Source organism: Rhinolophus ferrumequinum, chromosome X (genome assembly GCF_004115265.2).
Source record: "Rhinolophus ferrumequinum isolate MPI-CBG mRhiFer1 chromosome X, mRhiFer1_v1.p, whole genome shotgun sequence".
NCBI lineage: Eukaryota > Metazoa > Chordata > Mammalia > Chiroptera > Rhinolophidae > Rhinolophus > Rhinolophus ferrumequinum.
Genome location: NC_046284.1, coordinates 22,256,209 through 22,544,566, shown reverse-complemented (window position 1 = coordinate 22,544,566; position 288,358 = coordinate 22,256,209). Strand labels below are relative to the sequence as shown.

General features: G+C 41.0%; 2 protein-coding genes and 1 pseudogene across 2 annotated transcripts; 1 reads left to right on the top strand and 2 right to left on the bottom strand.

Moving 5' to 3' along the window:
* Positions 1-21,307: 21,307 nt before the first annotated feature.
* LOC117028099 (translationally-controlled tumor protein-like) lies at positions 21,308-21,835 on the bottom strand. Its single transcript, XM_033116263.1, has one exon. It carries the CDS (start codon positions 21,824-21,826, stop codon positions 21,308-21,310), a length of 519 nt encoding a protein of 172 aa, XP_032972154.1. The 5' UTR covers positions 21,827-21,835.
* Positions 21,836-142,770: 120,935 nt separating this feature from the next.
* On the bottom strand, positions 142,771-263,847 carry GPC4 (glypican 4). Its single transcript, XM_033114643.1, has 9 exons — positions 263,041-263,847; positions 185,118-185,276; positions 164,666-165,057; positions 152,324-152,489; positions 147,462-147,592; positions 147,222-147,368; positions 146,224-146,360; positions 145,396-145,571; positions 142,771-145,285 (listed from the first exon to the last, which is right to left on the bottom strand). Exons 1-9 carry the CDS (start codon positions 263,198-263,200, stop codon positions 145,083-145,085), a joined length of 1,671 nt encoding a protein of 556 aa, XP_032970534.1. The 5' UTR covers positions 263,201-263,847; the 3' UTR covers positions 142,771-145,082.
* On the top strand, positions 235,926-236,455 carry LOC117027192 (60S ribosomal protein L11-like; annotated as a pseudogene).
* Positions 263,848-288,358: the final 24,511 nt, after the last annotated feature.

Sequence of the window (288,358 nt, the reverse complement as noted above, 5' to 3'; positions counted from 1 at the left end):
TTGAAATGTTTTAAAGACGTTTTATTAAAACAAGACACACACACACACACACACACACACACGTGGATGTAAATCATAAAAATTGAAAACAACCTAACTGCCCCCAAATAGGGGAAAAGTTAAATAAATTATGGATTTTCACTTGATGGAAATTCATGCAGTTATTAAAAATGATGGCCATAAAGACTAAGTAGCATCATGGAAATAGGTTCAGTGAAGAAAGACAATATAAAAAATAGCATATATTATTACAATTATTTAGAATTTGCTTAGGGAAATAGACTGGAAAGAAATAAACTAATCATTCGACAAATACTTATTGAGTATGCAAGATGCAGAGATAAGCATTTTATACCTTCTCATTGGATCCTCACACTGACCTTATGTAATCCCCATTTTACAGATGTAGAAAATGAATGTGTGAGATTGTGATTTACAATAAGAAATATGTAGTTGGTCTTTGTCCCTGTTTCTGGCATTGAGCTCCTAAAACCATTGGCATTTCCTAAATGATGAGAGTGATAAAAGAGTCTTTGTCACGTTAATGAGGTGACTTTTGGACCCCCACTAATGGATGGGGGCTGGTTGCCAGGAGAATCAACCATGTGATTAGAGGGCTGGAACTTTCAGTTCAACCCCCTTACCTCCAGAGAGGGGAGAGGGGCTGGAATTTGAATCAATTGCCAATGGCCAGTGATTTAATCAATCATGCTTATGTAATCAAGCCTCCATAAAAACCCAAAAGGACAGGGTTCGGAGAGTTTCTGGATTGGTGAACATGTGCAGATTTGGGGAGAGTCACACCCTCCAAGAAGTCATAGAAGGTCGGCAACCCTTCCCCATAAATTGCCCTATGCACCTCTTCCATCTGTGGCTGTTCCTTTTATAATAAACTGGTAATCTAGCAACTTTTTTTCCTGTTTTTAAATTAAAGTTTATTGGGCTGACAACTGTTAGTAAAGTTACATAGGTTTCAGGTGTACAATGCTGTATTACATCATCTATATATCCCATTGTGTGTTCACCACCCGGAGTCAGTTCTCCTTCCATCACCATATATTTGATCCCCTTTACCCTCATCTACCACCCTTCACCCCCCCTTACCCTCTGGTAACCACTAAACTATTGTCTGTGACTATGAGTTTTGTTTCCTCATTAGTTTGTCTTGTTCCTTAAAATGTTTCTCTGAGTTCTGTGGACTCCTCTAACAAATTAATCAAACTCAAAGAGGGGGTCATGGGAACCTCCTATTTATAGCTGATCAGTCGGAGAAGCACAGGTGACAACTTGGGCTTGTGATTGGCATTTAAAGTGAGGGGGTAGCCTTGTAGCTGAACCCTTAACCTGTGGGATCTAATGCTACCCTGTTTCCCCGAAAATAAGACCTAGCTAGACAATCAGCTCTAATGCATCTTTTGGAGCAAAAATTAATATAAGACCAGTCTTATTTTACTGTAATATAAGACCAGGTCTTATATAATATAACGTAATGTAATGTAATGTAACGTAATATAATATAATATAATACCTGGTCTTATATTAATTTTTGCTCCAAAAGACTAATTCGAGCTGATTGTCCAGCTAGGTCTTATTTTCGGGGAAACACGGTATCTCTGGGTAGGTAGTGTCAGAATTGAGTTTGATTGTAGGGCATCCAGCTAGTGTTGAAAAATTGAGTGGTGGAAGGGGAAGCCCCCACACACACACACATACACATTGGAAATTGGGATCAGAACCCATTTAGAAGGTGAGAAAAGTTAATTAGCAAAGCTAATAAGTGCAAAATTGGGGATCCAAACACATTCAGTCTGACTTCAGAACCTGAGCCCTCCTCTATGCTCTTCTGCCAAATGATAACAGCAGTGTGCCAGGGTGATGGGATTCCCCATCTTTTTCTTTGCTTTGTTTTCCAAATTTTCCTCATCGTAGTTGTATTACTTTAATAATTTCACAAATGCCTTCATTAATTAAAACCAAGCTATTAAGAAAATGCAAATAAAAACCACAATGAGATACCACCTCACACCTGTTAGAATAGCTATTATCAACAAGACAAATTGTAACAAGTGCTGGAGAGGTTGTGGAGAAAGAGGAACCCTCATACACTGTTGGTGGGAATGTAAATTGGTACAGCCACTATGGAAAACAGTATGGAGGTTCCTCAAAATATTAAGAATAGAAATACCATACGAATCAGCAACTCATCTTCTGGGTATCTACCCAAAAAAATCTGAAAACATTTATCCGTAAAGATATAGGTACCCCTATGTACACTGCAGCATTATTCACGGTGACCAAGACATGGAAATAACCAAAGTGTCCTTCAATAGATGAAAGAAGATGTGGTACATATGGAACACATTGGAATACTACTCAGCCATAAGAAAAGATGAAACACTGTCATTTGTGACAACGTGGATGGATATTGAGATCATTATGCTAAGCAAAATAAGTCAGACAGAAAAAGCCGAGAACCATATGATTTTCACTCATATGTGTGACCTGAAAACAGAAAACTGAAAACAACAAAGGAATAAGTCAAACAAATAAAGAAACAAAAACACATAGACACAGACCAATAGTTCAGTGGTTACCAGAGGGTAAAGGGGAAAAGGGTGGTAGATGAGGGTAAAAGGGATCAGATATATGATGACAGAAGGAGAACTGACTCTGGGTGGTGAACACACAATGGGATTTATAGATGATGTAATACAGAATTGTACACCTGAAATCTATGTAACTTTACTAACCATTGTCACCCCAATAAACTTGAACTTTAAAAAAAGCAATTTTATTTAGTTTGAGAATTAGAAAATATTTCACCCAACTGTTTTTAAAATTTAGAGGTGAAGCCATAAATACTATTTATAAGTGATTAAAAGACTTTCTTCCATTTTCTATTATGAGCATATTATGGGTAGGAGGCAGGGAGAGAGGGAGATGAGACACAGGGAATAGGGGAGAGGACACACTGGGAAGTAAGGAATAGAGAGAAGAAAGGGGAAAAGGAACAGGGCCAGAAGCAGAGAGGATCAAACCAGTCCAAAGGGTGAACCAGAGCGAAAAGGCAAGACAAGCAGCTGGGAGGGGAGGGAGACAGGCCAGGAGCTGCAGGATGGGCAGGTGCTGGGTGTATAACTTACCATCACCTGCTGTTTCCCTGGACTAGGGCCTTCAGAGGAAGTTGTCACCACCTTTTGAAATGCATTGCTTTTTTTGGCTTTTGGAAGCAGTTTTTATGCATTTTTTCTAAACCTCAAAGTTTCTTTCTGAAGTAAAATTAATTTTTTTCATGAAAAGATAAGAGTTTTATACCTGCACACAGGTGAACGGATGACTCAGGGTTTAGACATGTGCTTTGGAAGGAGAAAAATTGGTCAGTAAATTAAGCGTCTCCATCTGGAAGTCCTTTGGCCATGGGAGCTGTAAGAATGACTCAGACCTGTTCTTGGAGGCTGCCTCATACAAATGAGTTCAGAAAGTTACACTGAGACAAAGAAGTAGGGCCCTTGTGAAGGAGGAATATTTTCCTGTGAGTCCCCAAATGATATAAATAATGTTGGATCTGCCGGCAGTTTCTGGGTGTGGGCCGGGATCGTGTCTCGTGAAGCCGGAGAATGGAAACACGGACCCAGGAGAGGCAAAGAGTTGAAAGGAGGATAGTTTATTAGAGGCAGGAGAAGAGGTTGCAACTCCTGAACTGGAGGGGGTCCTGAATGGGGGTGCCCAGTGACTGAGGCAAAAGCTCTTTTATACCTTCCCTTGCCTGCTTGGGGAAGGGGGCTGGCGCCTTCTAATTGAATTCATCTATCAGGTTTGTCCTGTTTGTGGATCCTAAAGGGATTAACGAACCGACCCCTTCCTGTCTATCAGATCTGCTCCTTTGTCTGGCCAGAAAGGATTTGAGATTATCTATTAACCTCAAGATGTATTCTCATGTCTCTGTCCTGGAGTGAAGGAGACATTCCAGGACCTGGAGTTTCAGGATATGGCTGCTTTTTGTTTATTCCAGCAGGGACCCCTGTCTACCTAGCAACATGCTAACTATCCTGTCTCACCTAGCTCTTCTGCCCCTGTAAACAAAGTCACGGTGGGCTCCATGGGTCAGAGGTGCCACCCCTTTACTTCTGAGTCTCAAGCCAGAACATTTCAAAACAACTGGTCACCCAGGGATATGAAGGAGTTGGATGTTTAGTAATTTATGTCTTCTACCTGTTTGAAGTTTGACTCTCTGGTAGGGTAGGGGTAGGGGTTTAATGGGCTGGGGATTAGGGGGTGCTAATCTACCTCTAGATTTGTTCTGCTAGTCCAGAAGTAGCCAGGACTTTGGGTCTTCATGAACCTCTTCCCAAATCTGGAAAGAGGGCTGATGGTCTAGGTCAGGGGCCAACAAAATTTTCATAAAGAAAGGGCCAGCTAGTAGGTCTACAGGCCATAGAGACTCTTTCACAATTAATCACCTCCACTGTTGTAGTGCAAAACAGCCATAGAGAGTACATAAATGAATGAGCATGGCTGTGTTCCAATAAAACTTTATTTGTGGTCAGAAATTTTAATTTTACATAACTGTCACAAAATAGTATTCTTTTGATTTTTCCCAACCATTTAGAAATGTAAAAACCATTCTTAGCTCACAAATAGGTGTACAAACACAGATGGTGAGCCAGATATAACCCATCGGCCACAGTTTGCTGATACCTGATCTTCCTACAGGATTAAAAACCTGGGCTTAGAAAGGAGCTGAGGCACAGTAGAGAGTGATATTCCTGAGATCCCAGACCCCACTCCTATGTGAGGAAACATTTCCTCTAGAGCCATTTCACTGTAAAAAGAGGAATCCCCAACCCCTCACCAGATAAACTGAATTCTTCATTGCCTGACTATGTCAGATAACTAAAGGGTTAACAAATTGCTATCAAAGAAATATCACCCTTACCTTCTAATTCCAATTCCTGACTCTATTTTTGAAGGTTAATAAAATTGAGAATGAATGAGGTTAAGTTGCATCAATAGATAAATTAGGAACTCTTACAGTGAGAAACAACTCACTGAACAGAATTGATGAAATTTGAACCAATTTAAAGAACTAACCAATGGGAAAATTCCCCAAAGCTCCAGCAACTAATAAGTTTAAAGATGCACATAACTTTCCAATGTGACATGTGCACTATCTCAGTACAGACATCAGATGTTTGAGTTATCCTGTGCAGATAGATGTAAACAGATCCCTCCCACACACATACACACAGCCCCCAGGGACCCCAGGTCACAAAGCATGAACTAAATTCAAATCTCTTATCAAATATAGGGAGAACTAAAGGCCACTAAAGGGAAATGACTTACATAAGGTCATACAGTTCGCCATGGGGGTGGGGGAACAAACGCTGGATTAAGTTCCCAAAGACAAACTTTGGGAAGAGACCCCTTAGTTACCTCACCAAAACCTGCCTCACCGGCAACAGGAATGGCAAGGCCCATTCAAGGTGTGACAGCAAAGGTGGCCTCGGTAGTGGAAGCCTCAGCTTCCTGGTGCCTGTGAATGACTTCCTAGGGCTTGCTCAGGGATGCAACTAGGGGAAGGTTTGGACTGTAGGGCTATTTTCATTCTCATTGGACCATTACCCACACTCCATTGTACTCCACCACTCTACCTTGCCCCCTTCCTTCCTGCTGTTATGACCTAGAAAAGCAAAGGTTCACCCAGTGTATGACAGCCTTTGAAACCATAGACATTCAAACTCTATTCAGTTATCAATAAGTACATTGTTCATTGTTTGGATTATCTGCGAAGACACAAGTGTCTTGTGTCTCTTTGCTTCAAAAGGCAGTGTCCTGTAATGACTAAGAGCACAGATCCTGGAACTCAGGACCTGGAGCCAAACTGTCTGAGCTTGAATTCCATTTCCACTGCTCACTAGTTGTATGACCTTAAGCAGGTCACTTAATCTCTATGTATTTCACACTTTCATCTGTAAAACGGGGATACTAATAGTAGCTACCTCTTGGGACTGTGAGGATTAAATGAATCGTTATGTGTAAAGCACATAGTGTGGGCTGTGTGAGTTAACTGCTATTGCTATTAACGTTAAGGTCACATCCTGAGATAGTTAGACTGAACCAGGAAAGCAGCCAAGACGGGTACAACCGGTGCTTGTGTGAGAGTGAGTGTATGAGGAGTAGGGAGGAAGAGAGAAAACGAGGGGGGCAGGAGGAAAACATAAAGGTCAGGGAGGAGGGTTGGAGAGGAAAATAAGGTGGGAAGGCAGGATGGATAGGACCAGGGGAAAGAGCAGGAGAGAGGCAGATAATCCAATAGCAAACACTCCCCATTGTGAAAGAAGTGAGTGCTTCTGACAACATACCACAGCAAACATAGAGGGAGATGTTTCATATTGGCGCTATGAAATAACAATGGCTACATTGCTTGAATTCAGACCATGTCCCAGGCACTCTATTAGTGCTTTATATCTGTTAGTTTGTTTAAATCTCACTACAACATTATGAGAATTTGATCACAGCCCTTTTCACAAATGAGGAAAATTATGCTTAGGGAGATTGGGTAACATGTTAAATGAAGGTCACCCATCTAGTAAGAGGTACAGAGAGCCCTGGATTCAAACTCAGGTCTAACTCCAAAGTCCATGCTCCAAACACACACTATACGTGCCTCCTAATCAAGAGTTCTGTGTGTTTGAAATCTGTTGGCACCAGACTACACCGAGAAATGCACTTATAACTCATTTAGAACAGCAATCCAATAAAAATTGTAAGTGTTCATAAAATGACTAAGTATACCTCTACTATTTAGGGGCTTCTTTGAGAAGACAATCAAGCTAGACTAATCCAAGACACTAGCTAGTCTGGAATAGAAATAGGTTCAAATTCTTGATGCCTTCATGAAGAGCTCACTGCCAAGAAGAATCTGCTAGGTGATGGGAATGAAAGGGAGAATAGAGTATGGGCCCTACATGCATGAGCTTTGCAAAAGGGGAAATGAACCCGAGCAGAACACATAGGGCCTGAAAAAAACACACAGCTCTTCTCCTCAGAGCTGACAGATCCCTAGAAGGAGAAAGCAGTTTTAAAGATGATTAATCTCCTCATTTTAAATATGTGAAAACTAAGGCCCCACAGGGCTAGTGGCTGACCCAAGATCATATACGAGGACTGACAATTAAGTTTGCAAACTCATCCTAGAAAAAGTGCTACATACCTCACTGCTGAATATCACTACAGTCACCTTCAAAGTACTCCCCTTGGGAAGCTATGCACCGACGCCAGTGCCTAATTCACCCTTCAAAGCAATTTTGGAACTCTTTTTTTGGAATGGCCAACAGAGCTGTTATCATATTACCCTTGATGTCCTGAATGTCATCAAAATGTCTTCCTTTCAATATATCCTTTATCTTTGGGTAAAGAAGGAAGTCATTGGGGGCCATGTCAGGTGAGTAGAGAGGGTGTTCCAATACAGTTATTTGTTTACTGGCTAAAAATTCCCTCACAAACAGTGCAGTATGAGCTGGTGCATTGTCGTGATGCAAGAGCCATGAACTGTTGGGGAAAATGTCTGGTCGTTTTCATCTAACTTTTTCATGCAGCGTTTTCAGCACTTCCAAATAGTAAACTTGGTTAACTGTCCAGATGGTACAAATTCATAATGAATAATCCCTCTGATATAAAAAAAAATTAGCAACATTGTTGCAACAAGTTCGCGAACTTAATTGTCAGACCTTGCAACCTGAAGGAGGGGAAGGCTGAGCTAAGAAACTAAGTTTTCTGACAGCCAGACAAGCACTCTTTCTCTTTCCACCCCAGTGTTCTTTCTTCCACAGAATCAATTGGGTTGAGAATGATTCCCTTCCTGGCTTGCCCAAATAAAAGACAAATGTGAAGATGGAAGGAAATGTGCTTTCCCACACCTTGATGCAGGTATGCTTTCTAGCTGGCCAGCCTGAGCTTTCAGTCCATATATGGCAAGTGGATCTGCCCTTTGAGTTTTTAATTTAGAAATCATGGAAAGAAAAAAAAAAGCACATACACTTAAATTTCAAGTAGCAGATTTGTGGAAAAGCAGTTCTCTGGAGGCTTCCCTCACACCTTCTGGAATGTTTATCCTCTTGTTTTTCCCATGCCCTTCCCCCTCTTCATTTCTCTTTTATTTCTCTTTCTCATGAAGGTTTTCTCTTGGCTGCAAAGGCCTGGGTGGAGGCTCCCTTCCTGGACTTCTGTGTGTTTGGAGAGTCCAGAGGGGCCCACTCTAAAACGAGGCTCCTCCCAGATACAAGCTGGGCCAATAATTCACAGGGCTCAGACTTCCACTGGCTCCAGCCAGCTCTGGGGTCACCGGTCTGAAGTGATTCCCCAAATCCAAGAAAGACATTTGCCCCAACAAGCTTTAACAATGTATTTTAAAGATGTCCTGCAAGTTTCCTCCTTTGTTTAGCTGGAAAGTCCAATTTAAACACCACTTGGAACAAAGTACTGCCTCACTTTGCTGTTCTGTTCTTGCTGCAAGGCATTGCTTACACCCAATTTAGTCACTTTGCTGGGAACTACAATTATTTTGCATCTCCCAGAGGCTCCCGAGAGACAACTATAAATAATGGCTTACTCTCTTCAAACAAGAAGGCAATTGATTCACAATTGCCTGAAGACTGGGCCTGAGAACTCCTGTTTGGTTCCATAGGGATGCACTTAAGGGGCTGGCATAGAGAATGGAAAACTCCCTGATGGAGGTTGGAATGGTCAGTTTCAAGCCATATGTTTCTTCATGCTGACTCCTAATTTTAATTTGTCTTTGAATACATCCAGCCTTTGCTCTAAAATTTTCTTCTCACAATTCCCCTTTTTTTCTTATCAATAGGAGGATGTTTCTGGTTGCCCGGGGTCTCGGAGGCACAGTTTTCATCTATAAACCCAACAACTTAAAAATGATCCTGGGAGGCCTGCTAGCTGGCAGTTTACAAAATAGATTTAAAAAGAATGATCTTGGGTGATTTTTCTAAACACATTAATGTTAAACTTGACATTTGTTTAGGAGCCTCACGGACTCCATTAAAAGCCATCTTCTCTGTTCTGCTCTCTTTGGTTCTGGGCCTGGGAAAGGGGCGTTAGGACATTCTCCCCTCCATTTGGATACTCGAGTAACTGCATTTAGTGTAGAGCTCTGATTGGTGGAGATTAACCACAAACAGGTGAGGCTTTGAGAGTTTTCCTGCTTGTCTGAATTTCTGATCTGAGGCAGGGCAGACTGTTTGGATTTCATTCAAACACAGCCTCAGCCTAAAGTATCATTGTGTACACTGAAGGGAGTAGACAGAAAGAAAGGGTGGCTGCTGCTGCCAAAAGCCTAGAAGAGGTGCATTGGGGGGTGGGGAGAGCCCTGGTCACACTCAATCATATCACTCTGCCTTATTTTCATCAGACCACTTGTCACCATATGAAACTGTTCTAGTGAGTTATTGCCTTAATTATCTCTGTCCCTGATGAGAACAGAACCTGCAAAATGGTTCAAAATTCCCTCTTCCAGGGATGGCAATTCTTGTGATGCTCTTCAAGCCTCCCAAGACAAGGCTCTACCATTTCATGGACACTGAGACCCATACCCCCTCATCCTAATATTTCTCCATTAGAGATTCAGACCTATTGCTGAGGCCTATCTCTGCCTCAGCCATCCTCTTTAAAAAGGTAATTTTCCTGGTGAAAGTAGAAGGGACAAATAAGGTGGAAGGGGATCCAAGGTGGGAAGTGAAGGCAGAGGTGAGGAGAGGAATAGCAAAGCTCAACTCTATATACCTGCTTCATGATTTGGCCTCAGGCCCTGCCTGACAGTTCAGTGGCCCAAGAAAGCCCAAGCCTTAGGAACCAGGAGGGAACCCACACAGACCAGTTGTCTTTGTTCCTCAGGAACTAGCTCAGAGAAACTCCCCTCCCCCAGCAGTATCCCCATCTCCTTTCTCCCCTCTGCCAACTGTGAGTCAGGTAATATTTTTTTTCTTATATACATGAAATAATATACATAAGTCAGTGATTTCCTTCTGAACTCCACCCTTCCCCTTTGGAATTTGAACATTTGTCTTCCATTTCCTGGCACATTCGCCTCTGTAGCAGCCAGCTCCTTCAAGGAAGGCCAAAGAGCCTCTTCTTCCTAAGAGAGAGGGACTTCCTCTGTGGATGAACAGCAGAGGGGCTGGAAAGGCAGCCCCAGCCTGAGGAGGAGCAGTTCCAGCTCCAGGACCCCAGCCAGAAGGCCACCTCCCACCTACCTCTGCCAGCATTATGGCAGGCATTTCTAGACACAGGGTCCACTAAGGGTCTTGAATCAACCCTGCCACAAAGAACAACTCCTGCAAAGGCTTCGGCGTGCCTGCTGAGACCCAAGCCTCCAGATCCTGAAGCCTTTGTGGAGCAGATGACATGTGGAGGATCTTAACAATTCCAGAGAAACTGGGAACAAAATGGTTGGGGAAAACGTGAACTGAGCAGGTGATAGCCCCCTTTGCATTCCCAACCCATCCTTCCTCCCAAAACAACCAAAGCCTTGCTTCTGTGGTCAGAAAGGAAAGGGAAGGGATCTGAAAACTCATTCATATGAAGAAGCTAGCAGCTTAATGGGTACTGGTACCAGGGTGATTTGCATTTTTAAAGATGGCAATGCTTAACGCAAGAATGCTCAATGAATGCTCAGTGGTGGTGGGGGGGTAGTATGTAGTGAGGGGAAGCTTTTCTGATGCCCCTCAAAGTACAACCATGCAAGTGACTGTCTTCCTGGAAGACCAGGCCTGGCTCTAGCCTTCTCATACATCTACTTTTCAGCACCCATGGTCATACTTGGGCCACAGAGGAGGGCTGAAATTTCCCTCTGAGATGCCCTTTTTGAACCTCTTCCCTTGGGAACACACAATTATGGATATCACTGCAAAACCACAACACTGGATACTCATTCTGTCCCCAGAAAATGTTCTTCCTAAACCCACAATTGCTCATTGAAAGCTGTATTTTTTTTCAAGGAAGTGAAAGATGTTATGCCAGAGTTGCTCTCTCAAAGTTTCTGAGAACAACAAAGCATTGTTTGGTACCACCAGCGTTTAGGCTTAGGACAATTATATAACGAATCAGCAGCATTATAATGTTGTCTCCCAGATGACTTATCTTGCATCATTGTTTCCAAATCTCTTAATCATCCAGAAAGCTATTATAGCTAGAGATTACCAAGTTAACTGAAGGGGGAAAATCCTGGAATTCAATAAAACCTCAGTGGCCCTAAATCACCTACCACACCTTTCATGATTTTTTGAGTTATGTTACGAGTCATTGGTTTTGTGGCTTTGTTTTAATGGTGATGGTAATGAGAGATGAGGAGGGAAATTATTACCTCATCTTCCACTAGCAATCCTAAAATGCTGGGGAAAACTCTGGATTTGAGTAAGAAAATCTCGATTCGAATCCTGCTACCTTCAAATCAAATATTTCCACTTTAAAATGAAGAACGTGATTGAGCTGCCCAAAGAAAATAAAGAAAATATTTAAAGGATGCTTCCAAATCTTGCCCCTCATCCTCTGAAGAAGAAAAATCATGAGGCAAAATTATGCAAAACTACGTGAAGTAGAGCTATCATCACAAGGATCCAACCAAATTGAGGGTTTTTTTGTTTTGTTTTGTTTTGGTTTTGGCTTTTTTTTTTTGGAAAGCAATATATTTTAGGTTCTAGAAAAACTGAAGCAAATTGTCAACAGAGTTCAACAGGGATGTTTCACATTTTTTGTTTTATTTAATTATCACTGTAGTCTTGTAATATTTGGTTTATATTTAATAGATAAGAAAATTGAGGTCCAGGGAGAGTAGAGGACAGACTTGTCCAAGGTCACACACCTCGTGAATTGTGGAACTAGGATTTAGATGGGTCTGGACTCTAAATGTAGTACTCCTTTCACTGAATCATACTGGCATAATGTCCATTATAGGAACAGTACTTATGGGTTGAATTTTCTTCTAAAAAGTAGAGAGACAGAGTGACTTTTGAAAAATACATCTTATCGCCCGCAAGAAACTTACATTAAATAAAAAGGCATAAACTTATCCAAGGTTAAGAGCTGGTTTAAGGCCTATTATAGCTGATGCAAATGCCAGTAAAACAGTGATTTCTAATAAAATAAGACAAAATAGATATTACTGTAAAATTATAGGAGATTAAATAAGGAAACCAAGATAAAAAGTGAACAAAACCTAGTATTCTGATTTTTTATGTCCCAAACCACAAAGCAACTACATACATTTAAAAATACAACTGACAGAAATATCAGAAGAAAGAATCATGTTAAATGTAATTAGAGATATTAATATTTGAGATAGGACAGTTCAAAGAGCATATTAGGGTGATAAACTCCAGGGTATATTACTGTTTTGGTAATAAAAATAAACCCCAACATTTCAGTGGCTTAACACATTAGAAGTTTGTCACTGATTGAATAGTAGAATGTGATGTTCCTGGTTCATGGGCAGCTTTCTTTTCTGTACTAGTTAAGAGACCAAGTTGCTTCCATTCTGTGTTTCTACCATTCTCATAGGACTCCAGAGTCCTTTGCTCCTGGTCATCAAAAAAGGAAAGAAAGAGGGGAAAACTCCATCATTTCTCAGAGGCCCCAGCCTGAGTGACACATACCACATCAGCTTACATTCCATTGGAGAGAACATGATCAGCCTGAATGCAAAGGTGGCTGGGAAATTTAGTCCCTGGTTTGGCAGCCATCTTCAGGAACAATCCCACGCTATGCAAGAGGGAACAGGGTTGCTTTTGATAAACCAACTAGCCTTCTTTGCTACAGTAGACAAAAATCAAACAATTAAACAAAATCAAACATTGAAAACAAGGCAATATCTGTCCATGAGTCCATTGTCAGGCTGGAGGGCAGATGCAAAGCAACTAGGAGACTCATTACCTGAAGTGGTCTAAAGTTGAAGAAGAGTCCAAAGAGAAGATGAAGTTGTCAGAGGAAGAAAAAAGTTGTCAGAAGAAAGAAAGATGCATTCATTCACTAATTCCAAAGGGCCAGTCAAAGGCATAATAGGGAAAAAGAATAGCAAAATCAGTAAGTGGCTAGGAGAGTACAAACATACAATCACCCTCCTCCCCACACACACCAAAAAACAAATCAAAACAGGACAAGGTTTGAGTTTTGAGTAAGATTAGTTGTTCAGATGTTGGTTTTTAAAAAGGAGGATATGCTTCAAGGAAGTCCCTTTAAGTGGTGGCACCTGGTGAGGGAAGCGGGGCTGAAATGCCTTTTTAAAGGGGCCTCACTGGGATAGACCACATTATCACATGGAGACAGCTTCATGATCAGGTCATAGAAAACATTTTATTTTCAGTTAATACAGAAATGTCACAAAAATCAGTCACATACAGAAAATGCAAAAATTTATTTTGTAGATATAGAAAAATTCTACATAGCATGTTCTCAGACTACAATGAAATAACATTAAAATATGTAGCAAGAATGAAACTAAATAATAAACAACAATGTAGAATTTTAAAACTTCTCTTAGTTTATGACCAGGTCAAGGAGGAAATGCAATACAAAAATAACAGAATATGTTTAAATTAAAATATAAAGAATTTGATAATATATGGAATGCTGTCACTGTATGGAATGAAGGTGAACTTATCATGGCAAATACCTGTATTAATAAGTAAGAAAGAGTGAGAGAAATATGAGAAACTACATCTCTAAATCCCTTTAAAAGGGAATAAAGCACCCCCCCAAAAAAAAAAAAAAACAGAAATAGAAAAGCCAAATAAAAGTCAAGAAAATGGGAAAGATAAAAAAGAAACATTTGGTAAAAGAACTAGTAGTTGTTTCTTGGAAAAATTAACAGAATTTTTGGCTGAATGATTTACACAAAAGAAAAATAACACAAAACACAGTAAATCAGAGATGGAAAAAGATTTAACAACGAATAGAAGAGAAATTCAAAACACTTGGGGTTATGTGCCCCTCTTCTCTGTTTCTATAGCACCGTGTGTATATTTCTATGAAAACATTTGTTGTGCTTCACTTTATCTATTTATTTGTCTGTCTTATTGTATTAGCCAAGCTCCTGGCAGGAAACAGATGGCATACTCCAAAAGGTCTTATTGAAGAGACTAATAAAAGGACTATTTGCAATAATACCCACAGGGTTAAGCGAAACAACAGGGGAGGCTGAAGAACCCTGGGGCTACCAACAGCAGCAAGTTAATCCCTCCCCAGCAGGAATGGTATTAGGGGAACATGGCAAGAACTGGAGTTGTGAGAGAGGGGCTGCCTGACAGGAGTTGTGATGATAGGTAGAAGAATGAAGCTACCACCAAACACAGCCTGGAAGGCAGAGGCCACAAACAGAGATTAATGGGCACCCTTTACAATCGGACTGTGGAGTCCATGAGAACAGAGATTGTGTCTTATTCATTTTTGTGCCACCAGCACCTAGGAGCAACTATTCAAAAAGTATTTTGTTAAATGAGTGAATGATTGAATTGAGTGAGCTTTAATCTCAGCTATATACTAATGAAAGTGATAACTGAGTAGCTATGACTGAGGACCTACACAAATATATACAGTGCCAACTATGACAGAGGAAAATTAGCCTGAACAGACTATTCACAGAGAAAACAATAGGAAGAAAGCATATTAAATTAATCTAGTCAAGAGGTCTCTTTTGACATCATCAAAATGGCGGTGTGAGGTGAGCCTCTGTAGGGCTCCCCTGGAATTTACAACTAATCGAACAACAATAATTCCACAGAGGACTCCCTGAACAGCAGACAGGCAAGACGAATAAGCCCACTACTGAATTGACTGAAAGGTGGGTGAGTTGCACGAGCGGGGGAGGAGGAAAGGGAGAAGTGCGCAGACGGAGCCGCGTGGGTGGGCGCAGGACGCAGACCTAGCTCAGTGCTCCGAGCTCGCTGCATCTCGAAATACCGCAGCTGTGGGAGAGGGAAGGACTCGGACTGCTAGGGCTCTGCTTATGGCCCACAGGGCTGAGGGGGCAGCATATAACACGGCTGAACCCAACACTCATGGCAGACACCTTGGAGCAAGGACTGAGGGAAGAAGGCTGAAAACAGTGGTTTAAGCCCTCAAGAAAAATTCAGAACTGAAACATATACTGTAGTAAAAGAAGGAACAGAGGGAAACATCATAGAATACCACCATACAGAAATAATAGACAACAACAAAAAGGCAAAGAAACAATGGAGACACACCCTTACCAGAAAACTAAAGATAGAATGACAGGAAATCCTCACATATCAATAATCACCTTAAACGTAAACGGACTGAACTCACCAATAAAAAGGCACAGAGTAGCAGATTGGACCAAAAAACTAAACCAAACCATATGCTGTCTCCAAGAGACACATCTCAGCTACAAGGACAAGCATAGACTCAAAGTGAAAGGGTGGAAATTGACACTCCAAGCAACTGGTACCCAGAGAAAATCAGGTGTAGCCATAATGATATCAGATGAAACAGACTTCAGGATGAAAAAGGTAACAAGAGACAAACATGGGCATTTCATAATGGTAAAGGGGACTATACAACAAGAAGACATAACAGTCATCAATATTTATGCCCCCAATTAGGGAACACCGAAATATACCATGCAACTACTAACAGAACTAAAGGGAGAAACTGACCAAGACACAATTATACTAGAGGACCTAAATACATCACTGACAGCTATGGATAGATCATCCAAACAGAAAATAAATAACGAAATAGCAGCCCTAAGTGACACATTAGATGAAATGGACATAATTGACATATATAGAGCACTTCATCCTAACACATCAGACTATACATTCTTTTCTAGTGTACATGGAACATTCTCAAGGATAGACCATATATTGGGACATAAAATCAGCCTCAGCAAATTTAAGAAGATTGAAATCATACCAAGCATATTCTCTGATCACAAGACTTTGAAATTGGATATCAACTGCAAAAAGAAAGCAGGAAAAAACACAAATACATGGAGATTAAACAACATACTTTTTTTTAAAATTTATTTTTAATTTATTGGGGTGACAATTGTTAGTAAAATTACATAGATTTCAGGTGTGCAATTCTGTATCACATCATCCATAAATCACACTGTGTGTTCACCACCCAGAGTCAGCTCCCCTTTCATCACCATACATTTGATCCCCCTCACCCTCATCCCCCACCCCCCAACCCCTTTACCTTCTGGTAACCACCAAATTACGTTCCCCAGATTAATTTTCAAGCCCGTGGCCATCCTATGGTCACCGATTGCCCTCCAATCCCCTCACCCTCCCCCCCACCCCCCACCCCTCCCGCCCATCTAGCAACCCTCAGTTTTTCCTCATTGTCTCCCAAACTGTTTCTGATTAGTTCATTCACTTATAATTTAGAATCCGCAAATAAGTGAGATCATATGGTACTTATCTTTCTCTGTCTGACTTATTTCACTTAACATAATGTTCTCTAGATCCATCCATGTTGTTGCAAATGGTAAGATTTCTTTCTTCTTTATGGCTGCATAATACTCCATTGTATAAATGTACCACAGTTTCTTAATCCAGTCATCTACCGATGGGCATTTTGGTTGTTTCCATGTGTTAGCTATTGTGTATAGTGCTGCAATAAACATAGGAGTGCATAAAGATTTTTGAATTGAAGTTTTGGATTTCTCCGGATAGATACCTAGGAGTGGAATTACTGGATCATAAGGTAGTTCCATTTTCAGATTTTTGAGATACCTCCATACTGTTTTCCATAGCGGCTGCACCAATCTGCAATCCCACCAACAGTGCACAAGCGTTCCCTATTCTCCACATCTGCGCCAGCACTTGTTGATTGTTGATTTATTGATGATAGCCATTTTGACTGGGGTGAGGTGGTATCTCATTGTGGTTTTTATTTGCATTTCTCTGATGGTTAGTGAGGTTGAGCATTTCTTCATATGTCTGTTTGCCATCTGTTTGTCCTTTTTAGAAAAATGTCTCTTCAAGTCCTCTGCCCATTTTTTAATTGGATCGTTTGTTTTTTTGGAGTTGAGTTGAGTGAGTTTTCCATAGATTTGTGATATTAATCCCTTATCAGATATATCATTGGCAAATATCTTTTCCCATTCAGTAGGATCCCTTCTTGGTTTATTGATGGTTTCCTTTGCTGTGAAAAAACTTTTTAGTTTGATATAATCCCATATGTTTATTTTTTCTCTTAGTTCCCTCGAGCGAGGGTATATATCAGTAAAAATCTTACTCCGGGTAATGTCTGAGAAGTTTCTTCCTATATTTTCTTCTAGGTATTTTATGGTTTCAGATCTTACATTTAAGTCTTTAAGCCATTTTGAATTTATTTTTGTATATGGTGTAAGGAGGTGGTCCAACTTCATTTTTTTGCATGTGTCTTAAACAACATACTTTTAAAGAACGACCAGGTCAAAGAAGAAATTAGAGGAGAGATCAAAAGATACATATAAACAAATGACAATGAAAATACATCCTACCAAAATTTTGGGGATGCAGCAAAAGCAGTTTTAAGAGGGAAATTTATATCATTACAGGCCTATCTCAACAAACAAGAAAAATCCCAAATAAATAACCTCATGTTACACCTTAAAGAACTAGAAAAAGAAGAATAAGTGAAACCCAAGGTCAGCAGAAGAAAGGAAATAACAAAAATCAGAGCAGAACTAAATGAAATAGAGAACAAAAAGACAATAGAAAAAATTAATGTGACAAAGAGCTGGTGCTTTGAAAAATGAACAAAATTGACAAACCGTTGGTTAGACTCACTAAGATAAAAACAGAGAAGACACTAATTAACAAAATCAGAAATGAAAAAGGGGAAGTTATCACGGACACCACAGAAATACAAAGGATTATCCAAGAATACTATGAAGGACTATATGCCACCAAATTCAATAACCTAGAAGAAATGGACAGGTTCTTAGAAACATATAGCCTTCCAAGGCTGAACCATGAAGAACTGGAAAATCTAAAAAGACCGATCACCAGTAATGAAATTGAATCAGTCATCCAAAACCTTCCCAGAAGCAAAAGTCCGGGACCAGATGGATTCACTAGTGAATTCTACCAAACCTTCAAAGAGGATCTAATACCAATCCTGCTCAAACTCTTCCAAAAAATTGAAGAAGAGACAGTACTCCCTAACTCATTTTATGAGGCCAACATTACCCTGATATCAAAACCTGGTAAGGACAACACAAAAAAAGAAAACTACAGACCAATATCTCTGATGAATACAGATGCAAAAATCCTAAACAAAATTCTAGCAAATCGAATACAACAATGCATTAAAAAGATCATTCATCACGACCAGTGGGGTTCATCCCCGGAGCACAAGGATGGTTCAACATCCACAAATCCATCAATGTGATACATCACATAAACAAAATAAAGGACAAAAATCATATGATTTTATCAATTGATGCAGAAAAAGCATTTGACAAGATACAACATCCATTTGTGATTAAAACATTTCATAAAATAGGTATAGAAGGAAAATACCTTAACAAAATAAAGGCCACATATGACAAGCCCTCAGCTAATCTCATAATTAATGGTGAAAAACTGAAGCCCTTTTCTCTACGTTCAGGAAAATGACAAGGCTGTCCCCTATCACCTCTGCTTTTCAACATACTGTTGGAGGTCCTCGCCAGAGTAATCAGGCAAGAGAAATAAATAAAAGCAATCCAAATTGGGAATGAAGAAGTTAAATTATCACTCTTTGCAGATGACATGATGCTATATATAGAAAACCCTAAAGACTCCACCAAAAAGCTATTAGAAACAATCAACGAATACAGTAAAGTTGCCAGCTACAAAATCAACGTACAAAAGTCCATTGCATTCCTATATACTAACAATGAAATCTCAGAAAAAGAAATACAAAGAACAATTCCTTTTGCAATTGCAGCAAGACGAATAAAACACCTAGGAATAAACTTAACCAAAGATGTGAAGGACCCATATGCTGAAAACTATAAGACATTTTTGAAAGAAATTGAAGAAGACACAAAGAAATGGAAAGACATTCCATGCTCATGGATTGGAAGAATCAACATAGTTAAAATGGCCATATTACCCAAAGCAATATACAGATTTAATGCAATCTCCATCAAAATCCCAATGGCATTTTTTAAAGAAATAGAACAAAAAATCATCAGATTTGTTTGGAACCACAAAAGACCCCGAATAGCCAAAGCAATTTTAAGAAAAAAGAACAATACTGGAGGTATCACACTCCCTGACTTTAGCTTGCACTACAGGGCTACAATAATCAAAACAACATGGTATTGGCGGAAAAACAGACACAGACCAATGGAATAGATTTGAGAACCCAGAAATAAAGCCACATAAATATGGACAGATAATTTTTGACAAAGAAGCTCAAAACATAAGTGGAGGAAAGACAGCCACTTCAATAAATGCAAGAAATGGTGCTAGAAGAATTGGAAAGCCACGTGCAAAAGAATGAAACTGGACTGCTATCTGTCACCATGTACCAAAATTAATTCAAAATGGATCAAAGACTTAAGCATAAGACCTGACACAATAAACGGCATAGAAGAAAACATAGGTACTAAACTTATGGACCTTGGGTAAAAGAGCATTTTATGAATTTAACTCCAAAGGCAATGGAAGTAAAAGTTAAATAAATGAATGGGACTATATGAAACTTAAAACCTTCTAGACACAGCAAAAGAAACCATCTACAAAATAAAGGGGCAAACAACTGAATGGGAGAAGATTTTTGCAAACAGTGCCTCCGATAAGGGGCTAATATCCAAAATATACAAGGAACTCATGAAACTCAACAACCAAAAAACAGACAACCCAATTGAAAAATAGGCAGAGGAACTGGAGAGACATTTCTCCAAAGAGGACTTACAAATGGCAAATAGACATATGAAAAAATCCTCAACATCACTAATCATCAGAGAAATGCAAATAAAAACCACAATGAGATATCACCTCACCCCAGTCAGAATGACTATCATCAACAAGACAAATAGTCACAAGTGTTGGAGAGGCTGTGGAGAAAAAGGAACCCTCATACACTGTTGGTGGGAATGCAGACTGGTGCAGACGTTATGGAAGGTAGTATGGAGGTTCCTCAAAAAATTACGAATAGAATTACCATATGACCCAGCAATCCCTCTCCTGGGTATCTACCCAAAAAATCTGAAAACATCTACACATAAAGACACGTGTGCTCCAATGTTCATTGCAGCTTTGTTTACGGTGGCCAAGACATGGAAACAACCAAAATGTCCTTTGATAGATGAATGGATAAAGAAGTTGTGGTATATATACACAATGGGATACTATTCGGCGGTAAGAAAAGATGATATAGGAACATTTGTGACAACATGGATGGATCTTGAGAGTATAATGCTAAGCGAAACAAGTCAGACAGAAAAAGCAGAGAACCATATGATTTCACTGATATGTGCTATATAAACCAAAAACAACAAAAGAACAAGACAAACAAATAAGAAACAAGAACTCATAGACACAGACAATAGTTTAGTGGTTACCAGAGGGTAAGGGGTGTGGGGGGTGGGAGATGAGGGTAAGGGGGATCAAACATATGGTGATGGAAGCAGAACTGACTCTGGGTGGTGAACACACAATGGGATATATAGATGATGTAATACAGAATTGTACACCTGAAATCTATGAAATCTATGTAATTGTACTAACAATTGTCACCCCAATAAATTAAAAAAAAAAAAGCTTATAGGTTATGAGGCAAAATTTTTCAATAATTATTTAATTTTCTTATTTTTTATAATTTTTATTTTTCAATTACAGTTGAAATACAATATTATATTTGTTTCAGGTGTGCAACATAGTAATTAGACATTTATGTAACTTATGAAGTGGTCACCCCAATAAATCTAGTACCCATCTGACACCATACATAGCTACCGTGTTTCCCGGAAAATAAGACCTAGCCAGATAATCAGCTCTAATACATCTTTTGGAGCAAAAATTAATGTAAGACCGGTCTTATTTTATTATAATATAAGACTGGGTCTAATATAATATAATATAATGTAATATAATGTAATGTAATATAATATAATAATATAAAACCAGGTCTTATATCAATTTTTGTTCCAAAAGACACATTAAAGGTGATTGTCCAGCTAGGTCTTATTTTCAGGGAAACACAGTAATATCATTTCCATTTGTCCTTGTCCTGGTATGTGGTTGAAAAGCAGGTTATGATGATGATAGGTAATGGATCCAAATGGTCAACTTTGTTAACATTTTTCCAATTCTAAACCATCTTTAAAGAAAATCATATATGGGGTCACACCATCCTTATAGTAGTCCAACAGAGCAACCATGCCATTTGGATTCATGTTTTCACCAATAAAGAACGAGTAGCTTTTGAAATTAGCAAACATGTGCTTGAGTTGTTCTGCAGCCCCTCTCATGCAATGTTTTACTCTTTCTAATCTCTGTGCTTCAAGTTTTCCTTTGATTGATTTCATGTAATCTTTGATGTACTTCTTGTAGGATCCTTTTGCAAAGCTCACTTCCTGCAAATGATGGTTCATGACAATATCAACAGCAGTGACAACCGTGTTTTCAGTATCTTCCCCCTTGGGGCCTTCAGTGGAGGCATTTCCACAAAGGTGTGAGTCATCAGTGTTGTCCTCTGTCCTACATACCATCTTCTCCTCCACCTCCAGCCACAGCCTGTCTGTGATCTCCCGGATCTTGTAGATGTTGAAGAATGTCTCATCATGGCTGATGAGGTCCCAGTAGATAATCATGATGGTGGCTGGAAGGAAATGATGGCCGCACTGGCTTAGCAGGGGCTCAGAGCGAGTGCGATCAGCTGGAGTAGAGCTTGGGGAGAGCGGGGAGCAGGTGGAAAAGATGGATTCTTTTTTGTTGTTCTGTTTAGGTGATTTCTGCTACCTTATCTTACAGATTGATGATTTGAACTTTTGCTTCATCTAATCAATTGTCGATTCCATTTAATGTAGTCTTTATTTCACTTATCATATTTTTCATTTCTGACTCGTTCTTTTCTATGCTTTTTATCTCCATTTTTATGTTTCCTTTCTCTTTGTTGAAGTTCTCACTGAAATCATTGGGCATCCTTATGACCACTGTTTTGAACTCTGTGTCCGGTAGATTGCTCATCTCCATTTTGTTTAGTTCTTTTTCTGGAGCTCTGTTCTGGCCTTTAATTTGGGACATGTTTCTTTATCTGCCCATTTTGGCTGCCTCCCTGTCTTTGTTTCTATGCATTACGTAGAGCCAGCATGTCTTCTGGCCTTAGTAGAGTAGCCTTACGTAGTAGGTGTCCTGCGTGGCCCAGAGGCACAGTCTCCCTTGTCACCTGAGCTGGGTGCTGGAGGTGTGTTCCTTGTGTAGGTTGTGTGTGCCCTCCTTTTGTAGTTGAGCTTTGATTGCTGTTTGTATGCTAATAGGAGGAATTGACCCTTGGGCTGATTGGTTATTAGAACTGGCAGTGACTACAGTGGAGGCGCTGTTGTGCAGGGCCTGACCCTAATGACCCTATGGGGCAAGATTCAGTTTAGCAGGGCTCTGGTGCCTGCCCAGTTTGCCATTTGAGCATATTGTCTGTGGAGTTGGCCTAGTGATGCTCAGGTGCAGTTCAAAGTTGGCCACCAGGCGTGCCAGACCTGGGGCCTCCTGGGAGGGGTCCTACCACAGGCCAAGTTCAGCCTCTGCTTGTGCTTTGCCTGGGGCCAGTGGGCATGAGCTGCAAAACAATTTGCAGATGTCTTCCACCCGCGCTGGGCTTGGAGGTGCCTGGAAGAGTCTAAGCTGCGAACCGAGGCTAGATGTCACTAGCGCTGGGCTTGGGGCTACTTAACAAGGGGTACAGGGCAGGCGGAGACCAGGTGCTGCTTGTCTGTGGTTTGCGAACCTTTCAAAAATTTTAGGAAAGTCTTCAGCATGACCTAAGACAGGCCTTTTGTATGGAAAAACCACTGAAAGAGGCTTGGATCAGCCCTTGCAAGTTGGGTGGGGCAAAGTCTCAGGGAATCACCAGGGTGGGGGTGAATGTTATGAGCTCAATTGATGGTGGTTGCCTGTGTCTCCATGCTGGAAGAGGGCTGGGCTCAACAAAGAAATAATGACTCTGTGGGAGAAAGCTGCCTCTCCAGCCCTTGACCTGAAGCCAGACAATTCAGTTCCTCCCTGTCACCTTTCAAGCTCTGCAACAGTGAGCCTGTCAGTAAGTCAATCCATGTGTGCTCCCTTTAAGAGGAGTGCCTGGGACTCCATCAGCCCTCCAGCTCACTCAGCCAAAGTCTGTGCTGTTTTTCACAACCAGAAGTTGTGGAGCTGTCTCCACCTGGCACTGGAACACTGGGCTGGGGAGCCTGGTATGGAGCTGGGACCAACGGAACGGTTCCTCCTCTGGGGAAACCTCTGAAGCTGAGATATCCCTCCTGATTATTAACTGCCACACGTGAATGTGAGGCCAAACCATTCCATGTCTTTGCCCCTCCTACCATTCTCAACATGTTTCTTTTACATTTCCTTAGTTATAGGGCTTCTGTTCAGCTAAACGTCAGGTGATTCTCGGGGATGGTTGTCTGTAGTTTAGTTATACTTTTGATGTGGTTGTGAAAGGATGCAAGCACAGCATTTACCTACACTGCCATCTTGACCGCGAATTCCACAAGTTTTTTTAATTTTGATGGAGTCCAATTTATCTATGTTCATTTCTTTGCGTGCATTGTTTAAGTTCCATTTAAATAAAAATGGGTTATGCAAAACACTTAGAGAAGAATGATTACTGGTGGGAACAGGGAACAGCAGGGAACTGCGTCCTGTGTATTGCATTAGAGGTTGTCTAGTCCTGACCTATGCCTGAGCTACAAATGAGACTTTCTTCTCTCAAGATGGATACTTTAGCCTACTGCATCCGTTCAATCAACAAATATGCTCTAGTTACTACTACACACTATGTGTTTTGCTAGGAGATGGGGCTACAAAAAGGAAAGACAGTTCCTACCCTCCAGAAGTTAACAAAGTAGGAGATGTGTAACCTCATATTTGCAAAACTAGGTATCATGATGAGAACCATGTAAGGAGCTGTTGAAGAGTTCAGATTATGGAGAGAACACATCTGATTGGGGGTTTTCATAAATGCTACTTTGGCTGAAGACATTTTATACTATGGGGAAAAAATAACCACCACTAAATCGAGAAAAATATCATAGCCACTGAATAAACAACAGTTAAAGGAATGATGAAATGAAGGAAGGTGGGGTTTCCTAGATGATCTGTCTAAATTCAAAAAATGCAGGGTTCTTTGATTCTTTTTTTCCTGAAACACACACTTTTCATTTTGATCTGTGTGGGGACAGAGTCCCAAAGGGCAGTTTCCAGGCTCTCGGCCTCATGTGGGGATGTGCTGGCTCGGGTAGTGAATGACCATCAACTGTGATTGGTTGGCCATCAGCTGTAATGGGTTAGCCAATTGGCTACTGATATAACTGCGGGGCTGCATTAATGGTTTGTTGGTTGGCAGGCAGAGAAGTGAATGGCGGACTGTGGATTGTGTGGTTCCTGTTTCCCGTGTCTCCAACCCAGCCGCCAGAGAGAATATAGTGGTATGACTCCCCTATCTATGGCTCCGTGGGTGTTCCTTTTTGGCCTAGCCATATCCTGCGTTCTTATGTGGGGAGCGGGACCAGAGGACCCGCAGGCTGCCCCGCACGACAAATGGCATAGTGAGCAGGGTATGGTACGGGCCAAAACCTATCGAAGCATGGTGGAGCAGTTTGTGCATGTAGAAGTTCAGTTTCAGAAGGCCCCAGAGGAGTTGCGCCGGGAATGGGAGGTGCGGTCTGCCTGGGAGACTCGAGCCTCCAGATGGTACACCTCCCTCCTGGCCACAGAAGACGTCACCTTCCTTTTAGTAATGTGCTGCGGCCTTAGGCTCCGAGGGTTGTGGACATCGTGCACTGAGGCCTCCACACAATCGAACGCCCGGCATGGCGAGCAACATTGCGGCCAGGTAGGAATGGAGTCTGACTCTGGGCAGAAGGACGTGTGGCCCCCACACAGTGTGTGGTGCCCGGTGGCCACTGTTCTCAGGAGTTGGACCTCCAAGGAGGGGTGGGAGGACATGGATGGCTCTCCAGCCAGCGTGGAGAGGGCCCTGCAGGCTCTGGCTGAGCGGTTACCGGAGGAGGCGAAGGCTACATCCGGCCACGTGGGCTGGATGTTCCTCACGGCCTTGAGTCTCAACACGGAAAATGCGCCCAATGAAATAGCCCAGGTGCCGGACAAGGTGTCCCGGTTGGAGGCGCTGGAAGCTCAGGTCCACCTGTTAGAAGAGGGACCCCAAGGTGGAGACTCTGAGGCAGAGGTGGAGGAAGTGAGTGGAGACAATGTAGCTCCTAACCTCCAAGCCCAGCCAATCTTGAAGCAAAGGGTAAAACATGAGCAACCTTTGGCCCCCGGGGGCGTTGCTGCCGGCAACCCAGCTGTGATTGAGTTCACAACCTACACCCCTTACACTCCCACTGAATTGCAGGAGCTGAGGAGGCGGTACCGACAGCGCCCTGGAAAGCCAGTCTCGGCTTGGCTACTACGTTTATGGGATGAGGGAGCAGACAACATTCTCTGCTCCCCAGGTGAGATGGAAAAGCTAGTCTTCGTGACAGTGCATCCATCCCTGCGACAAAGGTTACAGAACTGCCATAGGTTGGCCCAAGACTAGGGCAACCACTCTCTAATGGAGTGGCTCGCTGCTGTGGTACGCACGCTATGGGGACAGGCTGGAGAGCTGCCAGACACTGTGAGTCAATGGAAGTCATATACGGAACTTACTCAAATCAACCGTGAAATGGGTATGAGACATGCTATTTTCAACCCTAATATGCAGGGGCCGGATGACAAGCTTTTTACAGCCAGCATGAGAGATCTGGTTTTGGATACTGCACCTGCGAGTGCTTTCGGATCCTTGATTGCCATTCTTATGCCCTATGTGGGGCGACGGATCCATGAAGTTACAACTGCCATGGCCACCGTAGGGGAGTTGAAAGCCAGAGGCGAAGGAAGTTAAGACAGGAGGTCCGTGCAGTTGAGACTTGGAAGCCCAAATTAAAAGTAAAGGGGCAAGGTCACAGTCCTCAGAGAGTAACACGCGCACAGATGTGGCGTGATCTCATGGCAGCAGGGGTCGACCGGGAGAAAATAGACCGACAACCCAATGCACTCTTGTTGGAACTTTGGAAACAGTTGCGTCTGGAACAGCAATTCTGGAGAAGCCTAAAGGAGAAGTCTGGGAAAGAACGACCCGTGTACCTCCAGGACTTCATGCGGCTGCTTGAAGCCGACTCCTTTCAGCTTGATTAGGGGTGGGGCCAAGGTACCCGGTCAGAGGGGACAAGCAGGGACTGGAGGCCCCACGTGGAACTGTCCATACATTGGTCCCCTTCTAATGTGCAGAGGGTTTTAGCCCTAGTTGACACTGGCGCAGACTGCACTCTTGTTTATGAGAACCCAGAACTGGTCCTCAGACCAGCAATCTGCATTGATGGCTACGGGGGAAAGACCGTGACTGTGAAAGCTGTTTCCTTACCAATGGGTAGGGAAACATAGGAAGGCTTACCCCTCATACCTACAAGGTTTATGTCTCCCGCATTCCGGAGTATATTCTAAGGGTGGACATGCTACATGGCTTCAGCTTACAGATGTTGGTAGGAGAGTTCTGTCTCCGGATCCGGGTGGTGAAAGTGGTGACACGCAGGCATGCTCACCACCCTCCTCAAGTGTTGCCACAGCCCTGGTGCGTGGTTACAGTGTGACAGTACCGCCTGCCAGGCGGGTAGGAGGAGACTGGTCATACAATATTGGAATTGGAGAAGGCACATATTGTGAGGCCAACGCACAGTCCCTTTAACTCCCCAGTATGGCCTGTCAAGAAGCCAGATGTGACCTGGCGAATGACTGTGGACTATAGGGAGTTAAATAAGGTGACACCACCTTTGCACACTGCAGTGCCTTCAATTCACAATTTGATGGATCGCTGACTGTCCGCCTGGGAACATATCACTATGTAGTGGACTTGGCCAATACTTTTTTCTACGCTTGTCATATAGATTGTGACACGAGACCCTGAAGGGGTAGAGTGTGGGGACAGAGTCCCAGAGGGCAGTTTCCAGGTTCTCGGCCTCGTGTGGGGAGGTGCTGGCTTGGGTAGTGAATGACCATCAACTGTGATTGGTTGGCCATCAGCTGTAACCAGTTAGCCAATTGGCTACTGATGTAACTGTGGGGTTGCGTTGATTTGTTGGTTTGTTGGCAGGCAGAGAAGTGAATGATGGACTGCCGATCATGTGGCTACTACTGCGTGTGTCTCGCCCGGCCGCCAGAGAGAATATAGTGGTATGACTCCCCTATCTATGGCTCTGTGGGTGTTCCTTTTTGGCCTAGCCATATCCTGCATTCTTATGTGGGGATCGGGATCAGAGGCCCCGCAGTCCGCCCCGCATGACATCTGTATATCTGAATTGGTGTAGCTAGGTGTACATCATTATACTCACTGCTGAGAGTTCACAGTCTGGTGGAGGAGACAGAGACATAAATGGACAATTGCTATTTCTAGGAGAAGCATCTAGCCTGAACTTAGGGTTGATTTAGGATACTGGAAAATGTGACATACAAACTAGGACCTGAAAAATAAATAAGAGTTATCCACTTATAGGCAGGAATTGACAGGAAGAAATTCTAAGCAGAAAGAAAGTATGAGAAAAGAGAGAGAATATAAGGTCCATAAGGAAAGGAAAGATTAGGCAATGAGGAATAGGAAAGTGGTGGGTAGCGGGGAGTGAGAGATGAAACTGGAGCAGAAACCGAACATGAAGTCATGGCAATGGGGTGTGACATGATCAGTTTTCTATTTTAGATTACATGGTAGCTGTGAGGAGACTATGTAGGAAGGAAGGAAGACAGGAGGCTGAGAAACTTTTTTGAAATTGAATTTCTATTGAATTCTAAGCAACATGACAATACTTTAGGGAGGCAGTCAGGGAAATAGAAATGGGTAATAGATTAGAGAGGTTATTTAAGAGGTAGAATCAACAAGACAGAGTGATTAATTAGACATGGTGGGTGAGAAAGTGTATTAGGCTTCTCCAGAGAAACAGAACCAATAGTATACAAATAGATATACAAGAGGAGATTTATTATAGAAATTGGCTCACGTGATTATGGAGGCTTAGATATGCTGTCTGCAAGCTAGAGAACCAGGAAAGCTGGTGGCGTAATTCAGTCAGAGTCTGAATGCCTAAGAACCAAGAGCTCTAATGTCTGAGGGCAGGAGAAGATGGACATCCAAGCTCAAGAAAAGAGAGAATTTGCCTTCCATTTGCCTTTTTGTTCTGTTGGATTGGATGGATTGGATTGGATGGAATGGATTGGATGATCCCTGCTCACATTGGTGAGGATGGTTTTTCTTTACTCAGTCTACTGATTCTGTTGACTCTAAACAAACAGACAGTCAGATGTTTCTCCAACAAAATGAATTTATTCTGGAAAACAAAGAATTGCAATTCTGGATATGTGGTTTAATGAGAACTATGTGCAAGTCCAGAGAACAAAGAAGAGGGATGCTCTTTCATAGAGGAAAGGGGGAGTTCAGAGTGGTTGTTGTAAACAGTCCATTGTACGAAATTGGGAGTTTGAAATGTAGTGCTTTTTCATTGGCTGAATTATAACAGTCTTTCATTGGCTGAGTGGTTGCTCGATGAGGAGATCTCCTTCCTGCTGGAGCAGTAGAGTAGAAAAACATCTTCTTGCTAGTAGTGGAAAATATAGGTCTTTTCTTGTTTAGGGTAATTGATGATGAGTGGGTAGGGTGTGTGAATTCCTCCTACAGACCCTCCCAACTCCAATGTAAATGATGATTATGTTTATTAATCTTCACAATTCAAATGGTAATCTCTTCCAGAAACATCCTCACTTGCCCCTCCCATTCTTCAGGTAAATCAGTTTGGTATTTCCACCCCAGCTTAGGGGCTGAAACAATTTGAAGAGTCATTTGGAAGGATGAGGACAGGGAGAGGGACTTGAAAGTGGAGATAATAAAAAATGCCTAACTTTAATTTCACTATCATTCTTCCAAGTTGGTTTTGATATCATTCATTATTGCAGCAGATGGAAAATTTAGCAATATTAAGAGTTCCCAATCAATGACCTCAATCTTAGAAACAATTTTAGCCAAGATTAGACATGATAAAATGCAGATCGTTTCCTAGGCCTTATCCTCTATCTCTAAAGGGTGATAAAGAATAATAAATACCATTTTTAACTGACAAGCCAATATAATAATAGTAACCTAATGAACACTTAGTCTGGGTTCTTTTTCTTTCGGAGCTCCTATAGCTCTTACAGAGAAAAAGCTTCACTCATCCGAAACTTACCATTTCTAGCATAGCATTAATATTATTTAGAATAATAACACCTCTTTAGTTCTATATACAGCTTTTCAGTTCACAAAGCACATTGATGTACATTTATCACATTAAATTCAAAACACTTAATTTTTTTAAATTAAAGTTTATTGGGGTGACAATTGTTAGTAAAGTTTCATAGATTTCAGGTGTACAATTCTGTATTACATCATCTATATGTCACATTGTGTGTTCACCACCCAGAGTTAGTTCTCCTTCCATCACTATATATTTGATCCCCTTTACCCTCATCTCCCACCCCCCACCCCACTTACCCTCTGGTAACCACTAAACTATTGTCTGTGTCTATGAGTTTTTGTTTCTCATTTGTTTGTCTTGTTCTTTTGTTGTTTTGGCAAAATACTTAATGTTTCAGGTAATTTTGAAGTTTTTAATTATTATTATTAAGTTTAATTTTGAACTTTTTAATTATTATTATTATTCCCATTTTAGGGTCGAGAAAACTGAGTCTCAGAAAGGTTAACTGACATTCCAAAGGCCACATAGCTAGTAAGCAGAACTAGTACTCAAGACCTGGTTTTCTGGTTTTAAGTTGAATACCTGTTCCCTCAAACCTCCAGATGCCTGTTCACATCTCCCTGCTCCCCTCTCCAACGCACGCACAATGTCTGTAAACTCCTGAAGAACAGGGGGCTACATCTCATGCTTCCTGGTATTTCCAAAAATCACTAGTCAGTCATTACATTCATTATACTGTATTATAAACATTTTAAATTTTGTGTATATTATGATGTTCTGACATTTTAAAAAACCTTTCCTGCTGGTGAGAGTCTGCCCCTCCTGGGGCTAGCCAATTCTTAGAAATAGCAAAAGACCTTGCCAGGAGCATGCCTTTGAAATATAAATGAAACAATCTAAAGCCATATCTCCTCTGTCTGGCCCCAATACCCCAGAAGTCAATATTCTTCTTCCGTAATCATCCCAGGGCCAGGTGCCAGACAACTAGGGACCACCACTATAGCCCAAAGCCCATTCAAACTAGCCAATCTGAAATTCTTTACCCTGTCCTGCCTTGCCTTTCCAGCCAAAAACCACAATAAAGGCCACAGCCTAAATCTTTCCCTTGCTCCTGTTGTTTGCCTCCTGACCACCCTGGTCTCTTTCTCATGTGGCCCTGTGGGTGTGCAGTGCCTCCTGAACCCGTGAGCATAATAAACTTTGTTTTCCTCAGCCTCTCCTCTGCCTCTTCTTGTGACCACATATCACTAACCATCTCATAAAAGAATATAAAACATCTACAAATATTTCTTGAGCAACTACTATATCCCAAACCATGTACTAGGGCCTGTGATTACGATAGTGAACAAATCATACATAGCCCCTGCCCTCAAGTAATTTATAATATAATCAAGGAAAAAGACAAGTGAACAACCTATTACTTAGCACGGTATCTTACACATGCTAATAATAGTGGTTACCATTTATTACGCTATTAGTGTGTGTCCGATACTATGCTGAGCACTAGGTATTACCTCAGATAATACTCAAAACAACTCTATGAGGTAGGCTCTATTACTTTTCCCTTTTTACAGATGAGAAGACTGAGGCATAGAAAGGTGAAGTAACTTGCCAAGGTCACATGGCTAGTAAACGTGGTACCAGGATTAGAGGTTTGGTCTGTGTGACGCTCAGCCAATACGTCATGTTAGGTCTAATGGTCAACCATATTTGTTGGATGAGAAATGAACCCTGAACAAAAATGGTACCTCTGTACTGCTTATCTCAGACTTGAGGCAGTCCCATTAGTAAACAGGGATTGTGCCTCAAGAGCTTACCACACATCACACCAAGGTGACAGCATAATTGAAGTTTTGTTTGTACAACTATGTCATCCCAACAACTTAAGAAAAACAAATATCTTTTTCTCCTTCTCTTCCACATTTGTCTATCCGCAGCAGCCCATTATCAAAATCAAGACTTCGATTTATATTAGTGTCATCACATAAATTAAAAAGAAATACACTCAGTATCTTACTTTGGTCCCAGGAGAAAGGCACTTTGAAAATAGAATGACTGTCACTTGTTAGTTCTCTTATTCCAAATCCATGGCCTCATAAACATCAGCAAATATTTGACAGCAATGTGATTTTATTGTACCTCACGATGAAATCAAGACCGCTCAAACATGTGCAAAGAAAACAATTCTCAACTTACTTTCGTTACCCAGAGATTGATCCTGAGTTGGCTAAGAGAGAACGGACCACACAATATTTTCCATATCCGATCCATTTTAAAAGGAATCTCAAATTTTCCAGTGAAAATGACTATTTGAAAAAAGTAAAAGTTACATTAAAACCAGGGGAAAAGGCTTGATGTTTCTTTCTAAATTTCCCTTTTTCACAGTAAAAAATAAAATAATATTAAATAACATTCTGAAAAAAAAATAAACTCTTGCCCATGATCTCACAGCCTGAGCATACTCTGCATAATTGCATTCAGAGTTAATATATAATGAGGCATTTTTTTTTAATTTATTGGGGTGACAATTGTTAGTAAAATTTCATAGATTTCAGGTGTACAATTCTGTATTACATCATCTATGAATCCCATTGTGTGTTCACCACCCAGAGTCAGTTCTCCTTCCATCACCATATATTTGATCCCCCTTACCCTCATCTCCCACCCCCCACACCCCTTACCCTCTGGTAACCAACCACTAAACTATTGTCTGTGTCTATGAGTTCTTGTTTCTCATTTGTTTGTCTTGTTCTTTTGTTGTTTTTGGTTTATATACCACATATCAGTGAAATCATATGGTTCTCTGCTTTTTCTGTCTGACTTGTTTCGCTTAGCATTATACTCTCAAGATCCATCCATGTTGTCACAAATGTTCCTATATCATCTTTTCTTACCGCCGAATAGTATCCCATTGTGTATATATACCACAACTTCTTTATCCATTCATCTATCAAAGGACATTTTGGTTGTTTCCATGTCTTGGCCACCGTAAACAAAGCTGCAATGAACATTGGAGCACACGTGTCTTTATGTGTAGATGTTTTCAGATTTTTTGGGTAGATACCCAGGAGAGGGATTGCTGGGTCATATGGTAATTCTATTCGTAATTTTTTGAGGAACCTCCACACTGCCTTCCATAACGGCTGCACCAGTCTGCATTCCCACCAACAGTGTATGAGGGTTCCTTTTTCTCCACAGCCTCTCCAACACTTGTGACTATTTGTCTTGTTAATGATAGCCATTCTGACTGGGGTGAGGTGATATCTCTTTATTGTTTTTATTTGCATTTCTCTGATGATTAGTGATGTTGAGCATTTTTTCATATGTCTATTTGCCATTTGTATGTCCTCTTTGGAGAAATGTCTCCTCAGGTCCTCTGCCCATTTTTCAATTGGGTTGTTTGTTTTTTTGTTGTTGAGTTTCATGAGTTCCTTGTATATTTTGGATATTAGCCCCTTATCGGAGGCACTGTTTGCAAAAATCTTCTCTCATTCATTTGGTTGCCTCTTTATTTTGTCGATGGTTTCTTTTGTTGTGCAGAAGCTTTTAAGTTTCATATAGTCCCATTCGTTTATTTTAGCTTTTACTTCCATTGCCTTTGGAGTCAAATTCATAAAATGCTCTTTGAACCCAAGGTCCATAAGTTTAGTACCTATGTTTTCTTCTATGCCGTTTATTGTGTCAGGTCTTATGCTTAAGTCTTTGATCCATTTTGAATTAATTTTGGTACATGGTGACAGATAGCAGTCTAGTTTCATTCTTTTGCACGTGGCTTCCAATTCTCCCAGCACCATTTATTGAAGAGGCTGTCTTTCCTCCATTGTGTGTTTTTTGCTTCTTTGTCAAAAATTATCTGTCCATATTTATGTGGTTTTATTTCTGAGTGCTCAATTCTATTCCATTGGTCTATGTGTCTGTTTTTCTGCCAATACCATGCTGTTTGGATTATTGTAGCCCTGTAGTACAAGCTAAAGTCAGGGAGTGTGATACCTCCAGTATTGTTCTTTTTTCTTAAAATTGCTTTGGCTATTCGGGGTCTTTTGTGGTTCCAAACATATCTGATGATTTTTTGTTCTATTTTTTTAAACAACGCATTGGGATTTTGATGGGGATTGCATTAAATCTGTATATTGCTTTGGGTAACATGGCCATTTTAACTATGTTGATTCTTCCAATCCATGAGCATGGAATGTCTTTCCATTTCTTTGTGTCTTCTTCAATTTCTTTCAAAAATGTCTTATAGTTTTCAGCGTATAGGAGCTTCACATCCTTGGTTAAGTTTATTCCTAGGAATTTTATTGTTTTTGCTGCAATTGCAAAAGGAATTGTGGGATCTGCCCAGATAGGTGGGGCCAGGGGTGTGGTGAGTTGTGAGAGGTGGCCCAGAGCAATGGCAGCGACCACCACCACAGCCGGTCCTGCTTCCACAGCTCCCTCCCCTCTGCCGGAACTAGTTGGACTGTGAATCTGTGTCTGCGGTCCACAGTTCTCAGAACAGGAAATAGTCTGTTCTTTTGATGTGACACTGCTACTGTTCTGCTTCTAGCACCGGGCAGGTGGCGGTGGGGCGAGCTCTGGTAGGGTAGGGAGGGGGCGGCTAGTCTCAGTGCCTAAGGCTTCTGTTTTCTGCTCGGCAGTGAGGGCTTAAACCACCGTTTTCAGCCTTCTTCCCTCAGTCTTTGCTCCGAGGTCTCTGCCCTGAGCGTTGGGTTCAGCCGTGTTATATGCTGCCCTCTCAGCCCTGTGGGCCATAAGCGGAGCCCTAGGAGTCCAAGTTCTTCTCTCTCCCGCAGCTGCGATAGTTCCGGGATGCAGCGAGCTCGGAGCACCGAGCTAGGTCTGCGTCCTGCACCCACCCGCGCGGCTCCGTCTCCGCACTTCTCCCTTCCCACCTCCCCCACTCGCGCAACTCACCCCCCTTTCAGTCAATTCAGTAGTGGGCTTATTCATCTTGCCTGTCTGCTGTGCAGGGAGTCCTCTGTGGAGTTATTGTTGTTCGATTAGTTGTAAATTCCAGGGGAGCCCTACAGAGGCTCACCTCACGCCGCCATTTTGATGACCGTATTTTGTTTTTATCACTTGGCATCATACCATATGTATTTTTGATGTTGCTGCATAGTCTTCTTAGTTATCATTTAAATTTTTTCAGTGGTTTCATTAATGTACTATAGAGTAAGCGACCATAATTTACCTGTTTAAGGACTTTATGTACATTGTTTCATTTAATTAAGTTGTTAAACGTATAGGTTGTTTCCAATTGTTCAGTATTATAAATAATAGAGAAATGAACACTCCCATTCATGCAGGGTTTTTTATTTCCTTGTTTTGGATATTTCCTTGAGATAAATTCCCTCAAGTGGAGTTACTGGGTCAAATCATGGGGAAAAAATTTAAAGGTATAGAACCAAATGGATTGTTGTGGGGCATATCTCTTGCTCATCCTTCAAAATCCAGCTGTTTCCCTCCTCCTACCTGCACTCTAACCCTAGTGAATTACTCCCTTATTTGTACAAGAACTGTAACTTGTAGATACTTCAATTATGGCATTCGTGGTGCAACTTATTTAATTTATCAACATTTAATTTCTCTAAACTACAGCTTCCTTTTCTGTAAAATGGGGATAACTATGCCTAATTCACAGGGCTATGGCAAGGATTAAATGAAATAATGTATATAAAATTCTTAGCACTGACAAGTCAGTGCTTAAAAAATGAAGACCATTAGTTTCATCACATCCTATTACAACTTTGTGTTTACCCGGCTACTGGACTGTGAGCTTTTGAGGGAAGGGGATCATGTCTTCATCATCTCTGTGTTCCCAGCACATAGCACATTGCCTGGCACAGAGTAAGCATTCAACTAAAACATTTATTGAATAATATGGATAAATTAATACTTGAATGAATGAATTTACGTTGCCACCACACTATTTGAAAATACTATTTTTTCACTAATCTTACCAGCCTTGAGTATTTATGCTTGATATTTACAAAGAAAAGTAAATTCATTTTTTAGCATATCCAAGGCTATTTCCCTTCACCAAAGTGAAAAATAAATACTATTATAACTGTGGTAGTCACCAGCCACATGTGGATATTCAAATTTAAATTTGATTTTTAATAAAAATTAATTAAAATTAAATTTAAAACTTATTTCCTCAGCCTCACTGGTCACATTTTAAGTGCTCAATAGTCACATGTGCCTAATGGCTACCATACTGGACAGTGCCAAAAGTTCTGGTAGGTAATGTTGGCCTGTAATCTAAAAATAATTTCCTGTTTGATTTTGAAAGCATTTCATGATCAATTTGCAGTAAAACTTGCTTGAAAAGTTGCATTCGATTAATTTTAGGCTAAATAGACTAATTTTAAAACCAATTAATATCCCCTGAATATCTACTAGCTGTGGAGTGCAAGAATATTGCCATGGAGATTGAGAAGTGGTCAAGAGAAGTCAGAATATTAAAAATTTCACACACAGCTCAAAATTTCACACACAATACCTCAAAAATTTGAACAGAATTACCATATGACCCAGCAATTCCACTCCTAGATATATACTCCAAAGAAGTGAAAACAGGTACTTAAACACATGTGTGTACACATCTTCATAAGCAGTACTATTTACAATAGTCAAAAGATGGAAATAGCCCAAAGGTCCATCAGTGGATGACTGACTAAACAAATTGTGGTACACCTAGACAAGGAAATATTATTCAGCCATAAAAAAGAATGAAGTACTGATACATGCAACAACTTGGGTGAACCTTGAAGACTTTATGCTAAGTGAAAGACATCAGACAACCAGAGGTCCCATATTATATGATTCCATTTATATGAACTATCTAGAACAGGTAAATCAATAAAGAAGGAATGAAAATTGGTGGTTGCCAGGAGCTGGGAGGAAGAGGGGATGAGGAATTACTTAATGTGTATGAGGTTCCCTTTAGGGATGGTGAAAATGTTTTGTAACTATATAGAGGTAGTGGTTACACGACATCATGAATGTACTAAATGCCACTTCAGCTGTGGTTTTGCAGAGCAAGAAAGTTGAAGACTAGAGGAGGTGGTCCTTGGAGGGTCTCTCTGCATAGTCTGTGGAAGACAGCACTCCCCAGGAGATATAGCCCAAGGTATTGCATATGGTTGGGCTGAGCTTGGCCCCTGGGTTTAAGGAAACCCATTCTTTTCCTCTCCCACTTCTCCTTTTCTTCCTCTACCCAGTTCACTCCAGGCATAACTTCTGTGAATTTCATGGAACCAACACAGTGTCTGGTATAAGTTTAGAGGCGTGAAAGCAATAATGGGGAGAGAGAGTAACAAGAATTTTCCACAAGGGACTATCATCTAGCTATAACCAAAGAGACCAGGTGGTAGGACTAAACCTGATAGGAACGAAGAGATCTTTTCTTGCTCATGGTTCTTGTACCAGATGGGGCCCTTTAGAAGCTCAGATTAGAAAGCAATAATTATATATCCTTGGTCCTGGGTTTGATCTCTGTGTGAATCAGTTAGCTTTATTCCATTGCCTTAATTTGGTTCTCCAAAGCTCTTTACCCAGCACCCAGGCAGTCTGGAGGCTAGTCCTGGCCCTGTTAGTGATTTGCTAAATGACTTGGATAAGTTCCTTCCCTTATATTGGCCTCAGTTTCCTCATCTGCAAGAATATTGGTCTAAAAGGCCGAATTTTCAGGATTAGCTGAAAGTGCACCATATTCTTCATGAATTTGCGGAAGCTAAAGCATTTCATCTTTTGCTACTAAAATTTTTTTGAAAAGGCTGAATGGCATATATGGCCATTCAATACTCCTTCACAGAAGAAAGCCTTTCATATGATTGAGATACTTCCCTAATGCTCTTAGAGTGTCCTCCTTAAAGGACATGAATAAAGTCCTGGAAATTAATTCTGTCTGTCCATTGAGACCTAAATATGCCACTTCATCAATAGGCGCGGGGCTCCTTGTTCTCCCAGAAGTAGCTCCATTTGCACTGAGCAGTCCAGACTTTCCCGCCTAGCCTTATTTGTAACCAACATTGCACTCACAGATAGAAGGCACAGCTTATCCTGCCAATCAATGGAAAGCAAGGAGTATCCTTCAGATTGAAAACCAGAACAGCGATTTGAGGGAGAAAAAAAAGATTGGACCATGAAAACGAGCTCTTCCCCTTTTGGGCTGGAAAGGAAGATGAATGGGTGCTCATATTCTCTGGTAACCGCGGTGTGGAGACTAACAGGGAGCTAGCAGGGCCAAAAAGCAGCTAAGATTCTGGTGAAACTAGACCAGTTATGTGGGACTACAAATAAATTATGGCAGCATCAGGAAAATATGTACTCAGGAAGAATATTTTGAGTGCTGCCTGTATTGTTTGTAAAGCATTTCCTTTTGGTTCTCTAATTCATGTAGAGAAAAATAATTTTGAAAAATATCTGCCTGTTTCATTTAGATCTAGAGGAACTCCCCAAAGAAGTGCTCTGTTCACACTAGGCCCAGACCATTAAAGGAGGAACATGTAGGGCTTGTGATGCTCACAGCAGTAAGAGTTGAAGTGAGAGGCCCTCTGGGGAAAGGACGCAAGGGGACTGACTCCATTCACTGGGGCAGCCTCCTTTGTTCCTTCTTAAAAGATCTGTCTGTACCTTGTTTTGCTTGCCTACAACCCTAGAGGAGTCTGCGCTTTGTTTTAATAAAAGTTCCCCACTCCCAGTGCCTTTCTGCCTCTTCTAACTACAAAGTCCTTTTCAGAAGCCATTCTGTCTGTCCAAGGGAGGCGTTACGTTTCTAGATGGAGTCAGACTTCCATAGGTTAATTCCCTAAATAATGTCTCTCTTTATCTCTGGGTGCAATCTGCATTTACGAAGATGGCTCTATCTCTTTTAAAGACATACCATTCTTTGCTTTCAAATAATTCTTCCCTACAAATTCAAGCATTTCAGCCTTGCCCCCAATTGAAGTTATGTCTCTCTGCCCACCAACACCCCACTCCCCATCACCCGGAAACATATTCCTAGGCCTCGCCACCATGTAAATCTGTAATCTTTTTATGCCACTATCCATACTGGTTTATAAAACAGAGGTATGCAACACATTGGAAAGAAAAATGGCACCTGTCAAATACCAAACTCTATGAAATGCCTGTGCAATTTCACTTTTCAACTAATAAATTTCCAATTATTTTCCAGCATAGCTCTTTCCAGAATTCAAATCTGTTTCCATTAATATTAAAAGTTTAGAGGTCTGGGAGAACAGGAAGGGGCTGATTAAAAGCAGACGAGATTCATTATCTGGTTAATCACAATCCAGCATTTCCCACCCCCACTTACCACTCTCCTTCCTCTGCCCCACAACATAATGTTCTGTCTCAGAAAAGGTCACACTAAAATTCTACAAATAAAATCTTATCCTACAACATATCCAAGGGTGGAGCTCTGTTTTGGAGGGTTTGATACTGGTATCATTCCCTAAATAAAAGAAAATTTTTATATACCGTTTCACCCAGGAAAGAAAATACCTTGCAAAGTAATGCCTACCATTCTACTGCACACAGTGGATGTACAGTATGTTAGAGCCAGCCTCTGTCTGAATGTTAATCATAGAATATTTGGAGTTGGAAGGGCTACTTGGAGATTCCCTGCTCGTTTAGTACATAGGGAAAACTAAGCAGAGAGAGGGGAAGGGATTTGCTAAAATTGCCCCTCCACTTAGTAGTAGAGTTGGAACTAGGACACATATCAGTGCAGGCCATGCTTGTGTGTGGGAAAAATTGCCAAAAGGCCCTGAATTGAATGAACTGTAATCATTTCGCAATTCACTACATCTCCATGGGACACATGTTAATGGCTCATCTTTTTTTGCTCCCCTGAGAACTGACTCAGGCAAAGCCAAAATGAGCATGCTCACATAAAGCATATTAGGAGTCCATACGGTAGGAGGAGGTGTCTTCTAGGGATACCTGACTGCTCTTGGCTGGGAAAGCTTTGCTTCGGGCCTTGGGAGACTGCTCATTCAGATGCTGTCACTGCCACTGCCAAGGGAAGTGAGGCAAAAGGCTGAACACACAGCAGTGCATGCCCTTTCTTTGAGTCCAAGTGTAACAACTAGGGTCAGTGGAGTTATGTGACATGGCCCCAGGAGGTGTGGAGCAGCTTCCTTCACACCATGAGATTCCTCAGAAATCTTTTAGGGATTGAATGGCTTCCAAGGAGGGGCCATCTTGGTAAGATTTGATAAAAACAAAAAAAGGAATTGTTGGGAGATCCAAGATGGTGGAGTAGATAAACACTGTGTGTGCTTCCTTCCATTGACACATTAAAATTATGATTAAATTATAGAACAATCAATCTGGAGAACCACCTGAAGTCTAGCTGATCAGAAGTTTTATAACTAAGGATATAAAAAGAAGCCACATTGAGACTAGTAGGAGGGGGGGAGACATGAAACGGGCTGGCCCCAAACCTCTGTGTGGTGGTTGAGAATTAGGAGGGATATCTCAGTTGCAGAGGTTTGCCCCAGAGAAGCAAGAGACCACAGCCCTACACCAGGTTCCCCAGTCTGAGTACGGGTGCCAGGAAGAGGAACCCCACAACGTCTGGCTGTGAAAAACGGTGGCTATTCTGACCATCCAGGTGGGATGGAAAGCTGCAGGAAACCCAAACGTCCTCTTAAAGTACACAGACTCACTCACTTGCATGCACTCACCCTGGGCTCCAGTGGAGGGACAGTGACTCAGGGGGTGTCCGAGGCATACAAGGGGCAGACTGAGGTGTGTGGGTTGGGGCAAGGGCTGGAGGACAGTCATCATTTTCCCTGTGCAAGGTCCTCTTCTTGTGCAGCCGGAAAATGAGCACCATCTATCCTGTGTTAAGCCCTCCCCCACATGGCCAAATCTGAATCTGAACTAGTCTGGTGAGTTCCGCAGGGACCTCATTTCACCCAACCCTCCCCCCAATGCCAGAGGCACTTTCTTGGCAAAGAGCCAGCCAGCCCCCACTGCACTCTTTCTTGGAAAATTATCGAAGTCCACAGGCCCCAGGCAGTTGTTGACTGGCCTTGGGGTGCTCTGAGACTTTTGCTGAGTAGTTCCAGGCTCAGCACTGGCACCAAACCAGAATCTACATTAACATGGTGAGCATAACTCTTCCCACTCTAGTGACTTCCTGAGATTCTGCCTCACCCAACTTGGGTACCGCACAAGGCTTTATCAGTGGTTGAACCTTAAGGGAGCTAGCAGGTGGCAGCAGGCCTTATGGTGTCCTGGCTTTTTGTGGTGCTACCCGAGGCCCAGTAATGGCAGTCATCCTCAGTTCACAGTGTGGCCTCTCCCATGCACCACCAATTTTAGCACAGGCACAGATTGCTTTGTAGCTCCTACCAGGTAGTCTCCAGCCAGTCACAGTCAGTGGGTAACCTGGGTCTACACCTGAGACCCTTTCAAGAGGCCCCAATTGGCATACTTGGAGGTTGGCTTCAGACCACAGCAAAGCACAGCCCAAGTAGCGTGACTAGCAGCACACAAAAAGGGTGGTCTAAACAGGCACCAAAACCCACTGGGGCAAATCAGTGGGTAAGCCCCCCACAGAGCAACCCATAAGCTGTGGATAGCACAAACCTCACAACCAATCAGCCTGAGGGACAATCCCACCCACTGACAGGCCAATAGCAATCAAGGCTCACCTATAACAGGAGGGCACACGCAACCCACAGAAAGGACACTCCTGGAGCACCCAGAGCAGGTAACCAGGGAGATTATGCCAGAACCCCATGGGGCACCTACTACATAAGGACACCCAGCTAAGACTGGGGGATATAGCAGATGTACCTAGTGCATAGACACAGACAGATAGCCAAAATGAGGAAACAAACAAATACATTCCAACTGAAAGAATAGAAGAAAACTCCAGAAAAGGAACTAAATGAAATGGAGGCAAGAAACTTACCAGATACAGAGTTTAAAACAGTGGTTATAAGGATGTTCAAGGAACTTAGTGAGAACTTCAACAAAGAGATAGCAAGCATGAGAAAGAACATACAAACCATAAAATAGAACTGAAGAATACAATAACTGAAATGAAGACTGCACTAGAAAGAATCACCAGCTGACTAGATGAAGCAGAGGATTGAATCAGTGATTTGGAAGACAGTGTAGCAGAAAGCACCCAATTGGAACAGCCAAAAGAAAAAAAGAAAAGAAAAAAACAATGAGGATAGTTTAAGAGACCTCTGGGACAACATCAAGCATAACAACATTCACATGATAAAGGTACCAGAAGGAGAAGAAAGAAATCAAGGGATTGAGGGATTGATGAGTCGTTATTTGAAGGAATAACGACTGAAAACTTTCTGAACCTGGTGAAAGAAATAGACATACAAGTCCAGAAAGCACAGAAAATCCCAAACAAGATGAATCTAAACAGGCTTACACCAAGATACATTATAATTAACATGGCAAAAGTTCAAGTCAGAAAGAGAATCCTGAAAGCAGCAAGAGAAAGGGTACTGGTAACTTATAAGGGAGCTCCCATAAGACTGTCAGTTAATTCCTCAACAGAAACTTTGCAGGACAGAAGGGATTGGCAAGAAATATTCAAAGTGATGTAAAGCAAGGACCTATAACAAAGATTACTCTACCCAGCAAGGCTATCATTTAAAATCTAAGAACAGATAAAGAGCTTCCCAGACAAGAAATAGCTAAAGGAGTTTATCATCACCAAACCAGTATTACAAATAATTTTAGACGGACTTCTTTAAGATGAAAAAAAGTCAAAATTATGAATAATAAAATGGCAATATCCACATACATATCTATCAACAATTATTTTCAATGTAAATAGATTAAATACTCCAATCAAAAGACATAGGAATGCTGAATAGATAAGTAAACAATACTCTTACTCTTGCATATGCTGCCTACAAGAAACTCACTTCAGACTGAAAGACACACACATACAAAACGTAATGGGATGGAAAAAGACATTTCATGAAAATGGAAATGAAACAAAGGAAAAAAAGCTGTGGTAGCAATACTTATACCAGACAAAATAGACTTTAAAACAAAGGTTATAACAGGAGACAAAGAAGGATCCAGCAATCCTACTTCTGGGTATTTATCCAAGAAACCCAACACACTACTTCAAGGGGACATGTGCATCCATATGTTTATTGCAGTATTGTTTACAATGGGCAAGATGTGGAGGCAGCCTGGGTATCCATTGATGGATACATGGATAAAGAGGAGGTGGTACATATATACAATAGAATATTGCTCGGCCATGGAAGGGAATGGATTCCTGCCATCTGTGGCAGCATGGATGGACCTATAGGGTACTTTGCTGAGTGGAGTGTCAGACAGAGCAAGATAGATGCAATGTGATTTTGCTTATATGGAATCTAAATAAAAAATAAACAAACAAAACAGAAACAAACTCATAGATACAGATAACATTTTGATGTTTGTCAGATGGAAGGGGGTTGGGGGTGTGGGCGAAAAAGGGGAAAGGATTAAGAAATACAAATTGGTTGTTACAAAGTAGTCATGGTGATGTAGAGTACAAAATACAGAATATAGTCAATAACATTGTAATAACTATGTATGGTGTCAGATGGGTACTAGATTTGTTGGGGTGATAGATGGGAGGGGGTTGGGGGCAGGATAAAAATGGTGAAAGGATTAAGAGGTACAAATTGGTAGTTACACATAGTCATGGGGATGTAAAGCATAGGGAATATAGTCAATAATATGGTAATAACTATGTATAGTGCCAGGTGGTTACTAGACTGGTCAGGGGGATTACTTCTTACATTATATAAATGTCTAACCATGATGCTGTACACCTGAAATTAATATAAAATAATACTGAAAATGTAAAAAAAAAAAAAAAGGGTTTGTTTTTCAGCACAATTCATAAAAACAGAACACAAGGGGAACTGGCTCAAAAATAAGTACCAGCCAGCACCTTCATTATACACAGGTGACCTTGGTAGTGTCTCTTTTCCTCCCTGGAATAATCAAAGTTATCTTCTAAGCCCCTCGTACATTACTGGTGAGACTGTTAAATGGTGCAACCTATGTGGAAAACAGCATGGTGGTTCCTCAAAAGGTTTAATGTAAAGTTACTATGTGAGTCAATAATTCCACTCAGATATATACCTAAAAGAATTAAAAGGAGACACGAACAGATACTTGTATGCCCATGTTCATTGCAGCATTATTCACAATAGCCAAAATGTAGAAGCAATCCAAGCAAACCATCGATGGATAAATGGATAAAAATGTGATACATTCATACAATGGAATATCATTCAGTCATAAAAAGGAATGAAGAACTGATACATGCTACAATGCAGATGAACCTTGGAAATGTTTTGTTGAGTGAAATAAGCCAGACACAAAAGCAAAGATGTTATATGTTTCCACATGTATGAAATATCTAGCATAGGCAAATTCAATAGAGACAGAAAGTAAAATGGTGGTTGCCAGGGACTGGGGGAAGGGATGAGTGGGGAGTTACTTATGTTAGGTAACTCTAGTGGGGTCTCCTTTTGGGGTGATGGAAAAGCTCTAGAACTAGATAGTTGGTGATAGTTCCACACACTGTAAATGTGCTTTGTGCCATTGAATTGTACACTTTAAAATTGTTTAAATGGTAAGCTTTATGTACAGGTAATTTGCCACAAAACATTTTCCTATAAATTTTAGTTGCATGGGTCTGTAAAGAGTGTCTAAGGCAGTGGCTCTCCATCCCGGCTGCACATGAGAATCACCTAAGAGGCTTTTAAAAGCATCAATATTCAGGGGCCCAATTCCAGAGATTCTGATTTAATAATCACTATTATTTTTTAAAGTTACACAGGTGACTGTAATCAGGGTCCAACTCAGAGATTTCAGCAGTTTCGAACATTAGGAGAAGCCAGCTAAAGAATGTCACATGGCATATGAAAAAGGCACTTTCCTCGGCCTGCCCACTTTTCCTTTATTTTTTTAAAAAAATTGTAGTAAAATATACGCAGCATAAATTTTTCTTAATTAAAATTTATAGAAACATCATCAAAATGGCAGCGTGAGGTGACCCTCTGTAAATCTCCCCTGGAATTTACAACAAATCGAACAAGTATAACTCCACAAAGGACTCCCTGCACAGCAGACAGGCAAGACAAAGAGTCACACTACTGAATTCACCTAAAGGTGGGCAAATTGCGCAAGCAGGGGAGGAGGGAAGGGAGAAGTGCGGAGACAGAGCTGCGCAGACTCAGTGCTCTGAGTTCCCTGCATCCTGGAACTACCGCAGCTGCGGAAGAGGGATGAACTCGGACGGTTAGGGCTCTGTTTATGGCCCACAGGGCTGAGGGGACAGCATATAACATGGCTGAACCCGAGACCTTGGAGCAACGACTGAGGGAAGAAGGCTGAAAACGGTGGTTTAAGCCCTCACTGGCGCAGAGAACAGAAGCCGTAGGGACTGAGACTAGCCGCTCCTTCCCTACCCTCCCAGAGCTCACCCCGCCCCCACCTGCCCAGTGCTAGAAGCAGAACACTAGCAGTGTCAGATCAAAAGAACAGAATATTTGCAGTTCTGAGAACTGTGGTCTGCGGACACAGATTCACAGCCCAACTAGTTCTGGCAAAGGGGCAGGAGCTGTGGAAGCAGGTCTGGCTGTGGTGGTGGTCACTGCTATTGCTCTGGGACACTTCTCACAACTCACCCCGCCCCTGTCCCCACCTATCTGGGCGGATACCTGCAGGAGTAAACAGAACTGCTGAAACACAGGGGCTCTGAATCTGGCACAGGAAGAGCTTTGGAACTTCAAAAGCTCTCCGCATACCCTCAGGGATGTGGTGTCCTATGACCCAGGTGAACTGTTAACAGAGGAGAAGCCCGCCTTCCAGGGAATCCCCCCATTGTGTGAGAAGCTGGAATAGTGCAGAGAAAACATAACACTACAGTGTGAGAGAGAAAGAAAGGCTGCAGTCGGAGACAAAATAAAACATTCTATAAACACGTACTGGAAAACAAAAAAAAGGCCTCTTCCTATCAACCTGTTGCAAAAGCCACTCCTGAAGATGTCTAGGAAGAGAAATAATAAATCAGTAATTGTCATGAATAACCAACGCAACAAGATAGCTCAGAAAGAAAATGAAAAGTCTCCAGAAAAGGAACTTAAAGATATGGAAATATGTGACTTAAATGACAGAGAATTCAAGATTGAAGTTCTGAAAAAACTCAATGAGATTCAAGAAAACACAGAAAGGCAGTTTAATGAACTCTGAAAAACAATCAAAGAACAACATGAACATTTTACCAAAGAGATTGGAATTTTAAAAAAGAACTGAATATGGGAATGAAGACTGGTGCAGCCGTTATGGAAGGCAGTGTGGAGGTTCCTCAAAAAATTACGAATAGAATTACCATATGACCCAGCAATCCCTCTCCTGGGTATCTACCCAAAAAATCTGAAAACATCTACACATAAAGACACGTGTGCTCCAATATTCATTGCAGCTTTGTTTACGGTGGCCAAGACATGGAAACAACCAAAAAGTCCTTCGATAGATGAATGGATAAAGAAGTCGTGGTATATATATACAATGGAATACTATTCGTCGGTAAGAAAAGGTGATATAGGAACATTTGTGACAACATGGATGGATCTTGAGAGTATAATGCTAAGCGAAACAAGTCAGACAGAAAAAGCAGAGAACCATATGATTTCACTGATATGTGGTATATAAACCAAAAACAACAAAAGAACAAGACAAACAAATGAGAAACAAAAATTCAGAGACACAGGCAATAGTTTAGTGGTTACCAGAGGGTAAGGGGGTGGGGCGTGGGAGATGAGGGTAAAGGGGATCAAATATATGGTGATGGAAGGAGAACTGACTCTGGGTGGTGAACACACAATTGGATTTATAGATGATGTAATGCAAAATTGTACATCTGAAATCTATGTAATTTTACTAACAATTGTCACCCCAATAAATTAAAAAAAGAGAGTATAAAAACAATCACTATACACATATTCATTGATTTTGTTCTTATACAGGTATAGTCGTCAAAGTAGGAGATAGAACATATTTTAATAGTTTGTTGCCTTTGCTTGTAATTTTTTAAATTAAAGTTTATTGGGGTGACAATGGTTAGTAAAGTTACATAGATTTCAGGTGTGGGATACTGTAGTACATCATCTATATATCACATTGTGTGTTCACCACCCAGAGTCAGTTCTCTTTCCTTCACCATATATTAGACCCCATTTACCCTCTGCTAGGGCCCCCCGCCCCCTTATACTTTTTAATTATTATTCATGTGGTATACAAACCTTTATTTGTATTCTTACTCTGGGCACCATAAATGTTAGTGGAGGCATGGAGAGGCTTGGTAAGTATGTCAACAATTAGGTGTCTGGAGCCATTTTTTAGTCTACTGGGGCCTTGTTCTCTGAGCAAAGTCTCTGAGAGGTTCTGCCAATGCCTAACAACTGCAGTGAAGTCCACTTGTCTGCAGCCACCACAGGACACCGAGAGAGAACCCAGTGGAGCACCTGCTATGAGCTGAATTGTGTGCCTTCAAAATTCATAGATTGAAGCCCTAACCCCCAATGTGACTGTATTTGGAGATAGGGCTTTTAGGAGGTAATGAGATTTAATAAGGTCGTAAGGGTGGGGCACAAATCTTACAGGACTATGGCCTTATAGGAGAGAGAGATCTCTCTCTCTTCCTCTTACTATCTCTCTCCATCTCTCCCTCTCTTTCTCCCTCCCTCCCTTGTGAGGACAGTGTGAGAATGCAGCTTGGTCTTGAACTTCCCAGCCTCCAGAACTGTGAAAAAATAGCTTTTCGTTGTTTAAGCCACCCAGTCTATTGTTTTTTGTTATGGGAGCATAAGCTGACTAAGACAACACTTCTGTTTGTGTGAGGCTGAGGTGTATGCACATGTGCACACATGCGTACATTGCCAGAGCTCAGACATTAAAGGAAGATGGTGCAGAGTGGAGGAGCAGGCCTGAAGAGTAAGAACCTGTACAACATGATTATTAGATTATTCGCACTCTGGGTGAGTGTGCGGAGTTGAGACTAGAGGTGGGAGGGAGAGAAGCTGACACTGAGCCTCTGCTAACCACTTGGCTTTGTCTTGTTCTCTCTCTAGTTCTCTTTCTCATTGGCAATGTGTGTAGCCTCCAAAGTGAGGTGTCAGTTGTGGCCTTAGTATATTGATTGTCTTACAGCCCAACAAACAAATGATACTGTATGTTGTTAACTCCTTTTTCCCATCTCCACTCCATCCCTCCAGGAAGCCTTAGTACAGGTGTTTGGGGGCAGAGAGGAAAACTGGACTCCTCCAAAGAAAGCTTCATGACAAGAAGATGAAGAAAGAATCCTTGCAAGGAGTCCACATCCAGCTTTTACTTGTGGGACAATGGCTGTGAAGAAATGATAGATGGGCCTACGGAGCAAACACATCTGCTTCTCATCAGTTCCCTACAGATGGCTGGAGGCTCCTAGCTCCCAGTCAGGGCTTGTCTACAGAAACCATTTACTGCCCGGAAGAAAGAAGAATAAGTTTGATTCTTTTCAAAGTAGTAGGAGAGAGCAGTAATGGAGCCTATGCAGATGTAATGGTGTGGTGAGAAGAAAGTGGGTCAGAATCTATGTGGGGAGATCTTGGTTCATCAATAGGAGAAGGTTGCACCAAAAGTATGGCGGGGGCAGCACAGGGAGCTGTTGCTTTCTTCAAGCACAATCTCTCAAAAGGGCATCTCTCCAACCAGGTGTTGACTTGTCAGCAGTTAAAACTATGAGAAAAAGACAATAGAGTAATCAGTGTGAAAACAAGACCATGATACCCATAAGAAAGGGCAGGCAGGTAATCACAATGAACAATGAGATACCACTTAACATCCAGTAAGACGGCTATTATTTAAATTAAAAAAAAACAGAAAATAATAGATGTTGACAATGATGTGAGGAAATTTTACAGTTGGCATGAATGTAAACTGGTGTAGCTGCTCTGGAAAAGAGTATGGTGGTTCCTCAAAAACTTAAAATTAGAATTACCATATGATCCAAATGTTCAACTTCTGGGTATGTATCCAAAAGAACTGAAAGCCAAGATTCAAATAGATATTTATACAGCCATGTTCATAGTAGCATTACTCACAACAGCCAAAAGGTGGAAGCAACTCAAGTATCCATCCACAAATGAATGGGTAAGCAAAAAGTGATATATTCATACACATACAATGGAATGTTATTCAGCCTTAAAAAGGAAGGAAATTCTGACATGCTACATAAGGATGAACCTTGGAGATATTATGTTAAGTAAAATAAGCCAGACACAAAAGACAAACACTATGATTTTACTTATGTGAGATACCTAGAGTAGTGAAACGCATAGACACAGAAACTAGGATGGCGGTTGCCAGGGTCTGAGGGGAAAGGCAATGGGGAATTATTGTTAATGGGTACAGAGTTTCAGTTTTACAAGATGGAAAATATTTTGTGAATGGATGGTGGTGATGGCTGCACAACGATGTAAATGTACTCAATGTCACTGAACTGTATGCATTTTAAAATGATTAAAACCGTAAATTTTATGTTACATCCTCATAAACTGTTGGTGGGAATGCAGATTGGTGCAGCCACTATGGAGGGCAGTATGGAGATTCCTCAAAAAATTAAAATTAGAATTACCATATGACACAGCAATCCCTCTTCTGGGTATATACCCCAAAAATCTGAAAACATTTATCTGTAAAGATTTATGTGCTCTGATGTTCATTGCAGCTTTATTTATAGTGGCCAAAACACAGAACAAACCAGTGTCCTTTGATGGGTGATTGGGTAAAGATGTGGTATACATACACAATGGAATACTATTCTGCCATAAGAAAAGATGAAATACTGCCATTTGCAACAAAATAGGTGGATCATGAGATTATTATGCTAAGCGAAATAAGTCACATAGAAAAAGTCGAGGACCACATGGTTTCACTGATAGTAGTATATAAAACTGAAAGCAACAAAGGAACAAGAAAAAGAAACAAACAATAGTTTGTCAAAAATAAATTTTTTCTTTGGTTTTATTTTATTTTTTTAATTAAAGTCTATTGGGGTGACAATTGTTAGTAAAGTTACACAGATTTTGGGTGTACAATTCTGTATTACATTATCTATAAATCCCATTGTGTGTTCACCACCCAGAGTCAGTTTTTCTTCCATCACTATATATCTGATCCCCTTTACCCTCATCTACCACACCCCTCCCCCCTTACCCTCTGGTAACCACTAAACTATTGTCTGTATCTATGAGTTTTTTTTTCTTGTTATTTTTTTCTTTTTTATTTATTAGGGTGACAATTGTTAGTAAAATTTCATAGATTTCAGGTGTACAATTCTGTATTACATCATCTATAAATCCCATTGTGTGTTCACCACCCGGAGTCAGTTCTCCTTCCATCACCATATATTTGATCCCCCTTACCCTCATCTCCCACCCCCCACACCCCTTACCCTCTGGTAACCACTAAACTATTGTCTGTGTCTATGAGTTCTTGTTTCTCATTTGTTTGCCTTGTTCTTTTGTTGTTTTTGGTTTATATACCACATATCAGTGAAATCATATGGTTCTCTGCTTTTTCTGTCTGACTTGTTTCGCTTAGCATTATACTCTCAAGATCCATCCATGTTGTCACAAATGTTCCTATATCATCTTTTCTTACTGCCATATAATATTCCATTGTGTATATAAACCACAACTTCTTTATCCATTCATCTATCAAAGGACATTTTGGTTGTTTCCACATCTTGGCCACCGTATACAAAGCTGCAATGAACATTGGAGCACACATGTCTTTATGTGTACATGTTTTCAGATTTTTTGGGTAGATACCCAGGAGAGGGATTGCTGGGTCATATGGTAATTCTATTCGTAATTTTTTTGAGGAACCTCCACACTGCCTTCCATAACGGCTGCACCAGTCTGCATTCCCACCAACAGTGTATGAGGGTTCCTTTTTCTCCACAGCCTCTCCAACACTTGTTACTATTTGGCTTGATGATAGCCATTCTGACTGGGGTGAGGTGATATCTCATTGTGGATTTTATTTGCATTTCTCTGATGATTAGTGATGTTGAGCATTTTTTCATATGTCTATTTGCCATTTGTATGTCCTCTTTGGAGAAATATCTCTTCAGGTCCTCTGCCCATTTTCCAATTGGGTTGTTTGTTTTTTTGTTGTTGAGTTTCATGAGTTCCTTGTATATTTTGGATATTAGCCCCTTATCAGAGGCACCGTTTGCAAAAATCTCCCACTCAGTTGGTTACCTCTTTATTTTGTCGATGGTTTCTTTTGCTGTGTAGAAGCTTTTAAGTTTCATATAGTCCCATTCGTTTATTTTAGCTTTTACTTCCATTGCCTTTGGAGTCAAATTCATAAAATGCTCTTTGAACCCAAGGTCCATAAGTTTAGTACCTATGTTTTCTTCTATGCAGTTTATTGTGTCAGGTCTTATGCTGAAGTCTTTGATCCATTTTGAATTAATTTTGGTACATGCTGACAGATAGCAGTCCAGTTTCATTCTTTTGTACGTGGCTTTCCAATTCTCCCAGCACCATTTATTGAAGAGGCTTTCTTTTCTCCATTGTATGTTTTTTGCTTCTTTGTAAAAAATTATCTGTCCATATTTATGAGGTTTTATTTCTGAGTGCTCAATTCTATTCCATTGGTCTATGTGTCTGTTTTTCTGCCAATACCATGCTGTTTTGATTATTGTAGCCCTGTAGTACAAGCTAAAGTCAGGGAGTGTGATATCTCCAGTATTGTTCTTTTTTCTTAAAATTGTTTTGCCTACTCGGGGTCTTTTGTGGTTCCAAACAAATCTGATGATTTTTTTGTTCTATTTCTTTAAAAAATGCCATTGGGATTTTGATGGGGATTGCATTAAATCTGTATATTTCTTTGGGTAATATAGACATTTTAACTATGTTGATTCTTCCAATCCATGAACACGGAATGTCTTTCCATTTCTTTGTGTCTTCTTCAATTTCTTTCAAAAATGTCTTATAGTTTTCAGCGTATAGGAGCTTCACATCCTTGGTTAAGTTTATTCCTAGGTATTTTATTCTTTTTGCTGCAAGTGAAAAAAGGAATTGTTTTTTGTATTTCTTTTTCTGAGATTTCATCATTAGTATATAGGAATGCAATGGACTTTTGTACGTTGATTTTGTAGCCAGCAACTTTACTGTATTCGTTGATTGTTTCTAATAGTTTTTTGGTGGAGTCTTTAGGGTTTTCCATATATAGTGTCATGTCATCTGCAGAGAGTAACAATTTCACTTCTTCATTCCCAATTTGGATGCATTTTATTTCTTTCTCTTGCGTGATTGCTCCGGCAAGGACTTCCAACACTATGTTGAAAAGCAGAGGTGATAGGGGACAGCCCTGTCGTGTTCCTGAACGTAGAGCAAAGGGCTTCAGTTTTTCACCATGAATTATGAGATTAGCTGAGGGCTTGTCATATATGGCCTTTATTATGTTAAGGTATTTTCCTTCTATATCTATTTTATGAAGTCTTTTAATCATGAATGGATGTTGTATCTTGTCAAATGCTTTTTCTGCATCAATTGATATAATCATATGATTTTTGTCCTTTATTTTGTTTATGTGATGTATCACATTGATGGATTTGCGGATGTTGAACCATCCTTGTGCTCCAGGGATGAACCCCACTTGGTCGTGATGAATAATCTTTTTAATGCATTGTTGTATTCGATTTGCTAGAATTTTGTTTAGGATTTTTGCATCTGTATTCATCAGAGATATTGGTCTGTAGTTTTCTTTTTTTGTGTTGTCCTTACCACGTTTTGGTATCAGGGTAATGTTGGCCTCATAAAATGAGTTAGGGAGTACTGGCTCTTCTTCAATTTTTTGGAAGAGTTTGAGCGGGATTGGTATTAGATCCTCTTTGAAGGTTTGGTAGAATTCACTAGTGAATCCATCTGGTCCCGGGCTTTTCCTTTTGGGAAGGTTTTGAATGACTGATTCAATTTCATTACTGGTGATCGGTCTGTTTAGATTTTCCAGTTCTTCATGGTTCAGCCTTGGAAGGCTATATGTTTCTAAGAACTTGTCCATTTCTTCTAGGTTATTGAATTTGGTGGCATATAGTCCTTCATAGTATTCTTGGATGATCCTTTGTATTTCTGTGGTGTCCGTGATAACTTCCCCTTTTTCATTTCTGATTTTGTTAATTAGTGTCTTCTCTCTTTTTATCTTAGTGAGTCTAGCCAAGGCTTTGTCAATTTTGTTCATCTTTTCAAAGAACCAGCTCTTTGTCACATTAATTTTTTGTATTGTCTTTTTGTTCTCTATTTCATTTAGTTCTGTTCTGATTTTTGTTATTTCCTTTCTTCTGCTGAACTTGGGTTTCATTTGTTGTTGTTTTTATAATTCTTTAAGATGTAACGCGAGGTTATTTATTTGGGATTTTTCTTGTTTCTTGAGATAGGCCTGTAATGATATAGATTGCCCTCTTAAAACTGCTTTTGCTGCATCCCAAAAATTTTGGTAGGATGTATTTTCATTGTCATTTGTTTCTATGTATCTTTTGATCTCTCGTCTAATTTCTTCTGTGACCCAGTCCTTCTTTACATGTATGTTGTTCAATATCCATGTATTTGTGTTTTTCCCTGCTTTCTTTTTGCAGTTGATATCCAATTTCAAAGTCTTGTGATCAGAGAATATGCTTGGTATGATTTCAATCTTCTTAAATTTGCTGAGGCTGATTTTATGTCTCAAAGTATGGTCTACCCTTGAGAATGTTCCATGTACACTAGAAAAGAATGTATAGTCTGATGTTTCAGGATGAAGTGCTCTATATATGTCAATTATGTCCATTTCATCTAATGTGTCATTTAGGGCTGCTATTTCATTATTTATTTTCTGTTTGGATGATCTATCCATAGCTGTCAGTGATGTATTTAAGTCCCCCAGTAAAATTGTGTTTTGGTCAATTTCTCCCTTTAGTTCTGTTAGTAGTTGCTTGGTATATTTCAGTGCTCCCTGATTGGGGGCATAAATATTGATGACTGTTATGTCTTCTTGTTGTATAGTCCCCTTTACCATTATGAAATGTCCATCTTTGTCTCTTGTTATCTTTTTCACCCTGAAGTCTGTTTCATCTGATATCATTGTGGCTACACCTGATTTTCTCTGGGTACCATTTGCTTGGAGTGTCAATTTCCACCCTTTCACTTTGAGTCTATGCTTGTCCTTGTATCTGAGATGTGTCTCTTGGAGACAGCATATGGTTCGGTTTAGTTTTTTGACCCAATCTGCTACTCTGTGCCTTTTTATTGGTGAGTTCAGTTCGTTTACATTTAGGGTGATTATTGATATGTGAGGATTTCCTGTCATTCTATCTTTAGTTTTCTGGTAAGGCTGTGTCTCCATTGTTTCTTTGCCTTTTTGTTGTTGTCTATTATTTCTGTGTGGTGGTGTTCTATGATGTTTCCCTCTTTTCTTACAGTATGTATTTCTTCTTTTCTTCTTTTCTTACAGTATGTATTTCAGTTCTGGATTTTTTTTGAGTGGTTACCCTTAAGTTTATGTAAAAGAAAGTTTGATATTTAGAGTATTCCATTTTCTTCAGCACGCTTACTTTCTCCATTCCCATATTCCTGTTCATGTCTTTACTCTCCCCATTTTTATGGTTTGGTTGCCACAAATTGTCCCTGTTGATGGTGGTCGAACAGCCTCCTTTAGTATTTCTTGTAGTGCAGATCGTGTATTAGAAAATTCCCTCAGCTTCTGTATATCTGGAAAGGTCTTTATTCCTCCTTCATATCTAAAGGATATCTTTGCTGGATACATTATTCTTGGCTCATAATTTCTCTCTTTCAATAATTTGAATATTTCGTTCCATTCCCTCCTGGCTTATATAGTTTCTGCTGAAAAATCTGATGATAATCTAATGGGCTTTCCTTTTTAGGTTACCATCTTCTTTTTTCTGGATGCCTTCAGGATTCTTTCTTTGTCGTTGATTTTAGACAGATTCAATACAATGTGCCTTGGAGAAGGCCCGTTGGTATTGAGGTAATTAGGTGTTCTATTTGCTTCTTGGATTCGAGGATCCAGTTCTGTCCAAAAGTTTAGGAAGTTCTCATCAACAATTTGTTTGAATATATTCTCTGTTCCCTTGTCTCTTTCTTCTCCTTCTGGTATGCCCATTATTCTTATATTGCTCTTTCCTATGGAGTCAGAAAGTTCTTGTAGAGTTCTTTCATTTCTTTTAAGTCTCAAGTCTCTTTCTTCTTCCATCTGTGTAATTTCCAGGTATTTATCTTCGATGTCACTGATTCTTTCCTCCATCTGGTTAACTCTACTACCTAAGCTGGTTGTTTCATTCTCGATTTCTTCTATTGAGTTCTTAATCTCCAGAAATTCTATTTGGTTCTTTTTAAATTTGCAATCTCTTTGGTAAAATGCTCATGTTGTTCTTTGATTGTGTTTTTGAGTTCTTTAAACTTCCTTTCTGTGTTGTCTTGCATCTCGTTGAATTTTTTCAGCACTGCAATCTTGAATTCTCTGTCATTTGAGTCACATATTTCCATTTCTTTAAGTTCCTTTTCTGGAGAGTTTTCACTATCTTTCTGAGCTGTCTTGTTGCCTTGGCTGTTCATGGCAATTACTGATTCATTATTTCTCTTCCTAGACATCTACAGGAGTGGCTTCTGCAACAGGCTGATAGGAAGAGGTCTTTCTTTTGTTTTCCAGTACTTGTTGGTAGAATGTTTTATTTTCTTTCTGACTGCAGCCTTTTTTTTCTCTCTCACACATTAGTGCTATGTTTTCTCTGCACTATTCCAGCTTCTCACACAATGAGGGGATTCCCTGGGAGATGGGCTTCTCCTCTGTTAATAGTTCGCCTGGGTCACAGGGTGCAGTGTCCCCGTGTGTATGCGGAGAGCTTTTGAAGTTCCAAAGCTCTTCCTGCACCAGATTCAGAGCCCATATGTTTCAGCAGTTCTGTTTAGTCCTACAGGGATCCGCCCAGGTAGGTGGGTCCAGCGACGGGGTGAGTTGTGAGAGATGGCCCAGAGCAATGGTGGCGACCACCACCACAGCTGGTCCCGCTTCCACAGCTCCCTCCCCTTTGCCAGAACTAGTTGGGCTGCGCATCTGTGTCTGCAGTCCACAGTTCTCACAACAGCAAATATTCTGTTCCTTTGACCTGACACTGGTACTGTTCCACTTCTAGCACCAGGCAGGTGGGTGTGGGGCACGCTCTGGGAGGGTAGCTAGGGGGTGGCTAGTCTTCGTGCCTAAGGCTTCCATTATCTGCTCGGCAGTGAGGGCTTAAACCACCATTTTCAGCCTTCTTCCCTCTGTGTTTTCTCTGAGGTCTCTGCCATGAGCGTTGGGTTCAGCTGTGTTACATGCTGCCCCCTCAGCCCTGTGGGCCATAAACGGAGTCCTAGCAGTCCGAGTTCTTCCCTTTCCCGCAGCTGCGGTAGCTCCGGGATGCAGTGAGCTCGGAGCACTGGGATAGGTCTGCGTCCTGGGACCACGGGGCTCCGTCTCCGCACTTCTACCTTCCCTCCTACCCCGCTCACACGATTCGCCCACGTTTAAGTAAAGTCAGTAGTGGGTCTTTTCGTCTTGCCTGTCTGCTGTGCAGGGAGTCCTTTCTGGAGTTATAGTTGTTCGATTTATTTGAAATTCCAGGGGAGATTTACAGAGGCTCACCTCACGCCGCCATTTTGATGACGTCTCTTTTTTATACTCTTGAAAGTCAGCAGAATATCAAAAATGACTAAATTTAATTATGATTTTGGTTGTCTGGATGTTCTTTTGATGGGTCAACAATATTTGGATGAGTAATAACTTAAGGGCATACATAATTCAGTAACTATCTTGTACTTATTCCACACAATTTATTTTTCTTGCCTTTATTACAGCAAAATCACCATTTGTATTATGTGTTATAATCAAGAATTTTTATGACTTGTGGAATTGTCAGTTATGATCTAAAGCATGTGTCAGCAAAGATTTTCTGTTAAGTCTAGATAGTAAACATTTCAGGCTTTGCAGACTATAATGTCTGTGTCTTAACTACTTACAAAAACAAGCAGCTTGGCCATGGGCAATAGTTTGCTAATCCCTGACAAAAGATTAAAAAATAAAATGTCATTGCATTAAATATATAAAATTTGAACGTGTTTTTTTAAATCAAAAACATAAAGGAAATATAAAAATACTTTAAAACGTTTTCATATTTTCAAAAAAGCTATTGCTCTTAAATATTTTTTAAAAAATGTAATTTAAAACAAAATATAAATGATAAATATCAAATTTTAAATTAAAATTATTTTACTAGAGATGAGTTGTCATTTGATTCAATCTTATTAACTATGTTTATAAAAATAAAACTATTTGCAATCCTAGCATTCAATATCCATTGGAATTATGTTACACATTGCTCCTAGACCTACATATGCACAAATCTAAGAGGGATATGAATTGTTTAATATTGCAAAATGTTCCTCAGCCACTAAGTACAACTGTTGTGAGTTCAGTACTAATTTGTGAATACCTTCAGAGGCACAAACTGAAAGCAAGGAAATGGACTACTGGGAAATAAATTTGTTATGTAAGAATCTGTTGCATTTATGCTATCAGAAAATAAATATTTGATATATTAATTTGTCTTTTTTTTTATCTTAGCACTCAAATTCTTTATGGATTCTAGAGTAGTGTTCATCTCTGACATCAGCAGCTTCACAACCCAGAAACTTTCATGATATTTAGACATTTTGTTATTGTTGGAGCAGGAAATGAGCCAAAAGATATGAAGAAGTAGTTCCCTGAAATATGAACAGAGTTATTTATAAGAATAGATGTTTAGAGTTATAGGTCCCGAGTTACAGAAGCACCCATGTGTTCTTATATTTGCTCATTCATTCACTTACTCATACATTCATTTGGTATTTGAGCTATGTCACGATGATGTACTAGAACTAGCTCATAAGGCTGTGAGAACAAATTGGGGGCATCTCTTCTTAACTGTGGGTTTGGAGACATCACATTGGTAGGTTGATATTAGCTGTGGTGGGATTATTTACAACATGGAAATCAACAAACACTACAAATCAAGGTTTTCCCTTGCCCACCATGACTTCCACTCCCTCACACACGAGACAGCCATTTGTCAAACATTTACCATCCCACCTCTAGTTAGGTGGAGGCTTTTACAATATAAGGCCCAGGGCAGAGCCCCTTCTTGCCCAAGTATATCACAGTACCCTTATCAGGACTGACTACATAATTTGTGGGGTTTCTGCAAAAGAAAAATGTGGAGTCTTTTATTCAAATTTTCAAGAATTTTAAAGTGGTGATAGTGGAGTATTAAAACTAGTGCTGGGGGTCGAGGCGCGCCTGGATGGCTCAGTTGGTTAGAGCGTGAGCTCTCAACACCAAGGTTGCCTGTTCAATTCCTTCCATGGGATGGTGGTCTACGCCACCTGCAACTAAAGATTGAAAATGGCGACTGAACTTGGAGCTGAGCTGCACCCTCCACAACTATATTGAAGGACAACAACTTGGAGCTGATGGGCCCTGGAAAAACACACTGTTCTCCAATATCCCTCCCCCCCAAAAAAAAAAAAATCTAGTGCTGGGTCCTTCTGAGTGCAAGGACTTCTGAGTCATGGACCTCATCAATGGTTTTTAAAGTTCTGGTTGATACCCAAGCCCTCTCAAGAGATCCTGGCCCCTGTGCGTTTGTTTGCTTTGGTCAGGATGTAAGTGAAGCTTTCCAGTCCTTGCTGACATCTTCTATCTCAGCATAAGTGGGCGGGGAGGAAGGTGCAGATTGCTGAAGGGATCCAGGAGTTTGCCCCAGGGCTCAGGAAAGTAAAGGTGCATCCAGGGCTTCTACAGAGCAAAGCAACATGGGATCACCTAGAGGAAGAGGGGAGGACAGTTAGGAAGAGGCTTTTCCTAACCTCTCACAGAAGAGAAGTCACACACATTTTAGCCACTTAAAAGTGAAGGCTGCTTGGCCAAGTAGAGCAAATGGGGGTCTGGCAAATAGACAGGTTCCCAGTCCTTGCTACATGACTTGAGGAAAGTCACTTAACTTGTCTGTGCCTCAGTGTCTTCACTTAGAAAATGTTGAGCCTTGCAGGTGCTCAACAAATATCTACCCCTCATTTGCATGAAAAGATTGGCCATCATTTGGTTATCAATTTAGCTTTTGTTTTGTTTAATATCTGCTAATAACAGTTTCTCCTCAGAAGAACTTCAAGACCTCCCAGTAATCCACAGGGTTCAAACAGAATGTAAGCTGTCAACACAAAACCCTCCTGGCCCTTCAGGGTACATGAGGGAGAACTGAAGGAAGGTCTACAGGGTGGCTTATCTTCTGGTTCCCTTGGCTCAGGACTGTATATATGGGATTATTTGGATGAAATTCCTGAGCTCCCCTTGGGTGATATCAGGGAACATGCCCAACGTCCCCCGAGTCTTACCATTATCCTCTCAGCAAGAGTTTCTGGGATGGGGGTAGAATTTGATGCTATGTAAAATAACTTTTATCTGGGGAAGAAGAGACATGATGAGAGCTGTCTTCAAATATCTGAAGAGCCAGCCCGTGGAAGACGGCATAAACTTGATCTTTGTGACTCCACAAGAAAGAATTAGGAGCAGCAGGCAGAAGTTACACAGACATGGATTCCAACTTAATTTAAGAAAGAACACACAGTGTAATTTATGGATGATGTGATACAGAATTGCACACCTGAAATCTATGTAATTTTACTAACAATTGTCACCCCAATAAATTTAAAAAATAAAATTAAAAAAAAAAAAAGAAAGACATTGCTAATGATAAAGTGGTTCAACAAAGAAAAGCACCATTCAGGCAGTAAACAGCCTGGGCAGGTACTATTCAAGCAGAGACCTTGTGTCTATCTGTTAGGAGACTACTAAAAAAATTATTGTCCAGATGGACAGTTGGGATAGGTGGTCTCTCTAAAGATCCTTCTAATACCATAGGAGTCTATATGAATGCATGGGACACAATCAAATTTAAGTAGGCTAAGTCTCATAGGGCCTAACTCACTTTATGGAATTAAAAAAAAAAATCTTAATTACTGTCATGGTGTGCCACTTTCAGGTTATGTGATTATCTTTCTTTCCCTCAGTAAGCTCAAAACATTTTGCACATTTCTATCATCTGATGTTGTCAGCAAGGCATGGTTCTCTACTGACGGTGAAACAAAGGCTCCCCAAAAGTTGTGACTTCCCAGAGGTCATGCTGAGTGTGCAGGGGAATTAGAAGAAGAACATGAATTTCCTGACTCACAGCCCAGCTCCAGTGACAGCTAACACAATGCAAACCATGCTCCATTGCTCTGGGAGAGAAGGGGCTCACTTGACCAATTTGAAAATCCTCTCACTGTGTTGAGATGAGTAGAAAACAGAATGTGAACTTTCCAAGTTCAAAGTCTATTTCCTACTGGGAAAATGAGACATCTGGTTCAGAGTTAAGTAAGATGGATCCTAAGGGATCTTTGACAATGAATTTCTTTTCTAAATCTGCCTTTTAGTAAATGCACATACATCAGAAACATATGGATCAAATGTACAAAAGGCTAGGGATGCTGGGTTGGCAAACAATGAGAGAATCTTGGTATAATGGAGTAGAAGGGATTTCCAAAGGATTGACAGTCTATTGTGTTTTCCTCTTTGCTTAGATATTTTTGTCTCCACCAAGCAAGAAGTGTGTCGTGAGGGCCTACTGTGTTTTCAGCATCTATTGTTGGGTGGCCGTTAACAACAACAACAACAACCAAAAAACAAACAAACAAACAAAAAACAGGCCAGAAATGAGTAGGTTTTCGTGAGATAGTCGTATGATTCTGAAGTAGAAATTATCCTATGGGCTAACTCATAATTGCAAGTTCTGGTGACTTGCAATTATGAGGAGTATCAATGGACCAAAGCCTTAACTGTGAAGCCAACTGTCTTCTGGGAAACGGAGGAAACTTCCATTGTGCACACTGAGCATTACAATATAGGGTTAGTATGGGGAGGATAAGTGTGAGAGGTACACAAAACACATAGATAAGAAACCCTCAGTTAAATGACTTGCCATTAATTGAATTTTCTGATTAAGCTTCTGTGGATAATCAATTTTTGCATTAAAGCTACCTGAAGCAAAGATGCTTCTGCACTGGTGGCCTCATAAGTTCAGGTTCAGTCTCTCTAAGTATTTGTACGTATATGTACTGTGTGTGTGCATATGCATGTGGCGGTTGATCACTCATCAATGGATGTTTATAAACACAACCTTTTACCAACCACAAGTTGTAGGTGTCGTAGCCACATTGTCAGTCCTTTCTGATGGCCCTGGCTGAGCAGAAGCAGGCTTGGTAGAAATCAGATACTTTTTCTTACATTTCAACGGGGCAGAAAGTAGACTGGCTTTCAAAACCCAGGAAGAATGAAAGGAATTTCAATAAGAAAATTTGATTGGAAATGTAAGGAGCTATGTAACTTTCTTAAAAACAATGAAGCAGTTGGGAATTATGAACCAAGATTTTAAAAGGCACTGATAAAATGTAAATCTGAAGTACAACTAGATCTTTTAATTCAAAGAAATAAATATAGATCACAGGTTAAGTATATATTTTGCTTAAATTTCTATAATAGAAAATAAATCAAACAGCTTTAAGTGTTTGGGGGAAATTAGAGGTAAATATTTTTTTAAATATTTATAATGGAATATTATATAGCTATTTTTTTTAAAAAAAGAATGAAATCTGAGTGAAGAATATGCAGGAATGTTTTGAAATATTTTTGCATTTAAATTTGAAATTATTTCAAAATTTAAAAAAAAAGTAAAGAATGATATAAATTCTCACCAAAATACATGAAAAAGAAAGTTCATAGCAACACTACCTCATACTAGGCCCAAACTGAAATCAACCCAAATTTCCACTAACACTAAAATGGATAAATAAAATGTTATATTTTAATAACATGAAATGCTACACAGCAGTGAAAAAGAACAAACTACAGCTTCACAAAACAACATGGGTGGATTTCACAGACATACTGTTGAGTGAAAGAACCCAGACAAAGATACATGTTGTATAATTGCATTTGTATGAGGTACAAAAAGAGGCAGAACTAATTTACAGCCATAGAGATCAGAACGGTGGTTACCTTTGAGCAGGGGTTGTTGACTGGCAAGGGGCAGGGCATAAGCCTGTGTGCTAGAATTGTAACAATCCATGGAGCTATAAGGTGGAATTTGAGCACTCCTCTGATGTAAATTGCACCTCAATGAACAAAAGTTAAAGATTTTTAAAAAGAAACAAAAGACATGACATTTGATATCTCCCTCTGGCTCATCTTCCTCTATTTGCCACTCCTTAGATCCATTATCTACTGTATCTTTTTCTGTGTTCCCGGTTTCAGTAAACAGCATGTATTTATCCTACTACATTAGAGTGGTTTATGTACCTGTCTGTCTGTTTCACCAGGTTGTAAGTTCCTAGAGGCCAAGGAGTATATTTTAATCATCTTACCCCCAGTACATGGCAGGTCCCTGATCCCACACTTTAGGATTCTTACTCTGGCCCTCCTCTGGCTGTACCCCTCCCAATAGCAAGAATCCACTGGACCAAAGAAACGTGCCCAACCAGAGTCCATGTCCTTCCCTTCTAATCCATACTATGGATACCCAGGGCCCAGAAATTTCCTGCCTAAATGACCTTGTGCCTGCTTCTAGGACCTGTGCAGGCCTGTTCCCAGTCCATCCTCCTAAGGGTAGAACACACTACCAGTGTGCAAAACACTTAGACGTTAGGGCCAGGAAGTCCACCCACATGTTTGAGGCCCCTCATGGTATAGGACGGAGATGGGGGTGGAAGAGAAGGGAGTCAGGAGGTCAGACTATGGTTTGGGGGGACCACAACTGACCTATCTGTGATATCATGTTTGGTGTAAAACACTAAAGAACTGAATAACTTGAAACTTGAAACTGAGCATCCAGATCACTATGAAGATATGCTTTAATTTTCAAGGTAAGTCAACAGAACACATTTTATTAAACAATGTTAGCTTAGTCTATAACTTGTAGCTCTTTAGACATCTGGAATGTGGGACATTTGTATACAAATTTGTACATTTGCTCTGGGCCCCACATGTTATGGGCTGGCTTGTATGACATATAGTAGCTAGTCAATACATAATTAGCTGAATAAATATCATGTGCTGTTGTTTTCTTTTTTTCCCAAATGTTTCCTTTTTTATTAGTTTCAGGTGTACAAAACAATGTAATAGTTAGACATTTACACCCCTCACAAAGTGATAATCCCCTCTCCCAATCTACTTACCCCTCTGACATCATATATAGCTGTTACAATTTCATTGACTCTATTCCCTTTGCTGTACTCCATATCCCATGACTATACTGTATATATTAAATTATAGTTGACATTCAGTATTATTCAGCTTCAGCTTCAGGTGTACAGTGCAGTGGTCAGATGTAGATGCCTGACATGTGCCCATCTGACACCATACAGAATCTTTACAACATTATTGATTATATTCCCATAACTGTCTTTCATATCCCTATGGCAATATTGTGGCTACCAATTTTTGCTTATCTAATCCCCTCACCTTCTTCCTCATCCCCACCCCCTCCCATTTAGCAATCCTCAGTTTTTTTCTCTATTTCTCTGAGACTGTTTCTGATTAGTTTATTCATTTATTCTGTTCTTTAGATTCCACATATAAGTGAGATCATATGGTATTTGTCTTTCTCCATCTGATATTTCACTTAGCTTAATGTTCTCTAGGTCCATCCCTATTGTTGCAAATGGTAAGATTTCATTCTTCTCTATGCCCGAGTAATACTCCATTGTATAAATGTACCACAGTTTCTTAATTTAGTCATCTACTGATGGGCGTTTTGGTTGTTTCCATGTCTTGGCTATTGTAAATATCATGTGCTGTTGTTTTCATTTCAGGTTTATATTTCTAAAACAGCCTAAATGTGATTACATTAATAAGTCCTATCCACTTATTCCAAAGCAATTCATGTCACTAATATGGCATACCAAAGATGGCTAAAGTTTTGGTGAACCAATCTAACCCAAATATCCCTATTACCACCCCCAAAATATACACAAAACCCATTATAAAAAAAATTTCGCAGTGCTTTCTGTCACCTTCAGGTATTGTTTTAGCTGAAACTGGGTTTCTCATCCCCACTTTATGACCCTTTACTAAATCAATTAGCGCCGTAAAGTCTTTGAAAGTTTTTTTTTTCTTTTACTTGCACACTAAAGTTTTAGACATATGGTTCGTGACTACAGATCTTCTAGCCTTCTGTGAAAGGCAGACCCTCCTGGCCTCCTGCTTTCTACTTCTAGGTGTGGGGCATGTGTGAGAAGCTAATAGAGGCATTCTAATAGAGGTTTTAGAGGTGGTGAGAAGCAGACATTGGCAGAGAGGAGAAGGGAAGACATTTCTATAGAGGACCAGCAGTATGGACAACTGCAGTGGCAGAATGAGCAGGTACCGAGTGAAGGTCAAGAAGCAAAGAGCTTGATTATTAAAGCAACAGGTCTGTGAGGACATCTGACTGGTTCACAAGCATGTCCCCAGCACCTATCTCAGTGCCAGGCACATAGTAGGTGCACAATAAATATGAACTGGATGAAAAAATTTAATGAATTAGTTGGTGAGGTGGGGCGTACAGTTGTGAAAAAGAGACAGCCTAAGGTATTTGGACTTGATGCTAGAGGCAACAGGGAGCCACTGAAAGTTCTTGAACAGAAGAGTGACTTGGTGAATCAAGAGTTTTAGGAAGATGTACCTGACATAAAGGAGAGACTAGTCAGAAGGAGGAAACAAGGAGTGAGAGGAGGTCATAAGTAAAATGTTTCAATGATTCACTCTGCTTTGTCCAGTGTCATGTATCACTACAACGTTTTCCATCATGTGAGATCTCAATGCTGAATGGAAAGGTGTGACTGTGAGTCTTCATTCCATTTTCCAAGTAGTTATACATGGATTTTTTACTGCACAGGAGGTTGGCACCCCAATCCCCTCATTGTTCAAACATCAACTGTACTAGATTTTGCATTAGCTCCTCGTTGTATGTATGGATCTAGAGACAAGCATTATAGGTCACATTACAGGTTTTTCATGATGGAGTGAGACATAGGCCTAGTACTGTGGGGACCAGGAGCTGGCCATCAAAGCAACCAAACCTGTTATATAAAAAGGCGTTTATGTTTGATTGCAAGGGTCATTTTCTTGCCTGCAATCTGAATTACCAAATGCACTTTAGAGCCCAGTGTCTTTTGTAGCAACCACTGGATTCCTGAAGAAACGATATTCCCATAGGACCAATTTGCAAACACGCAACAAATTCCAATAGGAATATTACATGAATGCCTTGAATTGTCAAGAGCTCCCCACCCAATTTACCCAAACTAATAGAATTGGCACACATACCAGTGTTTGCACTGGAGCATGCACACTGATGATCAAATGAAGGAGATACAAACAGATGTGCATTCCGGCAGCTCAGCGAAACCTGCACGTGATCAGCATAGAAACAACTGCGACACTAGGTCTCTAAACCTGGGGGTCAGGTTCCTAATAAGAGCAGCTACCATTTACTAAGTACTTACTATATGCCAGGCTCCATGAGACACTTGGCAAATGTTCTCTAATTCCATCTTCATAGCCACTTTGTGAGGTAGGGGCTCTATTATGCAATTTTGCAGAAAAGGGGATGAAGCTGTTATGTAAATTGGAAATACCAAGCTAGGACTTAGACCCAAAATGTGACCAACCACCAGAAGGACTGCTACTTACTAGCTATAAAAACTTCAGCAAGTCACCTCCCTGACTCTGACTCTCAGTTTCCCTACCTATGAAAAGAGGATAATGATGGTATCTAGTTCACAGAGTTGTTGGAAAGGTCAGATTAGCTGACAGTCTGTCGCCATGTAAGCATTCAATAAGTAGTAGCTATCATAAGTTTATTAACATGACAGAACTCTCCACACTAGGCCTCATGGCTTCCACCTTCAGAAGTCATCAATAGATCCTGGCTTCCTTGTCCAGGTTGGATAGTTAAAAATCAATGGGCACAATCAGTAGATGAATGGATGCAGAAGATGTGGTACATACATGCAATCGAATATTACTCAGCCATAAAAAAGAATGAAATCTCACCATTTACAACAATGTGGATGGACCTGGAAGGTATTATGCTAAGTGAGATAAGTCATACTGAGAAAGACAAATACCATATCATCTCACTTATACGTGGAATTTGAAGAACAAAATAAATGAACAAACAAAACAGAAACAGACTCACAGATACAGAGAACAAACTAATGGTTGCTGGGTGGGAGGGGGTTGAGGGGCTAGGTGAAAAAGGTAAAGGGATTAAGAAGTACAAATTGGTAGTTACTAAATATCAAGGGGATGTAAAGTACACCATAGGGAATATAGTCAATAATAGTGTAATAACATTTATCATGCCAATAACTACTATTGTAACTATGTATAGTGCCAAGTGGGTACTAGACTAATCGGAGGGTAACACTTCGTAAATTATGTAAATGTGTAACCACTATGTTGTACAACTGAAACTAATATAAAATGATATTGAATGTCAACTGTAATTGAAAATACATACATATATACATACATACAGACATACAGACATACATAAAATTTTTTTAAAAAGGGCACAAATACTAACAGTACTTATACTGATGAGCTACCTCTACTCTCTTGACTTTGTTATCCTAGATACCATCCAGAGAACCTGGATTTCCAAAAGTATCTTCTAGGAAAAGAACTAGGAAAGAAACTAAAGGAATGGTATGAGTTAACATAAGAATAGAAGTAGGAATCCTGTCCATTCTCAGTGTGCTATTGTAATTAAAAGCAAAGATCCAGCCTAATCTGAGAGACTAGATTGCTGTTTGTTGTGGAAAAGCAGCCAGAGCTGAGATCACCAGACACAGCCACTGCACCCACCCAACTTGGAATATCACAGAGAAACAACTTTATCAAGCCAACTGAAGCCATTTGGTCTAGGTGTCTGGACCCTAGTAGATACTTTTCTGCTCAATCTTGAAAAAGGTGCTCTAATCACCTCTGCCTTTCATAGCCTATCCAAGCTGGAAAAGGCCATCCATCTTTCAATGGCAACTTGGAATCATTTACATAAATTAGAAGCAAATTAGGATTGAGGCCAATTGTTACTTTAAACCTAGGTTTCTCAGGAAATTGGATACTATTATTTTGCAGATTAGAGTTCACTTATTAGATAGAATGCATAAACACTTAAGATTTTTTTTTTAATTTATTGGGGTGACAATTGTTAGTAAAATTACATAACTTTCAGGTGTACAACACTGTATCACATCATCTATAAACCCCATTGTGTGTTCACCACCCAGAGTCAGTTCTCCTTCCGTCACCATATATTTGATCCCCCTTACACTCGTCTACCACCCCCCACACCCCTTACCCTCTGGTAACCACTAAACTATTGTCTGTGTCTATGAGTTTCTTTTTCTCATTTGTTTGTCTTGTTCTTTTGTAGTTTTTGGTTTATCTACCACATATCAGTGAAATCATATGGTTCTCTGCTTTTTCTGTCTGACTTATTTCGCTTAGCATTATACTCTCAAGATCCATCCATGTTGTCACAAATGTTCCTATATCATCTTTTCTTACTGCCGATAATATTCCATTGTGTATATATACCCCAACTTCTTTATCCATTCATCTATCGAAGGACATTTTGGTTCTTTCCATGTCTTGGCCACCTTAAACAAAGCTGCAATGAACATTGGAGCACACGTGTCTTTATGTGTACATGTTTTCAGATTTTTTGGGTAGATACCCAGGAGAGGGATTGCTGGTTCATATGTAATTCTATTCGTAATTTTTTGAAGAACCTCCACACTGCCTTCCATAACGGCTGCACCAGTCTGCACTCCCACCAACAGTGTATGAGGGTTCCTTTTTCTCCACAGCCTCTCCAACATTTGTTACTATTTGTCTTGTTGACGATAGCCATTCTGACTGGGGTGAGGTGATATCTCATTGTGGTTTTTATTTGCATTTCTCTGATGATTAGTGATGTTGAGCATTTTTCATATGTCTATTTGCCATTTGTATGTCCTCTTTGGAGAAATGTCTCTTCAGGTACTCTGCCCATTTTCCAATTGGGTTGTTTGCTTTTTGCTGTTGAGTTTCATGAGTTCCTTGTGTATTTTGGATATTAGCCCCTTATCGGAGGCACTGTTTGCAAAAATCTTCTCCCATTTAGTTGGTTGCCTCTTTATTGTGTCAATGGTTTCTTTTGCTGTGCAGAAGCTTTTCAGCTTCATATAGTCCCATTCGTTTATTTTAGCTTTTACTTCCCTTGCCCTTGGAGTCAAATTCATAAAATACTCTTTGAACCCAAGGCCCATAAGTTTAGTACGTATGTTATCTTCTATGCAGTTTATTGTGTCAGGTCTTATGCTTAAGTCTTTGATCCATTTTGAGTTAATTTTGGTACATGGTGACAAACAGCAGTCCAGTTTCATTGTTTTTCACGTGGCTATCCAATTCTCCCAGGACCATTTATTGAAGAGGCTGTCTTTTCTCCATTGTATGTTTTTTGCTTCTTTGTAAAAAATTACCCGTCCATATATGTGTGGTTTTATTTCTGAGTTCTCAATTCTATTCCATTGGTCTACGTGTCTGTTCTTCTGCAAATACTATGCTGTTTTGATTATTGTTGCCATGTGGTATAAGCTAAAGTCAGGGAGTGTGATACCTCCAGTATTGTTCTTTTTCTTAAGATTGCTTTGGCTTTTGGGGGTCTTTTGTGGTTCCAAATAAATCTGATGATTTTTTGTTCTATTTCTTTCAAAAATGCCATTGGGATTTTGATGGGGATTGCATCAAATCTATATATTGCTTTGGGTAATACAGCCAATTTAACTATGTCGATTCTTCCAATCCATGAGCACGGAATGTCTTTCCATTTCTTTGTATCTTCTTCAATTTCTTTCAAAAATATCTTATAGTTTTCAGCATACAGGTCTTTCACATCCTTGGTAAAGTTTATTCCTAGGTATTTTATTCGTCTTGCTGCAATTGCAAAAGGAATTGTTTTTTGTATTTCTTTTTCTGAGATTTCATTGTTAGCATATAGGAATGCAATGGACTTTTGTACGTTGATTTTGTAGCCAGCAACTTTACTGTATTTGTTGATTGTTTCTCATAGCTTTTTGGTGGAGTCTTTAGGGTTTTCTATATATAGCATCATGTCATCTGCAAACAGTGACAATTTCACTTCTTCATTCCCAATTTGGATGCCTTTTATTTCTTTGTCTTGCCTGACTGCTCTGGCCAGGACTTCCAACACTGTGTTGAAAAGCAGAGGTGATAGGGGACATCCCTATCGTGTTCCTGAACGTAGAGCAAAGGGCTTCAATTTTTCACCATGAATTATGAGATTAGCTGAGGGCTTGTCATATATGGCCTTTATTTTGTTAAGGTATTTTCCTTCTATACCCATTTTATGAAGTGTTTTAATCATGAATGGATGTTGTATCTTTTCAAATGCTTTTTCTGCATCAATTGATATAATCATATGATTTTTGTCCTTTCTTTTGTTTATGTGATGTATCACATTGATGGATTTGCGGATGTTGAACCATCCTTGTGTCATGGGAATGAACCCCACTTGGTTTTGATGAATAATCTTTATAATGCATTGTTGTATTCGATTTGCTAGAATTTTGTTTAGGAGTTTTACATCTGTATTCATCAGAGATATTGGTCTGTAGTTTTCTTTTTTTGTGTTGTCCTTACCAGGTTTTGGTATCAGGGTAATGTTGGCCTCATAAAATGAGTTAGGGAGTACTTCTCTTCCTCAATTTTTTGCAAGGGTTTGAGCAGGATTGGTATTAGATCCTCTTTGGAGGTTTGGTAGAATTCACTAGTGAAGCCATCTGGTCCCGGGCTTTTGCTTTTGGGAAGGTTTTAGATGACTGATTCAATTTCATTACTGGTGATCCGTCTGTTTAGATTTTCCAGTTCTTCATGGTTCAGCCTTGGAAGGCTATATGTTTCTAAGAACTTGTCCATTTCTTCTAGGTTATGGAATTTGGTGGCATATAGTCCTTCAAGGTATTCTTGGAGGATCCTTTGTATTTCTGTGGTGTCCGTGATAACTTCCCCTTTTTCATTTCTGATTTTATTAATTAGTGTCTTCTCTTTTTTTATCTTTGTGAGTCTAGCCAAGGGTTTCTCAATTTTGTTAATCTTTTCAAAGAACCAGCTCTTTGTCACATTAATTTTTTCTATTGTCTTTTTGTTCTATATTTCATTTAGTTCTGCTCTGATATTTGTTATTTCCTTTCTTCTGCTGACCTTGGGTTTCATTTGTTGTTGTTTTTATAGTTCTTTAAGGTGTAACGTGAGGTTATTTATTTGGGATTTTTCTTGTTTCTTGAGATAGGCCTGTAATGATATAAATTTCCCTCTTAAAACTGCTTTCGCTGCATCCCAAAAATATTGGTAGGATGTATTTTCATTGTCATTTGTTTCTATGCATCTTTTTTTTATTTTTTTTATTTTCCTTATCATATCTTGTTTTTTTTTAATTTATTGGGGTGACAATTGTTAGTAAAATTACATAGATTTCAGGTGTACAATTCTGTATCACATCATCTATAAATTACATTGTGTGTTCACCAAGAGTCAGTTCTCCTTCCATCACCATATATTTGATCCCCCTTACTCTCATCTCCCACCCCCCACCCCCCTTACCCTCTGTTAACCACTAAACTATTGTCTGTCTTGTCTATGAGGTGTTTTTTTTTTTTTAGACATTTATCATTTATATCCCTCACACTGTGCACCCGCCTCCCTCCATCCATTATCTCTCTGACATAGCACCGAGCCATCCCATTTCCACTGTCTCCACTCCCAATGCTGTACTCTGCCTCTTGTAAGTGTATATATATATATATATATATATATATATATATATATATATATATAATATTGTAGTTGGCATTCATTATTGGTCAGCTTCAGGTGTACAGTGCAGTGATGAGGCACCTACATCTTCCCTGAGGTGGTCTCCCAAATGGGACACGTGTCCATTGGATACCCTACAAAATCTTTACAACATTATTGATTACATTCCCCACATTAATTTTCAAAACCCCATGGCCATCTTGTGGTTACTGATTGTTTTCTAATCCCCTCACTTTCCCTCTTACCCCCACCCCCACCCGCCTATCTAGCAACTCTCAGTTTTTCCTCTTTGTCTCCAAAACTGTTTCTGATTAGTTCATTCACTTATTCTATTCTTTAGATTCCACATATAAGTGAGAACATATGGTATTTGTCTTTCTCTGTCTGACTTATTTCACTTAACATAATGTTCTCTAGGTCCATCCATGTTGTTGCAAATGGTAAGATTTCTTTCTTCTTTATGGCTGCGTAGTACTCCATTGTATAAATGTACCACAGTTTCTTAATCCAGTCATCTGCCAATGGGCATTTTGGTTGTTTCCATGTCTTAGCTATTGTGTATAGTGCTGCAATAAACATAGGAGTGCATAAAGATTTTTGAATTGAAGTTTTGGATTTCTCCGGATAGATACCTAGGAGTGGAATTACTGGATCATAGGGTAGTTCCATTTTCAGATTTTTGAGATACCTCCATACTGTTTTCCATAGTAGCTGCACCAATCTGCAATCCCACCAACAGTGCACAAGCGTTCCCTTTTCTCCACATCCCCGCCAGCACTTGTTGTTTGTTGATTTATTGATGATAGCCATTTTGACTGGGATGAGGTGGTATCTCATTGTGGTTTTTATTTGCATTTCTCCGATGGTTAGTGAGGTTGAGCATTTCTTCATATGTCTGTTTGCCATCTGTATGTCCTTTTTAGAAAAATGTCTCTTCAAGTCCTCTGCCCATTTTTTAATTGGGTCGTTTGTTTTTTGGAGTTGAGTGAGTTTTTTATAGATTTGTGATATTAATCCCTTATCAGATATATCATTGGCAAATATCTTTTCCCATTCAGTAGGATCCCCTTTTGTTTTATTGATGGTTTCCTTTGCTGTGAAAAAACTTTTTAGTTTGATATAATCCCACATGTTTATTTTTTCTCTTACTTCCCTCGCGTGAGGGGATAGATCAGTAAAAATCTTACTCCGGGTAATGTCTGTGATGTTTCTTCCTATGTTTTCTTCTAGGTATTTTATGGTTTCATATCTTACATTTAAGTCTTTAAGCCATTTTGAATTTATTTTTGTATATAGTGTAAAGAGGTGGTCCAGCTTCATTTTTTTGCATGTGTCTGTCCAGGTTTCCCAGCACCATTTATTGAATAGACTGTCTTTACCCCATCGTAAATTCTTGCTTCCATTGTCGTAGATTAAATGGCCATATAGGCATGGATTTATTTCTGGACTCTCTATTCTGTTCCATTGATCTATGTGTCTGTTTTTATGCCAGTACCATGCTGTTTTGATTACTGTAGCCTTGTAGTATAATTTGAAGTCAGGTATTGTTATACCTCCCACTTTGTTCTTATTTCTCAAGATTGCTGAGGCTATCCGGGGTCTTTTATGGTCCCATATAAATTTTAGGATCATATGTTCTATTTCTGTGAAAACGTCGTTGGTAGTTTGAAAGGGATTGCATTGAATATGTATATTGCCTTAGGCAGTATGGACATTTTAACTATATTAATTCTTCCTATCCATGAACATGATATGTGTTTCCATCTATTTATATCTTCTTTCATTCCTTTCTTCAGTGTCTTATAATTTTCTGAGTACAGATCTTTTACTTCTTTGGTTAAATTTATTCCCAGGTATTTTATAGTCTTTGGAGGGATTGTAAATGGGATTGTTTTTTTAATTTCTCCTTCTGATGTTTTATTATTGGTATATACAAATGCAACTGATTTCTGAATATTAATTTTGTATCCTGCTACTTTACTAAATTCATCTATCAGCTCTAATAGCTTCTTGGTTGTCCCAACCCACGGGACACTACACAAGGGACCCCGAAGTACCTAGGAGGGAGGAAAATGGGAGAGACAAAGACCGGAGGCAAGACAGGAGTTCTGATCAAGTCTCTCTTTATTGCAGCTCAATCATGGGTTATATACATTTTTTTGCTGGGTGGAGGGGCATTAACATAAGCAGGGTTGCCGCAGGCTGATGGTCTTAAGCCCTCTGGACATACCCTACAGAATGTGGGTGTTACCTAAAGACTCAAGTAACTTCCTCTATCTCATGCTTCTCAGTCATGTGATGGTGCCTTACAGGCACCCGCCCTCTACAGGTCCCCCTTTTCTGTTTTATAAAAAAGAGCTCTGAGCCCCTAGGGAACTGTGCCTGTCTTAGGTTGGGACAGTCCATCTCTGTGAAACCTGGTACAGCGACAGGTTTTTGATTTTTTATGTTACTTAGAGAGCTGTCCTCTTACCCGTCATTGGCTATCCAGTTCATCTCACAGGGGAAGAGTCCTGTTTTATGACTCCTGTTATTGGAGATAGGGATCTCCTCGCTCTTGCATCTCCAGTCGGGTGTAATGGACCTGTATGGGCTTGGCCTGCAAGGCCCCTATTTGTTGTCTGAGAAAGCGCATGAGTTTATTGAGGAGGATGGGTCCCAGTGATAGTAGGATAAAGCACCCGAGTATGGGGCCAAGCAGGGGTAGTAAGTAGGGTAAAAGTCCATTGAATCCGGTCCAGAGAGGAGGTCTTTTCTTCTTTTTTCAAGGTCTTCTTGTAATTTTTTGACTCTGTCACGAACAATTCCAGATTTGTTAGCATAAAAACAGCATTTTTCTCCGAGGGCCAGACAGATGCCCCCTTTTTCTGTAGTAAGTAAATCTAATCCCCTCCTGTTTTGGAGGACAACTTCTGCTAGGGAATCAACCTGATCTTGAAGATCTTGGATAGTTTCTGAGAGTACCTGGACATCTGATATGAGTTGTCCAGATAATTTATGGTATTGTACTAGGGAATGTCCTATCCCCGCGGACCCGGTGGCAAGTGTGGTGGTGATGCCTAGACCCGCTAATAAGGGAATAAAATGGACTGCACGTTTAGTGCGTCCTGCAATATGTTCGAAAGTCGGGATAGGGACTGGCTCATCTCCTGGAATGATGGATACATCTGGGAGGAGGGAGCCTAGGGTACAAACTCCTGTCCAGTTTTGTGGTAAATAGGTGTAGGCATAATTATTTCCACAAATATATACCGATCCATTGGGTGCACACATAGGAGAGGATACATTAATGAAGGAGGAGCAATTTGTAAAGGAGAGGCTTCCTAAATTAACCTCTGTAGTATCGTTTTGAGTGGGAGAGAGGATGCACAGGGTATTGTTAAAGCCAAGGGGTTGGACTAAAAAAGGGAGAGCTATGTTGCATGAATTATTGGTAGTAGAGGTGACAAAGGGGTAGGGTATAGCTAATGGTAAAGGGGTGCCTTGTAGTAAACACAGCCAGCAGTCTGTGGCGTAGGATGAATTAACAGAAAGCAATAACTTGTGGGTAGAACTAAGAATGTCAAAAGTCTGAGGATAAATGTCCCCGTGACCCGGTTTTTTAGGGTGGCCCAAAGGGTGATAGGTAAGTTTAGGGTTAAGGGTCTTTTGTATTTCAGCAAATTTTTTAATGCGTTTTTCATTGGATTGGAGATCGGCTGGACCCCCGCCTTCAGAAACATATTGTATAGGGGATTTGATCTGCCAGCAAATATTTTTTCCTAACATATTAGATGCCGCGCAGGGTGCGGGTTTATAGGAGCCAATGCCAACCGCAGCAGGGGTGTTAGACCAGTCAGAATGAGGGACAGCGGGAGCGGTGCTTGTCATGACAGCCGTATAATAAGAGGAGTTATCTTTTGTACATGTTTTATAGGTATTGTAACAAGAACTATGAATAATAGGGTAAATAGTAGAGCATTCAGTGGGACAAGGCTGAGGTTTTTCTTGTTTATATTGGGGAGAGGAAGTACAGACCCATTTGGTCGTGGATACAGTCTCAGATGTGATGAGGTATGCTATTTTGTCTTGACAACTTACGGTTTTGAGGACCGAGGTAGATGGTGCCCCCCGAAGGTTACCTCCGTCGCAGTCACATGGGGGTCGTTGTCCCGTTAGCTGTCTGAGCTTGTTGATGTTAACTTTTCCAGGGTCAAGACCAGAACGGACAAGAGGCAAGACCAGTAGCAGGAGCCAGGGTGTAGCAGTCATTTTTGTGCCTGTTGCGAAAGATGGAATGGGGGTTAACATCTATTTGTTTTGTAAGTCTCTCGGGAAGCCACCGGGCAGCTTGGGTTTTATTATCGAAAATGCAGACTGATCCTCGTCCCCAAATGAGGACGGGATCTGGGCCTGACCATCGATTTGTTATGGGGTCTCGCCACAAAACGGAGGCGAAATTATCAGCTGTGGTTGGATGCCAGAGGCGGTCAGCGGCAGTTTTTGAGTTTTGGTCGAGTTGCAGGAAGTTTAGAATAAAAAGCGCATGAGCAACAACATTTTTTGGGGAATTTTTTATAGTGTACAATTCTCCACTTTTTAACTTATTTATAGTGATTTTGAGTGTTTGGTGAGCGCGTTCAACAATGCCTTGGCCCTGAGGATTATAAGGGATGCCTGTAATGTGATGGATCTGTAAAGTGGAGCAAAAGGACTGGAAATTTTTTTCTGTGTAGCCTGGACCATTGTCTGTTTTGATAGTCTTAGGCTTGCCCATTACTGATAGGCAAGTGAGGACATGAGAAATAACATGTTTGCTGGCTTCACCTGTTGGTGTGGATGCAAAAATAAATCCGCTGAAGGTATCAACTGTAACATGAAGATATTTAAGTTTGCCAAATTCAGGGATATGGGTAATGTCCATTTGCCAGATTTCATTGGGAACAAGGCCTCTAGGGTTTACTCCTAAGTGAGGGGTAGGTAGATGTGTGACACAAGCAGGGCATTGTTTTACTATTTGTTGGGCTTGTTCACGTGTGATCTTAAACATTAATCGTAATGTCTATGTGTTGAGGTGGTGTATAGAGTGAGCTTGTTGAGCCTGATCAACAGTGGAGACAAAGGAAACAGTTGTTTTGTGGGTGGCTATATCTGATAATAGATTTCCTGTAGAAAGGGGGCCTGGAAGCCCGGTGTGGGCTCTAAGATGACCTATAAAAAATGGATAAGATCGGGCATGGATGGTGTGGGGACAGAGCCCCAAAAAGCAGTTTCCAGGCTCTCGGCCTCACATAGAAAGGTGCTGGCTCAGGTAGTAAATGGCCATCGACTGTGATCAAATGGCCAGCAGCTGTGGCTAGTTGGCCGTCAGCTGTAACCAGTGAGCCATTAGCCATGAATATAACTGCCGTGGCTAGGCTAGGAGAAGAGGCTAGCAAAGAAGAGAAAAGAAAAGAGAAGAAGGGGGAGCTAGCAAGAAGATGGTGGCTGAGTCTGCAAGCGGCACATAGAGGGTTGAGAATTGTGTGGTTCCTGGTTCCTGTGTCTCCAAACCAGTCGCCAGTGAGAATATAGTGGTGTGACTCCCCTACCTATGGCTCCGTGGGTGTTCCTTTTTGGCCTCACCATATCCTGCGTTCTTGTGTGGGGGGCGGGACCGGAGACCCCGCCGGACGCCCCGCACGACACTTGGCGAAGTCGGCAGGATCCCCTGCACGACACATGGCGCAGCGAGCAGGGTATGGTGTCGGCCAAAGCTCTCCGAAGGGCAGTGGAGCAGTTTGTGCATATGAACACTCAGTTGGAGGAGGACCAGGAGGAGCAGCTGCCTGAGAGCTGGACCCCGTGGAGGGGTGGGAAGACATCCACGGTTCCCCAACCAGCAGAGGCCGGAGAAAGCGAAGGTTGTTGCGGCCCCGTGGGCTGGGAAGTGCTTGCTGAGGCAGCCCGGATGCAGGACTTGTAGTCCCAGGAGGAATGGCTTGCTGAGTCCTCCGTGGGAGTTGAGGGTGAGGTCAAGGTCGTCCCTCACCCCCAGGACAGCCCTGATGAATGACTATGGACTATGGGGAATTGCCTTCCATCCCTAATTTAATGGACCGCTTGACTGTTTGGGAACATACCACCATGTAGTGGAACTGGCAGATATTTGCTTTTGTGTCTTGACCGGCCACCATTGAGAATATTAAGCACCTTGACTGTGAGTCGCTATTGTTCCAGCACGGTACCCTGAGAGGCCCAGAGAGAGTGGCGGTGCCCTGAGAGGCCCTGGCTGTGTCCAGGAAGCCGGGCTGTGCCCAGAGAGAGTGGCGGTGCCCTGAGAGGCCCTGGCTGTGTCCAGGAAGCTGGGCTGTGCCCAGAGAGAGTGGCGGTGCCCTGAGAGGCCCTGGCTGTGTCCAGGAAGCCGGGCTGTGCCCAGGAGTACTGGTGGTGCCCTGAGAAACCCTGGCTGTGCCCGGGGAGACTAGTGGTACCCTAAGAAGTCCAGGAAGTCTGGCTGTGCCCAGGAGTACTGGTGGTGCCCTGAGAAACCCTGGCTGTGCCCGGGTAGACTAGTGGTACCCTAAGAAGTCCAGGAAGTCTGGCTGTGCCCAGGAGTACTGGTGGTGCCCTGAGAAATCCTGGCTGTGCCCGGGGAGACTAGTGGTACCCTAAGAAGTCCAGGAAGTCTGGCTGTGCCCAGAAGTACTGGTGGTGCCCTGAGAAACCCTGGCTGTGACCAGAGAGCTTGGCTGTGTCCAGGAAATAGCATTCACCTCCAGGCTCCTCGCACAGGGCCCCTCGCGGAAGACGCTTGTCGCGTAGATTGTGAGGCGAGAGCCTGTAGGGGTGGAGTGTGGGGACAGAGCCCCAAAAAGCAGTTTCCAGGCTCTCGGCCTCACATAGAAAGGTGCTGGCTCAGGTAGTAAATGGCCATCGACTGTGATCAAATGGCCAGCAGCTGTGGCTAGTTGGCCGTCAGCTGTAACCAGTGAGCCATTAGCCATGAATATAACTGCCGTGGCTAGGCTAGGAGAAGAGGCTAGCAAAGAAGAGAAAAGAAAAGAGAAGAAGGGGGAGCTAGCAAGAAGATGGTGGCTGAGTCTGCAAGCGGCACATAGAGGGTTGAGAATTGTGTGGTTCCTGGTTCCTGTGTCTCCAAACCAGTCGCCAGTGAGAATATAGTGGTGTGACTCCCCTACCTATGGCTCCGTGGGTGTTCCTTTTTGGCCTCACCATATCCTGCGTTCTTGTGTGGGGGGCGGGACCGGAGACCCCGCCGGACGCCCCGCACGACACTTGGCGAAGTCGGCAGGATCCCCTGCACTACAGATGGCCTTTTGAACCCGTAAGAAAAGGTGTATGGCGGTGGAGGTGGGTTTAATGAATGCAGTAGTTTCTAGTAAAGGAAGTGACTGTGCAATGTAAGCGCTGTCTGTGTAAATATTAATTGGATCGTTAGAGAATTTTTGCATAACTGAGAGGACAGCGAAAAGCTCCACAATCTGGGCTGATTTATAAGGGGTTTGAATGGCCTGAGTTTGATTGTTAACAGTGAAGGCAGCTATGCCTGTAGAAGATCCATCAGTAAAAACTGTAAGAGCATTTGGTAATGGTTTTTGAGAAGTATTTTTTGGAAATATAAAGGGATGAAGCCTAAGAAAATGTAAGAGCTTATTAGAGGGATAATGGTTGTCAATGTGCCCTAAGAAGGAGGCGCAGGCTAATAACCACTGGTCTGTTGTTTGTAAGAGCCAATTAATTTCTGTTTTTGTATAAAGTTGAATGATTATGTCGGGCTCCTTACCGAAGTATCGGCGTCCGTTTTCTCTGCCAATTGTGATAAGTTTTGCAACTAACAAATAATATGGTATTATAGTTTTTTCGGGGGAGGCAGGGAGATGCGACCACATCAAAGGTGCTGTTTGCCAAAAGACACCGGTGGGTGTGTGTGGCGTGGCACAGATGATAAACCTAAGGGGCTGAGTGTAGTCAATAAAGGTGATAAATTGTTGACTGATGGCCTCTTCTACTCTTTTTATCGCAAGCAGACCTTCCTTAGTTAGCTTGCGTGGGGAGGTTGGGTTTGAGTCTCCTTGTAATATATCAAAGAGAGGGTTTAGTTCTCCTGTAGTAAGTTTTAAGTATGGACGGATCCAATTTATATCACCTAATAATTTTTGGAAATCGTTTAAAGAGTTTAAATGGGTGGTTTTGAGTTGAATTTTTTGAGTTTTAATATATTTACCCTGGAGTTCAAAACCAAGATAGGTGTAGGGATCTTTTAACTGAATTTTATTGGGAGCTATTTGTAAGCCTTTGTTTTGTAGGCTATTGACAAGAGCGTCACAGCACAAAAGGAGGTCAGACCCATTCTTGCCAGCTATTAAGATATCATCCATATAATGAATAATATAAAGAGAGGGCCACTGAGTTTGAATGGGATCGATGGCCAGAGCAACAAATTTTTGACAGAGTGTCGGGCTGTTGGCCATGCCCTGAGGTAAGACCTTCCACTGAAATCTCTGCATGGGCCCTTGGAAATTAGTTATAGGTATGCTGAAAGCAAAACGTTGTCTATCTTGAGGGTGTAGAGGGATAGTGAAGAAGCAGTTTTTGAGATCAATAATGATTTTTAAGGATCCCAAATAGCTACAGGGGTAGGTAGGCCTGGTTGAAGGGCGTCCATAATTATCATTGTTTTATTGACTTCCCTAAGGTCTTGAAGAAGTCTCCAATTTCCAGATTTCTTTTTTATGACAAAGATAGGTGTGTTCCAGGGGGAGTTACTGGGCTCTAGATGCCCTGCCGCCAATTGTTCCTGCACTAACTGATTGGCAGCATTTAGTTTTTCTGAACTTAGTGGCCACTGATCCACCCATATGGGCGAGTTGTCTTTCCAGGATATAGGGTCAGCATGGGGTGCAGGTTGGTCAGAGGCCACTAGTGAAAATGTCCTAAGCCTAATCGAGGCGGGCGCTGGGCAGTAGACAGGGGTTTTTTAATTCCCTGTCCTTGTTTTCCTAATCCCTGACCTGGGAGAAACCCTTGTTTTAACATCTGGGTGGTTATCTTGGAATTGGGGCTGAACATGATTACTCCCATTTGGGATAATATGTCACGGCCCCACAGATTTACTGGGAGGTTGGGTACAACGTAAGGTTGTACTGTGCCAGAGTTATTTTCTTTATCTAGCCATGTTAGGAACTTGGCACTTTGTTTGGGGTTAGTTGTTTGTCCTATGCCTTGTAGGTGAGTAAGTGTGTCAGAAAGGGGCCAAGAAAGAGGCCAGTCTTCTTGTCTAATAATGGTTGCATCAGCACCAGTGTCAATAAGGCCTTTAGAGGTTTTTCCATCAAGTTTTAAATCTAGCATGGGCTTATTGGGGGAGAGATTTTGAATCCAATAAGCATCTGAGGATCCAAAATTTTTGTTGTTTCTAGGCTCATTGTTGGCAGATTTATGGGTGGTCTGGAGTGGGAGAAGGAGTAGTTGAGCTATTCTCTGTCCCGGTTGTATAGAAATGAGAGAGGAAGTGGAGGAGGCTACAATCTGTATTTCTCCCGTAAAATCATTATCTATAACACCAGGGTAAATATATAGGCCTTGTAGGCTCGAACTACCTCTTCCGATTATTAGACCAAAAGTGTTTGGTGGTAGGGGTCCGGTGACACCCGTAGGTAGTATCTGAGGTCCCATGTCAGGAGTTAATATTGATTTGGAGGAGGGACTGAGGGTCCAGTCCTGCACTGCCGGGGGTTGCTCGGAGGAGACTTGAGACGGGGCAAAGTTTTGTTGTGGATGAGCAAACCGAGTCGCCCCAAGGTTTGGATTCTCTGTAGGGGCTTGGGGCTGGCCCCTCAGGAAGTTTCCCTGCTGGGGCAGGAGAGGATTGCCGTGGGCATCTATTTTTGATCTACATTGATTGGCCCAATGTTTGCCTCTCTTGCATCTGGGACATACTCGCGGGGGCAATATGGGTGTGGGAGTGGGTTGGCCTAATGGTGTCTTGCGAGGGGTTGGGCATTGTTTGGCAAAATGTCCGGGCTGGCCACATGAAAAACAATTGTTTTTGCCTTTAGACGGATTAAATAATGAATCTTTTAAAGCTGCCCCGATAGTGAGGCCCATTTGGTGACCAGGACCAATATCAGTGCATAGGCGAATGTAATCAGAGAGTGAACCCTTTTTTCTAGGGCGGATGGCTGCCTGACAGGCAGAATTGGCATTTTCAAAAGCTAATTGTTTGAAAAAATCACTATCAGTTTCTGTGCTACCAAGGAGTCTTTCAGTGGCGTTGGTTAGGCGACTGATGAAGTCAGCATAAGGTTTATCTGGCCTCTGTCTAATACTAGTGAGTTGAGTTGTGGCCGGCCCCTTAGGGAGAAGTTTTTTCCATGCCTTAGTAGCGGCAAGGTGAATTTGAGAAAAAAGGCCAGATGGATATTGTAGTTGAGCTTCATTTGTATCGTAGGGCTTAAAGCCCCTGAGCTTATCATAGGTCCAATCAGTGCACTCGCCTCCCGCTTCTGCGTTGCGGCGTGCAGTTTCTTTACAGGCCTCAGAAAACTCAGATTTCCAGAGAACATAATCGCCCCCCGATAGGGTGGCATGGGCCAAATAGTGCCAATCGTGGGTGGTTAACCAGAGGTCATCTAGGGATTGTAAAATTGAGAGTGTAAAGGGGGCCGTGGGGCCATATTCGTCCACCGCTTTTTTGAGTTCTTTTGTGGTTTTTAAGTCAAGGCGTTTATAGTGTCTGGCGGGTTCTTTATTGTCTCTGTCGGGGTCTTCATCACTATCTGCACTGCCTCCTTCAGTTTTTATTGGGGGGAATTCAATAACAGGGAAAAGATTAAGAGGGGGTTTTTTATTTGAGATGGGAAATTTTTTTTGTAGGATTTATGGAAAGGGGGGGAATTTTTTGAGTAGCAGCAGAGGAGAGTTGTAAATCTAACTGTTGAATTGTTTAAGGAGAGTTAGATGTTGTTTTTTGAGTTGAACGGTTCTTTGTAATTGTTGGACTTGGTGGGAGAGGAGAGTTTGATCAGGATCGTGGATAGGAGCTAAAGGCATTTGGGGATTATAGGGAGGGGGCAATTGATTAGAGGCCAGAAACTGCCAGTCAGGATTATGATATTTAGCGGCAGCTTCCTCTAAATCAGCCTCGTCCTCAGGGCTTAACTGATCATCCTCAGGTGGGCTAGAATTTACATTAAGATCAGGACAATTAGGTGGTAGGGGAGGATATAAGGGCTGACTAGGATCTTTTTTGGTGGTCTCAGGATCTTCAGGAGGCATTGAAACAGAAATAGAATCTGAATCGTGGGAGGACTTAGAAGAGGGGTCCTGTAAGGAGGAGGAGGGGCGGGAAGCGTTTTGTAAAAATGTGTTTCCTTCTTGTAACACTCGGTCGATGTCAGGGGTGTAGCGATCTACCATAAGTAGCTCATTAATGCAATTCCAATAAGTGAAAGCAGTGATGGGGATTTTTTTAGGGCCAAAAGTTTTATAAAAGTCATTAAGGGCATCTCCAACCCTTTTCCATCTTTTGTGGTCTATGGTTCCTTCCTGAGGGAGCCAAGGACAAACATCTTTTAAGAAATTAAAAAAGATAACTAAATCTTTTTTCTTGACTTTAACTCTCCTTATTTGTAAGGACTCTTTTAGTCCTGAGATAAACTTGTCATGAACACTAACCTCTTGTCCCATTATGATAAGGAATAAAGACTCTCCTCACGTAGGCAGTCGGTTGGTACAATCCGCCAACACGTACCCAAACGAGACTGCACGGATGGTAAGGACCCGCAGACGAATGTCTTTTGGGACTCACCCGTCTGGAGCGACGGGGGTGTTGGGGTGAGAGGAGAAAAAGCCCTTACATGAGCAATCGGTTGGTATAATCCGCCAACACGGATCCCGAGAGGCGACGCGGCTGGTAACGACCCTCAGGCGAAAGCCAGTCGGGACTCAACCGGTCGGGAAATCCTCTGGGTGGACGATTGGAGCTAAAAGTAAGCAGGCAAGAGCTCGCTCAAATGGTCCCAAACACCTAGAAAACTGTCTCGTTGGTGAACGACTAAAACCCAAAGTGAGCTGACAGAAGATAAAAAGGGAGACTGGGACAACAGCTTAGGGGAACCCTAGTCTAAGTGTCTGAGGGGAAGCCTGTAGACTATACATAAGTCTACAACACAAATATATGTCCCATTTTTTGAAGGAGTCGTCCGCTTACCTGTACAGATCTCCCACAAGTTGGGTAGTCTTATGGTGATCAAAGAAGAAATATGCTGCAGCTCCTTAGACCGGACGAACTCAGGCGTCTCGTCTTCTAGGAGACTTCAGGCCCCACGTTGGGTGCCAGTTGTCCCGACCCGCGGGACACTACACGAGGGACCCAGAAGTACCTAGAAGGGAGGAAAATGGGAGACACAAAGACCGGAGACAAGACAGGAGTTCTGATCAAGTCTCTCTTTATTGCAGCTCAATCATGGGTTATATACATTTTTTTGCTGGGTGGAGGGGCATTAACGTAAGCAGGGTTGCCGCAGGCTGATGGTCTTAAGCCATCTGGACATACCCTACAGAATGTGGGTGTTATCTAAAGACCCAAGTAACTTCCTCTATCTCATGCTTCTCAGTCATGTGATGGTGACTTACAGGCACCCGCCCTCTACACTTGGTGGACTCTTTAGGGTTCTCTGTATATAGTACCATATCATCTGCATATAATGATAATTTGACTTCCTCCTTACCAATTTGGATGCCTTTTATTTCTTTTTCTTGTCTGATTGCTGTGGCTAGACCTTCCAGCACTATGTTGAAGAGAAGCGGAGATAGTGGGCAACCTTGCCTTGTTCCTGATCTTAGGGGGAATGGTTTTAGCTTTTCCCCATTGAGTATGATGTTAGCTGTGGATTTGTCGTATATGGTCTTTATTATGTTGAGATATGATCCCTCTATTCTCACTTTCTTAAGGGTTTTTATCATAAATGGCTGCTGGATTTTATCAAATGCTTTTTCTGCATCTATTGATATGATCATGTGATTTTTATTTTTCATTTTGTTAATGTGGTGTATCACATTAATTGATTTGTGGATGTTGAACCATTCTTGCATACCAGGGATGAATCCCACTTGATCATGGTGTATGACCTTTTTAATGTATTGCTGAATTCTGTTCGCTAATATTTTGTTGAGGATTTTTGCATCTATGTTCATTAGAGAACATAGGGATCTGTAGTTTTCTTTTTTTGTGGTGTCTTTGTCTAATTTTGGGATCAGGGTGATAGTGGCTTCGTAAAAAGTGTTTGGGAGTCTTCCCTCCTTCTGGATTTTTTGAAAGAGCTTGAGGAGAATAGGTGATAATTCTTTTTTGAACGTTTTGTAAAATTCACCTGTAAAGCCATCTGGTCCAGGGCTTTTGTTTGTTGGGAGACTGTTGATTACTGATTCAATTTTCGTGGTGGTAATCAGTCTATTCAGGTTTTCTGTTTCTTCTTGAGTTAGCCTTGGAAGGTTGTACGCCTCTAGAAATTTGTCCATTTCTTCCAGATTGTCAAATTTGTTGGCATATTGTTGCTCATAGTAATTTCTTAAAACTTTTTGTATTTCTGCGGTGTCCGTTGTCACTTCTCCTCTTTCATTTCTGATTTTATTAATTTGGGTCCTCTCTCTCTTTTTTTTAATGAGTCTGGCTAAAGGTTTGTCAATTTTGTTTATCTTCTCTAAGAACCAACTCTTGGATTCATTGATCTTTTGTATTGTTTTTCTGGTTTCTATTTCATTTATTTCTGCTCTGACCTTTATTATCTCCTTCCTTGTGTTCCTTTTGGGCTTATTTTGCTGTTCTTTCTCCAGATCCCTTAAGTGTGAAGATAAACTGTTGATTAGTGATGTTTCTTGTTTCTTTAGGTAGGCCTGTAAAGCTATGAATTTCCCTCTTAGGACTGCTTTTGCGGCATCCCATAGATTTTGGGTTGTCATGTTTTCATTTTCATTTGTCTCAAGATATCTTTTGATTTCTTCCTTAATCTCCTGCTTGACCCATTCATTATTTAGTAATAAGTTATTCAGCGTCCATGAATTGGTGTGTCTTCCAGTTTTTTTCCTGTAGTTCATTTCTAATTTCATAGCATTGTGATCAGAGAAAACAATTGGTATGATTTCAATTTTCTTAAATTTATCAACACTTGTTTTGTGGCCTAACATATGGTCTATCTTGGAAAATGTTCCATGTGCGCTTGAGAAGAACCTGTATTTTGCAGCATTGGGGTGAAATGTTCTGAAAATATCGATTAGATCCAAGTGGTCCAATGTATCATTTAAGGCTGTTGTTTCCATATTGATTTTCTGTCTGGAAGACCTGTCCCTTGTTGTCAGAGGTGTATTGAAGTCCCCTACTATGATAGTGTTACTGTTGATATCTGTCTTTATGTCAGTCAGTACCTGTTTTATATATTTAGGTGTTCCTATGTTGGGTGCATAGATGTTTACTAGGGTTATGTCCTCTTGTCGGATCGATCCCTTTATTATTATATAGTGCCCATCTTTATCTTTTAGTATGTTCTTCATTTTAAAGTCTATTTTGTCAGATATAAGTATTGCAACTCCAGCTTTTTTCTCATTTCCATTTGCATGAAATATCTTACTCCAACCCTTCACTTTCAGCCTGTGTGTGTCTTTTGTTCTGAGGTGAGTCTCTTGTATACAGCATATACAAGCATCTTGCTTTCTTATCCAGTCAGCCACCCTATGTCTCTTGATTGGAGCATTTCATCTGTTTACATTTAAACTGATTATTGATAGGTACATAGTTATTGCCATTTTTAAATTTGTAGTTAGGTTGTTTTGATCTTTCTTCTATTTACAGATGTCCTTTTAGTATTTCTTGCAATGCTGGCTTCATGGTAATAAATTCCTTTAGCTTATTTTTTTCTGGAAAGCTCTTTATCTCTCCATCAACTTTAAATGATAGCCTTGCTGGATAAAGCAATCTAGGTTGTAGGCCTTTGTTTTCCATTACTTTGCGTATCTCCTGCCACTCCCTCCTGTCCTTCAATGTTTCTGTAGAAAAGTCATTTCATAGTCTTATGGGAGTTCCCTTGTATGTAACTCTCTGTCTTTCTCTTGTTGCTTTTAGGATTCTCTCCTTGTCTTTAAGCTTTGCCATTTTAACTATAATGTGTCTTGGTGTGGACCTGTTTGGGTTTATCCTGGTTGGAACTCTCTGCACATCTTGGGCTTGTATGGTGGTTTCCGTCATCACGTTGGGGAAGTTTTCGGACATTATTACTTCAAATATGTTCTCAATCCCTTGCTTCCTCTCCTCACCTTCTGGTATTCCTATAATGCGCATATTGTTGCGCTTGATGTTATCCCAGAGGTCTCTTAAGCCATCCTCATTGTTTTTTATTCTTTTTTCTTTCTATTGCTCCGTTTGGGTGATCTCTGCTACCGTGTCTTCTAAGTCGCTGATTCGATTCTCTGCTTCATCTAACCTGCTGGTAATTCCTTCAAGTGAGTTCTTAATTTCGGTAATTGTGTTCTTTAGTTCTAACTGGTTGTTCGTTATGATTTCTACATCCTTCTTTGTGTCTTCTCTAAGCTCCTTAAGCATTCTTATCACCAGTGTTCTGAACTCTATCTCTGAAATGTTGGTTACCTCTGCTTCATTTGGTTCCAGTTGTGGAGGTTTCTTCTGTTCTTTTATTTGGGACATGTATCTTTGTTTCCCCATTCTGGCTGACTCTCTGTGTTTGCTTTGATGTATCAGGTAGATCCCCCAGAGTTCTTAGTTCTTGCTCGGTTATCTTATGTAGTATGTGTCCTTTATATTTGACTTGCACTACTTCGTCCTTCTCCTCTGCGTGTGCTCCAAAGGTGACTCTTGTATTGTGTATATTGTCCTGTTCGAGAAGATTTTTAATTGCTTTTTACTTGTGAGTAGGTGGGGTTAACTCCTAGGCTGACTCATTGTGAGACTTGGCTCTGCCCACCGCAAGGCGTTCGGCTGCCTGAGGGTTGACCACTTAAATGTGGTTGGCCTCTATGGGTTCTAGTGCCTGCAGAGAATTCCCTCTGGGTGTGTGACTTGTAGGTCAAACCCAGTAGTACTCTGGTTTGGTCTGGAGTTGGCCTCTGGATATGTTGAATCTTGTGACTCTTAAGCTGGGCCCTGGTAGGGCAGTTTCAGAACAAAGCAAATCACCAAGCACAACAACAACAACAACAACAACAACAAAGAAAAAAATCAAATACATTCACATGTAAAAACACCCGATAACGCCCACTCGACACAGGAAAAGATACCAAAGATATAAAGACAAAGCAAAACAAAACAAAACAAAGCAAAACAAAAGGCAGTGCCAGTCTTGGCTTAAGCCCACCAAATAATGTCCAGGTTGTCCTCTGCTGTACCAAAGAGCCCCCTGCTTATTGCACAAGCAGCTGGTCACCTGGTGCCCAGAGTGACTTTGGGACTGTAGATTTAAATGCGTGGGCCTGAGGGGTCTGGATGACAGTTTTTACAAAGTCAGTGCAGTTTCTGCCCTTGCCTGCACATATGCACACTGAGAGTAGCACCACCAGCCCCGTGTCCAGTACTCCTGAGTCTTAGGGCACTTCTTCTGTGTCTGTGTGTATGGGGGAGGAGGTGCGGACGGGAGATTTCTGAGCTGCTGAAAGCCCAGAGCTGAGCCTGCCTTACTGCTGATTCCTGGGAGTGTCTTTGCAGTTGCACTTGCCCTGCCCTAGGCAGGCCAGAAAGGGTGGGGGCTGGGGATGGAGGGGTCTTCTCTCTCCCAGCCCAGTCGTGCATCACCCTCTTCCCGCAAGCCAGAAAAGGTGGTGGCTGGGGGTGGAAGAGTCTCTTCTCTCCTAGCCCAGCCAAAATCACACTCTTCCCATCCTCTTCCCTGGGTCAGGCCTGCCTGTCAGTCTTCGCAGAGCCTGAGCACTACTACGGCTCCTCTGTAATCTGACACTACTCCTCAGTTCAGGGGCCAGTTTAAGTCTCTCGAAGGGCGGGTTAGGATTGGAAGAGCGGAGGGGAGGGGCCCAGGTATAAAGTCTGTGTTCTTTGTCCACCCTAGGGCCCACTAGCCGCCCTCCCGGCGGGAGAAATCAGCCGTGGGACGCAGGAAAAGAGCCCACCTGGTCTCTGTGCTCTCCGTTCTGCCCTGGGATCCCCTGCGTGCCTGGAAGTGCGGGTGCCACCGCGGTTTTCGCTGCTGCCACTGCCTCCGCCGTGGCCGCCGCCGCCGGCCGGGACCCCGCCGGGGGCCCGCGCATTTTCACTCCGCTCCCTTCCTTCCCCTGCTCGCCCAATTAGCGCACCTTCAAGTAATCCTTCCACGAGTCTCTTAGCTGTTCTGTGTGATGAGCAAAGAGTTCTTTGATGGGTTATAGGTCCCGTTTGTAATAAGATCCGGAGGAGAACTCAGAAAGTACACCCCGCTGCCGCCCTGTTTCTATGTATCTTTTGATCTCTCCTCTAATTTCTTTTTGACCCTGTCTTTCTTTAAAAGTATGTTGTTTAATCTCCATGTATTTGTGTTTTTTCCTGCTTTCTTTTTGCAGTTGATATCCAATTTCAAAGCCTTGTGATCAGAGAATATGCTTGGTATGATTTCAATCTTCTTAAATTTGCTGAGGCTGATTTTATGTCCCAATATATGGTCTATTCTTGAGAATGTTCCACGTACACTAGAAAAGAATGTATAGTTTGATGTTTTAGGATGAAGTGCTCTATGTATGTCAATTATGTCCATTTCATCTAATGTGTCATTTAGGTCTGCTGTTTCCTTATTTATTTTCTGTTTGGATGATCTATCCATAGCTGTCAGTGATGTATTTAAGGCCCCTAGTATAATTGTGTTTTGGTCAATTTCTCCCTTTAGTTCTGTTAGTAGTTGCTTGGTATATTTCAGTGCTCCCTGATTGGGGGCATAAATATTGATGACTGTTCTGTCTTCTTGTTGTATAGTCCCATTTACCATTATGAAATGTCCATCTTTGTCTCCTGTTATCGTTTTTACCCTGATGTCTGTTTCATCTGATATCATTATGGCTACACCTGATTTTCTCGTTTGCTTGAAGTGTCAATTTCCACCCTTTCACTTTGAGTCTATGCTTGTCCTTGTAGCTGAGATGTGTCTCTTGGAGACAGCATATCGTTCGGTTTAGTTTTTTGATCCAATCTGCTACTCTGTGCCTTTTTATTGGTGAGTTCAGTCCATTTACATTTAGGGTGATTATTGATATGTGAGGATTTCCTGTCATTCTACCTTTAGTTTTCTGGTAAGGCTGTGTCTCCATTGTTTCTTTGCCTTTTTGTTGTTGTCTATTATTTCTGTGTGGTGGTATTCTATGATTTTTCCCTCTGCTTCTTCTTTTATTACAGTATATATTTCAGTTCTGGAATTTTTTTGAGTGGCTATCCTTAAGTTTATGTAAAAGAAAGTTTGATATTTAGAGTATTCCATTTTCTTCAGCACACCTACTGTCTCCATTGCCATATTCCGGTTCAGGCCTTTACTCTCCCCCTTTTTATGTTTTGGTTGCCACAAATTGTCCCTGTTGATGGTGATCAAATAGCCTCCTTTAGTATTTCTTGTAGTGCAGGTCATGTATTAGAAAATTCCCTCAGCTTCTGTATGTCTGGAAAGGTCTTTATTCCTCCTTCATATCTAAAGGATATCTTTGCTGGATATATTATTCTTGGCTCATAATTTCTCTCTTTCAATAGTTTGAATATTTAGTTCCACTCCCTCCTGGCTTGTGGATTTTCTGCTGAAAAATCTGATGATAATCTAATGGTCTTTCCTTTGTAGGTTACCGTCTTCTTTTCCCTGGCTGCCTTGAGGATTCTTTGTCGTTGATTTTAGACAGCTTCAATACAATGTGCCTTGGAGAAGGCCCATTGGGATTGAGGTAATTAGGTGTTCTATTTGCTTCTTGGATTTGAGGATCCAGTTCTGTCCACAAGTTTGGAAAGTCCTCATCGACAATTTGTTTGAATATATTCTCTGTTCTCTTCCCTCTTTCTTCTCCTTCTCATATGCCCATTATTCTTATATTGCTCTTTCTGATGGAGTCAGAAAGTTCTTGCAGAATTCTTTCATTTCTTCTAAGTCTCAAGTCTCTTTCTTCTTCCATCCATGTCATTTCCAGGTTTCTATATTCAATGTCACTGATTCTTTCCTCCATCTGGTCAACTCTACTACCTAAGCTGGCTATTTCATTCTTGATTTCTTCTATTGAGTTCTTAATCTCCAGAAATTCTATTTGGTTCTTTTTTAAAATTTCAATCTGTTTCGTAAAATGCTCATGTTGTTCTTTGATTGTGTTTCTGAGTTCATTAAACTTCCTTTCTGTGTTTTCTTGCATCTCGTTCAGTGTTTTCAGAACTGCAATGTTGAATTCTCTGTCATTTAAGTCACCGATTTCCATATCTTTAAGTTCCTTTTCTGGAGTCTTTTCACTTTCTTTCTGAGCTGTCTTGCTTCCTTGGTTATTCATGGCAATTACTGATTTATTATTTCTCTTCCTAGACATGTACAGGAGTGGCTTCTGCAACAGAAGGTTATTCATGGCAATTACTGATTTATTATTTCTCTTCCTAGACATCTACAGGAGTGGCTTCTGCAACAGGTTGATAGGAAGAGGTCTTTCTTTTGTTTTCCAGTACTTGTTGGTAGCATGTTTTATTTTCTCTCTGACTGCAGCCTTATTTTTCTCTTTCACACAGTAGTGCTATGTTTTCTCTGCACTATTCCAGCTTCTCACACAATGGGGAATTCCCTGGGAGATGGACTTCTCCTCTGTTAATAGTTCGCCTGGGTCACAGTGCACAGCATCCGTGTGGGTATGCGGAGAGCTTTTGAAGTTCCAAAACTCTTCCTGAACCAGTTTGTTTCAGCAGTTCTGTTTACTCCTGTAGGGATCTGCCCAGATAGGTGGAGACAGGGGTGGGGTGAGTTGTGAGAGATGGCCCAGAGCAATGGCAGAGACCACCACCACAGCCAGTCCTGCTTCCACAGCTCCCTCCCCTTTGCCAGAACTAGTTGGGCTGCGAATCTGTGTCTGCGGTCCACAGTTCTCAGAACAGCAAATATTCTGTTCTTTTGATCTGATTCTGTTACTGTTCTGCTTCTAGCACCGGGCAGGTGGGGCGGGGTGAGCTCTGGGAGGGTAAGGAGGGGGTGGCTAGTCTCAGTGCCTACGGCTTCTCAGTGCCAGAGGCTTGGCAGTGAGGGCTTAAACCACCGTTTTCAGCCTTCTTCCTTCAGTCTTTGCTCTGAGTTGTCTGCCGTGAGCATTGGGTTCAGCCGTGTTATATGCTGTCCCTTCAGCCCTGTGGGCCATTAACGGAGCCTTAGCAGTCCAAGTTCTTCCCTTTCCCACAGCTGCAATAGTTCTGGGATGCAGAGAGCTCGGAGCACTGAGCTACGTCTGCATCCTGGGCCCGCGCGGCTCCATCTCCGCACTTCTCCCTTCCCTCCTCCCCAGCTCGTGCAATTCACCCACCTTTAGGTGAATTCAGTAGTGGGTCTCTTTGTCTTGCCTGTCTGCTGTGCAGGGAGTCCTTTGTGGAGTTATAGTTGTTCGTTTAGTTGTAAATTCCAGGGCAGATTTACAGAGGCTCGCCTCACGCTGCCATTTTGATGACGTCTAACACTTAAGATTTTAGAGAATGGAAGTGTTACAAATGTTAGGGTAACTTTGGACCATGGATCATAATGGCAGACAGGGGGCAGGACTGGCTAGCATGAATGATTTAGCATACATTTTTCTTAGGAGCGATCATCTCAGAAGGATTGGCATTTTGCTCTCTTATTCCTGCTTTCTTCCTCTCTGCCTTTTCATATATTTCAAGGCCCAACCTGATTCTCTCTATTTCTGGGAAGCTTCCCCTTACCAACTGCTATAGTCTGAATTATTTGAACAACTTACCAAGCATGTCATCATTCACTGTACTGTGCTGTTTCTACTACAATTGTTTAGGACTGATAGTAACACTGATCATTATTTCATTAGCTGTTCGTATATGTATGTATGTTTTCTCACCCCATTTAACCCCTAAACACCGGGATTGTACAGTTCTAAAAAATCATAGTTTATTCCACATGTTTCCAAAAAGTCTTCAGGATGGATGGGCCTATTATCTTAGAATTATTTGTATCTTTCACAGAATTTAGCATAGTTATACCTAAAGAAAGTAAGTTATAAATGCTTGTTGGGTGGAGGAATGAATAAAGGAATGAGTCATGGACCCATAAAAATGCAATACATGAATTTGAGTCTTTAGCCTCCTAGTAAAAGCCAAAGGAAAACTTCCCATTTTCCATGGGTACTCTAGGCTAAATGCATACAGCAAAACCTGCCATGACTCAAAGGTCGATGGCACAGGAAAGGAGCATTATGCCAGAGACTGAAGATTCATCAGACTTCACAATTAGCTTTCTTCTTCATGATTTTCAGTATTCAGGACTTTCAAATAAACATACAGATATTGACAGCCTTGTGTGTCCCTTTAAGCAAATACTTGGGTTTACAAAACTAATAAGGCCTCCTTACTGTTCCTCAAACACACTAAGCACTTTCCAGCTTCAGGGTCTTTGCACTTGCTCTTCCTTCTGCCTGGAAAGCTCTGTCACCAAATACCCGCATGACTCATTCTTACTCTTGAGTGCTTTTAGGTCTCTGCTCAATCGATGATGCTTCCTGTGTGAGGCTTTCCCTGACCACTTGACACCCCACTCCCAATACTTCCCATCAACCCAATCCTGCTTGAGTTTTTCCTTCAAACTTGTTGCCACTTGACTTAGTGTATATTTACTGGTTTGTTTATTGACTCTCTCTCTGTCTTTTCAAATGTAAACTTCATGTGGGAGGAGGGTGGTACTTTGTCATGTTCACCATGTTCCCAGCAATTACCATGATCCTTGGAATCTTATAGGTGCTCAATAAATATTTGTAGAATAAATAAATGAAGTGACAACTTAGTTATAAAAAGAGTTGACCCTTGGAGTCCTCAAAACTGCTCCCTAACTGCATTTAAAGGATTTTAAATTATTTTTCTAATTATTTTTCAGAATAATGTCAGCTTTTATATATGCATTCATCTCATATTGTAAAAACTTAATAGTAAAAGCTATAATAGAGTGAGATAATGTGGTAAGACTTTACCGTGTTCTAGGGCTGATGCTAAGAATTTCATACATGGCATTTTATTTAATCCCTCCAACAACCTTATAAGGGAGTATTTTTAATCTCTCTATTTTACAAATAAGGAAACTGAGGCTCATAGAAGTTAAGCAGCTTACCCAAGGCTTCACAGCTAGTAAGTCATGGTCTCGCTGTTTTACCATATTCCATAAGTGAGATATGGGGAGGGGGTTGTGCAGCTATTGAAGACTAGGTACACAGAATGGGAAACTATCTAACTGAGTATAGGCAGTTAGGAGACTGCAACAGGGAGGGTAAGTGTGGGGTAAGAGAGGACTGAGGGATGTGGTCATGAAAAGAACTAGGAAATGGCCAGAATAGTTTGAGCCCATGTCCTTCTAACACCAAAGTCCATGATTTAGGCCAGTATACTAAAGTATTCATGCCTTTTATGTGGTTACCTCTTGCTGGAATGGCCTTTCCCTCCAATGCCTACCCTCTGGGCCCAGCTCAAATACAGCCTCCTGCATGAAGCCTCCCTGATCCCCTTTTCCCACTCCAACAGGTAATGGGCTCTCTCCTGCTGCTATGGGGTGGGGAATATAGGAAAACATCAGAGCTGTGGTGCAGGACAATGTTTGGGTGCAAGGATCAATTAGCTACTGGGCTGGACATGACAGGAAGGACTGAAGGCTTGTACTGGAAGGTTTTTCATTTGTGTCAAGGTTATCGACATTCTGGAAAGTCCAGGCTAAACAGACAAAGTAACCTATACCTGTCTCCTGATTGGTCAGAGGACACAAAATGCAAACAAGTTGAAAACAAACTTGGTGAACAACAAAGCAATTCACAGCAGGCATGAGGATTGGTCCCAGCATCAAATTGAAACAATACAGCAACCATCCTCTCCAGCTTTTTGCATATCGTTGCCTCCTTCTAGAAAGTTCTTTCCTTCCATCTGCCTATGGAAATCCTGCCTCGCCTTTCAAGGCCCAAGCATATGTAACCTCCTCTCTGAAATTTTCCCTGATTTCATGCTCCCCCACCCCAATAGTGGTGACCAACAGAGGTATTACTATAGGATGTGGGATAAGAGGAGGCCACACTCTTCTTAAGTGGTAGAGGTGGGATTGGAGCTCTAGTCTAACTGCAAAATCCATGTTCTTTCCTTGTAACAATTTGCTTCTTACCTGACATCAACAGCTGTATATTCCAATTCCATATCAGCCCAATCTATGGAATGAGCAGTAAAGTACACAGAATGGACAACTATCTAACTGAGCATAGGCAACTAGGAGATTCACTTGGGATCTCTTTCTTGTGGCTATGCTTCCTTCCACTCTATTTCTTTCCTTTTGTAGCAACTCAGCAGCAGCAATACTCTGTTAGACTTTTCCCCTGGAGGTCAGCAAAACATAAGGCTGGGCAAGAAAACACTCCTATCCTGTTAGTGGCTATACAAGGAGGTGTTTAGGACAGAGCTGGATACAGCTTGGACCGACTCAGGAGTCAGACTCAGGAACCATTGGTCTGGACGTCTTTGTCTAGGCCCAGGTTAAGTATATCCTACCTTTTAGGGGATGTGTTGCAAGGCTGATCTTTCCAATGCTGGCTATCTAAGAGATTAACTTCTGAACTCCAAATCTGGGTTCCCTATCCAGCACTTACCAGACTAGAGCCAACTCCTTTTCTCTCTTTGTGCTATGTCCACCTCCACCCTGTGCCTCAGCACCCCTTTGCTTTATTAACTTGGTCCTTCTAAAAGTGACAACATGGAGTGTCTGAATTGACCAGCCTGATTTGCCAGCACTACTGGCAAATTGACCAGCACTACTAGGTATGTGCTGGCAGAAGAGGGAGCTATATGAGAGGAAAGGACCATTATGAAATTAAATAATAAAAGAGGCATGAGAAACATGCAAACTCCAAGGTAGAATTCTCTAGCTAGGGTTCTCAACATGTGGTCCATGGACCACTTGCCTTAGAACCACCTAGGAGCTTTGAAAAATACAGAGTCTCAGGCCCTAAATCCAGACCTACTGAATCTACAAAATAACAAGCTTCCTCGGTGGTCCCAGTATGCACCAAAGTTAGTGAGCTTTGTCAGCCTTAACTGCTTAAAGCAGTGTTTCGCAACTTTGGCAACCATCACAATGACCTGGGGAGCTCAGAAAAAATGCTCACTCCTGGGTCCCATCCCTAGCAATTGTGATTCAATTGGTGTGGGGTGGGCCTGGGTGTTTGGGAATTTTAAAAGTTTCCCAGGTGATTTTAATGTGCAGCCATAATTGTAAACCACTGGCTTAGGACACATCCACGTAGGAAAGAGCTCCTCCATCCAAGGGTGTGTGGGTGTGTGTGTGTGCATTTAAATATATATAAAATTTTAAGTTTCATATTGGGCCTTAGGTATAAAGCAACAATTTCTGAGCAGATTTGGGATTCCGTTGGGGGGTGACCACAGGCTCTTTCAGGAAACATAAGGGGCCAATGAGGGAAATGATCATATCTCATCACTCAATTGTCTAATAACCCTCAAAGATCAGGACCACAGCTACATCCCTGGCACAGATGACTTGGCAGTGTCCAACCTTAGCACCATAGCATATGCCATTTGTACCATTCAAGTTTTATCCTCTCTGTTGGGCTCATTTGAAGCTCTCTTAAGATCTGGTGATCAATGTAAAGGTGAAAATCCAAAGAGCTGATTTTTGTTTTTCTAGTCCCTGCCCCACTCCAAAGAAACATGATTTGCCTGAAGTAGCCCCAAGTTCAAGCCTCACAAAAGGCTCCAGGTCCATTTATGTGTCTCTGCTGTGACTGATGAATCCTGTGACTGGAGTTGCTGCCTATTGTCATAGTAGGTAAGCAGTTGTATAAATTACCTCTCATCCAAGTTACAAAACATGTTTGCCAAAATGATTTCTTTTATTATTGAATTGTAGAAGTGGAAATAGAGTACACAGAAAGAAATTGAGTTTGCGCCAAGGGGCTATGAATATACCACTAAGGAAGCCTCGAAAAGAGATTAGCAGTCCATCTGGTGTGTTTGCACATCATTTAGTGCCATTTTTGGGGGCATTTCTGAAGCAATGGCAGTTATGGTGGGGAGGAAGAGGAGGAGGCTCCACTGGCCATGAAGACCATATAGTAAGAGGCTGTGGTTATTAGGGCATACAGCCAGGCAGCACTCCGCCAGTTCTGACCTCAGCTCAGCGAGAACTGCCAGCGCTCCAAAGTTTAATAAAAATCAATGCTTAGATTCCAATGCCAGGAGATTCGTTAAGGCATTGTTATATGCTTCAGGCTTTTCTCTAAACAAAATGATTCTCCATGTCCTCTCTCTCTCTCTCTCTCTCTCTCTCTCTCTCTCTCTCTCTCTCTCTCCCCCTCTCTCTCTCTCTCCCTCTCTCTCTCTCTACCACACATACACACACACACACACACACACGTGCATGAAAGCACTCACATGCATGCACACCCTCACCAAAGAAAATTCATCAATGGATGGACCTATACCTTCTTTTATCCTTTTTAAAGATTTTTATTAAAATATAGCTAACAAAATATTATATTAATTTCAGGTGTACATCATAGTTATTCAGTACCCATTTGGCACTATACATAGTTATTACCATATTATTGATTATATTCCCTATGCTAAAGTGATCACCATGATGAATCCACCAGCCATCTGACACTGTACCACAATATCACAATATTATTGACTATATTCCCTATGCTGCACATTACATCCTCATTACCTATTTGTTTTACACCTAAAACTTTGAACCTTTTATTCTTATTTATCTTTCCCCCCTTTTAAAAATATTCAGAGTTGATATTCAATATTATTTTATATTAGTTTTAGGTTTACAGCATAGTGGTTAGACATTTATATAATTTAGGAAGTGATCCCTCTGACTAGTACCCACCTGGCACTATACACAGTTATTACCATATCATTGATTATATGCCCTATACTTTACATCCTCATGACTATTTTGTAACAACCAATTTGTATTTCTTAATCCCTTCACCTTTTTCACCCTTCCCCCAATCCCCCTCCCATCTATCACCCTGATAGATCTAGGACCCATCTGACATCTACATAAATATTATAATACTATTGACTATATTTCTTACATTATACCCTACATTTCCATGACTACTGTGTAACAACCAATTTATACTTCTGAATCCCTTTCCCTTTTTCAACAACTCCTATCAAAATGTTCTCTGTATCTATGAATTTGTTTCTGTTTTGTTTGTTTGTTTATTTTGTTCTTCAGATTCCACTTATAAATGAAATCATAGATATTTGTCTTTCGCTGTCTGACTTACTCCACTCAGTAAAATACCCTCTAGGTCCATACATGTTGTCACAGATGGCAAGATTTCATTCTTTTTTATGGCTGAGTAATATTGCATTGTGTATATGTACCATCTCTCCTTTATCCATTCATCCATTCAGGAACACCCAAGCCTTCATACCTTAGCTATTGTAAATAATACTGCAATAAACATATGGAAGAGCATGTCCTCTCAAAATAGCATTTTGGCTTTCTTCAGATAAATACCCATAGTGGAATTACTAGGTCCTTCCTTGTCTCTTGTTATAGTCTTTGTTTTAAAGTATATTTTGTCTGGTATAAGTATTGCTACTCCAGATTTTCATTTGTTTCCATTTTCATGAAATATCTTTCTCCATCCCCTTACTTTCAGTCTGTGTGTATGTTTCGACCTGAAGTCAGCCTCTTTTTTAAAAAAATTAAAGTTTATTGGAGTGACAATGGTTAGTAAAGTTACATAGGTTTCAGGTGTACAATTCCATAATACATCATCTATGTATCACATCGTGTGTTCACCACCCAGAGTCAGTTCTCTTTCCATTGAAATGAGTCTCTTGTAGGCAGCATATATAACAGTCTTGTTTTCTTATTCATTCAGCCACCCAATTGTTTGATTGGAGCATTTAGTCCATTTACATTGGAAGTAATTGTTGATAGGTATGTAGCTATTGCCATTTCATTATTCATATTTTTTTTTCACCTTAAAAAACTCCCTCTAAGATTCCTTGTAATACTGGTTTGGTGGTGATGAACTCCTTTAGCTTTTTCTTATCTGAGAAGCTCTTTATCTGTCCTTCAATTCCAAATGATAACTTTACTGAGTAGAGTAATCTTGGTTGTAGGTCCTTGCTTTTCCTCACTTTGAATATTTCCTGCCAATCCCTTCTGGCCGGCAAAGTTTCTGTTGAGAAATCAGCTGACAATCTTATGGGAGCTCCCTTATGGATAACTAACTGCTTTTCTCTTGCTGCTTTTAAGATTCTTTCCTTGTCTTTAACCTTTGGCATTTTCATTATGATGTGTCTTAGTGTGGGCCTCTTTGGTTTCATCTTGTTTGGGACTCTCTGTGCTTCCTGGGCTTGTATATCTATTTCCTTTGCCAGGTTAGGGAAGTTTTCCGTCATTATTTCTTCAAATAGGTTTTCAATTCCTTGCTCTCTCTCTTCTCCTTCTGGTACCCCTATAATGTGAACGTTGGTATGCTTGATGTTGTCCCAGAGACCCCTTAAACTCTCCTCATTTTTTTTGGATTATTTTCTTCATTTTGCTGTTCTGATTGGGTGTTTTCTGCTACCTTATCTTCTAAATTGCTGATTCAATCCTCTGCTTCATCTAATCTACTGTTGATTCCCTCTAACGTATTCTTCATTTCTGTTATTGTTTTCTTTTCTATCTCCATTTTTATGTTTCCTACCTCTTTGCTGAAGTTCTCCTGATTCCCTCTAACGTATTCTTCATTTCTGTTATTGTTTTCTTTTCTATCTCCATTTTTATGTTTCCTACCTCTTTGTTGAAGTTCTCCCTGAGATCACGGAGCATCAGTTTAACCAGTGTTTACTGCATCTGGCAAGATTATTTGTCTTTGTTTTGTTTAGTTCTTTTTCTGGATCTTTGCTCGGGTCTTTTATTTGGGACACGTTTCTTTGTCTCCTCATTTTGGATGTCTCCCTGTGTTTGTTCCTATGCATTAGGTAGAGCTGCTATGTCTCCTGGTCTTAGTAGAGTGGCCATATGTAGTAGGTGGGCTGTGGAGCTCAGTGGCACAGTCTTCCGGGTCACTTGAGCTGCACACTCCAGGTGTGCCCCCTGTGTGGGTTGTGTGTGCCCTCCTCTTGTAGTTGAGCCTTGGTTGCTATTTTCATCTCAATAGGATAGATTGGCCCTCAGACTCATTGGTTGTGAGGACCGGCTGTGATTACAGGGGAGAAGTTGGGATGGAGGGGCTGACTCTTCAGAGCAGGATCTGCCTCAGCAAGGCTCTTGTGCCTGCCCAATCTACCCCTTCTGTGTGTCATCTTTGGAGTCAGCTGCATGATGCTCCAGGTCATGTCAAAGCTGGCCACTGGGCATACCAACCCCAGAGCCACCTGGGAGGGGACCTGCTGCAGGTCAAATTGAGCCACAGCCTGTGACCCACCCAGGGCCACCCAGCAGGAGCTCCAAAGCAATTCACAGATGGCCATCACTCATGCTGTGCTTGGAAGTACCTGTAGAGGCCAAGGCATGAACCAAGGCCAGGTGCTGCTAGTACCAGGCTCAGGGCTTCTCAGCCAGAGGTACAAGACATGCTCATCCAGATGCTGTTTGTCTGGATTCCACAAACCTTTGAGAGACCCTAGGAAAGTCTGTAGCATGAGCGAAGGCAGGTGGTTTGTACAAAAAAGTCACTGGAAGCAGCTTAGGTGTGCCCGAATGTTGGGTGGGGCTGGGATTCAAATCACCAGGGTGTGGCAAACAAAGAGCATTAGCCAGCTTGATGGAGACTCAGATATGTCAGCCCCCTGTGTCTGCACGCTGGGAAGGTAAAGAGCTTGACAAAGAAACAATGGCCTCTGCCAGCTCCTCCATGCAGGAGAAAGCTCCCCCACTAGCCCCGTCCAGAAACCAGACAACTCAGTTCCCCACCATATATCCCTGCAGCCTCTTCAGCTGCTGCCCCAGCACTGGAACTCAGAGCCAGTGATTCCGTTGGTGAATAAGTCCATGTGTGGTCCATTTAAGAGGAGTGTCTGGGACTCCAGCTGCCCACCATCTGTTTTGTGTTTTTTTTTTTTTAATTAAAGTTTACTGGGGTGACAATTGTTAGTAAAGTTACATAGATTTCAGGTGTACAGTTCTGTAATACATCATCTATATACCACACTGTGTGTTTACCACCCAGAGTCAGTTCTCCTTCCATCACCATATATTTGATCCCCTTTACCTTCATCTACCCATCCTCTTCTCCCCCCTTACCCTCTGGTAACCACTAAACTATTGTCTGTGTCTATGAAGTTTTGTTTCTTTGTTTATTTGTCTTGTTCCTTTGTTGTTTTCAGTTTTATATACCACATATCAGTGCAATCACATGGTTCTCAACTTTTTCTGTCTGACTTATTTCACTCGCATAATAATCTCAAGATCCATCCAAGTTGTCACAAAAGGCACTATTTGATCTTTCTTATGGCAGAATAGTATTCCATTGTGTATATATACCACAACTTCTTTACCCAATCATCTATCGAAGGACACTTTGGTTGTTTCCATATCTTGGCCACCATAAATAAAGCTGCAATGAACATTGGAGCATATATATCTTTACCAATAAATGTTTTCAGATTTTTGGGGTAGATACCCAGGAGAGGGATTGCTGGGTCATATGGTAATTCTATTCGTAATTTTTTGAGGAACCTCCACACTGCCTTCCATAGCGGATGCACCAATCTGCTTTCCCACCAATAGTGTAGGAGGGTTGCTTTTTCTCCACAGCCTCTCCAACACTTGTTACTATTTGTCTGGTTGATGATAGCCATTCTAACTGGTGTGAGATGATATCTCATTCAGCTGCCCACCATCTCACTCAGTCACAATCTCTGCTGGTTTTCACAACCAGAAATTATGAATACTTCTCTCCCCAGTCCTAGAACCCTGGACTGGGGAGGGTTTGGGACTCTTCACTACTCCAGGGGGAACTCTGCAACTGAGATATCCTTCCCGATTTTAAATGGTCACATGCAGGTGTGGGACTAGCCCATTCTGTGTCTCTGCCCCTCCTGCCAGTCTCAAGGTGGCTTCTTCTGCATGTCTTTAGATGTAGGGCTCCAGTTCAGCAAGATTTTAGGCAATTCTCAATGATGGTGGTTTTGTAGTTGAGTTGTAATTTCGATGTGGTCATGACAGAAGGTAAGCACAGCACTTACCTACTGTGCCATCTTGACCAGAACCTAGACCTATGCCTTTTGACCCACCATTTTTCAAGCCAAACTGTGAATGATCTTGGTTAAATACAGGTAATCTTAGCAAATTTTCACTGAAAACTCCCACTCTTTAGGAGTCGTAAAATCAAGATATAAATATAGTCAGACCATTATGTAAGAATCATGTTTATCATCATCACATTTTATATAAAATACTTCTTCTTTAGTAGGCAGTATATCTTCTTCTATGGCATTCTCTTTTACTGTTATTAGAAAACTACTCCCTGCAGTATACCTATATATATAGTACGATGGACTACACTTTAATTTACCTCATCATGAAAGTTAGAAATTCTGTTTACCCCCAGTGTTCACCCTTGTTCCAAAAGCTGAATTCTTGGCCTCTGGATGTATTTTCTGAAATGATCATGCAGAGTAGATTAAAGCAAGTTTTAATAATGAAAATGCTTATTTCCTGGCAGAAACACAATCCGAATGAAACAAGGAGATAAAGCCCCAGAGATATGCTACTCCACTGAGAAATGTGGAATGTAGTTCGTTGGTTCTTAATCCAGAGTTCATCTGTCTTATTTTCTCTTTTGATTGGAATTGGAAAGGCATCATCAGGTTTGAGAGAGTCTCCCCAATGAGTTTATAAAGTCGATGAGGGAAGGAAGTTTTTATCTGTTTTGCTCATAGGTTAACTCCATGGCATAGATAAGCATCAGACACACAGTAAGCACTCAATAAATATTTTCTGTTCTTTTTGTTGTTAACTGGAAAGCCATATGAGTTTAAAATCCAAGTGATGCCTGTAAGCATATGCTCAGCTGTTTTGGAAACCAACAGAGAAAACAACAAGACTCCTCTAATCCTGTGTCCCCTGGCCTTGGCTCTACTTACTTCTTTACCTCTGCTATAAATCCAGGTCATGTGATCACATGGGATGTGATTCCGAGCTCCATATCCCAGTCCTGTGCTGGTCACCATGATGAGGTGGCATGGAGAGAGAGGCATGCCTAGGACAGAAAATTTGCTGAGAGAAGAGATGATGGGTACTGACAGCCCTGGAAGGATCTGTGCTTGTAGTCTTACAGGAGAACCCAAATGGACTGATGCACACGAGTGGAGCACCCATCCTGGCCATCAGGACAAGAGCTTGTTAATTTGCAGAGCCATAGAACAATTCAGAAAATCTTGGCAGGATCCACATGACACTGAATACCAGAGTCAAAATAATTGAGGTCCACCAGACAGAAACTAGTTAGCAATTGGTCAAGGTAAAGATAGTCTATTGTATATTTTTAGGTAATTCTAGAAGCTGAAGATTTCCTTCTCAGAATACTACCTATCAAGAATAGCCTAATCATTTATTGACCAGAAGTGAATTTGACCAGCAGAAAAGCATAGAAATGATTTAGAAAATTATTTCTATAAACAAAAACTTTATTTTAAAGATAGTGAGGGAAAAAAAGAGAAAATTTGGGGGGAAGAAAGCACCTATAACCCACAACCCCATTTTTGTTTTCATTTTTGTATTTTCCCTACCTCCCAGCCCTGATGTATATTCATGTATGTGGTATGATCCAACAATATGGTGAATGTTTAAATAAAAAATATATATATTACAGTAAAAGACACATTGCCATTAATCCCCTTCAAAATACTCCCCCTCCCTTTGAACACACTTATCCCATTGTTCTTGCCACTTTCTGAAGCAGTTCTGGAAGTCCTGTTTCATGAGTGTCTGTAGTTGCGCTGTCATGGCTGCCTCGATGTCCTGAATTGATTCAAAACGTTTACCTTTCATGGTCATTTTGACTTCGGGGAAGAGCCAGAAGTTGCACAGTGCCAGATCTGGTGAATAAGGTGGAGGAGGACACATCGTAATGTTTTTATTTGACAGAGATTGCCATACCAGAAGTGATGTGTGACATGGAGCCTTTTCGTTGTGATCCAAACATGCGGTGAATGCTGCTGCCAAGTGCCATCCAACAGAAAGGTAGGGATCTTCAATACGGTAAATGGTGCCTTGAACCTTAGTAACAGGTGTAACAAGTTTCAACTTGTTCAGTGCAGTCAGCTGTGTGTGAGCTATGGTTGAGAGAAGGTGTGTTTTAAAGTGTGCAGTAAATCATCCTCCATCATGACAATTCTCTTTGTCACATGTCATTTCTGGTATACAGCAATTTCTGTCAAGTAAAAACATTATGGTGTGTCCTCATCCACCTTATTCACCGGATCTGGCACCGTGCGACTTCTGACTCTTTCCCAAAGTCAAAATGATTCAGGACATGGAGGCAGCCACAACAGTGCAACTAAAGACACTCACGAAAGAGGACTTCCAGAACTGCTTCAGAATGTGGCAAGAACAATGGGATAAGAGTGTGTGAAGTGAGGGGGAATATTTTGAGGGGGATTAATGGCAATGTGTCTTTTACTGTAATAATTTTTAAAAATTTAACCATTCACCATATTTTTTATCACACCTCGTATATATATGATATTTTAAAAATCATTTATGTCTTATTTACATAATCAAAATAGAAAAATTAATATAGATAAGCAAAAATAAAATGAAAACTGTCTATAATCTTACCGATCAGAGATAACCACTGTTAACATTTTAGTTAGCATTTTGGTGTGTACTTCTCAATTTAATAAACTACTACTTCTACTACTACTACTACTACACACACACACACACACACACACACACACAGTGGCATACAGGCCCCAAACATTCAATTTAAGAAACTGCCTTTTTGTTTAATGATAGTGAACATATTTCCATATCAATAAATACCTTATAATAAGATGATTTCTTATAACCTTTCCCAGCTTTATAACTCCAGAATTATTATTTTATTATTCAATTCCCAGGGATACTGCATTAAAAATATATTAATTAATTGAGTCATGGTCCATTACCTGTTCTGTGCTCTGCACTGAGTAGATATTGCGGAGAAGTACATACATAGCTACAATTCACTATTGGTGCATTGCAAACGTTCTCTACACGCCTTTGAAATAGATACCATCTTTCCTGTTAGACCAAGAAACTGACAAAAGCTTGGAGAGGTATTTAAACTGTTCTCACAGCTAGAAAGTGGAGAGGTCCCAAGTTGAAGATACATGCATTTGACTTTCAAGCCCACTCTTACTCTCTGAAAGACTAACTTGGGAGTTGAGCTGTGGCAGTGAAATGATTAGAGAGTGGACTGGTGCAGATTGGGTGGGGACAGCAAGAGTGACAAAGAGTCTCAACTTGTGTGATATAGATAATAAATCCCATAAGCTAGGAGAAATTGGAGAGATCCCAATTGGCTGGAGTAGTCAAAGAGAGCTTCATCAGAAAGTGGAATCAGAGATTGATCTTAAAAGATAAACTAGGAAGGCGCTCTGTATGGGTCAGGGGGGAGCAGCAAGGGCAAAGGCTTGGTGGTAGAAATTTAACATTCAACGGGCTTGGACTATTAAGACACTAGTCTTATGAGAGGAAAGGGTTCACCCGAGAAAAGGGTGTGGCTGAAGAGGGGTGACTGCCTGCATGTATGGTCCTGCACAGTGTCAACGAGAGTCACTCATACTGTGACAATATTCAGGAAGCCAAGATATGTAGAACATTCTGTTTCCATATGGTTATTTAGTTATGAATTCCAGAACTTGGAAACCTTGCAAACTTTGCAAAGAACCAGACTACATATTAAGGGATTAAAGTTTGAAATGCCATTTTCTGTTTCTGTCCAAATGAGGTTGAGGCATTTTTTGATGAAAAAAGTATTAAGTATTCCATGACAGTTTCTTGCATGGTATCTGAATGATTTGGATCACCAGTTGACTGGATGGTAGCCACTAAACACTGAGACACAAATCAACTCTGATCATGTAGATTTTCAACATCAAAGAGATCTTGATGTTGATTGGCAGGAGTTGGGTTTCAGACTTGAGCATGATGCTTAAATCTCTTCTTTTGATTAGCTTTGATAACTCCATCTCTAAAAACAAGTCTTCTTCTTAAGTTTGATCGATCATCTGTGTCTGACCCATCCCTAAAGGAGTAAATTTCGTTTAAACATGTTATTTGATGGACTATACACATTCTAAAATTAGGCTGCATCTTACGATATCAACCAGTTCTCTGATTCTGTATGCCGGTACAGACTGTTTCCATGCATTTTTGGACAGATGACACCAAGAAAAAAAAAACTGCTTTAGCTGCATGTTTTTTGCATTTGAACCAATTAATTTGATGACAAGTAGATCCAGCCTGAAGATAAGCAATACTTGTATTTATTCCACTTCAACTACCCAACAGTGGAGAATGGTTCAAAGGTCATCAGTAAGAGATTGGGGTTGGTTTTAAAGTTCCCTTTGAAACCACAGTAAACACAGTGTTACACTAGGTCAGGCTGTAATGTTTGGCTTGGATGCAAGTGAGATGCTCTTGGGAAGGTAAGATGCAAGTCTTCAGTGAAGACTTTGGAAATTGGCACTTCCCCAATTTGCTTTCAGCATCCAACTTCTGTCACTGATCAGAGTTGGCACTTACTCCGAGAGAAGATAGAAAGAATGCAAACCCTCAGGCTTGCTAAGAAGGGTGGAGGGATTGGTCTGAAAGATTCACAAGGTGACCCAAGTTGAGTTACTTCAGCCAAGTGTCTTGGACTGCTATTAATCCTTGCTGTCTTCAGATGTGCAGTAGTGAGTCATCTGCTGGAATATGATTAATCCTGTTTTGTAGGAGTAAACAGCACAAAGATTCCACCCAGATCTCATATAACATACTGGCCCTGGAGCTCAACAGACTCTTTCTGTAATAATTCTACTGAGTTTCAATAATTATTAAGCCCAGTTCTTGAGGAAGAACAAAAGTATCACCATCCGAAGCTCAATCTTAGAGACCATATACCAACTGCCTCCAACTCAAATCTTTCCATTTCATACAAACAATACTCTCAGAAGTTGGCTTTCTTTATCAACACAATCAGTATGATCCTATGACCTAGGAGTTAGAAGATCTAAAATCAAGTTCTGACCCTCATTATCTGTGTGACTTACAGCAACTCATCTGTTCTCTAGGCCTCTATTTTCTCATCTATAAAGTGCTTATTCATCAGTGCAGCTGATTATACATAAAAGTGCTTTGAAAACCATATATTATAACAAGTAAAGGAGATTATTATAATTATTTGGTTTTGTAAGGTATCTTATGGTTATGTTGTCAATAAAACTTCCTAATACAGAAATAATATTTTTAAAAAAAGACAAGCATTTGGTGCACTGTGAAGTTTTGGAAATCTGGGCAGAAAGTTTGAGCACTATATGGGGATCTATACTCCAAAAAGTTCATTTGAGATAAACCAATAAAAGAGAGCCTTTTATACTTTAGGAGTTTCCAAAGGCCCACCCTGGCAGATGGGCCCCAGCTGTCAGTGACAATGGGACCCTTGAAGCATTGCCAAGAGCCTGCCACTTAGATGTTCTGTGCATCTGTTCCATGTTTAGAAAACTCCCAAACTTTCCAGGAACTACCTAAGACACTTTAAGATGTTATTTAGTCAAGGCAGTGTGGTACAGGAAACAAGCTCAAATCAAAAGGAGAAGTGTGCCTTTTGCACTGAAGGTCTAGAGCCAGGGTTGGCAACTTCTCTGAAGAGAGAGTCAGGCGTAACAAATTCTTGTTTTGTGTACATGGGTGAAGGAAACCAAAGGAGCACAAGTCTGTAAGTAGACAAGGGTCACTAGGACTGGCCTCATGATGATATCCCACATCACTACTATTTCAAGATCCATTTGAACTAATAAGCAACCTCTTTCTTTCAAAATGCAAGTAATCAATGGGAGGATAACAGTCTGTCAGGCACTCACACCTTAGTACTAATATCTTCAATTAATCCTTAGTCATGTTCTCCTAGCTGAGTTCTATTACAATGTGACTATCAAAAGTTTTATTGAGAAGTACTTTTAGAATACTTTTAGAATATTTGGGGGAAGAGTAGCTGTGAGTAGATAGAGGAGGCATAATCATTTTCTGTGGGTGAGACAAAGAAAGAAAGGCCACTAGAAAGCAAGATCAAAGCATAAAAACGGAGGATGACAGGCACTCAGAGATCCGGGATAGACTGTCAGCTATCCTTTTAGACCAGAGAAAATCATAAAACCCTGACACTTTGGGCATGCAAGCTGTGGATGGCCCATGCCTAATGTAGAGATGTGATGATGGGCCTGAAGATTAATTCGACTTCAAGGAGAATAGAGTGGAAGGAGAGGAGGAACACCATGCAACCTCTGGTCACTCACGGTAATCTAAGTCACTAGAGCCCCAGAAAACCGTTCATTTAGTCTGAGCCACAGGCACAGCACAGAATTGGGGCAGTTTGACCTTGAGCTCACTGAGCCATGACTAACAGTCCATCAGCAGAGTCATGCTTCATCCTTTGACCTAGGCAACACAAGGGCACTGGATTTGTATCTATGAGTAGGCAGAGCAAGCTCACCAGGGAAAATAAAGTCTTCAGGTGAACATCAAGTTTTCTTTTTAAGTAAGTAGAAAAAGCTTTGCAAGTGTCCCAACAAATGGATATTATTTTGAGCAAATTCAATAGGTCAAAACCCACATTTGTACTTCAAGAAAATAAGATGGATTAGTGCATGGTAGAGAAAGGGAAAGATCCATAGATAAGTGATAAAACAAATATAGTTCAGTGTTGGTGATACGTATATGGGTGTTCACAGTAAAAATATTTTAAGAGTGTTGTATGCTTAAAATTTTTCATAATTGAATGTTGGCGAGGAGAGGAGAAAGAGAACCTCTCAGGAAAAAAATCCACATTTACAAAACTGATCCTGTGGGGCATGGTAATTATTGTAGAAAAGGATTTGCCTGATTAATTTTTAAGCAACTTCATCACTTCTGAGGAGTGCAGTACAATAACAAAATGAACATGACTTTTGTTGAAATTGTGTTAGCAGACTTCATTCCCAAGGAAAAAAGGAACATGAAAAACAGAGATATGTCCAAAATTCCAGGTTATAATGGTTTTAAATACGTCCCAAAAACCCTCAAGAAAGAACATATCCCTTCAGTTTAAAATGCCTGATAAATTCTCTCTCTCTCTCTGAAATCCTCTTCTGTGGAAATTAGCATGATTTATGACAAAAAGTGGATTGATACAAATCTGCACATTAAAGTGGGTTGAAAAGAGGTCTTGTGTGCAGTATTTCCTTTATGAAGGAACAAGAATGAGAGACTTAAAAATGTAGAAATTTAGGCGAGGAAACGCCTTCGAAATGCAGGGTGGAAGGGCAGTCATTTAGATTCACGCTGCTGGGATCAGTCTGCATAACTGAACTGACTTGTTCTTGCTGCCTCTGCTCAAATTTAGTGCAATCTGGGTTCTCCCTACTCTGCTTAGATAACAATACTGGGGTATGGCAAGGCCTCCAAAGTGCCTTCCCATTTGATCTGCACCTCCGTACAACCCTCTTCTAATTCCCATTTCATAGATAAGAAGGCAGAGGCTCAGCCAGAATCAGAGAGGTCACATAGCCACAGAGTCACATTGCCTGGCACCTGACCACTATTTCTATGAAGACTGGATCTGAGAGTCTTCGTTATTTACTGTAGGTCCTCTGACTAGGCATGAGGTTTCAAGCTATTTCAGCATAGCTTTCATCTATGACAAGACAGCTCTCCTTAACATCGCTGAAGCCTTTCGTGCCTGACTCTTGTTCTTCGAAATTATACCTGGAAGGCACTGCTCTCTACTGCTCTAAGTAACAACAACATGTATAAGTATCTCTGCATTTACCAGTCTGTTGCCTGTCTAGCAGGGGCAAGGCCATTGTTACCTGGCTGGGAACTCTGTGTGTTTTAGGACTTCCAACTACCAGAAGGCCAGAAGAGGCCCTTAAAGAGGCCACACTCTTATAAGCAGTACCTGCTGGTCTGAGAATGTCTTTCTGTGATGGCGCTTGGCTTTTCCCTAGAGGATTTGCTAAGCAAAGGAGAGGGTACGATATTGTTAGAGGTGATCGAGTAGGTGTCCTGAAGCTAGACCACCTGCTCCGTATGTTTTCATCCTTGGCATTATGGCAAAGATACACTCACCCCTCTTTCTAGCCCTGAATACAGGGAAGCAAACATGTTGCGAATATCAAAATGGCAGGGGAAATCTTGCCTTTTTAACCAAAGGGATGTTTGGAGAAGAGTGAACAGAGTCTGCTTTGTTTCCCCCCACCCCCTGCCCCCTTGGCTGATCTCATAAAGGAAAAGAGGGAGGAGAAAAGTCTGTCAGGATTTCTCAAATGAAAAACACGTCCACACTGACAGAAATAGACTGTTTTCTATTAAGAAATCTGGTCATGGTAACAATTATATTTTTGAATTTATCATCATGTTTATAGAGTGATATTCAAGAAAAGATTATAACAGGAGATTTTGTGAACAAATCCTTCCAGCCCAGTTCTCTTTGGGAATGCCTCAATAAGCAGCATTAGCCATATTGCTGATGTCTTTTCTGTTGAACTTTGATGGGAAGATTTTACAGTTGCTGCAAATTGAAGGAGAGGGTCATCCTCTATTTTCCAATTTGTGATATTAGTGTTTTCTATTTATTAAGTTCTCCATGCCACCTAGTGTTTATCTGAAGAAATAACCAGCTTCTTAGGAAGTATCCCCAATCCTCCGTAGGACTTCAAGTTCATGTTACTTGTGCTATGCGTGACATCACGATTGGATGAAAAGTTTGCAATAGTCTTCCTAATTTCACAATTAAACATTAAGACAAATGACTATATTCTTCTCTCTGAAGAAAATATTAGCGTTTTTCTTCTGCAGGATACACTAACATCAAAAAATCCTGAAATGGTCCTGGTGGAAGAGACTTTCTAGACCTTTAGTCTAGACCAGGAGACCCTGGTCTACAACTCCATGTCTCACAAGAGCTTCTCTGGAACTTCAACTTTGCTCTTTAATTTTTTTTTTCTTTTAAAGTAAACTACATGGCAAGAAAGCCAGGAAGGGCCTGAAAACCATTCAGAATCTTTATGTTTGTCTCTGTGTGATTGCAGCGGGCACCAGGAAGCAGTGGGCAGAGAAAGCCCAAGAAAGAAAGGGCCTGCTTTAGCTCTGGCAGATGCTGGCCCAGCCCCAGAATCCAGGTCTTGCGGCTGGAAGGGTTTGATCAAATTCCTCCTCCTCCTTCCTATCCCTGTCCAAAAACAACAAACTCTAACAAACAATGCCCATGATGTTGGCAACAACAAAGCTGTCCGTTTCAAAATCTGTGTTCTATCATTTGTTGTCAGTGATTACCAAGGCCTTCTAAATGCTACCAAAAGCTGCATTAGGACTGGAGGGGTATAAGGCTGGGAACAGAGCTATAGGAACTAAAACCAGGTTTCTAAAGGGACCTTGGCAATACTGCTGAGGCCCTTCTCTGGGTTTACAGAAAGTAGTGGTTGTCATAATTCTGGCAAACACATGTCCTGTATTTTATACAACAGTCCCGATTTCAAACATTTCCCCTTGTCGTTCATGTAAGCACATTTGGCCTGGTCACAACATGGGTCCTGATTGCTTTTGAGGGGATTACTCAGAAATATACTCATCATCTCTTTAGGCTGGAGGTCTCATAAAACACACTCGTGTTTCTGCCACCGTTAGCAAACTTACTCACTTACAGTTGTCACCTCCCGCAGGGGCCTGAAGGGTCATGGGGTGCTGAGGATCGGGGCTTGGGAAGTCAGCTAGAGGCATGAAGAGATGGCAACCTCGATCTACATATTTGAAGTCTATAAAGTACATTCACTTTGGGCTAGCAAACATAAAGTGGATCTTAATTTGTTTTTGTTTTGTTTTGTTTTGTTTTGTTCTCCTATGTTTGCTGATCTGGGCAGTCCACAAATCTTACTGCAACAGATAAAATACCATTAGCATGACCATATTAGAACCCATCTGCAGTGAGACAGGGAGCCAATTGTCAGAAGTGTCTCCGTGCAAGGCCCCAGAGGATAGCAAGGCAAGAGCTACGTTTGACAAACTCCTCAGGCTCTGGAGTTCTAGTCAGTTCTGCTGGTAAAGGCCAACATACCTGCTGACCACACAACATATTTGATGTCCTTAATTGTAAATTTGTCACCATAACAGGAAGCCCCTTGGGTCCTGCCTAATCCTCAGCTTTGTTAGACGCACAAAAATGGGGGACCTCAAGCCCACTTGAGGGGGAGGTGACTGGCAAAGTGGACGAAAAAGCCAAAGAAGGTGAGAGAAGAGGAGGAAGAGGGAATGAGCCAGAAGTGGAGGAGGGCCAGAGGAAGGACATGCGGGGCACTGGAGCAGGAGGGCAGAACTGAGAGAACCCTCCAATCAAAGCCTCAGGGTCGGGGCAGCTCTAGGAAAGATGGAGAAGGAGGCCAGTGACAGCCAGGCCTCCCAGGCCTTCAAGCTACACTCCCGATCAAGTCTTTCCATCCCAATCTAAGGAAAAAGATAAATGAGTCTGCTCTTATTTTCAATATTTTAATTTCTCTGAGCTGCATCACCACCCCCTTCTGTCTCACTTTCTCTTTCTCTCCTTGTGAATCTTTCTTGCTCTTGCTCCTACAGTCTCATCTCATCAGCATACTTCCCACCCCATATATCTCTTCATTTGTTTCTTCTTTCCTTGTCTGGCAGCTTCTCAAATACTACCTGATCCATGGAGTTTCTAATCACCACTCCCTTATTGCTCTGGGATCAGGTAGGTATGCCAGGGCCCCTTGATCATCATCACTGCTTCTTGAGACTACTCGCTTTCCTCCCCTTGGCCTCCCCTTTCCTGTGGCCATCGTGCCCCGGACAGCAGAGCCTCCTCTAAAGAGAGCTTCCTCTGATGAGTACAGGTGCCTTCGGCAGGTCTCAATCGTTTGAGTCATGGTATCATTGGGAAGTGGGGCTGGGGGGGAGTCCCGGCCTCCCACTTTGGCAGGAGCAAGGTTTGGAGCTCCACAATCCAGGGCTTTTGGCATGCCTTCCTCAATTTCACGGTGTAGACTCCATGGCCTATGTGGAATGTGGGTCATACTGACGACCCTCACCATTGCCTGCCTACTCTGGACTAAGTGACATTAAAATAAAAAGCAGAACATTCCAAACTTATTATTATTTTTTTAACTCCACCTGGCTCTGGACCCTTCCTCACGAGCCAGGAGCTCCGCCAGCCCTCTGGACCCCACCCAGGGGCCCAAACTTATTTTTTTAAAAAAAACATGATGCAAACATTGAAAACCTCTAAAATCTGTTTCCCAAACTTGTATTCCCTGCACTCATCTTCTGTGGCAGGGGTGGGTGTTCTAGATTCCTTTAGTTTCTTTGCTCCATTATGCTGACAAAATAGGATCATTTAATGTTACCTAAGATTTATCTGGAGTGGAGAGAACTAGATCCGACTCTGTAGCCATCTTTTATTACTGTGGAACATTCAAAGGAAAAATTCATCGAAAGTAGGGATTTTTACACCACTGGGAGCAAATGAGCCCAAAATGGAAAAACTTGAAATATCCCGAACTTTGACCACCAGATTTGCTGACCTATTCTGTAGGATTCTGCCTGGAATGAAGCCTGGTCCTCCAAAGTCAGGAACAAAGTAAAGAAGGCAATTAGATGAGAGGCTCTCTTGGGTCCAAGGATCCAGCTGACTGTCATCATACAGTCCCTAAAGGGTGGGGAAGAGCCATTGAATAGGGCCTCGTTCCGCGGCCCTCATTCAGCAGTACCATATAAGCCCTGTCTCCAGCTGGTGGGAACAGGGGAAGTCCCAGACAGCTGCACTGTGCAACTGGGGAATAAAGCTCTGATGCTTTGATCTTTTCTTCTTGTCCCTTCATGTTTAATCTCGTGTTTCTAATTTCCTTCTTCATTGCATATTTGACAAACCTAACTACTTTAGAATCTAGGGAATCTTATAAATAATGTACTATATTTCCTCTTCCAAACCCAAGAGGTTTGGGTCCATTTGACCTTTGTGGTTTGCATAAAATCACCATGGGTTCCAGAGGAATATCTACATTTGCAAAAGTCATATGATCATTGAATTTCATGCTGAAAGGGGCAGTGGGAATCACCTAGTCCAGCCTCGTTGTTTTATAGATGAGGAAGCTGCTGTCCAGAGAGGTTGGGAAGCATGTGAAATGTCACAGGCTGAGACCCAGGATCCCAACTGCCAATCCAGATTATTTAATGGCACCGTACTTCAAGTGGTTTGAATCCATACCTGATTATGGGGAAATACGATTAATGGGCCACAGTCATGCAATGAACTTTCAGAGAATATATCTATCTATATCCATGGATATGTAACTTCCATTTAGGATCCAAAGAGAAACATCAGAACTCCTTGTCAGGTTAGTGATTCATGAAAACCCAGCCAAATGCCCATGGGTGCTGTCATGCAAGACCTCAACAAGTGATAACTCCCTAGCTAAAAGTTACTCTTCTAGGGGTAAAGCCACAGGCTAATCTCTGGGCTAGCTACCCAAAGTCCATAGCCACTCCTATCTACACAACATCAAAAAGGCAACCCTGTCACTGAAGATGGTGTCTTTGACCCTGACATCAGCTCTGCCCCCACTGACTCAGCTGGCTCTCCCACCTTCCTGATAGAGCTGTTCCTATCTGTGTCCCTCCCAGTGATGGAGGAAATAGAGGCTTAATAGGGGTTTTCTCACTCTTTGTCAGCCTTAGAAAAAGCTGATACTATCATTTCCAGTGGGGCCCTGTACTGGGAAGGTCCAATGCCACCCAAGCTTCTCCTCACTTTTTCCTACACGCTTCAACTCACCCCTCTTTCTCAGTTCAACCTGCCATGTAGCTACACATCCTGTAATTACTTATGACAATATATATGACAAGATATAGGCAGTGGTATGCATATGGTTTTATCCACACTAAGCACTTGCCACCTCATCTCTCAAACCCTCCCCTTAGGAGAAGGGCATTTGCCTCTGAGCTTCAAAGCTTCAAGTTATCCAATAGCAAAAATCCTGGTCTTTAAAGTTGATTCACATAGGCCCCTTCTTGTATTAGAGCAGCATCTAACCTTGGGACATCTGGTCTTACCCACCCCATGACCTATCTTTGGCAGACAGTTAACTCTCTATAGACAGCTATAGCCATATAGAGCTACATACACTATGGAATGATAAACAGATGTTCATATCAGAAAACAACTTACTTCCATGTATTCACTTTGTCAACATTTTATTTACTTATTCATTCATTCAACAAATATTTGTATGTCACATGGATGGCTTCTTGAAGACTTCCTTAACCAACTCAAGAACCCCCCAACCTCCAGGCCGTGTCAACATATGACCTTTTTATTTCCCTCATAGCATTTACCATAATCAGAAATTATCTTACAGATTGCATTACTGTCTCTTTCAACTAGAATGTAAGCTCCCTAAGGGAGCTATGACATTATGACAGCTACTATATCAGTAGGTGATAGGAATTTTTCAGCTCCACTATAATCTTATGGGACCACTATTGTATATATGGTTTATCATTAACCAAAACGTCCTTATGTGGCACATGACTGTATTCGCAATAGCCAAGAAATGGAAGCAACCCAAATGTTCATCAATGGATGAATGAATAAACAAAATGTGGTACAGCCATATAACGGAATATCATTCAGCTTTAAATAGGAATGAAATTTGAACACATGGTAAACATGGATGAACCTTGAAGTTGTTATGCTAAGTGATATAACCCAGTCACAAAAGGAAAAATACTGTATAATTGTATTTATATGAGGTACCTAGAGTAGTGAAATTCACAGAGGCAGATGGTAGGAAGGTGGTTGCCAAGGGCGGGGTTGGGGGTATTCAGTTTTGCAAGAATAAAATGTTCTAGAGATCTGTTGCACAACAATGTGAATATACCTAACTACTGAACTGTACACTTAAAAATGATTAAGATGGTAAATTTAATGTCCTTTGGTTGTAACCACAATTAAAAATAAAATTAAAATTAGAAACAAAAAAGATGCATTTGGATAGATATGAAGGGAACAGGAATCGGAGAACGAAGAAGAAATGTTGTTCTCTCTCTCTCTCTCTCTCTCTCTCTCTCTCTCTCTCTCTCTGTCTCTCTCTCTCTCTCACAATGAAATTGTATTCAAGTATTACTCATGTAATTGAAATATTAGGTTGGTGCAAAAGTAATTGTGGTTTAAAAGGTTAAAAATAATTGCGAGAATTACTTTTGCACCAACCTAATAGTTGTTAAAAGCTTAAGAAAAAAATTAGAAAGGACCCCTGCCCTGGAGGCATTAGGAATCTAGTGAAGGAGACAGACATGTATACAAAGCAGGTGCTGGGCGATGTGGTGGGTGCTGTGAGAGAAATCGGCATCAGGTGCAGCAGGCATGTGGCAGGGCAGCCCATTCCTCCTGGCCAGTCGAAGGAGGAGTGGCCATTGGGTGGCTGGCTCCAAAAACAGGTAGATATTTGTCTGGGGGAAGGCCATTCTAAGCCCCAGAGACCACACCATTCAAAACCTTCCACTTTATTTTCAGACACTCAGCTGCAATAGATTCAAAACACGCTTAACTCAAATAATGCCATGAAATATGGGGTGGTGGGGGGAGAAGTCTTTTAAAGACCCCTTTGAAAACAGTTGATAAAATAACTAAACTAAACGTCAAGGAATGTTGAAGCCCTAAAGCTTATTATATGCACACACAAAGTGATCTAAAGCAGAGATGGGGTGTGCCAGACCCCACAAGCTGGCTCCAAGGTTTTCATAGTCATTAGGTTTAGCCTAACAAAACGATTACACAGAACTCCTTGGAGGATCTGCTGAATGAGTAAGAATGATTTTTAATGAGCATATTATTTTTTTATGTCAGTGTATATGTCTGCAGTGCTTGAGGGGGGTTGAGACATTTGTTCTCTTTAATTCATCGAGGCATTTGGGTTTGCACCATTAATTTGCTCAGCAAACCATTTATTCATAGCTAGAGCAAAAGAAGCTTTAACTCAACCCATGTCTAAAATTCAAATGGATGGGGTTTAGAGGGTCCAGCATTCAGTCAAGATATTTATCTAATCAACTCTTCGTTAACCCCCTAACGAGAAAAGTGTTCACAGAATGCTAAAAGCACTTTGCTTTCTTTCAGGAACACAGTCAGTGATTTTTTCTTTTCATCATCCCATTTGCAGTTCTTCAGGGGCTAGAGTAACAGATGAAAACATCCGAGTTCCAGGGCCTAACATTCCCCAGAGGCTACAATTGTTCGCAGGAATCCTGTGTTCCTGGCTGCCTCAAACATATCCAGGGCTAGCAAGGGAACACAAGCTCCCACCAGTTGGTCAGGGACTCTGCAATCAGAGGCAGCTCTACTTTAGTGCGGAGATCTACCTCAGTAATTCCAGCCCCCTGGGAGCCAACCAGTAGCATCTTCACTTAAAAAACATTATAACTATGACGAAAAGCATGGTCTTTGAAGCCAGTCTGCCTGGATCCCAGTTCTGCCCCCTGTCAGTTGTGTGACCTTGGACAAGTCACTGAACTTCTGTGTGCCTCGGTCTTCTCATCTGGTAAATGGGCATAATGGTAGTTACGCGGATTAAATGAGTTCACTTATGTAAAGTGAAATGATGTCAGGATGTCAGCCCTCAGACCCGCCTGACCGACTCTCTCTTTCCTATATAAGAAAAAGTGAACCTCAAGTTAGGTGCAGCTGTCCACTGGAGACTCTGCCCCCCGGCAGCCTCTCTGCCAGCACCTTTATTCTTAAATAAGCTTTCTAACTTCTATTCCTTTTGAGTCTGTGAATGCTTTCACCTTCTGCGAATGACCAGGGGTTAACTCTACACCAGAACATAAAGTGCTTAGATTAATTTTAAAGCTCTCAAAGTATGTTAGTTCTTTATTGGTTCCTCCTTTCACTGAGTCAGCTCAGCACCCCCAGGCCTCCTCAAGGGCTTCATGGAGGCTTCAACCTTCTGGGGGCTACATAGCCATGGGAACACTATCACATAGGATTGCACTGTTAATGTGTCTGCCTTCCCCACTATATCTGTGAGCATCTTGATGGCAGGACCAAGTCTTATTCATAGTTATATGAATAAGCACCTAGCACCTAGCATGGTCCCTGGCCAAAAAAAAAAAAAAGAAAAGAAAAAGAAAAGCAGCTTAGCAAGTCTTTTAAGTTTCTCTTAATTCTGAGGTCAGCAGCAGCCCAGTCAGGGCCCCCAAGTGGCTCACTTTTGAAGTCAGTGATCATGTCTCATTGTCAGGGGGAGAGTCATAGACAGTACCACTATTAGCCCATATGATACCTCCATTAGAAGTTCACTAAGTCCCAGGATGAAAACCTAAATAGCTATAGCTGATGGACACCTGTTTTCCTGTAAGGTGCTTGAGAAAAAGATGCTTTAAAGACAAAGAAGGCTATATAATGCCTTCTCCAAAGATGCCCACTTCCTGATCCCCACAGCCTGTTGCCTTACATGACACAAGGGACTTTGCAGATGTGATTAGGGATCCTGAGTTACGGTGATTACCCTAGATTATCCAGGTGGACCCAATGTCACCACTAGGTTTTTATAATTGGGAGGCATGAAGGTGGAGGAAGGTGCTCTCCACCAAGACATGTTGGCAGCCTCTAGAAGCTGGAAAAGGGAAGGAAAGAGATTCCCTGGTGAAGCCTCCAGAAGGAACACAGCCTTGCTTTCCCCAGACTCTTCTACACATTTCTTTAGAAAGCATAGCACCTCACATCATTCTCTTATTCTCTTCAAAATAGTTCAATAATTCCCCATCACCTACAGGATAAAAATTAAATTACTCAGCATTCCGTTCAAACAGCTGGACCTAAATTGCCTTTCTGGACTCATCTTTCACTGTTTCAAGCCTTACACCCTATGTTCCAGTCACATGGAGCTTCCTGCTTTTCCCTGATTTTGCTCCGTGCAGTCCCATGCAACCCTTCCCACCCCGTTGTTGCTTAGGCTACTTCCAGGAGGGAGATCATTCCCTCTCCCCCTTCCTGAATTAAGTTGAGGCACTGGATCCCTCAGTAGATTGCCAATATATTCCTTGAGCCCTTTTGCATTTTACCTCTTTAGACATTTATGCATTCACTTATCACCCTAGAGCATAAACAATGAGGACAGGAACAATATCTTAGATGTCTTCAAGATCTTTTCTTTCACCTCTCATCATCACCAGCTCCCCTACACACACATACACATAGCCATACACATAGTGGTCACACATAGCCATATATGTAGTAGTCATTCAGTACATGCTGAAAGAATGAATATGTGTTGGGATCACACATGACAGAGCTGCAATAGACCAGTATCTACATTTCTCAAATGCTCTTTCCACTCTGCTAAGGAGAAAAGGTGATAGGAGCCATGATTAGGAGTTGGAGAGGTTTGCATTGAAATGCATTCTCTGGGGCAAACCAGTGGCTCAGTTGGTTAGAGCGCGAGCTCTGGGCAACGGGGTTGAGAGTTCGATTCCCACGTGGGCCAGAGAGCTGCGCCCTCTGCAATTACAATGAAGTCAATGAGCTGCCGCTCAGCTCCCGGGTGGCCAGATGGCTCAGTTGGTTGGAGCGCAGGCTCTCAACCACAAGGTTGTCGGTTCGATTCCCACAAGGGATGGTGGGCTGCGCCCCCTGTAACTAGCAACGGCAACTGGACCTGGAGCTGAGCTGCACCCTCCACAACTAAGACTGAAAGGACAAGAACTTGACTTGGAGAAAAGTGCTGGAAGTACACACTGTTCCCCAATAAAGTCCTGTTCCCCTTCCCCAATAAAATCTTTAAAAAAAAAAAAAAGGTGGGGGGCAGGCATTGTTAAAATAGAACAAAAAACAAATGCATGCTCTGATACATGCTAGCTGTGTAACTTTAGGCAAGGTACTGAACATCCCTGTGTTTCGGTGTCCTCATTTATAAATTAGGAAGTATAATAACGCCTTCCTTCATAGGACTGTGGTTAGTGTAATAAGAAAATATGTTCAAAGCCCTTAGCACAAAGGAAGCACTATATATGTCAGCTATTATTGAAAATAGATGATGATAATGATAAGTGTATTACTAACACTATGTTTATTATATAAAGCCTTGTTAGTAATGGGCTAGTTCCTTCACCTCCTAGCAGCCTCAGTTTCCACATGTGACCATAGTAACAGCCTGTACCTCTTATGTTATTTCCAGGGTTATACTTTATTTGAATACATGAAAAAATGACTTTATTTTAAAACGTTTATAGACTGTAAAGTATTAGGTAAATGTTAGGCAGTCTAGTTCTGATTTTATTTTACCTCATGCTTCTCCCTTGTGCACTCACTCCCCCACACCAAAATGGGATCTCCTCAAGTCAATGAAAATTGATAATAATGACAACTAAACAAATAATTTCCTAAATAAGAATATAATTTTCTAAATAATAGTAATTTCTAATATTTTCCTTACACTGTATATCACAGTGGACATATCCTTATAAGAATACCCATTTTGCAAAGAGCCCAAGGGTTTTTGTCATTATTAATTTTTTTAACATGAGATTTGACATCAGGTTCAAAATTGAGACAGGGTGGGAACTTTGTCAAGTTCAAGTCATCTCAGCAGCACCGCTGCTTTGCTCTGTTTTTAATGAGCTGGCGTTCTCCCTTTGAGACAGACTGAAGTGAACTTGGATCAGACCCTTAGTCCTGAAACAATGAGTCCTACCTTTGTTGAAACCCAAAGAGCTTTTCTGTGCAAAGGCCAGAGTGTCTTAACAAATGGCATTCCGCACATTTTCTCGGGCAGTGGCTCCAGCCTCAGCGGGATTCCACTGCATTCTTGGCAGTCCGGCTCCTCTCCTCTGGCAGGGGGTCAGCCTGGGGCCACTGAGGTCAAGGAACTTCCACAGGCTGCCCCTGCCTCAGAGTGGGACAATGCAAGCCCCCACCGCAGCGCTTCCTGCTTCAGCAGGTTGGGCTCCTGTGCACAGCTGCCCAGTGAGAGGGGCTCCCGGCTTGCGGAGGAGGGGACTGCCTCAGGCCGCACTGGAGATGGCAAGAAGGAAACAGAGTGGGATAGTTTCACTTTGACTTCATCTTTTTAAGGACAGATCCTGTGGGAAGGGGCTGGGAGGGTTACACTTGCAAGCAGCCTGTGCTGTGGGAAATGCACCAGGTGAGCATTACTGTCCGTGGGCGCAATCACAGCTGGATCTCCTTGTCAGTGTATGAGGCCCCTGAAAAGGCCTCCCGCAGGAAGGAAATACTAGGAGCAGAGCCTATGTTTAGGTAGAGGGATTTGAGGTGAGTTTCCTTTTCTTCCTTTTAGTCACTGTATTTTCTCATTTATTTGAACAATGACTATTCATGCTCCTGTAATAGTATTTAACAACTGCACCCTTAAGGCAGCTTCCCACTGCTGAAGCCCCAGTGTGTAAAATTTCGCACAGTCAGGAGTTGGGATCCGCTCCGATTTCCAGAAGGCCTCTTAAAATGTGTGTGGAGTGAGCTGGAGTGGAAATGGAGGTGGGTTTCACACGTGAATCCGTTAGCACCCATTAATTTCTGACCAGGGGTTATATTGTGTGGTCTGGAAGGCTGGACCCTGGGCAACAGGCCACAGGATAGAGCATTTTGGTTTGTGTGGGGCTTGGAAGGTGGTGCTGAAGGGAGTGTGGAAAGTAAACGGCAAAGCATATGAGCAAATACTACGTGTGTGCATGCGTGCATGTGTGTGTGTGTCTGTATGTCTGTCTGCTTGCCTGCCTCTCAAAGTAAAAGAAAGTTCACACCATAAAGGAAGAGAAAAGAGCTGGCAGTAGAATCTGATTTGTGGGGAAAGTTTAGGCAGGCAGACCAGAAGCTGTAACCTCAGGGCATGGCCTTATTTCCTCATTTATAAAATGAGCAGGTGAGGCCAGCACTGCCTGATAGAGTGGCCACTGGCCACACATGGCTATTGAGCACTGGAAATGTGGCTAGTCTGGTTTGAGATGTGTGATGAATATACTACACTTCAGATTTCAGAAAGTTAGTATGAAAAAAACATGTGAACTATCTCATTAATAAGTTCTAACAGTACTGATTACACGTTGAAATGACAATATGTTGGCTATATCGGGTTTAAGAAAATGCATTAGGAAAATTAAGTTCACCTGATCCTTTTTCCTTTTTTATGTGGCTACTAGAAAATTTAAATTACGCATGTGGTGCACATTGTATTCTATCAGACAGCACTGGGTTGCACAGTTGTCTTAGAGCTTCGTAAATTTTCCCATTGAAATATCACTCAAGGTTTATACAAGTGCCACTGAAGGGGGTGGGGGAGGCTGGTCAGAGCAGGTTTCTTTGAAATCTCATGTTTTCAGTTTTAAAATGCAATGTGCTTGATATAAAAATAACAGATCCAAAAGAAAAAGAAAAGTTCTCTCCCTGCCTCCCTGTTCTAATCAATATCTTTATGTAAGAAGACATAATGTTTGCCCACTCCACCCAACCAGTACAGTGTCTTAGAGTCCTGAGGGTCTGCGGACCTCAGTTTGGGAAGCACAGGTGGCAACCTCTAAAAGGGCCTCTCCATCTTTCAGTGTCCATCTTTTCAGTGTCCTGAGTTCCTAGTAATTGCCATATGGACCCCTTTGTTCTGAGGTTCTTACCTTTGTTTCCAACCCCTTAAAGTTTCCAATGCCCTGGGAGTAGACTAGGCCAAGTAGAAAGGACAGTGAAAGCCTTCCTCTCCCTTTTGTTGCCCCACATGGCTACGCACACAGGTGCCCCATAAATACTTGTCTTATTGAATAGTTCAGTAACCAGAACTGGGGGCCCGGTGCTTCTCCAGCAGCAGGGCCGGCTCCTGAGGCTGGCAGCAGTGCGAAACAGTCTTTCAACATGTTCCTGCTTTGAAACTTAGGGAAGAAACCACCTCCAATCCTTTGGGAGAAGCGGATGGGGTAGAAAATGAAAATAAGCAAATGAGGTAAGAAATCAATTTAAAACCAGCACAATTCAGAAAATCATGTGATGCTCTATCACCAAACTAGAAGGTAACCTGTATCAAAGTTACACTCCAATCAGTGGGTAAGGCAGGATTGATCGCTGAGTAAATTTCACATTATCTCTCTCCTAACCTTGTATGAGCTCTCCAATGAAATTTGGCCACCTCATGTTGACAATTTTTTTCCACTTTAATATTCCCTCCTTAGACTAACAATTCTAACTGCCCTTGACTCTCAAAGATGCCAATGGTGTCTAGCTCTGGGCCACTTGCTAAGCTCTGTGGACTCTTCAAGTCTTGGTGTGAAGGGATACCACAACACATTTTACAACTTGGAAGTTACAAATCTATTTTTTTTTTCCTAGTGACTTGATTACTGGCCTTGAATAAGCCTCCACGTGGGGTGCAATTAAACCACCATCACCAAAGGGTGTCCTTGTTCCCTCAAGGAGTCTGCTTAGATCGCTGTGCCCTCCTCCAGTTCCCAGCCCATGATTGAACAGGGGCTAGGAGCTGGTGCCTGGCTTGGGTGGAAGGGTTCCACAATTGGGAAAACCAAGACTGCTTGCCCTGCCTATGCCACAGGCCTTTATGGTCTTCACTTTTCTTTGGGAGTTCATCTGACTGGAGACCCTGGGAGCTGCTGCTGGGTACAGAGTTGGACTTACGACTTGAGGCTCGGATAAGGAAATCCCTGTGAGCATGCTCCCTGGGTCAGAAAGAACCTGCTCAGCATTTCAGAAGTTCTGGAAACTCTGATAGACTGCCCTTGGGTTTAATGAGCTCCAGCTAGCTCACACTGCCCAGGCAGATGACAGTTCAACATTCACTCAGCTGTCTCCCTGGAGGGTGGGGGGAACAAACTGAAACGCCTCTGGGTCAGTGTAGTCCCTGATAACAGAAAGAAAACTCACAATTCGCAAGAAAATCCAAGTTCCATCAGTAAACAATGATTGAACAAAGGCAGTTGTCTTTCTCCCGCAGTCAAGGAAGATTGTTTAATGGTGTAATGCAGGAAGTGTCATAGCGGTCATGTAATAAATAATTTCCATGGATTGATCTAGGGTTAATCTTGGTCAAATTTCTGGGAAATGGAGTGCTTCTTCTCTAATCACAGAATGTGTGAACTGGAAGGGGATTTTGTTAGCAACAGGTCCAATCCCTTCATTGCACGTGCGAAGAAATGGAAGCTTAGAGAAGGAGCAATACTATGCCCATCTCACAGCAAGTTACTGGCACAAGCAGGGTGAGAATCTGGCTTTCCCAGCCCAGCACATACAGAGGGTGCCAAAAAACTGCATACATACTTTAAGAAAGGAAAAAACTGTATTAAAATTGTAATACTCAATATATACCGATAACAAAAGATGAATACAAGTCACGTGTACACATTCTTTTGGCACCCCCGGTACTTTAGAGCACTTGGCTATGTGCCTCACATTGTTCCTAGGCACTGGGGAGACAGCAGCGAACAAGGTAAATGTGGTCTCTGCTCTCTTCAACCTACCCATCTATTTTTTACAGCTTTGAAATGGAGCATTTACGAATTCCATCAAGCCTGGCAGAATATTCGGAGCCCTATTTCGACCAGCAGGTGGGAACTAAAATTAGTCCTGCTGGCCTGTGGTTTGGGCCAGTCCCTGGGCACAGGCATGCCTGTCAAGCTGCAGCTTCCCTTCAACTTCCCACCATTCATTCATCAACAAATATTTCTTTTTAAAAATAATGTATTTGTTCAAATCAGGATCAAACTCAAATTCATTTATCATTAATTAGTCAATACATTTCTCAAGCCTTCGTACATCTATAAGGTTCTCCCCCCTTTCCTCTTCCTCTTTCTCTCCTTTTTTCCTCTTGTGTTTCTCCAGTTTCCCACAGTCTGGATTTTACTAATTGCAATATACCCCTTTATTTTCTAGATTTCCTGTCAATTGGAAGTAATAATTAGAAGCTTGATCAGGTTCAGGTTCAATTATTTTGGCCAAATTACTTCATAGATGGTGGTGTGTAGGTCATCAGGAAGCACACATTGTCTGGTTGTCACTCTTCTTATGATGTTACCGCAATTGATGATCAATGCCTAGAACCATTGATTTCTGAGGGAATGCAAAATGTTGGCATCCCAAACCTGTCAGTCTTTCTGCATTTATTAGCTAGAATGCCTTCTGTACAACAAATCTTCCCCTCATAATATATTTGGTCCCCCTTTTTGGTATATGGTTTATCTAGACAAGGAAGATAAATGCTTGGTTCTTTCTTTTTATTCACCACTCTTTAAATGTTATTTATCTAACATCTTCAAAGTGAATCAATAAGTTCATTAATTTTCTGTTCTTGTTTTGTTCTTTAAGCAACATTATGATACTACTTATTGTCATGGATTTAAACAAATAATTTTTGATCTCCTACTGTGTGTCAGGCATTGTTCCAGGCACTTGGGGCCACAATTGTGAACAAAACAGACACGGCCCCTCCCTCCCGGAGTTTACAATCCAGTGCTCGCTCCATTACACACTCTCCTACTCTGCTGCTTAAACAGGGGATACTACACCAGATGCTAACATATGACTATCCAAATGTGAAGCTCTGTAAATAAGCTGAGAATTCCATTGTCATGGTGTTATCGTCAGGCCCTTTTCAACACACTGCCCTTGAAGGTGCACCTTTTGTAACATCCTCTTTCCCTGTTAATCTGCCCTGAGTATTCATGTACATAGACTTTATGGAGGAAGTTATTAAATAACATGAATCTACACAGTATAATTTCCTCGCCCTTCTGGGTCTCCCAGGAATAGACCCCGTCACCAATCTCTTTCCCACTCAAGCAATTACAGGGTTGGGCTTTTTCTAGAAAGCTGTGACCCAGGCATTCATGACCAGTCCCCATCCCACAGCCTGCACCCCTTCCAGTGTGGATGGGGCCCTGCTGTGCATCTGTGAGGGAGCAGTTGTGCTGAGGGGCAAAAACCTAAGCAGTAGGTGCGAGACCCTTAGCCACCCAGAAGCCACTGGCTAACTTGCTGCCCATCTGACATTTAGGAGAGGAACTGTTCCTCTCTCTGGTATGCCTCGCTTGAGTCCCATTGTTAGCTGAAATGAAGTAGGTTGAAGAGGTTGCTGACTGCAATGAACAGGTAATCTTTTAATTATTTATTTTGGGTCCCATGCATGCTTAGAACTTCACTGCAAAGTCGAAGCAACAGACCACACAAAAGTTGGCTAAACATGTAAGAGGTGGAAAATGTTGATGGTGGCAACTAAATATAGACACACATATGGGTGGATTCCGGAAACTGCCAAGCAGTGAACCTGACACTGTGCCCCAGCAATAGTCTGGACCACATTATCAAACAGGTGGCTTTTGCATATTTAGAAAAGAATGTGGAGCCCACACTATTGGACTTGAAAAGGTTAAAGAGGAAACAACCTATGAGCAGCTCCAGTCAAGGAGAGATTTTCTTTTTATTTTAAGTGTGTTTCTCCAGGACCCATCAGCTCCAAGTCAAGTAGTTGTTTCAATCTAGTTGTGGAGGGCGCAGCTCACAGTGGCCCATGCAGGGATTGAACAGGTAACCTTGTTGTTAAAAGCACTGCGCTCTAACCAACTGAGCTAACCGGCCACTCCCCAAGGAGAGATTTTTGATGATGGGAAGCAAGAAAGGCCATAGTGTTCTTGTTTCTATAACAACACCTAGAGGAGGTTTTAAATACAGGATGCCATGAAGATAATAGCAAGTACTGAGGATGACTGAACCTATGGCAAGGATTAGATTTTGCAACAGTATATTTAAACAAAAATACAAATGACAGCCTAGAATAGTGGGTTTCTGATACTGACCTCTAATTCCTTCTCTCACAAAACAGTGAAGCCCTTTCTCCAGATTTTCTGGTCCAATAAATACCCTTCTTAACCTGCCTGTTCTAAATTGTGCTGATCTTCTGTGTGTTCTAAATTGTGCTGATCTTCTGTGTGTTCTAAATTGTGCTGTCTTCGATGATAGTCTCATCAATAAATTGATGATGTGTGGGCTGGATGGTAATGTTTTCGAAAGTTTGCAACTGGTAGACTAATTCTACCCAGGGCATTGATTAATGGTGGCTCCAGAACTCCAGCCCTGTACTGCTAAACATTCTTTGTCAAGGGAAGATACAAGTAAAGAGTCCCTGGATCAAATTTGTTCATGACCCCAGGCCAAGAGAGCAGACTTGTCCAATTCTATACACATAAATACACACAAACTCTTACCCCAAACCCTAAGACCTTAGGGTATCAAGAGCTGGAAGAACTGACCCGCTCACATTCCTGCTCTGAAGGGGAGTCTCTCCTGGTTGAAGATCCCTCACTCTTATCTGCTTGATCTCTCCTCCAAAGAAAGAGCACACACTTCTATAGCCTCTCTGTTCTCCCTCCAGGTAAGCCCTGGGAGAAAACAATAGGGGATAGATATCCATTTCATTCAAAGATCCTGGGAAAATGAAATTCTTCACTGAGATCATTTCATGTTAAAGCTGTACATACCATACTTTAGGTCTGAAGGAAGTCGGTGTAACAAAATATAACTTGAGCACAAATCTTACCATTCTTACTATAATTGTTTGTTCAGTAACAAGGTGTTGCTCTTAGGAAATTCTTTAGCTCAATCCTGTCATTGACAAATTTCATTACTTAGGAGGTAGGCAAAGGAGGGCAAGGGAACTGTGAATGCACAATGCTAGCTTCTCTAAAAAGGACTCAACTTCAGGGACCTTCCAGCCCAAATGCCCTAGGTTTATACAATTTAGATATTACATCCTTCCTTTGTTTTAGAAGCTACTTCAGTGACATTGATAAATCTTCTTGAAGCTTTGGCCTACTCAGCACTTTTCGAAGAACATTCAGGCAACACAATCATTTCACTTTTGCAAACTAATCCATGAACAATGCCCATCCAAACCAAGAAGTATTGCCCACTGCTTGGTTGCAACCTCTTGCTAAAAGAGCAGCAAACTTTATAAATAGATTGAATGGGACTCACCCACTTTTAGTAACTCAGGTATTTGGACTAGGGAAGTCCTTGGGTTGAACACACAGGAACACATACATTCTCTTCCCCTCTGGAACCCCTTATTGAACATGTGGTTATATTTTTATTCCTGTATCTTATCAGCACCTTATTTGCCATGGAACGAAGGTGGCATTTGTTCAAACATTTTTGTATATACTGATCAGTTACAAGGAAAGTTGTGCCTTAAAATACTGTGCCCGGAAAACACTCTCTAAGTCCAAGAAGATGAGGTTGGCCTCAATTTAAATTCTAGCTTACAAATGGGAAGGAAAAACCCAGTGTATCCTGTTCTGAAAGCAGAAAATCTAATAAACTTGGTAAATGCAAATTTTCATTTCTTTTTTCCAAATCTCAGGAGAAAAAATTGAAACACATGTACCCTGTCTGTACCTGATATTTTTCTACCCTTTCCTTTAACTCTTTATTTCTCAAAATTTTCACCTACAAATATGAGAAATTTCTCCTAGATTTAAAAATGAATGGCTAATTATATGGAGATTTCAACAAAGCATATATAAACCAAAAAAGGTCTCAAATGGTCTCTATTTAGTGCATTACTTAGATTACTTTGGTGAGTTCATATATATATATATATATAATTTTTTCTTATTGGGGAATATTGGGGAACAATGTGTTTTTCCAGGGCTCATCAGCTCCAAGTCATCGTTCTTTCAATCTAGTTGTGGAGAGCACAGCTCAGTTCCAAGTCCAGTCGCCATTTCCAATCTTAGTTGCAGGGGGCGCAGCCCACCATCCCATGTGGGAACTGAATTGACAACCTTGTTGTTGAGAGCTGGCACTCTAACCAACTGAGCCATCCAGCCGCCCTCACAATATATATTTTTACACACACATATTTGCAGAGAGAAATCTTCCCAAAAGGTAGATGAAGCACCTCCCACCCCATTTTTCCTCCCTCTGGTCACATACATAACAGTGTAGACTACCTTCAGATCTTTAGTCCTTTCTTAATAAGAAAGTGTCCTCCAGTAACCATTTTGGGTGGATTCACAGGACAATCTATTGAAAGATTCATGACAGTGATCAAAATCCCCCCTTCATCAGTCACTGATGAGGAGTGGGACTTTTCAGTTGTTTAACTGGTATCAGAGAGCATGGCCAAAGAATGGTCCCCTAGGGGAAACTGTGATTAGCACCTTTATAGGATTAAAGTGAGAAAATCAAGTACAGTCCTCAAGAAACAAAAACAAGAGCTTGAGTCCTGAGCCAGAACAAAATTGAATTTGAAGCAATTACCCAACTAACTCAGCAACAAAATTAAAAAGACCCCTTCAATTTCATGAGCGTTTAAGACCCCCAAATGGTCATAAACTATATGGCCTCCAATTTCAGATTCTCTTTGGCTAAATAGCAATGCTGTACAACTTCAGGCTCTGGCCCACAGACTGCAGAGAGGCAGAAAGGGTGCAGGGCATTTTGATGGGAACCAGAAAGCCACACTTAGTGTCCCCCCCACACACACACACCATGTTTACATGAATCAAAGTGCTAGGGTTCAATTATGCAGTTTTGGAACTGAATTCAGAGAATTGCCTAGCTCAGTGCTGGACGCCCAGCAGATACCCACCTGCCAATGTTAAGATTTGTACATGTCAATGATTCTGTATTCATTGCATTCTAGTAAGCGTTTGAGACCAATAACCATTTAAAATCTTACAGGTAATTTTGCAAGAAATTCCTTTCAACTCAACAGATAGCCAAATGTGGCCAAAGACATTGGTAAATATCACGGTAAATTTATTTTCATCATTGTATCCAAAGTCTTTTAAAATAACCATAATCAAAGTGATGCTAACAATAAGGGTTACTCTTTTAAAAAAAATTAATTACGGTATAGTTGGCATACAATATTATATTAGTTTTAGGTGTAGTGTACAACATAGTAATTCAACATTTATATACCTTACTGTGTGATCACCAAGGTAAGTCTAGTAACCATCTGTCACTGTGCAAAGTTATGATATTATTGACATATTCCCTGTGCTGGGCACTACATCTCCATGGCTTATGTATTTTATAACTGGAGGTTTGTACTTCAGTAAGGGCTACTCTTAAGCCCTTGTCTACCCTCCCCCAACTGTGTAGAACTAATGTAATCCACTGAAATTTAGGGCAGGTAGAAACTTTAGAAATCATATTCAAACACCCAGGCATCACCTAAATTGAATAATCCTTCTGATCCAAATGAGGTTTCCAGAGCGGATTGGTGCTACTGCGAGTCCCACCACTCCGTCCTTTCACTCTGTCTGAGCCCTACCCCCACATCCATGGAACCAGCACACCAATTGCACCAACCCACGAAGACTCCAATTAAGCCCTATATTGACCCGTTGTAATCAATATACACTGGTCAGTGTTTTTTTTTCTTTTAAAAAATGATAAGATATAAAAGTAGCTCACTTATGGGCGGCCAGATGGCTCAGTTGGTTACAGCGTGAGCTCTGTGCAACGGGGTTGCCGGTTCGATTCCCACATGTGCCAAGTGAGTTGCACCCTTCACAACTAGACTGAAGACAATGAACCGCCACTGAGCTGCCAGAGGGTCGGCCGGATGGCTCAGTTGGTTAGAGCGCGAGCTCTCAACGACAAGGTTGCTGGTTCAATTCCTGCACGGGGATGGTGGGCTGTGCCCCCAGCAACTAAAGATTGAAAACGGCAACTGGACTTGGAGCTGAGCTGCGCCCTCCACAACTAGATTGAAGGACAATGACTTGGAGCTGATGGGCCCTGGAGAAGCACACTGTTCCCCAATATTCCCCAATTAAAAAAAAAAGTAGCTCACTTAGGCCAGCAGAGGGTATTGTGGCTTATTGGGCATACAGATGAAACAAACTTTCTGTTTATACATAAAAACACTTGGACAGATCACTTTCTGACTTATTCTGGACTGCAGATGAAAACAAACACTACATGACAAAGATGAGAGTAGGGTCTATAGAGAGAAAAGAAAGGAAATGCATTATTTAAATAAAAACAAGCCCTCACTTAGAAAAAAACAAAACAAACCCACACCCTTATCTGATTGACATCTCTCTCCATGGAAGAAGAGTTTATGGAATGAATGAATAAATGCATCAAGGAATGCACAACTGAATGGATTCTATTTGTAAAACACCCCCATTGCACTATAGCAAGCTTCTAGAGAACAGTCTGAAAACCCTACTCAGTACCATTTGGTTGGCAGTTGTGCTACCTTCTATTGTTCTCATTTTCAGTACAGCTTACGTCTTCAGTTAGCATGTTAAGACCCAGCTTTCTCTCTCCCACATGCCTACCCAGTGCCTGGCATATAGCTGGGGCTCTAAGTAATTTTTGCAGCTGCTTAGTAACTTGGCCCCAGCAAGCTCAGGGCACACGAGTTGACTGACAGGACAAAACTTGAGTTTCCTGCTGCTCATAAAGGCAGCCCCCATTTCTTTTCCTGCTCTTCCCCATTAGGTGAGGTCTGCAATTCGACACTGCCATATTCTTGGTGATCTTCAAGGAGCCCCTTCAGAACAGAGGCTCCTACAGGCCTTACTCTTAGTGCAGATCCAAACCCACAGTAGGCTGAGACTTTGGAGCCAGAAATGCATTGTGGGCCTCAGACGATCCATTTTAAAAAGTAGGCAAAAGCCCAAACACCACCTGTTTTCAATATGAGTGTCTTCATTACCAAACACACATTTTTACTTAGGCCTCAAATTAGGTCGAATGCTGAACCAGCCTCCAATTCCCCACCCGCCCAGCCCTCCCCAGAGCAGGGTTCTGCCTGTATAATCAGCTTTGCCTGGGCCATGGTGGTCTGGCTGGCATCCACTTATGGTGCCCTCAATCCTGAGTGCTCACTCAGCTTATCTGCTATCCACATAGCCACCGACAAGTCTTGCCACGTCACCAGACAGGCTCCTGTTTGTTATTAAAGCAGTGAATGGGATGAGCCATGCCTTCCCTCAGGGGAACAGCCAAAAGTATAGACTAAATGGAAACCATCTTCCTCTTGGCCAGTCATGACAAGGTTCTGGAGACCATCTTGGTGGCACGTTCTCTTGAGGATATGAAACAGTCCAGCGGCTGGTGTTTTTCAGAGCTAATGAGTGATTTGGGAAACTTGGAAGCAGCCTCCCGCACCCTGCCCTTCCTCTCCACCCTTGCCTCAAATCCCTAAATGACAATGTCATTGCTTTGGCTGAAAACTTTTCTCCCTGTCAAAAAAATGCAGATGCTCCAGAAGAGAAAGCATATGGTAAGCCTCTGGGGCTTGGGGGTTGGGCGGTAGGAAGACGCTACTACCTGGGAAGCTGAGGCGGCCTGGAATAAACCTGGCTTTCCTCACATTTTTTCCCCCAGAATTTTAGAATCTGTCAGTGGGAGATCACACAGATTGTGGCTCTGACTGGTCTGAGCATGCCAGTGGTGACTGCTGGAGAAGTATGTCATGGGTGACACGATGACAGAGCCTGATCTTTCAAGAAGCTGGATAAGAGCTAATGAAACTTGCCACCAAGCTGCTAGGACTTCCTGATGCAGCCTTGCATCAGCCACTATGTGTTATACAGTCACAAAACCAATAACTTAATAAAAGAGCAGAACTTGCACTTCCAAAGAGTGCTGGCTTCTTCCAAGTACACAGTTTCCTTGGGAGGCCATCAACTATTAGGTCCAGTCATGTTGTCACACTCATGTGACTTGAAGTACTAGTCACATGACCTGCCTTCAGAACCCGTTTCTGAGCCATGTGAGAAAATCCTTCTCTTTCTTTCATAATCACATCTCATTTCTGAGCAAAATTACTGACCTTGAGCATGAGGGAAACCCATGAGAATTTGGCTTCTTGGCACCTGTATTACATGCAGAGGGATCTGTTGATGACAGAACCCTTTGCCCAGTGCTTCAGATGTGGCCTTTACTAACTTCCAGCTATTTAAAAAAATTATATTCATTACCAGAGGCAAGAGATATGCCCCAAAGTGGGGGTGACTCCAAGTGTGCAGCAGGCTGGAAAGGCATTCCCTAGTTGCAGGAGCAGTGGCTAACCTCTTGAGGGAACAACCTAAACAGACACCATTGGAAAAATGAGGGCAAGTCCGTTAAAGGAGAAGAAAGGCCAAGTGTGACTATTGGGAAGTGGGAGCAATTTTCTGAAGGGTGATTCCACAGGCTACGTCAAGCTCTTGGCCACAGTTAGCGAAGTATGAATGTGCATTAACCATATTTCTATAAAGCCAAAACCAAATCCAAAGCCCTTGTCTAAACATGGGGTGGCCAAGTCCAAAGAAGGGAGATGGAGGGAGGAGTGGGGCTGCTGCAAGGATAGTGGCTTCAGAGTTGGTGATGGAGGAAGGGAAGATGAATCAGGAAAGTGGTGGAAGGGTGGGGGGCAACATTATAGATGGAATCAACCTTGAAATAAAAAGTAATATCATGTCTCTGACAATGCATTAAATGCTCTGACTGCAGGAATAATTATTGGCACTCTTCCCAGCTGGTAATAGAAAAAAAAAATCTTTCCATAGCATCATAGTGAGATTTGAAAACAATTGACTGGTATCTATGATTCTGGTGAACCTGGGCAACTCCCTTTGGTGTGGTCAGGCAGTGGTGATCCACATAGAGAATAGAGTCACTGGGACACAAATGGTCTTTTGATCTCTACCCTAGGTCCTTCCTGAGATGCTGCCCCCAGCCCCTACCCACTGCAGCACAGCAGTCAATGCTACCAAGCCCCTGAACTGTCTTGGGCAAGGTGGGAGCCATTGGTATTCCCCATTCATCTGGATTCATGTGAACACACCGAAAACACCATCCTATTCTTGCTGTGTGAGGTGACACCAAGGGAAATGATCCCCTCCTCCCACAGGGGCAACCAATAATTCAGCTGGGCTTCTTCAACCTCATTGGAGAAGGAGCAACGTGGGGCCCACGTACAATGACTACTTTCAAAGCTAATACCGCAAGGCGTTTCCTCAGAACATTCCCCCCGTCAAATGTTAGTTGCTAGCATAGGCTACGCTCTAATCTGTTGCTAATATTTAAATCTTTCAGACCAAAAAACGATTTGAATTATGAAAAATATCTTAAGATCTTAACACAGACAAGCCAAAATTTCCCAGAATTATTTGGTTGTTTATTTTTTTAAGTATCTCTTGGCAATACATATGAATCTGCAAGGAAATTTTAGTCAGAAACATCTGAAAACTTCCATTTCCAGTGGAAACAGTGACAGCAACTTCAAAGGCCCTGCCACCTAATCACTGAGCAAACAGTACATGTGTGTATACTTTGGAGATGGCAGAGAACTCTTCCTAATGTTTAGTGCTGCCTAGACATAGAAAACCATCAGAAGTAGTGAGATCCTTGTCACTGGAGGTGTTCAAGAAGTCGCTGAGCACCACTTGGCAGGACTATTGTAGAGGACCATCACACATCAAGGATTCAAGATTGACTTGGATGAATTTTAAGGGACCTGGATATTGAGTTGAGTTGGCGATTAATTGATTTCTGTGGAGCTCTGGAATCCCTGAAGCTCAATTAAGTTCCCTATCCCTGCCAAAGTTACTGATGGCTAATACACTGACACAGTGTTCCACTTCTTCATCCCAGACGTAGCAAGAGTGCCCTATACTCCTACTAGTGTTACTCTCTGGTAGCTCACAGGTATAGCCAACCCACTTTTTTGCCTACCCAATAGTCATTCCTCCTTTCTTCCTTGTCAGTCATCCCCTAATTTGTTCATTGTCTGTCCTCCTCTCTGCAGCCATGTCTTTCACATAGGGCTGGCCTCAGACCAGGACCTGAATATTGGTTAGCTTTTATACTCAACAGCTTAGGGCATGTGAGCTGATTCTAGGCAATGGGAGGTGAGGGAATATTTACTAGAAGAGGGTACCTTCTAGGAAAGATTTCTTAGCTCTTCAAAAGAGACTTGAGGAAAAAATAATCTCTTATTGCTACCAACAGAAACTGGTATGGGAAGATGTATTGATACTACAACTGTTACAGCCATCTTTTTTTTTCAGTTTTATTGAGGTTTTGCAGCCATCTTTCAATCACAAGGGAAGCTATCTAACATGCTGAAGTTGGCAAAGTTGAAAAATGGAAAGAATCTGGATCCTCGGTAATAACATTGAGGAATAATCGTCCCTGGAGCTTCCCTACATCGTGGCTTCTTGTTATATAAGGTGAAAGAACCGTTATTGTTTAAATAATTTTGAGTTGAATTTCTCCTTGCTGGGAGCCAAGAGCATCTTAACTAATACCACAGTCTTTGATGGGATCTTGTCTCTCAACATGTTACAGAGATGTGGTGAAACCACTGTTTTCATCCATGTGGTCTGGGCCAGAAAATTGTAGGAAAGACATACAAGGGGAGTACTCAGAACCACCTTAACTTCAACACTGGTCCATAAGCATGCCCATACCTGTATCCTTCCTCAGGCTTCCTTGTGGTATGATCATGCTCAGGTAACTCCTTGATCCCTTATAAAATGAGACCTCTACTAGGCCCACCTCACTGACTTTCCTCACTTACCTGGCCTTTACTGGAGTCTGGGGTACGGTGGACAGAGCTTGGGCTCCATTTAGGGATACTAAAGCCTAACCTGTCAGGATAGCAAGGTGATTGCAGTCTAAGGCAATTTCTCTGATTGTTTTTCCCCCAGTATTTTTCTAGCGGTGCCTCTGACTGATGGCCCAACAGGGCTGGATGTCCTGCATCAAAGATCAGGCTCAAAATCCCTTTGCTTAGGCTAACGAGTCTCAAAGTGTGGTCCCCAGACCAGCAGCATCAGCATCACCTGGGAACTCGGTAGAAATGCAGATTCTCAGGCCCACCCCAGGTTGACTGAATCAGAAATTTTGGAGGTGGGGCATAGCCATCTGTGGCTTATCAATCCCCCCCCCCCAGAAGATTCTGACACATGTCAAACTGGAGAACCACTGCCCTAGAACTTGGTTATTGCCACGACTGGTAACTGGCTGTGGGGGAGCTTCCCAGGCCTCTAACTTGATTATTTGATACTGCACGGACCCCATCTCACTCTGTAATTATACTTTCACTGCTGTGACTCTTTGATTGTCTAGCTCCCTCACTAGTGGTGAGCTGTACCAGAGTGGACACCAAATCTATTTTGCTTGGTTATTGTATCCTCAGTGCCTAGCACAATGCCTGGCACATAGTATGTACTCACTCAACATTTGTGGAATTTGTGGACCACAGAAATCATTGGATGGCATATTTTGAGCCCTACAAAATTCAGCACATTCCTAAAGTATTTATCTGTCACGATGTTCAAATTATACAATGTTTACTCTCTTAGCTGGGCACAACTGGTAAATTGATTTTCACATTTTCCCCAGTTGAAATCAGCAACAAAGACAACTTCAAATTAGTCCAGAATGACTTCCACTCAGCAAGCCAGCATGCTAAAGAGTCATGGGTATTGGCTATTGCTCATTACAGGTTATGTTTTGAAGTACACTTTCCTTTATTCACTTTTTGACTTGACTCTGCGAAACACTAATGACCCCAGGGCCAGTCTAAGGAAACATACAAAGTGCCTAAAAGGCCCTTGACACCAGCCCACCCCTACGCAATCCTTGCCCTTCCAAGACCACTTTTGATTCTTTGGGGGAAATACAGATGGAAACTCAACCCTGGGAAACACTTCTGCATAGCTTGCTACTTTCTCCCTGTCACCTCTGGAACCAGAGAAGCTGCTGCAGCTTCACTATGTGACCAGGAGAGAAGAGCTTTCATTTACAAAGGAGATGGAAACTCCCCAGAAATTCAGAGACTGACTAGAAATTGGCAAGAGAGGTGGGCTAGGTGATGTGGGGGTGGGGTGGGCAATCAAGAGAATGGACAGGTGCTCACCTGAGCATTCTGCCTGCCTGCCTCCTAGGAAAGAAGCTTAGCGCGTGGAATTCTCCTTCCCTAGCTGCATTGGTGTGTTTTAGGAATGGAGGACAGTGAAAGGGCAGGGTAAAGGGGCCATTGGGAGCTTCTCCTGTTTTGAACCCTTAAATTATGTCATTATTAGAGACTTAGACTCTTTTCTTGCCAGGAAGAACTCAGTTTTATACTCTCATCTGCTTGTTTTCTATAAAACTTCAGCCATAAGGTTTTGATCGAAGAGCAGCTTTCACTTGGAAATAGCAGGTGTATAAGCCAGAACCACTCTAAATGTGTAGCCCAGAGAGGGCACTGAGAGTGCAGATGGGGCCAGGGTTCGACTCCGAGTTCCTGCAGCTGGAGCTTCATCCTGTCCAGGCTCCATCCCAGGCCCACTACCACATTGGGGCTCACTGGCCAGGCCTCAAAAATGCAGTCATCCCTCATCCAGGAGCCTGAGTGGATATGGAGTTTGGTGAGCCAAGCCCTGTGATGGAGCTGGCACCCTAGTCCCCTAGAAAGGTACTCCTTATCTTGGAACAGCATTGTGCTTTCCAACTCCCAAAATCCTGGTGTGTGCATCTTCCAGTATTTCCTCATAACCACTCTGCAGTAGACAGGGAAGGGACTGAGCTCTTAAATAAGAGAAAAGCCCAGAAAGAAGTCAAGCAGCTGCTTTATAGTTTACATACTGTGATCTAGGTCACCCAGGGGTAACATGACATAGCCACTTTGGGTGGCAGGAGGCAAGCAGGTAAAGATTCCTCTGCCCTTTCCAACCCTCTCATCACAGTAGCTCCTCCTTAATCTGATATATATTTGGCCCACTCATCCCAGTAGCTGGCTGCCTAATGCTTGAAGAGGTTTTTCAACACCCCTATAATCCAGATCTCTGCAGGATGGTGACTGGGGAACCAGACTCCAGGGACCCTTCTCTGAGTTTCTTGCCAGAGACAGGAAGCCAGAGCAGGATAGAGTGGCCCGAGATGCCTGAGAGCTCTGGAATGACTGTGGGGGTAGGGCTGTATAGGTGAGCTGGAAGCAGGGCTTGAAGAAATTTGAAGACAATGCATGTGGCTTGTCAGAATTCAAGGGCGTGATGGGGTGGGGGGCTGGGAGGACCACGTTAAATGTGTTTGACTGCATTCTGAGCCTGGACATCCAGAAAGTACCCCTTGTGTAGAACTAGGTTATGTTCACCAGAAAGCTCCAAATGAAGATCATCTGGAGGAGGCTAGAGTATCGGGTACAAAGGGAGCTGAACCCCTTCACTTTGCACAGTGCAATGCAATAGCAAACCCAAAGACAACCCCATACAATCCATGCTGCATACTTCTACTTATACATTTATACACTCTGGGCATCACGTCAAGTCCTATTCAGGAATTTGCATTAGATCGTGCCCACTTGAATTGTAAATTGCCTTGCCTGGCTTTGGAGGGCTTCATACTCTGAACCCACCCTTCCCTTGTCTTTTACTAGCAAACCCATCACCTCTGCTTTTTAGACACATTTCCTTTCTACCGTTTCACTACCCACTACCACCCCCAGACCGCATTTCGTCCCACCTCCCTACCCTTACTCCTGCAATTCCAAACCAGCCAGTACTTTACTGAGTGTATGGGGCAACCTGTAGCACCCAAAGAGTACAAAGAACCAATGATGGGTCCTGCGCACAAGCTCACAAGAGAATTCTCTCCTCCCCTCCTGGCAAACGCAGCTAGAGCCCTGCCTCCTCCTGGAAGTCACCCTGACCACTGCAGTGTGCACTGCTCTCCCTTGATCTGCAGACCAGCTAAGAGTTTATGTATTCACTGGCATGTTTCCTGGGTGAGCGTTGTCTCCCCAATGGAATTATGGGTTTCCTGAGGATGAGGACCCCATCTTACTTTACATCCTCCCTTTTGTCCTCCCATGCAGAGACCAAGGTCAGACATGTCATAAATCATACTACTGCCTCAAATTCCATGTGGTTTTGGAGGCCCACACATCCAGAGCCAGAGTGACTGCCATTAGAGACCTCTGCTAACCAAGAGCCTCTGTAGGTACTTCATCTTTGGAGTGTTTCAGTATGATAAGGACCTTCAAATTCTTTGGTTTGCCTTACAGTTCTCCAAAAGGGAACTCAGTAGACAAATTGTGCAATGTGGAGCATACAAGCCAGCAGCCACGTCAGATGCTGCTTCACTCCTCCATACCACTCTGATCCACCTCTGAGGTTCAGGGCTTTTGATCACCATCAGCTGGTCACCATCAGCCAATAGCACCTTTGGTTTAACCAATTATATAAGTCACTACTCTGAGTAAGGTAGAACTCCTTTGTTCAAAATGGATCATTTACTCATTCTTTTTTTTTTTTTTTTAAAGTTTATTGGGGTGACTGACTCTGGGTGGTGAACACACATTGGGATTTATAGATGATGTAATACAGAATTGTACACCTGAAATCTATGTAACTTTACTAACATTTACTCATTCTAAGGGGCCAGTTTGCCTTTAGTTCTAGGAATTCACCCTTCCCACAGCCCCCAATTCATAGATTAGAATTACCTTGCCTCTCAGCTTCTCTTTGCAGACTAGTGAGGAGCCATCACTTGCCTTTCACTTGGAGGCAGAGCCTCAGTCCCTGCAGGTCTCAGGTGTTTCTCTCTGGACCCTGTGTCGGTTATGGCCAAACAACGGAGTCTGAGGACCCCTAGATGAAGACCTTGCCATTCCCGCCCCCATATACTGCTTAAGGGGCATGCTGGGACATGTGTTCAGGAAACCAACAAAAGCGCCCCCGGTTCGCTCCCTGGGTAGAAAATGTCAAAATCTCTTCTCCCTAATGCAGTTTTTGTTTTAAAATCTGACTTTGACTTTTCTAATGGGCACTAAGACCGGTCCAGCGAGCGAAATACCTCTGTCGACAGCAGTGCCTGTTATCTGGGTTCTGTGTGTCCAATCTCTGCCTCGGGTGTAATTTTTAAGGTGGAATCTTGTCCAGAGCTCCTTAAGAAGCTGAGATTATATCCACTGGGACCCAGTTATCCCAAGATGTATTCACCGCACAAAGCTCCAGCTGATTAAGCAGGTATGAATTTTCCATATGTAAACCGAGGATTTTTTCCTCAACGGATTGTGTTTGCCTAAGTGCTCAGTAAGTTGACCCTCCCCAACAATGCAGCTGTCAGGGCATCCCTAGGGCCCTTTCACACAGGTTGTATGAGGCTGTCCTGGAGAGGAAGGACAGGATCACTGGACTTAATGTTGGTTCTTCCAGAACTAGCACATAAGGGCTACATGGTCCCCATGCACAATCATTCGAGCTCTTTCGGCATTGAAGTGCACCGAGCAAGAAGCCACTGTGTGAGCTTAGAAAACCTTTTCGTTATCAAGATTTCCATGTGGTCCTTGACTCTTCCTGTATCCAGGTCAGCCAAGTCAACCAGTATCTGCCATAACCCTTAATTTAGCCACTCTGCAGGGCTAAGACAGCTGATATGTGGCAAGCCTGACAAGCTCGTCCCTTCCTGTTTATTTAGATTCTCTGGAATAAGGGGAAAGGATAGTCGAAGGGAAAATAGCACCTGAAATAAATAGGCTCTGGCGTCAGACCAATAAGCTCTGTTCTAAATCTGCTTCTTGCATTTCTTGCCTGTCTCCCCTTGTACAAGTTACCTAACTTGTTCAAGTCCTTTCATGCATCTGTAAAATGGAGCAATTTCTACTCTGCAGGATCTTCTGAGATAATTGACCTAGGCTGGTATTAGTGCCAGGCACACAGTTCTATCCCATCTCACGGCTCAGTCAAGAGATTACAGGTGAACAAACAGCAAATAACTACTTTTCTTTTTACAGTAAACATGTCCAAATAATGGTTTCTTGCTGCTGTCAGAGTTTGTTCCAAACTATTCATAACTGAAAGTGTAAAGTAACCATTTTTCATTATAGTTTAAAAGTGAGAGCAAGGGCATTGAAGACCTTTAAAGGCAAATTCAGTGAAAGAGGTTTGAGATCCTAATGGGTGTTCAGAAAACCACCCACTGACCATGAGTATTTATTTGTGACCAACCTGGTACCAACTGCCCTGAACAGTGAGTCACCAAGAACAGTGGGTATTGTCCATTTTAGGTTATGGATGCTGACGAAGAAAAGCAAATCCCAGGCAGTGGTAAACCTAAGAAATTCTATCCGGAACGCATTTTATATGTGCACGTGTGTATTTTTTCTTGGCAGGAGACTTACCTTCCTAATTACGTTTCCCTTAGGCTATCATTAAAATTAGTCTGCATTCCCCAAGCACACACCTCTGACAGCAGGGGGAAGACAGCCCATAAGGGACAGGGTAAGGTCTACCTTGCATTAAGTGTTTGAAAATATACAGATACGAGTACATCTGTGTATAGATACGATTGTGTACACACACACACACACACACTCACACACACACACAAGACTTCCAAAACTGTCATATAAGAAACACAGTAACACAGAGTGGCAAGGAAGTTGTTGCAAAACTTCCCCAGAGCTCACAGAACAAGACCATACAACCCTTTAGAAAAGCACCTTGGGCCATCACTCACGTGCCGTATTAACCACACTATCAGCTTTTACCTGGTAGGATTAATGCATGAAAACCTTTCCCCCCAAAAAAATCCTGTGCTTTTTTTCAGAATTCCTAACATTTCTTTAAGAAAAGTCAAAAGCAGATTAAACTGTGCATTTAATTCCACACATGGACACTCATGCTGAGAAATGGATTTCTATTTCTGCAGATTTTACTGATTAATGCGACTCTCTTTAAACACTGATGAGCAGAAATTCAACCTATGGGAAAACTGAACTTGGACAATTATTTACATATTCGAATGACTACTTTACCATTGGACAGATAATTTATGCAGTAACCAAGAAGATGTAGTGACATGTTTTCCTAATACTACTTTCATCTTCATCCTGTGTGGCAGTTGATGCTGCTTCAAGGAATTTAGGATTGAGTGCACATTAAAAGTACTTCACTCTAATAGGATGAGTAAATTCCAGAGCACATTTCCTTTGAACCATCCCCAAGCATTAACAGTGGTATTAACGTGCTGTGCTCTAAGAGGACCTTCTCAGGTGCTTTGGCCAATGTCTTCTTCACTGGTGAAAATATGGAAACCAACTACCAAAAATTAACCTTAACATGAACAGAGAGCATCCTGATTGTTCACTTCAGGATTATAGCACTCTAATGCCAAACTGCTCCTGGTTCAAGCCAATGTTCTTTTTTTGAAAAAAATACGTAATCTGGGCCAGAATGCAGTAAAAATCCAACATGTGGTACCACTGAGAAGCAATGCCTTTAGAATAGGAATCTGTATCTTTAGGGACCTCTCCTCTCTATACTTTTTAAGTAAACCTAAAACAGTAAGACATTATAGGGCATACTATGCTACATTTCATGCAAAAAAGAGGGAAAAGAAAAACGTCTAACTGCATTTGTTTGTACATACTGGGAGTACCAAGAAAACGTGTCCTCATTTTAAATGATGTTATCTATGCTCAAGCAGTAGTTTGCCGTAATCAGAAGTGTCTGGACGCTGATGGTAACCACTTTGAGCACCTCTTGTCATTGCAGAAGTCAAACGTGACTTGTATTCATCTTCTGTTATCAGTATATATTGAGTATTACAATTAACACAGTTTTTTTCCTTTCTTAAAATGTGTATACATTTCTTTTTGGCACCCTCTGTGTATAAAGAAACTTTGCAAGAAGATGTATGTATATCTCTTCTAATAATAAGTTTACCTAGGGCACGGGGGTATCTGGGCAGATGGGCAGGACTGGGAGGAAAACTTTCACTCTGTACCAATATATGTTTTGGTTTTTAAATCCTGGCAATGTATTACCTATTTAAAATCCAAATCAGACAAGTAAATCTATAGCATTGGCCTTACTGATGGACTTGAATTCCTATGTTACCATATGTCACCTTTCAGATAGTTTTCACATATATAAAAATGATTTTTAGAACAAAATAATTAGGAGTTTAAAAGTAGAAACTGAATTTGTAAAGTGTATCACGAATGCAGAGTTATGTTTTTTCCACTAAGTTCTAAGCTGCATGAATTATCTCGGTGCTTTTTTTCTTATTTCTAGAAAGACAGAAAGTTCTATTTGGTAACTTGGCATTTGCCTGAGTGAGAACACATACGCACAAGCCTCCTGTAGTAGATATTATTATTAACATACTACTTTTTAGCTGTGCAAATAGACATATTCTGCCAACAACAGAAGAGAAAGTAGAATTTTGTGCAGCACCATCTATACCTACTTTTATTTTGGTTCTGTAATCACAAATGATAAATTTTTTACTTCATGTAAACTGTTAGATTTCTAATACCCAGTAACTAAAGTTTAAAAATGCAAGTCAATTTTTTGCACTTTTTCTTTTATCAAGATAATAGGTGCTAATTACCGACTGTTTTTGAAATAAAATATAAATCTAAGAGTCACAAAACACTTTTCCTTAAGGTAGAGTGTTTCCTTAAGGTGAAGTGTTTGAAAGAATAATTTAAAAATGACTTTGTAAAACACAAACCCTTCACATGCTATTAACTGAGACTTTGAAAAAGTCAGTTCTCCTAACAGAGCTTTTATTCTACCTCATACTGTGAACTCTTAAGGTTTTAAAATATTCAACTTGCCTTTATTCTTTTTTTAGGGGGTGGAGGGAGCCTGCCAGCTGGTTAGAAGCCAAGAGTTATCCAGTCAGACCTGAATGGAAAAATCTAGGATTTGTTTATTTCATAGTTCAAGTTCAAAAGCAAGAGACAATTTAAATAATAAAAGAGTAACAGAAAAAAAAATGCAAGGAAAGAAAACAAATCAGTAAGAGTCCAGAAGAACCTTCAAGAATATTTAATTCGGAAAATGTTATTGGTTTAGAGAACTTGACTGAAAGAAAACAGCTGGGCAGAGTTCAAGGTTTTAAATTAAAAACAATCTAACAAGGTCTATGGGGATAACTCTTTGAGCCACATTTTGCAGACCAGATTCATTTCTACCAAGTAAAAGTAATAGCAGTCTAAGCGAAAAAGGAAATTCCTCACAACTGAGGTAGTTACTAAGTATCAGCACATTTTCCAAGTTCTCACAAGGCAGCTTAGCTATTTACAATCCATTTTTCCTCAAACATAAATGGAGTGCCTTTTCAATTTTATGTCTTCTATGATTTGTTGTTTTTTTTTTTAAAAAAAAAAACCACTTATACACACCAGCCAGAATATGCCTATTTTATTAACATCATGCTTTAATAAATAACTGGCTACTTCTAATAAAATTAAGCCTCTGTTTACAACAGCCTCCAATATGCCATTTTGACCATTCTGCAGAATTTGGTGTAAAAAGTTGAATGAATTGTAGACCCTGAGCTATCAAGTAATTATGTTTCAATATAAAAATAGAGAATTACTCTTACAACTGAAGATTGAACAATAACACAAACAACCTCTGTGTGGGTTTTAATGTCTATAGAATTGGTTGGGATCTTAATGGCTGTCTAAAGCAGGAAGAGACTTGCAGAATTTTATTTTTTCTGAAGACTTTTGGGAACTCCTTTAAAAGTGATTTGTTACATTCTCATAGTTTTATAAGCTGTCATTTGGTAAGGACACAAGGAAAGGGCTTCTAAGGGGCTAAGGCAGTTGTTAGTCTTTGGCCTGGGACAACAGATATGGCCTTTGCCAGGTCACCCACATGGCTAAGGGTCACCGGTAAGATGTCATCTTCTCGGCTGTACCTACTCCCACTCTTCCCACCAAAACAAAACAAAACAAAAAAACAAAACAAAACAAAACAAAACAAAACAAAAAAAGACCCACAGCACATGGAAAAAAATCTGGATACCCAGATCTACCCCAAGTGGGTTTCTTGGCTGATGGGAGAGCACACTGCTGTGAACCACTGCAAGCCCTTTGCCTTTATGATCAGAGGAGGCTGAGCAAGAAATAGACTCAAATAAGACACCTTAGAATCTTTTATAAAACCGGGATCCCCAAATGAATGCAAATGCAAATACACAGACAAAAACTTTGCTCAGAGTGTCGATGCTTTTCCCTGAGCCCAGGCTGTACCCACCCTGATTCTAGCTAGCCCCAGACATCTCCCTCTGTATGGCTGGGTTTGAAATCTGGAACATTGTAACAAGAGGGACCAAATGAGATAGTCGATCGCTTATTTCTGCCATCAGGATATCAATTCAAAGAGGGTCAAGTATGGACACAAAGACCAGCACACAGTGGCTAAACAAACAAACAAAACGAACAAACAAAAAATCCCACCCCTAAACTCAGTGTGAACATGTGATAACTGGGACATCCTGAATGGCCTTCTATCTTTCTAGGGAAAATGTACCAAGAATCTTCTAAATGAGTTACACTTTAAGCGGGTTCAAGGAATGGACCTAGAGGTGATCTTAGTTTATGGAATTCAACTCAACCAAAGTGAGTGAGTCTGCAGTCTCTTCCAGTCACCAGCTATAAATGAAATGTAACATTCTTCTTGTACTGATGCTTGAATACACCCTGACAAGTGGCTTAGAAGCCCCCTTGTGCCTTCACATTCTGTCCTCACTTAATAACAAAAAAAAAAAAAAACAAAATTGCCTCCTCTTCTCTCCAGGTAAGGCAACTAAAACGACAAGGATAAATGGAAATTTTACTGCTTGTTGGGCTTTTTCTTTTAATAAGATAACGTGATAAATAAAACCTGCTTCTGTACAGCTATTTAATATTTCAGAAATACGTACATGTTACATGCCAAGAAAGGACCCTGGTTTTCTTGTAAGAAACAAGGTGAGATCATAATTGAAGAAAAGAAACCCACAAACACAAACAAAAACAAAACAAAACAACAACAAAAAAACCAAGAGTGAGAAAATCACAAATGCACAACTAACTACAGTTCTGTACCTACACTGCTAGCCACGTTTAAACATGATCTGGGGAAGCAGAACTGACTTTACATACGAGTCCCCTTTTCCAGCAAAACTGAATGAAAAAACAAGGTCAGCATTTTTTAAACCAGTGGCCACACAGTAAAAACTGTACATCGTTGTCCATTCATTTAAAAAGCAAAGTCACTAGGATGGTGGTGTAAAAGTGATAACCGGTGCCTTTTTACTTTTTGATGAACACTTTTTCCTCTCTGATTGTGAATTATCTCCACTCTCTCTGCATAACCAGGAACAAGATGCAGAAGATAGTGAGGAGGTAGGGCTGTGCCCTAACACGGGCACCAGCACGGCTAGCTTTATCGTTGGCATTCTTCCCAGAGTGGTCAGTTGCATTGTATTCAAGCTCCGAAGGGCAATGCTGATACTCACATCCACTTCCACTTCCTTCTCCACTGTTTTCATCACCTATTAAAAAACAACAAAAACAAAATAAAAACGAATAGATATTTCATTCCACTTGTTCTCATCACAAGACATACAAGAACAATTTGTACTTTAGAACCACAAGTGCTTACTGATATCAAAGAAGTCCACATCATTCCCATTGTAAGCATTCTTCATTTTACTGGTCATGACCCGAAGAGCCATGATTTGACGAAGGATCAGTATGTCGGGTTTGCTGGTGTCAACCTGGACCTCGGGATTACTGACCTGGTTGGCCAGTCCATTTCCTGTCACTGCAAACAGGTACCTGAAATGAGAACGACCCCACTGAGACAGATGATCAGTAAAATAAAAAGTTACAGAAGATCAAAGATTTTGGCCCAGATGTTAGTATTTCCATTGATTACAATTAACTCGAAGTCCTTCCATTTCTTGTGAACTTGAATTTCTCCTTTTCCTGGGTATTTACCTTGTTTCTCCAATTTGACCATGACTTTTTTGCAGAGGTTGGCAGGTCAAGAGTAAAGTGCTGATAAAAGGGGTACTTATTTAAGTTACTGAGTGTGCAGGGGAGGGATATAGGGCAACATTAAATAAGAGAACGAGACCTTTTAAGAGCTGGCACTTTATGGGGCGAGGCAATTGGGAAAAGAAACACAGGTATTAAATATTTTTTAAATGACACTACTGAAAACAGCTTTGTCCCTGGTTGGAGCACGAATGCCGGAATATGACTACTACCACAAACTTCTGCCCCAGTACAAGTATTAAGAGCTGGGTGCTTTCCCAATACTTGTACCACAAAGCCCGTTACTATGTCTAGAAATTTCCACGTTGTTGCTACCCACTGTGAATTGCTTCATGATGCCTCCCTCGATTGACAACTGAGAAAACCCTCTTTGAAGGTTACCAGCCATCTAGGAAGGGAGAGATTGCAAATCCATGCAACGGAGGCTAACCTGCTTTTGCCTTTTCCATTCCAGCAGTCATCTTCATTGCCATTTCCTGCAGCCATCCTCTCATCATTGCAAACATTGCTAGGAAGAGAGGACCAGAACTTCTTGGCCTGTTTCAGTTTCTCCTTGACATCAGTAACCTAATTAAGAGAAAAAGAGAGAGACCCCTGTAAAACAACACAAAACCACCTTACAGATATGCCTGTTGATCATTTCTAATGTACATTCAGAGTGATAAGCAACTCACTTTCAACATGAGTCACTACAAAAAAATGAAAATCAAATTTATTTTTGTAAGTATAAAATCCACTCAAATGAATTAATAGTTGAAACGTTCTGAATGAATTGCTGGGTCCACTGTCCACTCTACTCCCCATTATAACTACCATCCGAGGCCCACCAGGTTCCATGCCCTGCAGATACAATGAGACAGAGTCTCTTCTTGCAAGCCTTTTATATTCAGGATCAAGCGTATTATATACTGTCCACCCTGAATCTTGCCTGTCACTGCACTCCCTCCCCTCCTCTCTGTTCCCCCCTACTACTATGTTTGCAACATGTTACTGTGTATAAAGCAGTTTGCTTGCTTACATTTTCTTGTCCTTCTCCCATCCCACCATTTACTAAACATCACCTTAGTTAGTATGCTGGAATGTCTGCATTTTCCGCTCTGTTGGGGCTTATTGATAACAAGGGTCTGTCTTATTCCTGAGCCACCCTATAACCAGCAGTGATGAGCTCACAGTAGATGTTTAGTAAATACATGGTAAAACAACAGGTAGTTTTTGAGATAAGACTTATTGTATCACATTTCCTAAACTACGTATGAACTTTCTGAGCTAGAAAATGAGAGAGGCAGATTTACTGACACTCACATGCAATTTGCTTGAAAAGTTTCACCCGAAAGACCCACGCTTGTAAGTCTTCCCTAAAATTGCATTTTCAGCAAATGTTTTCAGTTCTTTGTCATTAAACACGGCCATTTCTGCCAAAGTGCTCACCAGTCGGTCCAAACTAGTGCCAGCTGCTGTGGTTGGGCGTTCCTCAGGGTGATATGGTCTGAAGCGAGCACTGAAAGCACTTTCAGAGATGGAACGGGAAATTCGTCCGGCTGGGAGAGGTTTGGGGGGTCCACATCCCTGGAAAACCTGCATTGGAGCAAGTGTGATCATATTAGGGAAGTCACATCATGAGCTGGAGGGGGGCCCTGGCGCTCGTTTCCAGTATCCTGCCTTCATTACCTTCTGAGACACTTGCACACTATTCTCTTGCATGTTCATAATAGCATCAGAAATCTTCACATCGATAGGATCCATGACTGACTCGATGTTGAAAGGGCCCTCCAGCCTCTCAGCCACCATCAGCATAGCATCTGACATGAAGTTTGGGGAAGAATAACACAGCATAGAAAGTAAATCATTAGTTCAGCCTTGGGTAATCGGCCTGATTATTTTACTGTCTTTGTTTCCCGTGGGGGTGGAGGGAAGGCACTCATCATAATGAATTCATGTTTTCATACCTATTTCTATTACACCAAACTGCATTAAGTATTGCTAGCTCTCTAAAGTGCGAAGTGGCCAGATGAATGCTTCATTCCACAGCAAGGAAACCCAATCAGGAATCTTCTATTATACTGATTATTCATTCCTTCGTGTGTCAAAGGCTGTCACTGTAAGGCTCTAAGCTAGCTCCCAGCTGACAAACTAAGGCTGGAGGCTGAATAACGTGCCAGTTCTCCCAGACTTCCCAGGATCTTTTCATTTCAGGTTCCATTTACAAGAGTCAAATACACATCTGTTAAAATCCTGGCATACCAATTCTTTATTATTATTTTTTAATGAAACCCTTGCACATCGTTGAGTGTGCAGTTAGAAAATGCAAATAAAAGTATTTCTAGGAATTCTAATGACGTCAAATAATGAAATTTTGAACAATGCAATTTCTGGAGTAAGAAAAACTTCATGTTTCAAATATAAGGGCCTCAATTTATTTTAAAGCAAAAGATGTATCTCTTTGTATTTGAGTGAAAAGACAACACAGGACACACAAACCATGTACTCACAGTGTGTCTTCACTAATTATTCTGCAAGTCACTTTTACATGCTGGAAGAGTGTCGAATTTTTTTAGTACACATTGAATCTCTTAAACAAAATACGCTATACTTGTTTTCTTGCCACGTATGTTTGTTGGGATTATGAGATTTTGTATTTTGGTCTGATACTCATTGGAGAAAATTAGAAATGTAATCATGTTCTCTCCCCTTTACACTCTAGTGCTTAAAGCACGGCAGGAAAAGGAGAGTTAGGCTCACATTATCCACAGCATTCGGGTAGTCTAAGGACAGCTGCTAGAAAGAAGGACTACAGTTTCCAGAAGATTGTGTGTCCTTCTCAGAGAACACTGCAGGCCACAGCTGAACTTCTACCTAAGTTTTCTAGTGAAAAGAACTTTCAGCATCAGCATATCAATGAAACCAAATTTGGTCATCAACCTTTCACCTTCAACCTAGAACAAATGCAACACAGCATTTTAAAGCACAGGGTCATTTCTCTAAACTGCAATTCCGATGTCACAAACCACAAATAGATTTCCGTGAAATGCAATTTTTTTAAAGTAATAACAAATGAAGTTTCAGATTGCATTGTGGTAAGCGCCAATAAAGTGACGCTTCCAACCTCTAAGTAAAGGCTGCCAGCATGAATATACCATTGTACTAGAGGAGAGAAAAAATGCTTTTGATGTGCTAGCAAAAGGAGACTTTTGTAAACAAGTGGAGCACAACTTAAATGTGTTCATCATTGTCAAAGCAGCAGGGCTGCCACGTACAGAAAGCACATTCCTTCATAGCTGAGAAGTCGGCCCTTGCTCCAAATAGAAATATTATGAATAGACAGATAATAAACATCCAAAATGCAGATTTTAAGCAAGAGAAAACAGCACATTTTGCAACTACTTATTCCCCTAGTGGCAAGGAAAGGCCAGATCACTAATGTGTTTGTGAAAGACTGAAAGGAAACATAAACCCCAATTCTTCTGGCTGTTTGGCGTCTTTGTAAACTCTGAGCCGGCTGGCCATACACAAGGGCCTGGGAATGGAGAGCGAAGCCGGGCCTTTGTTGGGGCCGGTGCCATGGCGTTGCGTGTTGCGTGGCTGAAGAATGCGAATGAGGGCGCACTCTGCCTATGGCCTGCAGCCCAGAAGCCAAAGCTGCCCCTAACCCCTGGGGGAAGAAGTCATGATTGGCTATCAACTGGGCTCTTCCTTGCAGCAGCCAGCCCTGATTAGATGCGCGAAGCGAAATCCAAAGATGGTTGGTTTGGCGTTTGGGTTTTCTTCTGGTTGATCTAGGCCACGGGGCTCTTGTTTATGGGTTATTTGACTGACTGCCTCCTGCCGGGAACTGGCTGGTGTCCCCACCAGCAATCTCAATACCCCAATACTAAATTCCCACTGGCAGCAACCTGTGATATTAGTATGATTGGCTAGGAGTCAAACAACATTAACACTACTACAGCATGTGATAGAGAACAAGGGGCTCCGAGCTAAGCATCATTTATGGCTCTCCAGAAACTGGCTTTTCTGGTGGTGGGAGTCTAGGGGCAGTATTTGGTTTAGTTTTCAAACTGAGGGTTTCATATCACCACCCTCTTACAGAACCAAGTGCAGGGTGTTTCAAATATTTGGATCTACCTTGATAAAGGCCAACAGTACCTTAATAGATGCAATTAAAGAGAGGAAAAGGGAGGGCATGGCAACCAGAAGGCAGGTTTGGAAAACTCATCATTGGTCTCTTAGAAGGTCTGGTCCAACTGCAGGATTTCGGTGCCCAGGATACCAGCATTGAGTCGTTCCCCCCTCCCAAACAACAAAGCACCCCCTTCTCACTAGGGAGAGTGATTCCTTTTGCATGGTGCCACCAATAATCAGAAACCCACATCTTCAGCCTCATGACCCAACTGGAAGAACAAAAGGCAGTTTCCCGATTTAACACGAAGATCTGATTTAAAGAAGGGTGTGTGTGTGGGGGGGGGAGCCCTTGATCATTCATTAACTGCAATCATTTAAAGGGGAAAGATAAATTCCTTGCAAAGAAAAAAAACTTATAGCAGAGGCATGTAAATTGGGACTGAATTCTGCAACCACAGAGCAAATTAATTAAACCCTTGTGAAAATTCATGAAAAAGCATTGGAGATTAACAATGTCTATTATTCTTGGCCTTTTCTATCAGCTTATTAAAAATAAAGAATAAAATATCCATTAAAAATGAAGTTTAGATACAATTATACACCTCATCCCTCCAAAAAGTGTAATTTAAAATAACTGACAAAAATTGATTTAGAAATCCTATCCATTTCTACTTGGGTTTAATTTTGTTTCTTGAAAGATAACAAATGTAATTTTTAAAACACCCAGAACAGTAACTTAAGTCCTCCTTGTTGTAGAGTTCCTGGTTGGAAACATTTATTAAGCAAGACAGAGTATGGTTTTGCTTTTTGATATGGCCCGGCAAACTGTTAGAAAAATATGTAGAAGAATTTGCATTTTGATACAGGATATGAGTTATCGTTTTGTCTAGAACATTAGAATAACAGAATAGTACAAGGGACATGCCACTGCACCTTTTTCCTGATGTGTCTGTAGAACAGTTAGCAAAACTAGATCAGTCACCATTACATTTTTTTTGTACTGTGTGGCAAATTCTACTCCTCTGTCCAGGGAATTAGTACGTTAGAGGCTATAGGGAAAAGTGAAAAGGGCTAACCAACTTAAAAAAAAAAAATTAGCAAAAGTGAACTGCAGACTTGACATGTGGGTGTGGGGGTGACAGTGGGATTAAAAAAAGAGAAAGAAAAATATCAACTTTAGATCTGCAAATGCCATGGGCTTTTATTACCATGGGAAATATTTTAAAGCAACAATCTCTCCCATAGCTTCAGTCTGGGCATGATGTGTCATTTGTGCGTATGTGTCTTGGCTGGTCTTACCCCTTCTCTTTCATGGGATTCTGCTTTTCTGTGTGTAGAAGATTTTTTCAGGTCTTCTAGCTTTGAGCTATTTAGGCTACAATTGTGTTGAAGTGCTTAATATTCACATTTTTTTTTCCTGTGTCAGTGTTCTCAAGAATCTGTTGGAGCCAATTTATTGATGCACTTTCAAAAAGAGTTAATATGGTAATTAGCTCTCATGCAGACTGAAAAGCATTCCCCACCGCCAATCACCCCCCTGCAAAAAAAAAAAAAGCCAGCAAATTGCATACATGCTCCCATGATGTGAACAAATAAGTGAAAAATAGGTGCTTATAAAGACACACAAATTCCGCAATTATGCAAACGTGACTGGGGGGTGGGAAAAAAAAATCTGAGTTTGTTTTTGTGAGCTATTAGTACGTGTGCCTGGCCCCACTAGCACTCACCATTAGGAGCTTCAGAAACATTGATGTTTCAGGACTAACATATGCATTAAGTAGGCATTAAGGGAGTTGATGACTGGACCTTTAAATTATCCTGAATTTGTCCTTTCCCAAAATCATCATTAACCCTCTGAGAAACTGGCCACTTCACTTACATTGCTGAGTTCCAGTAATGATTTTGCAGGTTTTAAGTATATGTGAGAATACTCACCAGAGTGGTCTGTTATTGTCAAATCCTCTATAGAAACAGAATCCCTAAATTTCCACAATCAGATTTCATCTGAGCCAAATATCCAATGAGTATCCGGCCAGCTTGCAGATTTGGGTGCAGTGTAACAGATACAACATATAACATTTTAAAAGCCACTTCAGCAGTGTAGTGATGACTACATGGATTTACATGGATACATAAACTATGATGCATAACTAAAACTGGCCATTGGGGGAAAATGTCAGAAAGTCACTTTGTTGTTATTAAAACTTGGTATTCACTGTGTCTAATGTTTTCAGAAATGTCACTATTAGTTCAAGGGAACATTTACTTGTAGCATGGTATGAACTCTGAGTACAGTTCAAACTCTGGCAAACATTAAATAATGAACAAAATTTCATAGCTAACAATTACAATATTCCTTATAGCCAGAAGCTGAGCTATTTCCAGCAACACACATACATTAATCACTTGCTCACCTATGAAATTGTTCCACTCAAAATCAAGATCTCCTTGGTTGGCCAAACAGCCTCTCATGATGTTCGAGCAGTAGTTGTAACATGGCTTCACAGTCACTAGACCCTGGCAGTGGGAGCAGTAGATCATCTTCAGCAAGGCGTGGGTACACTGGGCTGTAGGATTTACCTAATTTGGGAGAAGAAAGAGACAATGGTGGGGCAAAGATAGACACAGAAACTGGAAGTCTATCAAGCTGACCTTGAAGGCCTGGCCATGAATTTAACTTAAGAATGATCTGTGATGGATCACATTTAGCAGGACCGGCCTGTTTCCTGAAGAGGTAAAGGAGAACATGATTAGATAAAAGAAAGGTGTGTGTCGGGAAGGAGGTGGGGGGCATAGGGATGAATACTGCATTACCTGAAGTAACCAAACTCCATGTACCTCCCATTCATCCACCCTGTCTCTTGCTCACGTACTCACTCTCACTCACGTTAAATGGCTCTATTATTTCAAAGTCCTTTTAAAAATTTCTTTCCAGGATCAGCCATGAGACACAGTAGTAGAGGCTACCTTTACCTGCCCACCGTGCATGGCCTGCTATGGACGCTACCATCACAGTGTTTGCCTTGCCAGACTGGAACACAAGCAGGTTTCTTTTCAAAAACACACACTACAAGACTGCATGTGGTTTATACACCACATATCAGTGAAATCATATGGTTCTCTGCTTTTTCTGACTGACTTATTTCGCTTAGCATTATACTCTCAAGATCCATCCATGTTGTCACAGATGCTCCTATTTCATCTTACCACCGAAGAGTATTCCATTGTGTCTATATACCACAACTTCTTTATCCATTCATCTATCGAAGGACATTTTGGTTGTTTCCATGTCTTGGCCACCGTAAACAAAGCTGCAATGAACATTGGAGCACATGTGTCTTTATGTATAAATGTTTTCAGATTTTTAGGGTAGATACCCAGGAGAGGGATTGCTGGGTCATATGGTAATTCTATTCGTAATTTTTTGAGGAACCTCCACACTGCTTTTCATAACGGCTGCACCAATCTGCATTCCCACCAACAGTGTATGAGGGTTCCTTTCAAACAATATGATTTATAGATGATTGTGGGGACAGAGCCAGGAGTGCAGTTTTCAGGCTCTCAGCCTCACGTGGAAAGGTGCTGGCTCAGGTAGTAAATGGCCATCAACTGTGATTGGATGGCCATCAGCTGTGGCTAGTTGGCCGTCAGCTGTAACCAGTGAGCCATTGGCCACTAATATAACTGCCGTGGCTACGCTAGCAGAAAAAATGGGGGCTAGCAAGAAGATGGTGGCTGAGCCTGCAAGCAGCAGAGTGTGGATTGCGGATTGCAGAGAGGCGGATTGCAGTTAGCAAGTGAGGTTGATTGGCAGAGAGAAGTGGACGGCAGGTTGCGGATAGTGTGGCTCCTACTTCCTGTGTCTCCAACCCAGCCGCCAGCAAGAATATAGTGGTATGACTCCCCTATCTATGGCTCCGTGGGTGTTCTTTTTGGCCTCACCATGTCCTGCGTTCTTATGTAGGGAGCGGGACTAGAGGCCCCGCAGGCCGCCTCGCATGACAAATGGCGCAGCGAGCAGGATCTCCCGCACGACAATGATGTAATACAGAATTGCACACCTGAAATCTATGTAACTTTACTAACAATCGTCACCCCAATAAACTAATTAAAAAAAAATAAAAAGGGCCGGCCTGGTGGCTCAGGCAGTTGGAGCTCCGTGCTCCTAACTCCGAAGGCTGCCAGTTCGATTTCCACATGGGCCAGTGGGCTCTCAATCACAAGGTTGCCGGTCTCGATTCCCGCAAGGAATGGTGGGCAGCGCCCCCTGCAACTAAGATTGAACACGGCTCCTTGAGCTGAGCTGCCGCTGAGCTCCCGGATGGCTCAGTTGGTTGGAGCGCGTCCTCTCAACCACAAGGCTGCCGGTTCAACTCCCGCAAGGGATGGTGGGCTGCGCCCCCTGGAACTAGCAACGGCAACTGGACCTGGAGCTGAGCTGTGCCCTCCACAATTAAGACTGAAAGGACAACAACTTGACTTCGAAAAAGTCCTGGAAGTACACACTGTTCCCCAATAAAGTCCTGTTACCTTTCCCTAATAAAAAAAAAAAAAAAATCTGGGAAAAAAAAAAAAAAAACCCTCGTTTCCACACCACCCAATGCTGCCTCAAAATAAAAGGAAAAAAAAAAGAGAAAGACTGCATGTGAAACTTAACCCCTCAATCAGGGTTTAGATGGGTACCTAGTGTGTACTCCATTCCATGTCTATAGCTGTGTAGAAGGCAACATTAATGTATTCTACAGGAAAGCATATGAATACATTTAAACTTGGGGTTACTAGAAGGCCTTCCAAGGTGTGGGAGTAGTAAAGCATGGAGTCCTCAGGGAACACTTGATGGAAGAGATGGGACTTCATCTAAATTCTGAAGAAGGAGTTGGATTTAAGTTGTCAAATTGAGGGAGAACATCCAGTTAGGAAGAATAAAAAGAACAAAAGCTGTAAGAGAACGTACCAAGCAAATTGTGGCATCTTAGAATGGGGTTGGAGAATTGTGGGAAGTAAGGTTGGACGCATACCGTGTTTCCCCAAATATAAGACCTAGCCAGACCATCAGCTCCAGCGCATCTTCTGGAGCAAAAATTAATATAAGACCTCTTATTTTACTATAATATTTTACTATCTTATTTTACTCTAATATAAGACCGGGTCTTATATTAATTTTTGCTCCAAAAGACGCATTAGAGCTGATGGTCCGGCTAGGTCTTATTTTAGGGAAACATGGTAGGAAGGAGCATGTGCATGGCCAGAATTTAAAGGGGCTTCAACACCAGGCAGAAACTGAGACACCACACGGCAGGACACTGGGGGCTACTACAAGTTCATGAAGAAAGGAAGCCGCAAGGGTGAAAGAAGTACTGAAACCATTACTGAAACCAGATTTGGGTTGGCCATCCTCTGCAGAGAAATGAGACTTAGATTCATCTTCCTACTTCCATAAGGTGAAACTGTCTTGGGCATAGAAGAGCTGATCCCATCCTGTCACTCATTTCCATCAATGCTTAGAAAGGATCATGGCTGGGTATCACATGCTGGCAGCTAACCCAAAGTTGCAGTCTTCTCATTCTCTCTGCCCCACCCTCCTCTTCTGGAGTCAGTATCAGAGGATTAGTGCATTCCTCTCTATCAGTACCAACCAGTTCCGCAAACATGGTTTTGAAAGCAGATACCACCGTCAGGGAACAGATGCTAGGCTACAGGGTAGTCCAGCAGTGCACTTCACCTACTCTGGGTGTGACTTTGGATACATTTACCAACAGTACCCTGAGGAACAGGGGATTAGTACTCTCAGGAGAAAAACTTAACCCTGTTAGGCTACTATGTGACGCATACACATACACCCTCTTATCACAAACAGAACTCTAGCCTAAAAGGGAGGAGAGAAAATATCCAACAAGTTGGTAATTACATATACTAAAGTCAACATTTCCCACAAAGTATTATGACGTTTTCACAGTTTTAACCAGTCCCATGTTTTCCTAAGCACTAAATTAGTCCTTTTGACTATGTATTAATGTACACTAAAATCTTGACTAACCAATACCCTGGAGGAATGGCCATTCTAGGTAGCTAGGTTTTCTGGATAGCTCAACGTTCATTCTTTAAAACAAGTTAGGATTTTGATACTTTTCCACCCTCTCATTTTACAGATGAGCAAAAAGGCCTCGAGAGAGGAGGTGCCTGAAGAATCACAGGATCACAGAAGTCTTGGAGTTGGAAGGGGTCTTAGAGATCACTGAGTACAGCTCTCACATTTTAGAGAGAAGAAGGCCAAAGCCAAAGAGATGAATTGATTTGCTGACAGTCACCCTGATACATTTGATTCTAGTAATGCACCTCATTAAACATTTGTAATGAAAAGATTTCCCAGATATATCATGTTTCCCTGCCTTCTTAAACAGAACATACTAAACTCTAATAGTAGCCAGCAGTTGTTTTCTTTGTTATTTTGTTAGGTTCCACATTGGTGAGACAGCTAAATGGCTGGATTTTAGAGAGGTAAAGGGTAATTATGTAAATACCTATGAAAAATCATAGAATAGCTCGTGGCATTTGTTGAATATTATACTTAAGAGGAAACAATGCCCTAGTAAGAAGAAACGTAGAAAGCTAAAGAGTGTGAACAAATAGTTATTGAGTATGCCAGGGATTATTCTGAAATATATGTGTGATTAGGTAACAAGGCAAGTAGGAAATTTCTATGTTAGAAGATGAAACCTGTTCTAGAAAAACACAAAGAAATTCCAAAATGTTATAGGTCTTTAGAAAATAAGCAAAAGTTTAAAACTCAATAGTTATATTCGAGAAACATTTTTTTTCAAGTAAGTCCTTTCCCATTCGTTTTTTGTTTAACTCTAGGAAATGGTCCACTGTATTCTTAGTTCAGTTGTAAGTCTAAATCACTTACGCAGTAGACCTTATAGTACCCTCTCCTAACATAGGCTTTAAATACAGAGACCAAGCTAAATGACGCAGTAGGGTTTTATTAAAAGAAGATTATGAAGCTGGGTTTAGTGGAGTTTTTCCATTTCATTCTTTGGCTAAGTACTGGCTCATGCTCTGCACATGGCTTGTTGGGTAACTACTAAAAATGATCACAAGGAACTCGGCTCTAACAGGCTATGGAAACACTAAATAATACCAGAACTGAGGAGAGAGATGGGGAAGATATAAGGAAAGTGGGACAAGAAAGGACATATGAAATACCAAAGTTGGAGAAAATCTGTCTTTCGTCTCACAAGCACTAATCAGACCACCATGCAGTGTTTTATATGAAGGGAATTCAGAACCTGAGAAATAAACCCCTTGTGTGGGATGAGCCCCTAGTATAGAGAGAAGAGTTTTAAAAGGGTCCCCTGCAATGCTCATCCCCCCAGAGAAAATGCCAATAATGTGCGACTCCTCAGGCCTTGGTTCCCCACTCTCGCTGACTCGCCCAAGCTCAGGATGGCGAACCCAGTGTCCCAAGGACCAGATCTACCTTCTCACTGTGGACTACCCTAGTGGATAAACCAAATGGCTGCCTCTCTTTTGAAGGGGCTTCTTGGTAAGAAGCAATATAGGTTGGTAAAAGAGCCGAAGGGGTACCATTGCCACAGGGAAGAAAAAGCCAAACAGTATATGGCACTTCAATTTAAATTCTCTAGTGGAGTTTCTGGTAAAAGTCCAGGATCTCCTTGTCTAGTGATGGCTCCTGCTGTCATGTCATGATATACCAGGCCCTGGTGAGTGTCCCTTCACAAGCTCTCAGTGGTCTCTCCACCATACCAGGGGCAAACCTTTCACCCATAAGCAAATATAATAGTGGACTAAGTCATACCTTGTTCTGGGAATTTATTTTTAATAGAAACCCAAGTTCATCCACATTCCACTTCCTTGTAATACTCAAAATCAATTACTTCTCATGAGTCCCAAAATAACTTATTTACGGAAGTAGTGTCACTCCAAAAGACCAAGACCAAGTGGTAGATCATGCCACATGGGGATTGACAAAAGGGGTAACCACATTCCAAGGCCTTCCTTTAACCCTCAGTTATGTATTGATTCTCTATGGCATGTAATGCCACTGAAAATGATCAATCTGATTGTTCCTCTGGGTTATAACTCATGACTAACATTTGACATATTTTCCTTTTGTTTAGAAGGGTATGTTAAGCCCAGATGTCAGTGACTTCATGAATCCTTGGGGCTGGGGTATGAGTCAGGTGAGGTTACGACTGCTTTTATAAAAGTCATGTTTTTCAGACTTCTCGCGGAGATTAAATAATTTCTCAAAATGACTACTGAAAGAGAACAGGGAAAGGAAAACTTTACACTCCTCCCTTCCCCCTTTGAAGCACTAACACAAAGAATGAATTAATAGTCTTAGAGAGAAAATGCTTATTTAATTTCTATGGTTTCATGATTATGAAAGTCTTGATATCAAGATTAAAAGAAAAATGTTCTGTTCTTTGTCAGAATAACTTGTGTACTGATAGCTTTTATTGGGTTTTCTTGATTTATATGATATACAAGTGCTTATACTTACTATGTGCCAGGTTCTAAGTGCTTTACATGTATTAACTCATTTAGGTTTCAAAATAATCATATGAAATGAGTATTTTAATTTCATTTCATAGATGGAGAAGCAGAAGCCCAAAGAGACTAAGGGACTCACACAAGATCTTCCAATAAATGGCCAAGATTTGAACCCTGGCAGTTTGGTTCTATAGCAGGTACACTGGACTTCCTTGGTGGTTATCTGAATGGCTTCTTTTCAGTAATAGATTGTACGAAACTTGAGGGCAGGCAGCATGGAGGTGGTCCTTCTCCAAAGCTCCCAGACCTCGTACAGGGTATCTATACACTGTGAACACTCAGTTATGGGGCTGGGATGTTTTCCTAAGATGTTTGCAGTTTTCAAATTTGTTGACCAAATGAATCAGTTTTTATGTTGGCGGGTAAGTTAGGATGCAACTGTTCTGTGTGGAACAATATTGACTAGGTATCTGGATGGGATTACATATTGTTTCATAAACAATAATGACTTACTCAGCCAATGCTATATCCTTAGAATGGTTCAATATGATACCGGGATGAGAAAAATGCATGCCTATATATCACTCATCAGCCCGATGGCGTGCATGCATGTACACATGCATACACACACACACAAAATTCAAAGGTTCAAGTAAACACTGCTGGACATGGAGAGAGGCGATTTCACTTGAGCAAAACAAAACAGAAAACAACACATTTGACCAAAGTTTTAACATTTTGAAAGCGTTTCAGCTAAATGTAGTAGAGATTATCAATTTCTACTAGAAAGTGGGGCATTATTTATAGAAGAAAAAGGTTTTGAGGCTCTGTATATAAGAATGAGGTGGTTTGATTTGTTTACTTTTGGGGGAGGCTATGATAGAAAGGGATCAACTGGACTCTACTTCTATATTAGCAAATCAAAATCAATCTGAGTTATTGACCCATGATGACAATACATTAATAATCAATTTTCAAGCCTTATAAAATCTCTCAAGACTTACCCAGGTCTTTCTAAATGTTAAGTCTAGGAGGTGCCTTGGAATTTAGATTTTAGGAGCCAGTTTATGTTTCTTGGTAAAAGTAGAAGAATCCTCATTTCCTTTTAAACTTGTTAAGACTCTTTAAAATACTCATTCCTGCCTTTCTCAGGATATACATTTAACATGACATCTGCACACCATTTCTGTTATTAAAACAAACAAACAAACAAAAAAACAACCTTTGCGGAAAAGTCCCTTTCTCTGCAAAGACTCTTCTAATATAGACTGAGACTTTCTACGAAATAACCTGCATTTTCCAAACACCACATTAAAAACTACTGCAAGCAGCCTGGAAAAAAAAAGAAAACACTGGAGCAGTGCTCCTCACGCAGCCTGGATTTCATTTCAGTAATTCAGAACGAGCCTCAAGCCACATTCACAGAGATGGCAGTCAACATGCTGCACTGAAGTTAAAAACACATTTCCTTTTAGTTTATTCTAGTTCCTAACATACATTCACAGCAACGTGTTTTTTTTCTTGCACAGCCAATAGTGCCAAACAAACAGAAAAGGTCTAGATTTTATCTGTTGCTTGGTCACATAAGCTCCCAATAAAAATAACAGGAAATAGTTCCCAAAATTATGGTAAAAGAGGTAGGGAACCCAAATACGTGCTGAGATGGGATGAGTTTATTCAACAACTCCCTAACTAGTTTTGAAGTCAATGCACACACAAAGAAAGGAGGATGAGATATTCTTCACTATTTCCCCGATAATAGAACATTAAAGACATTAACAAAATATATGGAATAAGCTAGGATTCATTCCGGAATATCTGTAATACATTGTAGATACAACTGAAGCTGCATAAATGCTTGAAAGTATCTCTTGTTTTGTTTTAAATTATTGGACTCAATTATAACCTAGAAGTCAAAGCATCATTGTATTAACCACCACCCCACTTGTAGAAGACTCTAATGTTTGTTTTGAGAGTATATAATCTCAATTTATTCAGTCCTTGATACTTCCCACACTCCTACCATCACCATCTCCACCCCACTATAGCTAGAATCCCACTTTCCTCTTGCAATTCCAGTTCTTAGGTTGTGAGTGAAAAAGAATATTAAGGGTTAAATAAATGTCTACACTTTGCTTCTTAAAAGCTTTTTATATTGACCATTTATAAAATTTGTATTTATAATGGTTCCAGAAAGTGGCAAAATAATTTGTGTAGTACTCTTGTAGGTGTTGGGGCATTGTGAATAGACAGAAATGAAGGGGGAGCAATGGAAATTTTTTCCAAGGCAGGACAGTAATCCAGACATCACAATGGTAAGGCACTGATTTCTAATTATAGTCCCTATAGTTTGAGGTGGGGGTGTAGACATAGTCCCATTATGTCAGTGTTAATTGAAACCATGAGAATGCAACTCTCTTTGGCATAGGAGCTATTAATTTTCATGGTGCATGTAACCACTTGTGCATTTTTGAAAGACCACAACAGACTTCACCCTTCCAGGCAAAACTGCTGCTACAAGCAGGTAAATAAGAAATGTACCATGAACCATGACAAGTAAAGATGGAATAAGTAATACAAAGATTTGTAGCACCAGGGTATTCTTGAACCATCTGTTACTAATTAAAGGGACTTTTCTGCAGTTTGAATTGTAAAGCTCAATGGAGTAAGCCGAAATCACTCGATGTTTTGGGCCCAGAAAAACTTTAGAAAGGCAAGTATACTTCAACTAAGAAGTGACTTTCTCTTTAAGCAAATTAAGCTTGCTGGTGCTAACCACCTTTTAAAAAGCTTAGTGATAATCAAGTCATTGCTCAACGTATAACCACAACCCTTTTGTTGCAAAAGTAAACTGGAAAAGCAGGGGATCCACTCATGAAGAGAAAGTGGAAACATCTCCGAGTTAAGTATCCAATAACTAGTCCCAAGACCACGATGCTTTTCATATTTGAAATTAAAGACCTCTTTGTAGATGAAGCAGGTGAGATGGCTCTCTTTAATTAGGAAATACATTCTCCACTCTCAAAGGTCTTTTTCAGGCCCAAGGTAATTAATTCTACTGGACACCAAAAGAAGGAACGTTTTTTTATTTCTTAGGTTTCTCTAGTTTCACCTGCAAACTACATACACTTGGGACAGCAGCTGACAGGAGTGGAAACACATATGAAAAAACATTGCTTGGGTACCTAACTGGGAGAAAAGCTTACTTATTTTATTAATCCAATGTAGATTTTTCAACGTGTTCAATTTGAAATGTTTTTGAAAGCCAGATCATTTATCATCATCCCCATACCACTGTACCTTAAATTAAAATCTGTTTCACTGGCAGTCATACCCCAAAAATTAATGTAAGGAGTATTTCTCAAATGTGCAAGTATTCCTTGCATACTTCTTCTAAACAGAAACATCACATAAATGATAGATTTTTGTGTTTTAGCACCTTTAAAAACTGATGTGATGCTTCCGTATCTTATTATGTAATTTTCATAACTTAGTTGAAGAGTTTGATTTCAAGTCAGTCCTTAAGTCTAGAAGAAACTCAGTAGTAAAGCAAAACATTTTTAAGTTTCCAGTTACAATACTTAAAGCAGTCATAAAACTGTTTTCAACTAAACAATTGGCACGTAATGTTTACTCAAGGTAAATTAAGCTCTGCAGCTTGTATCCATTGTATTCTCATATAACTATGCAAATATCTCTTAGGCAGATATGAAAATACAATGAATATAGAGATCAATTCTAAAAAAATTTTAGGGCTACATTTAGAAAATAACTTTCTCAAACAACTTGGCAATATTAAGGTACATAGGAAAATCTCTTTCTTGCTTAAAAAAAATCATACCTAAAGGAACATCAGAAATTGTGACAATTTCATTTTGGGTCCCATACTCTTTATTGAATAGGGAAGGGTGTTTGAATCGTAAACACAAAAGTCAATCTTACTGATTTCCCACAGTTAATTTTGAAAACAATGTGAAGAAGAACACAACACAGGGAAGTCACAACTGCTTCCTTCCGCCTAATCTTTGGAGGTGGGGTGATGTGGATAATGGCCTCTACCCCGTGATCTTTTAACCTGTAGTGAATTGTCTCTAAACCACTTCCTTGCTTCACCCACCACCCTCCACCCCCAAATTGGGGTTTCTGGACTCTCAGTTCCCTAAATGGGGGTTTCCAAACTTGCAAAGTAAAGTTAGCAACAAGACAAGGTTGAGCCAGCTGCCTGGTCCTTCCTAAGAATCAACTCAAATGAAGGTGAGTGGTTAATGTAAATAAACCACTTTTCAAACATTTGCAAGGGGCTTTCTCCTTGCATTTCTCCTAGGCACTTGTGTGCGTACACATACACGGACACACAGACAAGCAAACCACACAGCAGCGCCTTTCTGCCTATTCAGCTTAGGACGAACGCAAGGAATTGTTGAAGGAGGGCAAATGTGTTTGGTGAAGTACACTGTAAATTATCTTCATCTAGATTAACTGTGAATTGTTTAGGGACACTGACATCAGCATGTCCAAGATGAATAATGCTTTTGCTGAGGTTGGCAGAAGTTCAGGAACCAGATTATTCCTTCAATTATAACCATCATCTCCCCACTTGTTCCCACCCACCCTCCCTTATATGCCCAACAGCGCTTTGCAATTTACGATGAAAATATCAGGAGGAAAAAGAGCGAACAAAAACATGCTGGAAAAAGTTGTTTTCTGACACTTTCTGGCCTAGAGATGAGAGAACAAACAAAACTGTAATAATGAATGCAACCAATCAACAAATCCTTATCACACAATTCTAATATGAAATATCCCATAAGCACCTACTTTTTTTTATAACACACAATTCTTTAAAATCTCTACCTTCACTCTGATAAATCTAAGTTTCCCCTCTAACTAGGGTGACCACGCATCATGGTCTGCCCAGGAGAGTACTGGTTGCTTATTAAAACTTAGTGGCACATGTTGTCTGGCTATGATTGTTAATAAGCACCTCCTGATTTAGACAATAAGGGTTCTGGTTTGGACAATACATTATATGGTCACCTTAACTCTAAAAGAACTCTGTGGTAGTCAATCAGGTTAATATTTTAATGTTTGTATTGCTGTCCAGCTTTTATTTTGACCACTCTTCTAGTCCTCAAAATAATCAAATGACCTAACTAGAAGCTGATGTAGTTGCATTTCCAGACTTTTCAGAAATGGACTAATTTGGCTTTCCCTTTGAGGGCCTAAAGGTAATAGGACTTGTAAAGATAACTTTGCCCCAGTATATTCTATTTCTTCACTGATATTGAGCCATGGAAAGAAAGGTAGACGTGGAAAGTCCTTCAAGAAGTTTTCAAATTTCATCTTTGGGAGAGGGGGTGGAGTGTGGGGAGGGACAGTAAAAGAGCCAGAGAACTTTTCCCCCTTGAAATCTCTCAAAACCCTATTGCATAAAACTGAGGAAAGCAAAGCCTCTCTGGTGGAGCCAGGAAGTAAAGTCACAGATACACAGTCTTACCCACTACATAGAAGATGCACGGCTACCTTACCTCTCCTCAAGGAGGCCCCTGAAAGACCTCCTTCGTTGGCTCCAAAGAACACAGTCTGAAAAATATCAGTCTAGTCTGATTCCTTTAATTTACAAATGAGGAAAATGAGGCTCATTTCATCTGCTCTTGCCCACACATTGCAATTTCATTTTCTCTACTGGCAATTATATAAACAAAGCCATAAGTCAAGAGCAGGTGGTCCACATTAATTATTATAGAAAGCTCCGTCTTCTTAAGAGCTCTGGGTACACCTTATAACAAGGAAACATACAGTAATGGATGTTAAATGCTTTTCTAGACTATAACTAGTAGACTCAAACATAGTCACTCAAAACAACCTAACATGGAGCCCGTGTGTATGTTTCTTCCTCTGGAAGGAAAGTGGAATAGGAGCTGAAACAGAGTATGGAGGTATTAAACCCATTTTAAATTAAGGTTCCAAAGTGAGCATGCATCATGCTTGTAAGAATAGCTACCCAAAAAATCCACTGAAAAGATTGCTAATGATATATGAAGATGTTCATCATAGTATTGTTTATAACTATAGAATGTACATGGATAAAAATAAAGTATAGAAGAGGGAAAACAAAGAATTGAAGAGAGAAGATTGCTACTTAGCCAAAGGAATTCTACTGATTTATTTCTCTAACTCTCCCAAACTTTCTTTTAAAATGAAACAAAACAAAGACACAGAATGCAAACAGTGCTTACCACAGAGACTTTGCTTACTACGTCTCTTGCAACTGCAAGGCCTTGAGCAAAAGTGCGGGCTGCCACAAATGCACGAGTAACCTGTAGCTTCAGTTTCCGAGGGACGTCTCCAAAGGGCTTTAGCTGCTCGGTGTACTTGCTCACACATTCCAGATACTCATCTGTGAAGTGGTACTGGGAATTCACCAGACGGAACATGCGCTCCAGAAGGCGAGCCCAGAAATCATTTAGCATTTCCTCCAGGTTCACATTTCCCACCACATAGTAGCGCTTCAACTCTTCGAAGAGATCTTTAAATAGCTCAGAATTTTGCATGTATAAGCGGCCATATGTCTTCACAAACATGTCATTCAGGGATTTCTCTGCATTTTCAAGTAGTTCTTTGAAGAATTCTAAAAAGAAAACAAAAACAAAAAAAGAAGAAAAAAGGGTTTTCAGTAATTAAATAACTGAGTGCTTTTCAGGCAAATTTGAAAACGGAAAAAAAAGTCACGAAATTAAATCAGAAAACATGCTTGTATATAGAGTGGATTTCTTCTGGGAAATCTGGCATCTCAGATCATTTGTCAATGAAAAGAAATCTATGTCACAAAGTAACTTACATGTGCGTCTATGTCAAAGGTGGAGAAATGAAATTTTAAACCGACTTATCAGGAGTCCATAGAAAACACATGCACATACTAACTCTTCTCATTGAGTCACAAGGTAAATAAAGAACTGAATAAAAATGGGTACATGAAGTCTAAAAAATGAGTTTTCCCAGAATTTTATGCTGAAAGGACACTAAGCCAATGTTAATAATGCCTCTTAATTGTAACCTGACACCAAGACAGATGTTTTCAAAAGGTAGTTTTACTTGGACACAATTTTTTTCTTTTCTCCTCCCTACATCTACATGACATACAAGACAACTGCCTGGAAAATATTTGAGGCCAATAAACATAATGAAACACCCCAAGAAGCAAGCATATATGTTTTCTGAAAATAAGTTCTCAGGTGACCTCTGTGACATTGGTACACATTGGAGTGTCCAAGATGACCTAGAGCTCGTAAAGGATTCATACAGTAACATCATGAGATTTTTTTTCAATGTGGAGAGGTAGAGAGACGGGGAGGGAGGGGGAGAGGGGCGGGAGAGAGAAAAGAGAGACAAAGAGAGAAAGAGAGAGTATAATAGACTCAACCACATATTTGGTATATTTATAAGACAACACAGAAAAATAACTGAAAAAAAAACATAAACATAAAAGAATACCAGGTTATTTCAGGTTTACGTTTTGGCTACCACATACCCACAGCTTAAGTGTTGAAGATTTTAATCTCTTAAGTACAAATGGCAAATTAGTTTTTCCTGATGCTTTCCTCAGGGAGTTCAATGAAGACAGGAGCTAATGGCGTATCTGTAACATTAATCATTCTTAAAAAATCTATGCCTGGTATAAAAATAAACACCTCATAATATGATATATTTTAAGTAGGAAACATAATAAATATCAAAGCAAAATATAAGGACCACATCAAATAAGAAACTGCCTCCAAGTGAACATGGAGCAGAAAAGAAAATATGATGTCTCCTTTACAAAGAACATTAGCGAGCTTATCAAAATGCAATAGTGCTACAAAAACATTCTCTTTTTATGTTGGGTGGGCAAGCTGGAGGCTAAAAACTAATTCCAAACATTTTGTCAAAACCTGGACTGAAAATACTGAAGCCTTTCGGAGGGAATGTGTGTGACTTTCCTCACTTTCAAGAGATTCCATGCCCGTGCCCCTATCTCATCACCATGTGGGGCTAAAGTCATAGTCCTTTGGGTTCCAGCTTTTCAAACTATGTGTGTTTTGTTTGTGGGTTTTTGTGGTGGTGGTGGGGGGTCCTCTACTTTTATTTTTGTGTAGTTTTTCTTTCTACTACCGCTTGCCTTTTATTTCCTGGGCTTTCTTTAGAGAAAGGGAAATGGATTCCCTCTAAGGAGTGAAAAACAAAACACAAAAAAACGGGCAAGTCAACTCCCTCAGCCCCATTACAAATGCACAGCCTGGCATTTTTACCAATGTTCTCTCCCTGGAAAAAGGCCAGAGAGTTACGAGAAGCTAGGGGAACCATACGAAAAGCATTACTCAAATCAGGTACCTGGGAAGGTCTCTGATTCTCTCCAAAATCCCAACTGGTTCTCAAGTGTGGTCCCACGACAGACATGCATCAACATCACTGGGGCACTTGTTAGAAATTCAAGTTCTTGGGTCTCAGTCTAAACCTACTGGGGAATCAGAAACCCTGGGGTTGGGCCCAGCCACCTGTGACTCTGCTGTACCCTAAAATCTGAAACTAGCCACTGAAACTTCTCTCATTTTACCTCTCACTAGCAATCACTACCAGCTCAGGAACTGTGTTCAATGTGAAGCATTTAGATAAGCACATATGCTTTAATTAGGGGGCAATATCTTTCCAATGAATTGGGTTTAATTTTTTGATTGCATTCTCAGGTGTGATTTCTTTATGATGCTTTGGGGACGCATTTTCTTGTGTGGAAGTATCTCTCAACTAAGTGTCAAGATGCAGGCGGCCCTTCTTTAGAATTCAAAGTTGGGAAGACTCAAGGTGAGAAGAGATCTGGAAAGCCATGTCGTCCACTTGCCAAACCTTGTTTGAATCACTACCATCTTTGCTAAGTGGTGCTGACTCATCGGAGCCATAAAAGAAAGCACACTGAGTTATTATTACATGTCCAGGGTATTGTACACATAGATAGCTTTTGCATATTGGAAAAATAAAGTGTGGTCATTGAGATCAACATGCAAGCTTTGTTTCAATCCAGTGCTATTAATACTTCACAATCCAAAGAGCAGATTCCAAGGGTAACCATAGGTCCTTCCCTATACAGCTTGTCCCTGACTTATGACTGATTGACTTTGCAGTGGTGCGAAAGCAACATGCATTGAGAAACTATACCTCAAATTTTGAATTTTGGTCTTTGACATGCTAGTGATATATAGTACAATACTCTCTTGTGATGCTGAGCAATGGCAGCAAAATGATTTTGCCCAACTGTAGGCTAATGTAAGTGTTCTGAGCACGTTTAAGGTAGGCTAGGCTAAGCCATGATGTTCGATAGGTTAGGTGTATTAAATGCATTATAAGCTTACAAGACTTTTCACTTACAATGGGTTTATCCGGACATAAGTTACCCCATCATAAGTTGAGGAGTACCTGTACTAGATTTTTATTATATTGCTCATAAAATTGGCACACATCATTTAGTGTAGATACTGAGAATTATTTCACTTGTATTTCCGTGACTCATTTAATAAGTAATGCTGAATACTCTCTTGCATGTCTCATGAATGGCACCTATAATAGCACTGGTTTTAAGGGTGGGAGCAGAGTGGCATGTCAAGCTTAGTTTTAATTTAAAACATCTATAAAAAGTCAGAGTTCAACCTTTAGGCTTCAATGTGCCCCCGGTGAAAGAAACATTAAGACACAGAACACTTTATGGAAAAAATAGTTTTCTAAGAGGTTCTCATTCAGGTCAAGAGCCTATGAGGTACAAGAGAAAAGATCTAATAAAGAAGAAGCCTTTGTTTCCCATGACACAAATTCTGTCTAGGAAGTGTGTCGGGGAGGGGGGGAGGTATTTATACTTAAAGAGGTTAGCCTGGTGCTATACACATACTAAATTCTAATTCATTTAATCACTCAGAAAATTGGTTTCCCCTCCTTCACATTTTCAAACTCTTTAATGGGGCCATAGAAATTGCAAATATAAAGATCATTTGAGTGGACTATACATAGAAATTCTGTAAAACTGATATAACAATTTAAAAGCTGATAATTTAATCTCTCCAAATGGGTGTACAATTTGTTAAGTATGTACTGAGTGGCTATTAATGGCTCAAAGCACAGTTTTACCATGCATCTTAACCTTCCTCCCCAATCAGACTGTAATGAAAATTTCTAGAAAGACAAATTTCCTCCATCTAATTCCCTTTTACCATACCGTTCTTTTCCACACACAGTTTTATGAGGGCACTAGAAATTTTTGAAACACCTAAAATCCTTAAACCTTCATTCCATTTAGCAAGTTTTAAATATTCATCTATACCATCCATGGAAGTCAACAGAACAAAAGTCAAAGGATCCAAAGGACTCAAACTCATTTCTCCTCAGACTTATTCTTACTGTACCTGTTAAATGCGACTATTCTACCTGTGCTTTTTGCCTCCAAGAGAACTTTTAAGGATGAAAGACATAATTTAAATTCTAAAATCCATACCAGTTAGATAAAATATCAACCAAAGCACAGTAATTTGCTATAAGGAAAACAGAAAAAAAAACAAAAAACCTTTTGCATCTATTCTTCCTATCAAACTAGCACCTCTCTCCTATGTTCTTGTACAATGAATGCTTCCACATCCCACTCGCCCATTTCTTCCCATCATATTTCCTTCGACAATGAGGAATAGAACACAAATTAGACATTCAGGTTGCGGTCCACAGCCATCAATAACAACTTCATTAATTGTTATGTTACATTCATTAATGCTCACCTCCACTTTCCCCCGTTATTCAAAATTCCGGATCAGAGTCAGATATTAACTGAAAAAAAATTGTGTAGGCCTGAGACACCTATCGTAGCAATCATCCCTTCATAATAATTATGCCTGAAGCCAAATATAAGACACTTAGTGGCTAAGAGAGAACTCAGCCAGGAGCAGTGTAAACCAGAGTTCTAAATTGATCAGAAGCTGAGTTAATTGGAAATTAGATCTCCCTAGCAGCAACTCCTTGTATTCATGAAAAATGCTGCTCAGAGAATCTGTTTTAAGTAATATTACTGGTGTCTAAAAACAGAGTCAGAAAGAAGATACTGTGTTTCCATGAAAATAAGACTAAGTCTCATATTAATCTTTTTTTAATTTATTAGGGTGACAATTGTTATTAAAATTTCATAGATTTCAGGTTTACAATTCTGTATTACATCATCTATAAATCCCATTGTGTGTTCACCACATGGAGTCAGTTCTCCTTACATCACCATATATTTGATCCCCCTTACCCTCATCTCCCACCCCCCACCCCCCTTACCCTCTGGTAACCACTAAACTATTGTCTGTGTCTATGAGTTCTTGTTTCTCATTTGTTTGTCTTGTTCTTTTGTTGTTTTAGGTTTATACACCACATATCAGTGAAATCATATGGTTCTCTGCTTTCTCTGTTTGACTTACTTCGCTCAGCATTCTACTCTCAAGATCCATCCATGTTGTCACATATGTTCCTATATCATCTTTTCTTACCGCCGAATAATATTCCATTGTGTATATATACCACAACTGCTTTATCCATTCATCTATGGAAGGATATTTTGGTTGTTTCCATCTCTTGGCCACCGTAAACAAAGTTGCAATGAACACTGGAGTACATGTGTCTTTATGTGTACATGTTTTCAGATGTTTTGGGTAGATACCCAGGAGAGGGATTGCTGGGTCATATGGTAATTCTATTCGTAATTTTTTGAGGAACCTCCACACTGCCTTCCATAGCAGCTGCACCAGTCTGCATTCCCACCAACAGTGTAGGAGGGTTCCTTTTTCTCCACAGCCTCTCCAACACTTGTTACTATTTGTCTTGTTGATGATAGCCATTCTGACTGGAGTGAGGTGATATCTCATTGTGGTTTTTATTTGCATTTCTCTGATGATTAGTGATGTTGAGCATTTTTTCATGTCTATTTGCCATTTGTATGTCCTCTTTGGAGAAATGTCTCTTCAGGTCCTCTGCCCATTTTTCAATTGGGTTGTTTGTTTTTTGGTTATTGAGTTGCATGAGTTCCTTGTATATTTTGGATATTAGCCCTTTATCGGAGGCACTGTTTGCAAAAATCTTCTCCCATTCAGTTGGTTGCCTCTTTATTTTGTTGATAGTTTCTTTTGCTGGGTAAAAGCTTTTAAGTTTCATATAGTCCCATTCGATTATTTTAGCTTTTACTTCCATTGCCTTTGGAGTCAAATTCATAAAATGCCCTTTGAACCCAAGGTCCATAAGTTTAGTACCTATGTTTTCTTCTATGCAGTTTATTGTGTCAGGTCTTATGCTTAAGTCTTTGATCCATTTTGAATTAATTTTGGTACATGGTGACAGATAGCAGTCCAGTTTCATTCTTTTCCACGTGGCTTTCCAATGCTCCCAGCACCATTTATTGAAGAGGCTGTCTTTCCTCCATTGTTTTTAGCTTCTTTCTCAAAAATTATCTGTCCATATTTATGTGGCTTTATTTTGGGGTTCTCAATTCTATTCCAGTGGTCTATGTGTCTGTTTTTCTGCCAATACCATGCTGTTTTGATTATTGTAGCCCTGTAGTACAAGCTAAAGTCAGGGAGTGTGATACCGCCAGTATTGTTCTTTTTTCTTAAAATTGCTTTGGCTATTCGGGGTCTTTTATGGTTCCAAACAAATCTGATGATTTTTGTTCTATTTCTTTAAAAAATGCCATTGGGATTTTGATGGAGATTGCATTAAATCTGTATATTGCTTTGGGTAATATGGCCACTTTATGTTGATTCTTCCAATCCATGAGCACAGAATGTCTTTCCATTTCTTTGTGTCTTCTTCAATTTCTTTTAAAAATGTCTTATACTTTTCAGCATATGGGTCTTTCACATTCTTGGTTAAGTTTATTTCTAGGTATTTTATTCTTTTTGCTGCACTTGCAAAAGGAATTGTTTTTTGTATTTCTTTTTCTGAGCTTTCATTGTTAGTATATAGGAATGCAATGGATTTTTGTACGTTGACTTTGTAGCCAGCAACTTTACTGTATTCGTTGATTGTTTCTAATAGTTTTTTGGTGGAGTCTTTAGGGTTTTCTATATATAGCATCATGTCATCTGCAAAGAGTGCTAATTTAACTTCTTCATTCCCAATTTGGATGCCTTTTATTTCTTTCTCTTGCCTGATTGCTTTGGCGAGGACTTCCAACACTATGTTGAAAAGGCGAGGTGATAGGGGACAGCCCTGTCGTGTTCCTGAACGTAGAGCAAAGGGCTTCAGTTTTTCACCATGAATTATGAGATTAGCTGAGGGCTTGTCATATATGGTCGTTATTATGTTAAGGTATTTTCCTTCTATACCTATTTTATGAAGTGTTTTAATCATAAATGGATGTTGTATCTTGCCAAATGCTTTTTCTGCATCAATTCATATAATCATATGATTTTTATCCTTTATTTTGTTTATGTGATGTATCACATTGATGGATTTGCGGATGTTGAACCACACTTGTGCCCCGGGGATGAACCCCACTTGGTCGTGAAGAATAATCGTTTTAATGCATTGTTGTATTCAACTTGTAGAATTTTGTTTAGGATTTTTGCATCTGTATTCATCAGAGATATTGGTCTGTAGTTTTCTTTTTTTGTGTTGCCCTTACCAGGTTTTGGTATCAGGGAAATGTTGGCCTCATAAAATGAGTTAGGGAGTACTGTCTCTTCTTCAATTTTTTGGAAGAGTTTGAGCAGGAGTGGTATTAGATCCTCTTTGAAGGTTTGGAAGAATTCACTAGTGAAGCCATCTGGTCCCCGGCTTTTGCTTTTGGGAAGGTTTTGGATGACTGATTCAATTTCATTGCTGGTGATCGGTCTGTTTAGATTTTCCAGTTCTTCATGGTTCAGCCTTGGAAGGCCACATGTTTCTGAGAACTTGTCCATTTCTTCTAGGTTATTGAATTTGGTGGCATATAGTCCTTCATAGTATTCTTGGATGATCCTCTGTATTTCTGTGGTGTCCGTGATACCTTCCCCTTTTTCATTTCTGATTTTGTTAATTAGTGTCTTCTCTCTTTTTATCTTAGTGAGTCCATCCAACGGTTTGTCAATTTTGTTAATCTTCTCAAAGAACCAGCTCTTTGTCACATTAATTTTTCCTATTGTCTTTTTGTTCTCTATTTCATTTAGTTCTGCTCTGATTTTTGTTATTTCCTTTCTTCTGCTGATCTTGGGTTTCACTTCTTCTTCTTTTTCCAGTTCTTTAAGGTATAACATGAGGTTATTTATTTGGGATTTTTCTTGTTTCTTGAGATAGGCCTGTAATGATATAGATTGCCCTCTTAAAACTGCTTTCGCTGCATCCCAAAAATTTTGGGGGGATGTATTTTCATTGTCATTTGTTTCTATGTATCTTTTGATCTCTCCTCTAATTTCTTCTTTGACCCAGTCGTTCTTTAAAAGTATGTTGTTTAATCTCCATGTATTTGTGTTTTTTTCCTACTTTCTTTTTGCAGTTGATATCCAATTTCAAAGCCTTGTGATCAGAGAGTATGCTTGGTATGATTTCAATCTTCTTAAATTTGCTGAGGCTGATTTTATGTCCCAATATATGGTCTATCCTTGAGAATGTTCCATGTACACTAGAAAAGAATGTATAGTTTGATGTTTTAGGATGAAGTGCTCTATATATGTCAATTATGTCCATTTCATTTAATGTGTCATTTAGGGCTGCTATTTCGTTATTTATTTTCTGTTTGGATGATCTATCCATAGCTGTCAGTGATGTATTTAGGTCCCCTAGTATAATTGTGTTTTGGTCAATTTCTCCCTTTAGTTCTGTTAGTAGTTGCTTGGTATAGTTCGGTGCTCCGTGATTGGGGGCATAAATATTGATGACTTTTATATCTTCTTGTTGTATAGTCCCCTTTACCATTATGAAATGTCCATCTTTGTTTCTTGTTATCTTTTTCACCCTGAAGTCTGTTTCATCTAATATCATTATGGCTACACCTGATTTTCTCTGGGTACCATTTGTTTGGAGTGTCAATTTCCACCCTTTCACTTTGAATCTATGCTTGTTTGTAGCTGAGATGTGTCTCTTGGAGACAGCATATGGTTGGGTTTAGTTTTTTGATCCAATCTGCTACTGTGTGCCTTTTTATTGGTGAGTTCAGTCCATTTACATTTAAGGTGATTACTGATATGTGGGGATTTCCTGTCATTCTACCTTTAGTTTTCTGGTAAGGCTGTGTCTTCATTGTTTCTTTGCCTTTTTGTTGTTGTCTATTATTTCTGTATGGTGGTATTCTATCATGTTTCCCTCTGTTTCTTCTTTTATTACAGTATGTATTTCAGTTCTGGATTTTTCTTGACTGGGTTACCCTTAAGTTTATGTAAAAAAAAAAGTTTGACATTTAAAGTATTCCATTTTCTTCAGCACGCTTACTTTCTCCATTCCCATATTCCGGTTCAGGTCTTTACTCTCCCCCTTTCTATGTTTTGGTTGCCACAAATTGTCCCTGCTGATGGTCGAATAGCCTCCTTTAGTATTTCTTGTAGTGCAGGTCGTGTATTAGAAAATTCCCTCAGCTTCTGTATGTCTGGAAAGGTCTTTTATTCCTCCTTCATATCTAAAGTATATCTTTGCTGGATACATTATTCTTGGCTCATAATGTCTCTCTTTCAATAGTTTGAATATTTGTTTCCACTCCCTCCTGGCTTGTAGAGTGTCTACTGAAAATTTTGATGATAATCTAATGGGCTTTCCTTTGTAGGTTACCGTCTTCTTTTCCATGGCTGCCTTGAGGATTCTTTCTTTGTCGTTGATTTTAGACACCTTCAATACAATGTGCCTTGGAGAAGACCTGTTGGGATTGAGGTAATTAGTTGTTCCGTTTGCTTCTTGGATTCGAGGATCCAGTTCTGTCCACAGTTTGGGAAGTTCTCATCAACAATTTGTTTGAATATATTCTCTGTTCCCTTGTCTCTTTCTTCTCCTTCTAGTATGCCGATTATTCTTATATTGCTCTTTCTGATGGAGTCAGAAAGTTCTTCTAGAGTTCTGTCATTTCTTTTAAGTCTCAAGTCTCTTTCTTCTTCCATCTGTGCAATTTCCAGGTTTCTATCTTCGATGTCACTGATTCTTTCCTCCATCTGGTCAACTCTACTGCCTAAGCTGGTTATTTCATTCTTAATTTCTTCTATTGAGTTCTTAATCTCCAGAAATTCTATTTGGTTCTTTTTCAACATTTCAAACTCTTTCATAAAATGCTCATGTTGTTCTTTGTGTTTCTGAGTTCATTAAACTGCCTTTCTGTGTTTTCTTGCATTTGTTGAGTTTCTTCAGAACTGCAATCTTGAATTCTCTGTCATTTAAGTCACATATTTCCATATCTTTAGGTTCGTTTTCTGGAGACATTTCACTTTCTTTCTGAGCTGTCTTGTTGCCTTGGTTATTCATGGCAATTAGTGATTTATTATTTATCTTCCTACACATCTACAGGAGTGGCCTCTGCAACAGGTTGATAGGCAGAGGTCTTTCTTTTGTTTTCCAGTACTTGTTGGTAGAATGTTTTATTTTCACTCTGACTGCAGTCTTTTTTTTCTCTCTCTCACACGGTAGTGCTATGTTTTCTCTGCACTATTCCAGCTTCTCACACAATGGTGGAATTCCCTGGGAGACGGGCTTCTCCTCTGTTAATAGTTCGCCTGGGTCACAGGGCGCAGTGTCCTTGTGTGTATGAGGAGAGCTTTTGAAGTTCCAAAGCTCTTCCTGCACCAGATTCAGAGCCCGTATGTTTCAGCAGTTCTGTTTACTCCTGCAGGGATCCACCCAGATAGGTGGGGCCAGGGACGGGTGAGTTTTGAGAGATGTCCCAGAGCAATGGTGGCGACCACCACCACCACGGCCGGTCCTGCTTCCACAGCTGCCTCCCCTTTGCCGGAACTAGTTGGGCTGCGAATCTGTGTCTGCGGTCCACAGTTCTCAGAACAGCAAATATTTTGTTCTTTTGATCTGACACTGCTACTGTTCTGCTTCTATCACCGGGCAGGTGGGGCAGGGCGAGCTCTGGGAGGGTAGGGAGGGGGCGGCTAGTCTTAGTGCCTAAGGCTTCTGTTCTCTGCTCGGCAGTGAGGGCTTAAACCCCCTTTTTCAGCCTTCTTCCCCCAGTCTTTTCTCCGAGGTCTGTGACATGAGCGTTTGGTTCATCCGTGTTATATGCTGTCCCCTCAGCGCTGTGGTCCATATGTGGAGGCCCAGCAGTCCAAGTTCTTCCCTCTCCCGCATCTGTGGTAGTTCCAGGATGCAGCTAGCTCGGAGCACTGAGCTAGGCCTGTGTCCTGCGCCCGCCGGCTCCGTCTCCGCCCTTCTCCCTTCCCTCCTCCCCCGCTCATGTGATTCGCCCGCCTTTAGGTGAATTCAGTAGTGGGCCTCTTCGTCTTGCCTGTCTGCTGTGTAGGGAGTCCTTTGTGGAGTTATTGATATTCAAATAGTTGTAAATTCCAGGGGAGCTTTACAGAGGCTCACCTCACGCTGCCATTTTGATGACATCAATCCAAGACCAATTCTTGTATTAATTTTTGTTCCAAAAGATGCATTATGGCTTATGTTCAGGGGGTGTTATCCTGAAAAATCATGCTAGGGCTTATTTTATGGTTAGGTCTTATTTTCGGGGAAACACGGTAGTTTATAAGCATTTGAAATATAGTGTCTGTGATCAGGGTTTATTTCCATTTCAATTTTCAGTTTAGAGGCTGAAGTATTTATGCTCTTAAGGATCAAGCAACTGCTACTCCTAGGGCTCATGAATGAGCACTTAACATAGTGATGGAAATAAACATGCTATGTGTCTAAAGTGGCATGACACAGTGGGAAAGCATGGGATCTCTCATTAACGAGCTGTATGACCTTGATTGGACAAAAGATCTAATCTCTCTGACCCTCTGATGCCTCATCCATTAAATGGGGCTATTACTAACTCACCTGATATAGACAATTCCTGGCACACAACAGATGTTCAATAAATGGACACTATTCATAATATGTGAAGTGCTATTGTCCACTTTAGTTTCTTTCTATCTACAATCATTTAAAAAATCCTTTAAGGCTGGTTTTTAATCTTTCCTGACAGATTCAAATATTATCTGGAGGAACATAAATGAAGCCCAAGCCACAGGAGATTCATTAAGAAGACCCAAGGCCTTATAAAACTAGCAGCAATTTAGCCAAAGGAAATGCTTAATGGCTCTTGCTTCCAATGCTGTGAAATGTCCCAGACATCTACGACGGTGGGAGCAACTACTGAGTGAAACATATGGAATGGAGAAACATTAACCCAGGGAAGAGATTTTACATTATATTAAAAGAGATATTATCATACACATATCACACACACACACACACACACACACACACACACACACACACACTAAAAGATGAGGGCAAAGAATTAGGGAAAAGAAAATTAAGAATTAAACAGCAGGTCAATCCCCAATCCCACCCACGCATTTCATTTGCACACTACCTTCTTTACCAAAAGTCAACTCAGTACAAGTGTTGAACTAGGGGATTGTTAAGTATTTTCCAGTTCTAAAAGGTGATTATTCTTAATGTCAATAGTACCAATTTAACATGGGAAAAACTAGGGTGAAAAGGCAAAACTTTTCCATGTGAAAAGTTGTCTATATAAATATCCTGTCTTTTAAAAAAAGAACATCATGTACTTTTGGAACTTCTATCCCCAGCCACTTGTCTTGCATCAAATCAACATTCAAAATTATTGAAATAGGTCAAAAGGACCCCAGTTCTTGCTATTAAATGCCATTAGTTACTCTTTTATAAACAATAGACTGGCCATTGATGAATGAGCTAGAATGCATTCTAAAATTAACCTATGACCTTAAGAGATTGGAAGCTCTTTCTATTTAATCCATTTGCATGGTGCTATGAATTACCACCTTGTGTTTATAATATTAGGAAGCTTCCTTTTACATAGAAGATTAATTTCCTCTTTACTTACTGTAAAGGCTGTATTTCACAGCCCTGGTGTATGTAGCATGCAAACATTAAGTTACCACATCAACAAAATTCCTGAGAAAAGCAGCCTCCTTATAAATGCTACAAATCATACTTTTCACACTGTTAAGAAAACTCAAAGTGTTATACTCATACATTCTTTCACCCAAGATCAAGTACTTAATGAAGAACAGGTAACATAAGCATCTACAAATGTCTTGCTTTTTGGGTAAAGTCTGTATAAGTTTTTAACCACACTGTTTAGTTCATCTGGGCATAATCTCACTCCTCAAGAGTGCCTGCTAGGGCATGGTGTACTAAAAGGACATGTACTTGACTAATGTTCATCAGCTTATCAATAGACCTCTTCTAGGAAGACAAGACAATTGCCAGCTGCCGCCCTTATTAGGGTCTGTTGACATATCAAAGGATGCTAGGGGATCCTGCCAAACTAGGAACTAGCCCTTTCTCCCCAAGGTTAATTTTATTAGTTAATGCATTTTCCCTGTTAAAGCTCCTATTGAGTAAATACAATGTTTATCTCTCATGGCCCCTGTCTCTAGATAATGTGGCCAGGAACACAGGGTCAGTACTGAAAGGTCCCTTCCACTGGGCACCATTCCATTTCTACTAAAGATATCCCAGCACCAGCTAGCCAATTTACTTCAGCACACCCATATTCCCTTTCATTCAGAAGTGCCCAGAGAAGGCTGAGAGCATGTTTAAGTAAGCTACGAGGCTGGAGCAGCCACTGCAAGTGTTCCACACACTAACCTCTATGTGGATCTATTATAGGGCCTCATACACAAACCTAATAATACAATCTACCTGTGCTCATGATGCAACATTAAGAGAAATATCAGGATACAAAATAGCATGATTCCAATTGGCATGTATATATAGGCATTATCTACATGCACACACACACAGAAAAGATGAGGTAAAGACAATGGTGATGGATTGAGAGTTGGGGACCAAGAGTGATTTTTTCCAACATATTTCTCAATTTTGTTCACCCAAATTTTTCAGTGATATTTCATAGTCAATAAAATATGGGGCGGCCGGATGGCTCAGTTGGTTACACGAGCTCTGAACAACACGGTTGCCTGTCCAATTCCCACATGGGCCAGTGAGCTGCGCCCTCCACAACGAGATTGAAGACGAGCTGCCGCTGAGCTGCCGGTGGGGCGGCTGGATGGCTCAGTCGGTTAGAGCGCGAGCTCTCAACAACAAGGTTGCCAGTTCAATTCCCGCATGGGATGGTGGGCTGTGCCCCCTGCAACTAAAGACTGAAAACGGCAACTGGACTTGGAGCTGAGCTGTGCCCTCCACAGCTAGACTGAAGGACAGTCGACTGGACTTGGAGCTGATGGGTCCTGGAAAAAAAACACTGTTCCCCAATTAAAAAAAAAAAAAATTCTTTTTAAAAATAATAACTTTATTTCCCTTTATTCTATTCATTCAACTTAATTGCTGGAGGCTCCAATGCATTTTTCTACTTTTTCTAAATTGTCCTCAGTGTGCATTGTAATACTTAAGAAAAAAATTTTTTAAACCCACCAAAGCAGTTCTTACATTTTTTATTAAAAAATACAAATTTTTACATTAAGTATTCCTTTCAAATTGTAGCAATTTGAAAAATATGCAAAGGTATGAAAAAAATGGAAATTATCCCCAAATCCCTCCATTAAAAGAGCAACAATGGTTTATAGAATTTTCTTCCTGTCTTTTTCCTATGAAGAAATATTCTGTCACATGACTGAGATCATACTATATTTATACCCTGTTCTCATGTAACAGTGGATGGTTAGCATTTCCTGTGTGATTACAAATTCTTTAGAAACATCATTTTAACAACTGCATACTATGAAACTGCAGGGACAGATCATAATGTAATCACCATGGGACATTTAGGCTGATTTCCTATTCTTCATTATAAATAACGCTGTGATAATAAACATTCCTGTACATAAATCTGTATGCAGATCTTTCTTTCCTTGACATAAGTACCTAGAAGTAGAATTACTAAATCAAAGGGTATGAACGTATTCAAAACTTCTCACACATTGACAAACTGACCTCCAGAAAAGGTGTAGCCCACGTAGCACTCTCCCTATTTTGAGTTATATTATTACAAGAGTTTCAACTGCTCTGCTAATTCTTTCAAGAGAGAAGTGATGGAGATGGGCAGGGACAATGAACACGAAAGGCCTGACTGGCTTGGGAATTCTCTCAGTCAATCAGCTGGAATCAGTGCTAGATCAAATAAGCCCTTTTCTTTGGCTGGACAGACAGACTCATGGAAAGAGGGTAGGCAGAGATGAACAACAACGTTCTGAACTCCCAGGCTCAAAGTGCAACGAACCAACAAAGTAGATAAAAGCAATTCAGCCAAAGCTCTTCCATTTATTTACTTGCCTCCAAACAGATCAGCTGCTTCTAGCTGATGCCATGTCTTCTTAAGAAGTCAAAGCTAATAGCAGAGGCCCAAAGTGAAAGTGTTCAGGGCTCTTTGGAAGCTGCACAAGCATTTTCAATCCAATGAAATAGCCAACGCTAGAGCTACAATTGGTCACACTTCAGATAACTCAAAAGGCAGAAAACCTTTGTCAATAAAGAAATGTGTGTTTTGTCTGCGCTCTTGATTTTATTACAGTAAGCTGGCAGTGGCTCATTCTCATCAAGTTTCAGAGACATTATAAAAAGAATTAGCAAAAATACCCAGCATTTTAGTCTTCTTCACATGGAAGGAAAAGAAAATAGAATTGTAGAGGAAAGAGTAGCAGTGCTTTCCAACTAAATCAAAGAACATTAGCATGATCTGGAAAGAACACTGCATTTGCTGGAAGGCCAGAAGGCCTTACGTCTTTTTCTATACTTTCTTAGCTACTCAGTCCTGTGAAATGTTGCCTGCTGCACTGAAGCAGAGGTTTTTAAAAAGCAACAAATTTTTAAAAGCTGTCTTAATGAATGAAACCTGACGTGAGGATTAAAAACCAATCCTATGTTGTATGTATGTTATACATTTCTATGAGACATTTATTTTAAATCTTTTTAAAATGTGAAAACCTCCCAGGAGGTCTTTAGTAAGTCATGCAAAGGCCATGCAAAGGACAATAATAAAACCGTGTAGCTAAAAAATTAGTTAAGGTCAGGAGTCAGGAAAAATCCAGAAATTTCAGCTTAGCTAATGGCCTTAAAGCTTAGTTGGATATATTTGTCTTTTAAGGTGAGTGGCCAGCTCACTCCCACTGATGTCATTACTTTCAAGAGCATGTGAATTCTAATGACTTCAACTCACTGAGCCTCCACACTAGTTTTCCTACTGGTATAATGAAGTAATGGCCAGTATGAAGTATGGAAATTTTTCAATCAGTGATTAAAACACAGATTTGGGTAAATCTGAAGAGTGCTTCATGTCTTGCCTTTGTGAAATGAGAGAAGACAAGGGGGCTTTAAGGAATGGGTGGGCCACTCTGATTTACACTTGGCCCATGCAGACAGACAGAACAGACAATTCTTTCTTTTATGTGCGTTTTAAGCTAATTCAGAAAATTTGTACTATTATTCGAGTTAACAAGCTTCAGGCTCATGGGAGTGTTTTCAAAGACCTGGTGAAAGTAGTGGAGAGTTCAGAAATGATAGGAGGAAAATAGAGGGTACCATACAGACGGCTAATTAACATCTTGTAAGACCTTTTACTAAAGCAGCTGGTCTAGTCACATGTTTAGAAGATTCACAGAATTTTTTTAGAATTGAAAAGGTCTTTAGAGAGCATCTAGCTCAATCCCCTCATTTTATGGATGGGAACACTGAGACCAGTTAATTGCCCCAGGTCACAGTGGGTTCACAGCAGAATCAGACTGACAATTTAGTGTGCTCTGCCTCCAGTCCAAAGTTGCAACATTTGCTCCTAAAATGACAAATTAAAGTTTTCCCAGTGGACTAGCATCAGACAGTATCTCTATTTTCTTAAGATTTCTTTTAAGATGCAAAATATCAAGCAAACAATTTGATTCGGGGAGTCGTTAAAAGCAATAATATATCCTCGTAGTTGTTGAATCACTTTTACTATGTAGTTCAGAAATATATTTAACATGGGGCAGCTCTAATCTTAATCTATTTGGGTTGCTTGATGCTTCTTTTAAAAACAACTATTCTCTCACAGAACGTGACATTTTGGGGTGGGTCTTTATGTTGTGGTCCCGAAACATGGATTATGCTCCACTTCCATTATTTCTATTCCTTTTGCCAAGCAATTCTTTCAAAGTCCCCTGAACTGAGTATCTGATTAGCATATTCATGAGATAACTGATTCAGCTATGTTAATTAGCAGTTCTGCTTCAAAAAAAAAAAAAAAAAATCCCAGAACTGGCCAAGAGGGGGAGCAGCTAGCTCTGTCACTACCATTTCCTGGTTCCATGGCTAGCCTAGGATGGTAGATTTCTGGTATTGGACATCTAAGTTCAAGTGTGGATCAAGACAATTATTGTGTAGGAAAATAAAGAGGTGAGTCCTTAAACTCAGAGGTACAGGCTTAAAATATAAGAAACCTGAGAAATTTGTTGCTGCCCAAGGAAGTGTTCTTCTGTACTTCACCCAGTTCTGAAAACATGCACGCGTGCACATACACACACACCTCTTTACAACGTAAAAACTGATTTATAGACTTACAGTCTTTTTATGTGTGCAAACAATAGAAAATTAAACGTATAGAACAAAAAAGGACCTCGGAGATAAGGGAGATAAGGCATCTGGCTCAAAAATGCCAGAACTAACACTTGAACTCTGACTGGAGCTCATGGAGGCAGAATGATGGAAAACTGGGAAAATGGGACGATTTCAGGTTTAAAAAGGTTAATCCCCGGAAAGCCTCCAAATCTCATTTTATTTAAAAGTTCATAAAAAGTAATTGTTCTTGCCTTAGAAAGAAGTGGAATATCATAAACATGACTAAAGTTTGAAGGCAGAGGAAATTGCCTGTGCTCAGGGTCACCACTTTGAATTTATACTATAAGTCTGGAGATGGCAAAACATACTCCTTTGAAGTTGCCTGACACCATAGCTTCCCATGTGTCCCTTTGCTGTTTCCTCAGTACTTGTCTTCAGCCTTCTTCATGCCACCTCACTGTCCCCATCTTAGTTCTCCAGCCGTCATCTTGTTACTCTACCTAACTTCCTCTCTTTTCATTCACATCAATAAACTGGAGTTTGGCTTTTATAAGGGCTTGGATAATTCTCTGACCAAAGCACCTTACCCTTGGATTTCTAAGAATCAAGACAGCCCCTATACAATTCCACTCAACATCCTCTTTAAGCCTTGAAGAGTGTTGGCATGTCCTAATTGCCATCCTTAAAAAATCAATCAATAAATACAGTACCCACTAGAGAATTACAGTTTGCTGGATACAATTCAGCTGAGGCTTTACCATAAAAGTATTTAATTGTCTCAGAAAACCTAATTTGGAGGAAACATACGACATATCCCAGCTCTTTTCTGATCTCTAGAACAAACACATTTCAGCAACTACTTCAAAAAAATTAATCTGTGCTCACTACCTTTATTGTCTATGCCATATTTTAATTTGATGTCTTAAGAAACAAACTGGCATTTCATAATCATTTTTTGTGACCAGTTTTGAAAGTGATAAAGAAACAGTGCTAACACATTTATTGAATGTGAAGGCTGGTAGGAAAAGGGCAAGAGAAACAGTTTTTCTGTCCTTTTTCAAAAACATATGTTAACACTTACTGATAAAGTGTTTTTTTTTCTGTATGGCTTTTTAAAAACTACACATTGGAATCGTACGAGTAATGCTATAAAGCCATGGGGAGCGAGAAGGGGAAAGGACAGCTAAACCAGCAGGCTCACAGACAAGAAAGGTCATTGTGGGCTCCACACTAGAAGACATGTCTAACAAGAAATGGGGGTAACTTGCAACACGTGGCCTTGGAACCTGGGAACAGCTATCTGCATGCAGGCTAGCCATGTCTAAAGAGCAGCATTTTTACTTTCTAAATTCCAGTATTAATTACACAAGTAGTAATTTTTAAATATCAGTATCTCAAGTTTTCAAAGATGACCATGTGATAATCTTTCTAAGTTTTCTCCTCAAAGTAAAAGAAAATGCTTTGGTTATTGTCTTGAAGGAGAAATGTCATAGTCAAGAGAATAGCATTCTTTTAAATAATCATACCCATGATTTACTGACCCAGAGAGACAGAGGTGATCTAATGATATCTTTTGCCAATAACACCATTTTCCATGTGGTGTAAACATATTGTTAAATACGCTTTACAGCTACAGCATGTGTGTTGGAGGGTATGGGAAAATTATTTCCATCCATTCCGGGAAAGGAGGAGATAACATCAAAACTAAACACAACTCTGCATACAAATCTGCATACAAAATGTTGGGGAAAATGGGTACAATATACGGTATGCTACATAGAAAAAAAATTTAGTTCAACCACATTACAAATAAAATACGCTTTCGTGGTGTAGCATGGGAACCCAACTAACACTTATTAAATCGGTTATAAGTTTCAAATAACAAATCTCAAAGCCAATATTTGAAATACAACCTGTTCTTTAGCTGACGACTGCCTTCTATATCAAATCTAATTTAGTCCAGCTTCTCACCATGGTAACGAGCCCTTTGCAGAAATACTCAAAGACATTTCGCATCTCGAAAATTTGCCTCGTACTTCTTCACCACACATAATGTCATGAAAAGCATGCTTCAAAGATACTATGTAATTAGAATGGCCTTTAAAACAGGCACAAAGAAAATCATTCCTATTAAAATTAAATCTACTTCATAACAATCTTCAAACTGACTGAACAGCAACAAAGAAAGGAATCCTGAGGTGTTTTGGACCCCATACTCTAGTTTTTAAAATCTGTTATCTGTAACATTGCTTCAGATATGATTGAAGTGCCTCTCATTTGGCTCATACTGACTATTTGTTCACTGTTAAAAGAAAGTATGCATGTGAGAATCCATGTTTGGCGCAGGGGATTGAAATGAGTTTGGTCATGACTTTACATGGATAGACTAAGCCAGAGCCCCAGCTAAAATGAGGCCAGCTTAAATGAAGAGTATAGTATAGTAGCTACTTGTGGCTTGCTGCTGCATGGAAACTCAAGAACTGAGCTTTAATCCTGTCTGTGTTCTACAGAGCTTCTAGGAATTCTAGTTGTCTTTGGGGAATCCATTTTGAAATTTAATTTGAAGTCCAGCATCTGCAGAATCTCTACGGTTATTTTGACTAAGTTTTCAGATGCCTGTTTTTTATTATGAAGATTTTTTTAAGTGACTTGCGTCAACAACACTATTCTGTGTTCACCCAAGAAATGAAAGCATTTAAATTAAACCACTTTAATCTATTTTTTGGCTCCTTGTGACCATATTTCCATAATGCCTACCATACAGATTCTAGTACATCCAGAAGGATTCTAGCAGCAACGTTATAGGGCTAATTTATCCCTGGGATCCAACAAGAAGAAACATCTTAGGGGAAAACTTGATCACTGAGAGAACAGAAGTGCTCTGAAAAAAGCAATTGTACAAATTGAACTACCAGCTCTTACAAATGACTTGAATAAAAGGTTTAAAACAATTTCAGGAACAGAGCAAATACTGATGCTTACTTGGACCACAGTTCCAATACATACCATCAAACTTCTTGTAACGGGAAGCGAAGACGGCTTGCAAATGATTGCACTGCTCGCTGACCACACTTTTGAACTCATCTTTACTTTGCAGGCTGTACTTCTCCTCCATCTCTTGAGAGCAGCAGGTATAACCCTGAGGGCAGATCTTCAAATGGTCACCTGGAAGATAAAATGTAGGACAATCAAACTCTATCACCATTCACCAAGTCCAAGAGGGAACAGTTGGACTTAAGGTGTACATACTCTGCTTCACTGCCATCTGTGAGGTTGCTGCAAAGGCCTAGGTAAGCATCATGTGTATGGAAATTTTCATTAAACTAAAAACGCGTATTCCCTTCTTGGAAAAATAAAATACTAAAGCCACCTCCAAAAGACAAAAGAACTTTCCAATCAGAAAGTCTGCTACACCACAGGAAAATCAGTCAGTGCCATTCAATATCAACCCAAGTCTCTTTTGTAATTATTTGAGATTCTCTGCAAGTCAGACAAATGAGATATAGTTTATCTAGCTTTGCGAGTTTACACTCCAAGAGAGGGTAACTTAATGAGCAACAATTTATAAAATGTGACAACAACCAAAAACTGAACAAATCTATGAGCAATAATTATACTGGGAGGAAGCAAAGGGGTAAGTGCATTTTAAGGAGTTGTCAGCCAAAAGGAAACAATGAGAGTTCACGCTGGATAATTTGAGTCAAAGGGTGATGTTAAACGACCCTCAATTCTAAGATTTTCTCATCCAGCGTCTTCTGTGCAGACATTATAGACACTGTACAGACCTTATGATTCTGTGCAGTGTAGCCACTCATCCCAATAAAGGCCAATGACTTCCAATAAATGTAATCTTCATGTAGTGGAAGAAACTCTTAAGAGTCAAGAGAAACGTCAAAGACATACGACTCCACAGCAGCTCCACCCACAAAGTATCTCCCTCCCCTACACCAACTGCATTTTACTTGTGGTTTGGCCCTGAATATTTGGGGTTTTCTTTCTTTGTGATACTAGATCACAAAGTTCACCCACACCCTGCTCTTCCTATCACAGAACAAAAGTGTGCTTTGAAGAGACTACACCGCTCCCTCTTAATGACTAAGTGATATGGTGCCACTCAAAAATAAAACATTAGGTCGTATCACTTTAGTCACTCCAATATTTAACTAGTTTGGTGCAGGTACCCTCGTATAATTTTGTACACATTTACAAGGAGTCACTTTCACTGCTCCCTCTGCTATTGCTGCCCATGTTCCATGTAAGACAACAGGTGTCTGAAAAGAATCAAGATATCAACAACTCAGGAATGAGCATGTTGAACACATGTCAATGGTAAGCGTGTACAATAAGTAAAGGGATGCAGAATGAAGAGCAAATCTTCCTAACAACACTAATTATGGGACATGAACTAGACCATGAGCTGGCCGTTGCTGCTTCTTGTGTATGTGTGCTTAGAGGAAATAAGCCTTCACCTAAGATAGGTATCAAAGTAGCTTTGGGGAGGGGGGTGGCTATTTCAAAATTGGGTTGGCAACTTACTTGACTACCACTAGGATTGTCAACTGAACATATGCAAATAATTACGTAATCATACATATTCCTGTCATTCTTCCTCCCTGGCAATTGAAAAGTGGGGCCAGTGCTACTGCCAGACAAAAAGGGGTATGCAGCATTAAAGGACTACTTAAGGAAGGGGGGAAGGGAAACAATTTTCAAATAACTTCATCCAGAACTGAGGCAAGTATTTTTGGCATTTTTGAAACCCTTGGTTGACAGATAATTCTAACAACAACAACAACAAACAAACAAACAAACAAAACGGTGGTGGTCGTGTGTAAAAGAGTTTAGGAGCTGTGGAACTGCGGAGAACCTTCAATTTCATCAGTGAAAAAGGTTGCTAAGGCTCAGGTTTCTGGAAACACCTTTGTTGTAACCAAAAACAAAACGCCCTCTTCACTGGCTTCATAAGTTCGTGGAAGGCATTCAAACTGGCACATAAATTAACAGATATCCAGTTGTCTCCTGGTTTCAGAGTTAAGGATTTCCCGCAATACAGTCTTAACACATAAAATACTATGAAGGACCCCAACTAGTGCAGTGTTTGCTGCAGCTGTATTAAATAATCTGTATCACACTCACATTCCATATAAAAAATTAACTGGAATGCTCAGAATAGGAACTTAAAATACACAGAGCGTATTTAAATGAATTATAAGGGAGCAGCTGCTTTTTAAGGTTGTCACAGGCTGTTTTTCAAGCCCCTGAAAAGATTCAGTTGTAGAATTCATTGAATGTCTAAGGCAAAACAATTCATAAATTTGGAAAATGATCTGTGCTCACCTAGTCTTAGCAGGGTTTTTCCCACCCCCAATGCATACATGCACAGACATACACACAACCTGAAGCCAGAAAATTCTAAGAGACAGCAGGAAAAAATAGTGTTCTACATTTAAGAAGGTGCTAGACATTGAGTGGTTTAAACTTACCCACAGAAATTTTATACCAAGGAGACAACCTTCAAAAACAGGTAACAGCAATAAAAGTTTTACTGGTAACCTGCTGAAAGTACACAGCACCATTTACACTGGCACATATAAAAGGCCCAGCAGGGCCCATGTACTCCGCCCTTTTCATATCCCACCAGGGGCCCTCAGCAGGACCTTATGGAGACTTGCTTATATCTGAACACTGGAGTACATCGTTGCTTTGGCAATGCCCAATAAAAAAGAAATAAAGGACTCTATTTTCATTTTAGAGAGAAGAATGTTCCAAGAAGACTGCCTAATGGTAAAAGATTTGCCTTGTGTAAAAGATGACAACAGGGTAGATACTTGGCTAACATTTCTGCTGGCAAAGTCATCTTCTTCTCAGTGAAAACAAGCCGACTCCAACACGCCAGTTTTGTCCATGTAGCCTTGAACATAGCACTTATTCTGTCTGCATTTCTAAAAAGCATTACTTGAAAATATGATTTGACATTCTAGCCAAAAAGCCCTGCCTGAGGCACATGCATTCCAAGACACACTTGCAAATTAAATCCCAGGACACATTTAGGTTACTGGGGACTAAGTGCCACAACCAGTTTCTGACAATGAGAACTACAAGGAGGGAAAAGGGGGACAATTACGGTGCATTTGAAAATGGAATTGTAACTGCATTCTGGTAAGCACTAGAGCAACTCATTTGATTTGTAAACCTTGACTATTTCTACTTTAAGCACTCAGAATGATTTATATTAAAAGCCAGGGCATATGTATTATTTAAAGGACATAATATGTATGTTTCAGACTGCTTCTAAAATGCTGTGTCTGTCACAAAAGACCCCAAATAGCTAAAGTAATCCTGAGAAAAAAGAAAAAGGCTGGAGGTGTCACACTCCCTGACTTCAAATTATACTACAAAGTAACAATAATCAAAACACCATAGTACTGGCAGACAAATAGACACACAGACCAACGGAACAGAACTGAGAACCCAGAAATAAACCCAATACATGTGGGCTGAAAATTTTCGACAGGAAGCAAAAACATACAATGGAGAAAAGAAACGTTTCTCAATCAATAGTGCTGGAAAAATTGGAAAGCTACATGCAAAAGAATGAAACTAGATGGTATCTGTCACCATACACCAGAATTAACTCAAAATGGACCAAAGACTTAAACATAAGACCTGAAACAATAAATTGCATACAAGGCATAGGTACTAAACGTATGGACCTTGGTTCCAAAAAGGATTTTTTTTTTAATTGGGGGATACTAGGGAACAGTATATTTCTCCAGGGCCCATCAGCTCCAAGTCGTTGTCCTCCAAGCTAGCTGTGGAGGGCGCAGCTCAGCTCCAAGACCAGTTTCCATTTTCAATCATACTTGCAGGGGGGCCGAGCCCACCATCCTATGTGGGAATTGAACCACCGAACTTGTTGCTAAGAGCTCCCACTTTAACCAACTTACCATCCGGCTGCCCTCAAAAAGGATTTTATTATTTTGACATCAAAGGCAAGGGAAATAAAAGCAAAAATAAATGAATGAGACTATATGCAACTAAAAAGCTTCTACACAGCAAAAGAAACCATCAACAAAACAAAAAGGTAACCAACCAAATGGAAGAAGATATTTGTAAACAACGCATCTGTTAAGGGAGGTAATATCCAAAATATATAAAGAACTCCTACGACTCAACAACAAAAAAGAAACTAACCAATGAAAAAAAATTGGCCAGAGGACCTAAACAGACATTCTCCCAGGAAAACATACCAGCTACTGACAGATATCCATATGCTCAACTTCACTAGCTACTAAGGAAATGCAAATCAAAACCACAATGAGATATCACCTCACACCTGTTACAATGGCTACCATCAACAAGACAAATAGTAACAAGTGTTGGAGAGGCTGTGGAGAAAAAGGAACCCTCATATACTGTTGGTGGGAATGCAGACTGGTGCAGCTGCTGTGGAAGGCAGTTGTGGAGGTTCCTCAAAAAATTAAGAATGGAACTACCATATGACCCAGCAATCTCTCTCCTGGGTATCTACCCAAAAAATCTGAAAACATTTATCCATAATAATATATGTACTACGATGTTCACTGCAGCATTATTCATGTTGGCCAAGACATAGAAAAAACCAAAGTGTCCTTTGATAGATGATTGGATAAAGAAGATGTGGTACATATATAGAATGGAATATTAATCAGCCATAAGAAAACATGAAATAGTGTCATTTGCGACAACATGGATAGATATGGAGACTATCATGCTAAGCGGAGTAAGTCAGAAAAAGTAGAGAACCATATGATTTCACTCATAGGTGGGATATAAAACTGAAAGCAACAAATGAACAAGACAAACACACAAACAAAACTTACACTGTTTAGTGGTTACCAGAGGGTGAGTGGGGAGGGATGATGGTGGACGAGAGTAAAGGAGGTCAAAGATAAGGTGATGGGAGGAGAAATGCCTCTGGCTGGTGAACACACAGTGTGATTTATAGATGATGTATTACAGAACTGTACACTTGAAACTTAAAATTTTACTAACCAATGTCACCTCAATAAATTTAATAAAAATAAATAAAATGCTGTGTCTGAATGAGAAATGCCTTTTCTTTCTGGAGATCTACTTTCTAAACCTGGTGATCCTGTATACTTTTCATTTAAGAAAGATGTCACACTTTTTTGTCCTTTAGGCTGAGAGGCTGAGCACAAGGACAACAGAATCCAGTATGGGACAGGTAGACAGCTACTGCACAGCTGGAGCTTAGCACATGCATTTATATATTTATTTATTTATTTATTCATTTATTTAAAGTTTATTGGGGTGACAACTGTTAGTAAAGATACATAGATTTGAGGTGTACGATTCTGTAATACATCATCTATATATCACATTGTGTGTTCACCACCCAGAGTCAGTTCTCCTTCCATCACCTTATCTTTGATCGCCCTTACCCTCATCTCCCACTCCCACCTCCCTTACACTCTGGTAACCACTAAATTATTGTCTGTGAGTTTTTGTTTCTCATTTGTTTGTCTTGTTCTTTTGTTTTTGGTGTGTATACCACATATATCAGTGAAATCATATGGTTCTCTGCTTTTTCTGTCTGACTTATTTCACTTAGCATTATAATCTCAAGATTCATCCATGTTGTCACAAATGGCATTATTTCATCTTTTCTTACTGCCGAATAGTACTCCATTGTGTATATATACCACAACTTCTTTAGCCATTTATCTATCGAAGGACATTTTGGTTGTTTCCCTGTCTTGGCCACGAAAAATAAAGCTGCAATGAACATTGGAGCACACATGATTTTACGGACAAACGTTTTCAGATTTTTTGGGTAGATACCCAGGAGAGGGATCGCTGGGTCATACAGTAATTCTATTCGTAATTTTTTGAGGAACCTCCACACTGCCTTCCATAGCGGCTGCATCAATCTGCATTCCCACCAACAGTGTATGAAGGTCCCTTTTTCTCCACAGCTTCTCCAACACTTATTACTATTTGTTCTGTTGATGACAGCCATTCTGACTGGAGTGAGGTGATATCTCATTGTGATTTTTATTTGCATTTCTCTGCTGATTAGTGATGTTGAGCATTTTTTCATATGTCTATTTGCCATTTGTATGTTCTCTTTGGAGAAATGTCTCTTCAGGTCCTCTGCCCATTTTTCAATTGGGTTGTTTGTTGTTTTGTTGCTGAGTTGTAGGAGTTCCTTGTATATTTTGGATATTAGCCCTGCATTGGAGGCACTGTTTGCAAAAATCTTCTCCCATTCAGTTGGCTGCCGCTTTATTTTGTTGATGGTTTCTTTTACTGTGCAGAATCTTTTAAGATTGATATAGTCCCATTCATTTATTTCAGCTTTTACTTCCCTTGCCTTTGGAGTCAAATTCATAAACTGATCTTTGAACCCAAGGACCATAAATTTAGTACCAATGTTTTCTTCTATGCACTTTATTGTTTCAGATCTTAAGCTTAAGTCTTTGATCCATTTTGGATTAATTTTGGTACACAGTGACAGATAGCAGTCCAGATTCATTCTTTTGCATGCGGCTTTTCAATTCTCCCAGCACCATTTATTGAAGAGGCTGTATTTTCTCCATTGTAGGTTTCTTGCTTCTTTGTAAAAAATTATCTGTCCATATTAAAGTGGGTTTATTTCTGGGTTCTCAATTCAATTCCAATTGGTCTGTGTGTCTTTCTCTGCCAAGACCATGCTGTTTTGATTATTGTAGCCCTGTAGTACAAGCTAAAGTTAGAGAGTGTGATACCTCCAGCATTGTTCTTTTTTCTTAGGATTGCGTTGGCTATTCAAGGTCTTTTGTGGTTCCATACAAATCTGATGATTTTTTGTTCTATTTCTTCAAAAATCGCCATTGGCATTTCGATGGGGATTGCATTAAATCTGGATATTGCTTTGGGTAATACGGCCGTTTTAACTATGTTGATTCTTCCAATCCATGAGCATGGAATGTCTTTCCATTTCTTTGTGTCTTCTTCAATTTCTTTTAAAAATGTCTTATAGTTTTCAGTATATAGGTCTTACACATCCTAGGTTAAGTTTATTCCTAGGTATATTACTCTTTTTGTTGCAATTGCAAAAGGAATTTTTATTTCTATTTCTTTTTCTGACACTTCATTGTTAGTATATAGGAACGCAATGGACTTTTGTACGGCAACTTTATTGTATTCGTTTATTGTTTCTAACAGCTTTTTGGTGAAGTCTTTATAGGGTTCTCTATATATAGCATTATGTCATCTGCAAAGAGTGACAATTTAACTTCTTCATTCCCAATTTGGATGCCTTTTATTTCTTTCTCTGGCCTGATTGCTCTGGCGAGGACTTCCAACACTGTTGAAAAGCAGAGGTGATAAGGGACACTGTTGCAGTCGATTTGCTAGAATTTTGTTTAGGATTTTTGCATCTGTACTCATCAGAAATATTGGTCTGTAGTTTTCTTTTTTCTGTTATTCTTACCAGGTTTTGTTATCAGGGTAATGTAGGCCTCATAAAATTAGTTAGGGAGTATTGTCTCTTCTTCAATTTTTTGGAAGAATTTGAGTAGGGCAGGTAGGCGATCCTCTTTGAAGGCTGCGTAGACTTCACTAGTGAAGCCATCTGGTCCGAGACTTTTGCTTTTGGGAAGGTTTCGGGTGACTGATTCAATTTCCTTACTGGTGATCAGTCTATTTAGATTTCCAAATTCTTCTTCGTGATTCAGCCTAGGAAGAATATGTTTCTAAGAACTTGTCCATTTCTTCTAGGTTATTGAATTTGGTGGCGTACAGTCCTTATAGTATTCTTGGATGATCCTTTGTATTTCTGTGGTGTCCGTGATAACTTCCCCTCTTTCATTTCTGATTTTGTTAATTAGTGTCTTTTCCCTTTTTATCTTAGTGACTCTAGCCAAGGATTTGTCAATTTTGTTAATCTTTTCAAAGAACCAGCTCTTTGTCACATTAATTTTTTCTATTGTCTTTTTGTTCTCTATTTAATTTAGTTCTGCTCTGAGTTTTATATTTCCTCTCTTCTGCTGACCTTGGGTTTCATTTGTTCTTTTTCTAGTTCTTTAAGGTGCAATGAGAGGTTATTTATCTGGGATTTTTCTTGTTTCTTGATATAGGCCTGTAATGATATAAATTTCTCTCTTAAAACTGCTTTGGCTGCATCCCCCAAAATTTGGTAGGATGTATTATTTTCATTCTCATTTTTATCTATGTACCTTTCGATCTCTCCAGTTTCTTCTTTTACCCGGTCGTTCTTTAAAAGTATGTTGTTTAATCTCCACACATTTCTGGTTTTTCTTGCTTTCTTTTTTGCAGTTGATATCCAATTTCAAAGCCTTGTGATCAGAGAATATGCTTGGTATGATTTCAATTTTCTTAAATTTGCTGAGGCTAGTTTTATGTCCCAACATATGGTCTATCCTTGAGAGTGTTCTATGTACACTAGAAAAATAAATGTATAGCCTCATGTTCTAGGATGAAATCCTCTATAAATGTCAATTATGTCCATTTCATCTAATGTGTCATTTAGGGCTGCTATTTCTTTATTTTCTGTTTGGATGATCTATCCATAGCTGTCAATGATGTATTTAGGTCCCCTACTCTAATTGTATTTCGGTCAATTTCTCCCTTTCGTTCTGATAGTAGTTGCTTGGTATATTTTGGTGCTCCCTGACTGGGGGCATAAATATTGATGACTGTCATGTCTTCTTGTTGATGTCCCCTTTATCATTATGAAATATCCATCTTTGTCTCTTATTACCTTTTTTACGCTGAAGTCTGTTTCATCTGGTATCAGTATGACTACACCTGATTTTCTCTAGATACCATTTGCATGCAGTGTCAATTTCCACCTTTTCACTTTGAGTCTAGGTTTGTCCTTGTAGCTGAGATGTGGCTCTTGGAGACAGAATATGGTTGGGTTTAGTTTTTTGATTCAATCTGCTACTCTGTGCCTTTTTATTGGTGAGTTCAGTCCATTTACATTTAGGGTGATTATTGATATGTGAGGATTTCCTATCATTCTATCTTTAGTTTCTTGGTAAGACTTGTGTTTCCATTGTTCTTTGCCTTTTTGTTGTTGTCTATTATTTCTGTGTGGTAGTATTCTATGATTTTTCCCTCTGTTTCTTATTTTGTTATGTATTTCAACTCTGGACTTTTTTTGTGGTTACCATTAAGTTTATGTAAAAGAAAGTTTCATATTTAGAGTATTCCATTTTCTTCAGCATGCTTACTTTCTCCATTCCCATATTCTGGTCCAGACCTTTACTCTCCCCTTTTATGTTTTGGTTGTCACAAATTATCCCTATTTATGCTGGTCGAATAGCCTCCTTCATTACTTCTTGTACTGCAGGTCGTATGTTAGAAAATTCCCTCAGGTTCTGTATGTCTGGAAAGGTATTTATTCCTTCTTCATATCGAAAGGATACCTTTGCTTGATATGTTATTCTTGGTTCATAATTTCTCTCTTTCAATAGTTTGAATGTTTGACTCTACTCCCTCCTGGCTTGTAGAGTTTCTGCTGAAAAATCTGATGATGATCTAACGGACTTTCCTTTGTAGGTTACCCTCTTCTTTTCCCTGGCTGCCTTGAGGATTCTTTCTGTGTTGTTAATTTTTGATAGCTTCAATGTGCCTTGGAGAAGGCCTTTTGGGGTTGAGGTAATTACGTGTTCTATTTGCTTCTTGGATTCAAGGTTCCAGTTCTTTCCACAAGTTTGGGAAGTTCTCGTTGACTATTTGTTTGAATATACTCTCTGTTTCCTTCTCTCTTTCTTCTCCTTTTGTTATGCCCATTATTCTTATATTGTTCTTTCTGATGGAGTCAGAAAGTTCTTGTAGAGTTCTTTCATTTCTTTTAAGTCTCAAGTCTCTTTCTTCTTCCACCTGTGTCATTTCCAGATTTCTATCTTCGATATCACTGGTTCTTTCCTCCATCTGGTCAATTCTACTACATAAACTGGCTATTTCATTCCTCATTTATTTTACTGAGTGCTTAATCTCCAGAAATTCTATTTGGTTCTTTTCTAAAATTTCAATCTCTTTGGTAAAATGTTCATTTCGTTCTTTGATTGTGTTTCTGAGTTCATTAAACTGCCTGTCTGTGTTTTCTCACATGTCGTTGAGTTTTTTAAGAACTGCAATCCCAAATTCTCTGTCATTTAAGTCACATATTTCCATGTCTTTAAGTTCATTTTCTGGAGACTTTTCATTTTCTTCCTGAGCTGTCTTGTTACCTTGGTTATTCATGGCAATTAGTGAATTATTATTTCTCTTCCAAGACATCTACAGGAGTGATTTCTGCAACAGTTCGATAGAAAGAGGTCTTTCTTTTGTTTTCCAGTAGGTGTTGGTAGAATGTTTTATTTTTCTCTCCGACTGCAGCCTTTTATTCTCTCTCACACTGTAGTATTATATTTTCTCTGCACTTTCCGGGTTCTCACACAATGGGGGGATTCCCTGGATGGCGGGCTTCTCCTCTGTGAATAGTTCCCCTGGGTCATAGGGTGCTGCCTCCGTGGGGGAATCAGAGAGCTTGTGAAGTTCCAAAGCTCTTCCTGCACCAGATTCGGAGCCCGTGTGTTTTATTTAGCAGTTCTGTTTCGCTCTGCAGGGATCCGCCTAGAAAGGTGGGGAGAGGGGCGGGGTTGGTTGTGAGAGGTGGCCTACAGCAATGGTGACGACCACCAGCACAGCACCGCACAGCCAGTCCTGCTTCCATGGCTCCCTGCCCTTTGCCGGTACTCGTTCGGCTGTGAGTCCATGTCTGCAGACCACAGTTATCAGAACTGCAAATATTGTGTTCGTTTGATCTGACACTACTACTGTTCGGCTTCTAGCACTGGGGAGGTGGGGGGAGGCGAGCTCTGGGAGGGTAGGGAGGGGGCGGCTAGTCTCAGTGCCTAAGGTTTCCGTTCTCTGTTCGGCAGTGAGGGCTTAAACCACTGTTTTCAGCCTTCTTCCCTCAGTCTGCTCCGAGGTCTCTGCCGTGTACATTGGGTTCAGCCATGTTATTTGCTGTCCCCTAAGCCCTGTGGGCCATAAGCTGAACGTCAGCAGTCTGAGTTCTTCCCTCTTCTGCAGCTGTGGTAGCTCCAGAATGCAGCGAGCTCATATCACCGAGCTAGGTCTGCGTCCTGCGCCCGCGCAGCTCTGTCCCCGCACTTCTCCCTTCCTTCCATCCCCGCTTGGGCAATTCGCCCACCTTTAGATGATTTCAGTAGTGGGCCTCTTCGTCTTGTCTGTCTGCTATGCAGGGAGTCCTTTGTGGAGTTATAGTTGTTTAATTTGTTGTAAATTCCAGGAGAGGTTTCAAGAGGTTCACCTCACGCCACTATTTTTATCAGTTCTCCTTCCATCACCAGATATTTGATCCCTTTTACCCTCATCTCCCACCCCCCTCCCCACAACCTCTGGTAACCACTAAACTATTGTATGTGTCTACGAGTTTTTGTTTCTTCATTTGTTTGTCTTGTTCATTTGTTGTTTTCAGTTTTATATACCACATATCAGTGAAAGCATATGGTTCTTAACTTTTTCTGTCTGACTTATTTGGTTAGCATTTTAATCTCATGATCCATCCATGTTCTCACAAATGGCACTATTTCATCTTTTCTTATGGCAGAACAGTATTCCATTGTGTGTATATATCACATTCTCTTTATCCACTCATCTATCGAAGGATACTTTGCTTGTTTCCATGTCTTGGCCACCATAAATAAAGCTGCAATGAACATCAGAGCACATATATCTTTACAGATAAATGTTGTTGTTTTTGTTCACATGCATTTTTTTTTAAAGGGCCCTAGGTGATTCTGATATATCCCCTTCGAAAAGAATTATTAGTTGACGGGCTTAAGCATTAGAGCCACAGAAGAGCTGGGAGTAGTAAACTAGTTATTCCAATAACTGAACAGTCGGTTATGATCCACAACTATAACTTGTCTCCTGTATTCCCTAAGTCAACCTCCTGCTTCCATGGCCCTTGTTATATACAGGTTCTTCTCCATGTATCTCTTCTAGTCTCTTAAAACTCTGTCTGCTTTCCTCTCTTTTACTCTACCCATATTGCTATTCTTTACCCCACTCCACGTCTTTTAACTGCACATAACATGAAACCAAATGATTTTTTTAATTTGTTGTACTTGTTTAGAGTTCCGTGTTCTTAATTTTAAAAGCAGGAGAATTGAATGCTTTATAGTTTTCTAAGGAAGCACCTAAATTACATTGCTTTTTGTACATGGCTCTTGATTAGATTTTTTTCTTTGTGGGTCAGTGGCCCTCAAAAGAAAAAAGGTCCCGTAGCCCTGTCCTTGGAGGCTTGGATGAGATGCAATGAAGCGTGTTTTTAAAAGCTTAACTCTATGGCATTAAAAACAAAAAAATCACTCGAAAGACCGAAACTTTTTTCCATCACACTAGCTCTATGTAATTTCTCCTTAGTCTTAATATCAATGCCCGGGTTTTCAAAGCTGAACAAAGACAATCACAATAAATTACTACTCAATCCTGCTGAGTGTGTATTGGTTCTTTTTTTAAGCATTTCAAATCAATGGTTAAAGTAGGCATTAAATATGGAGTCTCATCCATCCTTTAATAGGACTCTGCGATACTGCGCTTTCTAATTTTAGGTCATTTATTAGGTTGGTGCAAAAGTAATTACAGTTTTTGCAATTATTTTTAACTTTTTAAACTGCAATTACTTTTGCACCAACCTAATACTTCTCTCACCAAAGGCTGGCTCTGATTGTACAAATGGGGTGCAGCTGATGTCTGTTTATTTCCAGTTGCTCATAACCCACCTTACCATTGAAAATGTTGTGGATGGTGGTTAGGTTCTCAGACTGGTCCTCCACTTTTTACCATCAACTTGATCCTTTTTAACTATGCCTTACAACCATTTTATACATGTCTCTCAGAAAATTCATTTTGAAGTCCAACTAGATGCTAAGAAAATGTATCTCAGATTCGCACACATTTGGGAGAGATGGTGATAGAGGAATACTTCCAGTTATCACTAAGGTGTTACCTTTCTGTACCTATAGGAGACAAAGTTAATCACTAGTGAGTACTCCCCCAGAGTCCTAAATGGAGGAAACAACAGCCAGAAACCTTTATGGGACACAATGGTAGAGAACCAAGGTTTGCTTGCACCAACATAATTAAGGCAGACATTCTCTGTATCCAACTGATTTTATCAATAAAGCAACCAAATACCTTTGGTAAAATCACCCAGCAAATAATAGGTTAATGTAGCTCCCCAATATTAGCATTACATCAAGTATTTACAATATTTTTTAAAAGACTGATGAAGCTCCCCCCCACATATTTATTCCTTTTACTTTGAAAACTTTTTAAAAAATAAACTTTATTCTAGAAATGTTATATTTACAGAAATTGGGAGGATAGCACAGAGTTTTCCTGTACCCTACACCCAGTTTTCCCTATTATTAACGATCTTACATTAGTGTGGTACATTGTCACAATGGAGAAATCAATATTGATGCATTATTATCAACTAAAGTCCATACCTTATTCTGATTTCCTTATTTTTTTTTACTAACAGTTTTATTGAGATATAATTCATACCCCAAACAATTCAGCCGTTTAGAGTGTACGATGACTTAAATGTACTCACAGAATTGTGCATCTGCACCAAAATCAATTTTAGAACATAGTCATCATTCCAGAAAGAAATCTCATACCTTTTAGATGTTAACTACCCCCCTTACTTCCCATTCCCAGCTCCCACCCTCCCCCTGAGCCCCAGGCAACCACTAATCCACTTTCTGTCTCTATAGACTGACCTGTGCTGAACATATAAATAAATGGAATCATACACTATGTGGACTTTTGTGAGGGGTTCTTTCATTTAACATAGTGTTTTTGAGATTCAGCCATGTTGTAACATATATCTGAACTTCATTCCTTCATACGACTGAATAATATTCCATTGTATGAATATACCACATTTTGTTCATCCGTTGTTGGACATTTGGCTATTATGAATAATGCTGGAATGAACATTTTCATGTAAGTTTTTGTGTGATTTCCTTCAGTTTCCTCTAATGTCTTTTTTCTGTTCCAGAATCCCATCCAGGATACCACATTATATTTTGTCATCATGTCTTAGGCTCCCAAGTTTTTGCTTCTGACAGCCCTTGTTAGATCAGTGCCTTGGCTTAGTTGTCATCATTTCACTATCACTTATGCATGCCACTCAGCTCCTAATTGATAATGCTCTCTTTTCTGGCTATCTTTACTCCTCTAAATTCTACCTCCAATAAAATATGTTCCTGAACCAGCTGGAAAAGAAATGATGCTGCACTCCTGGCCCCTCTTCCTCACTTAGTAGAAGTTGTCAGAAAAGTCTCTTCATGGAGAACTTCAGTAGTTTATCAGAGTATAATAGATGGTCTTCATTTGTCTTTGTTTGCAATTGCAGTGTTTTACATTTATGTAATACCTCGTTTACATAGGGCTTTTCAGACTCCACTGGGTAAGTGACTTTCCCAAGAGCCTACAGTGAGTCATGTAGAGCTGGGACTCCACCCCACATTCCCAACTCTCCACATCAGTCTTCTTATCCCTAGACTACCATTAGCCCCGCAGCATGAAAGATCCAAATCTTTCTGTTAAGTATTTCGAAACTTTTAAATTTACTTCTTAAAAACCCTTCATAAAGACCTAAACTTTCTTCAAAACCCAAGTGAGGCACTCAGTTTCTAGAAGAAAGGCCGATGCAAAATCATAGCATCTTACATTTGCAATTTACAAGGGCTGTCAGAAGCAAAAACTTGGGAGCCTAAGACATGATGACAAAATATAATGTGGTATCCTGGATGGGATTCTGGAACAGAAAAAAGACATTAGAGGAAACTGAAGGAAATCACACAAAAACTTACATGAAAATGTTCATTCCAGCATTATTCATAATAGCCAAATGTCCAACAACGGATGAACAAAATGTGGTATATTCATACAATGGAATATTATTCAGTCGTATGAAGGAATGAAGTTCAGATATATGTTACAACATGGCTGAATCTCAAAAACACTATGTTAAATAAAAGAACCCATCACAAAAGTCCACATAGTGTATGATTCCATTTATTTATATGTTCAGCACAGCTCAGTCTATAGAGACAGAAAGTGGATTAGTGGTTGCCTGGGGCTCAGGGGGAGGGTGGGAGCTGGGAATGGGAAGTAAGGGGGGTAGTTAACATCTAAAAGGTATGAGATTTCTTTCTGGAATGATGACTATGTTCTAAAATTGATTTTGGTGCAGATGCACAATTCTGTGAGTACATTTAAGCCATCGTACACTCTAAACGGCTGAATTGTTTGGGGTATGAATTATATCTCAATAAAACTGTTAGTAAAAAAAAATAAGGAAATCAGAATAAGGTATGGACTTTAGTTGATAATAATGCATCAATATTGATTTCTCCATTGTGACAATGTACCACACTAATGTAAGATCGTTAATAATAGGGAAAACTGGGTGTAGGGTATAGGAAAACTCTGTGCTATCCTCCCAATTTCTGTAAATATAACATTTCTAGAATAAAGTTTATTTTTTAAAAAGTTTTCAAAGTAAAAGGAATAAATATGTGGGGGGGAGCTTCATCAGTCTTTTAAAAAATATTGTAAATACTTGATGTAATGCTAATATTGAGGAGCTACATTAACCTATTATTTGCTGGGTGATTCTCCTAATCACTCAACTGGTAGTTTAATTCTTATCTGTTCTAAAAGTGAAACAATTCTTTGTCACTGGCCTAAAAGAATTATCAAAATAGTTTCTGTTCACTTTCTAGATCTAAATTCACATGGCCACAAAGTGAGCTAAAACACAGGTTGCTGTCAAACTCCAGCTCCTCCCAGTTACCTAAGAACCCCAGGAGGAACACACAATGTTCCACGTTTCATGGGAACAAAGAAAGAAAATCTCTAAAGGTTTTTAATAATCCCAGGAAGATGGGAGAACGCATACATTAATCCATCCTCCCTCCTTGTAAAAAGGAGTGAAATTATTGCATATAATGCACTATACACACTGAAAGCCTAAAGTCATTTGACCTAAACCTTAATAATAAAGCACATAAATTACAGTCATTATGCACATGTATGATTTGAGATCACCTAGCAATCATTAAGAGAAATTCAGCTAGTTAGCGTTTTGCAAAACCTTGCCAAAATTTAGCTCTGGAGGGCTTAAGACTGCCAATTATTTTTAGGTGCACTAATCCTGCAACATAGGGTAGAGAAGGCCAATCAGAAACACGTATTTTGAAAATTGGTTTTATATTTTTCTAAGAATACCCTTCGTGTAAGTATAGTTGGAAAAGTTAGGGTTGCTACTTTGAAAACTCCATACTTCACTTCGGTGAGCTTCCAACAGCTTTAAAACCCACTCCAGAGAGAAACGAAGCCGGGCTTTTTATTGAGTTTTAAATAAGCAAATTATGAACCAAAGTTTATATCTGGCAATCTTAGAACCCCATTTGAACTGTACCAAAGGTTTACTGAAGTATGGCACATCAACCAAAATGAGTGAATGGCCTCAAATGCACACTTTGACCTTCTGTTACCATCACTTCAGAGCAGCTAGAGCAACTGCATTTGCACATTTTCAACTACCTTTGTCCACATAAAGAAAAAGGGCTCAACAGGAATAATAATACTCACGATTTACCCCAAACTCTTCAACAAATCTGAGGATCCAATAAATACTACCCCAGCAATCAGTCCTAATAAAAAGTTCCAGAAATGTGTTAGGGAACCTTGGGGGGTAGGCAGGAAAGATGGAGTGTTCTTGTTTTACAACTAACAAAGGAGATCTTTCCTGTCAATGTTTTAGGTACACATGCTGTGGCGACATCATTTGAGAGCTTCTCTCAAATACTAACTTACGATTTTCATAAGGCTCATAATTTAACAGAATGCCCAAGGATAAAAAATTATTCCAAATGCCTCCATTACATATTTATCTACAAATAAAAAGTAGCTTAGGAGGAATCACCATTGGCTACAGCATGTTTTTCTTTGGTGCCCAACAGTACTTCTGGAACCTGTGTACCCAAACTATGGATCATAATCCCTGGTAGACCAGGGAGTTGGTAGGACCATCTCTAAGACAGCTAATCAGACCATGCTTGGAGGGTTACAGGGATTCCCAGGGTGGGAGAATGCTGGCCACCAGCCGCACCTTGCCCTTTCTCCACACCCCAAGTGTGCTGTCTTCTGACTGCCCCTGTGCACAGTCTCCTGTGGGCAATCACAGAAGACCTTGGAGAAAGGGAGAGGAGGAAGAAGGTACCCTTAGAGAAAAATTGGAGACACGCCTTTCCTCGTCCTCCCAGGGCATTGACTGAATACCAGGACTTCCAACAGGGAGTAATTTTCTTTCTTATTTCCAAATCATCTGTGAAGAAACCCCCCCCAGGAATCCAATTCTCAGATAACCTGCCATAGCCATTTAGATTTCACAGCAAGATGAGAAAAGGTCGGCAGTTGACTTTATCTCAAATGTAGAAGGAAAGGCAGTCAGGGGGTGGGGAGGCTTACGGATAACAGACACTTGTTCAAATACAAATATTAATACCTCTCATTTTAAATAAATTTCACGGGTTGTGTGGGTCATGAATATTTTTAACATTCTTTTTAACGTTAATTGTTTTCACATTGGGTAACTAGAAAACTAAAAACCCTCAACTTCCTTTTACTCTCCCTTTCATAACATACCTCAAGTTCCTCCCCGCAAAATACAGTGTGAGAATAGGTTTTCAGTTAATCTACTTTCTAGGAAAAATATACCTAAAGAACAACATATCCATTCATCATGAGTCCTTCCAAAGATATTTCTCCAAATGGCTATCTAGAAAAGCTTTTACACGAAAGTGATAGTAAAGTCTGCTGCTTCACTTAAAGAAAAATGGCTCTCTGCCATCAGATTTCAAGCCACACAAAACAAAACATCAATGAAACGGCAAAGAGGAAAGAGACATTCATATTTTCAATGTTTGTACTTAATTACATCCCTTAAAAATCCACTTGCACAAAATTCTTATTAAAGGTCACGGTAAATTACATCTTACTCTAATACAGATCTGCATTTAAGGACTTAGTCTTATTTCCAGTGGACCTGGACATGAGCCACAGATGAACAGAGGCTAATTTTTGTAACACGTGAGAAAAATTTACCTAAACCTCAGCACAAGCAGATGGAGGAGGGATAGCTGAATTTCTCCAACTCCCAAAAAAGCTCCTTCTCACCATTATCTAGTACCCTAACACTTGGGCCTGCCAACATTGGTACATACATCCTAGAATTTATTTTAATTTAATGGGCATTTTGCTATTTAGAAAACTTCTGTTGACAAAAGTTTTCAATGTACACTTCCTCTTCTAAGTCATTTACTGGAGCTTTAAGTAAAATTTTTTCGCAGTCCTAATTTTGGAGAGAATGCCACTGTTGATGTTGTTATCTGGAGAATTATCTTATTTATTCCTACCCTTTGCTTCCTGCCTCAAAATCAATTATAATATTGGACGAAACAGTCCCACAATTCTGTGGTGATGCCAGTTAAGTTTCCTTGGCTTGGTGTGCAATCCCATGAATTGCTTTTCAAAGCCTAAGTAGATCACATTTGCTGGTTTCCCTTTGTCCACATAAGCTTTAGTCCCTTGAGAAACACAAGGTCATTAGCCAAGCACAGATTCCCCATATAGAAATGATGCCGCCTTTCCCAGAAGACTGAGTTTCCATTATTCTTCAGTGTTCCCACTCTATTATAGATTCTAGCCTGCTTTTATAAATGAGACTTCTCAGGCCTGACTGGGATTTATCCTAATGGAAATCTACTAGCTTGTTGGCACCATCCCGCTTCCCAAAATCACCTTTCAGAACCTTTCCTTCAGGATCAGACCTGTTGATTAATTACATTTGATCTGTTCATTAGGATTAGGAAATCCAGTATATTTGCCACTTCTTGACCTACTTACTTCAACCAGTCTACCTCAAGAGATTATGTGGGAATGGAACCCTGCCCAAAATTTTCCCAAGTCTAAATCGAAGAATTGATTCACTTCTCCCAAATTAACCTTTGACCCAATTAGGCAACACAAAAACATTGTTGGCACTTAACGCAGTATTTATCAAGTGCCTCTTATGTGCCAGATGCCATCCATCAGTGCACAAATATAAAAGACTTGGTTTTTGCCCTCTTGAAAATTATAAGATGAACAGACATTGATTTTAATGTTGATCTATAGGCTTTTTCTCTCTCCCTCTTATTCTACAATCTGAATTTTCTCTTCCTCTCTCCTTCTCTCCTCTCCCTACTTACTCAAGTTCAAAAGACAGGAGGAGAAGTGATAGTATCCCAGGCAAACCCACCCAACACATGCTTCTCACTTTGGGACTTCCGACACATGTGACTTAGGAGGTGCCTTTGGACAAAGTGGGAGGAATTCACACGCTCAAATATAACCTATATATCACAAGACATGCCATGTCCATTTTTTGAGTCATCCAAAACGACAGAAGCTACTAGCTTGGACTCAAAGCAGAATCGTGAAATGAGGGGAATAAGCAAACTCCTTGGGGACCTAGTTCTATGGCTTTTGTTGCTCCACAAAGCAGAAACTTCTCACCCAAATGCTTTTTAGTTACTTGGGTTGACAAATCACGTCACTAAACATTCAAATTAATTTTTTTAAAAGTGACCTTTCAAGCGATGTTAATGATTTATTTATTTATTTATTTATTTGGGGGAACAGTGTGTTTTTCCAGGACCCATCAGCTCCAAGTCAAGTCGTTGTCCTTCAATCCAGTTGTGGAGGGCGCAGCTCAGCTCCAAGTCCAGTCACCGTTTTCAGTCTAGTTGCAGGGGGTGCAGCCCACCACCCCATGTGGGAATCAAACCGGCAAACTTGTTGCTACGAGCACGCGCTCTAACCAACTGAGCCATCCAGCCACCCAGGGGCAGCTCAGCAGCAGCTTAGCTCAAGTTATTGTCTTCAATCTAGTTGCAGGGGGCGCAGCTCATTGGCCCATGTGGGAACTGAACCAGCAACCTTGTTGTTAAGAGCTCCTGCTCTAACCAACTGAGCCATCCAGTTGCCCCAATTTATTTTTTAAGAAAATTCTTTTTTCAGTTACATTTGACATTCAATATTACTTTATATTAGTTTCAGGTTTACAGCATAGTGGGTAGATATTTACTCAATTTATTCAGTGATCCCCGATTAGTCTAGTACGCACCTGGTACTATACAGTTATTACCATATTATTGATAACATTCCCTATGTTGTACTTTACATCGCCATGAGTATTTTGTAACTACCCTTGCTTTGATTTTTTTAAAGTCTCTAAATCTGGTCACTTGATAAAAAGCTTCCCTAAACTTATATTCACTCCAATCGTCAATAAATCACTGGCATGACACCATTCAACATTTGTAGCTGAGGTCTCAGGAAAGGAGCTTCTATGCCCTCAAGTGACTGACATACCACACAACGGAGGAATTGAGATACAATACAATTCCTCTTTGCCACACTAGAGATAATCTCTGTTTATTCTGAGCTCTGAAACTCAGATAAAAAGGTACCTGAAGTTAAATGTAAGGTATCACTTAGGGAATTCTTCAGTAGGGATGCTATGCCATCCACCTACCATTTTCCTCTGTTTTTTTTTAGTATCACAGGAAAAAAGAGGTGGGTCTTGGGCAGTAAATAAACTATTAATGTGATAAATTACTTCTGACATGAAAAAATTTACTTCCTTACAGACGAAGATGGAAAAATGATTGCCTCTGCCAACAAGCAACAAGGAAAAGAGAGAAACAAGTCATTTGCTCTGCAATTCAAGTCCCTACAAGCCCTGACCATCCTGAGATACAGGTCTGCCAGATAAGAGGCCTCTTAGTCACCCCAGGGCCACAGAGATAGATGTGAATGCTCCAGAAAGCAACTAGTGCATTGGAGCTAGCCTGGCCCTCTTTACTGCAGAACTATCAGATAAACCAAGAATGAAGGGACTGCCTGTTCCCATTTTTGCTTTGGGTAGGGATGAAAGGAGAGAGGTCATTCTAATTTGAGCCCCTAAGAAGAAATGAAGTTTGCTGCCATGGGGCTAACAATGGAGTCACTGTAGAATGGTGTTGTCTGTCACAGGACCTCAGAGAGGTACCAGAGCTTCAGAAATCTGGCCAAGAGACAAGCTTGAGACTTGATGTTCACAAATGCAAAGTATCAGACAGCTTTTTAAAGCCTGAAGCAACTAGGTAAGTGGGTGCTTATTTCATTATTTCAATATCCAACTTGCCTTCCATAAATCTTTGGGTTATGAGCCAACTGCTCACTCATAAAGCAATTTGGTCAAATATCTGATCCTAAAGAAGTTCCAATTTCTCCTCCAGTCCCAGAAAATGAACCATCATCAAGCCCCATCAACTATTTTCGGATGAACAACAACCATTGGGGTTGGGAAGATTCAGGACTACAGCCATTAAAGGCATAGGAGTGACAGAAAAAGAACTGAAGAGAAATGGGCCAGGGGAGAGAGAAAAAAAAGATGGTACATGACCCAGGGCTGAGTAGTGAGTGTGAGGGGCACCTACAAGTGACACAAGTGGCAATCAGGCACCAGAGATTCAGATTCCACAGTAACTTCCATCAAGCAAAGAGACATGTTTTTTCTCTCTAGTTTCCATTACACAGAGCCTGTGGATGGCACACAGCATTACTACTGCAATTATTGACTATAATTATCATGAAAAGTCTTTGATGTGATAGCAAAAATTATCAAAATGGCCCTTCTTAGAAAAGAAGGGTGATAAATAGTCTCCTTTGAAAAATTCAAGGACTCAATTTCATACCAGGACCTTCTGCCAGAAAAGAAGTCACTTTAATATACTTGTTATCGGTTCCTCTCACTGAAGATGTTTCATCCTATATGGAAAACAAATAATCATATGTGGTTCAGGATATATTTAAAGGTATACTTAAATGTACTTCAAAGAAAAATAAAAAATAAAGTAAACCTTCTCCTTGCAGACACACATATATTTCCACAAGCTGCTAGTTTTTTCCTGATCCCATAGTAACTGATAAGAGGCAATTCTTATTAATTTTTATTAAAGTTCCAGGTGTATAACAGTGATTTCACATTTACATACCTTAAGATGTGATAACCACACTAAGAAATGCTCAGTAACACAAGTCTGAGCTTCCATTTGGCCTAAGGACCAGTGGGTATGGCTAAGTGTGGGGCATGCTCTATTTAAAAAAAAAAACAAGGCATTGTTTCATTATTGTGAGATGAACCTCCGTGGTGCCATGATTTGTGGCTGAAAACATAAATAGAAATTATGTCAAGAATTATTACAAAATGAGCTTATGTTAAGAAAAAACCATGATGCATTTTGCTTATTGGTTAAAACTCTTATAATAGCATTGACAAATTTGGTAGCACTGGGATAGCATACAGAACCCAAGCTTTTTAGCCCACTAGTGAATAGCAAATCAGCACAGGAAGGATCATATTCTTCAAGAACCAATCACCAAGATTCCTCAGTCTCAACAAGCAGGAAAATCGAAGAGGACAGAAGAGGTTACTACACACAGTACTTATTCTTAGTCTTTGCAGCAGGGAGGCACCATGTTATATGAAAAGCATAAGGGCTTTGGGGTTACATAGGTCTGAGTTTGAACTGAGTTCTCTTCCTTACTAGCTGTGCAAATTTGAGTCAGTCTCTTCACTTCTGAGACTACTTCGCCTTCTATAAAATGGGAACAAAAACAGAACCTACCTCAGAGTTGTTGGAAGCATTAAATGTATACAGTACCTGACTCAATAGTAACTATTATTATGAATACTGATATCAGAAGCTGTTAGGTATTTACTCAGAAGGGGGATCCTTTCTATTCTTCAGGATTCAGCCATATTTAATCAAAGGAAGAATGTTTTCATTTTCTTGTTATTATTACTGCTATCATTATTAGTATTAATACTATTAGTCTTAGGGAGCATTTATTTCTAAAATTTATAGACCAAACAGAAGTTTAGTTTTATTTAGCCAAAACACAAACTATTCTTTGGTAAAAATTCAGGCCATAGCAATATCACTCTGGAATTTGTCTAGAGAATCTTTTCTTTACTTCTGAAATGACTCTGATATGACCTTGGATATTAATGAAAAACAAAGTAGTACAGGTTGATTCATAGGAAATTGTCATTAGTTTAAGTCAAAAAGGCCTAACATCAGCATAGTCCAGCGTACTATTTTCATGAATCAACTTTGCATCAACATCCAAATATTTCTACATGTAAACTATGAATAATTTGTTCTAGAATTCCTGCACTTATGAACACAATCCAAAAGACTGAAATAAAACACTCCTGTTTTACTTACTTAAATAGGTATCTTAATTTTTTTTTTAAAGTTTGTATGCCTAGAGTATGCATTAAGTCAACTGCACTATCCTGACAAACGATCGGTTCCTTCCTAACAGCCAATCATGTTATTGAAAGCACACTCTGCTCTATAAAATAAAGGTGGATGACTCAGAAATTTAGAATACCTGAGGATAAATGTATGTCAAATAAAAACAAATAAACAAACCAAAAAAACCCACCCTGAGATGAAGGGAGTTTGTTCCCTATCACATCAAAGGAAGGGAGAACAAAGATGGAAATGACAGCTCCTTGCATAATTGTGATGCATTTACATGCTGAGTTTTTGATGTTGCTGATGAGAGTATATCAACTTCAGATGGTTTTTCAGTTTATGACCTGATCACCTCCTCATTCTCTATTTCTTAAATATTTCCGTCAAAGAGGTCTTCCTTTACTAGGCTTTAGACTGGTACCGTAGATTTCCCTCCATTTCCCCCTTAAAATTGCACGTAAGATTCACAGGCATGAATGAGAGAAAGAAAATTCATCAACATAATACTTCCCTGCCAAGATGTGTAGACAAGATTTGGAGAGATGAAAAATGACTGCTTCCAGAACAAGTGTTTCTATGAGGGGGATGGGGGATATGCAGGAAGGAACAGGTGCCCTGGGAGATACCCTGGCCTTGGTTCTGAGTAGTATATAGGACTTAAGTCACCAAGTAACTGGATAAAAGTATGTAATGGTGATCACAGCACTATTAAATTTAACAACATGATGGGAGAGAAAAAGAAAAGTTCAAAATCCATTACATGTGGTTTTTCTATTTGAGAATAAGAAGCTATGACAAAATTAGGCATTATTGGGGGAGAAAAAAAGAGTTCTACAAATAAATAACATGCAAAGATGCCTGGAGATTGGTTTAAAAATAGAGGGGGGAAAACCTTACTTATTGTTACCTCAGAGTAAGTGCTCCCAAGTACTTAGATTTCGAGGAGAGGGCTGGGGGGGGAAGGGAGGGAGTAGTGAGAGAGGGAGTGAGGGAGTGAGAGGGGAGGGAGAGAGAGAGAGAGAGAGAGAGAAAGAGAGAGAATCTTCAGTGTGGCTAAAAGGCAGATTGACAAAAAAAAAAGCTAGTCCAGACTGGGAACAGAGAAAAGCCCGTAAGACATATTAGCAGATTAGACACAAAATAAAAATTAGGCAGGAGCAACTTGCAAGAGATTGCAAAGCCAATAGAGTAAGAGGCTCTTTCGAGCTATCAAAGGGAGGAAGCCATTTACAGCATCCGAGGACCCACTTAATCACAGTCACAAGGCTAAAAAGGAGATGGACCACTGACTGAATGAATTCTTTGTCTTCTATGGATATTCACATTCCCAAACCAGAACACTGAAGTCGACAGGTCAGAGGTACTAGATCAAATAGTGGTAAACATGATGCTCTGCATCTAATCAACAAACCAGGAGTAGATAAATCACTGGGACCAGATGGTATCCACCAGCCAGTTTTGAAGTAACTCAAGGGTGAAATTGTTTTCGCCAACATGTGTAGGCAGTCTTTAGAAACGGCCACTGTGCCCGAGAGACTGGTGCTTGTCAATGAGATTCCTATTCATAAGAAGGGTTCCAGAAGGGACCCTGGGAAGCAAAAACCAGTAAGACTCATTTCCATATCAAGTAGGCTGGCCAACTTCACAACAAAGGTGAAATTACTGCACATTTACAAAAATAATGCCTATGGAGGAGAGAGAAAACCAAACATTTTGGCAAAGGAGAACAACCATGTTAGTATAAACAGAACTTTTGTGGGGTGGGTATGTAAGGAGAATATGCATTTGAATAAAGGGGACCCTGAAGATAAAATTTAGAGAGGGTGCTAAAAACAACAGAAGTGTCATCACGTACCTATGTTACTGTGTGCTGCCACTGAATCTTAAAAGATACAAAGGAGGGTGGCCGGGTTAGCTCAGTTGGTGAGAGCACGGTGCTAATAACACCAAGGTTGCCTTGAAGAAAAGAAAAAAAATCACACACAAAACAAGATACAAAGGAGATAAGCAAAACTCAGATGTTAGATAAAAACATCAGGGTAATTGTTTAAAAGAGGTGGGGGGGGAGACAAAGGAAAATAAATTAAGGTTCAATGTGGAAAGATGGGAAATTTTCTTTTAATCAAGCATATGGAAAGGCTTTAAAAGAGTTCCTTTCATAGCCTCCTGATACACTAAACGTACTCAATAAACAACCTCAGAACCTTACCAGCATAGCAATGGCTCATTTGTACATTGCTTCAACTTTTGGGACAATCCAATAAGCAAAGGACACCTTGGTCTAAGGGGGGGAGGGGTATGGGAGGGAGGAGGTGGAGAGAAGAAACATTTAAAGTCTGTGAAATTTACTGTACAATATTGGAGCCACCCTTTGGGACACAGCCTTTATTTTGCACACAAATACTCCAGTTGCATATTTAACCAACTCTGCTGTCTGATTTCTAGACATTCAATTCTGCCCTGGGTTAAAAAGGACAAAGAGTGAACCCAAATCAATGACAGCAGAAGTGACAGCTGAAAAGGAAGGCAGAAGCAACAGCAGCAGAACAGTCTGAGGCCATTTAGCTTAGGGGCAAATAGTTCCTCATACTTCAAAGAGCCCCCAGGACATTACTGCATTACAGCACCATTTATTAAATGATTTTCATGATGGTGACCCTGGGTCTTCTTTAACTGATTAATTATGGTTTTAATCCCTCTGTTTAATAAGGCAGGGAATAAATATTTCAGAAATATTTTCACTGAAATGTTTAGAACATTTTTAAAAGTTTACTTGATATGTGAAAGGGCAATTATGTGGAAAAATTTCTTACTCAAAATAGTTCCTTTTCAAGCAAGATAACTAAAACATTTTAAAGCCACAAGTTTTAGCTCAACAGTTGCTACAGGTTGTAACTCAAGGGCTTCACAAAAGTTCTAGAGGCATTCAGAGAGAGCAGATCAATTTATTAAGGGAAACTGGCTTGTTTTATATACATTTAGGTCCTTTGAGTTTGTGTTCCAAAAAAGAACATTCATTTCCCTTTCACCTGAGTGGGGTGCCCTTGCCTGAGACACAACTGGGCAGAGAGCTGACCCATGCAGCAAGGCTGTTTTTCCTTTCAAAGGACAAACAGATGATTCATATTACCCAAACCGTTAATCCCAAAAGATTTGGAAAAAAAGAGTTAAGCAAACATGAAAATAAGATTTAGTTCTTAGAATTGGCTTATTTTATTTATTTCTTCAAGCACATTATCTTCTCATTTGGGAAAAGAGACTCTGCTAACTGCACTTCACACCATTCCTTATTTCTCTCAACACAACTTGTGCTTGGTCAAAGAAACAGATCTGAAACATCCAGGGAGAAGGCCATGCCTTAGTACAAGCCACTGCACACACCAGAGAGGGACCACTGCTGGTCTTAAAGTACTCCAGGGAAATGAAATGGGACAAATCCTGGGTAACATCAAAGTTTCAAAATAACAACGTTTTCTGGAAAACAAAACTGCATAAGTTATATCATTCATTCTCCTGTAAATTACAGTACCCAAATGCAAAAGTTGCTTATCTCTCACAAAAGAGAACAGGTGACAATACAAGATTCTGAGTGAAGGAAAAAGCCCAAAACAAATTACATACAATAATGGGTGGGAGAGGGGAACAACCCTTAAAGAAAACTGACGAAGAAGGGAATAGAAGAGGTAGGAAAAAAAACAGTGGCTCACTTTTTCATTCCAAAAATGCCAGTGTGCCAAATATCATATGCCATACCAGTACCGTACATGTAACAAACACAATACAAATGTTCTACATTTGAAAGCACAAGGGTGGTTTCACAATTTTAATGGCTTGATTTGGAGATTGAACTTTGATACAAACCCATCACTGCTCCCAGCCTCATAGGACATTTTATAAATGGACATGTGTGTGGTCATAGATGGCACTTAGCACTGATATTCGGAGATCATTTCTTTAGAACAATGCCCTCTTAACATTTCCTACTTCCTAGCAGGATCAGACACTAAAAGCACCAGAGTAATGCCGTGCTAAAGAAGGGATAAAAAGCTTACAATATTGCCAGCATTTCTGAGAAGAGCAAACATCCTCTGTGAGGGCTGTTTTCAGGATTGTCTGTGATGGCTCAGACAATCTTTATTTCATGAAAACCGACACAAAGATGACTTTTCAGTGAAAGCTTGTAAACTCCTTGTTTCCTCTCAGAGTGATGAATAAGTGTTGCTATGGTCCTGGACCCCCTCAAACTGCTGTCCATTGCACAGCTGTCTCCCACTACAAAGAACAGGTAAGTCAAGTCAGGACAGCCAGGCTAAGGGTAAAAGGGGGGATGATTCCTTCCAGTAAAACAAATGGTGGTGATGGTTTACTATTCTGACAGAAATCTGGGACATGACTGAGTGCTGGGAATGCCATGGCAGAGAGGCCAAGGGGTGCCTGGGTATGTTATTGTCAATACCTGGCCTGGTTCAAGAACAGGAATTAACCACACATGCATACACTCACCCAATGGTTTGAGAAATGCTTGTTTTTAAACGTATGGCTCTGCTATAGATTGAATGTTTGTGTTCCCCCAAAATTCATATGTTGAAACCTAATCCCCAATATGATGGTATTTGGAGGTGGGTGGGGTCTTTGAGAGGTGATTAGGTCCCGAGGGGGAAACTCTCATGAATGGGATGACTGGCTTTATAAAAGAGACTTTAAAGGCCTTCACCAGACACTGGACCTGCCAGCACCTTGATCTTGGACTTCCTAGCCTCCAGAACTGGAGAAATAATTTTGTCCAAGATAGCGCAGTAGTAACTTATTAGGTCAGGACTAGAACCCTGGTCTCCTGTGGTCCAGCTTGTGATTTTTCTGTCCCTTATCAGTCAGGTGAACCCTGACATTAGCCATTAGAGAACCGCAAATTGGAAATTCATGAGATCAACACGCTGCTAGACATACTGCTTATCCCCCGCACACAAATGCATTTTCCCCAACATTTTTAAAATCAAAATATAATCTACATACCATGTAATTCACCCATTTAAAGTGCACAATTCATTGGGTTTTAGTAAATTCAAAGAGTTGTGAAAAATACTTGTGCGACCATCACCACTGTCTAATTCCACATTTCCATCACCCCAAAAATTTCATTCCTATTACCAGTCACTGTCAGTCCCTCCCCCCACCCACTCGCACAAATCAGCCCTAGGCAACCATGAATCTATTTTCTCTCTGGACGGATTTGCCTATTCTGCACATCTCATATAAAAGGAATCATACAACATGTAGTCCTTCTGTACTGGCTTTTTTCATGAAGCATAGTTTTAGTTTTCAAGGTTCATCCATGTCGTAGTGTGTATCAGTGCTCCATTCCTCTTTATGGCTGTATAATATTCCATCATATGGATATACCATGTTTTCTTTATCCTTTCATCAGTTGGTGGACATTTAGTTTCTGTCTTTTGGCAACTGTGAATAATGCTGCTACAAACATATTTAAATTATATTATTATATTATTTTATTTCAATTTTGACGCTGGATACACATTGATAGGAAACCCTCTTTACAACACTAAAATTTCAGTAATCTCCAAATTTACAATTTTTTGTTTGTTTGTTTGTTTTTTGCCTAAAGGGTTTCTATTCTCTTAGGGATATTACCTAGGAGTGAAACTGTTGGGTCATATAGGCCAAAAGGTGTATACTGAACTTTCTGAGAATCTGCAACCCATAGATATTTTAAGTGTTAATAATTCCATCTAACTGTCCTTAGATACAAGCTTAACAAAAGTTATCGGTCTCCACAAACTGTTCTGGCCATGAGAAACAACAATAACATTTAAATTGGGAGTGATGACCAAAACAAAACAAACTCCAAAACATGGGTTTTGATCCTCAAATAAAGAAACACACTTATATTTAGTCACTATTTCCTGTTTTTATCCTAAAATTTAGACAAAGCATTCTGAACTTCAACACACACACATAATTGTAAAAGTGGAATGAAACAGTAAATAAGAATCAGGTACCCCCTTTTCCTTTATAAGTCTCATGTGAATTACAGCTTTCAGAAACAGTTAAAGGAATACATAATCAACTTCCTGGATCAGAAAACAAACTATCCTGAAGACACCTAACAATGAAGGCTGCTGAAAATCTTACACTATCCACTGTTCCTAAAAAAGCTAAAAATAAAGATTAAAAAAGAGCTTCCTAGAGTAATTAAGCCATGTAAGACCGTCTCATTCTCTATCAAGAGAACCTAACTAATGCAAACAGTATCGACTCATTTTAGTAGAATGGGTGGGTAAAATGTCATTCTTGCAAAGATGGTGGGAAGTAGCAATTGGCCTTGCTGTAGAGAGTCACACAGCTTATTGATTTCTTTTCATTCTGAAAATTCTTTTTATTCATTACTCAGGCTGCTGGGCAGAACATTTTCCCTGATCACAGCTGCAGAATTTTAGCCCCAAAGCCAAATAAGTTATTTTTTACAACTTCCCCCAATTTCTTTTTTATTAATGTTTTATTCTATTTCAACTGTAGTTTTGATGGCTGCCTGTGGATACACTCTGTGGTTTCTACCTAATTTTTAAAACTTCACCTTTTTTATCCCAGTTTCATTAACCTTTCACCACTACCATGCTTGTTCTACTTATAGCCCCACCAGCTATCTTTTCTTTCGCTAATCACTCAATGAACATTTATTGGATACTTAGTATATGTCAGGCATAGTGCCAAATGCTAAAGATAAAAAATAAGCACACGTTCTGCCCTCCAGGAGCTCGGAGTCTAGTATGGATTATTCTGCCAACCCACCCCTTCCCGTTTCCATTTGCATCCCAGTATGATGATAACTTACCAAGCTTCAATGTCCAGCCTATCTATTTAAGAGCCTGCTGAGTTTGAGGTCTGGCTATCTTGACCTTCCGTGTCCCCAGGAGACCCTCCGACTAACAGTTCTAACACACTCAAATTATTCCGTTTTTATTGATGCTGGATACAAACATTGATAGGGAAATCTCTTCAAGAAAATCTTAAGAATCTCCACCCTCAATTAATAAACCAAAGGTAGAATAATCTTCCAAGCCTACTGTGATTTTTTTTCTTTAGTTTTTGGTAGAAAGGGAAACATGCCTGTTAAAACCTGCAAATATGCACTATTTTCTGCATTACTCATCCTTCCTAAATAGGTGCAGCTGTTTCACATGGTTTTTTCCCCCCCGTGAAAAGATGGAGCAACATCCTATACTGGATGTTAGGTTAGAGGGCATACCTTTTAGACAGTAAGACCAGAAATGGCAAATGACTGAATAATGAAATGTTAATAAGCAATCCCTCAAGAGCTGGGCAGAAAAGATGTAATTAATACTATGTAGCTCTCCCAGTGTTTACATGCTATCAGAGAAGCCTTCTCAAGACCTTATCGGCTTCGTGGATTTCAGGTCAAAAGTATGTAATGAAAGCATGAATCAGGTATGCACTGAGATGATTCAAGTTTAAAAGCATTTCAATCATAATATCAAGTTCCCAGACCAAAGCTCCAAATGTTATCATTACACGAAGGCACACACACATGTTTTCAATGGTTCAGTTCCGTGGTTCCCAGCCTGTGGCTCTTAGAGATACTTCCAAAAGTCTATGGATTTATAGATCTGCCAAGGACATTCTGCACACTGAATACTGTCTCACTTCTAGAACATACCAGGTTTCTTAGACTACAAAAGGTTGGGATCCACTGTAGCTAACATTAAGCACTACTGTGCATGGATCACCAGGGAATAGAACATGGACCAGTTTATGAGACTGTGTGGGCAGAGCTGGTGCACTTTAGACAACTTATCAAAATGATTTATAAAAGGATGGTGAAACCTTCTCACTTACGTTCTCAGCAAATGGTCACCAGGTGACACCATACCATTAATCTCTTGTGGCCAAAAAGAAAGTACAACATTGCACAGTATCATTTAAAGAGAAATGATGAAAAAGATCAGAAACCTTGGTCCTCAAACTGACTCTGCCACCAAACGGCTTGGTGATTTGGGACAAGCATCCCCTTCTCTGGGTCTCAATGACCCCATCTGTAAAATGACTTCTGACTTCCCCTCTGGCTCCAACATTCACAAGAGCTCTAAGATCGTATGCTCCTATGATTGTTTCTCAGGGGCACCCAGGGGCCTCCTGTGGGAGGGCAGGGCTGACGAACATCAGCCCCCAAATGAGGTCCTAGACTGGGTGCTCTGCCACAGTCACATTTATTTTATTCACCTGAGTATCCTCACTCACTGTACCTGGTTAAGTTGCTCTCAATAAATACTTGTCAGATGAATATGAAGGCTGGAAAGGGTCTTCAAAGCCGACAGATGTCGACCAAACCTCTCATTTCTTAGTCAACTGAAGTCCTTGGAGGTTCTTAGGAAGATCCTCTGATCATTTCTTATTCCTTCTGCAGTGTGCTTTCTCTTCCGTAACCCTGTCTCTCCGAGTTCAAAGGCAATTTCCACATTCTGCATTTAATAGCAGTCCAAATAAAGTAGCTGTATTTTTTATAAATTATGAGATTAACGCTACGTTTACCTCTGCAGGGTGGTTCGGTTTGGACATTCCACTCTGAATGCCGAAAGCTGGGGACCAGCAGAGTTTTCAGTCCATTACATCTGTAGGGCTGGAAGCCTGCCAAAGCTAATGGCGGGGGGAGCATTTGCAGAGATAATAAAAAGGGCCCCTTTGCAGACTTTGGCTTTGGAAGTCAATTTAAACTTCCACCACTGACAAACAGAATATGACTCCCATTCTATCAAAAGCTGAAGGACTGAAAAGCAGTAATGAATTAAACAATAATGAATGAAAACAAAACATCCTTCCCATGGCCACTACCAGAGTCGCCTACTCTCAGTGTAGACCTGGCAGGACAGAGTTTAGGCCATAGGAACAACTTCATAAATTGTATTCAAGCAAAGCACTTACCTTTTGCTAGGGTCTCAGTTTCCCCTATCAAAATGAATGTCTCATGGGCTACTTCCAGCTCTAATGTACTATGGTCTTTCTCTATTTTTCCTTTTCAAGAATCCTGGGGAAATTACTTGCAATTGATTAAGATAATACAATCCTAAGCAGTAAGTGTTCTAAATAGCCACTGAAACTGAAAGTCTGCAAGACTAACATAACCTGCTCGCATTCCCTCTTACCATGAATTGCACGGGCACAGTGTTCCATGAAAAGCATGCTGAGATGGTCCAGACCCTTTTGGATACCAAATCTGGACTTTATGAGCTAAGATACTTTCAAAACACGGGGTATCTACAGTTCTATCCTTGGTATGTGCCCTATTCTCCTCTCTATCATGGTTGCTTAAGAAGCACTTACCAACTGCTACAAGGTAATCCAGTTATCTCAACTGAGATATTCTACTATTAAGTAACTTTCAATTGTTCTACCCACTAGTGCCCAAATAAGTAAGTTTTACTATCGTAGGGCGGGATGGACTGGGACCTCAACCTGGCTTGACTTAAAGGTGGCCAAATGGCTCAGTTGGTTAGAGCGTGAGCTCTGAACAATAGGGTTGCCGGTTTGATTCCCACATGGGCCAGTGAGCTGCGCCCTCCACCAACTACACTGAAGACAACGAGCTGCCGCTGAGCTGCGGGAGGGGCGGCCGGATGGCTCAGTTGGTTAGAACGCGAGCTCTCAGCAACAAGGTTTCTGGTTCAATTCCCGCATGGGATGGTGGGCTGCGCCCCCTGAAACTAAACTGAAAACTGTGACTGGACTTGGAGCTGAGCTGCGCCCTCCACAACCAGATTGAAGGACAACAACTTGGAGCTGATGGGCCCTGGAAAAACTCATATTCTCCAATAAAATAAAATTTTAAAAAAAGCTTCACCAGAAGGGCCTTCCACTCAAGGCTGCAGTTTACAACAGTGCCCTGGAAAGGGAGCTGACCCATCCCACTGACCCACTGCAGTGCCCCCAAAACTAAAAATAATACTGCAGGCTGACCAGCTCCAGCCAGGAGAAAGAAGCAAGTGTCTCAGCCTTCTTACTTCCCACTACACTTAGGCTGCACATTCTTGTCAAGAACTTGCCACATTCTGAATCTCATTATGCTCGGAGCAGGGCAGGGGTTGGAGCTGAAGGCACTCCGAAAGCCCTCCATGACCTCTCCTATTTTAGCAAGTGACACCCAAGGCTGAGTGAAGCCCGCAGTTCAATTCTTTAGCCACAGAAGAGAATTTCTGTAGCCTTGTTAAGCCTCAGAAAGTAGAAAAGGGACCTAAGGCACAGAGGGATTAAGTGATGTATCCAAGGTCATTCCATATAGCCCAGGAATCAGTCTCCTAGCTCCAAGTCCACTAAATCACATGCCATAATAATAAACACATAAATTTGATTCCAAAACACCTATTCTACATTAGTTGGACACTTCTGTACAACTTGGGCATTATGATGTCCCCTAGGCTGATGATATCTGATCACTGGGCACAAAATCATAATTCACACTTTAGCCCATAACACTGCAACCAGTTTTAAAAAAAGAACAAAATGCACAAATAAAACAGAAAAGAGCCTTCCTTTGCTGCTCTTTGTTGCTCCCTGGGAAGAGGTTCAAAAAGAATAAAAGATTTGTTTTATTGGTCTTTTCAAAAACAAAAACATTGACAGGTCCTAGAGGAATGCAGTTGCGTTTTTTGCATTCAACGTACATGCAGAAGCTCTGTGGAGGGAGGCAGATATTCGAGAGTGAGTCCACAAACCTCCTCCGAGAGTGTGAGCCCTGATTCTTATCGCATCTGCATGTGTAGCCAAGGCAATGAGAAGCGATGTTCGTTATGATGGCCCTGAGGTGCCAGCAGAATCAGACTCAATTCTATTTTGTGTGATTCTTCTTAGATATCAGTATATATATGTCTTTCTTGCCCCTTTGAAAAGTGCTCTTCCAACGTGTGCAGAACCTGCTTAGCCAGGAGATCAAGCTGATGGTGCCTCATTGTTCAACCTTAGGCTAAGCTGTATCTAGCAAAGAATTTAAAGTTCACTTAAGCTTTTTTTAAAGCAAAACTATTTTAAATCATTTTTAATTATCAAGTTCTCTTTGTGAATATACTGTTTCCTGTCCTTAGGGTGACCATAAATTATAGTCCACACCAGGATACACTTGAGAGTGAAAGGAGGTGCTATTAACAATTATGCTGGGACAACAGGTGTGAACCTGGACTGTGCTGGGCAAACCGGAACAATGAGCCCCTCCCCTTACATATAATCTTTCAAGAAAAGCATTTTCCAAGATTCTTCTGAATAAAAGGGTACAAAAAAATGTGTAACTGTTAAACTCCATGCCATCTATCTTCCAACTGTGAATCATCTTGAAGCAGTACTGGAGATAAACTGGATGTTTTTTATTTTTTTCCTGGCAGCATGTGCAGTCTCAATTTAATCTCAATTATCTGGATGACCAATGCAGGCCCTTCCACAAGGATGCAAGAGCGCTCCCTGAACAAGATATTCTGGAGACGGCAGCACATTTTACAGTACTCCAAACATCCGAACTGACTATAGACTTCACTCTTTTCATCCTCCACACCAAAGTCTAAGAGGTGTTTTCAATTCATAAAAGCACTGTTAATAAAACTAACCATCTTTCAACATATTTTGTACTCTCGTGACTTAGCATCTAAAAGATTCCGTTGATTCATTTAGAGCTTCACTCTCTTTAAGATTTTGAAGAACATGGTGATTTTTCTAAGAAAATACTGAGAAAATTACTTCAATATAAAGTAATATATTAGGTGAATGACACACTTTTATACTTTGACATGGCTTCTTGATTTTGTTCATTATTTGCAAGTGTAGATCCTACCTTAAACACACAGATGTACACGTGGAAGATGTCATAAATTACAGTACCTTACAATAGGCAAAACTAGGAAATTAATTTTATCCTATTTGCAATGAAATAATTTTATATAAAACCACATCCTTTAATCGCTCCCCCAAAAGCAGGACATAGTTAATTTAGTCATTATTCATGCTATATATTTGCTTTCAATCCCGTTACTGCATTCCTTTATGCAATCAAATGCTCTTTAAAAACTAGCATATCAGTTACGTTTGCCTTCTCTAAGAAAGGTTATGACCCTTTTATACCCTGTGGGGCTTTTGACCCTAGTTTCTGTTTTTCTTATATTTCTGTTAAGTTACAGTTCTCACAGAAGCACTGTCACTTACATAGGATAACTAGAGTCTGTCTTAAATAATATTAAAATTGTACCCATTAGACAGTGTGAGCTAAGCAAATAAAACTAATATAGTATTACAACACAGTTGATAAAGAATGACATGGGAACCTAGTCGAGGAATGTCAAACTATTTTAAATGCTTTGCTTGCGTGGTGAATTATATAATGCAGTTACTCAATTCATGGTACTATTCTCTTCAAAACGAATTTAAATTGAATTAAACACCCCAGCATTTACAAAGCGTCCTTTCCAGGATAAATAATTCTTTCTGCATATAATATGAATATTTAAATGATTCTTAAAGAGCAAGTAACTAGTTAGAGGTACTGTCCTGGGCATTTAATTATTCTAAGGGATGGGGATAGACAGAGGTCGATAATTACAGTTTAAATAAATCATTTTCATCAGAAAACTGTTTAGTGACCTATGAAACATTCAACCAAGGAATCTGGAGTCAAGCACTCATAGCCCAGCTGTGACTAATATTACTATTAACAACCCACCATTCAAAAGGCAGATCAAAATAATTAACGCACAACTTAATAAAAAAAAAAAGGCCAAATTACTCCCATACGATTGCTTTTAAAATAAACAAGTTATGTCAACTAGCTGAGTACTTAGTTAAAAATGAAAGTTGACAAGTTAGATTGAGTGGAAGTGGGAGGTCAGGTCTCTCAAGCCAGTACATATGAAAATAAAATTTCAAAGTCAAGTGTCTTTTTTATCAAATGCTTTAAAACAAAACCAGAAAAGTTCCTCATAACCCACCCACATTACTCTAAAAATAAATTGTTGTCCTGTGAATAGATGATATGCAATCTGAGGTTTTTGTTCACCTCAGCAGCAAAATCTGTCCCCAAAATTTCTGGTAAAATCAACAATCTGTTTTGTCTTTTACTGTCAACCCAAAACAAAACATGGTTGGAAGGGAGGGAGGAGGTAGTTATTTTGCAAGAGATGGTTTAAGAGTTCCGGGGTTGTTTTATTTGATGGAGAAAAGCAATTTTCTAGACAACCACTTGAAATAAAAAAGCAAACAACTAGATGTGGAACATTGGGAAAGCTCATCATTTTGGCTAATCTGTGTCAATTGGCAGTTCCTAGACCTATATATGTTCTTCAGGTTTTTTCCTTCCTTTCTTTTTTTTTTGCAGATTAAGGACTATTTTTTCATACCTTCATTGTTCCAGGAGGACAGTTCCATCATCTCTACTTTTCAACCTGGATCACATTTCCAGGCTTAGAAGCGATGCTTTAAACGCTCCAGTTGTAATAAGCCTCTTTTCTCCTTGGATGTTCTTCAGCCTCTAGAAGCCACTTACAGATTTAACTAATTTCCCTTCCAAGGATTGAATGACCACTAGCTCCGTTAACTATTCGGGGACCCAGTTCTACATTCAGAAAAATTCCACAGACTTGTTAACCAGAGATGTTCTTTTAAGACTGGGGAGAGGGGGGCCTCGAAGCGAAAAGGAAGTTTCAATTACTTTGTGAAGTGAAGCAGAAAAATTAAGTGAGATCCAAGCAAACTTTATTAGCTATGACAAGCAATCCTTAATGCTTTTGTTTCATGAGTGCTCTGAAACCTTTGCTACAGCATTTGAAAAATTCATCAAATTATAGCATCCCAATACAGTTGCTGTGTGTCTGTGTATGCACACATATGAAATTAATCTTTAAGTAAATTCCCCTTCAGTGTGTTTTATGAGCACCTTTAGGAAATTAAGAAAAGTCTCATGCCTTCTTCCTGTTCAAATATAAACATAATTGGAAACTATGGCAAATTTAAAAACTGTTAATTAAAAGCCTACTTTAATTCTTGACTTCTCGGTCTAGACTAGCCTCTGTATTTCTTCTCTCAGTGTCTGTCATGACCACTGGAACAAACAAGATATAACTACAAATTTTTAAGAAACAACTTGTACTCAGTTATGTTCCTAAAGCAAATATGTAGTCCTTTGAATCACAGTGTTCATTATTTCAATTACATTCAGTTTAAGTACTAAAAACTCACACATATATAACCACAAACTCATGCTTTACTCAAATCACTATTGTCTTTTGGGGGAAGTCAAGAGCCTCCCTGCCCCAATGCTGAAATATGTCGTTTTATAATCTAAACAAACTCATCAAATAAAAGCCTGCAGCCATCAGTTCTAAATATGAACAAAGCCACCTTTATACACAAAGCTTGTCCTTAATGGGCATACCATTTCTTTGACAGAAAACAATATGCTTGAGTTGATTTCTCTTTTTCCAAATTGGTTAATATAAGAAACCTTAGGCCATTAGGCCAGTTACGATGTTTCTCACAGCAAGACGCAGTTAACTAACCCAACAGGAACTGAGACCCCACGATAGCAAATTTAGTTTCCAGAACATTCTAAAAGTCATTCTAAAATTGAGCCAAGGGCTGCAGGTGATTTCATAGAAATGAGCGCTGCTCCTACCCTAAATGAGCACATTCATTCCTTCAACAAGCAGCCCAAACACCAAGCCACTCCACCCAGACCCTGGCTCAACAGCTTGAAAGGTTATATGAAACCCAAATTTTGCTTTTAAATTTCAGAAAGTCTTTTTTGTCTTGTAAGGCGGCACCAAGGGTATAAACTAATGGTAATCATAACATGCTGGTGTTCATTTTCTAGAAAGAAATCTCCTGACCCCATCTAAAGCTTAACACTTAGAGCCCTCTCTAGAATCATCTAAACCTATTTGTGACCAAGGACACCCACAGCCAATCAGCTTCAGGGTTACTCCTGACGACTACAACTCAGATGTTCAGAGAAAACACCAGAAAATATAGTTTCTGGTTCAATAAGAACATCTACTTACTAGCTCCTTCAAAATTCTTCCAGTTTTTAACATTTTCTGGAAATGATTAAAAATCGAGACACATGGCATAAAGGGGGAATGGAATGTGTTCTCTCTCTCTCTCTCTCTCTCTCTCTCTCTCTCTCTCTCTCTCTCTCTCTCTCTCTCCCCCTTCCGCCCCCAAAGTAAATTATAACAGTTTTCCTAAATGCCGAAATACAGTAAAATATTTTTTACTCCATTGCCACGTGTTAAAGAAAAACAGCTGTGATCTCCACTTACTGACAAAGCAACCACTATCCCTTCATCTTTCCTGAGAGGATTGCATTACTTAAAAATCCTGGTTGCTAACAGTTATATTTACAAAATTAGATACTTTGCATGTCCTAAAATACTTCTCTGACCCTCTATTTTACAATCTACAGTTAAGTTTTTGGGGAGTCAAGTTATACGGAGATTTTCAATTGTCTGGGGGTGGCACCCCAACCCCCACATTGTTAAAGGGTAAACTGTACTTAAAAGCTTCTCCTCAAGAAACACAGATCCTAATTCTAGGAAAAGAAGTTATTACTTAAAGGTCACAGACACCAAAGTATATGTCACTTATTGTCCTAACACGGAGTTTGTCTTCTGGACTCTTAAAATTCTTTATAAGAATTAAAAACAAAAGCAATTTTGTTTTTGTTTTTTTAAAGTTTATTGGGGTGACAATTGTTAGTAAAGTTACACAGATTTCAGGTGTACTATTCTGTAACACATCATCTATATCTCACATTATGTGTTCACCTCCCAGAGAGTTCTCCTTCCATCACCATATATTTGACCCCATTCACCCTCTTCTAGAACAAAAGCAATTTTTTTAAGCCTTGATTCCTAGTTGTATACCATAGGCCTGAGGGTGGGAGCAGAGAAAATTCAAAACTTAACATGAAGCCAGTTTTCACTAATGGGGTTAACATTTTTATTAAGAACTCTCAAGGGCCTGCTACCGTAACACCAAAAAGAGGATCCTCTCAATTTTCCTCTCTTTTCTTATCAATTTCTTATTCCACTAGCCCACTATCTCCTCTTAGAATAAGTCCACCTGCCTTGATAGCTGAAAGTAGAATGAAATGATAATTCCCCATTCCCCACCCTATGACTCAGAGGTTAAGCTGAACTAATACTCATAATTGCCAAACAGGAAGTTTTGCAAAGCCCTTTGATAAAGTCTCTGGTACAAATTAGGAGCATTTTAGGCGTTTGCTTAAGAGCAAGCACATGTCTTACGAACTGCTGCACTTCCTGCTTATCACTTTTTGAAAGTTGCTGGAATATTTTAGATAGCAACCTTTGATAGTTCAAAGCCATTGTCAATATTGTGCTCCTTAGTGTGTGGCTTTTAATATCCTATTGTTGGACAACATTAAAACCAAATGACCCTTACAGGTTTCGCTTTTAAATTTTTATCGATACCAAAGGGACGTGAACATGTGCTATGCCTCAAAATGCCCTTAACTCTTTGAATATCCCCATTAACATTTTATGGACACTTTCTCAACTTCTACACCAGGCTCACTGTTACAGCAATCAAAGGAATTTGAGATAGAATCTCTACACTCCCGCTTATTTTCTGACTGCACAACAAGCATGTACTGGATTGCAAAGGAAAGCATTCCTTACCAGATGCTCATCCTCAGATTGAAAAAAAAAAAAAAAAGAGCTAAACAGAATCAAAGCAGCTACCTGGAGGACTGATTTCTATAGCATTAGTAAGAAAGAGTAAACATAACTATGTCCACAAACCACTTATTTTTTCCCTTAAAACAAACAGAGCATCATATTATTTTCCCCTGGACAGGAATCCGATTCACAAGACAAGAAACAAAAGGTAGAGAGAAAGCATACATTTCTGATTAGTACACAAAATGAGATAAACCCAGAACCCAGGACACCCAGAATTTATTTTGACATCAGCTTTTCATGCTATTTTTCAAATGATTCTACAGTTGGGTTATTTAAAAAAAAAACACACCAACATAAATGAGCTAAATTAGCTAACAGTGACAGGTATGTGTCAAAAAGCTATGGTAATTTAATCCTCATTAATATCAGTGTATCAGTCCACTCATTCAGTGAACACTGAGTGCCTATTTACAAGGTGTGATCAAACAATATGGTGAATGTTTAAATCAAAAAAAATTATTACAGTAAAAGACACACTGCCATTAATTCCCTTCAAAATACTCCCCCTTGCTTCAAACTCACATACTTCATCATTCTTGCCACTTTCTGAAGCAGTTCTGGAAGTCCTCTTTCGTGAGTGTCTTTAGTGGCACTGTTGTGGCTGCCTCGATGTCCTGAATCATTTTGACTTTGGGGTGAGAGCCTGAAGTCGCATGGTGCAAGATCCAGTGAATAAGGTGGATGAGGACACACTGTGATGTTTTTATGTGACAGACATTGCCATATACCAGAAGCGATGTGTGACATGGAGCATTGTCATGATGGAGGATGACTTCTGGCACAATTTAAAACACACCTTTTCTCAACCATAGCTCACACTCAGCTGACTGCACCGAAAAAGTTCAAACTAGTCACATACTGTTACTAAGGTTCAATGCACCACTTCCCGTATTGAAGATCCCTTCCTTTCCCTTGGATGGCACTCAGCAGCAGCATTCACCGTATTTTTTTATCACAACAGAAAGATTCCGTGTCACACATCGCTTCTGGTACGGCAATTTCTGTCAAATAAAAACATTACCGGGGCCGGCCAGGTGGCTCAGGTGGTTGGAGCTCCGTGCTCCTAACTCCGAAAGCTGATGGTTCGATTCCCACATGGGCCAGTGGGCTCTCAACCACAAGGGTGCCAGTTCGATTTCTCGACTCCCACAAGGGATGGTGGACAGCGCCCTCTGCAACTAAGATAGAACACAGCACCTTGAGCTGAGCTGCCTCCCAGATGGCTCAGTTGGTTGGAGCGCCTCCTCTGAACCACAAGGTTGCCGGTTCAACTCCCGCAAGGGATGGTGGGCTGTGCCCCCTGCAACTAGTAACAGCAACTGGACCTGGAGCTGAGCTGCACCCTCCACAACTAAGATTGAAAGGACAAATAACTTGACTTGGTAAAAAGGCCTGGAAGTACACATTGTTCCCCAATAAAGTCCTCTTCCCTTTCCCCAATTCCCCAATAAAAAAAAAATTCTTAAAACCCTACACCCCCTCCCCCCAAAAAAAAACAAAAAAACCCAAAACATTACCGTGTGTCCTCATCCACCTTATTCACCGGATCTGGCACCGTGTGACTTCTGGCTCTTCCCCAGTCAAAATGACAATGAAAAGGTAAATATTTTGAATCGATTCAGGATACTGAGGCAGCCACGACAGCATAACTAAAGACACTCACGAAAGAGGACTTCTAGAACTGCTTCAGAAAGTGGCAAAGACAATGGGATAAGTGATTTCGAAGCAAGGGGGAGTAGTTTGGGAGGGATTAATGGCAATGTGTCTTTTACTATAATAATATTTTTTAAACATTCACCATATTTTTTGAGCACACCGAGTATGTGGCAGTCAGGTACCACAGGCTTGGAGCTGGGGTTACAAAGTCCCTGCCTTGAGGAAGCTTCTAATCATGTGGTTTCCCGTCACCTGGGCTCAGAGGCAAAGAGGAAACAATCATCTGCCAAAACTGAGGTTGCTGGATGTCAGATATCAGAAAGGCAGTGAGTTGATATAGATGTTCCCCAAAGCCCCATTCTGGAGTCTATAGAATAGGAATGGCGTGCATAGTACACTCATCTCCAAGTTTATCTGACTCTGAAGTAGTTAGTGACATATTAAGGTAATGAGGGAAAACAGGCAAATATCAGTTAAGGCCACTGTAAAGGTAGGCAAGTAACCAGCCAAATGACTCCTCTTATACAGGGAAATGATGGTTGACTGGGCCCACAAGACATCAATCTGTACACAGAAAGCAGATTAGTGGTTGTCTAGGGCTGTCAGAGAGACGGATGAGGGAATACAGACTGCAAAAAGGTACAGGGTTTCTTTTGGGGGTAACAAAAATGTTCTAAAATAGACTGGTGATAGTTGCACAACTCTGTGAATATACTAAAAACCACTGGATTATACACTTTAACAGGGTAAGTTCTATAATATATGACTTATATCTCAACAAAGCTGGGGGGAAAAAGACCTCAACCCAACTTGCTGCTGTGGCTGCAAGTGTTTGGCATCATGGGGGAAGGGCTAGAGAAACCAAAACAAACCTTCCCCACCATAGCCACCAAACAAAAAGCAGCCCTACTCTTTATACAAAAGGGTAATTGACTTGTGCCTAGAATACCATATGCTATTCTAAAACTCATGAACACTACACCAAGAGATTTTTCTAGAGAAGAGCACCAAAAAAAAACAAAACAAACAAACAAAACCCCCCAAACCCGAAAGAACAGGAAGGGAGAAGCCCAGAGAAACAGACTAAAGGTGGAAGGTAGATGGGGGAAAGAAAAGGGAAATACGCAAAGTCACAGAGTATGGCCAGAGTGAACCAAGAACTTCTTTGATTATGGAAACCTTCAAAAGCTTAAAAGTATCCAATTGGAAGAGTGGAGGAAAAAGGCAAAAGCAACCTATAGTCTGTTACACATGTTGAGAGGAAACAAGGCCTAGTGAGTCAATCTGACTCTGTGACCTTGCGAACAAATCAGTGACCCTTCTTGGGCTTCCACTTCCAGTCTTCAAACGAAATGTGATTTCCTAATTATGCTCAAATCCTCTCTCATTAATCAAGTAGAGCCCTTAAAGAACCAGGAGCTCCTTATAGCAGGGCTATCATATTCCACCCTGAGTTCACAATACAGAAATTTACTAAGAAAGTCATTCAACAGGTACGTGGATGACATATAAATGGACTAGCATTTCATATGAGTATCAAAACCCTCCGAGTACCCATAGGGCTTTAAGACCTTGGCAAAACCTTTGACAGCCTTGTTGGTTTGGGCTGTAAAAACTCCCCAAGAACCTTCTGGTTTGTTATGCAATTGTTGCAGCCTATTATGAGACTGTATATTTTTTGCTGCCTGGTTGGCCAATATAGTCTAAAACAAGTAATATAAACACTTCCACTTCCACATACTGCATAATAAAGCATCTTCAAAGCTTCTGACCATTTCAGACCTCAATTTGTAAATATCATCTATCATGCATGACAAAGTATCTCACAGGATTAATACAATCATTGAAATCCTGCCAACATTTGTGTATTGTGGGATTACAGAAACTGAACTACGCACCCCTGGTATGTGTATATGTAGTAGTCTACAGTTTTCTGATTTGTTAATGTGTCCTCAAGGAAATAATTCAAATGGAAGTAGTTCACAGTATAAAGTTCCCCCCAAGCACCAAAAAACAAACCAAAACAAAACCATGGTAACAAGATGGATAGAGGCATTTGGTAGATTTACACCTAAAGACAGTATATGGAAAATGTAAAAATCTATCCATCTATTGTAATAGAATCAGATTCTCTAAAACAATTTATTTATAATCATGGAATAAACAGTATTTTTAAAGGTAAAAGCCACCGACACTGAAAAGAAAAGCTTAATAGGAAACCACTTTACAACTGAGGCAATTTCTATTTCTTAAGAATATTAAACTGGAGAAACTACAAAGTAGTTACACATTCTTGAAAATGGCCCACTTGTACTTGGGAATACCATAACCTTTGGCTGTTTAGCAATCTCATTCTCAAACTCTGTTCAGGAAAGCCAAGCCTCCCTTCTTTCTTTTTCTTTCCAGCCACTGAAAAGCAGACCAAAAAAAAAAAAAAAAGAAAGGAAAAAAAAAAGAATACGAAATGCTAACGCGGGAAAGCAAGCAGTGGTTCTAACTGGTGCAACTATTTAAAAACAAGCACCTAGATTTGAACTTTCTTTCATATTGTCCATTTGGATGGTCCTTAAAATATTTTATTGGTCCAGATACTGGTCTAATCCCCCTCCAGAGCTGCAGAATCACAAAAGTACACTAGGGGATTATCCTGTAGGGTTTGTAACAGTAAAAATTCGTTTAGGAAGGGAGAGAAGAATGTAACTTGAAATACGACAGAGAGAAATGGCTCCTCTTCAAATTTCCCAGCACAGCTTTGAGAGCTGTCCTATAGCCAAGTCTCCCCGGGGTTCTCCTAATCCTCAGCAGCCACTAAAGAGAGCCAGGATGAAACTTTTTCTGAACAAAGAAAACTGAAAAGGGCCAAGTCTCAAAGTCACAGGCTCCCAGCTCGCCACTGGCTCGAAGCCAAGGAGCAGCCGTGTGCTCAGGCCGATGGCCCTGCAGCTGATGAACAGACAGCAAGCTCGGAAGGGGTGGGTAGGCAAGGAGAAGCCACACATCTGACCCGAGGCTCTCTCCTGCTGCCCAAAAGAACCTACCTCCCCAGGGCAACAGAACTGCCTACTCTGGCCCTGTGTTCTTGCCAATGGCATTTGCATTTTACGTTCGAGGGACTTCTGGCAATAAAATCCCCATATCTGACATGATTGCCCAGGCATGTGTCGGGCACAGTGTGCACATGTGCAGCTTCAACTGACATAAGAATTCCTACCTCCATGATGGAATCCAACACAAATATCCTCGTAGAAGCAGACATCAAGGCTGATGAGTCTCTCAGCAACAAATTATTTAACACATTCATTGGTTGCTCAGGGTTTTCCAGCTATAAAACAGAATCAGTCCACACATTGCACCAGGTTACTTGAAAGGAGGCGCAGACACAACAGAAAAGCACTCTGAAAATAAATCGTGATCCATAGTGCCTCAGCACTTTACACACTTGGTTTACAGCCTGTCCACTTGCACTTTCGAGCTTGTTCCTGGAAGTGTTCTTCAGTCCCTTCATGTGTTTGCTTTGGGCCTATCTCCTCAGGTGATGAGGAGCGGGGGGCTATCTTGGCATTTGTCTGCCCCACACACAGGACATTGACTGGGCAGTGCCCAGCAGATGCTCAGTGCCTGGAGCCTGCAAGTAGGAACACAGACAACAGCAGGGACGCTTTTTCTGGAAGGCCTTCAACCTGAGAGCAACTGGACAAGCAGAGCAGCTTGGTGTTTTGGTCTTTCTTTTCATTCATAGATTCATGTCCTCTAGACTCCTGCCTTCCAGCCCACCACAGATTGTTTCCTCCATTTCCTTTAAAAAGCTGCTGGTCTCTTTACTAGCATGAGCACCTAGCTCCAGGTCCCTGGAGACAGAAGGTATTAGGGAAAGAGAAAAGAAAACATACCCAAGGAAGCTAATCTACACCAGGACTCCTCCAACTGTGGGATCATGACCTCCAAAGGAACTGGAGAGAATTTCAAGGGGGTAAGAAGCCCTGGAGCCCAGAGCCCAAGACCTCCTAACATCTGTTGTCAGTGAGGGCAGAACAGCCTTTTTAATACAATTTCCTCTTCCACATCAGCACCAATATTCTTTTTCTAGCCCACAGGTCTACCCAACACCCCTGCCACATGACCTCATCTCCCATTACTATCCAAATTATTGCCTCGTTACATTGTCCTGTATTGCTCATTTCCCTCGGCAGCAGGGTTGAACTAATAATTTAAATTTTAAGAGGAATTCTACCTATTTCCTGTCTTCCTTGTCCTATCATGAATACCATCTATTAGTAGGATCTTCAAAAAATATTTTATGATGCTAATATTAATAGTTAGCAACATGCATTGAGTACTTGTTAAGTGTCAAGCACCATGTGAAGCACTATATTATCTATATTAGCTCCTGTGATCTTCACAACTCCGTGACGTAGGTAAAGAACTATTCTTTTACCCATCTTATCCCCTTTTACACATATGCACACTAGAGCAGAGTCACTAAGGAACTTGTCCAATATCAGAGTTAATAAGTGGCAATGTCAATAAGTCCCCAGGGCCTACACTGGTTTTTAATGTTTTAATGAGATATAATTCACATACTATACAATTCACTCATTTAAAGTGTGCCACACAATGGCTTTTAGTATATTTTGAGTTCTACAACCATCACCACAACCAATCTTAGAACATTATTTTTTTAAAAAAAAACCCATACGTTACTCATCACTCCGTAAGTCCTAGCTAGGCAGCCACTGATCCTACTACTCTCTATGGATTTGTCCATTCTGGACATTTCTTGGAATCAGAATCATACAATGTGTGGTTCCAGAGCCTATGCTCTTAACCACTACCTGATCCTGAGGAAGAGGAGGATGTCCGCTGACAAATCTCAAACACCTGTTCTTTCCCCAAGCGAAAGCCATATTAGCAACAACTTTCTCCTCACAACATGAGAAACCCTGCAATGAGCTTCTGTTGTTGGCTGGAGGGGAGACTTGGCAAGGGGTTGTTGGAGCCTGTGGGGAGTTATTAGAAGTATAGCCTAAGAAAATGAGCACAACCCCTGGAGTCAGAAAGATCTGTGTTTGCCTCATACACTGCTGATGGAAATATAAAATGGTGCAGCCACTGTCAAAACAGTGTGGCAGTTCCTCAAGAAGTTAAACATAGAATTACCATATGACCCAGCTACTCCACTCCCAGATATATACTCTCAAGAAAATTGAAAAAGGTGTTCAGACAAAAACTTGAACATGAATGTTGATAGCAGTATTATTCACAAAAGCCAAAAGGCGGAAACAACCCATGTCCATTAAATGACGAATGGATTTTTTAAAAAAATGGTATGTCCATACCATGGAATATTATTCAGCCATGAAAAGAATAAAGTGCCAATAGATGCAACAGTGGGGACAAACCTTGGAAATACTATGTTAAGTGAAAGAAGTCAGACATGTATGATTCCATTTTGGTTTTTACTTATTTTTTCTTTTGTCAGTTTCAGTTGACACTCAATATTATTTTATGTTAGTTTCAGGTGTACAGCATGGTGGTTAGACATTTATATAATTTATGCAGTGATTCCCCCTGACTAGTCTAGTACGCATCTGGCACTATACATAGTTACAATATCACTGACTGCATTCCCTATGCTACACTTTACATCCCCATGACTATTTTGTATCTACCAATTTGTACTCCTTAATCCCTTCCCTTTTTTCACCCAGCCCCCCAACCCCCCTCCGATCTGGTAACCATCAGTTTGTTCTCTGTATCTATGAGTCCATTTCTTAACATCACTAATCATCAGAGAAATGCAAATTAAAACAATGAAACACCACCTCACACTTGTCAAAATGACCATCATCAACAAATCAAAAAGCAAGTGTTGGTGAGGATGTGGAGAAAGAGAACCCTTGTGTATTGTTGGTGAGTTTGAAAATTGGTGCAGCCACTACAGAAGACAGCTTGGAGGTTCCTCAAAAAATTAAAAACAGAATTGCCTATGACCCAACAATTCTACTTCTGGGTATTTATCCAAATAAATCCAAAACACTAAATTGAAAACATATATGCACCCTTATGTTCACTGCAGCACTATTTACAACAGACAAGATAGGGAAGCAACCCAAGTACCCATCAATAGACAATTGGATAAAGAAGAGGTGGTACATTTATACAATGGAGTATTACTTGGCCATAAAAAAGAATGAAATCTTACCATTTGTGACACCATGGATGGACCTAGAGGGTCCATGCTGAGTGAAATAAGTCAGTCTGAGAGACAAATACCATACGATCTCACCTATACATGGAATCTAAAGATCAAAACAAACAAAACAGTATGATTCTATTTATATGAAATATCCAATGGGCAAGATGCATAGGGACAGAAAGCAGATGAATGACTGCCAAGGGCTGGGGGTGGGGGTGGCGGGCAGGGTGAGATGAGGAGTAGTAGCTTAATGGGTGTAGGACTTTACTTTTGAGATGATGAAAAGGTTCTAGAATTAGAGTGCTGATGGTTGCCAATATTGTGAACGTACTAAATTTTAAAATGGTTAAAACGGTGAATTTTATGTGAAATTCACCTCAATTTAAAAATGAAACAAAAGTTTTCCATTTTTTTTTCTTGGTTCACATTGGCTGCTACTTGACCCTGTGCAAGTGACTCTGAGAAGTCTCAGTTCCCTTAAGTGGAAAATGGGGGAGGAGGGAGGAATTTTACAATGTTTTTACAAGGATTAAAGAAGATAACACATGAAAATCAGTGCTGTCACATAGGAAGTTCTCAAATAAGAGGCAATCGGTGAGCCAAGGATCGAAACCACTGCCCTCACTCTCTCTAAGCAAAGATACCAAACCCTATTCTCCACCTGAACCAGTGACATGACATTTCTGTAGACAACAGTAAATAATTTCCTAAATAGCAAATGATAACAGAGAAATCTGGGGCTCCATGAAAACTGGACTGCTTTGACCTGGAGATGGGGGAGTCCTAAATTTTCTTTACAAAACCTTTTTAAAATGTCAGACCTAACTCCAAAGACCCATTCCCAATCAAGCCCAGCAGCCCCATAAATTCAATGTAGCTCCAGGATGGTAAGAAATTTTAAGGCTAAGGATCTATCTCAGAAAAACCCAAAGCTTTCCAAGAATGCCAACACCGCTTTGAGTCCAAAGCACCTTTAGTGAGGGAGATTATAGGAAATGATACACATAGAGCAGAGCACTTATATTTTGTGAAGCATCCCTCCCTCCAAACTGAATATACAACATTTATTTCCTAGAACAGAAGGGAAGCATTTTGTTGTTGTTATAGCACTTGTTCATATATTTATATGGAATATGAAGGTCTATTTTTGAAAATAAATTCCTCTTTAAGGTGTTTTCTTTTTGAAATGAGTCTTTAACATGATTGAAAGTTTTCCCAGTAAGAGATGGATTTTGTAATCCATAAGGGGAAAAGTGCACAGAAGAGATGCAGACACAACTGAACACAGTCCTGTTAAGATCCACACCAGAGACTGGAAAGAAGACCTGCTTCCGATATGTTTTTAATTACTCTGTGAAGACAGCCCATTTGAGGGCTCAAACAGGCAGCCAGCCCTGGTTAGACTGACTGGCTTTGGGGACGCCTTCTCGCCACTCAGCCCTGGCCAATGCTTCATCCACACCAGCAATTCTGAGTAAGCAAGAGGTCTTCAACAAACCAGCGCTCCCCCCAGAATATAAAATCAGAAGTCAACTCTGTGCACGCTAACTGGCCTTCCCAAGCAGCACAAGAGGCCCCTGGAGGAGGGGTGCACTGGTGGTAAGAGCGTTGGTCAGTGGGCCCTCAATGGCAGCGCTCCTGAGTAGCACATACAAGCCATGTCACATGTAGGCAGGTACTACGAGGATAAGAGGAACCTAAGTTCAAGAATGCAACAATGTCAGTTGTAGTCGGCTATGTAACGGTTTTTTTGAAAAGATGAATTTGTTCCAATGCAATTGATATATTAGGAAACAATTCCAGTATAATGTCAATTTCACGTTTGCTTACTGGTGATTTTGTCTTCAAGAAACACTAGGTAAAAGCAGGAAAGTGCAATTAGCTGAAACAAACCATGTAGGAATACACAAAATGCACACACTCACACACACATTAAACATCCACAAGCTCCTTCACTTCACTGTTATGAGTCACAACCATTCATTTAGTATTAACAATTTTCCATCTGATTCTCAGATAACTTTCCACCACTTCTTTATAACTAATAAGCTGCAACCCTTCTGACCCCCATGTCCACAAGAAAACTTCAGGTGTTTTTAAAGGTAAAGTGCCGTATTTATTGTAGTATTTATGTATTCCTTAACCACTTTGCATGCACAAAACTGTTATTGTTTTGATTAAGTACCTTACTTTTTTAATATGCCACTGGCAAAGTTGTACCCTAACCCCAATTTTCCCATAGGGCCTGTGGTTTTACTTCATAACTTTGCATAGCACAGTGATTTTTAGGAATGAATCCATTTTGTAATAGAACTTACTATACTTTCCTGCAAGGTTTGTACATTCAATAGGTTAACTGGCAGGTACACACCTAGTGGATCACCAACTTTTTGACCTTTCACCAGTATCCTGTTAATAAAAAGCGAATCCTTCCACAAACCCAGGGGGGAACATATACCAGGCATGATCTGCCTTAAACCATGCATATCTAAGTGGAATATGTACCAAAATCAAAATGGCCAGCTGGTAGTTAGAAAAGACCAAAGTACATGTCATAGGATGGAAAAATGTTAATAAGACAACAAATAACCCGATGAAAAAATAGAGCAAAGACCTCAGCAGACATCTCACCAAAAAACATATACAGATGACAAATAGGCATATGAAAAAATGTTCCACATCATTATGTCACTGGGGAATTGCAAATTAAAGCAGTGAGCTCTTCCTGTTTCTCATCATGGCGCAGGATCAAGGCAAAAAGGAGAACCCCATGCTGGAGCTTCGCATCTGCAAGCTCTGCCTCAACATCTGTGTGGAGGAGAGACAGACTGATCCAGACAGCCAAGGTCCTAGAGCAGCTCACAGGCCAGATCCCTGTGTTCTCCAAAGCTAGATACACCATCAGATCCTTTGGCATCAGGAGAAATGAAAAGATTGCCGTCCACTGCACAGTCCGTGGGGCCAAGGCAGAAGAACTCTTGGACAAAGGTCTAAAGATGTGAGTACGAGTTACGAAACAATAAGTTCTCAGATACTAGAAACCTTGGTTTGGGGATCCAGGAACACACTGATCTGGGAATCAAATATGACCCAAGCATTGGTATCTATGGCCTGGAGTTCTGTGTGGTACTGGGTAGGCCAGGTTTCAGCATCACAGATAAAAAACGCAGGACAGGATACACTGGGCCCAAATACAGAATCAGCCAAGAGGAGGCCATGCTCTGGTTACAGCAGAAATATGATGGGATCATCCTTCCTGGCAAATAAACTCCCGTTTCTATCCAAAAGGCCAGTAAAATGTTTTTAGTGAAAATAAATAAATAAATATAAATAAATAAATAAATAAATAAATAAATAAGAAAACAGTGAGATACCAGTACACATCTACTTAAATGGCCAAAATCCAAAACACTGACATCACCAAATGCTGGTGAGAAAGTGAAACAAGATTTCTCATTCATTGTTGGTGGGAATGCAAAATGGCACAGCCACTTTGGGACAGGTTGGAAGTTTCTTACAAAACTAAACATACATGACTACCAAAACCTGGAAGTAGCCAATCTGTCCTTCAGTAGGTGAATGCATAAATAAACTGTGATACATCCAGACAACGGAATATTATTCAGTACTAAAAAAAAAAAAAAAAAGAAAAACAGAAAACTACCTATCAAGCCACAAAAAGACATGGAGGAAAGTTAAATGCATGAAAGCAGCCAAACTGATAAGGTTACATACTGTATGATTCCAATTATATCACATTCTGGAAAAGGCAAAACTACGGTGACAGTACAAAGATCAATGGTAGCCAGGGGTTAAGGGGAGGCATGAATAGGTGGAGCACAGAGGACATTTAGGGCAGTGAAACTACACTGTATGACACTATAATGGTGGGTACATGTCATTATATACCGGGGGTACCAAAAAATGTACACAAGTGGACACTTTGGTCAACATTGCTCAAGCAGCAGTTCACCATAATCAGAAGTGTCTGGACACTGATGGGAACCACTTTGAGCACCTCTTGTAATTGCAGAAGTGAAACGTGACTTGTATTCATCTTTTGTTATCGGTATACATTGAGTATTACAATTTTAATACAGTTTTTTCCTTTCCTAAAATGTGTATACATATTTTTGGCACCCTCTGTATATTTCTCCAAACCCACAGAATGTACAACACCAAGAGCGAACCATAATGTCAATGATGGACTTTGGGCCATAATGATGTGTCAATGGAGGTTCATCAACTATAACAAATGCACCCCTCCGGTGCAGGGCATTAGCAATGGGGAAGACTGTGCATTGGCGGGGGGTGGGGGAGAGCACTCCGTACTTAAATAAGTTAAAAAGCCTCTTCAAAAACATTTGGGTGGTGAACACGCAATGCAATATATAGATGATATCTGTGTTATACAATGTATAATACACTTGAAACCTGTAATTTTACTAGCCAATGTCACCCCAATAAATTAAATAAAAAAACACCAAAAAACATTTATGTCTATTATTGTGGCAATACAACATGAGAATTTTCTTCGCAGAACTAAAATGCAGAGAGAATTGCAGCTCTAATGTGTCCAAATGAACCCACTCCGCAGAGCAAATGGCCATGCACAAGGTAAAAATGTAAAAGGCCTAACTAATTGTGACACTTGACTCTTTTCTAATAAAAAGGAGTCATACAACCTTTTTTCCTGAAAGGAATAGTGCTATCAATTTTTTCAAAGTTAATACGTCTCAAGGATCTCTGCCAAACAAAGCCATGTTCTTCAGCTGAAGATGGGAGCGGGGACATACCGTGTTGTTAAATCTTCAGTGAATTCAAGTCATTTCTTTAAAAAAAAGAAAAAAAAAGTCTTTCTTTTCTGAGGATCTCAAAGTTCAAACTTTGAAAGAGGAAAGAGTGAAGAGAGGAGATGAGAGGAACTTTAGGATTGCTATAAATGTCTCAGTCTTCAGTTTGAAAGGTTACTTAGGGACGCACAATTACCTGAGTAGGAGTGAGACCCAAGCCAAAAGCAGACTCTGGGCATGGTCTTTGGCACATGTAAAGTGTTTCCGAAAGGCTTCAGACCTTGGGCTATCTAACTAACACGTACAAACAGACTCTCCAAGGTCCCAAGTCAGGCATCACTCCCCAAGGGTGTCAAAGGCCTTAAGAGTAACCAGAAGCCCTAAGAAACTACCAGCACAGATGTCAGATCTTACACACACTCACCAGTCATCCCCACACCCCTGCAAATCTCTTACTAGCCAGCATTCCCCTCAACCCACTCCCGACAAAACAAAGAATACCTGTGCTAGCTGTCAAACTGAACTCAGGTTGAAAGCTAATGCCCTCTCTCTTCAGTCTCCAACCCTGCTCGGAAGCGCTGCCCCTTCAGGATCCCCCTAAAAGCCCTTTTGGACTCCATGAGGTCTCAGACCAGGACCAGAGAACCCTAAGCCAGGACTCATAATAAATACACATCCGTTTGCATAAGAATATTTAAATGCATCTTAAAAACCATAATGGATGCCTGAAAGAGCCTGGTATTACCTCCTTACCATTTCCCTGCACCTTTCCTACTGATGGGTGAATAAACTAAATGTATTTATGGGCCACACAGCCTCTGCCTCACAGGAACATGTCCATTTTGACTTTGTAGTACAGCATTTAAGTTCAAGGACTCCGCATGTCTTGCAAATGGGGTGACCTGCAGTGACGTTTGCAAATCAATTTTTATGGGGTGGCAGGTCTGGGGAAAAAGAGCATAAAAATGTTCAATCAAGATGATCTTAGGAGAAATGTCAAACTCTACAGAATTAAGTTGTTAAACATCAAGATCAGTTCAAAGATTGGGCTCATTCATTTGATTTTTATTTTTACTTGCAAGTATTTAGAATCAGAACAGAAGTAATCATCTTAATAATGGTAATACCTCACGTTCATACGGTGCTTAAAGCATATTCACGTTATTTTATTCTGTCCTCATCATAAGCCCTGAAGGTATTAACCTATTTTATAGTTACAGAAACTGAGGCTCAGTTTCTGATCAGAAAAATGAAGATAAAATTCCTCTTCCGAGATGCTTGTGAAGTCAATACAAGATTCATTGAAATAAGTACATGAAGTACCTGGCCCTGAGTTTAACCCAAAACAGATACCCCAGTAGTAGTTAAAATGCAGACCACCTAACTTCTTTCTGCTGCCCCACATCTACATCCCGAAAAACAGGCAGACAAAAGTAATGTTTAATTTGTGGATGGATTATATATGTGTATGTACTATTAAGCTAATGCTAAAATTAAAGGCTATTCCTAAAAGAATGCCAGCTTGGCAGAGGGAGAGGACTGGGATTTCGGCTTCACTGAGGACACTGACACTTGTTCTTTGTGCATCAGCTTTCCTGTGTGGGCACCTTGCGGGCGGGGGTGGTGGGGAGGCTGTTAAATAACACGAAGGGCACTGAAGTCCATTTTACTTGGTTTTTTTCTGCATGTGTGTGTGTTGTTTTTTTTCTCTTAATCTAAGCAGTTCTTTCAGAGGATTCTACCAGGGACACAAATAGAATTGGAAAATATTTAAATGAAGAATACATATTTGCTTGTTTAAATTAAAATTACTTCTAGGCACATAATCAAGAAACTTTGTCTGGAAAGTAATTGGGCAAAAAAGAACAAGGGCTCTTAATTTTAACACGTAATGTTTCAGAGAGAATGAAAGGGACATGATTTTATTCCTTTTCAAAGAACAGCAATAAAGACCCTGATGATCCTGTATTACATACAATATGCAACTCTTAATGGCATTAATGGAAATGCGAGGCAGGTGCATATACTCAGAGTCTAAAACAACCTGAGAAGTGGCTATTAAGTCAGAAATCTGTCTATTCAGATCCCTTTGCCTCCCTTGTTTTAAGGACCGACTCAGTAACTAGCAGAGTTATTAAGGTATTAATAGTCCTAATTTACTCTGACACACTTGAAGTAAAAAGTACCTATTCTCTGAGTACAAAGGACTCCTCCCTTGCCGCTCCAGTTTCTAGTCTGCTCAGTTTGTTTTTGAGACTAGAGCTAATTTTATGCAGAATTAGATTTTAGAAAGAAATCACTCATATGTTAATCCACTCAGTGCTTCTGGACCCCAAGCTAATTCTCATGGCCATTAGAGACCCGATTCTGTCTTAATTAATACTTGAGGAGGCAGCAGCCAGAAACCCCATACCTCTCTCTGAGAATTCAATCAGGGAATTTCATGCAACCCGGAATGTTGGTGATCTCAGAACTTGGGGTCTGCAGTACACAGAGAAGGAATACCTGCACCACTGGTGGACAAGCCGTTTAAATCTGCTCGATGACTTAAGATCAGCTGTATCCTGAGAGGATCCCGTTTTTACACGTGTCCACTAAGTCTTACTTGGCCCTAACACATCAGCCTCAGTTCACAAGAGCACAATGGCTTTATGGACAAAGGCCTACAGTTATCCACGGAGTGGGTTGAAAGTCTCTCCTTTGGTCTCCCAGTATTTCCTGTTGTTGTAGAATCTTGCATGAAAGACAGCAGTGGGTTTCAATTATATGCTGCAAATAATTGTCCCGAAGCATTTTGTAGTGATACTAATTCCTTATTATTTATAGTTGTCTGCCAGAATGGAAACAAAGGAGAATTGGAAGCAATTCTGGTGAGCAAAGGTTAATATGTGAACATCAAATAAACAAACAAACAAACACACAAATAAATAAACAAGCACAGAAGACTAAATGATATTTCCACCTTGTTAGTGAATTATAATAGCTTATGGGTTTAAAATATTATTCTCAAATTCTTTCCTGAGAGGTTTAGGAATAATTACATAGCACTTAAAGGACAGGCATTGCCAGGTAAACCTAATAAGTCTATAATTTGTACTAGAGACAAGGTTTCCTGTTAGAGCTGGATTTAGTTTTATCATTGCACTTCAAAACGTTTGCTGATTATTAATCACATGGTATGCTGGACTTGTGAGGTTGCAGTCCTCGTCTTCTCAGCTCTAGTGCAGCACTGATACATAAAGACTCAAATGTTTGAACTGAGTTCCCCCAGTAGTTCTTTGGTTTCTAATTTTGAACATCCATTTATACTCAATGTAAATTATCTCCAGCTACATTATTTTCATGTTAGACTTAAGCTCATGAACTATATGATCAGAAAGCATGTCAACATCTTGGTGTGGTCTAAAAGCCTTATTTTTCCTGGGACAAGTATTCTGCTGGACTCTCCTAAAGCTGAGTAGATGGCATCCAATCTTTTCAATAGGTACACATATTTGTTGATAAAGACACTTTAACAACTCTGGGCATAACAAGATAGATGGCAGGCTGGAATGTGCATGTATCTGCACACTATCTGCACTTATTAGCACAAATGGGCAGAAGTCCTTACTTTTGAGATTTCATGGTGAAAAAAAGACCCTTCCTATACCTGGCAGTGACCAGTCTGAACCCTCTGTGTTTTCATTTTCAGTCCATTTGACATGGAGGGAAGAATGTGCTTCAAAGTGTAACATCCCCACTGTTGTTAGATCAAAGCGCTATGCCAAAGGCGATACTTTGGAAAGGGCTTTGAGAGTGTATGCCCTGCTTTTATCACGGGAAAGAAGTTGGGTGTTTTTTGAATCAAACTAATAAACATTTACTGAGACCCTGTATTGTGTGTAAGGCATGATGGGAGATTATAAAACTGAGCAAGACATGATACCTGACTTCAAGGAGCTTACAGCCCTGCAGAGGTAATGAAACCAAGACCCAATTTTAATATAAGGTGAGTATTACTTCCCTGAAGACTTGAGACTGTATCTGTCTTATTCATTTTTATGTCTCTAGTAACTGACACTTAGCAGAGCACATAGAAGATGTTTAATAAATGCTTACGGTATAAATAAACAATTCACTATTCTAATCTCCATATTCATTCATCCATTTGTATTCATAGTAATATGTTATGGGGGAGAAGGGGAGATGTCCAACCACAGGTGTTAAGAGAAAACAGACACAAAGTTCTATGAGAAACGAGCAGAATTTTTAATCAGCAGAAGCAGGGAGGGGCAAATTTAAGCAGTAAAAAGAACATGTGGCGGGGGGGGGGGTGGTTACAACAATCGGGGCTGTTGTTGGGGAATGAGTAGTCTGATTTGCCTATATATAGAAGGAGTACAGGGTGTGTGAAGAAGAGGACAGAAAGCTGGGAAGGTAGAAAGGTGTGTGTGGGGGGGGGGTATGGATAAAAGGTCTCTACCCAGATAACCGTGTGGTGTCCACAAAATACACATGTGGCCAGTGCTGCAAATTGAGGGTATATACTACTATTGGCTTGATGGTCAGAGACTACAGCTGACCCTTGAACAACAGTTTTGAACTGCGCAGGTACATCTATACGTGGATTTTTAAAAACAAATACTGTAAATGTATTCTCTCTTCCTTATGATTTTTAATAACATTTTCTTTTCTCTAGCTTACTTTATTTTATGAATACAGTATATAATGCATATAACACAAAAAATGTGTGTTGATCAGTGAAATCATATGGTTCTCTGCTTTTTCTGTCTGACTTATTTCGCTTAGCATTATACTCTCAAGATCCATCCATGTTGTCACAAATGTTCCTATATCAGCTTTTCTTACTGCCGAATAGCATTCCATTGTGTATATATATGTGGTATATAAACCAAAAACAACAAAAGAACAAGACAAACAAATGAGAAACAAGAACTCATAGATACAGACAATAGTTTAGTGGTTACCAGAGGGTAAGGGGGTTGGGGGGTGGGAGATGAGGGTAAGGGGGATCAAATATATGGTCATGGAAGGAGAACTGACTCCGGGTGGTGAACACACAATGGGATTTATAGATGATGTAATACAGAATTGTACACCTGAAATCTATGTAATTTTACTAACAATTGTCACCCCAATAAATTTAAAAAAATGTGTTGATCGACTATCTATGTTATCGGTAAGGCTTCCCGGTCAACAGTAGGCTATTAATAGTTAAGTTTTTGGGGAGTCAAAAGTTACACTTGGATTTGGCAGCACGGGGGTGGTTGGTACCCCCAACCCCCCGACCAGCGCATTGTTCAAGGGTCAACTATTCTGAACATAATGATCGATCCTTTGAATTATATTTCATGCAGGAGCAGTTTAAAGAAAATTTGGAATAAAGAAGCATATTTGGATGTTAATGCCTTATCATTTAACTTTCTGAAGGAAGAATAGCTTGGTTCAAATTCCCACTCTGGGAATATGCACTGAGACAATGGGGAGCAGGGTCTCCACAGCCTTTCAGAAGTTCATGTGCAACATTCCAGGCACCAGCCAGACAAGCAAACCATAAACACACACACACACTGGCTGAGGCAGTTTGCGCTTACCAGCATCCTACTTCAAACAGACAGGCAGACCCAATCCAGCTTGTTCTTTAGAATCCGAGTAACAAGGGTAACTCCAGCTTTCTCAAAAACCTCCTGAACCTAGCTTTTCATCTCAAACTGCTTTTTTGATCTCTAATGACACGAGGTCTCCTCTGACAAATGTCTAGCTATTTGGCTAGACACTGGGCTACACTGGCTGCCTCCGTGGGTCCCTCCCCAGTTTAAGCGCTTCCTTGCCTCCTCTCACCCACCTACTCTTCCTTCTTCATTAATTAGCACAGACAAGAAATGTGCTTATTAACTATACCGACGTCTAGCCTAAGCAAACGGGGATATAGTGACACATCGCCTATCTGGCATCTAAAAATAAACCCCAAAAGGCCCTGATCGCCAAAGTCCAGGAGCTGGTGTCACAGGAGAGGCCCTCTCCTCACAACTCATATACACTTACTTGCTGCAGAGTTCTGGTGAGCTTACTTAGTGCTATGGTTTCTAAGACCACAAGGGAAGCAGCCAAGAAGAAGGGACGGGAGTTGCTAAGACCGGGCATGCTGACAGCGGTACAGAATGACAGCTGACAGCAAGGAAGGAGACAAAAACCATTCAGAAAGCTCAGTTACCCAGAACTGCTCATTTCAAGGTTTTATTGTATCCAAGAATACATATGCAATGAGGAAAGTGCTTTCCTCATATTCCTCTTATCTTTCCAGATCATCTCATCAGCTCTCAACACATTTGCCATGAAACACAGAATATCAGAAAGCTGGAAAGGATCTTAGTGATAATGGAATTCAACGCCCTCATTTTATGAACACCAGGAATAAGGCCCTGATATGATGACTCACTGAATGCCCATCACCCAGCTGGCCGGTGGCAGAGCAGGGAGCAGCATCCAAGGCTCTTTCTCCTGCCTGGCAGCGATATGTTTATGTGCTTACGTTATAGCTTATGTCCCCTTAGAGAACAGAGAAAACAAAACGAAACCATAAAAACCAGCCTAGTCTAATATAAATACTGAAATCTACTAACATCAAACTAGAAAGTAGCTTAGACCTTCTGTACAAGGAATTAAAAGCTATGCCTATTATCAAGTTTCTAGAAACCCCTCCCTAAATAAAAAATTTTGATTGATATTGTTGTTGTTATTGCTATCGTCCGCTTTCACTTATGAGACTAAGACATCATCTATAATATCAGGGCTCTGTAAATTACAGTGAATCCCTCAAACACCATGCAACAAGCACCCCTTCATCACAAAGCTTTCTCTGCCTCAGCAGATGGCCCTCTCTTCAAGCAGTCTTTGTTACAATAGAGTTCTAGTACAAAAAGGCAATGTGGACTGCTTGCTGCTCTCTGCTTTCACCCTTACTGATCACGCAGTTTCCTCCCAAGAGGCCACTTGAGATCCAGGATTGAGACAGCGCAAGAAAGGGGGGTCTGGAAAAGAACAGCCTGGATCCCAAATCCCGTTAAGCTATGTACTATGGTAGCTTCAGTTGTTTCTACTGTTTAATTCTTTAAGTCGGTTTCAACCTTACATCTTGTTTTTTATTAACAGGCTTTAATCTATTAAACGTACTGCAGTCAACAATACAAAAAAAAAAAAAAAACAGGTTCACGTACAGAGGAAGGGCATGAGAATCTGAAGAGAAAACCTTCTCCTACCTTTCTTCAAAGGGTAGGGTGGGATGAGGAGTGAGAGGAGTGTTACACAGCAGAGAAGATTGAAAGGGATACCTACATAGTTCTAACTCTTCGGACATCATGAATGCCCATTAACCTTAGAAGTGACAATCTCAGGAAGCTATCAACAACCAAAGGTTCAAAGAGGTGGGGAGTTATTTCGGTTATAACAAAGAAGCACTAGTTTATCCATTAGGCAGTCAACAGTCGATGTGCTATCCTGACTAACGGTATCAACTAAAGAAAGCATTACTAAAGCAAATCAGGGCTATTGGGAGATATCCCTGAACACCAGGGTCCCTGGGACCATCTGAGACACCACGCTGGCCTGGACTCTGTGGCTGAATCAAAGGGATAGCTCCTCCTGGAAGAATACCTAAGCTTGTGAATGATTTATCACTCCCGTTCATTACGGGAAATTAATCTACAGTTACGTCTTCTATATCCTAATCTGGTCCCATAGAGAGTACCCCAGTAAAAGGCAAAGACCCAGAAATGGTCATAAAAAGGGTACAGCAGTCTTCCAACTGCAGGCCTTGTTGGCAAACTCTTCTTTCAAGGCCCTAGTGAGGAAAAAGAATAATCACTCACCATTTGTCAGATAGTCCCAAAAGAAGCAGCTAACCTCTCTCCTCTCCCTCCACTTACATGCCCCTCCTCCTTTACCCCACCCTTTAAGCACCTCTTTCACCAGCCACCTGTCAAAATAAAGCAAGCCACGGATCTTTCAAAAACTGACACCGGAAAAAAGCCGTTGGACGATTTCTTTCCAGGACCTGTTGAAAGATAAAAGATGAAGCAGACAATTTAAAAGGCGAGACTGTACCCTCCCGATCACAAAGCTGAAAGCAGACAAACCGTGGAAGCCAATGACACAGGAAACGCCCTTTGACCAGAGACAGACATTAGGCATAGCAAAGTTATTTTCCATAAAGAATAAGAAGCTGAATTAAGCCATTTCACACTAATAGTCATAAAATCATTTCATTGTAAAAAAGTGGGAGAGGAGGGAGAATGAAGGGTTATTACAAGCCCCTCCTTTCAGAAACAATGACATTGCTTTCTAGGAAGTTCTGTTCAGATGACAAATGTTTTAGGAAGGGTTTTGTTTGGGTTTTTTCTCCCCCTTTGTTTTGTTTTGATTTGTTTTCCTAAGTGAGACACACAGACACACATGGGAAACTCCTCCAATCGAACAGCAGAAGAACCACAGAAAAAAGCATGTCCTTCAAGCAACTAATTTGTACTGCCTTCAGGTTTAATCCCCCCTCCCATCAGCCAACATTTTATCTGTTTCTGGGAATATTGGCTGAATTAGTTTTTTAGGAACCAAAGTAGGATGCAGGTTCCTGGCAAGAACTCCGAGAGGGTACATCTGGGAAATACTAAAGGGGAAAAAAAACTGAACTCTTGGAGCTAACGAACTCCCTGGGTTAAGCCTCATATTTCCTCCTCTTTCTCTTCCATGCGTACCTGGAACAGAGAAGCCTGGCATGCGCGGCAGTTAGACTGGGCTTTAAGGCACAAAGAGAATCAATGTTTCCTTCTTTTAAACCTTGTGAAAGTTTAAAAATAAATAAATAAATAAAACTTAACTTAAGGAAATTATTCAACATAAGCCAAACACATAGGAACAAAGATGATCATTGCTGTGCTCAGTATAAAACTTCACATACACACACCACCAGGAATAACCTAAACGTCCATGTGGGGTATGTATAATACATTATGGCCCATCAGCTTCAGGGAATTCTATGCAGTCATTTAAAAAACTTAACTGTAGAGAACTATAGAAGCGTTTTTATAATTTCATGTTAAAATAGCAGACATACCAAATGATATATACTACAATGTAAGCCACGTAAAAATGTATACACATGAACAGAGATTGGACTGTGATGAGGAAATGATGTAGAAGTTACTCATTTGTTGTCATATCATCTTTTCAATTAGAAAAAAATTAACCTACCATACACCATAATCTCTGGAGGCCAAATGACACTGACAACTGAGCGCCAGAGACAAAGTCCGGATAGCAGAGTTAGGGCAGGGAGAATAAAAATGGCTGAAGATGCAAAGATGCTGTCCAGAGCCCCAAAATGGTTTCAATTCCTAGAGCTAAAGTGGCTTCAGCCCACTGGTTCTCAATTCCCCTGGTACGCAAGTCTTCCCGGTTTCCTGGCCATTGCAGGTGGTTCTATTTGCTGTTCTCCATGGTATCGGTTAGCTACTACTTACCACGAGAGCTCTTACTCAGAGACCAAGAGATATGAATTCATATACAAAAAGGAAAGCAGTTACCAATAAAGAGTTTGATGCTTCAGAATGAAGACAATCCCATGGACCTGAAAGCCTGACTGAATTTCTCAAATGTTGTTTCTTTGGGTTTTATGGGAGAACAGTACAAGAAATGAAATCCTGTTGTCGACACTGACTATTACAGTTTAATGTCTTTTACATAAGAACCCATATAATAAATTCTTTCCAGATTTAGCAACAGCAAGAAAATGTATTGCCTGAAGAACTGCTATGTTTCTTTTATCAGATAAACGAGAAATGCATAACCAAACCACTTCGGTATCCTGTTTTACCTCAGCTATCTGGAAGCTTACTGGTCAACTGATGATGGCTCCTTCATGGTAATAGCCTTGCTTTCAAAATTCTTTATTCCATCCTTCTTCCATGAACCTTTCTATTCTGTTTGTATAAATGGGTTAATCTACATAACGTGGTCAAAAAAGACCCACAGTGAGTATTCGATAAATGCTATCTATTGCTATTAAATGATGGTAGGAATTAAAGGAATGATTGTAATAATCTTATTGAATATGGATTAAATAATTTTAAGTAGGGTTTATATTACAATAACGTTTTTAAAACCTTGGAAGAAAATGACTTCTTCAAGTTTCAGGCTTAAAAAAATTAAAGACATATGGTTAAAGAATCGCTCACTAGGTCCTTTTAAAACTGCACCCTTGATGTTTAAGCGATCAACAGATTTCCATTAGTAAAGCAATTAGAGGGCTGATGAAATCAGGCTAGTCTCTTCTTGGTTTTCTTTTTTAATGGAAAAAATTATCAATATTGACTGATTAAACAAAACAAATATTAGGAAAAGAGGCGAGAGAGGAGATGTGAAAGGTCCAGTCAAGGTTACAATAAATTGTTTTAAAAGGAACATGAACATAAAGTCAACTGTTTCAGAAGACAAAATTCAATACAGCTAAGAAATATGTACTTAAGGTATGTGATATTTGAAGAAATCTTCAACATTGTACATTTACCTGGAATAAAATGCCCTGCTAGTCTTCCTTATTTAAATTAATGATCAAAATTTACCTTAATTTCATAAAGAATGATTATCACAATTGAAATACTTTAAGTACATTTTAATAGTCCCTTGAAAACTGTGCAGTTGGGGTTATACTTTCTTCAACAAGAGCATATATTACTACAAGTAAACATACAATATTATAAAAATTTAAGGTTTGACATAACTCTCTGATCACACATCAAGTAACAGTTGAAAATGGTGAAGAATTCCTTTACGACCAATTTTTGTTAAGAAAAATACTTAATACTTGAGGCAATTTATATTTGGCAAACTGTAGGATCTAAATCTACATTTCTTAAATGTCACCCCAGGAAGCCACAAAGCACTGGCATAACACTCAAGCACATAGCACAGATTCAACGACATTTCTGAGATTAATAACTGTGCCAAATGCAATCATTTCCCTTTATTCTTAGTAATCAGCTTGCATTCCTCTCACATTAAAAACACATCTCAATTTTGGGGGGTTGTTTTTCCTTTCTGCAAAATATGAGGATACAAGAGGGACTGGGACTTCAAGAAGGAAAACAAATATCCTGTCCTAACAGCAGAGCTGCCATTAATCTCTCATGTTAATATGATCAATTACAGAAATATGGTCTATCAATTTGACTCATTGGAGGGAATATGGGCTGAATTATACAGCATTTGTAAAGAAATGCAAACTTATCACTTTCAAACACAAAGTTGCACCCCCACCGGAAGTACTAGAAACTAAAGCAACTTAGAGACCTACTTCAACGAACAGATTATTTGTAATTAACACAATGGTTTCAATTAAAATGGCTTTTCCTGAGGTGTGTGGAAATATTCTCTTCCCTTATGTAAGTGTTAAACATCTCCTAATATCATATCTACACACCATTCATTTGCTCAGCAAACCCATCTATTTCAGACCTAGCAGAGATAAACAAGCTCAGCCCCAGCCGCCATTACCCCAGAATCTCATTGTATTTTACTTCATTCTTGACCTTAGAGCAACCAAGAAAATCTCAGGCCTCCAAAAGGAATATTAAGAGGTTATTGGTGAAAATGGTACATGTTGTATCTGTTTTAAAAATAAAAGCAGAGACAAATTAATCACTTACCCCTAAACTTAAAGCTATGTTTAGATATCTAAGGATTGGTTTGCCCTTTCATGAACTCACATGTCTTAGTCCACACCGTGAGTACTTCATTTAACATATGGACCATTAGATCAATTACACAACAAAAAACAAAATGAATGTTTATTCCTATTCTTAATCAGGCAATTTATTCTTAGAATAGCAAGTCTGTAGTATTTAAAAACAGGCCACAAGCTATAATCTTCACATTGAAATTCGTGTTTAAAGTAAGACACACCTTGGGGCCGGCCCAGTGGCTCAGGCGGTTAGAGCTCCATGTTCCTAACTCCGAAGGCTGCCAGTTCGATTCCCACATGGGCCAGTGGGCTCTCAACCACAAGGCTGCCAGTTCAGTTCCCCGAGTCCCGCAAGGGATGGTGGGCTCCGCCCCCTGCAACTAAGACTGAACAGGGCAGCTTAGCTCGGCACCTTGAGCTAAGCTGCCGCTGAGCTCCCGGATGGCTCAGTTGGTTGGAGCGCGTCCTCTCAACCACAAGGTTGCCAGTACCCTCCACAGCTAAGATTTGAAAGGACAACAACTTGACTTGGAAAAAAAAAAAGTCCTGGAAGTACACACTGTTCCCCAATAAAGTCCTGTTCCCCTTCCCCAATAAAACCTTTAGAAAAAAAAAAAAAAGAAAGAAAAGAAAGTAAGACACACCTTAACCTGCATATCTAAGGCAAGACTTGGCCCTAGAAACATATGTACCAAATTTACTACAAATGCAGTCAGTTCACTCCATTAAATGGGGAACTTGAGGCTTTAGCCTTTGTCATTACATTGTAGTCTGCCCTTGGTGTAACAGGAGAGGTCTGGATTAGAAGATGGCTAAAACACTGGTTTGTAACCAGAAAACACTGGGAATACTGGGATCTCATAAGTAGTCATGTACCTCTAGGTAAAACTGCCAGGCATGCAAGTTGGTGCCTGTATATACTGCAGCCTCATCAGGGTCCCTCATCAGAGCTTTGAATTTCTGAACAAGCTAACAAAAACAGGGCCCTATTTTTATCTACGGTATTCATCTAAAATTCTGGAAAACATCAATTATATTTCCATTTAAAAAAAAAAAATTCTGGAGGCGGTCGGATGGCTCAGTTGGTTAGAATGCAAACTCTCAACAACAAGGTTGCTGGTTCAATTCCCGCATGAGATGGTGGGCTGCGCCCCCTGCAACTAAAGATTGAAAACAGCGACTGGACTTGGAGCTGAGCTGCGCCCTCCACAGCTAGACTGAAGGACAATGACTTGGAGCTGATGGGCCCTAGGGAAACACAGTTCCCCAATATTCCCCAATAAAATTTAAAAAAATAAAAAATAAAATTCTGAAAATCTTATTTGAAATGGGGGAAAACCCTGTTCTTGGAGCAGCAGCACAGGGCAGGGAAGGCTCCTTCCCATCCTGTTATGATAACCGCTAGAACACTTACCACTCAGGCTGCATGTGCTTACATCCCCTATCTCCCGGGCCAGTGTCTGCACTTGCTCCCCACATCCAGGGTCCTCCTCCTGGCAACCTGCTCACTTGGTCACCATTAATAAAGGCTTGGGAAAGAGAAGGAATCCCAATTGACAGGTGCATCTGGTCCATATTTTGCTGAACCAGAGTTCTACTGTAACAATCACTGCCAGGATAGAGGGTTTTGTTTTGAGCCACTCACCATTCCAAAAAAAGAAAAAAGAAAAAAGCTAGTACTTCTGTGGTCTCCATGGGAATGAGAGTGGACGCCAACCTTTCACAAAAGCCAAAAGGCTTTTGTACTCATAGTACTGTGATGCTTCCTCCACAGACCACTCCGAGAACAGAAAACAATAGTGCAAGTGCAAGAGGCACAAGAGTTTACTTTGCATTTTCTGGTGTAAGCCCAATTCCTAAAATGATGGCCAAGGTCTTTAACCAGAGAAGAGTATTCCACGTAAACCTCACTAACTTAGGCCTATCTCCCCTGAAATGCTACACCAAGTACTCTAGAATTCACGCCAGGATCCTCTGTCAGAAACAAACGCTGGCGATTCAAGTGCCATGTAAGATGTACAATTCCTGGGAAATGAGAAGCACCGCACAGGCCTAAATGAGGAATCTACATGTTCAAAACACTACACTACACCCTGATTATTATTCATTAAGTACCACTCCTTGGAAGTGGTTATCACAACTGTAACTGAATACTGAGTTGTAGAATTCCTGAATCAATACCTGTCTCACTATTTGGACTGTGAACTCCATGAGTGTGAGCCCTGGCCTATGTCCTTTTTGATCGCTGCGTTATCCCCAGTGCTTAGCACAATGCCTGTCAATTAGGAGGTACTCAGTAAGTAGTTGCTGAACAAATGAATGAATGAATGAATCTTCAGCCTAGGTACCCTCTCTCCACAAATGGAGGTTCAAATGTGTAGCCTCATACTCACAAGTCCTAAAGAGTCAACTGTGCCCTCTGAAAGCTTCTTCCTAACTAGGAGCATCCTATTTGCAAGGAGTACACTTTCATGCATTCATTCAACTAACATTTTTCAGTGCCAGGCAATGTGCTGTCATTAGGTATCGGGCAGTGAATAAGAGGCAAAGTCCCTGCCCTCAGGTCAGATGGGAGAGCTGCAAAACAGCATAAAGCGAGAAGGAGAGGGGCAAAGTGTATATAGAGATCAGGAAAGGATTCTCCACTAAGGCGATGGGTGAGCAACGCTCTGAAACATGTGATGTAGTGAGCCATGCTGCTTGCTATCTGGGAGGAGAGTATTCTAGGTCCTGAGAATAAGTGCAAGGGCCCTGTGAGTGTGCCTGGTGTGCTTGAGGAACCGAGAGACCACCATGTGGGGTGGATCAGGGGGAGAATGACAGGGGAGAAAATGGTGTAAGCTGCCATGGGAGGAGGCAACAGACAGATCGTGTAAGGACTCATAAGCTCTGGCTTTCACTCTGGGTAGCAAGAGGAGCCATTAGAGCGTTTTGAGCACAGAAGTGATATGATCTGAGTTAGGTTTAAGATTTTAACAGAGTAGGATCATACTGGCTGAGGTGCTGAGAATAGCCTGGGGTGGGGAAGCAAGAGCCAAAGCAGAGAGAGCTAGTTAGAGGCAACTGCAGTAATCCAGGCAAGAGGTTCCAGGGGATGAGGCCAGGCTACTAGTTGTTGAGATGGGAAGAGGAGGACAGATTCTGGATACATCTTGAAAGCAGAGCCCAAAGGCAGACATTATGAAAGAGCACCTACACAGAACATTTCCCACCCAGTCAACTAAAGCTTTGTTCAGATCACAAGAAAACTCACACAATCCCTTATTTTGGAAGGTGGTGATGTCTTCATTTGCCCTCCAACTTGAAGGATTCAAGACCATCTTCTAAGGTTGCCACACAGCTTAATGATCAATTGACCTCCCACCACTAGAACTTTTTCCCCAGAATGTGCCCAGGCCCACTGGACCTGAAGGGGCAGGGGGAAAAAAAGTTAATTCCAAACTGGGGATAAACAAGGCAGAATATTAGCCACCCAGCCCAGCTGGGGGCACTTAGTTCAAATTCAGTTCAAAGTGAACCCACTGTACTCCTCTTAAAAAAAAGTCTCCCCATAAACACAAAAAAACTATTCCTCATCATAGCGTCCAACATCCTACGCAGGGAGTGATTTTTAAGGACTATTTCTAAAGTACACCAGTGAAAAGTTTTCTTGTTTTGCTTTTTAAAATCTTAGCATGGGGAAATATTCTATAATTAAGGCAATTTTAACAATAGTAGATAATAATTTGACTATAAATTGTAAGGAATGTAATGACTGCTTATTCTGGCACCAAAGAATCAGGACTTACTGTGAAGTGAGTGCCAAGAAAAATGATACTCCCACTCAGACTGGACCACTGCAAGTAGTAACTGTTAACCACATGCTTTACACTGCAGTTTGCAAGGACACAGTGCTTTGTTTTCATCTCTAACCAAACACCAGACTGAAAACTGAATGGAGACAAACCGAGTGGTGGAATACAAACAATAACTGAAGGGAAAAAAATATTCTGTGGCTCAATGCTTGCTGGAATGCCGACATCAAGGGTTTGGAGAACTAAGAAAACCTCTGCAGTCCAACAGAAACCACCGCCAGTCTGCTCCTGTAGACAGAAGCCCAGCATGTAAGAAAGAAGCCAGGCTGAAGGAGGCTTGCGAAGCCGCTGTGAGAAGAAAAGACTAGCATGAAAACAATGGCTGGGATGAAGCTGAGACCAGGTGACCTTGAGCTAGACTAGACAAAGACAGCAATCCTGCCTGGGGGAGTGAGCACCTGGTAGAAAGGCTGAAGCAAGAAACCGGAGCAAAGGCGGCCTCTCTTTTCTGAAAGCACCTCTGCAGGTACAGCTAAGTTCCTGTTAATGTCTGGAACAGACAATGTAAGAAGAAACCATTTGTCCACCAGGATTAAAACAAACCACATGAAATACTCAGATCCTAATTCCAAGCAAGCCAAGAAATAAATAACAATCTCGGTTTTAAAAAAAAAAAAAAAAGATTCTTTTTCCCTTTCTTACTTAGGCATCTAGGACTAGATGCCTAGTTATCTAGGACTAGATGCCTAGTTATCTAGGACTAGATGCCTAGTTTTAGAAAATTTAAAGTAAATAGCTTAAAATTAATTCATTAAATTGAAAAGGGATAAATAGAAATATCCATTCCTAGAACGAATACAAAAGTCAAAAATCACGCCTGAACTTCTTTTTGAACCAAACATTTCTGGAACACCTACCACGTGCCACACTGTGTGACAGAAATTGGAGATACATGGTCTCTCAGATCAGGCATGAGGGGCTTCCTTTTTTTTTTTTTAAGGCTCAAATAGCCACAAGGCCAGAGACAAGGACCATCAAATATATCCTCATTCTTGATACAGCACTCTTATCCTTAACTTCTAGTGTTTAATTATGATTATACATTGACTGAGTTTGGTAAGTGTTTAAAAGGGAAACCAATATTCAAATATTTAAACCTGTTAGCTCTAACTAAAAGCCAACTCTTGTCTATTGTGACTTCAGGTCAGAATGTCAAGTTTCCCAAGCCAAGCACAGCAGACAGTAACAGTATTAGGAACTAAATATAACTTGGATGTTCTGGAAGGCTTAGAAAAAAAGGTGCAACAACAACATCACCAACCAAACATCACCAACCAAAAGCTCTGAACTGAATAAGCCACTGAATTAATAATATACAGCCTTTAACCTATTTGTTTTTTAAAGAAAAGGACAAAACGGCACATAGAATTGATTCCTTATTGATCCGGCACTGGTGGGGAACTGGGTACTCTAAACAGGTAAACAGGCAAATGTGTACGTTAACTGAACTTTCCTCTCCTTACTTCGAGTATGTCCACTCTTTCCAAAATAAAACTTTCTGAACTTTGAAATCAGAATATGCCAAACACGATTCTTTAATACTGCCCTGAAATGTACTAGTGCCCTCAAGGATTACAGAGGTGCCTCTGAGCATTCACCCTTTCTAAAATGTCTCAAAACTGCCAAGATCATCAAGTTCTGGGTCTACTGTTCAGCTTCTGGCCTCCCCACACTGTTCCACACTGGCATCACTCACTTCTCCAGATGTTGCCTTGCCTTCCTCTAAAAATCATCCCTACCTGTTGCCCCTTCACTCCCCAACCAGCACTACTTGTCATTTCTAATCAGCCACGGACTGGGAAGCCAGATAACCTAAGCATTGTTATCTTCTCACATTTAAACCCTATCTACTTGTGCAAGCTTCAGCAGCACATACACTAAACCCTATCTACCTAATTTGAATGTAAGCACCTCAAAAGCTTGGTTCCTGTTTTCAACCTCTTTGAATCCCCAGCACCTAGAATTCTGCTATTGATACAAGAGCTATTCAATCAATGATTGTGGACGATAAATTTCTGAAGGCCTTTTCTCCAAGTAGATAGAATGCATGGGCTTTATGACAGCTGTTTCCATCATTTAGCTTCCCTGCTCACTTCCACATTCCCAGCTGTGTTCTGGATGGCTGTGTCGGCCAGAAGCCTAGGGATTTACCGTACTTCTATTTCTTGATAAGATACTTGAAGAGAATAAACACATGGCAAAGAGGACATTAAAGTAAGGGATAAAGAGATTGTTTTTATTTTACCAATAAAGAGAAAGGGAAGAAATATCACCTAGCACACTGACACCTAATCAATAAATGACAAGACTGCATTCCTTTCTAATTCTCTCCGTAGCACTCTCAATGCCCTAGTCTTATTTCTCTACCCTCAGCAAACTGTCACTAGTTACGGCATAGACTGAAGCCTAGACTGGACCTTGATTTAAAAAACATTTTTTCCAAGTTTAACCAAGCTTCCTCTAAAATCCAAGTTAGCCAAAATTAACACAAGCATGCACTGATTCTAAATTAAAGTTCTCTGAGACAACACTTTGTGATGAATTTCATTGGAAAATTTAGAATCAGAATCTCAGAGATGGAAGGGACCTCAGAGATCCTCCAGGGCAGTGGTTCTGAACCACGGCCGCTCATCAGAACCACTTGGGGAGCTTTTAAAAAATTACCATGACCTAGTCCCACTGCCAGAATGCATGATTTAATTAGTCTGGGGTGGTGCCCAGGCATTGGATTTTAAAAGCTCTCCAGATGGTTCTAATGTGTAGCCAGGGTTGAGAATCCCTGACCTAATCCAGCACTCTAACACCCCACTCCCATTTTTCAGACAAAGGAGAAAGAACCTCACCAGTGGTACCAGACAACTAATTTGTCACAGAGCTAGACTAGAACTTATCTTTCCAAGAAAACATGTCCTTTCCATGTAAACTGTTCCATCTAGACAGTGACGTTTCTCCTATTATTTTCTCTCCTCAATAAACCAACATTCCCACCTATCCCAAAGTAAATGCATTTTCTGAATATTCTTTGCCTTGGAATCCCATTGCATAATTCTTGAAAACTTAAACTATGCATGTCTGTTTCCCTCTACTATCCACTTCTTTTCTCTCAAAGAACTCTGGGAGGTTAATCAGGCATAGTTTCCCCTTTAAAAAAACAAAACACACTTCTATTGCTTTTCCTCTGATAGGTTGGACTCACTTAGTCCACCCTTTTCACCATTATCATCACATGAGCCTATTTTCAAATCCCTTGCAGGTTCACCTCCAATTCTTTCAGCCCACTTCATTTCTATCACCTCCAATTCTCTTTTGGCTCACTTAATGTCTAGTTTGTACCTGCCCTGCCATACTTTGTGGACTTCCCTCTTCTCTTGGCTTAAACTCTTTCCATTTTGTGAGAGATGCCTTTTTCCCTGAAGCAGCCTCTTTTACTCTGCCAGTTAGTCATGCCGGGTTCTTTTTTTCTTCCCCCAAGCAGCTGGTCTTTTTGATGTCTGGCACACATTTATCTGGGCTTCCAATAAGATGTTTTTACATAGTTTCCAGGCTTCCTGGAGGTTATTGACTTTTTTAACTCTTCCATTCAATTTTTTTCCTAATTTCTAACATTTGTTAGAGTTTCTTTTTCAAAAGTTGAATACCTGGCTGATGGATCTCTTTGATTTTTCTCTCCCACCAGATTGCTGAATTAAATGCATCAGAACTTAAATATAATATTTCAAATTACCTCCAGGATGGAATCGCTCCATGAATTTTCTGCACTTTCATGTTCTCTATAGTAAGCAACAGATGTTTAACCAAGTGGAACTGAAAATGCTAGTTCTTACCTGTTCATATTTTAGTGTGTCTGCTTATATAAGATATTCTGATATCCATAAGCTTGTGTTCCTCTGTTTGGTAAAGACAACAAAATCAAGATTTCATTTTTTAGAAGGTAACTGATATGCACTGAACAGTTCTGTATCTTGAATCAAATGTGTTAAATTACTCTTCTCAATTGCCTAATCACAAAAGTCTCAACTGTTTGTTCCTTAAAGTATAACTCAAAAAGGGAAGAAAAACAGAATTCTGAATCTTTCTGAAAAATTGCTATAGTACTAGGTTATTAATGAAGTGGTAAAAACAAGTACTCCCCCCCAAAGAATAGAAAACATTCTCCATGTTATACCAACATATCATAGAGATTCACTCTAAATTTATTTCACTTCAGAAGTTTAGTTCTAAATGATTCCCAGGAGAGTAAGACACCATGGGAAGACAATCTATCATCAAAGCAGTATAATCCCATCGTAGCACTAGTGTCCTGGCAGAGAAGGCGACAGAATCGTATTATGTCATCCCCCCACTTGTTCAACTATCACACTTGGTACTGTTGGGCACACAAAACACCAGGAGCTGCCATCTCTGTCCTCAGCTTGCTTACAGTTAAGGAGAGAAGACACACATGTGCCGGCACACACAATTAACTATAATACAATACAGTTTTGGGCAAAGGCCATGGATCTGATTCAAGCAGGGGATTAAGAGGAAGAGTGTACATTACCCTGGGGAGTTCAGAAGTGACTCAACTCAATGAAAGTATCATTTGAGATACCTGGAGCCAATAAAGCTCAAAGCAGAGGAATGATTCCATTCAAAACGCTGGTGTCAGGAAATGAAGCTGGCAATATTCAGGATGGAAAGGGACAGTAACAGACAAGAGGCAGGTAGACCAGTTAATAACTATTTAAAACAGCTTCCTAACAGCTCCCCCTGCCTTTATTCCCCCCTTGCCTAAGCAACACTTAAATAGCAGTGCCACTATCTTCCCAAAACAGCCTAATGACATTTACCTACTCAGAAACCATCACTGGCTCCACATGGCCCAGGAATTACAATTTATATTGCTTCTACTGTTAGCACTAGATTGTCTACATCTGGGTATAACATATAACACTTTGCCTGCAAAGGACATGATTGGATCCTCTGGTCCTCTCACAGCTTATACTTCTAAAACCAGCCCTTATGCGAGTTGGGGAGGTACTTTCTTGTCTTACTATCTGTATAACGTAGCACAAACTATACTCAGGGTCAGATGAGACCTGGGTTCAAAGCCCACTTCTACCATTCACTATCTGTGGGACTGAATGTATTTCTAAATCCCTTTGGATCTCAATTTCTTTGCCTATAATATGGGGATGATGAAGATAATAATTGTGACTTCATATGGTTGCTGTGGATTTTAAATGAGACAATCATGTAAAGCCTTGAGTGTAGGACCAGGCCCAGAGAAAGCACTCAGTAGCTACCAGCTCTTTTCATGAGACCAGAATGCATTTTTGTGAATATATATGGAAACAACCTCAGTGGTACAACAGTTAATGTTATTGGGGAGCCAGAGACTCACTTCCAACTGATTTAGGTTAACACTGAGGTTGCTTCCCTCATAAAGACAACAAAAACTTCCTTTTTTCATTTCTCAGTCTAGTCTGTAGCTATTCCTGAAATTGCATGCAAGCCAACGTGAGTTAAATAAAAAAGGAAAATAGTAATTATGCTGAATGAATCAAACATGTTATATTTGTATGTTCTAGAGATTGAGATGCATAAGCAGAACTTTTACTAAGTTCTTTTATGAGCATGTCCAGGAGGTAGTTCCTGTACCACCTGAGACAATTTCTATACTGACAAGCCCTGTGGCTCAATTAGACCCTCTTTCTCAAATGAAACACAGAGAGCCAAACTGATGATCCCAACAGAATAGAAAATCACAAGTTCATTGCAAAATCCAACCCTCTACTTAAAGTGGGTAAGAGGGAATATAAACCTTGAAGACATATGCTATGTCTTACATGCAATAATCAACTCAGTAAGTATTCCTACCTCTCCCCCCACACACACTTTTCCCCCATGTAATCCTAACATAGCTTACATAAGTCCCAGAATCCTCTGGGGTATATATCGATGTGTGTGCACACACCCACACATATTCACAGGTGCATTTCTCATGAACATAAATGGGAACAGGAAACGAAAACTCCAAAATCCCAACTACGATAAAAAGTTCTCCTTGGTACCATTCAGTGTCACTATGGAAGGGGTCTTTGGCAAGCCTAAGAACATTTCTAACCAACTGCCTCACTCTTAAAGACAATTTCAGCAAAGATTAGATTACGAATAAAATGCCAATTGCTGCATATCCTTTATCCTGTCTTTATGGAGGAAGGCACAATGAAAATGATTAGATTTTCAATTTTCTTATTAGTTTTTATTAGTAAACTAGCATTACCTAGCTAATGCTTTAGTCTCAAATCCCTTCTCCATTAGAACTTCCTGCGGCTCCTTTCTCATCTGTACCACTCATATGGTAGTTATCACACACCATGTTGTATTGCAATCATGTGTGTACACGGCTTATCGCTATACTACCTGGAAAGGTCCTGGTGGCAGAGGCCCCTCCTGCCCTTCTTGCTGCCTCCATGATGCTGAGCACAGAATGTTGCACGTAGTAGGTGTTACAAAATGGTATGCTCATTGAAAGTTGAACAAAACCTATCCTTTGTGTTCAAGATCCCTTGTGATCACGGCATCTGGGCTACTCATTATTTGATAAGTACAGCGGTCAATGCAGGACCTCAGTTGGAAACCCTGTCAGCATGATGTACTCCTAGGCACCCTTGAGAGCACGTCAAATTATCTTAATTATGATCTAAAAAGACAGAGAGTCCTTAAGAATATGGGAGTATTCTTAAACCCTGTTCAAACCTCTAGAAGGCAAGTGCAAGGCCCTCCGGAATAAAACCTTAAACTTGGGCCAAGTCTGGGGCTAGGCACCCAGACGTTGTGACCCTTTGCCTAGAAAACAATTCTGGACTGTTTGCATTAAAAATACACACACACACACACCACTAGGGAAACTGCCTGGCAATTAATTCATTCAGACACAAGCTGAACACACGTGACTGTATTAACTATGCTCTCCAAAATGACCAAAATTATCTGAGTGTAGCCCAGGGAAGACAAGGCTAATAATGCATGTATCTGGAAAGGCCACGCTGATGGTAAAGATTACCCCTGTTTCTATACTGGCCGACTAAAGGTATTTACTTGGGTCTGTCTGTGTTGTGACAGTGTCCTAGACTCAAATGAATGCCTCTAACACTCCACATTTTTGAGCCATTCAGTCATGCATTTTTGTTATTGTTGAAAGTGGTGCGAAATTGCACGGCATGAGCTAAAGTCCTTGGTGGTCTTCCAAGGATTCCAGCTAAAAAGGCACTTCCTTTGTTCCTCAGGAGAATGCAGTCCAGTAGGTCATTCAAAAGGGGAAATAAAAGCAGCAGCCCTGGGAGGGAGATGAAGGACAAGACAAAAAGAATAAAATGTTTTGGGTGTGAGCACATTAGCTTCCATTTCCTGCTGCTGGTCACTAATAACTCTCCTATCTTTGGGGGGAAAATGTCCAGATAGACATTCATGCAAAAATATTCCTCAGGTGTTTTCTGGGGATCATGACAATCAAAGGGAACGCCTAGCACAGCCCTTGAGCACCCTTCAAACTTCCTTTTTCCGGAGATGCTGGCTGGGGAAGATGTCCTGCCTCTGCAAGACTGCACATAGCAAGGTTGGAGAAAGTGGGGAGGGCCATTTCACAACCCACTCCCTGAATGCCTCCAGTCCATCTCAAAGGCACATATTGTTTGCATGAACAGAAGATGAAAACTTGTCACATTCCCATTAAGTGCATCACTGCATCTATCCCTTCAAAATGTGGGAATGACAAGTGTAACCTTCACGCCAATCATCTCCGCTGGGCCCAGACCCAAACCGTGCAGGGCACAAAGACCCCAGGTCTGACCTGCGGAGCCCCCAAGCTTCAGTGGCGGCTGGTTCACTTCACTTTTTCTGCTGGGGCGGGGTGGGGGGGAGAGGGCTTTTCAGGGCTCTACAACCAATAAAATCATGCCGCTCTGAGGACACATACTTGAGCTCCCCAAAAGACAGGCAGCTCAAGGGCAAACAGCCTCTAATCGGTGGTGTGCGAGTTATTTGATAACTGCCAAGGTGCAGTGGGTTCCTAGGCTGCTCCAACAATTTCTTGGGTTCTATTTCTAGTCAGATGCCGGTTATACTCGGAAAGTGCTCAGAAACTTCCCTCAATTACCTTTGTAATTTATATGTAATTGATGACTGCACTTAATCTCCAATGTTATTAATAGCCCTTCCAAAAAAATGACCCCAAGTCTTCCTAAGCCTTTGGAAGCGCCTGGTTGAAATTACAGTATTTCCTTTGCTGGCTGCCGGCCCCCTGCCCGCCCCACCCGGGTGACCAACACCGCGAGGCAAAGGCGCGCTCTGCTCATTTCCATGAAAGGTTCGGAATGGAGGGTTGGCCCCCGGGCTCGAATCGCTCACTTCTCCGTTAGGTTACGCTGGCCACCAGCCAGCTAGATTCGTGCGTGGTTCTTTCTGAACCCTCCGGAAGAACAGCCTACCTGCGCCGCCGATAGCACCAGCGCGGCCCGCGGGGCTGCGCGCAACAGTTGGCCTCTGCGAATGAAAGTGCTACCCGGAGGGGACGGGCCCGGCCACTGCCGCGGGCCTCGCGAAGAGGGGTGAAGGGCGCAGGACCGAAAGTTGCCTCACCAGCATTCCAAGAAGGACTTTCACAAGTACCCCCCACGAAACCCCCCAGCGGCGAAATCCGGTGAACTTTTTCACAGGCTAAACCGTCTCCATTTGCATAACCATCCCCAAGCTGAGATTCAGGTTTCCTGTAATCAGTCCTTTCAAAGGTTTGTAATTCAATATGCAATTAACCCTTAAAATGAGGTGACAAAAAAGAAAGGGGGTAAAATACCCTTCCCGTCCAACACCTTCCGGAAAACAGGAGAGTTCCCAATACTCAGGGTTTGGAGGGGTGGAGAGACGTTTGCTTTTTAATAGGCGACTTCTATAACCACTGTAGCTACTAAAACTCCTAATCCGTGTCAGCCGTGGGAGAGAGGCGGGGAGAGAGATGTTAGAGAATATCAATGAAACATCAGTTCAGGTTCCACGTTTTGCGACCCCCGGATTCTGGCAACCTCCAGAAGGTTCTCCCACCCCACCCCACTGGCAACCTCCACCCCCACCCGGCCTCTCGTCATCCACAAAACAAAGCGGGGAGTCCGGTAAGTTCAACCCGGAAAAGGCGAGGGAGCCGGTGACACGCACTCTGCGGGCCAGAGTCCTCTGGACCTTCCTGGGACCCGGAAGGCTACGGAGTGGAGGGCAGACCGCGGGAGTGGCATCGGGGAATTCGGCGGCGCCCCACCACTCGCAACGCCCCAAGGGCCGCCGCCTCCGCGGGAACCTTCTACGCCGGGGCTCACTCTCGCGCTCTCCCTCTGGGCTACCTGCATCCGGCGCAGGGGGTGGCAGAACGAGGGGGCTTCCGCGGCCCCTTCTCCGTGGTACCCGTATCTGCGCTCGCCCCGGAGGGTTCCCACCTACCGTTGATCTCGTGCATGGGGGCATCGTTCTTGTTGAAGCCTTTGGACACGTAGAGACGTCGCACTTCCGAGCAACTTTTCGACTTGAGCTCGGCAGCCAGCAGCACGGCGCTGAGCACAGCCAGAGTGCAGAGAAGCGCGGGCAAACCGAACCGTGCCATGGTGCGGGCCGGACAGACGCACTCCCACCTTCGGGACGCGACAGAAAGTTGCGGGCGCGGGCCGAGGGGCGAGGAGTCGGGGGCTCGCGAGTGGAGCGAGAGGGCGAGGGAGTTGAAGTAGGAGTTGGAGGGGGAGAGCGGCAGGAGGAGGAAACGCAAGGCGAAGAAAAGTAGAACTGGGCCTCGCGCGTCAGGCAACGGTCCCCAGTGCCAGGCGCCCGGCCGGGGGAGGAGGAGAAAGAGGGCGTAGAGGCGGTGCGCCGCCCAAGGGAGCGGAGGCGCTGACCGGTGACCTCGAGGCTCCCGAGGGCAGAGAACGGGGCGAGCTGGCCGGCCGGTGGGACAAGGGCGCGGAAAAGGAGGGGAAGGTGGCAGGCGCCGCGGGGGCCGCGGAGGGTGTGGGCGGCGGCGGCTGGCGCTCACTGCGCGCGGATCGGGCTGCCCGGCACTGCTCCGCTCTCCAGGTTCCTCTCGACTCGCTCACTCTGCCCTCGGCCGCGCGGCTGCACCCTCCTCACCTCCGCCGCTGATTGACTGGCCGGCGTGCACCGCGACGCTCGGCAAACTTGGCCCAGCGGGCGGCACACGGGGAGGGGGTGGGCGGCGGGGGGGCCGGAGACAGGCGGGAGCTCGCAGGGCCGGGACAGGAGAAAACCTGGAAGCGGGGTTGGATCCGGAGCAACTAAATCCACTTCCTAGGGGGCCGCACCGGGCGCGCGGGCGCTCCCTCACGAGACACGCCCCGCCGGGCTCCTCCCTCCTCCCCTCCTCCGGGAAGGCAGGGAGCCTGCCCGCCGCCCCCCATCCATAGAGGAAAGGCTAATTTCTCCGGGGTATAAGGCCCAAGTCCTAGGGGACCAAGCGGCTGGGGATTTGTCCCGAAACCCACGTCCGAGCCCTAGGATTTCTGTGCGCGGCCACCTGACCCGCTGCCCGCGGGGCCAAAGCTGAGCGAAACCCTCCGGCTCGATACCTGCCCCCCTCCCTCGCTGTCGCCCTCCACTCCTTCCCCCCCACCCCCGCTGCCGCCCCGCAGCCCAAGGACGCTCCTAACCTCCCAGTTCCTGGGCCAGGAGGGAAAGGCACTGGCATTACTCGCATTGTTTCCTTGCAAGCACCAGGGGGACTTGAGACTCCGAGCTGGCCCTAGAGCCTCACCTGGCCTCCTCAGACCTGCTGCTCATAGAGCACTGCCTCGTTCGGAACCCTGGCAGGCATTCTCCTCCCGCCTCCACTCCTCCCCACCTCGCCTGGTTCTGCTACCAGTCTAACCAAACCCTGAAGTGGGAGAAAGCCCCAGAGTCAGGGTTGACCTTAGAAACCTCCTAACTCCAACCCTCCTTCTGCACGTAGGGAAACTGAGGCCCAGAGAAGGGAAGCGACTTGCTAATAGCATGCAGCTGGGGGCGGGGGGTGAGTCCAGAACCGGGGACTTGACTCCTCGGTCACATGGAATAAAGGTAGCGCAAGACCCCCAACTCTCCACCCTCACCTTTCTGGGACCTAGTCTCCTCGTAGCCACCAGAGAACTGGAAATGAGCAAGCCTTCCCACCTTCGAAGCTTTGTCAGATTCCATTAATGAGTGTTTTTGAAGCTCCCAGGGCTCCTTTAATGAAGGGAACTGTGCAGATTGGGAACTTGTCATTACCGTTGTTATTGTTACAGTCTGCTTTAAGAGGTTACAATGAGAAGTGCCTCAGACACCTCGGGACTGTGCTGGGAACTGGGCAGATAAAAGCGGTTGGAACTTATTATTTGGCTAGACTCTCAATTCCCATAAAATTACATAGGGTGAAGATATGAACCATCATTACAATTATCACCCTCATAGGGTTTGTTGAGACTTCCTCCACTGTTGTTTGCAAACCACGTTGACATGGTTGGCTATGAGGAGCTGTAGAAAGCAACTAGCTGTTTTGAATGCCACTGCAGACTCTTCTACATTTTATTAACTCTTGGAGATCATCAGCATAAACAGACAGATTGTGACCCGTCTAAAAATGGGACTTAACAATTTCTGTGGGTTGGCAGAACATTCAACTCTGCAACTAGGAGAGGAATTTTTCTAAATATGCAAACTCAACTACAAATGAATTTCCTGCCATTTTCAAGGGACTTTCAAATAGTACAAGTTTTCCTCAAACTGATAACCATCAGGTCCTCAAGGCATTGCTAGGGCTTAGCCCAGCACTTTTAACTTTCGGTGATTGATGCATTTACTTAAAGATGTTCGGTAAAAAGAGAATATAATCTGAGATGCAGCCGACATTAATAATAAAATAAAATCCAGTGACCATAAGTGAGAAAAAGACACTCCCAAACCATGAAGCGCCAATCAGAAAGCTTCTTTTCACACCAAGTCCAGGGGGAACTCATTCCTTGCTCCCAGTTTACTCCTGCTCTTCCTGTTCATGTATTAGTAACCAAAACTTGAGCCCTTTCCACCAGAAACAGTAACCTCTGGCTAAAAACGGATCTGGACAAGTCTGAACTTTACCACACAAGGCAGGAACCCCAAGCCCTGCTCAGAGGCGGCTCCCACTTCAAAGCCTCCTTTCATTTAAATACAAACAGGGTGAACAACTGGCAATCTACAAAACAAATACTATCCAGCTTCCCTTTTCAGATGGGCCACAGCTCCTCCTTCCCTCCCCCACCCCCACTCCAGTTCTTCTCTTCTGAAGAGGCTCCTTAGTGGAGATGCACCCACTCTGTAAGTTTTCTGGACGCCAAAAAGTGGATTGGGGCTGCACGTAGAATGCAAGAATCAATAACTTCTCAGGATGATTAACCCTCATCTAGCACTTTTTTTTTTGCTCTTTTTATTGTGGTAAAATACACAAACATAACATTTAGCATTTTAATCATTTTGAAGTGTACAACTCAATAGCATTTAGTACATTCACAGTGATATACAACCATCACCACTCTCTAGTTCTAGAATATTTTCATCATCCTGAAAGGAAACCTCGTATCCATACAGCAATCAAAGTCTATGCACTTCTCCCCCAGCCCCTGGAAACCACTAATCTGCTTCTGTATCTGTTGATTTGCCTATTCTTGACATTTCATACAAATGGAATCATGCAATATGTGAACTTTCGTGTCTGGCTTCTTTCACCTAGAATCATGTTTTCAAGATCCGTCCATGTGGTAGCATATATGAGAATTTTCTTTATATGGCTGAATAATATTCCATTTTATGGGTAGACCACTTTGGGTCACATACTGCTTTACAGTTTGCAAAGTGCTTCCAGGTATACTCTCATACTCTCAGAAACTTTCAGTGTGTTTTTTTTTAAATAGATAAGCTAATTGAGTCTCGGGTTATGTGGCTTGTCCATAGCCACAGGGCTTTTGAGTGGCTGAACCAAGACTGAAAAATGTAAGGCCTTTGACTGAATCCCATGCAATTTTTTGTTAGAAAACACAGTACTCTGGGTCTCATTTAGGGTAGGAAGTGAATGTGCAACTGCCCAGATCCTGTAGAAGTGTCCCTGCTTCAGATTAATAAATGGTCATTGAGCACCTACTATGTACCAGATGGTGCTCAGTCCTGGGAAGGAAGAAGTACAAGCCGAAAGGAGTTTACAGTTTCATGTACTGCCTAAGACCTATATGCAAAGGCTTGCTTAGGTAGAATGCATTTATGGTATACTTGGTTTTCCCAAATGAGGTGTTTCTCCTGATGTGGCATTGGTGTGCATTCGCTGATGGGCAGACAGAACAAAGTCTTCACCTAGTGCCGCTGTCCTCCAAATGAAGTACTAGTTGAATCAGGTCCATTGTCTCAGCTTTGGCGGCACTTTTCTTGGCCTGCTGGGGAGCTACTTTAGTTGCCAAATATGGGGATGTGGAGTAGAATGTGACTTCCTCCCTTAGGACGATAGGTGGTTGTCCTGCAGCCCTCTAGTTTCTCCCCCAGCCAGCCCATCCTTCCCAGAGCCATCAGAGTAAGCCTTTGACAACATCACCTGACCAATGTCCCTCCCCTGCTTAACCCTGCCCCCTGCCCCATGGTACCCCACTGCTTTCCAGATCAATTCCCAAGTTGTTCAACAGATCTTGATCTTTGCTATTGGGCCATAGTCTACATTACCAGCTTTCTTACTGTGCACTTCCCAACCCCGTGTATTGTGCTCGGTCCCACAAGAACATGTCATCATTCTCCATCATGCCATGCACTTCCTTGCAACCTTACCCTGCCCCTGCTAGGAGTACCTTTTCCTTCCCGTCTATCCTTTGGAAAACTCCTCTATACTCATCCATCAAGACTTAGCTGAGATAGCACCTCTTCTGCAAAACCTTCCTGGATCTCCCCCAAGCAGAACTAATGGCTCCAGGCCTCTAAAGCACTGTCTACAAAAGGGTTCCTACACTTGCCCCTCAGCAGAGGCCATACTTTCTCTTGAAGTCTCCTCCATGCCCAGCCTCCAAGAGTTCTCCTAGACTTTATTTTATTTGAATGTCTATTGCCTCCCAGAGTACAGGTTCACCTGGAATTATATCTGAAATCTCCTGATTTTTAAATGTTAGTGACTACTTCAGAACACTTAAAAGTTTACTGGACAAACTCTATCTTCAGCTTAGATTTTACCAAGTAACTTTCGTCTCTCACCCCACGCCTCTCCTTTTCAAGCAACCGAGCAAGTAGGGTCTTCTGACCACTTACTGTGTGCAAAGGTTGGCTCTGTGGAGACTCTAGAAACCTGAAAGACCAGAGGCCTTTGAAGATCTAGTAAACTGCTTGGGGCAGTAGAAGCCATATCTACATGGAGGAAAGCACTAGAAAAGATAACACAAGACAATGCATGTCCCTCCAGACAGTCCAGTCGTCCTAATGTGCTCTTTGTTTCCTATCACCAGAGTCCTGTTGGTTCCTCTGGAAATTTATAGAAGTTCGGGTGATGTAAGGATCAGCCACTTCAAAGGAATTGGTATGTGTAGTCTGTTTCTGTCTCCTAATTTCATATATCCCTCTAGTATTCTTTCTCTAAATCCTGAAGTTCGCCTTATATCTTTTTTTTATCCCTCAGAGAGCTCATCTGTGTTTATAGCTTTAACCACCAGCTCCAGGTACCCAGTCACCATACTTTCCTGTTTGTGTCAGTGTTTCCCACTGTTCTCCCAGTGTCATAGTCGCCACACTCCCTCTCTCTTCATTAATCACCTGGACCAATTGAGTCCTCTTTCCACTCCACAGCCACCAACCCTTGTCCAGGTTTCATTGCCTCTTGTCTGGACTATAGAACCAGCCTCCTAGCAGGTCTTCTAGCCTCCGACCTCTATCCCCAATCATCCACCCAAGGACTATCACAAAATCAATCTTTCTATAGCATCATTTGCAAGTGTCATGCTCCTTGCTTAAAAAGTCTTCCATGAGAAGACAATCTCACAATAATAACTGGTATATGTTTGATACTGCAGAGTTTAGGAATTGCTTCCACATGTATTATCTATGAAGTATCTATTATTTTCTGTAATAGGAGTGAGGAAACTGGTTCAATCTTAAATTGAAGACTTCTGAGTCCAAGTTCAGCAATATAGCCACTTCTCACTATGCCCCAAACCCAAAACACACCCAGGAAAACTTCAAAGATGGTACAAGGCTTCTGTGTAAAGGAGTGGAAAAGGTAGAACTTCCTTTGGGCCATGAAGGACAGGGAGGTATCACTAGGCAGAGAGGATGTATGAGGCCAGTGGAGGCCAGTGAAGACACTGTCTTGGCTGAATACAGGTTCATCTGGGAGACCATCACGAAATAAGATGCCAGATAATGGGGGCACATTACCCTGAGATGACAGTGCCATCTTGACCCTATCAACACTGAAAATATGTAAGCAGAGAGTGAAAAGATGAAAACAGTATGTTAGAAAGAATGATCTGGGGAGATGAGGAGGCATAGGATGGGCTGAAAAGAGGGAAGTTAGACCACTGCAGTCTTCTTAACAAAGTAATGAGGACCCAACATTCATCCAAGGATTCTGTACGAAGAGCAGAAAATAAGTAAATTAAAGACAGACAGGATGAAGAAAGGCAGTGTTTCTCGGTAAAAGAGGCTAAGCAATGGGGTCAAGCCAGCTGAGAGTTGAATCCTGGCTCTGCCATTTACTGACTGTGTGTCCTTAGGTAAGTAACTTACCCTCTCTGAGCCTCACTTTTCTGATGTGTCGTGCCTACACTGTGAGGATTACAAGAGAAAATATATGAAAAGCATTCCTCTTGGCCTGGAGCATGTCAAATTCATTTTTCTGCCCTCGGCACCAGGCATGGACACACTGAAGTAATCAGAAAGCATTTAGCATGATGCGTGGTACCAAGCATTCATTTATTTATACACTCACTCATTCCTTCAGTCAACAAGTAGTTATTGAAGATCAACACTCTTCTAGGCTTTGGGAATATAGAGGTGAAAAAAACAATGTCCCTTCTCTCGTAGAGCCCAAAAGTTGGGGCTCAAGAAATCTTAGCTAATGCTATTGTTATTATAGTTATTATAAATTCCATTCACTTCACTATTTGCTCAGACCCAACCCTGGTGGCATTGAAATGCTTTTTAGTATGGTAGTATATTGGTCTAATAATCTTGCACTGGGACACATGAATTGTATCTGTATTGGTCCATAATTAGCATTGAATTGTACGAATTGTAGAACAGAGAGGGATCTGAGTTGCTTTCATACAATATGGCTCTCTCACTCCAGGGAAGGTGATTCTTATCCCCATTTCCCTGATGAGATAACTGAAGCCCAAAGAGTAACATGGACATTCTTATGCAACAATCACATATCTACTGGTACTGATGTTTTCTCATACTTTACTGCTGGGGCAAAGGTTTCATGAAGTATGCAGCTTCTGTAAAAATTACAACTTATGTCTCATGCTCATAGGAGAACCAAGACCAAAGGCTATACAGGAAGAAAGCCGATTAGTCTTCTCTATACCTCAGCTTTTACTTACAGTCTGATTTATGAAGAACATTTCTAACTACTAAAAAAAAGAACCCAACTTTTCATTGATTACACTTCCCTGTGATGGCAACAGTTGCCAGAGATATTCATTACTCTAGCTTGTTGCACATGATTTGACCTACAGCTTTAGATTTAAAATATGAATTTCGATGTAATTGGGAGAGAGTTCTTTCTCTAATTTGCCCACTGGACATAAATGGTTCATTCATGGAAAGAAAATTATTTCTTCATATGTTTTTGATTAAATAAAAGCACTGATACTTTGTGTTTGGCACTAAGATTGTGAAGGCACTTCTGGAACATTCATTTTTCAAAATTGTTTTGTATTACTCTTTCACATCTCACCCAGCTGATGAGAAAATCATAGGCAGAAAGACAGGGTGGAGGCAGGGAATCTAGCATTGTCTGGGCAGAGGCTATTAGAATGTGAAATCTAGAAGAGACCTTGGCATTTGTCTAGTCAATCCACCTCAAACTTAACCTTTCCTTTTTCTTTTGAAATTTCAAGCCTGTGAAAGACTGTTAGAGGCAAAACATAGGTCTGACTAGAACAGTAGCAGTGGTAATGGTGTTTTTCCAACCTTGCTGCTTATGATCAGGATTTCAACTGAGAACAAGGGCTTCTAGGTATCAGGCATATTGTGGCTCAAGGTTGTAGAGTATACCTAGTGACATGTGGTGCTGAATATTGTATTTTATATTCATCCTCTACCTTGTTTGGAAAAACAGACAAGCTATCTGGTGTCAGCTTCACTCTCACAGGGCTCCAAGGAGCTGAAGAGCACCCTCAGTAACTTGGGCCATAAACATTATGAAATCTGCTCCTCCTCTGTGAGCATTAGGAAATTGAGCTGCAAAACCAAGGCCCAGTTAAAAAGCAACAAAATGTTTTAACTGACATAAGAAAGTTCTTAATGAAGTACCAATTTAGCCCAACAGGTTTCTGGACTTGCACTTCAAACCTGAGAAGTTGAAATGAATTCCTTTTTTTCTTTCTTCTCCTCCTCCTCTTCTTTTTTCCATAGCACCATCATTCCTGCCTTTATGTGAAGAGACAATGTGCATTTTTAAGAAGACCCAGCAGGGAGTGGGCATTTTTAATCCAAAGAGATACCACAGATAAAAAGAGTTGAAGAGAGTCAAAGTCAGAAATAGTTTGACATTTGTCATTTTCTAACCACTGATGGGTGATGTCTACGGAACTGCTGGTGTTACTGCTGCTATAACAATAATACATTCAAATGATCAAGGAAACTATTAAACCTGGAGAGACATTCCAGGCATCTAGCCGAATCCAAGCTACACACCCAGCACAGGGGCCTTAGCCTTTCCCATGTCCCTCTCTGCTGACATATACAATCTTCCCCAACCCAGACTGACTTTCCATGATTCTAACCGACATTTTCTTAATTCTCAGAGCACACAGAGTATTCTAGCATGCACAAGGCTTGTGGGGGATGAGGGAGGATGTACAAAAGTTGGCAGAAACAAGGAAGAGGCTCTTCCCTGCTCCTGCTATCCCACCACCTCCAGGAGGACCTTGCCTTTCTTCCTTTGGTTTCTCATGGTTAAAGTAAGGAGCTGCTGAAAAATGTATCAAGAAAAATTTGTTTTCCTAAGTCAAATTTCCAATTTTAAATGAGCTAATCTAATTTCTGTGACGCCTAAGTTTATTTTCTTTAAAGCATGGATTCATATGAGTTTATCTATATGTAATAAATATGTGCAAATGACATGATTTTGAAAAATGTTGCTGGTTTTAGTCAATGTTTTAGTTACTACTGTGTTTCCCTGAAAATAAGATTCAACCGGAAAATAAGCCCTAGCATGATTTTTCAGGATGACATCCCCTGAACATAAGCCCTAATGCATCTTTTGGAGCAAAACTTAATATAAGACCCGGTCTTGTTTTCGGGGAAACATGGTATGAATAAAGGATTTTGAGAAAACCTTCTGGGAGTGCTAGAATATTCTGTATTTTGATCTAATGGTGGTTACATGAGTGTATACATATGTAAAAATTCATCCGACTACATACTTCAGATTTATGCACTATACTGTGTATGTATGTTATACAGAAAGGGGGCTACAACAAACCACAGCCATAATTTTTTTCAATGGAAGGGTTAGGTGTAGTGTATGGTGTGTGTGTGTGTGTGTACTCGTATGTAATATATACGTATATATATGAATATATATAAAATTTGGAGACTTTTCTGTGTTCTACAGTAAATATATGTGACTTTTACAGTCTCAAAAATAAAAAATATTTTTTTTAAATGAACATCATTGTCCTGGTGAAAAGAAGCTTTCATTTTTCTTACTTGCTTTTTTCTTTCCTCCCTGATGTTCTCTGTCTTTTACTTACAACATATGTCAGCTCACTTAAATAAAGGCCTTCTTTTCTTTCTTTCTTCTTCTTCTTCTTCTTCTTCTTCTTCTTCTTCTTCTTCTTCTTCTTCTTCTCCTTCTCCTTCTCCTTCTCCTTCTCCTTCTCCTTCTCCTTCTCCTTCTCCTTCTCCTTCTCCTTCTCCTTCTCCTTCTCCTTCTCCTTCTCCTTCTCCTTCTTCTTCTTCTTTTTTAAGGAGGGCACAGCTCACAGTGGCCCATGTGGGGATCAAACTGGCAACCCCTTGGTGCTACCAGCAACACGCTCTATCCAACTGAGCTCACCAGCCATGCCATCTTTTCTTTCTTCTTGCATTATTCTCAAACATTTATCAAGCAGCTACTCTCTAAAATCATCACCTTGGGGCTCTCAGGTGGCATGGGGATGGTTGATGATTAGAATGCAGTGCTGAATTATCAAGGCCTGACCAGGAGGCTCAGAAGCTAGAAGAGCTGGAAGCGTGAATGCAACTAAGTCCTGGAGGGAGATCTGAGGATGAAGAATGGGACCGAACTGGTGGTATTACCAGCTACAGAGCCGCAAGTGGAAAACCAGGTAAAAACTACAGAAATGTGAAATGTAGTTGGAAACCAGTGAAGAGAGTCAAGGGTAACAGCTATGAAATATGTTGAGGGGCATGTCCCATCTTTGTTAATCAGGAGAAACTGGGTGCCTGGCTGTCAGACTGCGTAAAAGTAATAGGGTGAGACGGTCACCTATTCTGAACTGAATACTGAACTGAATAGATTTTGCACTTTTAAGGTCCAATACTTGCTTGGCTTCTTTGTTGTTTCTTTCAGGCTGCTGCCATACCCTAGATAATAGCTATTATTTATTGAGCTCTTCTTATCTATACACCTTTCCTAAAAGTATTATTGATTACCTTTTGAACACTTACTGTGTGTTATTTAATCTTTGTGGCAACCCCATGAGGTAAGTTCTAATGTTATCTCCATTTCACAAGTGAGGAAACTGAGGCTCAGAGAGATTAAATCACTTGCCCAAGGGCACTCAGATGATCAGTGGCAGAGCTGAAAGTTGTGCCCAATTCTGATACTAAAGCCCTTGTTCTTAATCTCCACGCTTGTCATACAAGACAATTTGCATCCCAGTGAGACTCTGTTTGGGGTTGGGGCAGCTAGCGGTCAGTCATGGCCTAGACCCATGAGCTAAGATGCTGAAACGCTTTCTTTCCTTATTTTTTGAATTGAGTTGAACTTCATACAATACAAAATTAACAATTTTAAAGTCAACAGTTGAGTGGCATTTGGTGCATTCACAATGTTGTGTAGCAACCTCTAATTAGGTCCCAAACTTTTAATCACTCCCCAAAGAAACTCTATGCCAATTAAGCAATAATTCCCCATTTCCCCCTCTACCAGCCCCTGGTAACCTCTAATATACTTCCGATCTCTGTAAATTTGCCTATTCTGGACATTTCATGTAAGTGGAATCATACAATATTAGTCTTTTTGTGTCTGGCTCATTTCACTTAGCATAATGTTTTTGAAGTTCATCCATGTTGTAGCTTATATCAGTACTTCATTCCTTTTCATGGCTGAATAATATTCCATTGTATGGTTATACATATTTTATTTATCCATTTATCAATTGATGGCCATTTGCATTGTTTCCATGTTTTGCAATCCCAGGAATTTATCCTTAGGAAGTAACAAAGGAGATACATAAAGAATTAGTTAGAAGGATAGTCATTGTGTATACTATATGCCACAATTTGTTAATTCATTCATTCTCTGATGGATATTTGGGCTTGTCCCACCTTTTAACTGTTATAAACAATGCTGCTATGAGCATGTATGCACATGTATTTCGGTACCAGCTTCCAATTCTTTTAGATATTGACATACTCTCTTTATCATGGATTGTGTCTGGGTATTATAAGGGAAGGCTCTATCCTGTTGCCCTCTGTGGGGCAGTAATCTGTCTTTGGCAGATCTTGGAATATGACATGATGAGATGTCATTGGGCTGTGAATCTGGAGGCCTCTGACGGAGTCCTAACTCTGTCACTTAGCAGTATCTTCACCCTAATTTTCTCATCTCTGATATTTGAGGTCTGGAGTTCTTTCCAGCTCTGACACTTGGTTTTTACCCTAGACGTGATCATGGCCCTCAAGAAACTTACAATTTTCCTGGGCAGACAAGACATGTCCCCCAAGAGACGATTCATGGCCCACGATAGCATGTGTGAAACACTAATAATAAGTCTTATAGGTGTTTGGAGAAAGGAGTTTTCCTTTGAGTCTACCTATTACACTCAACATGAGGAAGACTTTTTGATAATTTTCAAATTTCTTACTGCAACAGCTGCTGCTGCTGCCATTAATTTAGACGTTTTGAGCACTGCTCAGGCGAGATGTTACCCACAGGGACCCAGGGTTGCAGTGAGAACAGAAATGTTATAAAGGTTGAAGCTCTGAGCTGTCAGCAATGCCCAATTCTGGCTGCATGGATCGAGCCCTTTGCTAGGAAATGAGGAGCAGCTGGCTACAGTCCTCCCTCAACCTGGGGAATGGCTGCTTCCCTAACTTGAAGGAAGAGCAGCAAAAACTCCAACTCCACCCCAGACCTGTGAAGAAACACGGCTCTCCCACCTGCATTGCAGCCTCTCCATTCATTCCGTGAAGAAATACAGCTACAAACTGCCTCAGCTTCTTCATTCATTGCCCTGTCCCTTCTTTGGGTTCTATTTTAAATGTTACTTGACAATTGGATAAAATCATATTTCAAAGAATGCACTGGACAACATGCAGCAGGGACCCATTAAAACACTGCTTTGGTATATACAAAAATATACTCGTTTTCACAGATTTAAATACTTCACAGCTGTCTCCAAAGGACTGCATGACAGATGGTTTCAAAGCGAGTCACATTTACAAACAGCAGACAAAAATATTATTTAGCAGATTCTCTAAGTGTTTTTCTGAGCCTTCCAGAACCAATCTTTTTCCATGGGCTCTTTTATTTTTTATTTGTGGAGGCCCACCGAAAAATCTCTCTACCTCCTAGGCAACCTGTGTGTGTATGTTTCCTAGGCTTATAAAATATAAGAGCAGAAACTAGTTCTAGAGCTATAGAGCTGGGTCTTGTGTTATTTTAGAAAATACTACTTTTGCTTGAAAAATATGAATTATTATCCCATCACAAACACTAAACCAAAAACCGGGGTGGGCGAGAGGAGAGGGCTTGTGTAGAGGAAAGAGGAATAAGTGAAGAATGAACTGATAGAAGAATTGTCACAGGAGTTATGAATCATGTACATAGCTATTTAATAAAGTAAATTATACTTTGTTTAAAGTCAGCAAAACAAGGCCCACCTCCTGGATAACTCCTTTGCTTCTAAAATTTTGAAAAAAGTCACATGTCAAGTAGACCGGGGATGCCAAAAAAATGTATACAAGTGGACACTTTGGTCAACGTTGCTCAAGCAGTAGTTCGTCGCGATCAGAAGTGTCTGGATGCTGATGGTAACCACTTTGAGTACCTCTTGTATTTGCAGAAGTCAAACATGACTTGTATTCATCTTTTGCTATGCGTATATATTGAGTATTACAATTTTAATAGATTTTTCCTTTCCTAAAATGTGTATACATTTTGTTGGCACCCTCTGTATATGATGAACAGGGAATAAACAATGGCCCTGGCCTGTTCTTTAGGAACGTCCACTGTTGGCAGGGACCGAAACGGTAAGTCACAAGGCAGGCTCTGTGTGTTTGGTTCAGATAGCCAACGGTCCTCATGATCAGAGGAGGGATAAGGTCACTGTGTCTTCTGGGGGGTGGGTCAGGCAAGAGGAGATATCCACACCAGAGAGACCTCAAGGGGATAGGAGGAGGGCTGAGGGCATGTCAGATAAATAGAATGCCTTGAACAAAGGCCTAGAATATGAGCATTTGGGGACGGGCAGAGGGTAGAGAGTGGGGGACATTTCAGCTTGGGGGAAGAGTGGAAACACATAGGGAGGAGCAAGTGAGCTGAACCTATGGGGTTGGCAGCATGGAGCTCTGTCTAGCTGGAAGGAAAGGATGCTTGACAATGTAAGTGTGATCCATCAGGTTGTTCTCTTACTGTACCTATAAAGACTATCTTCTTTCTCTCACTGTTAGCCTTACCTTGAAAACCAACAGTATTTACACCTTCTTTAATATGTATTGACAAGGAGAAGAAGAAAAAGCCTGAGCAAAGCAACTATATATCTAGCTCCATGTCTGATTAATAGCACAATTGTGGGTTGTCAGAGTGAAACCATCCTGCAAGGAGTTGGTGCATTCTCATCTCTCACAGTGAAATTTTCCTGTGTATTCCTCCCACTCATGTTCTAGGATTTTATTTATAACACTTTTTGGCCTGCTCTTTAAAGTGTGTGTGTACGTGCCTCTGTGTGTGAGAGACTGACTGAGAAACTAAAGTACTCTCTTCGGCTTTGAGCTTCTGGAAAGCAGACCCCACATAAGTTCCAAGTATTATAATTATGATCCATTATGTATAAGGAGAAGCAATATACACGGTGCTCCTCTCTTCTGGTTATACTGTCTTACATAGCTACCTCCTTGGCTAATATCCGTGGTCCCAGCAAAGCTGCCTGAACCCCGGGGCCTCAGGGCCCTCTGGGAATCTGAATTACTGCACTGGAAGGGGCCTCAGAGAGTCACCAGGGCCAGTCCCCTGCTGCCAGGCAGGTCCAGGAGCAGACTACCCAGACAGGTGGTTAAAGTTGTCAAGAGAGAGGTCACCAGCCCAGCCAGAAACCTGGCCTGAGCTAAAGGAGCCTGACAGGCAAACAGTACTTCCCCAGATCCAACAGGAAGGAGTGGGCCTCCTTGCCCTTGTTTGTGGCCCAGTGGTTGTCGTGGTGGTGGCAGACTGCCGAGGGACTGGAAGAAGAGGAGGCCTGGACCACATTGAGGCCAAAGTGAGCCTGGGCATCTTTCCTGGGACAAGATTATCTTTTCAGCCCCGGCCCAAGCCTGGACAGTCACTTGCCCTCTCACTGGGGTGAGGCTCAGAGATAGTAATCCCTCCCTCCCGCTGCAGTTCAGGGGGGGGGGGGGGGGTGGTGGTGCGGGGGTGGGGGGGGGTTCTTCCTCTGGCCCACAGGGAGACACAGAGAGCCCAGTGCTTTGTGTGGAGCTGGACAGACACGACTGAGATATGCCCTCTGTTGTCCCATAGTCTAGGTTAACACATTCATGGCTAGAGGGCAATAAAATGTAGTGGAAAGAATCCTCGATTTGGAATTGGATACACGTATGTCCTCAACCATTTTGTTCATTTGTGATCTTGGGAAAGTTATTTAATCTTTCTAGGCTTCAGTTGCTCACCTGGAAAATGGGAATTAAAATGCTGCCTTCCTCAAAGGATGGTTGTGAAGATTAAAAGTATCTTGAACATAATATACAGATGACAAATATTAGCTCCCTTCATTTTTTGCCTCAATGTACCATACTGATTTTAAAAATTCCATTTTTTTAAATTAAAGTTTATTGGGGTGGCAATTGTTGGTAGAGTTACATAGATTTCAGGTGTACAATTCTGTATTACATCATCTATAAATCCCATTGTGTGTTCACCACCCATAGTCAGTTCTCCTTCCATCACCATATATTTGATCCCCCTTTACCCTCATCTCCCACCCCCCACCCCCCTTACCCTCTGGTAACCACTAAACTATTGTCCGTGTCTATGAGATTTTGTTTCTCAGTTGCTTGTCTTGTCCTTTTGTTGGTTTTGGTTTATATACCACATATCAGTGAAATCATATGGTTCTCTGCTTTTTCTGTCTGACTTATTTCGCTTAACATCATACTCTCAAGATCCATCCATGTTGTCACAAATGTTCCTATATCATCTTTTCTTACCTCCGAATAGTATTCCATTGTGTATATATACCAGAACTTTGTTATCCATTCATCTATCGAAGGACATTTTGGTAATTTCCATGTCTTGGCCACCGTAAAAAAATCCATTTCAAATAACATGAAAAATCCACCTCAATTTGTGTTGATCTAAATATTGTTTTAGGGATGGCCAGTTGGCTCAGTTGATTAGAGCACAGTGCTCATAACACCAAGGTCGCTGGTTCGATTCCCACACGGGCCAATGAGCTGCACCCTCCACAACTACATTGAAAACAATAACGTAACTTGGAGCTGATGGGTCCTGGAAAAACACTGTTCCCCAATATTCCCCAACAAAAATTTAAAAATAAGTAAATAAATATTGTTTTAAATAAATGTACCACTACCTAGATATTTAGCCAACATTTTGCTATAGAGAGATATGACTGTGATAGCATGTGTTTTTTTTTTTTTTAAGATTTTATTGGGCAAGGGGAACAGGACTTTATTGGGGAACAGTGTGTACTTCCATGACTTTTTTTCCAAGTCAAGTTGTTGTCCTTGCAATCTTAATTGTGGAGGGTGCAGCTCAGCTCCAGGTCCAGTTGCCGTTGTTAGTTGTCGGGGGCGCAGCACGCCATCCCTTGCGGGACTTGAGGAGTCGAACCAGGCAACTTTGTGGTTGAAGAGCCCACTGGTCCATGTGGGAATCGAACCAGCAGCCTTCAGAGTTAGGAGCACCTAGCTCCAACCGCCTGAGCCACTGGGCCGGCCCCGTTTTTTTTTTTTCTTATAACATTTTTTTTATTGGTTTCAGGTGCACAAAACAATGTAATAGTTAGACATTTATCATTTATATCCCTCACACAGTGACAACCCCCCGCCCCCTGATAGCGTGTTTTATAGTAGGATCTCATCTGTATATTTGGAACTTTTTATTCCTTTGGTGTTTTTCTGTGTCTTCTTCAAATTCATTTTTCACCATCCGGCAGAAGAACTCCAGGTTGAACCCAAGCCTCTGAGTAAGTTTTCATCATTGCCAAGTGGAGTAGAAAAATGCCTTCTTGTTTTTACAAAGTAATGTTTTTGAACAAATAAAGGACTGACAGTACTAATTGTCTTAACTTAAAATAATCCTTTCTATTGTATTAAATGAAATAACATATGTAAGGGGTCTGACATAGAGTCGGTATTCAATAATTAGCAGCAGCTGCCATTATTATAATATTATTTCTTCTATTATTATAAAGCAGGTGATGACAGGGGAAGACACTCAAGAGGAGAGCTTTATCATTCCTATCATTGACAGAAATGCTGGGTTCCAAATGGATATACATGACATCAGAGGCCTAGTCAGTCATCTCAGCAAGATATTGACATACCCTTTCTGATGCCAATGAAGTCCCCATAGTTGTCAACTTGATCCTTGAGCCTGAGACCAGAAAGAGGAGGCTGGCCAGCCTAAAATTCCTTTTAATTGTTCCAAACAAAAGTAATGAGAATGTAGAGAGGCCCTTGGAGGGGGTGTCACAAAGGTAGGACCCACCCCTCAAGGAAGTTAGAATCTCCCCTGGGCTCACTTCTCTCCTTATTATACCCACTTGTATGTTGTTTTGTAAGTGACCTTAAGTCTTTTCTCAAGAGTGTCACTTGGAGATCACTAATTAGGCCTGTAAATGCACCGGAGACAAGGGCCCCTGCCTTTTATTTCTTTTGTTTCCCCTCTCCCTCTCACAGAGACTAGAATAGTACTCAGCACATGGTGTAGCCTCAATAGAAGTTGCTGACTGTCTGACCTTGGGAACTTGGTCAACAGGCTAGTTAGAAGCCCCAGCTTAAGTTGTGTTAAGTGGCATTCACTGGTGGCTGGGCCTGACTGGCAGGCTCAAACAGAGTAAAAGGAAGCACAAAGGTCAAGCATGCCAAGGGCAGTTCAGTCAGGAAAGCCAAGCCATGAACAGATGGGGGTGGGAGAGATGGCCAAGGGGGGTGGCCCAGTCATCTCCTTCTGTAGATTAGATATAATTACCCCTATAGCATGTGCCTAGATTACCTTCTGTGGAATTGAGTCTGATAGCAAACTGCCTGTTAAAATTGATAGAAGCCAAAGGGAGTGGGGGGCAGGAAGAGGTGAGGTGGACTGATTTTGAAAATCGTGACCTTTTAAGATATGTTTAATCTGTAAACATCTGATACTTTTGGCTTCTATTATACTACCACTACCACAGTAAAAGTACTAGTTCTGTGGGATTTTGTGTGATACTTGCTTCTGTTGGCTAAGAATTCATTGACCATATATGCCAAACCACAACACTCTTGTTGATAATGGACATTCAGGGCAGCCTTTTGTCTCCAGGGGGTAGAGGAAGCACATCTGGAGTCAGGAAGGATTCCTAATGGAACCACTGAGATATTATGTGACTTAGAGACTGTCATGTCTCCTAAAATAGGATCAATTTCCTCCCCACATAGATCATAAGAATGGAAAGGCATCTAACAAGCCAAATATCACTATAGCTAGTGCTCTGCCAAATCTGAGAGTCCGGGAACAAAGTTCCTAAGGCCTGTTGGGGAAAGAGAGCAGATTTAATCCATGTGGTTCCTGAAGGAGGAGCTAGGAACGAAGGATAGAAGATACAAGAAGGCAGATTTCAACATAAGGTAGAACTTTCTAATCCTTTGAGCCATTAAAATCTAAATGGGTTGCCTGCTAAGGTAATCAGTTCTCCAGTGGTTAAGTGGTTAAGTTTCTGATTTAGTCCTCCTAACCACATAACCTGCTTCTCTGCCCTTGTTTGCAAAACCAAGGCCCTAACTGCCAATGACTCAAAGCGACTAAATATGATACTCTCGCATCCTAACCTCAGTGGCTGTTCGGTCTAGGGCCACTGCTAGTCCCAGCTGGTACATTTACAAACATATTTCTTCCCCTGGAAATCGAACTAGGATCCCCCAAGCCAGATTTCTGGAGGGGGCGTGGCTCCAGACCAAGCACTTCCTGGAGTGAGTTAAGATGCTCCTGCCTTGACCCTAGGGAAGTTGTGCACTCCAGGTGTTTGGCTTTCCTTCTGTTATTGGGGTTTCCAGGTGCCAGGCCGGCCCTCGGGGCTGGGCCAACCTGGCCAGGCACAGCTGTAGCATTCCACCTGTTCAGCCACTCTCCCAGGCAAGTCCTTTCTTCTGCCCCGAGGAAGAGCTGCCACCAAGCAAGCATGGCAAGTAAATACAAGACATTTACAAACTTCAAACCGTTTTTCACTAGTTTGCTAGTCCCCTAAAGGTACTCTAAGAGTAAAAGACATGAAATTAGCATTCTTCACCTTTGACCCCACACAAATCATCATTCCCCTGAAAGAGTGACTATTCACAAAGCAGAATTCAGCCATTCAGGCCTGAGAGACTGAACCTGGAGATGTGCACTTTAAGAGGCACATTTAGAGTTCTAGCCTCAGTTCCATTTAACTTTTAAGTGTATTCAGCCCTTAAATGAATATTCATTTTAAAGAAAGCGTTGGAGACTTTTAAGTGCTACTTTCAATAGTAATACTTTACATTTTGGGGGATTATCCATTTACAATTTGCAAAGCATTTTCCGGAACCACTGAAAGGAGCAAATAGCAAACCCTGGAACATATGTGCTCAATGAATGTTAAGATCATAACCAAAAATTCATGGCACTGTCCCACTGGGATGCAAGGAGATTAGTATCGTCACCCACCCTCAGTTTACAGATGAGGAAACTGAGGCCTACAGATGTTCAGTGACTTGTCCTCTCACCTCATCGGCCAGTCTTGTGCTAAACAGAGAAAGAAGAAGCCATGAAAATGAACTGGCTGTTCTGTGTAAGGCAGATATTCTGGGGGGCATGCCAGGCTTCACCACAATCCCTTGATGTAGAGCTTTGACCCTGCCTCAATCTGAGCTACAGAGTTGTGGCTGTCCAGGAGGTTTGGGGTCTGAAATATCTTCTGCCACCTTCAAATCTTACCATAAAGGTAAAAGAAATGCTTTTCATTATTTTAGTAACTCAACAACCCATATATTTTCCTGAGCTTCTTTGCTGTTTTTGTTAGATTTGAGAAAGACTTTATTACTATTGTCAGGTTCTTTTTCGTCTTGAAAATTTTTTAAGGTGTTATTTTTTAAGTTTTTTTTTTCCTTCTCTTCCTCCTCCTCCTTTTTTTTTTCCAAGAAGGAAGACTCTAAAGCTGGTGAAGTCCCAACTTCTCTTTTAAATAAACCTGTCACCTGGACCCTTGATTATTTACTTCCTCTCTGGCTGGCTCAGGGCCCACTTCAACGCACTCCCATGAGTGGGTACAAAGTCCCCTCCCAGCCGCCACCACCTCCTCTGTGGCCCCTGAGGACATGAAGCGCTTCCTTTCTAGGAGTTCCTGTGAGAGTAGCAGGGCTGAGCTGATCACCAACTTGGGCCAACCGCATGCCAGGGCTGAGCCAGCCCTTGGAAGGAGAGCTGTGAGGGTGGCTTCAACCACCTCTACTCTGCTCCATATATACCAATGGGCAAGAAGAGGGGACAGTAATGGGACAACTTTCTCAGGGCATAGCTGGAAACAGTCAAAGACGAGAATCAGTGGAGAACCTACTAAGGAAATTCTTGCCAATGTGGGTGGCAGAGAGGATGTTTGAGAGTGAGGCATTACCATTTGTTGAGGGCCAGTTAAGGTGTTTCTTATTTGTTTTCTAGGTGCTTTCTTATGTTACCTCATTTCATCCCTCCTAACGACTTCCTGAGATAGATGTTACTACCCTCTATTGTACAAATGAAGAAACAGAGGCCCTGAGAGGTGCAGGCACCTGCCCAAGGTCACACAGCTAGTTCTCCCGGTACTCCAGTGCATCTAGCTTCAGTGCTCATGTTCTCAAGGCTTCGCTGCAGCACGCCAGCTGCTCTGACACTACCTGACAAGGAAGAAGGAGGACACAGGAGATAACAAGAGATGCTTTTCCATCCTGGGGTTCTGCAGTTTCTATGTACAACATCGAGCCAGGGAGGGTCCGGAGCTGCTCAGCTCCTCTGACTGGTGCCTGTCAGCCTCTTCCCTTGTTGATCCCCCCAGGTACCCCAGGAACACAGTCTTTAGTGCAGATGTCTCCCCACTTCCCTGCCCCCTCTCCTACAAGCTGGAGCTCTTTTCCTAGAATTCAACCCTCCCCGGAAACAGGAATCTATGTGCTAATGTGTTAATCCTCCTATTCAAAAGGTCGCTACTTCCCTACTGCGGGGACCAGCAGCAGTCTATAACCCGCCTCATACAGTATTTCTGTCCTGGGGTGAGCCTTGTTCCAGCCTAATTATAGCACAAAGGGGAGTTTAGACCCACTCATGCAGTTGTTTAAATTTACTGGGAGCAAATGGGACTAAGGGATTTGGAAGGTAGCAATAGGGTTCCTACTTACAAGTTACTGGAGACCACGTGATAGCCAGAGCTCTTAGAGAAACTAAGAGGGCATAGAGAGGAGAGTCATGTGTGCCCTAGCTAGAGGGATCCCCGTAATGGGCAGAAGAGTGTGGACAAATTACCCTGCCCAGGGCCAGGACTGGCTCTCCCTCTGGTGTGCCACTGGAGCCTGTAAAAAGATTGCCTCTACTGGGAAACCTTTCTTTCCTGCGTGGTACAGAACTGAGTTCAACCAGGCTTCAACCAGGCTGTTCTGAGAAGGTTCAGAAAGAAGGGAATGGTGGGAACAGCCAACCAGGGCCTTTCATAATGGTGGCAGGCACCGAGGAGAGGCGGTGTTGGCCTCCCTATCTGGCAGGGGTGGGGTGGGGGGCTTCCTGAAGGACATAGACTAGGTGTAGTTATGGGCACTTGCTCCTACTTTGCTGAGCAAATGACACAAAGGAGAAGAGCTGGGAGAGGATTCGTGTATCACATTCTGCCCCTCTCTTGCCTCTCCTCAGCAGCTGTGGCACAGCAGTATTGAGGAGGAAGAGAAGTGGGCTCTGGTTACTGGACCTGGGAGGCTGATGAAAAAATGAGTGATTGAGGGAAAGGAGCACTGGACTGGGAGTCAAGGATCCGATCTCTCTCAGTCTCTGGCTCTGTCTTTCTTCATCTATACTCCAAGTGGGTTGGACTATGGTAGCTCATTCCTAGGGACTTTTCCAGCTCCAATATTCCAGAATTTACCTCTTGAGGAGACTTTCTAGAAGTTAAAAGATAGGACAGGACATGAGATTGGAACACACAGAGGACCCTTCCCTGGCGAGTCAAAACTGGGATGCCGTGGTGGTTGCTGTTGCCATGGTGAGCAGTTTTACCCCCACTGCTCATCCCTCCTGAAGCACTCATGTGAGGCCTTGGCTGCCCCTGAGGGTCCCTGGAGCCCGCTGAAGAACACGAATCTATTGTTGCCCTGTAAAGACTTTCTGTCTGACAAAAGGCACAAGATCCTAATGAGCAAGCTGGGCAGAGTGGGGGAAAAATGTACCCCAAAGTGTCAATGGTTGTAATAACTCTGAGATTAGGGATAATGAATTTTTTCCCTCTTTTTTGAACTTTTCAGGAAGGTGGTTATATTAATTTTTCTAAAAATTGCTTTGTTTAAAGAAAGTTTGCCAGGGGCTATGATGTATAGATGGCAAGGTGATTGGGGCCTTGAGTGGGCTGAAGTTTCCTTTGAAATTGTGCTGTCCAATATGCTAACCATTAGCCACACGTAGCTGGTAGCTAGTATAAATTCATTGAAATTAAGAGAAATAAAAAATTCACTTCATCAATTTACCACATCCCAAGTGCTTAGCAGCCACATGTGCTAGTGGCTACCATATTGGACGGTGTAAATATAGAATATTTTCATCAACTCAGAAAGCTCTACTGGATAGTGCTGTTTTGGAACATCTATAAAAATGGGCTTGAAAGTCAAAGTTATATCAAATGTGTGCTAACGGTACATTGGCTTTAAAGCACCTATTTGGAAGCCTTTGCTTATAGTAACGTGATTGGCCCACTTTGTTTTCTTATATTCATTCAGAGGTGAACCCAACCTCTTTGGGCAACACCTTGTTAGTTATTACTGTTATTACATGATTGAAAGTAATAAAACCATATTTCCTGAAAACTTGATCTCCCTGCTTTTAAGGTAGTAACTGACCTTGGCTCATCTTTCTGGATCCCAGTTTTCCCATCATTCTATAAGACAATCAGTCCATTTGAGAGGCTGCTGTTTTTCAGGATGAGTGAGATCTCCTGGTAGATCTTGAAATGCCTGACAGGATTCCAAAACTAGTTGTTGCCCCCATACCTTACTTACAGAAGACTAGGCCTTATAGTGGGGAGTAGGGGTATGAGGCAGAGTGGAGGTGGAGCAGGAAGTGGGGAGAAGCTCAGACAACAGTGGCATTGACTATTTTCTTAATGCTTTTAGGAAATGAAAAAAAATCCTTCTTATCAGAAGTTTGGGAGCCCCCAGATATTTTAGTCTTTCCCTCTGACCCTTCCCCCAGCTAAGAGAATACCTTTGCTGGATTTTGCTGTGGTCTTCCCATTAAAACTCCTTAGGGCAATTTAAACATCATTAAATGGGCTAGGCTACTTAGGCCAGGCCCTGTGCTAGGCACAATGGACTCAGAAATGAGCAAGATCCAGTCCCTGCCCTCAAGTAGATCATACTTCAGTAGGGGACACAGACGTCTAAGCAATGCATTTCGACCCAGTGTGGTAGGTGCTATGCACAGACATGGACCGGGTGCTGTGGGAGCACAGAAAAGGGAATGCTGCACCCTGAATGCAGAAATAAGGGAAGATGCCTGGAAGAGATGACATGAGAACGAAAAAAAAGACAAGTAGAAATTCACTAGCGAAGAATGGGTGAGAGTTTGGTGTTCAAGGGAGAAATACGGAGGTATCTAATAGTCTGGCCTTGGGGTGGGGGAGCAAAGACTGAAAACAGTTTGCTGTAGCTCCAGCACAGGGTGGAGGTGGGTGGGAGTGGGGGACACCTGGGCGATGGGGTTGGCTTGGCAGGCCAAAGAGGAACACACTGGAAGGTATACTGGTCAGGATAGACTAGAGGGGAGTAAGTCCAGATGGAAAACGTGTGTGGAGTGTCAGAGGCCCTGTTTCTACTCTCAAGACACTTACTGGAATCACTCATTTAAGGTCACTCAGCTGCTAACCTAGTTCTATGTGTCTCTACAGTATATTCCATTGTCTCTGAGAATGTACCTCAGGTAACAACCTAGGAATTAGCCAATGGGCTAATTTGCATTCATTTAACTGGTTTATATGAATGACACAAGGTGCAAGGCAGAGTGCTACACAGTCTGGGAAATATAAAGGAGAATTAAGGCATGACCACTGCCCTCAACTCTCCTGATTTTATTTATTTATTTATTTATTTATTTATTTATTTATTTATTTATTTATTTATTTTTAAGGAGGATGCAGCTCAGTGGCCCAGGCAGGGATCAAACCAGGAACCTTGGTGCTACCAGCACCATGCTCTAAACAACTGAGCTAATTGGCCACCCCGTCAACTCTCCTGATTTTTGAATAATCTAGAAATATATCAGAGGGTTTGAGTATAATTTAAATAGTAGCGAATGTAACACTACTCTAAGACATCTAAATATGTTTAGAATTGTAGCGATGTCAAGTAATAACTTTAGTAACACAAATGCTTTTACCAGGAAAAAGTATGAGTTTATGCAGAAATTTGTTCTACCAAGACTAAAATATGGTATTTATGAGGTGTGACAATTAAGTTCGGAACTCATCCTAGAAAAAGTCCTACATACCTCATTGCTGAATATCACTATGGTCACCTTCGAAGTACTCCCCTTGGGAAGCTATGCACTGATGCCAGCGCCTAGTCGACCCTTCAAAGCAATTTTGGAACTCTTTTTCTGGAATGGCCATCAGAGCTATCATCCTATTACCCTTGATGTCCTGAGTGTCATCAAAATATCTTCCTTTCAATATTTCCTTTTTCTTCGGGTAAAGAAAGAAGACATTGGGGGCCAGATCAGGTGACTAGGGAGGGTGTTCCAATGCAGTTATTTGTTGACTGGCTAAAAACTCCCTCACAGACAGTGCTGTGTGAGCTGGTGCATTGTCGTGATGCAAGAGCCATAAACTGTTGGTGAAAAGTTCTGGTCGTCTAACTTTTCCACACAGCCTTTTCAGCACTTCCAAATAATAAACTTGGTTAACTGTTTGTCCAGTTGGTACAAATTCATAATGAGTAATCCTTCTGATATTAAAAAAAAATAGGTTAGCGACATTGTTGCAGTAAGTTCGGAAACTTAATTGTCAAACCTCATAGATCTTCTGATTTCCCCAGAGAAGTGAGATGCTGACTACAAGTCCAAGTTAGCCAGTTCTTTTTATGGCCTTGAGTATTTTTACTCTGGGGAAAAAATTACTGTTTTTTCTCTGCACACCAGTTTGTTTTTCTGAAAATGAGGACAGGTCTAACAATGCTTCTATATCTGACAAGGCTATGTCAAGAAACTTTACTATCAAGTCCCATTAACTATTTCATTGTACATTTATATATGTAAGACATTTCCTTTTATATTCTTTTAAAAAAATTTCCCCTTACTCTATTTCTCAGGAAGATTCAGTTCTCTTTCCCCATATGATTTCCAGAACATTTCAAAACTCTTCTAATGAAAATATGCGAGTCATGACTTGTGGGTAGCAAGTTAGGACTAGTAGCAAGTTGGGGGAAGGGCAAACTCTGAGATCTGCCAGCAATTGTTTTCACCCTTGATTCAAACGAAGGAAAAGATCATGTTATTTATACAGCAGAAGGTTCCAGATTTTCAGGAATGAAATCTGAGCCTAGCATGTCAACATATTGGTCTGGTCTGTCTTGGAATCTACAGTAGATGGATTTCTTTGTGCTGGGAAACATTAGGAAGGTCAATATTCTTTTCTGATTTTTTTCTTTTAAAAAAAGGGTTCATTCT

Coding starts and splice junctions, on each gene's coding strand:
- LOC117028099 (XM_033116263.1), bottom strand. CDS start 21,826: ATGATTATCTACTGGGACCTCATCAGCCATGATGAGACATTCTTCAAC.
- GPC4 (XM_033114643.1), bottom strand. CDS start 263,200: ATGGCACGGTTCGGTTTGCCCGCGCTTCTCTGCACTCTGGCTGTGCTC. Junction 165,058..185,117: donor CCGTTACAAGAAGTTTGATG/GTATGTATTGGA, acceptor TTTTCTTTTTAG/AATTCTTCAAAGAACTACTT. Junction 145,286..145,395: donor TGTGGACTTCTTTGATATCA/GTAAGCACTTGT, acceptor GTTTTTTAATAG/GTGATGAAAACAGTGGAGAA.